Below are 288,358 nucleotides of genomic sequence, written 5' to 3'. Positions count from 1 at the left end.
GTTCACAATGTAACATATATAATATAATCCAAATTCCATAATAAGATCACACATTCAGACAGATATCATCAAATAGACATCAACATATATGTTTCAGAACATATGCAACACCTTTAAATTCCAATACATTAGAATTTACTGAATCCAGCCTTTAATGCCTAGTTTACCCTATATTAACTGCTAAAACATAATCATATTAAATGGCTTTGCAGTTCTTTTCCATTTAGTGTACAGTAAACCAGGCATTAAGGAGTCCTTTTACTAAGGTGCGCCAAAAAAATGACCTGTGCTGTTGTAGGCGCATGAATTGGACGTGCACAGGTCCATTTTTTTGCCCTTTTTTTTGCCCATTTTTTTGCCCTTTTTTTGCCCGAAAATGGACGTGCGACAAAATAAAACTTGGTGCGTGTCTCATGCGTTAACTGAGCGATAATCATCAGCACGTGTACACTGCCGATTACTGCCCGGTTAGCACCAAGCGGTAGAAAATAAAAAATATTTTCTGCCACGCATTATCGGATGCATGTAAAAAATGGAATTACCGCCGGGCGGTAGTTTCAAATTGACATGCGTTGGGACGTGCGTAGGCACCTATATGCCTTAGTAAAAGGGCCCCTAAGTGTTTTTTTTGTGTAACAGAGTGAGATATGGGCAGATAGAGAGCATGGAGAGTGTTTGGCAGTTAACGCGCTGTACTTACCGCACAGTAAGGGGCCCTGTTTATACAGGCATGCTAGCGTTTTTAGCGCATAGTATAAATTAGCATGTGCTAACTGTATAGACACCCATAGGAATATTATGGGCATCTATATGGTTAGCACGCTCCAAAAATGCTAGCGCACCTTTGCAAACAAGGCCCTAAGGGGCCTTTTTACTAAGCTGTGGTAAAAAGTGGTCTGCGCTAGTGTGGGCACGTGAAATTGGCATGCACTAGACCATTTTTTACCACAGCAGGTAAAAAGGCCTTTTTTAATGGGGGGTCAATACAAGGCCGTGCGCTAAAATTAAAAGTAGCACATGGCTATTTATTGCCTGAGCCCTCATCACCACCTATTTACTTGGCAGTAGGGGCTCATACACTAATTGCATCGTAAATCAGGCAGCGCACGGCAATGTGGCCGCACTGCTGATTACCGTCGGGAGCGCCTCCCGTGGTAGAAAATTATTTTCTAACATGGGAAACAGCGTGCACCAAATTCAGAATTACCGCCGGGCGCCTGGGCTACCCCGGCAGTAGTGTCGATTTAGCATGCACTACCTGCTCATTAGCCCTACCGTTGCTTAGTAAAAGGACCCCTAACTGCCTAACAGAGTTCACATGGGAACACTTACCGCCTCCTAAATAGGAGGTGCCAAGGGCTTCCATGTTAACTGGAAGCAGGTATCGTACATTCATATGAATGTTAACACACAATCTGCAATACAAAATAGTAGGGATGCCTCAAATAGCTGCCATGTTAAATTTGCAGCTATCATATGCTAAAATCCCATGTTAAAAGCCATGGTAAGTATTAATTTTACTACAGTCTAGTAAAAGAGTCCCTAATTTTGTTTCATGTCTATTAGACCCCAGACCAGTGGTTCAGGATATCCGCAACGAATATTCATGAATTAGATCTGCATGCACTGCCTCCTTGGTATGCAGTCTATCTCATGAATGTTCATTGTGGGTATCCTGAAAACCTGACTGGCTGGAGTGCCTCCAGGACAGGTTTGAGAACCACTGCCCCAGAACATCATGGGTGATTAAAAATAACCAGGGCAGATTAGCTGAATGCTGAATGATCATTGTTAATAATGAATACCTCCCTGAGGGACTGAGTGTTTCCCATTGCTTTGACAGGTGCTTTAATCCATCTGATATTGGAGAAGTCAGGACCTGACCCAGAAAATCCAGTCAATTTAAGACTAGTTTCCTGTATCTCTCTTGTGGCCAAGATTGTAGAACAGTGGCTGTTCTCCAGATGGAAGAATTTATGAAAGAACACAAGATATTGGATTACTTGTAAGCAGGTACTTGGTGTGGCCACCGTACAGAGACAGTGTTGGTCACTCTGTACAACCATCAGACCATTCAGCTCATTATTTCGAGGTACCTTTTGCAACAATTAAAATTCTTTTAGATCTTAACACTATGATGCTACAGTCCATAAAATTCTATTCTGCCTTGTCTCTTTTGATTTGGGGGTGATAACCTTTGCTTATTCTATATATTTTTATATGGCCAACATGAATCAGTCTTTCTTTTTTATATGTGTATATATGTACACACACACACACACTTACAAATCTAAACAAATATTTTATAGAACAGAGGCAAGATAGAAGAAATATGAAGGTCATTTACATTCATAAAAGGTATTAGTCTGAATATCGAGGCCTGTGTTTTTGGACATTATACACTATCTCCCTGATCAATAAAAGTTGCCAAAAATTGCATGTACAAATTTAGGCATGCTCCTGATTTGCACATGCAATTTAATAGAATAACGAGCCAATTAGTTTTTTAATAAGCAATTATTATCACTAATTAAATTTCATTGGGACCTATGTGCATAAATTTAGGTGCTGAATCCATGCCTAAAATTTGCATGCAGCCTGAAAACGGGGGGAACAGAAATGGGAGAGTCATGGGTGTTTTTGGAAGTATGGGGGGGGGGGTAGTTTTGAGTTACACATGTAATTCTAAAATAATGATACTTTGCATGTAAATTTAAGTGCAAATGGCAGAACCTCTCCATTAAAGCGTTACTTCTATAAGCCACGACAAACTTTAGGTGCTGCTTATAGAATATTGCTTAAGTGGGGGGGGGGGGGGGGTTCGGTGCTGATTTTTTTTAGGCACCATATATAGAATCTAACCTTATATATCTTCATGAGAAGTTTGTTTTGTTCTCTAATATTACAGTGGAATGATCACCAGTTAGAAAGGGTGTGCACTTTACATTGAGCACCTTCTATATCACAAAAAAACAACCTGTTTAAAAATGCATACCCTGCCGATCCAACTTAAATACCTAATCTCTGCAACACAACCAAACTAAAGCACGTAATGGACATAACACAACTCTTCTGTTCTCCGATTCCCTAATGTGGCTGTGCCACATGAACTTGATCTTACCACAACATCACCCTGTATTTGTTCACACCGGAGCCTGCAAAGGCTTCTCCGGTACTATGTAAGCCACATTGAGCCTACAAATAGGTGGGAAAATGTGGGATACAAATGTAACAAATAAATAAATATAAGTATATTTTGGAGTGACATTATTTTATTGTATTTTGTTGAATTTATTATTTTGTTAAGCTTGTCTTCAGAATGTTAGTTTTATTCAGCCAGGAAGACAATTATATCTATATCTAGTATATCTATCTATCTATATAAAATACTCCCATATTTATATTTTACTGAGACAAAACCAAATATTCAGGCATTTGTTTTCTATAGTGGGTTCTATGGGGAAATGTCCTAGTTCTGTTCTGCACTCATTGTTGAGTGAAGGAGAATTCTATGGATGTAGAATATACATTAACAATTAACACCATGACAGTCCAGAGTGCTGGATCAGGGGTCAGAATGTTAGTATTTGAGTCCTAAGGCTGTATAATTTAACTGCTACAGTTTTTGTTGAGTGTAATCAGTAATTGCAAACTTTTCATTTCTTTATTAGGTAGCCTGGGAATTGAAGCTGGAATTTTTTTTTTTGGGGGGGGGGTGCCTGCTCAGTGTTCTGAATGAACTGTCCCTCCTCCCTGCTCCCTAAACAGAGTTCTGAGAGTGCCCTTCCATTTTAAATACTTAGGGGGGGGGGGGGGGGTTGAATCTTATTCTTTACCTTAGATTGCCTTGAGCAAGCCTTGGAGGCATGTATGGCTGAAGGCTCACCTAGAGTCCTGTTACCCCATGATACAAGCACTAGAAGCAAAACAGCAGCCACCTCTGCTGCATTCCAAAAGCAAATGGCTTGTAAATTAACATGGAGCCCCAGCAAGAATCAAGCCATCAAGCCAAGGCAATCATCCCAGTGTACTTCTCTTCCCTTGAGGCTTTATGATGCCTTGTGAATGCACGCCAGGCTTTCATGGAAGAGCCACACTGAAGAGGAAGCACTAGTGGCCTGTTAGAGAACACAGCCATAGGTCTACTATCACCTTTGCATAACAAGATAATAGTATCAGAGACTCACTCGAGCCCAAACCTGGCTACCAGTTGCTGTAGTCTCCCTGCCACGAGTGGGGAAGACAGTTCAGGGTCAAATTCCATTGGCATCCAATACAGCATACAGCAGGCTAGCACTACCTAAACAACCACACAGGCTTGTACTGTAAGTCATCCCCGTCTGATTCAGATCATGTGAAGTGTCTTTTCAAAATATCAAAGGTGAGCTCAATCATGGCACTCATTATTATTATTATTAGCATTTGTATAGCGCTACCAGGCGCATGCAGTGCTGAACACCTGATACAAAGAGACAGTCCCTGCTCAAAAGAGCTTACAATCTAAATAATACAGACAGACAAGACAGTTACAGGTGAGGGAAGTAATGGGTGAGAAGGGAGGAAGGGACAAGGGGAGGGCAATTGTGGCCTTGTATTGCCCACTGTATCTCCTCTCGGCCAGTGTTGTAGGAAACAGGTATGCTGGTGACATCTAACATGTAGCCTAAATGGATCCTAGCACAATATTTTTGGACCTCATGAACTCTATCTGGTATCCAGATAAAATGGCTGAAAATCAATAGATGGCCCAGTCAGTCACACTTATTCAAGTAGCACTGTTTTGAATATCAGGCCAAAGATTACCGTATTTTCAAAAGTATTATGTATTTTTAGAATGGGCCAGGAACAAAGGACCCTTCATGGTGGGGAAGTGAAAATTAAACCAATAGTTAGGTATTAACTAGTACCATGAGAATGCAACTCGAGATCACAGTGGCCATTTTGAGGTAGGAGCCACAACGAGCAGGAGCAAATGGACATCACTTAAGCCCTTAAGATCCCCTAGACCACCAAAGGGAGGGACCTACATGGTATGGGGGCTCTGTAAATTACTGTAAACTGCTTTGATGCAGTTTGGGGGGGGGGGAATCAGAAACCCCTCATGATGCTAACCAGCGATTAACCAGACACTAGTCAATATTAAAACCTGTGCTTAGTTAGCTCAGCAGTTAAAGTTAGCACAGCCTTTTTACTGTCTCAACTAGTTCTGTACTTAACCGGTTACCGGTCTGAATATCATCACCAGCTGATTAAGTACTGGCTCTTCTTGGGCTCCACCCATCGAGGAGGTTTTTTGACAGGAGATGGCATGAGCCTATCTTGCCCATTCTGTGGGCTGAAGCCAATGGGCGGAGCTTGCAGCCATATTGGAGTGACCCCACATATTTGCAGATGCTATGGAAAACAAAAGCAAACTTGTGAGGTTTATGACTGTGTTTTTTTAACAGATTTTTTATTTATTGAAAGCTTCCAATAGGTAACCTAAAGTTTGTTTTTATTCCTCTGGGGGGTACTGGGCCATGAGCTGCAGTCCGTAGGTGCAGGCACTCGGGAGCGGCAGACTTGTTTTTGGAGTTGCAGGATGCTCAATTATTGTAGAGGGCAGCTTTAAGAAAGGCCCCGGCTCTGTCTGAGCCTTGGGGCCAAGTTGTGGGAACTCCCCCCCTCCCCCAAGGTAAAGAAAACCCCTCAGGTCACATATGGGAAGCTTTCATATAAATAAAGCTATCACGTTAAAAACAAACATAGTCAGCCATAAACCTCACAAGTTTGCTGCTGTTTTCAATAGTATCTACAAAGGTTTGTGGTCACACAATATGGCAGCTGCATAGGGGAGACAGCTTCAACTTTTTGTTTTCCTGCTATCTCCTGTCATAAAACCTCCTTGGCACCCACAGACCATCTCAGCACTATCCAGACAAGGCAGGGGCAGTTAATGCTGATATTCAGTGTCACTGTCTGGTTAAGAGTTGCTGAGCATCAGTGAATAGGCAGGCACAAGCAATTTAACCAGGCAGGAGAGCCTTAAAAATATCCAGCCATATTATTTTTTTCAGAACCAAGGTCTACAACTTTTGTAATTTAACTTGAGTAGAGAGGTGTGGTAGCCGTGTTAGTCCACTTTTAAAGGTAATCAATAGAACTAAAACAAAATAAAACATGGAAAAGAAAATAAGATGATACCTTTTTTATTGGACATAACTTAATACATTTCTTGATTAGCTTTCGAAGGTTGCCCTTCTTCCTCAGATCGGAAATAAGCAAATGTTGGTAGATGACAGTATATATAAGTGAAACATCAAAGTATTTCAGTGACAGTCTAACAGGATGGGGGTGGATAGGTGAGAGACAGGGAGATATGCATGGAGACAAGAGGGTGACAAACAGAGCAGTACAACTTTATGGTTTATAATGGGCTATAAAACCCAGATCTTCTGTTAAGTCCTGTCTAGTGGGTGTCAAAATATTTAATCATTCTGACTTCAAAGGTCTTACGTTTCTGTTTTGTTTTAAAGTTACCTTTCAGGATTCTTACTATGAAATCACTGGTACAGTGTTCTGGTTTTGTAAAGTGCTGCCCCACAGGCGTGGCATCCTGGCTGGCACTGGCATTTTTCATTTCTCCCTCTCCTTCTCTGCACATATTCAGCAGACTGCTAAAACATGTCGTTTCTTTCTCTTTAATATCAGCAAAATTCGCCCTTTCCTTTCTGAGCACACTACCAGAACCCTCATTCACACTCTTATCACCTCTCGCTTAGACTATTGCAACTTGCTTCTCACAGGTCTCCAACTTAGCCATCTCTCTCCTCTTCAATCTGTTCAAAATTCTGCTGCACGACTAATATTCTGCCAGTGTCGTTATGCTCATATTAGCCCTCTCCTCAAGTCACTTCACTTGCTTCCTATCCGTTTCCGCATACAGTTCAAACTCCTCTTATTGACCTATAAGTGCATCCACTCTGCACCTCTCCACTCTCATCTCTCCCTACATTCCTCCCCGGAAACTCCGTTCACTGGGTAAACTCTCTTATCTGCACCCTTCTCCTCCACTGCTAACTCCAGACTCCGTTCCTTTTATCTTGCTGCACCATATGCCTGAAATAGACTTCCTGAGCCATCAAGCTCCATCTCTGGCCGTCTTCAAATCTAAGCTAAAAGCCCACCTTTTTGATGCAGCTTTTAACTCCTAACCCTTATTCACTTGTTCAGAACCCTTATTTTATCATCCTCACTTAATATTCCCTGATCTCTTGTTTGTCCTGTTTGTCTGTCCTAATTAGATTGTAAACTCTGTCGAGCAGGGACTGTCTCTTCATGTTCAAGTGTACAGCGCTGCATACGTCTAGTAGTGCTTTAGAAATGATAAGTAGTAGTAGTAGTTTCATGTGATGTCTGTGTAAATTAAATCTTGTCTTTAGCATCTGGCTTGTTTCTCCAATATAGCATCCTTCATCACATTTTTTACACTGAATGATATATACCACATTGGAAGATGAGCATGTAAAGGATTCCTTTATGTTGAATATTTTTCCTTTGTAAATGACTGTGGGGTCCTGTGAAATGTTTTGGCATAGTTTGCAACTGGATATATTGCAAGGATGTGTACCATTCTCTTCTGTCTATGAAATGGCTCTGGCTTGACATTTTCATGCAACTGTTGAAAGGATCCTGGAAAAGCAAATTTCAAGTAGGAATGTGAAAGTTCCTCTCTTCCTTTCTTTTGTTTGCTGTTAGCCACTAGTACATTTGGAAAGAATAAAAATCTGAGTAATAAAAAGCTTGATATTTTTGTTTAGTCTTATGAATTTTTAGTATTACTTTTATGTATTATACTCTTTTATACCTCATTACATAAGTACATAATTATTGCCATACTGGAACAGACCGAAGGTCCATCAAGCCCAGAATCCCAAAACAGTACAATACATTTTATGCTACTTATCCTAGGAATAAGCAGTAGATATTCCCAAGTCCATTTTAATAATGGCTTAAGGACTTTTCTTTTTGGAAGATATCCAAACCTTTTTTAAAGCCCCGCTAAGCTAACTGCTTTTACCACATTCTCTGGCAACAAATTCTATAATTTAATTACACATTGAGTGAAGAAATATTTTCTCCGATTTGTTTTAAATTTACTACTTTGTAGCTTCATTGCGTGCCCCCTAGTCCTAGAATTTTTAGAAAGAATAAACAAGCGATTCACATCTACCCATTCCACTCCACTCATTATTTTATATACCTCTTTCATATCTCCCCTCATCTGTCTTTTCTCCAAGCTGAAGAGCCCTATCCATTTCAGCCTTTCCTCATAGGGAAGTCGTCCCATCCCCTTTACCATTTTCATCACCCTTCTCTGTACCTTTTCTAATTCCACTATATCTTTTTTGAGATGCAGTGACCAGAATTGAACACAATAATCGAGGTGTGGCATTATAACATCCTCATTTTTGTTCTTTCCTAATAATACCTAACATTCTATTTGCTTTCTTAGCCACCGCCGCACAGTGAGCAGAAGATTTCAACGTATCATCAACGATGATGCCTAGATCCTTTTCCTGGTCGGTGACTCCTAATGTGGAACCTTGCATCACGTAACTATAGTTCAGGTTCCTCTTTTCCACATGTATCACTTTGTACTTGCTCACATTAAACATCATCTGCCATTTGGATGCCCAGTCTCTTAGTCTCATAAGGTCATCTAGTGATTTTTTCATAATCGTCTTTCGAGTTAACAACTTTGAATAACTTTGTGTCACTGGCAAACTGAATTACCTCATTAGTTATTCCCATACCTAGATCATTTATAAATATGTCAAAAAGGTTTGATTCACCTCTGCTGTTTTTAGCTTGCAGAAGATGGATACTTTGAACTATTTGTCAGAAAGTGGTATATAATGGAATTATACAAGTTGGTCGAACAGATATTTGGCACAGTTGAAAGACATAGTTGGGGCATGCAGGAGCTGGAACTACTGTAGACAATCTTTTATTATCCTCCGCTCCATCTGTGAAGCAACACACAAAGAGTTATTCATTCACATAACGACCTTGCCCTTATTCACCTCCAATTCCCCTGAAGTTCCAAATATTTACTACTGCCAGATAGGACTATCTATGGAAATTCCCCGGTCACACTAAGGGAAGTCCCATTATACTTTCATTTTCTCTTTCATACCATGACAAAAATCAGTAATTCCAACATAAATAAGCTGTGTAACTTTTAGTTCATCTCATGCTGTGGAAGAAAAATGTGAAAAACATTTAAACTCTCTTCAAATTAATGGCAATACTTTCTAATGGTACATGCCACTTTTAAAGAGACAGTATTACTTTTGCCACCATAGATCACAGAACTTGCATAAGAACATAAGTGCTGCCATACTGGGACAGACCAAAGGTCCATCAAGCCCAGTACCCTGTTTCCAACAGTGGCCAATCCAGGTCACAAGTACCTGTCAAGATCCCAAAACAGTACAATACATTTTATGCTGCTTATCCTAGAAATAAGCAGTGGATTTTTCCCCAAGTCCATCTTAATAATGGTCTATGGACTTTTCCTTTAGGAAGCCATACAAACCTTTTTAAAACCCCGCTAAGCTAACTGCTTCCAGAATTTAATTAAATATTGAGTGAAGAAATACTTGTTTTATTTAAAGTTCCTGGCCAGGCCCTGCTGTTCATTCTACACAAGTAGCCTAATACTCTCTCTTAAAATCTTGCTTCTGGATATGTACTTGAGGTACACTAATGGGCTCATTTTCGAAAGAGGACGTCCATCTTTCGACATAAAATGAAAGATGGACGTCCTTCTCCCAGAGACGTCCAAATCACTATAATCGAAACCCTATTTTGGACGTCTCCAACTGCACTCCGTCGCAAGGATGTCGAACGTTCAAGGGGGCGTGTTGGAGGTGTAGCGAAGGCGGGACTTGGGCATGCCTAATACTTGGATGTCTTTGACCCATAATCGAAAAAAATAAGGACGTACCTGATGAACATTTGGACGTTTTCACCCGGACATGTTTTTTTAACGAATAAGGCACAAAAAGGTGCCAGAAATGACCAGATGACCACCGGAGGGAATTGGGGATGACCTCCCGTTACTCCCCCAGTGGTCACTAACCCCCTCCCCACCCTCAAAAAATATCTTTAAAAATATTTCGTGCCAGCCTCAGATGTCACACTCAGGTCCATGACAGCGCATGCAGGTCCCAGGAGCAGTTTTAGTGGGTATTGCAGCGCACTTCAGACAGGTGGACCCAGGCCCATACCCCCCTTACCTGTTATATTTGTGGAAGAAACAGCGAGCTCTCCAAAAACCCACCACAAACCCACTGTACCCATATATAGGTGTCCCCCCTTTACCTGTAAGGGCTATGGTAGTGGTGTACAGTTGGAGGCAGTGGGTTTTGGAGGGCTCAGCACACAAGGTAAGGGAGCTTTTATGAAGTCCACTGCAGTGCCCCCTAGGGTGCCCGGTCGATGTCCTGGCGTGTCAGGGGGACCAGTGCACTACAAATGCTGGCTCCTTCCAGGCCCAAATGGCTTGCATTTGGACGTTTTTGACATGGATGTCTTTGGTTTCGAAAATCGCCGAAAGTCAGAAATGTCCATGTCTAGGGACATCCAAATCTAGGGTATTTTCGTAACAAAAGATGGACGTCCATCTTGTTTCAAAAATATGGGTTTCCCCGCCCCTGGATTTCGCCATTTTGCAAGGACGTCCAAATCGCAACTTGGCTGTTTCTTTCGAAAATGCCCCTCAACATGATACACAGGAACTATTGGGGGGGGGGGAGGGGGCAGGTTTCAAAAGTATATCTGTAAAGTCAAAAGGTAACTCTGCCTGCAGAATTTACAGAAGTTTTCAAAGGGGGAAAAAATCCCTGTTTGAAAATTGAGTTAGGAGAAGTGTGTATACAAGTCTATACCTGCCATTTGTGGGGGTTCCCATCTCTAACAGGTTCAAAATCATCTCCAACATCTTAAAAAAATAAATTGTTTGTGATAATAGTGCAGCCTTGGATATTAAGGTCAACATTTGATTTGATTTCCTATCAATAAATATTTTTTTTGTTCTTGTTGGGGGTCATTTTTTATGTTGGTTGTTTTCTTTCTTGTAAAGAATACATATTGAGATACTTAAGTCTACTGGAGTGGAGGAGTAGCTTAGTGGTTAGTGCAGTGGACTTTGATCCTGGGGAACTATGTTCAGTTCACATTGCAGATCCTTGTGGCTCCGAGCAAGTCACTTAAGGGTCCTTTTACTAAGGTGCGCTGAAGAATGGCTTGCGGTAGTGTACGTGTGGGTTTTGGGCGCACGCCAATCCATTTTTCAGCCCACCTGTAAAAAAAGACCTTTTTTAAATTTTGCCGAAAATGGATGTGTGGCAAAATCTAAATTGCCACGCACCCATTTTGAGTCGGAGGCCTTACCGCCAGCCACTGACCTAGTGGTAAAGTCTCACGCAGTAACTGGGCAATAATGACCTACACGCACCAGAAAATAAAAAAATTATTTTGGGAGCGCATAGCGGACATGCGCCAAAAATGAAATCACCGCAAGGGCCACGCAGTAGTCATGCAGTAACTCCATTTTGGCACATGTTGGGTGCATGTAGACGCTTACACGGCTTAGTAAAAAGGCCTCTTAACCTTCCATTGTCCCAGATACAAATAAGTACCTGTATATACTATACAGGTATAAACCACTAAACCACAGAAAGGTGGTATATCTGCTCTCATTTCCCTTCCTCTATATGTTTTATGATAAAGACCACTGACCATTTTAGAGCTGATCTCTAGACTGACTCCATCCTGTTAATATCCTTTTGAATGTGCAATCTCTAGAACTATACATAGTACTTCAAATGAGGTCTCATCACCTCCTTTTTCCTGCTGAGCATGCCTCTCCCTATGCAACCAAGCATTTTTCTGACTTTTGCCATCACCTTTTCTACCTTTTTGGCCACCTTAAGATTATCATATATGATCACCACAAGGTCACCGTGGACAAAAGTGCTTCACCGCCTATTCTGCGTTGCTCCCTTGTTTTTTTGCATCCAATTGCATAAGCATGTGTTGTTGTTTTTCTTAACATTATATCTTAGCTACCAAATTCTAGACTATTCTTCAAGCTTTGCTATGGGGTCCTTTTCCAAAGGCATGCTGAAATATGGCTTGCGGTAGTGTAGGCGCGGGTTTTGGGCGTGTGCTGATCCATTTTTCAGTGCTCCTGTAAAAAAAAAAAGGCCGTTTTAAAATTTTTGCCAAAATCAAAATTGCTGCATGTCCACTTTGGGTCTGAGACCTTACCGCCAGCCATTGACCTAGCGGTAAAGACTCATGCAGTAACCGGGCGGTAATGACATATGCACGACAAGTGCCACAGCACGCATCTGATATGCATGTTCAAATAAAAATTAGTTTTCAAACACATATATTGGACGCATGCCAAAAATGAAATTACCGCAAGAGCCACGCAGTAGTCGTGCGGTAACTCCAGTTTGGCATGTGTTGGGCATGCGTAGACGCTTATGCAGCTTAGTAAAAGGACGCCCAAATTTCTACTTATGTTATCCTCACCTCCCAGGGTGTCTAGTCCATTGCACATTTTGATTTTGATATAGTCCACAAAGCAGCAAACCTTTCTCAACAGCTGTTTTGCAATGTTAAAAAGAAGCAGACCAAAGTCCGATTCCTGCAACAGACCACTGAAAACAACCCTTATCCTCAGTGTGAACTCTATTTACCATTTATCTCCTCCCTCTCAACCAGTTTCTAACCCGCTCAGTCAATTTAGGACCCATTCCAACGGACTTTAGTTTATTTATAAGTTGCTGATGCAGAACTATGTCAAAAGACACTGCTAAATCTAAGTACACCACAGAAACTGCTCTCACCTGATTCAACAATAAGAGCATAAGAACATTAGAACATAATAGTTTATTTATTTATTTATTATATTTGTATCCCGCACTTTCCCACTAAAAGCAGGCTCAATGCAGCTTACATAGTAATAGGTAACACAGAATTTTGTTATGTAAAGTAGGAAATTAAGTATAACATAATAGTTGTCATCTAGGGCCCTATTTAATAAGGTGCGTTAGCGTTACAATTAGCGTGTGCGGTAACCGTGTAGGCACCTACATAGGTACGTACATAGTTAACACGTGTTAAAAAACACGGGTTAGTAAACAGGGCCCCTAGTTCACTATCCTGTTTCTAACATTGGCCAATCCAGGCCACAAGTACCTGGCAGAATCCTAAAAAGTAGCAAGATTCCATGATATTGGCCTCAAAGCTAATTAATGGTTTTCCACTGGTCTGTCTTAGTAACAGTTTATAGACTTTTCCTCCAGTAATTTGTCCAAAACTTAAAAAAAAAAAAAAATTAGCTTGTTAACTGCTTTTCTTACTTGCTACAGCAATGAGTTCTAGAGCTTTAACTATGAATAAAAAAACTATTTTCTCCTATTTGTTTTAAATGTGCTACTATGTAACTTCATGGAGTGATCCCTACTTTTTGTACTTTTTGAAAGAGTAAACAATTGAGCCACATTTACCCATTCCACCCTACTCTGTATTTTATAGATCTCTATTATATTTCCCCTCAGCTTTCTCCTCTGCAAGCTGAAGAGCCCTAACCTCTTTAGCCTCTCCATCCATCTACATAATCATTTTGCTTGTCCTTCTCTGTTCGTTTTCTAATTCCACTGCTAATGTACTGTGAACACGGGCTTCCAGTATCTATGCAAATTCATTCCAAACATCTCACTTTCACACATAGTTCATTCTATTTGGGCCTCCCGACCTACCTTGGTTCCCTGGTTACCCCATACTCTGCCCTCCGTTTACTGTGATCCTCCCAGGTCTTCCGATTAACAATCCCCTTGACCCACTGTTGTCATCTGGATTGTACCCATTCCTGTGCTCTTTTTTTATGTATCCTCATTGGCATGAAATGGTCTCACTCCCAGTCTCCTCTTGGAGTCATTTTACATTAAGTTTAGGAAAGCCCTACAGACTTTCTCTTTCTTTGGGCTATAGGAAACCATGGGCTCCTTTCACTAAACGGCGGTAAGCCCAACGTGGGCTTACCGCTCGCTATACAGGAAGTACCGCCGGGCTACTGCAACAGCCAGGTGGTACTTCCCACCCCTAGCGTGCCATCATTTCTGGTGCTACAAAATTTAATTATTTTTTTTTGCGTCGGAGTGTACCTGTGGTAACAGGGCAGTGCCATGCACTGCCTGGTTACTGCCAGGTTAACGTGGGAACCCTTACCGCCACCTCAATGGGTGGTGGTAAGGGCTCCCCCCCCCCCCGAAATGGCCACGCAGCAAGTGCTTTACTTGCCACTCGGCCATTTCCTGTAGAAAAGCGAGACTTCTCTTTTACCAGCTGTGGTAAAAGGGGGCCTCAGCGCGCGTGTAAAACATGCGCTGATGCCAGTGCCGGCCCCCTCTTGCTGCAGCTTGGTAAAAGGGGCCCCATGATTCTGGGCAGTCCGTTAGTTTGGGACGATATGTGTTCCTGCTTTACTTTCTCGCTTTTTCTTTTTTGACCCCTTCTTAGCTGTCTCTCCCAGATTTTTCCCATACTATTTGTCTCCTACTTTTCCTGTGCTTTGTTTTTCTTTCCAATCAATTACTGGAGTACCTTTCTTGCCATATTTGTAGATTGTACGCTGCCTTGGTGTGCTTGTTCACCAGAGGTGGTCTAGAAAGTTGTGTATTAAACATTATCCAGCCGATATGCAAAGCGAGTTAATCCGCAGAAAACAGCCGCTGACCGGTTAACCCGCTTGGTGGCGGCTATCCAGTCATTTTCAGCAACACTTAACAGGTCATCCTCACTGAAAATTACCAGTTAGCACCAAACTGAAAGCCTGCTATGTCAGGGGCATTCCGGAGGCAAAGTCCAGTTAGGTCCCAATATTCAGACCTAACAGGACAGCAATTTATGTGTTAAACCTGGCTGATCTTTGGGGTCCTTTTACTAAGCTGCGGTACAAGGAGGACTGCAGTATCATCAGCTCGTATTTTTGATGAGCATTGAGACCCACTTTTACCGCAGCAAGTAAAAGGTTGTCTTTGCTGGAAAAGAAATGGCCATGCGAGGGGAAGCACTTACTGCCACCCATCGAGGTGGCGGTAAGTGCTCCCACGTAAACCCAGCAGTAACTGGGCAGCGATTACTTCCGGGTAAGCATCGGTACTACAAAAATGCCAACCCTTTAGTACAAGGGCCCCTTTACGCGCTATCCCATGGCTGGATAAGTCTCAATATTAAATTTAATATTTAATTTTCGGGCTACAAAATCAATCAGCAGAAGACGGAATTATTTCCTCTCAACGCATTAGCGCTTCCGAATATAGCTCAGTCTTTTAACTTGGTGTGGGCCACCCCAAAAATTAAATACTTAGGAATAGAATTGCACGCCAGCTCCATAGATTCTATTCATCATAACTCCGACTTAATCCTGAAAACCCTTAAAGCTTTGCTGCATTCCTGGCATCCTCTACACTTGTCCTGGTGGGGTTGGCTTGAAACTATTAAAATGATGATATCTCCAAAAATTAATTATATCCTCAGTATGCTTCCGATCGTCTTCCCCCTTCCATTCTACTCACAAGTTGACAAATTATTATCTTCCTTTCTATGATCAAATAAGCCTCCAAAATTTGCTTTGAGGAAACTTAAATGCACCAGGGAAAAAGGCGGAGTTTTATTTCCCGACTTCCTCACTTATCATAAATCTTACATTTCACAGCAGGGGTGCAGATGGTTCTTCCGCACTTCTGAATACAAGCCCATGTGGCTCCAATTGGAGGAGGCCATGGTAGCTCCTCTCACTTTACCGCTTCTTCTTACTGCTTCTTCATTTCCATCACATAGAGTTAATCAGATTATAGTCTCCACTGTCAAATGTCTATTGGACCTCGACAAATTTCAAGCAATACCTTTCAGTAAGTCATCACATCAGTCACTTTGGTATAATCCGCATATCTTAATAAATAAGGCTCCATTCTTTTGGAAAGAGTGGATAGATAAGGGAGTCTTCTATCTGTCTGATATTGTTAATGCTGATAATAGTTTTTGGTCCTTTTCTGAGGTGGTATCCAAATTTTCTCTACCTCCTACTATGTTCTTTCAATGGATGCAACTTACTCATAGTGTGAAGGCATCTGTTGAGCTGGCATCATTGTCATCTCGGCTGCCTTCTTTATTTGCCAGTGCCCAGACACTAGTATTAGCTGGGCACACAGCTTCATCTATTTATAAAATTTTATTAACGCAACACACAACTTCAATACTGCCCTTCAACATAACTGGCAGCTTGATACAGAGTCTGTGGTAGATGAAAATACGTGGTTCTGTTTCTGGTCTAAAGTTATGAAACCTCTTTCCTCTGCAGCGGTTTTGCAGTCTATGTTTTTTTTATATCATAAAACCAATTGGACTCCTCGAAAACTTGCTACTGCTGACCTGAGCTCATCAGACAAATGTTGGCACTGTTCGCTGCAAGTGGGTACTTTCTCTCATATGTTATATGAGTGTCCTCCGATCTTTCAATTCTGGAAGGCTGTTTTGAATATTATACAAAAACCTTTGCCCATAACTGATGACCTGACTTATTCAATTGTAATTTTTAAGTCCGTTCATGCAACTTTTGATTTGACCTCCCCGCAATCAAAACTATTGGACATTTTCCTCACTATTGCTCAACGGCATATTTTGCAAAACTGGAAAAACGCACAGTTGCTGAATATTCATTTTTGGTGGAATACAGTCCTGCAGCATCAGAAGTTTGAGCTCACCATGGCTGCAAAAAGTCGGATGATAGTATCTAAGAAAACAATTTGGTCTATTTTGGACAACTACCTCCAAACTATTCAGGCCACACCTTAAACCAGTACAAAGGACTTATTTGTTAAACACCTGGATGCTTTCCCCTCCTTTTTTCTCTTCTTTCTTTTCTCTTTTTTCCTTTCCCACCTGTTGTGTTTCTTGCTTCCTATGTTTTTCCATCATTGTTTTCCTGTTATTTGTATTCTTGGAAATTAATAAAATATTTGGAAGAAGAAATTTAACCTGTCATGCATTGGCTGGCTTTAAAAATAAATGGAAATTCTGAAGCGTGCTCAGGGCCCAGCATTGTATTTCCAATTTTAGCACCGACGGCAGATTTAAAAAAACGTTGTCCGCCACCAGCTGAATATCGTCTGGTATATCGTTGTTGGAAATGTGGTGACCAGAACTACATGCAGTACTCAATGTACAGTCTCACCATGAAGTAATAGAAGAGTAGTCAGGAAAGCGAAGATGCTGATATTTGGTAAAACACGCTTCGAAAGTGCTAAACCCCTCCAAGAAAAGCTACACTGGCTCCCAGTCAAAGAACGGATCATCTTCAAAATTTGCACCCTGGTCCACAGAATTATCTACGGCGTAGTCCCAGGATACATGACAGACCTCACAGATCTACCAACCAGAAACAGAATTGGATCATCACGATCATACCTAAACTTACATTACCCAACTTGCAAAGGACTTAAATACAAAACAACCTAGGCATCCAGCTTCTCCTACATAGGTGCACAACTATGGAATGGACTCCCAAAAGTTGTGAAAATAATCCATGACCATTTAAACTTCAGGAAATCACTAAAAACCACCCTCTTCAAAAAAGGCTTACCCTACCGATCCAACATAAATCCCCACACCCAGCAACACAACATAACCAATGATCGTACTGGACAATATACTGTACAATCTTCATTCCCTTCGACCCTCATGGTGCCTGATACACACCTACCTCACTCGACCACAATATAACCTTGTATTTGTTATCAACTGACTGGCGAACGCCTTAAGGTACTATGTAAGCCACATTGAGCCTGCAAATAGGTGGAAAAATGTGGGGTACAAATCTAACAAATAAATAAATAAAAGAATGAAAAATATCCAATACCGTACAGTGGGAGGATAAGACTTGGTCTCTTTTTCTACATTTTTTCATTACTTCTTTCAAAAGCCATAGAGGTCCTTTTACTACGGTATGCTGAAAAATGGCCTGCGCTGGTGTAGACGCATGTACTGGACACACGCAGATCCATTTTTCAGCGCACCTGCAAAAAAGGCTCTTTTGTTTGGCCAAAAATGGACATGCATCCAAATAAAAATTGTCACGTGTCCATTTTGGGTCTGAGACCTTACCGCCGCCCACTGACTTACCGGTAAGGTCTCACGCGTTAACCGGGCGGCAATCATCAGCGTACACTGCCGATTACCGCCGTGTGCTGGAACTTTTCCAGTGTGCGTAGTGGACACATGTAAAAAATGAAATTATTGCCCAGGCCACACGGTAACCGGGCAATAGTTCTGAATTGGCATGCATTGGGCACGCATAGGCGCCTACGCAGCTTAGTAAAAGGGCTCCTTAATGATCTTTTGCCTCTTACTCATAATGTAACCAGGGGTTAAGAAAAAAATAATAAATGATAGTTACCTGGGGGGCTCCGGAGGTCCGGGAGGCTGCTGTCTGGGGCGTTCTATTGTGGGGATGAGCGCAGCAGGCGGCGTGGGTTTTTTTTATTAAAGAAAAAAAAAGAAAAGAAGAATTCCCGGCGGTGTGGGGCCGTGGGGGACGCTGCTTGAGGCAGCTTCGCTATTTTTCGGACGCCCGGGGACGGTTGGACACGTCCCCGGGTGCAGAAGGAAGCAGCTGGGTTTCTTCGCCCCGTTTCGGGGCCGAATGGGGCCGGTTTTGGCTTTGGTGCTAGGCGCCAAAGCGAAGAGGAGCCGAGAAGAGGTGAAAACGTGCGGGCGCGCTCCCGGGGGGGGGGCGCGCTACATGCCCGAATCGCGAACGCGCGTCTTCGCAGCTAGGCCGAAGCCGGGGCCTAAATTTTGGGCCGGCTTCGGAAGTTTTTTTATTTTGGCTCCGTTTCGGTGGGGAGACGACCGGGACCGGAACGGAGGGAAGCGGAAACGTAAGGAGAAAATCAGGAATACAGGTAAGGGGTTTTTAACCCAAAATTTTAATTGGTTAATTTTTAAATTGTGGAAATAGGGACTTTTATTTTTTAAAAATCAGGGTTTTGAGTTTTTTAAATTTGGTTTTTGGATTTGGGGTCGGGGAATTTTTTAGAATTTTTCTGTCGTGTTAGATTTTGAATTTTAATATTTTTAGGGGGTCTTTTGGGAAGGGTGCTATTTTATGGGGTTAGGAAAGGGTTAATTTTTAAATTTCGATGTGGTATGTCCGGGAGATGGTTTTAGAATTTTTGAGTGGGGTTTTAAATTTTTTGGGAATTTTTCCGGGATTTTAGGAAGTTTTTTTTAGGGCGGATATTAAATTTTGGGATTTTTAAATTTTAAATATATAGGTTAATAGAGAATGGAAGGTTTTATTAGTATGGGAAATTTGGGGTAGTTTGATTAAAATTTAGAGGGGTTTTTAATTAATTGAAGTTTTTCCCATTGATCCCTATGGGAAATTGTTAATTAAAATGGGGCTTGAGTAGTGCTGCTCAACATTCCGCTGGTCAGCAGAAGGATACGGAATGTTGAGCAGGACTCAGGATTGGCTGGAGGGGTTGCGGAATCCCAAGCCAAGGGTCCGTCTCCCAGGTAACGGGCAGGCTGGCAGTTGGCAGAGCTTTTCTGACTGAGGTGAGGAGAGGACGTGTTTTTGGTGGTGTGGCTGGGATAGAGGATTTGGAGAGTTGGTGGAGATTGAAAGTGGGTGAGGTTTGGAGTTGAGTGATAAGCAGAGTGTTGTGAGAGTGTTGGAGAGTGGTGGTTAAGAGAGGAGGTGTTTTATGTGAGTTGGTGAGATTGGTGCTTTAAGAGTGCTTTTGGAGAATTGGAAGTTAGTGAGTTAAGTGTAAGAGAGTATAATTGGGTAATTTATTACTGTGGGAGAGTGTTTGGGAAAATTTGATGTAGGTTTATGAATGAGTTTAATTTATAGTGAAAGTACATTTATGATTGATGGGTGGTGTATATATGTGAAAGCTCTATAGAATAGGGAATACAGTTTGAGTTTAGGAAAATTAGGTAAGGGTTGTTTGGTTATTTTCTTTTTATATAGTTAGATTGTCCAAATGTTATATTGTTAAAATAATTTAGTGGGGGGATAAGGATTTTATTAAGGAGTTAGGGTTTTTATTCCATTTTAGTTGTTAAATGTTAGGTTTAGGTAAAGAAAAGACGTGCACAGAAATTCTGGAACTTCGGGCCCCAGCGCAAGACAGATATCCAGCATAACAGCGGCGGCTGTGGTGAATATAATCAACAGACAAACAAACATACAACATCAAACTTACCTTGGGGTGCAGTAGTCATGTGACCTGAAAAATACAAAAATTGCACACAAAGTATCACATTTTTTTTAAGAGACATTTTGACACTTATTTGAAACTTAAGGGTATAATTTTTGGTGTTAGAGGGGAAAATACTTATCTGATGTTTATGCAGGGAGGTGCTCCGGAGTAGACCTAAAAGAAACAAAAACATTAAATGTACAATTGAAAATAGAATTGAATATTTGTTCTTGGATTGTTAAAGAAAGAAAATAAATGTTATTTTATTGATAAGGAAATTGTGATTTTATTCTCTCAAATTCAGGAATAGTCCTTTAGTTTTTTTCCCTGTACATCTCTTTGAGAGTGTACAGCGAGGTTAGTTTCTCTGGACCTCTCTGAGTTCTGGGGTGCAAGACTCTTACCTGCCACGACTACTAACAACAGGGTTTGAGTTGTTGCACCTACACAACAGAATTCTTGGGGGGGCCTCACAATAAGTCCATAAGCATCACTGTACTGAGATAGACTGATGGTCCATCAAGCCCAATATCTTGTTTCCAAGCGTGGTCAATCTAGGTCTCAAGTACCTGGTAGAATCCCAAAAGAGTAAGTATATTCCATGCTGCTTATCTCATAAGCAGTGGGTTTTGCCCAAGTTCAATAATGGTTTATGAACTTTTCTTCCAGGAACTTGTCCAAACTTATTCCAAATCCTGCTATAATAATGGCTTCTCCTACATTCTCTGGAAACAGATTACAGAGCTTAACTTGATATTAATTGAAGAAATATTTTCTTCAATTTGACTTAAATGTAATACGTTAACAACTTCTTTATTTACTTTTTCAACAAAAAGGTCAATATCCCTTTTAAAATATCTCCATTCAATTTCCCCTGTGCCTTTCTATTTCCCCCAGATGTTTTCCCATCCTTTTAACAACTTTCTGGTCATCTAGTCAAAGAAATGAATTAGATTCCTCTGAAAAATCCTACTTCTCGTAAAACCATGCTACTTTGGATACCACAATTCATTGGATTCCAGAAACTGCACTATTCTCTAACAGTGTTCTATTAAATTACTCATCACAGAGATCAGACTAATTGGCCTTTTGTGGAGAAGAACCACATCTGCCCTTCTCCAGTCCCCTGGGACCATTCCTGACCCTAAAGAAGCTTTGAAAAGGTCAAACAGCAGTGCTGCTAGAACTTTTCTAAGTTCCTTTAATACCCTCAGATGTATTCTGTCTGGCCCATGACTTCGTCTACGTTTAGCTAGCCCCTCACAGTCTTCTGAAAATTGTTCAAGGTTTTCCTCATTTCCATTCTTATATATGTCTGTTTTTCAAGGTCCTACTCCCTGCCATTCATCTGTGAACACAGAAAGGAAATATGTTAGCCTCTACATATTCCTCCCCTTCACCCCTGAGAACCACAGTGCCACATTTCAACTTCTTCCTGTCACTAACATATCTATTAAAAAAAAAAAAGCCTTGTTCTTCCACTTTACCGTATTGGCTATGTTTTCTTCTATTTGCATCTTTACTTTCTTGATTACTTTACCAGCTTCTCTTAACTCCTGCAGATATTGTTGTCTATCTCCTCTTTCGGGGGCCCTTTTACTAAGGTGCGCTGAAAATGGGCTGTGCTAGTGTAGGCGCGTGTTTTGGGTGCACGCAGATCCATTTTTCAGCATGACCGTGACTACTACTACTATTTAGCATTTCTATAGCGCTACAAGGCGTACGCAGCGCTGCACAAACATAGAAGAAAGACAGTCCCTGCTCAAAGAGAAATTACCTTTTTAAATTTTTGCCAAAAATGGACGTCCGGCAGAATAAAAATTGGCACCCGTCCATTTTGAGTCTGAGACCTTGCCACCAGCCATTGACTTAGCGGTAAGGTCTCTCACATTAACCGTGCGGTAATAGCCTACGCGTGTCGAGTCGAAGTTACTACCCGATTTTCACCGCGTGCGCCAGAAAATAAAATATAAATAAATATATTTTCTGGCGCTCTTAGCAGACACGCGTAATAAATGAAATTACCGCAAGGACCACGCGGTAGCCGGGTGGTAACTCCAAACTGACGTGCGCTGGGCACACGTAGGCATCTACACGGCTTAGAAAAAGGGCCCCTCAGTTATTTCTTGTATCATATGAACACTAACCTCATTTACCTTAACTTTTCAGCTACAGGGGAACAGGGTTTGATTCCCACTGCAGCTTCTTGTGAATCTGGGCAAGTCACTTAGGGCATCTTTTACTAAGGCGCGCTCGGGTTTTTAGCGCACACTAAAATTGTGGGCATGCTAAATGTTAGAGACGCCCATGGCGTCTCTAACGTTTAGCATGCCCACAATTTTAGCGTGCACGCTAAAAACGTGAGCACGCCTTAGTAAAAGATTCTCTGAATCCTCCATTTTCTCAAAACCCAATAAGTATTTATATATAATATGTAAAATGTTTTGCTTGTAACCACAGAAAGGTGGCATATCAAACCTCATCCCCTTTCCCTTTTACTTTTGTCAAAAGTCATAGCAATCTCTTTTTCTTCTTACTTCTATTTATTTTTCCAATAAAAGGGTCCATATCTCCTTTCAGTTTTCTCAAGGTTTTTCTACCTTCCCGTCCTAACAACACTCTGAGGTGTTCCCCCATCTTGACAAAGCTAGTTGTCCTGAAGACTTTTGAATGAACTCTCTCTACCTATAAGCTGACTGTATTAATGCCATGTTGTGAAAGGCAGTATATAAAGAGGGGCATTTTTGATATGACAACTAAATCCAACTTTGGACGTTTTTCAAGTAGTGAAAATAACCATTTTAAAACCAGAAAAATGTATCTTTTTTTCTTTGAAAATGACCATTTCCTACATGTTGTTGTGCTTAGTACGTCTATCTTTTTGCACCATTTTCCAAAAAAAAAAAAAAAAAGGTCCAAGCGAAATGCACATAAAATCAATCCATTGGGAAAAAATAGGAGCCACCTTTCCTAGTACATCGGCCACATAAGCATCCTAGCACAGCAGTAGGGCACCCTAGGGAACACTGCAGTGGACTTCACATAAAAGGTCCTAGGTACACATCTCACCATTACCCCCTTATATTGTATGTTAAGCCCTTCAAAACATATTGCATGTTGAGCTCTCCAAAACCCACCAAAAAACCTACTGTACTCAACTGTACACACTATAATAGCCCACATGGCTGCAGGTGTGACCTATATGTGGGTACAGTGGGTTGGGGGGGGGGCTCACACTTTCCACCACAAGTGTAATAGAGTGGATTATGGGCCTGGGTCACCTTCTTTACAGTGCACTACACCGACCAATAGGCTGCGTACGTCTAGTAGCACTATAGAAATGATAAGTAGTAGTAGTAGGCTACTCCAGGAACCTGCTTGCTGCTCTAATAGAACTGACCATAACATCTGAAGCTGTCATAGAGCCTGGTATGTACTGCCTCATTTACATCTTTGCAGGGTGGGAGGGGGTCAGTGACCACTAGGGGAATAAGGGGGTGTCATTTCTTTTCTCCTGCAGTGGTCATCTGGTCATTTAGGCTTATTTAGCCACATTGGGCATACCCTTGGGTGGGAAAATGTGGGCTATAAATGCCGTAAATAAATTAAATTTAATAAAATACAAACTGCAATACGAAATATAAGGTTCCTTTTATTAAGTGGCGGTAAGCCCAACACAGGCTTACCGCTCGCTATACAGGAAATACTGCCGGGCTACCACAGCAGCCTGGCAGTACTTCCCACCCCTAGTATGCTGTCATTTCTGGTGCTACAAAAATGTATTTATTTTTGTGGTACCAGAGTATATCTGGCGGTAATTGGGCAGTGCCGCGAGCTGCCTAGTTACCGCCAAATTAATGCAGGAGCTCTTACCGCCACCTCAGTGGGTGATGGTAAGGGCTCCCCCTCAAAATGGCCGCACGGGAAGTGCTTTACCTGCCACGTGGTCATTTCCTGCAGGAAGGCGAGACTTCCCTTTTACCAGCTGCTGTAAAAGAAGGCCTCAGGGCGTCTGTAAAAACATGAACTGATGCCAGCATCGGCCCCCTTTTGCCACAGCTTGGTAAAAGGGGCCCATAGAGAAATCAAAATAATAGAATATCCCAACACAAAAAAGCTATCTCTCAAATTAGCATACATGAAAAATAAAGAAATTTAAAAAAAAATTAAAGTGCTGATATACTTAATAAAATAAAAAACGGAGGAGATAGCAGCACTTTAGTCTATTATTAGCACAGTGTATTTAAACCGTGTTTTGGTGCCATCTCTTAGCCCGGTTTATATTTCAGCGTCATAACCAATTATATTTTAGCAGTCTTTATATATTTTTACCGGTTATACATTCATTTTATTTTTAGCAGTTATATCTTTTAGTGGTTATATTAGAAAATGGTTTTAAGCTTTTTAACATTTCTTTGTCTTTTCCATGTATGCTTTGTCACTCATGCTGTTTCGTTCATTTAATATAAACATGTATCTGCCTTCTTTCTGCTGACAGTGTTATCTTAACCTGTTAGTACTACTGCACCAGTTAATATAACCAGTGGCTCGAGTTGATAGAGGTAGACTTTATGTATATGTCTGTTCAGTGCACAAGGTGGTAATATAGGGGTCCTTTTGCAAAGGCGCGCTAGCGTTTTTAGTGCACACTAAAAAAAAAGCATGCGCTAAACATTAGAGTCACCCATATATTTCTATGGGCATCACTAGTGTTTAGCACATGCTAATGATTAGCGTGCCTTAAAACCGCTAGTGCACCTTTGTAAAAGACTCCCATAGTGCCTGCCAGTTCACCACGCCTTTTAAGCCCCCATACCTTTGTTTATACTGTATAACACTATGGGCTCCTTTTACTAAGCCGCATTAGGCTCTACGCGTGCCCAACGTGTGTCAAAATGAACTTGCCACCCGACTACCACATGCCTCTTGCGGTAATTTCATTTTTGGAGCATGTCTGCTACACAGGTCTGGAAATTTGTTTTTTTCGGACGCGTGCCAAGTGGCATCTGACGCGTGTAGGTCCTTACCACGCAGATTCTTTACCACTAGGTCTATGGCTGGTGGCAAGGTCAGACACCCAAAATGGACACGCGGCAATTTTGATTTTGCCGAACATCCATGCCAAACATGCCCCCTTTGTTTTAATATTTCTGCAGTCCACTCATATTCTTTTTTTTTTAAATATATTTTTATTCAGAAAATTTCTTCCACATAAGTACATACATAATTGATATTCTTGGCAGCTTATCAAGTAATAGGTATTACAAATCATTAACAAATAACAGGATTAGATATGGCTATTTAAGTAACAATACAAAAAGTTTAAACAGTATTGCTGTGTACACAGTTTAGAAACAGAAATTATTTTTAGGGAAAAGGGTTCTATAAGGGTTCTCATTATCCTTTTTAATGTATTGTTATATATCATCTCATTGTGGAGTTTTCACCACATTTTTATTATTATAAGTAAAAGATGTTTGTAATCCTCGAAGGAAAAAAATCCACGAGCGTGGAAGAACGCTGAAATTCCACGGGGAATATACAAAGATGTGCAATTGCCCAATCGGATTTTATTAGTCAAAGACTCAACACAGTACTGTGTTTCAGCCATTTTGCTAACTACACAAGCAACGTAGAGACTTTAGCGTGTTTTTCACCATTTTACCGAAGATTTTTTTCAAGACCAGATTGTTTCATTGTCACCTAAGCAGATTAGTTATACAAATTTCTATACACCATAGAAGCATTAAAGACTCCTGTGGCCTAAACACAGTACTGTGTCGAGTCTTTGACCAATGAAATCCGATTGGGAAATTGTACATCTTTGTCCTGGTCTCTTGAGCTCTTGATCTACTTCCCACTGTGTTCTTTTTTCTGTAATCCTTGAAGAGCATTATTTATTGCACTTCTTTATACTGATTGTATGTTTTTAATATGTCTTTTTAAGTTTATTTGATATTGATTTGTAAGTTTCCCTTTTACATTTAGCGCATTATTGCAACCACTGAGGCAGCAGCTGGTGATTTTTTTAAAGGAGTTTTCAAGCAACATCCCTGCATTGGCTCATCATTTGGTCAACCTTTACTCTCTCCTGGTTCATTTTGTAATGGTAGACACCACATTCTAGAATTGCACTGTCAGTTCATTAGCATGCCTTAAAAATGTTACTATGCATAAAATCAAGTTTAATGCATATTAACCTATGAATTAATTCATGTACAATTTGTTCTGCATAGATTTAAAAATTTAGGGGGTAATACTCAAAAGGTTGCTGAAATTTAGGCACTGAGATGATTCAAACCAAGCACAAATTCTAAAATGGTAGTTTTGCGCACAACTACTGTTATAGAATATTTGCATAAGTCCACATTTCTGTGTCTAACTTTAGGCACGAGTACTTACTGCCAACAAAATAGCTGGTCTAAAGGCCTATGCCTAACTGCCTACAGTTAGGCTTATAAATGCTAGTATTCTATAAACCATGAGGCCCTTTTACTAAGGCCTGCCCAAAAGTGGCCTGCGCTGGTGTAGGCGTGTGTTCTGGACATGCGCTGGTCCATTCCCTGAGTGCGCCTGGAAAAAAGGGGATTTTTTAATGTACCGGAAAATGGATGTGCGTCAAAATTAAAACCAGCGCGTGTCCATTTTGGACCTGAAAACTTTTAACATCACCCATTGACATAGCGGTGAGGTCTCATGCGCTAACCGGGTGGTAAGCGTGCAACGCGTGTCAACTGCCGATTACCGCCGGGTAAGGGCCCCACGGTAGAAAATAGAAAATATTTTCTACCGCATGTTTTGGGCGTGCGCCAAAAATAGAATTACCTCCCGCGGCACACAGTAGCGCCAATTTGACACGCATGGAGGGGCATAATCGAACGAAAACGTCTATCTCCATGGGCGTTTATCTCCGAGAACGGGTCCATGAAGGGGCGGACCGAACCGTATTTTCGCAAAAAAATAGACGTCCATGTTTTATTCGACAATGTGTGAGCTGGGCGTTTTTGTTTTTCAGCGATAATGGAAAATGAAAGCGCCCAGCTCAAAAACGAATAAATCCAAGGCATTTGTTCGTGGGAGGGGCCAGGATTCGTAGTGCACTGGTCCCCCTCACATGCCAGGACACCAACCGGGCACCCTAGGGGGCACTTTTACAAAAACAAAAAAAAAAGGTAAAAGAGCTCCCAGGTGCATAGCACCCTTCCCTTGTGTGTTGAGCCCCCCAAATGCCCCTCAAAACCCACTGCCCACAAGTCTACACCATTACTATAGCCCTAAGGGGTGAAGGGGGGCACCTAAATGTGGGTACAGTGGGTTTGGGGGGGTTGGATGACTAAGCATTAAGCAGCACAATTGTAACAGGTGGGGGGGGGATGGGCCTGGGTTCACCTGCCTGAAGTTCACTGCACCCCCTAACAACTGCTCCAGGGACCTGCATACTGCTGCCAGGGAGGTGGGTATGACATTTGAGGGTGAAAATAAAAAGTTGTGAAACATCATTTTTTGTGGTGGGAGGGGGTTAGTGACCACTGGGGGAGTCAGGGGAGGTCATCCCCGATTCCTTCCGGTGGTCATCTGGTCATTTAGGGCACTTTTTGGGGCCTTATTCGTGAAAAAACAGGGTCCAGGAAAAGTGCCCTAAATTCTCGCTAAAAACGCATACTTTTGTTCCATTATCGGCGAAAGACGCCCATCTCTCTTCAGCCGATAACCACGCCCCAGGCCTGCCTTCGCCACACCTTTGACACGCCCCCATCAACTTTGTCCGCATCCGCGACGGAGTGCAGTTGAAAACGTCCAAAATCGGCTTTCGATTATACCGATTTATTCGTTTTTGGGAGATAAGCGTCTATCTCCCGATTTGGGTCGCAATATAGGCGTTTTTCTCGTTCGATTATAAGCTGGATAGGCGCCTATGCGCGTAACTACCTGACATACCCATGCTTCTTCCAGGTCCACGCCCCCGTTAAAGTTGTGCACTCTGGAATTTGAGTTTGCAAAGTCTAGAATAACGACTCAGGGACATTACATGTGTAACTGTTAACTGGTGCCACTAGTGCCAGTTATGGTGTATTAATTGTTAACAGCAATTATCAGCTCAGTATTAAATTATTTATTTTTATTTATTGGGATTTATTAACCACCTATATGTAGAGATTTACCCAAGGCAGTGTACAGCAGGTACAGTTTAACATAAAAAACTAACAATAGTAAAAATGACCAATTATAAACATAAATACAATAAGGGCTCCTTTTACAAAGCCGTGTTAGCAATTCTGGCACCACAAATGTGACAAAGCGCATTCAATTCTATGGGATTCATCGTATTTGCCACACTAGAATCACTACAGCGGCTTTGTAAAAGGAGTCCTAAATGTGGTAAACTTGAGAGCAGCAAACTAAAATCTAATAGGACTAGCATGAAACAGGCTAGAAAAATATACACATTTAACAGCACTGAAAGTCAAATAACAGAGATATAGTGCAACATAAAATACCTGGACACCTACGTCACAATAAAACCAAAGGCCTTAATGAACGTTACCTGACTCTTCCTCCCCTCTCCCTCTCTAAGACCCCCCAATCCAACCTACCATACATGTACTTCATTCCACCACAATATCACTTTGTAATATTTACACCATGTATTTGTTCATACCGGAATCGGCTATCGCCGTTAACAGTAATATGTAAGCCACATTGAGCCTGCAAATAGGTGGGAAAATGTGGGATACAAATGTAACAAATAAATAATAATAATAATTATAAAACATCTAAGAAGCACGGATTAGAATATTCAGATAACATAGATATGATGCTAATGCTTTTTCTACAATACAGCTTACCATGTAGTCGAGGGGCCAAGTGCAGATATATAGATGGGGAGAAGATTATGCAACTGCCCTTAATCTGGAACTTGGGCAATCAAATTTGCATGCTGGTCAAAAACTTGGGCATGCAGCTTTCTAGAATTAGGGGGATAGTGTGTGTAAATGTTTCTTTTAAACAAATGTGTGAAACAAGCTAAAAAATAAAACCCTGAAAAATAGAAAACTTAACTAAAATGTTTTGTCTCACACATTCTGACCATGACCCCTGCTCCACCTCTTCAGCATTCACCTTTTTTAGACTTAATTTTTTTGAACTCTATCATTTGATTTCACAGTTTTGGCTAGCAGTACTTTTCAGTATTTCTTTATAATAACAGTAAAATATTTTAGACTATAGTATCCTGTCAGCACAAACAGATACCACTGTTGCACTGTGCAGATGTTATTTAATATAGTAACATAGTAGATGACCACAGAAAAAGGTCAGTTGACCCAATATTATTCTGGCCCACATTGCTAGGGATATATCCCTGCTGCTAGACAAAGAACTTTGACCACTTGCAGGATACTGCTTCTTTTTCAAATCAGTTGTGGTTGTTTTCCTCTTTGGTTTTCCACCATTCCAACCCTGATCAGCCCATCTCTCCATCTAATCCCCAAACTTTGCAACAATCTGCTAGAACCAATGAGACAGTTGCCCAATATCCAGCTGCCTAAGTCCCCATGGTCTTGCTGGATAGCATCCAATCACTACAAATACGTCAGCACTAATCTGATTGGTTTCTGGGGGAGTTCAGGTTTACTGATTATAGTTCAGTTTGAAACACAAGCATCTTCCTGTATTATCTCTCCCCGCCCCCCCCCCCCCCCCCCCATAATATAAGTTTCTGTAACGTAAGCATGTGTGCAGAACAAAATCAAATACCAGAACTAAGAACGCTGTCTATAATGCATAGTTTAGACTCCTGAGGGACTGTTTTACTGAGTTTTGCTATGACAGATATTATACAGTAAAACACAGCTTGGGAAAGCTAATTGACAGTTTCAGCAGCAGCTCACATTTTTACCTGGAAAAGGGAAAATCTTACATTACAGAGTGATTTTTAAACTTTATTCTGGTTCCTCTGACACTGTTCCTTCTATCTCTTCATTTTAATACTATCTAGCTGCTTAGCAATTGCTGGTGAGGTTTTGTAGCACATTGCCACCTAAGGGCAATATCTGGAACTCCATGAACTGAAGCTAGTTTGCAGTTTGATCAAGATCAGGGATCAGGGAACACTAAATAACATGCCGGAAAGGAAACCCCTTCCTTACATTTAAGGAGAACTACAAATGCCTCACTACTGGAACACAGTTATCTTGATATGAAACTGGTAGCCAGTCAATGGAACACTGGCCAAATCTTGACTTAACTTGATTTTAAAAACACCTTCACTAATGTCCCAGCCACTATTGACAGTGCTTTGCATTATGCCAGGGGGTTCTCCACCCTGGATTAGGATACACCCAGCCAGTCAGGCTTTTAAGATAGCCACAATGAATATGCATGAGATAAATTTGTATGCACTGCCTCCGCTATATGCAGATTTATCTCATGCAGATTTATCGTGGATATTCTGTAAACCTGATCTGCCAGTGGCGTAGCTACATGGGGCCATGGGGGCCTGGGCCCCCATAGATTTGGCCCTGGACCCCCCTGTCGATGACCCTCTCGACCCCCCCTCCAGTCACCAACCCGCCGTCGCCTACCTTTGCTGGCGTGCTGGACGTCAGACTCGGAAACAGAACGAAGGAAGAAGAGGACCTCGGCTGGCAGGGGTTGGGGTCCCCCGCCAGCAAAGGTAGGCGATGGCTGAGGTGGGGGAGGGTTGGCGATGAGAGGGGGGTCAAGAGGGTCATTGGCAAGGGGGGGGTCAAAGTTGTTGGTGGTGGTGGTGGCGGGGGTGAGCGGGGGGTCGGCAGCGTCGGGGGGGGGGCTAAAATTTGCCCCCTCACCTCGGGCTCTGGACCCCCCTCCCACCGAAGTCTGGCTATGCTCCTGATTTACGCATCTATGTGCTAGGTGCTGTTCTATAAAATTGGTGCGCTAGTTGTATGGTGTGTAACAAATGAACCGTGTCAGTGGGTGGAGTGTGGGCATTTCATGAGTGTTCCATCTTGCAATGCACAAACCTTTTAGAAAAGTATCAGATATGCACATTCCAAGGTGCACTTAGGCACGCCAGCTCATGCCTGCCATTGACCTGGATTATGCTGTTATGCCTAAGTTTCATCATGCCAAAGCGGTTTTGCGCTACTATTCTATAATGAGTTAGGCGCCTTAACACCTTTATAGAATTTGCACTAGGTGTGCCTCTATATCACACCTATATTTTGGTGCCATTCTTTAAAAATTATACCCATTGGGGTCCTTTTACTAAGCAGTGGTAAAAGGGGGCCTGCGCTACCGTCATTGCATGTTTTTGATACTCACTGAGGCCCCTTTTTACCGCAATGGATAAAAGGCTGTCTTCCCGTGTGGTAAGTGAACCACGTGCTGTGCAGTCATTTCAGGGGGGAGCTCTTACTGCCACCCATTGAGGTGGCGTAAGGGCTCCTGTTCTAACCCAGTGGCACGCTGCCCGATTACTTCCAGTGGTGCTACAAAAATAGAAACAATTTTTGAAGCACTGGAAATGGCGCGTGCTGGAGGTGAGAACTACTGCCAAGTTCCAGTGGCAGCCCGACAGTAGTTCTGGATTGGCACATGGCAAGCATGTTGCTGCGCACCTACCCTTTAGTAAAAGGGCCCCTGAGTCTCTTTCTTTCAGCAAAAATGTTCCATGAAGTGGGTGTTTGCTGTCAGATTATGCCTGTCTGTAGGCACCGATGGTCTTTGGCAAAGCTGACATGGGACGTTATTCAAAAATATCATCTGGGAAGCCCAATCCAGATGCATTCCACGTATTTGCAAAGGTGAAAAGAATAGGAAACATCAGCCAGCATGGTTAAAAGGTGAAGTAAAAGAGGCTATTACAGACAAAAGTTTGCCCTTCAAAGAATGGAAAAAGGACCCAAATGAAGAAAATAATAAGCAACATAAGCACTTGCAAGTCAGATGCAAAGCATTAATAAAGAAGGCTAAAAGAGAATATGAAGAGAAACTTGTTGCAGAGGCTAAAACTCACAGTAACAACTTTTTCAGGTATATCAGAAGCAGAAAGCCTGCAAGCGAATCCATGGGACAGTTAGATAACGAAGGAGCAAAAGGGGCACTCAGGGAGGACAAGGCCATAGCGGAGAAACTGAATAAATTCTTTACTTCTGTCTTTACAGAAGACGATGTAAGAGATCTGTCTGTACCGGAAATGGTTTTCAAGGGTGATGATGTGGAGAAACTGAAAGAAATCTCGGTGAACCTGGAAGATGTACTGAGCCAAATTGACAAGTTAAAGAGTAGTAAATCACCTGGAATGGATGTCATACATCCAAGGGTACTCAAATAATTCAAGCATGAAATTGTTGATCTGCTGTTAGTAATATATACCCTGTTAAAATTGTCCACAGTACCTGAAGATTGGAGGGTGGCCAATGTGACGCCAATTTTTAAAAAGGGTTCTAGGGATGATCCGGGAAATTATAGACTGGTAAGCCTGATGTCAATGCCGGGAAAAATAGTAGAAACTATTATAAAGAATAAAATTACAGAACACGTAGACAAACATGGTTAATGGGATAGAGTCAGCATAGGTTCAGCCAAGAGAAGTCTTGTCTCACCAATTTGCTTCATTTTTGAGAAGGTGTGAATAAGCATGTGGATAAAGGTGAGCCGGTTGATGTAGTGTATCTAGATTTTCAGAAAGCTTTTGATAAAGTTCCTCATGAGAGACTCCTGAGAAAATTAAAGAGTCATGGGATAGGAGGCGAGGTTCTGGTGTGGATTAGGAATTGGTTACTGGATAGAAAACAGAGGGTAGAGTTAAATGGTCATTTCTCTCAATGGAGGAGTGTGAACAGTGGCATGCCACAGGGATCTGTACTGGAACTGGTACTATTTAACATATTTATAAATGATATGGAAATCGTAATGAGTGAGGCAATAAAATTTAAGATGATACAAAATTATCCAAGGTTGTTAAAACACATGCGGGCTGTGAAATATTGCAGGAAGACCTTAGGAAATTGGAAGACTGGTCATCCAAATGGCAGATGAAATTTAATGTGAACACATGCAAGGTGAAGTACATTGGAAAGAATAATCCGAATCATAGTTACCTGATGCTAGGGTCCACTTTGGGTGTCAGCACTCAAGAAAAAGATCTGGGTGTCGTTGTAGATAATATGCTGAAATCTTCTGCTCAGTATGCGGCGACGGCCAAAAAAGCAAACAGGATGCTAGGAATTATTGGAAAGGAATGGTGAATAAGACCAAAAATGCTATAATGCCTTTGTATTGCTCCATGTTGTGTCCGCACCTTGAGTACTGCATTCAGTTCTGATCATTGTATCTCAAAAAAGATATAATGGAATTAGAAAAGGTTCAAAGAAGAGTGACCAAAATGATAAAGGGGATGGAATTCCTCTTGTATGAGGAAAGACTAAAGAGGTTAGTGCTCTTCAGTTGAAAAGAGACGAATGAAGGGAGATATGATTGAGGCCTATAAAACCCTGAGTGGTGTAGAACGAGTAGAAGTAAATCGATTTTTTACTCATTCCAAAAGTACAAAGACTAGGGGACACTCAAGGAAGTTACATGGAAATACTTTTAAAACAAATAGGAGGAAATATTGTTTCACTCAACGAATAGTTAAGCTCTGGTACTCTTTGCTGGAGGATGTGGTAACAGTGGTTAGCGTATCTGGGTTTAAAAAAGGTTTGGACAAATTTCTGTAGGAAAAGTCCATAGTCTGCTATTGAGACAGACATGGGAAGCAACTGCTTGCCCTGGGATTTGTAGTATGAAGTGTTGCCATGATTTGGGTTTCTGCCAGGTACTTGTGACCTGGCTTGGCCACTGTTGGAAAACACGATACTGGGCTAGATGGACTATTGGTCTAACTCAGTATGACTACTCTTACGATCTTATGGCTCTGGGTAGTTACTTCAGAGCTTAACCTATTTTAAATGATACAGACCAGGCATGGCCAAAAGACAAGGATTCAGTTGATAAAAATGTTAGAAAGAATGTGAGATAAAACAGAAAAGTTTCTTGTAATGAGTCAGTAATGAATACAAAAATAACACTGGAAAACGATGGTATGCACTGTAATCTCACTTTCAGCTAAAATGTGAGAGCAGATAAAAAGAAAGAACAGATCATCAGGTATATCTATTTTTCTTCACCGATGGGTTCATTTTCACTTCCCCACAGAACCTTTTTGCTTGGCTTGTTATAAAAATACAGAATGCAATAGTTTTGAAAAATATACTGAATTGTTTTGCTTAAGTACTGAAAAGATGTGCATGTGATGTTCCTGTGAACAGTAGTAGAATTGAAGAATGCATGGGATAAGCACAGAGAAACCTTAGCTGCAAGGAAGGGAAGGAAAAGAGAGATCAGCTTGGGTCTATGGCATTGCACTAGAAAGAAACTGGGCATATTAAATGAACCTTATGATCTTCATTCTGTCATCATATTCAGTGTATTTATGAGACCTCAGGGCAACAACAACAAAACGAAAATAGAGAAAAGGAGCAGAAGCAGCCGAGAGGGAAAGTAGCATAAGATCTTTTAAGTGGGTCTATTGCAGTGCATTTTTTCTAACAAAAAATGTCAGTACACAAAAGCTAGGCCACCGTTTAATGGTGGGGTGATCACTGAGGGACCCACCCCAGAATAGCCAAGCCCCCTGCAACCAGTCACAGAATCTATGACAAGGCAGAATTGGTGTGTAGAGCCTGAGCTCTTTCATTAAAACTTGGGGTCCATGGGTCAATTTTCGCAGACAATGGAAAAGATGCCAGTACTCAGTACCCCCTCAAAAAAAGGCCTGGTGAGTAGTGATGACCATTTTCTCCTGCCCAACACCGCAGACCCCTGCTGGACTACCAGATATTTAGGTAGATCTGGGGGTGAGAGCTATGAAGGAGAGGAAGGCCTTTCCTCCTCAACCCTTTACCTTAGCTTTTTTTTCAAAAGGGGGCAGTGGCAGCGATTCCCATAGGCTGCCCTGCCGCAGTGCTGCCAGCACCAGCCTTTTCATCTCCCACTGTGACATAACTTCCTCTTGACATAACTTCCTGTTTCCTCAGAGGTGGGATGCAGTAGTGAAGAGGGCGGTACTGGTGGCACCCCAGCCGAGCAGCCTATGGGAATTGCTACTGCTTTTTGGAAAATAAAAATAAAGGGTTGAGGAGGGAGGATGCTACACCAGGCACAGGGGGGCACGGAGGGGGGTGGGAGGCATGTCATCTCTGCCTCGGGCACCAGATTGTCTTGGGCCTCCCCTGCATAGGCTATATAACAGGCACCTCTATGTATATTTCAGTAACACACACTAGGAGGGCAATTCTATAAAGGGCATTAAATTTGGTGCACTAAGAAAGTATTCTGTAATAGCATCTGGGCACCCAGATTCTGTTATAGAAAATAGCCTAAGTTGACATTTGGGCGCCAACACTTACATTAAGTAAAAGGCAGGTAGAACTCTTAGCACCTAAATGTTGACACTACTGTGGAGTCCTCCAGCTGCACTACTGCCAGTGTGTGTGTGTGTGTGTGTGGGGGGGGGGGGGGGGGTGCTTCAATATTGTGTTTTCAATTGCTAGGGACAGGCAGGTTCCCTGAAGTCCTGCAGAGCTTGCCTGTCCTCACTCTTGAAAATGTGATAGTGAAACAGCACCACCCACTGGCAGGACTGTAGGTGGAGGACTTCTGTTCAGCTTAGAGGGAACAGTGATTGACATCTAGTCATTCTACGTGTGACACGCCCATGTCCCGCCCTCACATCTGCCCCCCTTTACAAATTTGTGACTAAAGCACTTAGGCACTCACTTATAGAATAGCTCCTAAGCAGAGCTGCCAAGTTACCCATTTGAGGAGGGAGACTTTTTGGCCAGTCCTGGATTTCTGCCACCCTCATCCTTGTGCATTATGGGACCTGCAGCACTGATTTCAATGACCAGAATCATGGACTACAAATACTACACTGCTTTGGGATATAAGTCTAAAACCGAAACCTGCCAAACAGTTTCTCTCATGGAATGGGTAACTTGGCAGCTCTGCACCTAAATGCAGTTAAGCATTTAACTGCTATCTAACTTCCATTTAGATTCCTAACTTCTATTTGAGTGCCTAAAGTTAGATGCTTAATTTGTGGTACACTCTCCAGCTTATAATCGAAAGAGAAAAACGCCTATATTGCGACCCAAATCGGGAGATGGGCGTCTTTCTCCCGTGGGTGCCCAAATCGGTATAATCGAAAGCCGATTTTGGGCGTTTCCAACTGCAATCCATCGTGGAAACGGGTAAAGTTGATGGGGGCGTGTTGGAGGTGTGGTAAAGGCGGAACTGGGGCGTGGTTATCGGCTGAGGAGAGATGGGCATTTTTAGCTGATAATCGAAAAAAAAGGCGTTTTTACCGCGATTTTGGGTCACTTTTTTTGGACCCTTTTTTTCACGAACAGGTTCCAAAAAAGTGCCCCAACTGACCAGATGACCACTTGAGGGAATCGGGGATCACCTCCCCGGACTCCCCCAGTGGTCACTAACCCCCTCCCACAAAAAAAACCCACTTAAAAAACTTTTTTTCCAGCCTCTATGCCAGTCTCAAATGCCGTACCCACCTCTATGACTGCAGAATGTGTTCTATCCGCTGACAGCCTTTCCCTGGTTCTGATGTGGCTCTCGGGTAAGTGTGACACCTTTTCTGTTATGCGCACTGCAGAGTCACATCAGCAATGCATTGTGGTGGGTGTAGGGTATTGGGCTCCGTGATTCCACTAGCTTGTGTTCAATGCTCACAATGTTGGTAGTTGGTAGGCTCTACTCCCATGGTGCTTTTCCCCCTGCTTACTGGGTCAGAGTGAGCCCTGTTTTGTGTCCGGTAGTCCATGAGGTAGTGGCCATTTTTGTAAGCCAGTTTTAGGTTCCTTTCACATGTTAACCACGTTACAGAACTTAGTTCTTCCCTTGAATGTGGCTGAAAGAGGGCATTGTACACCATTCTGCCAGCTCTGACCTACTGCTCATCTCAGTACCAGGGAGACTCGTTGCCAGTGAGGCACAACTTCTGAACTGTGAGTAAGCGTGCTTATTCCAATAAAGGACGTTTTTGGAGAGATTAGTCTTCAGGTGTCAACTGGTGTGCCAATGTTATATAGCAGCAACCAGTCCTAGAGGCCTGCGTGTATGCAGGTCTCTGGAGCACTTTTAGTGGGTACGCAGTGCACTTCAGCCATGCGGATCCAGGCCCATCCCCCCCCCACCTGTAACACTTGTGCTGGTAAATGGGAGGCCTGCAAAACCCACTGTACCCACATGTAGGTGCCCCCTTCACCCTTAAGAGCTATGGTAGTGTTGTACATTTGTGGGTAGTGGGTTTTGGGGGAGGGGGGTTGGGTGCTCAGCACCCATGGTAAGGGAGCTATTCATGTGGGAGCGTTGTCTGAAGTCCACCACACTGACCTCTAGGGTGCCCAGTTGGTGTCCTGGCATGTCAGGGGGGCGAGTGTACTACAAATCGTGGCCCCTCCTATGACCAAATGGCTCAGATTAGGACGTTTTTGAGCTGGGCGTTTTTAGTTTCCATTATTGCTAAAAAAAACAAATGCCCAGCTGAAAAACGTCCATTTTTTTCGAAAATACGGTCTGTCCCGCCTCTTCACGTACCCGTTTTCGGACATAGACGCCCATGGAGATAGGCATTCACGTTCGATTATGCCCCTCTCTATAGAATTATGTTTACGTACATTTTGCTTTGGTTCCTCCTCCAGTAATCGAGTGTAGAGAACTTGAAGTGCCTCCATTTGTGGAATGGATGTATAGAGAGCATTAACATCAAAAGTGGCAAGAAATGTGATCTCCTGTACATTTTGTATGGTGTCCAACTTTGTAAGAAAATCAGAGGAATCTCTGATATAGGTAGGTCCTCTCATTACCAGTGGTTTTAAAAAAGTATCTGCATAGACAGAAAGAGGTTCTAGTACTGAGCCTACCGTGGACACAATCGGGCATCCAGGAGGATTTATTAAAGTTTTATGAATTTTTGGAAGTATGTAAAAAAGTGGTGTCCTAGGGTCCTCTCTGTTCAAAACCTCAAATTCCGGTTTGGATAGGTAGCCCAATTCTTCTGTAATATTCCTGATACGGGATCTTAAAGTTGGGGTGGGGTCTTCCTCCAGCTTTATACAGTCTGTGGAAATACTAAGTTGACGGTATACTTCATTGTCATAATCCTCCCTGTACATAATAACCACAGCACCCCCCTTGTCTGCTTGGCAGATCCTAATGTTACAATTACTGCTAAGATCATTCAAGTTTTCTTCTCATCCTTAGTTCAATTTTGATGTTGATGGATGGAATGGATAGTGTATTCTTCCACTTCTTTGATGATCAATGCTTTAAATACAGACAAGGGGGGGCTCATGGGGGTTGGAAGAATCCAGGTAGATTTATGCCGTATTCTAGAGTTGATGTTTGTGGAAAATTGATGCTCCGAAAAGAACTCTTTCAGATGTAATTTTCTGAAGAAGCATTCTAAATCCACTCTCAACCAAAAAGAATTCAGGGATTGAACAGGTACAAATGAGAATCCTCTGCTGAGAAGTTGTTTCTCTGTAGTATTCAAAGAGTACTGAGAAATATTTATATGTTTAGATCCTGATTCAATCCTTCTGGGATTGAGTGTTTGGGCGACAATTGTTGGATCTGTTTTGGGACCTGTTCTGTGATCTGCCTTGTCGATTTCGTGAGCCCTTTTTTTGAGAGTACCTGTCTAAAAAAATGTTTGTCAGAACCCGAAGAGTTGTCTTCAGAAGACTCCGACCAATCAAATGACACCTTGTTAGATCTAGGTTTGGAAGTCGGATTGTCTTGTAACCACTGATATACCAACTCCTTGGCATAGTCTAATGAATCTCTTTTGAACTTCTTGATCTTAAATTTGTGTAAATCTTGTTTAAAGGAGTCTATTTTCTTATTCATGTCAGCCATATGATTATCAAAGTCTGTCTCTGATGTTGAGGATTTTTTAAGATCCAGTTTCTTCTTTTCCAAACTTCTGTGAAAATCATCTGTAACCAGGCGGGTTTTTTCAATGATTAAGACCATCAGATCAAGCGAGCATTTGTTTAACACTGCAGCCCACCTATTAAGAAACTCTTTGTCTTCAGTAAAAAGTTTCGGAGGTTTCACAATCCGGAGACCACGGGAAATCATCTCTTTTTTACAGTATTCCAATATAGTGGCCCCATGTAATGTAGCACAGACCAATCTCTTGGAGTTCTGTGAAAAAGTTATCAATGGAGGCCGACTGGATAGTACCAGAGTCACCCATGTCCAAAATAGATGGTCTCTGTAAAATATCCGATATAAATTCTGATGTAAAACTTAAGCCGCTTTGCCAAGTGGGGGAAGCCATATTCCTTAATGTCCGATACGTGTATATCACAAAAAAGGATTTGAGAGAGTATCACTACTGTATATCCTCTAAGGTTTCTCTCATATATTGGCACCAAAGTATTTTTCTAAATGTATGGCCATGGTTCTGTGAAGTGCATTGCAGAATATTTTAGCTGTAAGGTTCAAAAAATGTTGTTTTTCAACGTTGTTTTCAGGTGGTTGGTTGGGCTTTCTACTGAGACTTTTCCCCCTTTTCTTCAGAAGCTTCCTTTAAAATATTTAAAGCAGGCCTAAAGATGTATGTTTTTGATATCACATTTGAAGTTTAATCAAGGCCTAGGTTGGATAATTTGACTTACCTTGTAAGAACCTGATTTAGAGGAAATCTGTGACTTTTGCCTTGGTATTGAAAGTTTCTTGTATAACTGACTGCTTTTATTATTATTTTTATGCAGTTCTTTTCTTGTTTTAATTTTGTATTTGAACATTGCCTTGATTTACATTGTAAAGAAGGCAGTTTTAGCAAATCTAAATAAATGATAACAATAACGATAAAGAGGCTGTATGTTGACACATGCCTTATGACCTGGGGTTAGACAGACAGGGTAGAAAGTAAGGAGAAGCAAGGGCCAGCCACTGCCAGGCATCTTTAAGAAGTCTCAGTGACCCCTTGTGTGCTGGGGACCCCCCAGGCAATTACCCTGCTCGCCACCTACCCATCACCCCTCACCCCTCTCCTGAACAAATAAAGATGGCCCTGTAACTATGGTTACTGTTTAAGAAACCAGGGGTTACACATCACTATCATTTGTATGAAAAAGAGCGAGCAAAGAAGAAGAATCAACTGCCTTGTACGGGGTCACTGCCTTTTCACACTTCAGATGTGCAAGTGACATCATTCGCTGTTGAGAGTACATTTACACAGGAAGGGGAAGAAAACCACACAGAGGAAGAAAGGCAAATGAAGAATCAGAAAGGAAACAGCAGGCTTGCGATGCTCATAAGTGTGAAGATATTACATTAAAAAAAAAAGAGATGTAAAGGACGAAAAGAACAAGATGTCTATTTTTATATTTCTCTAAACATCACCTGCAGTATTACACATGTGCTTCTGCAAGATAGTAACAGCAGTAGTACTTTTCCTAAAGAAGTTTGTATGTATTCGTGGGTATACTGTTTCCCCTCCCTCCAGCTTCTTTTCTTTAAACTTTCACAATGAGCCTACTTAGCAGGTGCAGACTAACCATTCAGGCAACCAGCCAGTAGCCTGAGGGCCCAGGGCCATGGGGGGCCCAGTACTTCCCTCCCATGCGCCCAACACCCCTCTCTCCCTTTGTCCCCAGGTCCAGGATTGGGACACCCCCGTTCTCTCTCCCCTTCCTGTGCTCCCGTCTCTGAACCCCAATCCCCAGGTAGAGGCTCAAAGCATCCTTTCCTCCGGGCAGGGTCACCAGCAGCTACATTGACCATCTGCCACTGATGCTGGAACCTTTCTCTGCCATGGCTCACCCCCTTCTGACATAACTTCCTTCTTCCGCAAGGGCGTGCCGCAGCAGAGGAAGTTCCGACATCAGTGGTGATGGTCAGTGTAGCTGGCAGTACCCCTGCCTGCACAGAAGAAAGGAGGTTTTGAGGTAACTGGCGAATGAGATGTACTTGCATCAGCCGGACTAAAGGAAAAGGTCAGTGGCACTGGCAGCTTAAAGGCAGGGGGAGAGGGAAGCAGCAGGACCTAGGGAGGCGGAGAGAGGTGGGGACAGAGAGGAGAAGGGGGAGTGGGCCCAATTCGCCTTATTGCCCGGGGGCCCAGATCACTGTCAGTCTTCTCCTGCTACTCAGAATGGAAGTATTAATTGTTACCACGTTAAGGCCTTGCTTGTCAGGGGCAGCAAAATCTATCTGCAGCTGGAAGTCACTGTTCACATATATGCCATGTGGTATATTAGAGACCAGGGTTTGTAGTTGAGATTATCATATTTGACACAAAGCAAGAGCTCTGATCTCAAAGGACACTAACCCCAGGAGTCTATATATGGCACCTAATGTTAGGCATTATTTCTGTGTCAAGTTTTCGGCGAAGAAAAGCATTCTAATGGATGCAAGGCACTGAACCAGCAGATCCACGTGAAAACACACTTACACGCCCATTTATAGAATAGTGCTTAAGTGTTTCTGCATGTGGTGTAATGATGGGAGGGACATGGGCGTTCCCTTAAAATGTGTGCAGTGTTATAAAATAGTGCTGCTTCACGACCAACTTGCATGCCGGGATTTACACCTGGTTTTATTTGGTATAAATCCTCACCCCCTAAGCTGAACGCAGATCCTGGCAGTAAGCGCTATTCTATAAAGGGCATCCATCCCAAAGTACCCTTTAGAGAATACCATTCAGCGCTGATGTTTTTCAGCACCCAATTTTCAGTGCCATATACTGAATCCAGACCTAAGGGCCTGATTTTATAACAGGACATCTATATAAAAATTTCAGGAAAGTGTCTATTTTAAACTTACTTTATACAGCCAACATAGACATCTTTGTGACTTTCTAAAATAGACTCCCAGAACCAGGCCCAATAGCATGCAAAGTGGCAACACACAAATTTATACTACTGATAAGCTGAAATAAACTCAACTAACTTAATCACCTTAAAAATTCTGTTTACACGTGATACCAAGTTAGTGAAAGTGGAGAAAAAGACTTCAGTAGTCACCGCGTGGCAGCAGAACACAAAATGCACTCAATGCCCGCATTTCTGTGACTCCGTTCTTATCATTGGTCAAAAAACTCCACTATGTGTGAGTATAGGTATGTTGTGACCAGTTATCAATGTTATGTAGAACGTAGGTAGTCTAAATAGTATTACTTAGCTTTTAGTTTACCCAGTAATGCAGTGGCGTAGCAAGGGCGGGGCGGTGGGGGCGGTCCACCCCGGGTGCACGCCACTGGGGGGGTGTCGGCTCCACTGGTTCCTTGCTCCCTCTGCCCCGGAACAGGTTACTTCCTGTTAAAGCTTAGAAGTGGCCTGTAATAAAACTGTCTGGATTACATGGATGTAAATGCCTGTACATAATGCCATTATCTACACAGATAAGAACATAAGCATCGCCATACTGGGTCAGATCAATGGTTCATCTAGCCCAGTATCCTGTTTTCAACAGAGGTCAATACACATTACAATTTGAAACCACGATCTGAAAGCGCAACCCCACTCCGTGAAAAACTCCATTGGCTCCCTATCAAAGAACGAATAAATTTTAAAGTCCATACATTGATCCACAAGATCCTCATTGGAGAAGCTCCAAGCTACATGAACAGTTTGATCGATCTTCCAGCCAGAAATGGGACCAAATCTTCTCGAACATTTCTCAATCTTCACCTTCCCAATTGCAAATGTCTCAAATACAAAACCTACTATGCATCCAACTTCTCCGTTATAGGCAGCCATCTCTGGAACGCCATACCCAGACACATCCGAACAACCAAAGAACACCTACCCTTCCACAAGCTGCTGAAAACCTACCTCTTCAAACAAGGCTATCCAAATGACCCAACTTAATTCACGAACCTAATCCACACCACTACACTATCCTTACATTAAACCCTCCCCCACACCTCTTCCTCTTGTCCTACTCTATACAATTATGTTATTTCTGTGATACTTTATATCAGACATTGTAACTCTGTACCATACTTTGTAAACCGCACTGAACCTGCATTGTAACTCTGTACTATACTTTGTAAGCCGCACTGAACCTCCTAACATCGGGAAAGAGCGGGGTATAAATGCTATAAATAAATACAAGTTTCTGGCAAGATCCCCAAAGAGTAAAACAGATTTTATGCTGCTTATCCTAGAAATAAGCAGTAGATTTTCTGAAGTCCATCTTAATAATCGTTTATGGACTTTTCTTTTAGGAACGTGTGCAAACCTTTTTTTAAACACTGCTAAGCTAATTGCTTTTACCACATTTTCTGGCAGCAAATTCCAGCAGTTAATTACATGTTGAATGAAGACATATTTTCTCTGATTTACTTTAAATACTTTTGCCTATAATTGGCAGAGGCATTCTTAGGGGTAGAAATGAAGTGGGGCATAGACTGAGGATTTTCAAAAGTATATGTGTAAACTGTGTCAAAAAAATTGTGCCTTCTAAATAGCATATGTAAATGTGTGCATATACTGTACTTTTAGTACAGTGATTTTGAAAGTGAAAAAGTACGCATGTATTTTTACTTTTGAAAACTGGTGTACCTTACACACATGTTTCCTGCATAAGTTAGGTGGACTGGTACAAAATTTTGAAAGATTCCCCTTGTAAAAAGAGCACCCACTGTGTTTGCCAAATAGTAATGCATCTAGATATTGTATTAAGTACAATAAGATATGGCACATCATACATACCATAAAATGAAGTACAGCGCATCATATATATCATAGAATGCACAACATACTATGGGAAATGTTTAAAGTGTCCATGTTGCATGAAAGTACTCCCAGGTCTGAGGCATGTCAGCAACTTCAGACTTTAAGCCATAAAACTGGTTCACAGATTTCAGTGTAAAATCCTCACATGTCAGCTGGTTCCAATCTCCTACTGCCACCAGCTGTGCCACTTTACAGTGTGGGAAAAAGTATTGGAAATGTTTACCTACAGATGGGAACAGCAATTTTCAGCTCCTGATTTGGTACTTAAAGACTGAAGTCTCAGGGCTGGCCTTAGGCACAGGGACGTGACACCCTGACGATCCTTTCTGAAGAAGGTATGGAGATGGCAACATCTCTGAAAATTTATGCGGTCTTGACTCTCTCATCCAACAGGGTGCTAGCTCCTTTAAGACAGCCCTCTTTCTTATACAACATTCAGCAATATAGTTGACTAGGTGGCAATGTCCAGGAGATCCAGAAAGAGTAGGTCAGCCATAAACTCAATCCTTTCCATCAGTGGCGTAGCCAGGCTGCCAATTTTGGGTGGGCCTGAACCCAAAGTGGGTGGGCACAAAATTTTCTCTCTACCCCCCTCCCCCAGCAAAATTTAGTCACACTTTTCAGTGAGCTTTCAGAGGCCAAAACCTCCTGCCTCAGGTCAATATAATGCTGTAACGATATCCTCTCCTGACCTAAGGAAGGAAGTATTGGTCTCTGAAACTTTATTAACACAGGTACCATATTACTTTATCCTAAATTAAAAATAAAATTATTTTCTTTACCTTTGTTGTATGGCCATTTACTTTTTCTCATTGTGTTGCTCCCAGTCTCTAGATTCTGCTTTCCTTTGTCTTTCTCTTGCCAGGGTTTTCCTGTCCGTTCATCACCTATGGCTTTTCATCTTTTCCTCACCATTGTACTCCACATGCCCCTTCCTCTTATTCTCCAGTCTTTCCCTACTCTGTCCTCTCCCTCTTTCCATCCAGCAGCTCCCCTCTTTCTCTCCCCATCCTTCCAGTGTCTCCCCTCTTTCTTTTGCATCCAGCGTCTCCTTTTTCTCCCTACCCTTCCATCCAGTGTCTTCCCTCTTTCTCTCCTTATCCTTCCACTCATCTACCCTCTCTCCTGATCCTTCCATCTAGTGTCTCTATCTCCCCTCTCCTTCTATCCAGTGTCTATCTCTCTACCCTTTTCTGTTCAGTCTCCTCCCTCTCTCCACATCCTTCTAGTTTCTCCCCTTTCTCTCTGCATCCTATCATCCATCTCCCCTCTTTCTCTCCCTATCCTCCCATGTCCAGCAGCTCTCTTCCCTCTAGTCCTTTCTTCCTCTTCCTTCCTTGTCCAGCAGCTCTCCAGCCCCTTCTTCCTCTCCCTCCCATGTCCAGTAGCTCTCTCCCTTCCCGCCAGTCCCTCCCATGTCCCAGCAGCTCTCCCTTCCCGTCAGTCCCTTCTTCCTCTCCCTCCCATATCCCAGATGCTCTCTCCCTTCCCTCCAGTCCCTTCTTCCTCTCCCTCCCATGTCCCAGCAGCTCTCTCCCTTCCCATCAGTCCCTTCTCCCTTCCCTCCAGTCCCTTCTTCCTCTCCCTCCCATGTCCAGTAGCTCTCTCCCTTCCCTCCAGTCCCTTCTTCCTCTCCCTCCCATGTCCAGTAGCATCCAATCCCCTCCTCCTCTCCATCCCATGTCCAGCAGCTCTCTCCCTTCCCTCCAGTCCCTTATTCCTCTCCCTCCCATGTCCAGTAGCTCTCTCCCTTCCATGTCCCAGTAGCTCTCTCCCTTCCTCCTCTCCCTCCCATGTCCCAGTAGCTCTCTCCCTTCCCTCAAGTCCCTTCCTCCTCTCCCTCCCATGTCCCAGTAGCTCTCTCCCTTCCTCCTCTCCCTCCCATGTCCCAGTAGCTCTCTCCCTTCCTCTTCTCCCTCCCATGTCCCAGTAGCTCTCTCCCTTCCATGTCCCAGCAGCTCAGCCATTTTCCCTCCAGCCCGCCCATCCACAACCTTCCCACTGCCCTTTTGTCCCGCGGAGGCAGCGTTCAGCGTTTCCTTCCCGCCCTGTCTTTCCCCCAAGCTCTGCTGCATCGCCCCAAGTGGAATCCTTCTCCTTTTCGGCCGTCGCGCTGCGCTGCAGTTCACACAGGCAGCTCCACTCCTCCCCCACCGCGTTCATCCGGCCCTAACAGGAAGTGCATCAGAGAGGGCCAGAATGGACGCGGCGGGGGAGGAGCGAAGCTGCCTGTATGAACGGCAGCACAGCTTGACAGCCGAAAAGAAGAAGGATTCCACTTGGGGCGATGCAGCGGAGCTTGGGGGAAAGACAGGGCGGGAAGGAAACGCTGAACGCTGCCTCCGCGGGACAAAAGGGCAGCGACAGCGTGCGAAGGATGGGCGGGCCTGGAGGGAAATGGGTGGGCCTGGGCCCGTCCAGGCCCACCCGTGGCTACGCCCCTGCTTTCCATAGGTTACCTTCTGCCAACTAATCAGCCAGGCCCTCCCTCACCCTGCCAGTCAGGAAACTACACTCAGCCACCTTCACCCTTAGCCACTCTTCCCCCAACCCCCAATCCAGCCAGCTATTGCCCCCCCTTGAAACCTAGTCCCTTATTAGCACCCCTACTCCCTAGCCCCTGAGTAATCCAGTTTACGCCAAATCAGTTTACAGCTGCTCCTACCCACAGGCAGTCTACCAATCCCCCAATCCTCTTTTTCATCTTTCTGGCTTACTCTGCCATTAGTCACAGTTCCTCTCAGATAGCTGATGCTTTCCTGTACCACTTGGATCTCAGGGAATTTGAACTGTGTTATGGCCAAACATCAACATTATTCTTGTGATCTTGTCTTTTTATGAGAACAGCAAGAGCAAAATGTATGAATATTGGGAAGGGCCACATACGATTATTGAATGTGTTGGAATGCTTAAAATACCCTAAAATGATTATGGGTATTCTTCTTTAAAAGCAGCAAGAAGCAGTTCAGATCCACATGGAGTTTCTCTTTCAAAATCAGGCAAGCTATAGGAATAGAGAATCATTCTTGATGTGAATGAAGCAGGTACAAACGCAGGGCTTTTTTTGAGGGGGTACTTGGGGGTACTGAGTACCGGCACCGTTTTCATTGTCTGCTAAAATTGACCCATGGCCCCAAGTTTTAATAAAAGAGTTCAGTCTCTACACACCAATTCTGCCTTGTCATAGGTTCTGTGACTGGTTGCAGGGGGCCTGGCTATTGTGGAATGGGTTCCTCAGTGATCACCCACCCCTGAAGAGTGGCCTGGCGTTTGAGTATTGGCACCTATTTTGCTAGAAAAAATGCACTGTACAAACATAAGCATGGAAACTGAAACAAAACACTGTGAAGCTGGAAGATGTATTTAAAAAAGCCACCAGTCTTGTGATCTTCTCAGAATTCTAAAAGAATTCAAGCATGAAATTACAGAGCTGCTGCTAGTAATTTGTACCCTATCATTAAAACCTACTATTGTACCTGAAGATTGGAAAGATTGGAGAGTAGCCAATATAATGCCAATTTTTAAAAACAGGTTCTATGGCTGAACCAGGAAACTACAGATCAATGAGCCTGACTCTGGCCATATCTACTGACATGGATTTAACAAAGGGATGCCATCTTTTATCAATCATTAGAATCTTTTGAAGGTATTTGATTTGATTACTTGATATACCGCTAAAGACTAAGGGGCCTTTTTACAAAGGCCCAGCAGTAAGTGTCTGCCCCACCAATGCCATTTCTGGCATGTCAAGGTTTTCTTTTGTAGTTCTGGGGGCTTAACCAGCGGTAATTGGGCAGCGCTTAATGGGTTAGTGAGGGAGCCCTTATCACCTCCTATTTAGGAAGCAATAAGGGCTCCCCCTGGAAGTGGCTGTGCAGCAAGTGTTTCACTTACCACATGGCCATTTCCATTACCGGCCTGGAAATTCCCTTTTACCGGGCAGTGGTAAAAGGAGGTCTCAGCGTGTGGTAAACCCGCATGCTACAGCACCGCAGGGCCCTCTTTACCGTCGCTTGGTAAAAGGAGCCCTAAACAGTGTTATAATGGTTTACAATTCTACTAAACAAAATGTAAACAATTTCATAAAAACAAAACAATATTTAAATAAAAAATCAGACCCCATCAATTTATATCATGAGAAAATCAAATGAAAAACTCTCATTGAATAACCAAGTTTTCAACATTTTCTGATAGCTTAAATAACTATTGATAGTATGGAACTCACTAGTCAACATATTCCAAAGGTAAGGTCCAGAGTAACAAAATGCTCTATTTCTTGGAACTGTCAACCTCACCTTGTCCGATAATGGCAATTGCAAATAAAAAAAAAAAATCAAACACCATCAATTATATCATGACAAAATCAAATAGAGAAACTCTCATTGAATAACCAAGTTTTCAACATTTTCCGATACCTTAAATAACTATTGAGGGTATACAACTCACTAAGCCAAAAACGTCTTCACGCAAGAAGTTCTTTTAGTGGCATCAGTTCACACAAACGTGAAAAGGTTCACAATCTCTTGACGAACTTGTGCAATCAAACATAATGGACTCAACATGGGTTGTGTTTCGGCTACGTTGCCTGCATCAGGATTCCTAAGCAGCAAAACCCAGTCTGCTTGTGTGAGGTGAACAAAAAAGGCAATCACTTTATGATGCTCTTTTCTGCTGATGCTGCTATGGAAGCAGCAAACAGTGCAAGAACTATGATGGTATAACCTAGTGACAGTACTTCTTCTCAATAAAAAAATAAAGGAATCCATGTCAAGTCCATTATATGTGATTGGATAAGTTCATCAAGAGACTGTGCACCTTTTATCATGTTTGTGTGAACTGGGCTTGATGGACCTTCGGTCTGTCCCAGTATGACAACACTTATGTATTTATGTAAAAGACACGGTCTTTTACTAAGGCACGCTCACCTTATTGGCGCACGCTAAAATTGTGGGTGCGCTAAATGTTAGAGACACCGATGCATTCCTATGGGTGTCTCTGTTTAGCACGCCCACAATTTTAGTGCGCGCTAAAAACATGAGCGCACCTTACTAAAAGATGCCCAGAAATTCTTGCGTGAAGACATTTTCAGCTGCATTCTGGTCTTTTGGGCCATCTCCACTGTTTCTTTGCTATACTTTAAGGTGTAGAGTATTGTTCCTCTTTTTTTTTTTTGTTCTGTATGTAACTCACTAGACAACATATTCCAAATGTAAGGTCCAGCATAACAAAATGCTCTATTTCTTGTCAATGCCAACCTCACCTTAACAGTACTACTACTACTACAATTTAGAATTCTATAGCGCTACAAGGCGTACGCAGCGCTGCACAAACATAGAAGAAAGACAGTCCCTGCTCAAAGAGCTTACAGATTCTTCGGAGATGAATGCAAAGTATGAGCTGGTACATATGTACTCAATTTATCAGACAGATGTTTTTTTAGTACATAAGGGGGTCTTTTACTAAAGATTAGCTTGAGTTATCTGCAGCAGGGCTCATAGGAATAAAATGGGCCCTGCTGCAGATGACTCAAACTAATCTTTAGTAAAAGACCCCCTAAATGTTGCCATCGTGACACAGACTGAAGGTCCATCAAGCCCAGTATCCTGTTTTCAACAGTGGCAAATCCAGGTTACAAGTACCTTGCAATATTCCAAAACAGTAGAATATATTTTATGCTGCTTATCCTAGAAATACTGTCAATTAATCGTGGCAATGCTCTACCGTGTCTATACAAAATAGAATACAGCGGTCAGTAGAGAGGATCTACAAAGTATATAAATATGGAGACTTGATATATCATCAAGTACTCTTAACTGTTCAAGGGAGAGTCTCATAGAGTCACCATGACAATCTTTAACACCAATCGGTGTACTCTGTTTTTGATAGTGACAAATTTAATCATTGACAACCTCCCTCTTACCTACACTTCGATATTTATATATTTTTTGTTTTTATATATTTTTTCTTGAAGTGTTACTATTTTATGCTGGCTTCTTCCCAATCACTTTTCTACTTTTCTGCATTGGTTATATATACTTCCAATATAGATCAAAATAATGCAGTCGGAAACAATTCTTAATGACGTCTGGTCGACTTATCTGCTGTTGTTACTGCCCTATGTAGTCCGGTCCAGGTACAACTCTTGTCCTGGGTACTGGTATTCTTGCCCCCTGACAGGTGCCTGTTTCGCTATGACGGCTTTTTCAAGGGTTCAATAGCAAGTACAATCCGGACCTGGGGAAACAGAAAATGAAAAATGTCTCCCGACTGCTGTTCTCAAAATATCCATCTAAATCAAACTAGTAGCTCACAGTGTAGCTGCCTTCAATGTATTTCGGCGTCTTTTTGCCTGTTTAAAGATGGCGGTCTTATATATACGGTTCCTGGCCGATGATCTCTAATATCCGGTTTAAATTCAGTTTAACTTTATCTGTCAAGCCGACTACCGTGGTATCACATAAAGCAGCCCCCAGTGGACATAGGTATTCAAACCCTTTGGTTCCATGGTGTCTAAATGATAAATCCAGAACGTCTCTTGTTGTAACAACTTTCTATTTCACCATGCATTTCAGAACATCTACTGCATGATTGTTCTGCATGCAGTGCTGGACCAACGGAGCACCTAATTACTGTGCTGTAATCCGAGAGCGATGTTCCACCATTCTAGCATTCAAGGATCTACTCGTTTTGCCTATATACACCTTATTGCATGGGCAAATGATGTAATATATTACGTATGGGGTACGACAAGTTGTGTTGTGTCTTAAATAGTATGTTCTACCCTCATGCGTAAAACTGTTGCCTACTATTGTCGAGGTGCATGTGATGCAATTGGATCTATCGCATTTCACATGCCCCTTCGTGGCGATAACAGGTGACAAATCCCCATCTCTTAATACTGCAGGACTTAATATTTCCTTCAGGTTCTTGTCACACGAGAATGCCGTTCTTAATCTATAATTGGCAAACAATGGGTGTGATTGCATAACATCCCAATGTTTTCGGATAATGTACGCTGCTTCCTTGCCTCCTGGCACAAATCTCATGATGAATGTAAGGGTAGGGTCTAATGCTGTATCTTGCTGTTGCCCACGTAACAATAGGCCTCTATTGTTGAAATTAGCTTGGGTATATGCCTGTCTCAAAGTCCTCTGTGGATATTTCCTATGGATTAATTTCTCGCTGAAGCTCTTAGCTTGAAATTTGAAATCAGCATCTTCCAAGCAAATATGTCTATAATGCAGCAGCTGTGAAAATGGAAGGCTATCTTTAAGGGTTTTAGGATGACAACTGCTGTATTCTAATATGGTGTTTTTATCTGTCGGTTTGGTAAACACTCTTGTGTGGAATATTCCTTGCCTTAAATAAACTTCCACATCCAAAAAATGGATGCATATGTCTGAAAAATTTAATGTAAATTGTATCCTTGGATGGCGGGCATTTAACCAAACCAAAAATCCCTTCAAATCATCGATGTGTCCATCCCATAAAAGAAACACATCGTCGATGTACCTTCTCCATAGGAGAATTCTGCCACGAAATGGGGACATTTTCAGCCATGTATCCTCAAAATCTGCCATAAATATATTGGCTAATGTAGGCGCGAATGTAGCGCCCATCGCTACTCCTGAAGTTTGCAGGAATATTCTCCCTTGAAATCCAAAAAATTGTTACATAGTGCAATCTAGGTGAGTTTGTAGAGGAATTGGGATGGGACATCATGTGGTCTAGAACGTGAATCCAACTTCCCCTTTACAACATGAAGTAATTCATCTTGGGGTATCATAGTATATAGTGACTTTATGTCCAATGTTGCCATTAAAACGGGAGTCCCCGGTAATCGGACATCTTGCAAGATATTCAAAAATTGTGTCGTGTCTTTGATGTACAACCTACTACCAGATACAAAGTCCTGTAAAAATGTGCCTACGTACACAGATAGGGGTTCCAGAAGTGATCCTCTGGATGGCATAATCGGTCTTCCTGGCGGGTTAATTGCATCCTTATGCACCTTGGGGAGTGCATACAACACCGGTAACACCAGGGTCTTATTATTCAGGAATTGGTGTTCTTTCAACATGAGGAAACCTTGTTCAATGCCAGTTTGTGTAAGATCTGCAATTAATTTGGACACTTCGTTGGTGAAATCTTTAGACACCATACGATACGACGTTACATCTGATAAAGTTAAACTGAATTTAAACCGGATATTAGAGATCATTGGCCAGGAACCGTATATATAAGACCGCCATTTGGACAGCAATTTTCATTTTGCAGCATGTCCATTTTTGCCAAAAATTTTAAAAAGGCCTTTTTTACAGGTGCGCTGAAAAAAGATTCCGTGTGCACCCAAAACTTGCGCTTATACTACCGCAGGCCATTTTTCAGCACACCTTAGTAAAAGGACCCTATGTTTTGCAAATGCTCTGCTAAAAACAGAACCTCTTATAAATTATGCATAAGGACATGTTGGAGTGTATATCAATCTCTCACCACATCCAATAGGAGCAGTTTAATGAGCTGCACATGTGAAAAATTTGTCCAGCTGTCACCCAAATGTACAAGGAGCAGTTTTATAAAAATCTGAGAGGATCCATTCTTCTGACACATGGATCCTATCTTGCACCAGCAGGCATATTTGTCCCTACCTTCTGAGTCTCCCTGACAGCAAGAACTTCCTTCCCAACATCACACCACACAGCAAGAACCATTGTAATTGGATGCCCATCCCATGATAAAGTCCCCTCAACTCCAGCACTTACCAAAAGTCCCTGGTGTCTAGTAGGGAGCAAGAATGATCCCCAGTCACTCCAGTTTTATCAGAATCCTGGGTTCCAATCTGTTTTAAATGTACTACCTGTTAACTTCATGGAGTGTCTGCTAGCCTGGTTCAATCTGAAGGTATAAAAACTACTTTTTTTTTTCTATTTACCTATTCTACTTTGCTCATGATTTTGTAAACTTGTATCATGTGTTTCTCATGTTCTTATAAGCACTTTACATCTAGTCTTTCTGGTATGCAGGACATGGTGCAAAGGATAATGGGGGAGGGACAATTAAATTATCATTACTGGAATGAAGATGCTAAAAAAAACTATTACTGTAGCACTTAATGTTGAAATGAGAGACTACAAGAAAATGAGAAAATTAGTTCAAACAGAACTAAAGGGAGCAAATGCCAGGGCCAAACGTTTGCATAAGGCACGGATGTGATTTAAAAATACCACTTTGGAAACCCAGACAAAATGTATTCCAGACATCAAAAATGGTCGAAAGAAGGCCAAACAAAAGCCAGCATTGTTTAATGGTGAAATGGAAGAAATAGTGAAATGCAGAAAAAAAAGTATTTCAGAAAATGGAAAGCAGACCCTAATGATGCAAACAAGGATAAACATAAAGGGGCTCATTTTCAAAGCACTTAGACTTACAAAGTTCCATAGGTTACTATGGAACTTTGTGCTTTGAAAATACACAGTCAAGTTAGATGTAAAACATTAATAAGGCAGGCCAAGATAAACTTTGAAAAGAAGCTTGCTATAGAGAAAAATGAACTAATATGAAAAATGGTTTTCAAGTATATCCAAAGCTAAAAACCCAGAAGGAAGTCAATTATCCCACTGGATGATCAAGGGGTTAAAGGGGCCAGTGTATCTGGGCTTAAGGGTTTGGACAAGTTTCTGGAGGAAATGTCCATAGTCTGCTATTGAGATAGACATGGGGAAAGCCACTTCTTGTCCCTGGGATCAGTAACGTGAATCTTGCTACTATTTGGGATTCTCATTAATAGAAGAGGGGGGGACAATTACAAAGAATATATATGCTAATGTTCCTCAATAAATCATTAAGTGTCAAAAAATAGGAACAAAAGAAACTGTGGTGTGAAGAAAATCAAAAAAGAGGAAAAAAGGAACCGGAGGCATCAGATATTAACCAGTAGCCAAGCTATTAGGTCTCCTATAGTGCTCAGCTATTTCAAATCTTTGAGCCTCCTGAGTGACATCGATCATTTGCCAAACCGGAACCAAAACCTCTATACACATACAAATTTTATGTATTTAATTCTTAAATATTTTAAATGACTTTTATAGTACACACTAAAGAAATGAAAAAATGGATGTAACCTTAACTAGGTATGAAGTAGTGTCAAAGCCTTTGAGCCATCAAACCAAAGTGGAACAAATAAATGGTGACTACTTATCTGCATTTGCAACTTCAGTGCTGAATAAAAACAATTTCTACTGCCCGACGCTGACATCTCAGCGTTTTGGTCAAAAGACCTGCTTCTGGGGACTGTACAATGTTGCAATAACTGTAAAACTTAAAGGAAGCATTGCACACTTAAATATTTGGGATTCTGTCAGATATTTGTAACCTGAATTGGCCACTGTTGGAAGCAGGGTACTGGGCTAGATGAATCATTGGTCTTATTCTTATGTTCTTATAAGATAATAGCAGAAAAACTAAACAATTTCTTTGACTCAGTTTTACCTACACCGGAAACCTTCAGTGGTGATGATGCAGAGGAAGTAAAGCACATCACTTAAGTCTAACATATGTAATATTCAAATTCACAAACTCAAGAGCAACTAGACAACATTCATTCCAAAGTTCTGAAAAGCCCAAACTAGAAACTACTAACCTGTAACTCAAACAGTCTTGACATCTGAGAATTTAAGGATAGCCAGTGCCACTGTAAGGGTTCCTGGAGTGATATGGGAACTGATAGACCAGTGAGCCTGACACTGGTGCTGAACAACATTGTTGAAGCTGTACGAAAACACATTACTGATTGCATGGATAAATACAGCTTATTGAGAATGAGCCTGCTTGGATTTAACACAAGCAAATCTTGCTTTACCAATTTGTTGGGTTTATTTGAAGGTGTAAATAGACAAGCAGATAATGATGAGCAGGTCAATATATCTAACTATTAAACTATTAAAGACCCATCTCTTTGAAAAAATCTACCGAAAGGATCAAAACACATGAAGTCCACACACACTGTTCGCAATGCATCAATACAATCTCTTCTATACTTTTATCCCCCGCAATTTTAACACATTTAAACCTTAATTTACAGGTAAAAATAGAAAATATTATACCCGAACGTTCTCTTGCTATTGCTCTGTTGCCCTATCAGTATCCGTCGTTCTTCTATTGTTCAGTTGTTCTTTTCCACTGTTTTGCTCCCCTTAACGATACTTGGACTTTGTTTTAACTTAACTCCTCACATTGTAACCGATTGTACTTCCATTTTTACAATGTATTGTAAGCCACACTGAGCCCGCAAATAGGTGGGAAAATGTGGGATACAAATGCAATAAAATAAATAAATATACTTTACCAGCAAAATTAAAGGTTTTCATCAGGACTTACAGGTGGTTCCACTAAGCCTCCTAGCAGCTGATGAGAACACTTCCTCAACCCCCCCCCCCCCCCCCCCCCCCCCCATGCACAGCCAAGGGCTTGTGGCGGGCTGCCTTTTGGAAAGAGTTCCCTTGACCAGGACAAGCTGGAAAACTACCAGCTAGTATCTAACATTCCTTCCTGGGGATAATTTATAGAACAGACTGTGTTCACCTCAACGACTGACTACAAGAAAGAAATTGGCTAGACCTGTGTTAATTTGACTTTAGACTTGGGTATGGAACAGAGACTGTTCTTGCATCCCTGCTTGACGGAAACTGCACCAGAGTATCTATCTCGATACTAGTACTGCTGTATTTTTCAGCAACATGATATTATGTGGGAGAGGAGCCACAGCTGTGCTAAAGTGGGCTACAGGGAGCCGGGAAATGCATGCTATAGGGTGGGGACAGAAGTAGAGCAGCATAGCTGCAGTAGCCTTAAATGGGATGTGGAGGCCAAAAAACATGGCCACAGGAGCAACCAAGTCACTGTGGGAGAGCGAAATACCTAGTGGAGGCAGCAACCGGACTGGCATTAGCAAGAGAGCTAGAGGAGCGAGGGCCATAAACAGCCACAGTGAAAGCACAAGACACACTGTGAACTGAAGCTGTCCTCAGGGTGGCAAAGAGCAATGGCTGCTGAAGAGAGGCATCCAGAGCAGTGGGAGACATCTTCCTCCACCACCCATGAAGAAGCAACTACTGTAGCAAAAAAAGAAATGAAATCAGGACTTGCAGAGGGACAAGGGCCCAGGAGCATAAAGAATCTCCCCCCCCCCCCCCCCAAAGAAACCAAATAATTTCCTAGAGCCCACTGAAGAGTACTAAAAATCAGTTCTCCATGGACGAGAGAAAAAGAACAGCAGAGAGGGAACCAGAAGGACTTTAGTGGGTGAGTTCTCTTTCTAAACTAGTTTCCTGGAGAGGTCCGAGGTAGACCTGATGACACATGGCTAACACAGAACTGCACTGCTGCCTTTACAATGGATTTTATTTGCTCTGCTTGACAATCGAAGCACGCAGGTCCCTCCTGGCTGGTGAAAGGGCTGAGTCTGCCAGAAGGTTTCACTTCCCACGCTCAGCTATTCAGTCTTCATTTGTACTTTCTCTGTGCTGAAGGGCCAGACCACATACTCTGCAGCTGGGCTACAGTCTAAACTTACTTCATGCAATATGCTATTATAAGGATCAGTTGCTTTCTCTCAGGTGCTTTCCATTTTCTCTTGTTCTTATCCCATTGTTTTTCAGTGTCTAGTGAGAATAAAAAGTGAAAGCTCACATCAGTACTATTTTCAAGTTTTGCTTTGAATATGACCCTAATGCAGATCCAATTTGTAGTCATGGCTCTACTGCACTAAGAAACACAAATTCCTACAATTAAATAGCCAAGACGATAGATTTAGGGATACTACACACAGGGTAAATTTTCAATAGGATACCTACCTTTTAACCTACATAAATTAAACCAATAGTGAAAAGGTCATCAGCCAATTATGTTTGAATATTGACTTGTTATGCAGCTAAACATATGCTTGTGCATTCACACCATCTAAAAAAAAAAACAATAAATCTCTCTTTTTGCAACTTTAATATATACATATAATTTTATTACATTATAAAAATTCTTATATTCCACAAACACCTACTGGAGTTCTATGCGGATCACAATACTACTACTACTACTACTACTACTACTTAGCATTTCTATAGCGCTGCCAGGGTTACGCAGCGCTGTACAAGTTTAAACACGGGGAGGGACAGTCCCTGCTCAAGAGAGCTTACAATATCCCCTGGGAGCTGACAAAAAGTTATCCGACAGACATTGTGATATCATGGGGCTGAATTAAGCCTGGATATTCAATGTTGGACCATGTCTGGGCTCTAACAGTGAATATTTGGGCCACTGTGGATACCAGGAAGTTAACTGGGCATAGGCCGATATTCACAACCACTGCCCGATTAACTCAGCGGATGCAGTTAGGCCAGCCTTTTATCTATCCCAACTTTACATGCTTACTTAATCAGTTAGTGGACTGAATATCACCAGTTAAGTGCCAGCTCTGCCCAAGCTCCACCCTAGCACCTCCCCAAACCTAACTGGACAGTAACCTGGCAGTCACAGTAGATATTCAACAATACTGTCAAGTTATTGACAGCCAGACCACTCAGCATGGCTTAAGCAGGCAGGAGCCTCTTCTGTCTGCTTAAACCACACTGAATATCCTACTATATAAATGAGCTGTGACTGACGTGCCGCGCATGCCCAGAACAGCGCAGCTGTTCTGTGCATGCGTCACTTCACAGGTCTCTCCCGAGCCACCCAACGATTCTCCTCTCTCCTCTGCCCCCCCCCTCCAGCCACCCAGTAATTCTCCTCTCTCTCCTGCCCCCCCCCCCCCCTCCAGCCACCCAGCGATTCTCCTTGCTCACCTGATTACCTCCGTCGAAGCGGCCGTCTCTAGCCTTCCCTTCGAGTTCGTTCCCTCAAAGTCCTGCCTTCTGATGTCATTTCCCCTTTCTGCGAGGGCGAGACTCTGAGGGAACGAACTCGAAGGGAAGGCTAGAGACGGGCAGGGCTTTCAATAGCTCAGCCGCTTTGATGGAGGTAATCAGGGGAGCGAGGAGAATCGCTGGGTGGCTGGAGGGGGGGCAGGGGAGAGAGGAGAATCACACACACTCTCTCTCACAGACACATTCTCTCTCTGTCACACACACACACTCGCATATTCACTCTCTCTGACACAGTCACTTTCACACACACTCTCTCAAACATACACACTCTGAGGAAAACCTTGCTAGCGCCCATTTCATTTGTGTCAGAAACGGGCCTTTTTTACTAGTTTACCATGTACAAAGAGAAAATGACAACAGCAAAGAAGCTAAGTCTCACTCATTTGGGTTTGTGCCAGTGTCACGTTTTCCAAAGGCAGGAACTAGGTTTGTGAGCCCTTGGGCCACTGCCGAGGAGTGGCAGTGGCAGGCAAAACCACCCCACACCGGGATAAGGCAGAACTCTGACAGGGCCAGCTAGACTTCAACTGCACTTGACCACCGTTCCTCGGGAGTTGAGCCTCTGAGTGCAGGTGGCCGGCAGGACTTACCGGACAGGGCCAGAACTGGATACCAGCAGGATACACACAGGGAGGCTAGGCTGAATACTAGACTAGGACTCTCAGACAGACAAGGGACAGAACTGAAAGCTGCAAGCAGCCACTGAAACAGGGAACAAACACTGGTAGACAAGAGACAGAACTGAAAGCTGCCAGGCAGCCACTGAACAAGAAACACAGACAGCCTAGAACTAGACAAAGACATACAAACAAGAAACAAGACTGGGAAACAAGCAATAAAGTACAAGAATCTACACAAAGACTAAACTAGAATCAGGCAAGAATACAGACTATAAACTGGACTAGGCAGAAGTGCAGCAAGCACCAACTAACCAGGGCCTTAGGTGATGCAAAGGCAAAGCAGAGAGTTTCCAAATGGCTAATAAACCCAGCAGTAGCTGGGATTCAGCTGCAGCAATCACCAGGCAGCTACGGTTGCTGTGCAGGCTCAAACAAGACAGACAAGTCTGTCAGGCCGGTAGATCTGGACTGGACTGGGCTGAAATCTGGAATGGGAAACAGCACACAGACAATCCAATGCAGCCACCAGGCTGGCCACCAGGGGCAAGATGACTGAGAGCCTGAAACCTGGGCACGACCGTGACAGCCAGGTACTTGTGACCTGGCTTGGCCACTGTTGTAAACAGGATACTGGGCTAGATGAACCATTGGTCTGATCCAGTATGGCTACTCTTATGTTCTTACGTTAAGAGTGTGTCACATTCATTTGAGAGCTCTTTCATTCTAATATTCTTTGAACCTTCCTCTTCCTCATTAGACCCTCAGTGCCAGTACACTGAGCTTGATCACTACTTTCGTGAGAGGCAAGCCTAAGAGGAGAAAAACCACGTGGCCCAACCAGCAGGACGTCCCAGCAAAGGGGCGGGGAAACCCGTATTATCGAAACAAGATGGGCGTCCATCTACTGCTCCTTCCTATCCCAATCGCAGTAGCAAGATGAAGCAAAATGGCTGCACATCAGGCTGCCTCCTCCTGCTTTGCCATCTTAGGGCCAACTTACATCTGACTCACAGGGCTGTATGGAGGCCTGCATGGCTCAAAAGAACAGTTAGGCATAGGATGGCAGAGCAGGAGGATGCAACAGGATGCACAACCATTTATTCTCTTGGGGGCAGGGACAAGTAAAGTTACTAAAGCTGGTACCTACACAGAATTCTGCATGCAGTTCTGCAGAACTCTTCCAGAAGTATTCTTTTGACAGTAAGCTTCCTTGAATATCTCATATTTCCAGTTTGCAAAATTAAACAGACCACAGTGCAATAAGCAAACTGGCTGGACAAGAGTTTGATTAATAGCATTTACAAAGCCTTTTTGATGTCCTAAATTTATCTGGGCAGTTAAATGAGTACAGGTCTGAATATTGGCTGGTACTTGGGTAATTTCTGGCAGCTTCCTATGACACAGATATTCAATTAGGCCCAAAACTGAATATCTGCTAAAGATATTCAGCTTTAAATTTGCTGACCACTGTGGGTTAAATATCAGGCATATAACAAGTTTATATAATAAAATTGGTTAAAAATCAGATTTTTAACAGTTTCTAATTTTTTACTTTGCTTGCAAAGTAATAAGCTAATTATACTGTACGCAAAAAGCAGTGAAATAAAATGTTAGTACAAAAAATTAACACCAAAGCAAAAATAATTTTTATTTTCATTTAGCATTGATACAGAAGTAAAGTTAACTTCTCCTTGGGCCATTTAGAGCCAAGGACAGCATCAAAGCTGTTCTCACAGTCCAAAGGATTCTGCCATGAAGACAGAGTCCCAGCCATTGCTCCACAGCAACACCAATCAGATTAACTCAAAGTACATCAGTTTCAGAAAGAGCCATGGACTGTGTCCCCTGGTTGAGTCCTTAATTTTCTAAGGGGGACCTTTTACTAAAGTCTAGGTTTAACACACTGTAGTGCAGGATTTACTGTGGTCTAAGCCCAGATTTAACATCGCACCTTTTGGTTGTGATCCCTCTATTTTGTTTTTTATTGCAGGTCTTGCATTAATGTAAACATTAGTGCACGGTACCTGCAGGGTGTTAACACGGGAACACTTACCACCTACTATTTAGGAGGCAATAAATGTTCCTAGGTTAACTCCATATTAGCCAGTTATTGTGCAGTAGATATAGGTCCTTTTACAAAGCCCAATGCGGGCTTACCACTCGCTAAAATGGAAGTACCATGGGCTACCATAGCAGCCCAGTGGTAGTTCCCACCCCCAGTGTGTGCCATTTCTGACGTTAAAAAAATATTTGTATTTTTGTAGCACTAGTGTGTAGCTGGCTGTAATCATGCAGTGATGCACTCTGCCCGGTTACTGCCAGGTTAGCGCAGGAGACCTTATCACCACCTCAATAGGTGGCGGTAAGTGCTCCCCCCCCCCCCCGAAATGGCCACACAGCAAGTGCTTCACTTGCCACAAGGTCATTTCTTTAAAAAAGGAAAGACCTCCCTTTTACCCGCTGCAGTAAAAGGGAGCTTCAGAGTATATCAAAAGCACATGCTGACATCAGCGCAGGCCCCCTTTTGTAGCAGTTTCATAAAAGGACCCCATAATGCACTAGTTGCTTAACGTGTCCTGCCCACTCTCCTCCATGCCCCCTAATAGAAAAATACAATAATGCGTGGTTTAATGTGTGGTAATAGGAAAACTATCGCACAACCCCTTGACACATTTGTGCAGCAGTCTGTTACCGTGCATTAACGAAGTGTTAAATGCTGAATGTACTTTAGCAAAAGGGCCCCCTAATGAAAGAGTTTGGAAATTGGTTTTAATCAGTTTTAAATAGCAAACGAACTCTCTTTAACAATCATAAAATTTGTAACTTCACTAGATGTTGAAATCAGATGTAGTCAAGATTTTTCTCCTCGCTACTACTTTTTCAAGAATGTTCCTTTAACTCTTACAGTTTTCATAACATGTATTATACATTAACATGTACTGTTTATTACTTATGTAAGCAGCATAGAGCTGAATAATTGTATTCAGATAACGTGGGATTACAAGTAATAAATAAATGACTCCTTTCTTACTAATTTCAAATGTATCATAAGAAAATTAAACTAGCCGGATGATATTTAAAACCATTTAACTGGCTAGGAATGACACGTGGCTGGTTAAATGGTACTTAACCGGCTATTCGGCAATATTCAGCGAGAGATATCCAGTTATCTCTCGCTGAATATTGCTAGTTAATGCTTAGCAGACACCTGGTTATATTACACGACATCACCAGCAAGGTCCATCAAGCTCAGCATCCTGTTTCCAACAGTGGCCAATCCAGGTCACAAGTACCTGGCAAGATCCCAAAACAGTACAATACATTTTATACTGCTTATTCTAGAAAAAAGCTGTGGATTCTTGCCAAGTCCATTTTAATAACAGCCTATGGACTTTTCCTTTAGGAAGCCATCCAAACATTTTTAAACCCTGCTAAGCTAAATGCTTTTACTACATTTGCTGGCAATGAATTCTAGACTTTAATTACACATTGAGTGAAGAAATATTTTTTCTGATTTGTTTTAAATTTACTACTTTCTAGCTTCATTGCGTGCCCCCTAGTCCTAGTATTTTTGGAAAAAGTAAACAAGTGATTCACGTCTACCCATTCCACTCTACTCATTATTTTGTAGACCTCTATCATATCTCCCCTCAGCTGTCTTTAGCCTTTCCTCATAGGGAAGTTGTCCCATCCCCTTTATCATTTTTGTCACCCTTCTCTGTACCTTTTCTAATTCCGCTATATCTTTTTTGAGATGCGGTGACCAGAATTGGCCAATTTAAATTTAACCAACCAGCACTGAATATCGGTTTGGCTGGTTACATTTATACCAGCCTAGATACACCCAGATAGTCAATGCTGGTCAGCAGAAATGGCCTAGCATTGAATATCTAGGCCTCAGCGCCGCCATGGGAAGCAACCCAGCTACCTCCTGTGATCTGAATATTGGGCCCTAGGAGTTTGTTCTAAGTAGTCAGTGCTAAGTAAGCACGTATACCTTTATCACAATAAATTTATGTGAAAAATTATTATACTTCTCAGTGTTATTCAGTTAGGGCTGGCTATTTGAATATGGCTAGTCTATTGGTGAAGTGCAATAAGACACCGAGGTTAGTTAAACTTTTAGCCATGTAGTTCAAATAATATAATGAAATGAGAATTGTAATTAAACCGAGGATTAATACAACCTAGGTGATGTCATTATTACCCCAGGCTGAATTGCCCTTGGTGATATCATACCTCCTGAATTATTTAGCTACAAAGTACAACTCCCAATGATTACCCTGTAAATACATGCTGAGGGTGCGTCACTAATTGGTAAGATCATAGGTGTAGGGTGACTGCTTACATTGGTACTACACCAGAAACTTTCTTGCTGTCATATAGCTAACAAAAAAAACCAAAACAATAAATTAAGTGCATGCTGATTTTTTAAATGCAGGACCAGGTCTTCCATTAGGCAGACTAGACAATCGTCTAGGGTACAGCAATTCTGAGGAAGATACCTTGCCTTTGCTATGTATAAGCACATAGGACCAGATTCAATAAATGGCACCCACAGTTAGGTGCCGGAAAGGTCTATGCTAAACTCATATTCTATAAAGGGCAATCTGCACCAAGCATCCTTCATAGAATAGTGCTTAGCGCCAATTCCAGCACGTAACTTTGGGCATAAGGAGTTATGCCAGCTGAAACCTGGTGTAAATCCTCATGCTCAACTGATGGCAGTTGGGTGTACAAATGACCCTATTCTACAACACTGTGCCTAAATTTTTGGAACGCCCCTGGCCCGCCCATGCCCCATTTTCAGTTGTGCACAAGACAATGTAGGCATGCTGTGTTATAGAATAGCATGCAGGTAAATCCTAATTAGTGCCAACTAATGTCAATAATTGATTGTTAATGGCTTGTTAACTAATTAGTTTACACGCAGGTCTGTGCTGAAATTAGAGTGCCCAACTTTGGTCGCCATATATAGAATCCAGGGAACAGTGCTCCATCCCAGTGACTCCACTGTACAGTTCCCCAGTCTCATGCAGCATACAACAACCCTCTTCTTTGTGTTCCAGCCCTTCCTCTATTAGGCCCTGTACAGGAAACAGGAGGGGAAAGGGTGAGGCTACAGTGAGCAGAGCAGAAGAATGAGAAGCCAAACAGCTCCCCTAATCCAGTCCCTCCCCTCCTGCTCTTCTTCCCTTTCCTCCTTTCTGTTTTGAAGAGGCTTGGCTGTAGCAGGAACCAGGAATAGAGCTTAACTATAGCAGAAACAAAGCTTGGCTGTAGCAGGAACCAAGAGTAGAGTTTGGTTAAAGCAGGAGCTAGGAACAGAGCTAGACTGTAGCAGAAGCCAAGAACAAGGTTTAGCTGTAACAAAAGCCAGGAGCAGGGTTAGACTATAGAAGAGTCAAGAGAAGGGTTAGACTGTATCAGAAGCCAAGAACAAGGTTTAGAAGTAGCAAGAGCCAGGAGTAGGGTTAGACTGTAACAGGAGCCAGGAACAGGGTCTGGCTATAGCAGGAACCAAGCTTTCAGGAACAAGGTTCAGAAACAAGACACACAGGAACAAGGATTCAGGGACAAGACTCACAGGAACAAAGATAGGTAGGAAACAAGGTATACAGGAACTAGATCCAAACAGAAAACACAAACAGGCTAAGAGACCTCTTGCAAAGGCAAAGCATGAAAGTCTTAGAGTATTAGAGTTCCTTATAAAGATCCTCACTGATTATGTCAGAACCTCTGACGCCCTGGAAAGGCTTGGATGCAAGAACACCAGAGTGAGGCTTGGATGCAGAACATCAGAGTGAGGTTTGGATAGACTCTGAAGTAAGGCTTGGATGTAGGAACACCAGAGTGAAGCTTGGATAGACTGGAGTAGGGCTTGGATGCAGGAACACCAGTGTGAAGCTTGGATAACAAGAAAACAGGCATCAGATGCATCAATGCAGGGACAAGGCAGTCCAGAGAAGCCACAGAGCCCAACCACTGGAAAAAAGGTGAGTCTGAATGTGGGGGCACAGCCATGCCCATGACACTACCTTTGGAACTGAGACTGCAAAAGAATATTGATGCTGAAGCACTACCTCCTTGATCAAGCTTATGACTTGTCTTGACGTGTATATTATTTGTGTTGCTGTAATTGTGTTAGCAGAGTATTGCTGTGAATAATTTTAATTATGTATGTTGTTGCTCCGCACCTTGGATGAAGGTGTGTTATAAATAATAAACATAGGACTTCTAGTTTAAGCTTCAATGTGATGGCTGTGTGAACGGTGAGCTCCTTACTGATTCTCATTCTCAACTATTTACATCACCAAAGCTTCAGTTTCAAGCTAATTTTTTATCAAAATGAAAAACAACAAACCTGAATCGAATTTCAGTGTCTTGTCCAAAATTAAGCACTTAAAATCCTCCCTCTCCCAACATGAATGGAGACAATGACAGCGTTTTGACTACGGATGATCCAATACTCTTGGAATTGAGAAATATCAAAGAATTAATGCACAACCATATGGCGATTTTGAGAGATATACATCAGGAACTCGAATCCATACATACTCAAATCGCCACTTCTCAACAAAATATCACAGACCTCTCTAGCAGAACTGTGATTCTGGAGAATTCCATGCTAGTGATTAAACAACATGCGTTGGTTATTACTAAACTACAGGAAGATCTGGAAGACTTGGCGAATCATAGCAGGAGGAATAATATCCACATTTTAGGATTACTCAAAAGAACCGAAAGTAATGATGTTTTTTCCTTCCTGTCCAAATGGATTCCTAAATTTTTAGACATCGAATTTGATCCTGTCCTAGAAATCGAATGGGTTCATTTCACCCTGTCCAGTCCTCAACCAAACACTAAGTTTCCCAGGCGTGTAGTGGTGCGAATTCTTTGGTACCCTCACACTCTGCAGATTCTAACTACCGCCAAAAATAAGTCTTCTCTCCTACATCTTGGGCAAAAAAATGTAATTGTACCTGATCTGGCTGCTTCTGCTTCAAAGAGGAAACATTTCCTCAGCCTTAGAAAGGATTTAAAAGAGATCAGTACCCAATTTGGCTTACTGTATCCGGCGAGGATAAGAATGATGCACTACAATCATATGACTACTTATACTGATCCAGATATTCTCTGTAAGTGGATTCAACAAATAAAAATAAACTGAAGATTATATTTTATTTGTTATTTTCATGTGATCTGCTATAATCTACCATGTGCTACATATGCTGTCTATCTGACATCCCCATATATGTTATGTGCCATCTCAGGTTTGCCATGGTCTAACTGCCATGATTGGGTTTATTTTTCTTATAGAATTCATGGAGCTTTCTTCATATTTACAAGATTTACAATTTTTCTGTTTTCAATGTGTAATTATTTGCAATGATTGTTTCTCAATTTGTGGAAACGGTGTGGAATGCTGACGCTCCTGAATGCCTCACGCTTATGCTTCTGGTTAGTCCCTTTTTCATGTTTGAAGTTTTTGGGGAATGTTGTTCTTTTTCTGTCATCCTTCAATGTTCAGTAGCATAAGTATAGTTGATTTTTATCATCATAAATATATTAACATCTTTATTCATGGGTAGTATTGCTGTGTTACTTTTAAACATATCATGCTCAATTTAAAGATAGCCTTATGGAATGTCAACAGCCTCAACCATCCCATTAAAAGACGCAAAGTCTCTGACTACACCTGTAAAAAACAAATTGATATCCTTTTTGTACAAGAAACACATTAAATTGTGAAGATTGAAAGAAAACTTCTTTCAGCTGGACTACTCAACATATTTTCCCTCCTGCCATCTCCAAGAAAAGAGGAGAATCCATTTTTATGAAAAACTCCCTTAATGCTACTGCCATTCAACAAGCTATGGACACTGATGGGAGATGGATCTTCGCACTCATTAACTTCGGTAATATCAGCCTTGGATGTATGAACATTTATGCACCAAATACTGATTCTTTTCTATAATCTGTTCAGGATCTTCTGACGAAATGTTAGGGTGCTCAATTCATTTTAGGAGGTGACTTTAATAATCCTCTAGACTAAATCCTAGATCGCAAATCTACTTGCATATATCATCCTTACAGAATGTGGCATCAACTACAATCTCTAATTAAAGACTTTGGCCTCCATGATTCATGGCATGTTTTCGGTCCTCCACAAAAGGACTTCACCACACCAATCATATTCAAGGATTGACTACTTCCTCATATCTAAATCCTTATTTGCAACTACCTCTGAAGCACTGATTTCACCCATTTTAATCTCGGACTACGTTCTCATTTCCATAAAAATCAATTTATGCTTACCCAAACATACATCTTGCTGGAGATTGAACGCTTCAATTCTCAATGATGAAGATTTTAAGCAAAAAATTATAACTTCTACAAATGACTTTTTTGTTATCAATATTCAATCTGTTAGTTCATTCAGTACACTATGGGAAGCTTACAAGGTGAGCTTGCGAGGTGTTATAATAAGTTACTCTATATGGAAAAAGAAACAAGACAATATCAAATTGGACTCTCTTGAAAAAGAAATTTCTATAACTGAAAAAACCCCATATTCAACATGGCTCCCCTTCTTCCATTTTAAAAAATTAATAAAACAAACTTGCCGGTAACAGAACACAATCTGATTTTCTGATTCATACATCTGGACAATATATAACTGTAAATACAGCTGGTTGATATCTAGCTAAATATCTTGCTAATCATAAACAGAGATCTAGAATTGTGGCTATCAGTGATGGCTGTTCCCTCACTGATATTGATGGTATTATTAAAGAGTTTGTAACATTTTACCAAACATTATATAATTCCACCTTATCCAATACTTCAATAGATCAAGATATTTTTCTGCCCTCTCTCTCTCTCACCCAATATTATAAGAATCTCAAATAAAACTTCTAGAAGCTCCATTAACTGTTACTGAAATACAAACTGCAATTAAGCCATTGGCTTGTCACAAAGCTCCTCGCCAGATGGGTATCCAGCTGAATTTTATAAAACTTCTTCTGCTATCATATCATCATGGTTGTATGAACTACATACTTATCTTCAGGAACACCCTACTGACCAGGGGAATTTTGCTGTCTCATATCTCTGTTCTACCTAAACCTGGTTGTGATAGCTCTAATGTTTCCAACTACAGACTGATATCGCTCTTCAATCTAGATTGTAAGATTTGGGCAAAGATATTAGCCACTAGATTGGGAAACCTTTTATGTCATCTCATCTCTCCTGTCCAGGTTGGTCTCATGAAAGGAAGTTATATTGGTGATAATGCTAGAACTTTTCACTTGATTATTGATCTTGCTCATCGATCAGTTTGCTATATCATTGAATGCCAAAAAGGCTTTCAATATGGTAGAATGGCCTCATCTATTTAACTCCCTCAAATGGTTTGGATGTCTTGAAATCTTTTGTATCTGGGTCAAATTATTATATACCTGTCCATGTTCTAGACTTAAAATTAATGATTCTGTGTCTCAACTCATTCATTTATACAGAGGTACTAGACAAGGCTGTCCACTCTCCCATATCCTTTTAACCTTGCCTTAGAACCATTGCTTATTGCTGTTAGATCCTCCAGTGATATCCATGGTCTTTCTCTTGGCGATAAACACATTAAAACATTAGCTTATGCTGATGATTTACTTATTTTTCTCTCTCAACCGTCCATTTCCATACCAAAATTATTACAATTGGTGTCTCAGTTTTCTTTATTTGCAGGTTATCATATAAACTGGGACAAATTTGAGGTTATGCTTCTCAATGATTTCACCACCATGTCTGATATAGGTAATTGTGATCTAAAATGGTCTCCTAGGCAAGTAAAATATTTAGGTGTATTGTTTCACAAGGATCGTGAGAACCTCATGAGCATAAACTTTGAGGCTATATTGTCAAAAATATACAAAATCATTAATACTTGGAGGGGCATAATCAAACGGGGCGCCCAGTTTTCATGACGGCGTCCTCGCAGGACAGCCCCGCAAATACGGTCAGGGACGCCCAAATCTCAACATTTAGGTCGACCTTAGAGATGGTCGTCCCCGGTTTTTGGCCATAATGGAAACCGAGGACGCTCATCTCAAAAACGACCACATCCAAGCTCTTTGGTTGTGGGAGGAGCCAGAATTCGTAGTGCACTGGTCCCCCCTCACATGCCAGGACACCAACCGGGCACCCTAGGGGGCACTGCAGTGGACTTCACAAATTGCTCCCAGGTGCATAGCTCCTTTACCCTGTGTGCTGAGCCCCCCCCCCCCCCAAAAAAAAACCCTAAACCCCACTCCCCACAACTGTACACCACTACCATAGCCCTAAGGGGTGAAGGGGGGCACCTACATGTGGGTACAATGGGTTTCAGGTGGGTTTTGGAGGGCTCACATTTACCACCACAAATGTAACAGAGTGGGGGGGGATGGGCCTGGGTCCACCTGCCTGACGTGCACTGCACCCACTAAAACTGCTCCAGGGACCTGCATACTGCTGTGATGGAGCTGTGTATGACATTTGAGGCTGGCATACAGGCTGCCAAAAAAAAAATTTAAGCTTTTTTTTTAGGGTGGGAGGGGGTTGGTGACCACTAGGGGAGTAAAGGGAGGTCATCCCCGATTCCCTCCGGTGGTCATCTGGTCAGTTCGGGCATCTTTTCACAGCTTGGTCGCAAGAAAAAATGGACCAAGTAAAGTCGCCCAAGTGCTCGTCAGGGACGCCCTTCTTTTTTCCATTATCGGCTGAGTACGCCCATCTCTTAATCACGCCCCAGCCCCGCCTTCGCTATGGTGCCGATATGCCCCCGTGAACTTGGTCGTCCCGCGCCGGGAAGCAGTTGAAGATGCCCAAAATCGGCTTTCAATTATGCCGATTTGGGTGACCCTGAGAGGACGACCATCTCCCGATTTGTGTTGGAAGATGGGCGCCCTTCTCTTTCAAAAATAAGCCTGTTGGTCTCCTAGGAATCTATCATGGTGGGGATGTATGGAAGCTATTAAAATGTCTATTGTACCTGTTGTTAATTATTATTTAAGTATTTTACCTCAATTGGCTCTTATCCCTTTCTATAAAAAATTAGAGAGCAGGATTTATGGATTAACAAGCCAGTACATATAGCTATCAAAACATTATTGTTTGATGTGACGGGAGAATTGGTTTTACAGATTTTTATTTATATCATGTTGCTGCTATCCTAAGATATAGCACATTTTGGCTCAATTGTTCTGTGAACCAATTGGAATGTCCAACATGACTACTAGATGAAAATTATCGCTCCCTTCCCATTCCTTTACACTACTTACTTTACTCCTCTTCTTTGTTTAATTCATATCTGTCCCATTTTCACACACTGGTTTTCCAAATATTTCTAAATAAGGTGCTAGTTTGCATGGTTCTGCATGCATGCATGGTTCTGCATGGTTCTGCATCATAGTTGCTCATTATTTAAGAATTTGTATAAACATTTGTGAGTAGCACTCTATGCACAAATGATCTCTAGCAGCAGCTTTGCAATACTCCCTCCATTTCAGGGAGGCAGTCGCAATGGGCAGGAGAGAGTGGGCATCGTTCTTGTCCATTTACCCACTGAATCACTAGGGAATGGGCAGATAAGACCACAACCATGGAGGTAGGGGGCCTGCTGTTCCAGGAGGGGGGGGGGGATTCAGCAGAAGGGTCTTGCTTTGGTTCCAGGGGAGAGAGGAGGGAGTGAGCATCAGGAGGGTCTCTCAGTGGCGTTCCTATGGGGGCTGACACCCGGGGCAGATCGCGGATGCGCCCCGCCCCCCCGGGTGCAGCGCCCCCCCCCTGGAACAGACCGATGCCCCCCCCGGCGAAAGAACCCCCGATCCCCCGGTGAAAGAACCCCCCCCCCGGGTGCACGCCGCTGGGGGGGGGGGGGTGCCGCGCGCCTGCCGGCTCTTCGTTTTCATGCTCCCTCTGCCCCGGAACAGGAAATAACCTGTTCCAGGGCAGAGGGAGCATGAAAACGAAGAGCTGACAGGTGCGCGGCACCCCCCCAGCAGCATGCACCCGGGGCGGACCGCCCCCACCGCCCCCCCCCCTTGGTACGCCACTGGGGTCTCTCACAACATTCTGGGGTGGATGGAAGGGGGGGGGGGGTCCTGCTAACCTTCCAGGGGATCAGAAAGTGAGGTTCTGAATGTATCAGAGGAGTTGTTGAGGGAGGGAGGGAGGGGGATGGCAGTACTTCATGCTATGACCTGGATATAAATTGGCACCTGTATCCAGACCACTGCTCAGTTGACTCTACCACATCAAGTTATGATCGCCTATTTTTCTGTCCTAAGTTTCTGCGGTTGCTCAGCCAGTTAGCAGACTGAAAATTCCTGCTAATCGGCTATGTTTCTGTACCACCCTAACTCTACCCTTGCACCGCCCACAAACTAGTTGGTTTCGGCATGGTCGATTAGACAGGATATTAACCAGACAGTGCCACTGAAATGCTGCTGAATATCCCATTTAGCCCTGGACAAGTAATTTAAATGGGCAGAAGTCTCTCAATCACTTTGAATAACGACCCTTTGTTCCTTTTATGCTTCTTGTTTTATCTGCATTTCAATTGTTTTTATTTTTGCTTCTTTTGTTATGCATCCCAAATTATCAGTCCAGTAAAAGAGTGGAATATGGATCATTTTTGAGCTGGTGTCATTTAGACATAAAGAGGTAGATTTTAGATTGGATTCACAAACAGAATTTCAGACATCCAGTTTGGGACATGTGTTTTAGAACCTGATCTGCTGACACAGAGATTGTTCTAAAATACCTAGAGTAATGGACATTTATATGCAAGTTACATGCAGAAGAACCATCCACTATAGAACCATAAATGTCAAATGCCAAGTGTGTCAAAATGGACATATACCTCTCACCCCGATATTCAAAAGCATTTATGGCCAGGATCGGTTAAATGCCCCATAACCGACTATCCGCAAATTTTCAGTGGGACATGGCTGGGCATGATCCACAGAAAATTTGTGGTTAGCAGCATGAGTTTGGCAGCCATATTTGTACTCGCCTCCACCTACCCTCCTCTCTTCCTTCCCGTTCACATTAATTGATTTGATTTGCTTACTTTATTTATTTTTTGTCTATTAGATTGTAAGCTCTTTGAGCAGGGACTGTCTTTCTTCTATGTTTGTGCAGCCCTGCGTATGCCTTGTAGCGCTATAGAAATGCTAAATAGTAGTAGTAGTAGTAGTATGTCAGTACCTGGAATATCTTTGGTCAGTTCAAACGTAACAGGCCAGTGCTGAATATCAGCTAAGCTGGTTAAGGGTTTTTTTCTTTGTTTGTTTTTGTTTATTAACAGTGTTAGCTTGACATTGCACAGACATGAAATAATACATCACTTGACATCATGGTACTACACCAAGCATCAGACAAACTCCATTTCTCTCATCAGAATTAAAGAATAAACTCAAGAACAACTTGATAACCATAAAATAACAATCCCATTACATGATGGTCTTCCCCAACCTCCACTGTTATGCATTTTTGTATAAGTTCTCCCCAATCCTCCATTCACACATCCTTCCTTACCAAACATACACTCCCCTTTCCCCCAGCCCTCTCCCCCCCCCCCCCCCCCCCCCCCACTGTGGACACAACCATAATCAAAATCAAAATCAGGAAGGTGAAGGTGAAGAATTTCCCATCAGGTCATGGTTATCCAGAAAGGTACAAACACCCACAGAAGGTGAACTCTCCACAGGAAAACCAATGAAAGGCAAAACACACAGTGGATCCAAAAAAGTCCTCTCACAATGAGTGTCTTCCTGAACAAGGTCTTTATTAACAGTAGCAGAAATGACCCAAAGGTACACCAGATGGCAACATAACCTTTCCAATCAACTTGATGGGATTGGTGATAAGTAAGAATTTTAAAATGCGCTAGTTCCCTCATCTTAGCCAACCATTGTGGATGAATCGGCAACTATAAACCAGATATTCAATGTTGGTCATCGGAAACAGCCTGGTATTGAATATCTGGGTGCAGTGTTGACAGCGGGAGTTAGCTCGGCTAACTCCTGCAGTCTGAATATCAGGTGTAGAAAGGCCACAGAAGTGGAGGAACATGAAACGCTAAAGGCAAAAAGTCAACGGGAAAAGTACTGTAGCCAACACAACCCTTCCAAGAAAATGGTAAGACGATGTAAATTTTTAAAATATTATTTCATAAAAATATTCTTTATAAAAGGACTTGACACGGCACCATGTTTCAGCCAACAGCCTGCCTCAGGAGTCTTATGAAATGTCCAATAGCAATGCAATGTATAAAAAGACAAAGGAATGATTGCAGTCTTCAGAAAGATGCAAATTCGTGATGCCAAAGTGGCCACGCGAGAGAGTGAAAGATACATAAAGGAGCAGTGCTGCCAAAGCCCATACATGTTTATATTCTGAAATGCCAACATACAAATTTATGTGGCAGAACAAAACATTTATGTTGGCTATTTTGCAAACATAAACATGTAGTTTTCCTATGATATCAGAGTCCAATTTCCCTTGCCATTTTTTGCATTCAAGGAGTGTGTGTGGGGGAAAGGGAGGAATCAACCACTTGAGGATAATGAGGGTAACTTCCCTTAATCCATCCAATGGAATGCTGCTGAATGGAAGCGTTTTTCTACAACCTAGACATCCCAGGTAACAGATACAAATCCCGATGTCAATCTTTTTAGATATAGACGTTCATTAATGTGCACTCCTTCAAAAGTGCACAGTTTGGACTAGATTCAGTAAATGGCATCCCAATTTGGGTGCCAAAAGGAATGTGCGCTGAGTATTATTCTATAAATGACTCTCCGAGTTTAGCGCCATTTATCCAAGGATCCTTGCCCAACTTTGAGCATGAGAATTTACAACAACTGAAACCTGGTGTAAGCCCTTGTGCATACATTAGGCGAGGATCTTCTGAATTCTATAATCCTGTGTGCATCTTTAGTGAATGCCCCTGATCCACCCATGCCCCTCCCATGGCCATGCCCCCTTTTCAATTATATGCTAAAAAATGTGCATATGCATCTTTACAGAATAGTGCTTAGCAAGAGGCATACGCAAATCCAAAGTTGAATTATTGGCGCTAGCTTGTTAATTAAATTGGGTGCGCAAATTAAGCACATGCCCAAATTTGCACATGCAATTTTTAGCACCATATATAGAATCTGGGGATTTATGCGTAAAGGGTGCATGCTTTCTAAAGGTGCATATTATTTGTAAAGAAGGCACACTCTCTTGATTCTGTGTGCATGCATGAGCCATTGCTCATGCATGACTAGTGTATACTATTGGGAAAAAGTGTGCATTCTTTAAAAACAATGCACACTGTTTGGGAAAAGAGTGTCCTCCTTGTGACAAGTGTGTGTTCTTTCAAAATTGTGTACACTCTTTCAGAAAGAGCGAGCTCTCTTAATAATATTGCTCCCATAAAAAAAAATCAAATAAAATGAACATTCCCCTAATGACAGGAAATGACACAAAATGAAAATTTTCTAGCTGCACACCCCTAAATGCCATGGGCCTGTAGCCAGCCCCAGTTTTAAACCCTCCTCCCGCTGCTGGTACTGCTGACATGTTCTGTTCTCTACTCCATCCCTCAGTCAGGTCCTGCATTTTCTCAAGACTCATTTTTTGCCACTGCTCTTTTTTCCCAGTGGGCAACAATGACAAAATTAAAAACAGTAATGCTCACTGTGAAGCCTCTGTGCCCCTATGCCATTGAAAGATCTGCCATGCCCCACACCCTGTGATCTACACTTCCTGGTGTCATAGGGGCTGGATACAAAAGGGCAGTGGGAGACACGAAGTTTCTGCAGTATGCATTACTGTTTTTAAATCTGCTATTGCTGCCCACCAAGGAAAAGGAACTGTGGAAGAAAAGGAGGTCTGAGAGGGAGATATGCTGTACTTGGAAGTGGGAGGAAGAGGAAAGAGAGAGAAAGATGCTGTACTTGGCAGGGGGAGGAAGAATAGGGGGAGATACTGGACTTGGCAGGGGGAGGAAGGAGAGCATTAGATGCTGGACCTGGTGATGGGAAGGGGAGAGATGCTGTACCTGTTGGGCAGGGGGAAGGGGAGAGATGCTGGACCTATTGGGTGGGGGAAGGAGAGGCATAGGAGAGATGCTGGACCTGGCAGTTGGGAAGGGGAAGAAGAGCCGGAGGGAAATATGCTGGACCTAGTAGTGGTGGTGGTGTGGGGAAGTAAAGGTAGAGGGATGGAAGCTGGGCTTGGGGGAGGGCAGAGGGAGAGATGCTAGACCTGGGGAGGGAGGCAGTGGTAAAGATGTTGAACTTTCTGGGGAAGAAGAAGGGAAGGCAGATAGATAGGGAGAGATTCTGGACCTGGTGGGAGGGAGGAAAGGCAGAAGAAAAAAGAGAGATGCTGAACCTGGTGGTGGGAGGGGAAAGGAATAGGGAGAATGAGAAGGAGAGATGGTAGGCCTGGTGGAGAAGAAGAGGAGGAGGGGGCAAATGGAGAGGGAGAGATCTTGACCTTATAATATGGGAGGAGGGATGGCAGAGAGACAGATGAGAGGACAGTAAGAACAGCTGAGAATAGAGGGAGAGGAGAGATGAGTCAGAAAGGACTGAAGTGGAGAGAGAGAAGGAAGAAGGGAGAGAATTGTGTAGAAGTGAGAGAAGAAAAGAGGGAGGGGTGAAGAAAGAGATGAAAGATGAGAGAATTCTGGAGAGAAGGGGAAGGGTGAACAAGTGGGAAGGTGAAAAGCAAGAGGTGTGTGGGAGAGAGCAAGAGAAGAAAAAGAATGGAAGAGCACAGGTAAGATAATGAAAAACAAAATAAAAAGTGAAAGCATAAGAAATGGATCCTATAAAATAAACAAACATAGAAGACATCAGGATGCAAAAATCTAGAGGCAATCCTGAGAGAATTTAATAAGTAATAGAACAAAAAGAAACATAAAAGAGAAGAGAAGAAATGTGGAAAATATAAAATAAATTAAAAGGGGAAAACTGGAGAAATTAAAATATATCTTGATAAAATTATATTTAAAACAGAAAGGAAGACAATAAGACAATCAAAGGTTTGAAAATATGTTATTGCATCACTCTGCTGCAGATACAGCTGAACAGGCGGAAAGGCTGGGGCTGGTAACCACAGGCCTGGGAGGAGTGGCTGAGGCATGAGTAATGGAGTATCAGAGTGTCAGGAAGAGGGAGGGGAGGTGGAAAAAGTTCCCCTTCCTCCTTCTTCCTCCCACCACTAATCTGAGAGCCCTACTCCTTGCTCCTCTCACCCTATGCCTATGATATGTGCTTTAGCAAAAAAAATAACGGGCATCAGACCAATTTTACAAAATAATTCTCAGGAAAATGTATCTATGCCTTCTCCACTCTCCTAAATCCAATCATTCCTATTTTGGTGCCTGCAGCAATACAACAGAGCCACAAAAAGACATTTTGCTCACATTCCCCACTCCTGAGCAAAGCAGGGCTAACCCTCAAGCCTACAAAGAGAAGAGCATAACTCACAAGCTTAAGGCCAAATTCGACATATTGCTTCTTATGCACACACAATTAGAGACTGCCACACACCTCCTTAAATAAACAGGAATAGCATGGCAATTAATATATATTGTGTGCAGGTGCAGAACAAAAAGCCAGGTTCTCCAACATCCCAGGAGAGTGCGCTGCCAGTTAACCCAAAGAAACAGTTCGTCTGGTTCCAGCCAGTGCAATAAATTTATTGTTGTGGCATGCTGTTACCCACAATGCTTTGCAGTTCCACTCTTCCTCTCACTTCTATTTTTGCTGACCTTCTGTTGCTGCTTTTTGCAGCAGACACTAGTTACAAAACAAAGGCAAATATGATCCAGTGTGGAAATATTCCACACTGAGTATGCCAGTCTTTTCTGTTAAACATTAAATACGATGTCAGATAAGGCTGGGCTTTAGTGCACTGATCTCTCACCCCAGCAGCCATTGGATCAAGCTGCTTTGAACAGAAGAGATATGAATCGGCTGAGAATCAGAAAACCAGAAATAGGTTTTAGGGTGGATATATTTTTTTGCAGGAGAGACCCAGAGCTCTGGTGGAGAAAAAAGAAAAGTGGACGGTGACGGCATTTGCAGTTCATGTTCATGTACAAGAATAGCAAAAATTAGTGCATGTTGAGATCTTACAAATGCCAATGTCTTCAAGAAAGTATATTTTAAAGAAGAAGAAATCTTTTCTCATTATCTTTTTTTGAGAATCCTAATGGGGGACAATTCTATAACTGGACACCACAATGTAGGTGCCTTGATGCCATGCACTAATTTCTCTGGGCGCCCAGATGCCACTGCTGAATATATGCAAAGGCTGGCATCAAGGCACCTACATTTTAGCATACTTGCTTACACCATGTCAATAAAAAAAAAAAAAAAAAACAACAGGGGTGAAAGTGAAGAAAATTCCAAATGACCAAGGCAAACAAGGAGTAAGAGCATCCAAAAAGTTTATTTGCCAAAGTAAACTGACCCAAAATATCCTACACAGGCTGTGCTTCAGCACAAAGCCTTCCTCAGGGGTCCAGTTGCTCAACCGACTCACTCTTGCTCCATCCCTCTGGTGATGTATCTGGAACTGGCAACTGACGATGTTGCTGTTTACCCAGGTACTCAACTGACTCACTCTGGCTCCACCCCTCTGGTGACATATTTGGAAGTAACCTGTACACCATGTCAATGACAGAAGTAACTGAGCGTGCCTAAGTGCGGCAAGTAGTATTCTACAAGTTACACACATAAGGTGGAGACACGCCCATGCCCTTCCATGCTCTGTCCATGTGTACACCCCCTTGCAGTTATGCTCTAAGGTACTTACGCACTCTGTTACAAAATAGAGTGTAGTATACTTATGCACATACCTCCAGATTCTATATATGGCACCAAATATTGTGCACCCAAACTTGAGCATGCTGCTGAGATGTGCGTGCAAATTAATTGGTTAATAAGCTCTGAACATGTATTGTGTGCCAACAGCCAATTATTGATGATAATTGACACCCATTAGAATTTGCATCTGGCTGTATGCTATTCTATAAGACAAGGCGTCTAACTCCCATAGCGCATATCCCAAAAGGGAGCATGGATGTGTAAGGGGTGTTCTGAAAAGTTATGCACGTAGTTATAGAATACTGCCTCAGTGTAACTAATTTGGATGCCGGAATTTACACCAGGTTTCAACAGGTGTAAGTCTGGCACCCAAAGTTATGCGGAGAATCAGGGTGTGCACTCTTTATACAATATTTATTTATTTAACAATATTTATAGCTCACCCATCCAACCATCTGAGCGGGGTACAATAAACACACATAATAATAATAATTTTAAAAAATACACAAACAATAATACCATGAAGATCGTCCATTTTAGTAGCCGCCCTCTGGACTGACTCCATCCTGTTTATATCTTTTTGAAGGTGTGGTCTCCAGAATTGTACACAATATTCTAATGAGGTCTCAGCAGAATCTTATACAGGGGCATCATCACCTCCTTTTTCTTACTGGCCATTTCTTGCCCTATGCACCCAAGCATCTTTCTAGCTTTCGCTGTCGCCTTTTCTACTTTGTCTTATAATGATAAGGTAGCACTTCAACGATCACGTCTTTCCTTAAACATATTTCTGTATATACTTATCCTCATTTAGATTTAAAATTCTAATTTAATTTGGAAAAAAATAATAAAAAAATATTTCTACCATTAGGTCCATATTTGTTTCCATACAAGAACAGCCTGTGAAATAAAGACACTATCACAGCTTAAAGGTTTAGACAAAAACATACACAAAAACCCAAATTGTATCCCCCAGTCATGCAAAGAGGTGGGTGTTTGGCACACTAGCAGTAGAAAGTTCCAAAACCATGTCCCAAATCAAATGTGACAGGGTAGGAAAGAACTTGCATGGTCAGGCATAGGCCTCTCTAGGGGTTTACAACCATTTTTGGCTGCAACATATCCCTGCCTTAGTCTGTTCAATTGTTATGGAGCAGTGATACCTTAAGGCACCTCCATGTTTACAAACCTTGGAATGTCTCCTTAGAGACTTCTATCCAGCCAAATGAATGCATTGAGGGAAGTCAGACAGTTCCCGTTGGGCAAATACTGCAAAATAAAAGGGATCACACTGATCAGGATATGTTTACAGGTTAAAAGTGATAGAATTAGTTAATCCTTCCAATCGCTTCTGTAGCATTAGCGCACACAAAAAAAACTAAAGTAACTTTTTAGCCAAGTGATAGTGTCTGCATCATGGTGTAGCATTAAAATCCCTCCTTGTTGCTTAGAATGGCAAAGAAATCAGTTCTTTGCAGCCGTTCATAGAAGTGCATAGGAAATACCAAAGTGCAGTATACAGTGGAGGCAATCTGCATTAACCTTCACGTGTCACCATAGCCAGACATACTACATCACTGTAGCAAACATGAGAATTTTCACTTTCCTATTTCCAGGATGATAATGACATAAGAATTGCCATACTGGGTCAAGCCAAACATTCATTAAACCCAGCACCCTGATTCCAACTGTTGTCAATCTAGGTTACACATATCTGGCAGGATCCCAAAAGAATCTAGATTCAATGCTACTTATCCCCAGGGATAAATGGTAGTTTTTCCTAGGTCAATATTCTATTGACCTTTTCTCCAGAAACTCGTTCAAACTTGTTTAAACTCAGCTCTACTTACTACTTTTATCATATTTCCCAGCAATGCGTTCCAAAGCTTAACTATGTATTAAGTGAAAAGCATTTCATCATATTTGTTTTAAACATACTTCTTTGTAACTTCATATTGGGTCCTCTTAGTCTTTGTACATTTGGAAAGAGTAATCAAGCAATTTATGTCCACCCATTCCACTCCACTCATTATTTTATAGGCTTCTATCATATCTCCCCTTAGCTGTGTCCTCTCTGAGCTGAAGAGGCCTTTCCTAACAGGAGAGTTGTTCCATCTCTTTATCATTTTGGTTGCCTTTTTCTGTAGCTTTTCTAGTCCCACTATATGTTTTCTGAGATGTGACGGTCACTATGGAGGGATACAGAGGCTTATGGCATTCGTTTTTTATTCTCTGTTCCTTTTCTAATCACTCCCAACATTTTTTGTTTTTAGGCCGCACTGCTAATTGTTTTCTTTCTGTGAATGTGCCAACGTGTGGAAGTTGTGTTGCCTCAAGTGCAAAGTGGCTAATGATGTTGTTTGAACCAAGGTGGCCCTTCCCACACCAAGTTTGTTAGGCATGGTGAAAGATCTGCTCCACAAAGTGTTTGACCCTGAAGCAGATGGTTGTTCCCTCGAAATACATGTGTGGTGCTGAATAAAGTTGCTTCTACTGACCTTTGGCTGATGAGATTTCTTGGTCTACCCTTACTTTCTTGGACTCAGTGGCGTTCCTAGCTTGGATTGCACCCGGGGCGGATCGCCGATGCGCCCCCCCCCCCCCCCCGCCTGCGAAATCACACCTCCCCCCCCTGGCGAAATGACACCCCCCCGGGTGCACGCCGCTGGGGGGGTGCCGCGGCACGCGCCTGTGGGCTCTGACTTCGCTAACTTCCCTCGTTCGCTGCAGCTCTTTCTGCCCCGGAACAGGAAATAACCTGTTCCGGGGCAGAGGGAGCTGCAGCGAATGAGCGAAGTTAGCGAAGTCGGAGCCCACAGGCACGCGGCGCGGCACCCCCCAGGGGCATGCGCCCGGGGTGGACCGCCCCCACCGCCCCCCCCCCTTGGTACGCCACTGCTTGGACTTTCATTTGAACTATACGTGGGGGGGGGGGGGTTATCTTTACCTTTTGGTTGTTTTCTGGTGTTTTTTGCCCACCACCACACAATAAGCAGGCAATTTCAACGTAACACATGACTTTCAACACTAGTTAGTTCCTGAAGCCATGTTATACAGCATGTTATTTGCCTTGGCATTATCCCCTGTATCATACATTATGGCCATTATTTTACAAACATACCAACATATAAATAGTGACATTTACACATGTATATCATCTACTTGTGTAAATATCGGTTTCAGAAAGCCGTTATTTACACATACAGATCCACACCATGCAGAGATTTCAAAAAGGTTTGATTTGGGTGGAACTAAAGTGTATTCCTCATTTTACAAAGTGAACACACTAGTAAAAGGAAAATTTTACACCAGCTCAAAGGCACTCATAGGTTTTTAAAAAAGTGGTCATTTTGGCCAGCAATTTACACAAGGAAGAGGAAACCATGTTAATAGTAGCCTCACTATTTAACTGTAGCTTTGTAAAACAGGCATCTACATTTGAAAGCTAACTTTCATGTGGAAGCAACGAAACCTGCATCTGGGAACTGCCGGATGCATGCCATCCATTTTTTCAATGGCACATCCATGTGTATTCCAAAAGGCTCTGTACATCAGCTCCAAGTTAGGAGCTGGTAGTTGCATGTGCACTATTTACTACAGGACAATTATGTGCAGTTAGCGCACGGCAACATACCAATGGGCGGTCCATGCACGTTCCCTACTTACAGCTACTGGTTCCCTCTAAGCCAGGGGTAGGCAACTCCCGTCCTCGAGAGCCGCAGGCAGGTCAGGTTTTCAGGATGTCCACAATGAATATGCAGGAGATAGATTTGCAAGCACTGCCTCCATGGTATGCAAATCTATCTCCTGCATATTCATTGTGGATATCCTGAAAACCTGACCTGCCTGCGGCTCTCGAGGACTGGAGTTGCCTACCCCTGCTCTAAGCTGATCAGGAGTCCTCCAACTGCAATGCTGCCAGTAGGGGGTGGTGCCACACAGGTCTCCTGAAAAACTACATGAATATGACAGTGGACAGAACTCACTTAAGCTTCCGACACTCCAAACACTCAACATGTTTGACGTGTGGCAAATATAAAACACTTACAACCTGTCAAAAACAAGACAACTGTAAACCTCACTGTTCTATATAAATGGTAACATTGTTCTATATAAACTGTAAAAAATTGACTCTGGACTCCTGTAAGCCACATTGAACCTACCAACAGGTAGAGGGAACAGTGCTTATAAGTTATAACCCACCCATTTCTCACCCACCCGACTCCATAACAAGCTATGAAGTTATCTTGTGAGTTGGCGTGTGCTGTCTTGCTAGTGCCATAATAGCGAAGAAATATTTTCTCTCATTTGTTTTAAATTTACTACTTAGTAGCTTGATTGCGTTTATAGAGATCTGTAGGAAAACTTAAGTTGCATTATTTGGTCAAAGAGAGTAACATAAACATTTACTGGTCTCTGGAAAAAGTTGCCTAAGAGCTGCACTCACAGCATCCATCTTAATAAGATCTGTCGGAACGACTTGTGTAGCCTTCATTAATGAAGCTGCATTTTCATTTGCTGGTCTCTTGTGTTTAAGTAACATCAGAAAACAGACAACAGTCTTTGCCTTCAAGCAAGCCCTAAAAACCCATCTGTTCTCCATCTCTTTCCCTTAGCCTATCTAGTTCCCTCTTCCTTCTACCTCAGTCTCTTTTTCTTTCTTTTAGTTCTCTTTATGTTTGCAAACTGCTTTGATGACTATGTGCAGGCCTTTGGCAGTATATCAATGTGTTTAAATAAATATATAATCATACCTGTGGACTATCACCAACTGTTTAGCATACTTTACTAAAAGGACACTAGTTCTAGGGCTGGTCTTGTGACTTAAGATACAATGCTAATGCTACCACATAGAAATTTCACATTTGTATTTTACCTGACAGGAACTAGGGATGAGCTATTGTTTAAAATGAATGTCCTTTGCTGATGAGAGTATGCACATAAAGAGAGGCATAATCGAATGGGGCGCCCAAGTTTTACGCAGGACGCCCTGGCAGGATGTCCTGGCGAAGGGGCGGGGGAAACCCATATTATCGAAACAAGATAGGCATCCATCTTTCGTTTCGATAATACGGTCGGGGACACCCAAATCTCAACATTTAGGTCGAACTTAGAGATGATTGTCCTAAGAGATGGTCGTCCCCAGTTTTCGGCGATAATGGAAACCGAGAACGCCCATGTCAGAAACGACTAAATCCAAGCCCTTTAGTCATGGGAGGAGCCAGCATTCGTAGTGCACTGGTCCCCCTGACATGCCAGGACACCAACCAGGCACCCTAGGGGGCACTGCAGTTGTCTTCAGAAATTGCTCCCTTATCTTGGGTGCTGAGCCCCCCAAAACCCACTCCCCACAACTCTACAACACTACCATAGTCCTAAGGGGTGAAGGGGGGCACCTACATGTTGGTACCGTGGGTTTGTGGTTGGTTTTGAAGGGCTTACATTTACCACCACAAGTGTAACAGGTAAGGGGGGGTGGGCCTGGGTCCGCCTGCTTGAAGTGCACTGCACCCACTAAAACTGCTCCTGGGACCTGCATACTGCTGTCAGGGAGCTGGGTATGACATTTGAGGCTGGCAAAAAATATTTTTAAAGTTTTTTGTTTTAGGGTGGGAGGGGGTTAGTGGCCACTGGGGGAGTAAGGGGAGATCATCCCCGATTCCCTCCGGTGGTCATCTGGTCAGTTCGGGCACCTTTTTGAGGCTTGGTCGCAAGAAAAAATGGATCAAGTAAAGTCGGCCAAGTGCTCGTCAGGGACGCCCTTCTTTTTTTCATTATCGGCCGAGGACGCCCATGTGTTAAGCATGCCCCAGCCCCGCCTTAGCTATGCTTCCAACATGCCCCCGGGAACTTTGGTCGTCCCCGCGACGGAAAGCAGTTGAGGATGCCCAAAATCGGCTTTCGATTATGATGATTTGGACAACCCTGGGAGAAGGACGCCCATCTCCCGATTTGTGTCGAAAGATGGGCGCCCTTCTCTTTTGAAAATAAGTCTGACAGTGCACGTTCTTAACGACGTTCATTTCCACATGAATCCAAAAAAAAGAAACACACACATAAACTGAAAACTTATTATGGGTCCCTATCCGAACAGGAATGGCCCGTGGGAGATATGACCATCGTGACCAGATGCTGGGCTTCATGAACATTGGCCTGATTCAATATGGCTTTTTTCATGCTCTTATGACTCATTGCTGTGCCTCATTTCATAAGTCAGTAGGGGCTGAAAAAAGGAGCCACGTATGAAGAGCCCAGTCGCTCAGTGGTAGTACCAGCCCCGTTGCCTGAGCTGATTGTCCTGGGTACCCCTTAGAGGCCTTAGGTGGAAGGGGGAAATGTGGCTGCTCCTGCTACTGAAGCCTCTGAAGGTTCATCTCAGAGGAGGCTTTCCTTCAGCCTTCAAACTAGTGTGGGTTAGAGCCCCAGTTTATGAATTCTAGAAGGAAAAATTACTTTGTTCATTGAAAAGTTAACCCTGCTGCCTGTCCAGGGCCTACTGTAAGTCCAGTCTTACATTTGTTTTCTGATCTCATGCTGAGCTGTCAGCTGCTTACTTGTGTATGATCCTTGTATGATCCAAATATCGCTAAAGTCTCGTGTTAATCCCAATTTTTGGATATGCTGGGTGCTGCAGGGCAATCTGTCTACATTTAGTAATTTTTGTAAATTTCAAGTGAGACAGGGTTCTGCTACTTCCAATTGGTGCAAGCTTGATTTAGGAGTTCCTCTGGGATCTGCACTATAAGCATTGCTTTTCAACATCTATATACACCAGTTGGTAAACTGTTTTCATATTTGGGGTTACATTATCTATTGTATGCTGATGATCCGCAATTCTTTTCTTCAGTTGACATATTGATTGATGCAGTGATAAAATAGCTGACCCATAGGGTTAGTCTTATTATTCAATAGATGTCAGCCAACAGATTTCAATTAAATAAATAAAACTCATATCCTACTCTTGACTACATCAAAAACTGTACAGAAGAATAGTCATACTGGGTCAGACCAATGGTCCATCTGGCCCAGTAGCCTGCTTCCAACAGTGGCCAATCCAGGTCACAAGTACCTGGCAGAAACCCAATTAGTAGCAACCTTCCATTTTACCAATCCCAGGGCAAGCTGTGGCTTCCCCCATGTCCATCTCAATAACAGACTATGGACTTTTCCTCCAGGAAATTGTCCAAACTTTTTTTAAACCTAGATATGCTAACTGCCATTACCACATTCTTCGGCAACGAGTTCCAGAGCTTAACTATTTGTGGAGTGAAAAAATATTTCCTCGTATTTGTTTTAAAAGTATTTCCATGTAATTTCATTCAGTGTGCCATGGTCTTTGTATTTTTTGAAGGAATGAAAACTCGATTTACTTTTACCCGCTCTACACCACTCAGGATTTTGTAGATCTCAATCATATCCCTCTTAGCTGTCTCTTTTCCAAGTTGAAGAGCCCTAACTTCTTTAGCCTTTCCTCATATGGGAAGAGTTCCATTCCCTTTATCATTCTGGTCACTCTTCTTTGAATCTTTTCTAATTCCGCTGACAACCAGAATTGAACGTAATACTCAAGGTGAAGTCACACCATGGAGTGATACAGAGGCATTATACTATTCTTGGTCTTATTTTGCATCTCTTTCCTAATAATTCTTAGCATCCTGTTTGCTTTTTTTGCCACTGCCGCACACTGGGCAGAAAATTTCAGCGTATTATCTGCAATGAAACCTAGATCTTTTTCTTGCGTGCTGACTCCTAATGTGGAACCTAGCATCAGCCTTTTATTTGACCATTGCAATGTTTCAATTTTAAACAAAGTAGTTTATTTAGGAATCCTCTTAGATACATCATTATCATTATGTTCTCATCTTAAAACTGTAGCCAAGACCATTTTTCCAAATTACAGTTAATTAGAAGATTGTGTGATTAGTTTATAAAAACTGCTAAATTTAGGTTGGCACTCAAGAGTTTATCATGCCACATTTTGATCACTGTAAATATTTGTTTCTGGTGTTATTTGCCTTTATTTTATGTAATTTACATGTAGCACAAAATGCGGCAGCAAAGTTAGTACTGGGGTGTATTAGGAATGAAAACATTATACCAATCTTGTACAAACTTCGAGGCCCTTTTACAAAGGCGCATTCTCAGTAGTCAGGCCACACAGGGCCGCCGAGAGACTGGGCTGGGCCCGGGGCAAGGCCGCCCATGGGGCCCCGCCCCTGCTGCCCTCGCCTCCCCGCCCCCCCCCCGAGGTTGACGCTGCCGCACCCCCTCCCCCACCCGAGGTCGCCACAGCCACTACTCCCACTCCACCCCCCAAGGTCGCCGCCGCGCCCCCTCCGTCTGCCACCGTGCCAGACCCCCTGCATTGAAATCGCAGTCTCACCTCCATGAAAGCAGCGCGGACGTTACGTCAGACGAGAGCGGGGCACAGGGAGGGAAGGAGGGCCGAAGGGAGGCGTTCTGCTGCCTGCAGCGCTGCTTTCACGGAGGTGAGACTGCGATTTCAATACAGGGGGCAGACGGTCGACAACGGAGGGCGGGTGGGACTGCGGCGCCGGGCCCCCCTTGGAGGCCCGGGCCCGGGGAATTTTTCCCCCCTGCCCCCCCCCTCTCGGCAGCTGTGCACACAGACATGCCAGCAGAGCTGTGAGGCACCCTAGGGGGCACTGCAGTGGACTTCACATAAAAGCTCCCAGGTACAAATCTCCCCCTTACACCTTATATTGTATAGGGAGCCCTCTAAAACCCAACAAAAACCTACTGTACCCAACTGTACACCACTACAATAGCCCTTATGGCTGCAGGTGTCACCTATACGGGGTTACAGTAGGTTTCTGGTGGGTTTTGAGGGGCTCACACTTTCTACCACAGGTGTAACAGTTAGACCAGGATATGGGCCTGGGTCCCCTTCTCTACCATGCACTGCACTGACCACTAAGCTACTCCAGGGACCTGCTTGCTGCTCTAATAGGAATGGCCGTAACATCTGATGCTGTCATAGAGGCTGGTATGTACTGTTTCCTTCACATCTTTGGGGGGTGATAGGGCGGGCTCAGTGACCACTGGGGGAATATGGGGGGAATCATGCCTTAATCTCTCCAGTGGTTATCTGGTCATTTAGGCACCTTTTTATGAATTAATCGTGACTGAAACAGGTCCAGACCAGAATGACCAACTTTTAGCCCTGGACGTTTTTCCTTTTTTTTCCCATTATGGCAGAAAAACATTCAAGTTTTGGGAAAACCCAAATCCTGCCCACAACATACCCCCGACACACCCCGTTGTGATTTGGACGCACTGCGTATGAAGTGCATAGAAAAGTGTCTAAAAATGAATTTCAAAAATAGCGATTTGGACATTTTTGCAAGACAAACGTCCATCTGTTGCTTTGAGCCACTCTTTGGATGTTTTTTTGTTTCAAACATAAGCCAAATAGGGACCTATGCTTATTTATAAATTACTAGGGGTAAACCAGCAGAAATCACACCTGGGCTAAAGCCACAAACATTTACGGCTGCTCTGGAGCAAGCATAAATATTAGTGCATGAAATACATGGGTAAATCATAACTCTGCCCTCACTCTACTCAGACTCAACCCCTGAATGCGCCTACATGCAGGTCGCAGAAGAGTAAATGCCTTCTTGTCACTGTGTATACTTCCATTCACATAACCCTTGTAGTACTTTTATGAAACGCCACATAGAAGAGGCATGGTCAGAGGTGTTTCCAGGGCACAGTTAAACTTCACGTGTTCCGTGCTGATATGCAGCTCTGGGCAGATAACACTGTGAAAAAGTCTGATCAGGGTGAAAGGCTGTCAAAGTTAGAAAGACAAATCTATGTGATTAACTTTATTCAGTGTTGTTCAGTAGGGGGGGGGGGGGTCCTTTTACAAAGCCATGCTAGCATTTTTAGTGCAAGCTAATGATTAGCGTGTGCTAAATGTTAGAAGACTTATGCACATAAATCCCACAGTATATTCATATAAAGTCATGCATAAAACTTTTTCACTAGTCAGCTTACTGAGTAGACCTCTAGTAAAGTAAAGGACAGAAAGAATCTAAATGAAAATCATTTTTATTCAATGTTACTTTTAAATCCAGACTGCTTTCTGCACATAATAACTGACAACTGCTAAAGAGAGGCTGGTTCCCCTAGATGTGTTGTGGATTTCCCATGGATCATTCATAGAACTCCCCTTGTGTTTTGTACACCTGTCATACCATGCAGAGTAGGGGTCTGCATGGCAGATGTAGCCAGACCTTGGCAGGAGGGGGGTCCAGAGCCTGAGGTGGGGGGGGCACATTTTAGCCCGCCTCCCCCAGCCGCCGACCCCCCTCCCCCGCTGCCTCTGATCCTCCCCCGCCACATTCGACCTCCCCCCCCCCGCCACTGACTCCTGACTGACGTCCTGCATGCACGTAATGTGCAGGATGTGCATGCAGGACGTCAGGAGTCGGGACTCACAGAAACAGATCAGCGAACGCGCCAGAGACCGGCGCTAAAGAAGACTTCAGCTACACCCCTGCTGCATGGCCAAAGAAAAGTTCTATTCATCCTCGTTTTAAATAAATTTTAAATTATTCCCAATTTTGGGGCACTTGGTTTCAAGCTTCTTTCACCTGTTCTTCTTTGCACATGCATTAGAACTTTTTTTGTGTGCAAATCAATTCTTATACATGAATCCATAACTATACTTATATACAAGTGATTTCATGCACACCCCTGGCGCAGAGTTCCTCAGCCATGGATGAAACTGTATTCTTTACCTTTAGTTGGACAAACACGAATTTTTCAATGATGATGTGGAGGGGCATAATCGAACGCAAACGCCTATCTCTATGGGCGTTTATCTCCGAGAACGGGTCCGTGAAGGGGCGGGCCGAACCGTATTTTCTAAAAAATGGACGTTTTTGAGCTGGGCATTTGTTTTTTTTAGCGATAATGGAAACTAAAAACGCCCAGCTCAAAAACGTCCTAATCCGAGCCATTTGGTCATGGGAGGGGCCAAGATTCGTAGTACACTGGCCCCCCTGATATGCTAGGACACCAACTGGGCACCCTAGGTCAGTGCGGTGGACTTCAGAAAAAGCTCCCACATGCATAGCTCCCTTACCACAGGTGCTGAGCTCCAACCCCCCCTCCCCCAAAACCCACTACCCACAAATGTACAACACTACCATAGCTCTTAGGGGTGAAGGGGCACCTACATGTGGGTACAGTGGGTTTTGGAGGCCTCCCATTTACCAGCACAAGTGTTACAAGTAGGGGGGATGGGCCTGGGTCCGCCTGCCTGAAGTGCACTGCGGTACCCACTAAAAGTGGTCCAGGGACCTGCATACACGCAGGCCTCTAGGACTTGCTGCTGTATAACATTGGCACAGCAGTTGACACCTGAAGACTAATCTCTCCGAAAATGTCCTTTATTGGAATAACCACGTTTACCCACAGTTAACTGCAGATCAGAGGTTGTGCCCCACTGGCAACGAGTCTCCCTGGTACTGAGATTAGCAGTAGCTCAGAGCTGGCAGAATGCTGTACAATGCCCTCTTTCAGCCACATTCAAGGTAATAACTAAGTTCTCTAACGTGGCTAACACAGGAAAGGGAACTAAAACTGGTTTACAAAAATGGCCACTATCACATGGACTACAACAGGAAACACAACAGGGCACACTCTGACCCAGTAGGCAGGGGGAAAAGCACAATGGGAGAAGAGCCTACCAACTACCAACATCGTTAGACTGTAACACAAGCTAATGAAATCACGGAGCCCAATACCCTACACCCACCACAATGCAATGCTGATGTGATACTGTACTGCACCCGAGAGCCACATCTGACCCAGGGAAAGGCTGTGACAGGATCGAACACATTCTGCTGTCATGGAGGTGGGTACGGCATTTGAGGCTGGCATACAGGCTGGAAAAAAAGTTTTTAAAGTGGGTTTTTTTTGGTGGGAGGGGGGTAGTGACCACTGGGGGAGTCCGGGGAGGTCATCCCCGATTCCCTCCAGTGGTCATCTGGGCAGTTGGGGCACTTTTTTGGGACTTGTTCGTGAGAAAAAAGGGTCCAAAAAAGTGACCCAAAATCGCGGTCAAAACGCCTTTTTTTTTCCGATTACCAGCTAAAGACGCCCATCTCTCCTCAGCTGATAACTACGCCCCAGTCCCACCTCCTCCATGCCTCCCCCATCAACTTTATTCGTTTCCACGACGGAGTGCAGTTGGAAACGCCCAAAATCGGCTTTTGATTATACCGATTTAGGCGCCTTTGCAAGAAAAACGCCCATCTCCCGATTTGGGTTGAAATATAGGCGTTTTTCTTTTTCGATTATAAGCTGGATAGTGTATATGCATTTACTTTATTTATTCCATTATAGCCTGCCTATATCTAGGCAGATTACAATAAAAACATTCATAAAAATAATCATATACAGTAGATGCATAACTAACATGTACCTCTCTACTGGAACAAAATATGATACACAATTTTCATCTATCCCAAGATCTGAACTACTTAAACATCATGAAAGGCATGCATGTATTTGGATTTACTAACTATCTTTATGAAGAGATTCACCCAAGGTGGTATACAACAGATACAGCTTGACATACTGCCTTTCTGTGGTTACAATCAAAGCAGTTTACATATTATATACGGGTATTTATTTTGTACCTGGGGCAATAGAGGGTTATGTGACTTGCCTAGAGTCACAAGGAGCTGCAGTGGGAATTAAACCCAGTTCCTCAGGATTAAAGTCCGCTGCACTAACTACTAGGCTACTCCTCCACTCCCATACAATTTACAATTTTGTTAACAGCATAACAATAGCAAAATGACAAAGAAAAAAGCATAAATACAATCAATAAGGTAAACTTGGGGATGGCAGATTAGATCCTAGTAATAGGACTAACATGATATGGTATTAAAAATATAACTATATAACAGCACTGTGTAACAATCATAACAGAAATACAGCAGAATACAAATTATATCATAATATGCATATGACACAGATAAGATACTCATGATGTCAGCACAACCTCGGCCCTCACCAGGTCAGGTTTTCAGGATTTCCTCAATGAATATGCATCAGTTATCATATAGGACCATTAATAGTTTAAATAGCTCAAATCTATAGCTCTTATTTACACATAACAGTATAAGTGTAAAATAAGAGCTATAGATTTGAACTATTTAAACTATTAATGGTCCTATATGATAACTGTTTGATATATGAGTGACTAATTTAAGTAACATTTAACCCTTGTAGTAGTAGCAATGAATATGCATGAGATCTATTTTCTTACAATGGAGGCAGTGCCGCATGCATATTCATTAGGGAAATCCTGAAAACCTAACTGGATTGTAGTCCTCAAGGACCGAGGTTGGACAACCCTGCATTAAAGCATTTAGGGCTCCTTTTACTAAGCGGCAGTATGCACAACGCGGGCTTATCGCTCGCTATGTAGGAAGTACCACTGGGCTACCGCAGCAGCCCGGCGGTACTTCCCACCCCTAGAGCGCTGTCATTTCCAGCATTACAAAAATTTATTTTTGTTGCGACAGAATGTACCCGACAGTAATCAGGCATTGGCGCGTGCTGTCCAGTTACCACTGGGTTAAAGTGGGAGCCCTTACTGCCACCTCAATGGGTGGCATTAAGGGCCCCCCCCCCCCCCAAAATGGCCTTGCGGCATGTGCTTTACTTACAGCACAGCCATGTCCTGCAAGAAGGCGGGACTTCCCTTTTACCAGTTGTGGAAAAGGAGAGGCCTCAGCACGTGTGTAAAACATGCGAAGATGCCAGCGCCGGCCCCCTTTTGCCGCAGCTTGGTAAAAGGGGCCCTTAAATAACATAGATATCGTGCCAGTAGTTCCCAAACCTGGTCAGTAGAGGCAGTGCAGGCAAATCTCTCTCATGAATATTCCTGGGGTGCCTCCAGGACCAGGTTTGGGAACCACTATATCATGCTTATGCTATTCCCACAATACAATGAAACATTTTATTATGTAGCCAAGGGGCCAAATGCAGGGGCCAAGTGCTTCTTATATCCACTTGTTAACTCTCGATTCTGCTATTCTCTCTGTAACAACAATAACTCTGTAAGCCACATTGAGTCTGCAAAGAGGTGGAAAAATGTGGGATACAAATGCAATAAATAAATAAATATATAGACGGGGCAAGATGGGTAGTACAAAGTCATTGTGATAAACAGATGGGTGGCTAAACTCAAGGAAAAGTATAAGTACAGTTGATATGAGGAACTGGTCTAAGTTACAATGTGTGCAGCAAGCTAGTCCAAGGGCAAAGTGAGCGGATAGTCAGTGGCCACATGTATTGAAGGCTTGGGAGAAGAGCCAGGCTTATATAAACTGACAATGACTTAGTCAACATTATGGTGGGTCATGTTGCACAACACAGGTCAGTTTTGTGTTTGGGTGTCCTTTAGTGCCCTGGAAGCTTGTGATGTCACCATGATTATTCTTTTACCTACTGTAAATGATTTACCCCTTGAGGGGAATGCTTTTTGTAGTTATCACTAAAGTCCAACAGAAAATAAATAGATGCACAGATGGGAGAAATGAGAGAGAAAATGTGTGCTGGTGTAAAGAAAAGTAGGGTTATACAACTGAAAAAGCAAAAATACACAAAAAAAGTATTAAGCAGGAGGACATTCTACAACAGGATTATATAAATTAGAAAGTGATTTGGACATATTCAGGGCCCTGTTTACTAAGAAGCGTTAACATTTTTAATGTGCGTTAACCATGTACGCGCGTTAACCATGTATGTGCCTACAATATCTGTAGAGGCGCCTACATGGTTGGTGCCCTAAAAACACTAACGCTTAGTAAACAGGGCCCTTAGAAACAAACTCACATGGCAAACCACTGAAGGCTCACACAGTACCATGGGTGCATAAGAAAGACCATAAGTAATTAGGGCAATATTCAGCCAAATAATATCTGGTTAAAGATTAGTGCTGTGCATTCATCAGTGTGCCTTTGTTTCCTTAAGGCACCTTTAAAAATGTGCACAAAAAAATCAATATAAAGCATGTTAGCTTCTGAGTTAGAATTCATACCTTTGACTTCCATGTATTAGAAAGTTCTAATGCGGGTTAAAAGAAATTTCTGTTCACATGAATTCAAATCAGTGGAAAAAGCCCTAAACAAACAAAATGAAATGTATTTATTTATTGGGACTTATTAACTGCTTATATGAAGAGATTCACCCAAGGTGATGTACAATAGGGACAGTTTAACATAAAACTTATAAATTTTGTTAACAGCATAAGAACAGTAAAATAACCAAGAATAAATATAAAATACAAAAAAATGAGTTAAACTTGAAAACAGTAAATTGAAACCTAATAATAGAACTACCGTGAAACAGTATCAAAAATATACACATTTAACAGCACTGGAATTCAAATAGCAGAGATATAATACGTGGAGGACCATAATCGAACGGGGCACCCAAGATTTCATGCGGGTGTCCAAGCAGGACGGCCCCGTAAAGGGGCGGGGCAACCCGTATTATCGAAATAAGATATGGGCGTCCATTTTCATTTCGATAATATGGTCGTGGATGCCCAAATCAGCAAATTTAGGTGGACCTTAGAGATGGTCGTCCTTAGGTTGTTTTTGAGATGGTCATCCCCGGTTTTCGGCGATAATGGAAAGGACGCCCATCTCAAAAATGACCAAATCCAAGCCATTTGGTCATGGGAGGAGCCAGGATTCGCCGTGCACTGCTCCCCCTCACATGCCAGGATACAAACCGGGCACCCTAGGGGGCACTGCGGTGGACTTCACAAATTGCTCCCAGCTGCATAGCTCCCTTACCTTCGGTGCTGAACATTTACCACCACAAGTGTAAGAGATAGGGGGGATGGGCCTGGGTCCACCTGCCTGAAGTGCACTGCACCTACTAAAAACTGCTCCAGGGACCTGCATACTGCTGTCATGGAGCTGGGTATGACATTTGAGGCTGGCATAGAGGCTGATAAAAAATGTTTTTTAGGGTGGGAGGGGGTTGGTGACCACTAGGAGAGTAGGGAGAGGTCATCTGGTTAGTTGGGGCACCTTTTCGAGGCTTGGTCATGAAAAAAAATGGACCAAGTAAAGTTGGCCAAATGCTTGTCAGGGACGCCCTTCTTTTTTCCATTATCGGCCGAGGACGCCCATCTCTTAATCACACCCCAGTCCCACCTTCAGTATGGTGCCGACATGCCCCCGTGAACGTTGGTCGTCCCCGCGACGGAAAGCAGTTGAGGACGCCCAAAATCGGCTTTCGATTATGCCGATTTGGGCGACCTTGAGAGGACGCCCATCTCCCGATTTGTGTCGTAAGATGGGCGCCCTTCTCTTTCGAAAATTCACCTGAATGTTAGCATAATGTTAATGATACACCTAATAAGCATGCATTAGAACACTCAACTAACATAGATATGATGCTAAAGATTTTGTACAATACGGCTTACCATATAGCTGAGAGAATAAGAGCAGATATATGTTGGGAACAAGATGCATGGTACAGAGTAAGTTGGGATAATTTGATGATTAGTTAAAGTCAAGGCAAGTTCCTTGTATAGTTAAGCAAGAGATAAGGAACTGATCTAAGTTACAGTGTGTGTAGCAAGCTTGTCCAGGTGTAGAATGAATGTTTAGTTGGTCACCCTATGTATTAAAGGCTTGGGAGAAGAGCCAGACTTTCACCTGCTTCCTGAAGTAGAGGTAGTCTTGCGTTATACGTAGCCCCTCTGGGAGTTAATTCCAGATCATGGGGGCTACTCCTGAGAAGGTGTGCTGGCAAGTATCACATTGTACAATTTCTTTTGATGAAGGTACAGATAGCGATGATCCCTGAGAGGACCTTAGAAGTCTCAAAGGTGTGTAAAGGGCTAACTTATTCTTTAAGTACATAAGAACATAAGAGTAGCCATACTGGGTCAGACCAATGGTCTATGTAGTCCAGTATCCTGTTTTCCAAACAGTGGCCAAGCCAGGTCACAAATACCTGGCAGAAACCCAAATCGTGGCAACGCTCCATAATACAAATCCCAGGGCAAGCAGTTGCTTCCTATGTCTTTCTCAATAGCAGACTATGGACTTTTCCTCCAGGATTTTGTCCAAACCTTTTTTTAAACCCAGATACACTAACTGCTTTTACCACCTCCTCTGGCAAAAAAGCTTGACTAGTGTGGTTGTCCTCTCTACCTCCCCAGGACACACAAGAAGGCTTGTGCTTTAGGACTTCTCCAGTCACAGTAGTTGGTTGTTGCCTCTAGGCTACAGAGCAGCCCACAAACTTGCTGCTCTGTAGTCAGCAGGATATGAACCTGCACAGGAATACCCCAATGGATTTCAAGTACTCTGGTCCTTTTTGTATGAGGGCCTTGAAAATCAAACATGGAGTTTTAAATTTAGCCCTGTAAGGTACTGGTAAGCCAGTCCAGCTTTTGCAGGAAAGGTGTGATGTGGTCACGCCACTTGCAGCCTTCTATCAGTCGTGCTGCAGCATTCTGAATTAGTTGGCGCGGATACAAACTCTTTTGGCCAATGTACAGGGCATTACAGTAGTCTAGTCGTGACTCTTCTTTTCAATATATGGGTAGTGATTTTGTAGCTGCCGTAGATAATAGAGACAATTTTTGAAGGTTGTTTAATTTGTGGGATCAGAGTGAGTGATGAGTCTAGCAGTATCCCAAGATTCAGGTATTTTGAAATCAGGTTTTTGTTTATTTGTGTTTTGTACCCAAAAAATCTCTGTTTTATTTGGGTTCAGGCAAAGTTTGTTGTTGGTTGCCCATTCATGAGTTGCGGATAGGCAGGCATTCAGTTGGGTAGATCTTGTTCAGTGGGTATGAGTAATTGCACATCATCAGCATAGATGTAGAATTTTGTGTCCATTGATCTAAGCAGCTCAGCCAGAGGCTTGAGGTAGTCAGATATTAAAATAAAATGGGAGACAGTATGAATCCCCATGGCACTCCACACAGTCCAGTGCTCAAGGTGAAAACTTTTGTGATGCACATTCCTATTAAATAGAAACTGGTAACATCCTGATTTTTGAAAAGATATCTGGATAAATCAGTTCTACTCTGGCCAGATAAAGATATTCAGATATCTTTATTTGGATATGTTAGGCTGGCCATATCTTCAGCTAACATATTCAAGTATCTTTAAGTGGCAGCAGCTAAATATTGTTGCTCTCTGGCTAAAGATGGTCTTAAGTGGCAAAACTAGAGTATCTCACCCTTACAGTCCTGCTGCTGTAGTTTGGACATAGTGGGTGTCAGGACAGAAGGTGAGCAGCTAGTCAAGGAGTAGCCTAGTGGTTACAGCTGCAGGCTGAGAACTGGAAGGCCCATGTTTAAATTCTACAGCAGCTTCTTGTGACCTTGGGAAGTCACTTCATTGTCTATTGTCTGTTGAGATAAGTGATAGTGTCTTTCTGCAACCAAGAAGTGATTGTACTTTTTCATACTTTTGTGAATATTTTGTATACTCCTTTTGAGTTAAACATTTTGGGCTAATTTCATGGTTTAAATTTACACACTAATGGTGCAAAAACACATCATGGATACAAATACTGTTTAGAGAGCTGGGTAAGCCTGTTTGTGCAGCGCTGCGTACGCCTTGTAGCGTTATAGAAATGCTAAATAGTAGTAGTAGTATCTTCACAGAAACCAAGACAGGGAATTCGCTCTGGTGTTAGTATTGCTAGATTTCTCAGCAGCTTTTGACATTGTGGATCATGATATCATGTTAACATGGCTGACAGAAACAGGTATCAATGGAATAGTATTTGCTGGTTCAGATCCTATCAGACAGGCAGCAATCCATAATGTTTGACAGCAACTCATCGCCACCATGGGCACTGATCTGTGGGGTACCACAAGGTTCGATACTATCACCTATTCTGTTCAATATCTACCTGAAGTCACTAGCTGAGCTGATTTGGTCAATGGACACTCAGATCTACATCTACGCGGATGATGTGCAACTACTCATACCCATTGAACCTGACTTACCTACAGCCTTGAATAAACTGATTACCAGTTTTACGTCAATTCAAACAGAACAAACTTTGCCTGAACCCAAGTAAAACCGAGCTTCCCTGGGTCCCCAACACAAGTGGATACATACCTGACATCAAAATCTCTTTTCGGAAGTAAAAACTCCTCCTCAAATCACAAGTCAGAAACCTTAGAATACAATTAGATTCAACACTTACTCTGATTCCCCAAATCCAAGCAACCTTTAAGAGCTATTTCTACTATTTGTGACAGCTACGCTGCCTCTCTCCTTACAACAAGAAGGTAAATCTTATTTCAGTTGTGCATGCCATGATAACATCAAGACTGGATTACTACAATGCACTATACAGCAGTCTGACTACAAAGGGCCTGCAGCAGCTTCAATTGATTCGGAATGCTGCAGCAGGACTCATAGAAGGTTGCAAGCGACGTGACCGCATTACACCATTTTCACAGAAACTTCATTGGCTACCAGTACAATACAGGGCTAAATTTAAAACTCTATGTCTGATCTTCAAGGCCATTAAAGGAAATAGCCCTGAGTACTTGAAGAACAGGAAGATCCTCTACACACCTCCAAGGACACTAAGGTCCTCTCAAGGACTATCACTAACCACACCCTCTCCAAAAGACATTACACGATGTAATATCCACAAGCGAGCCTTCTCTGGAGTAGCCCCCACACTCTGGAATGTACTGCCTGAAAGGTTCCACTTAACACAAGACTATCTCTACTTCAGGAAGCAAGTGAAAGCTTGGCTCTTCAACCAGGCCTTTAATGGAAGAAGTAACTAACTTGTTAGCCTCACTCATACACACAAGGAGTGATGTGGGCTGCACATACTGCAGCAGGACGTGTTTATCCACTCCTACCCTAGCTGATATAATATTTAACTATATGTTTGACCTCATGTGCACCTTTCTTTAAATTAGTCACCTTATTTTCTAACTCCTCTTACTCTCTCACCTATCTATATGTTAACCATCTCTCTGACCTCATGTGCAATTTTCTTTAAATTAGTCACCTCATGTGGAACTTTCATTAAATTAGTCACCTTATTTTTTAACTCCTCTTACTCTCTCACCTATCTATATGTTCCATCTTTGTTAACACCCTACGCTGTCAATTAAAATGTTCTATTATGTATTGTGTTGACATTGTAAGTAATATACTATGCCATACTTTGTATTATTTGAATATTTTTACTGTTGTAATTGCCTATTGCTCATGATCTGTTCTTACTGTACCCTGCCTTGAGTGAATTTCTTCAAAAAGGCAGTAAATAAATCCTAATAAATATATAAATAAATAATTGAGCACTGATGGACAAGGAGTAATTAACCATATGACGGGCATTTGATCCAGACACTGAAGGTTTTTTCAGTCCCTATTATTCATCTAAGATTCCTGGTGTGATCAATAGTGTGTTGTAGCACTTTTGTGTTTTGGTGAAGAAGTTCATTTTTGATATAAAACATTTCTTCTCTGGTGAGTCACGTTATATTTTGGGGTACTTTTTGGCAGTAATGCCAGTCCAGGTCATATCACTTGGCTGAAGATGACAAGTCTTGTTAATAGTCAGTTTAGCCTAGATTGTTACCAAGGTTGTTGTATGTCTTCAATTTTCTTGATTTTTCAAGTCACATAGTGCAAAGGCCAGGTCAAACAGCAGCTTCGATCCATTCATGTCAAAACTCATCTCCTGGGCTGTGCTGGTTTTGTACAGGTGGGAGATGCTAGAATTTGTATTATTAACACTTGGCTGAAGATGGCAAGTCTTGTTAATAGTCAGTTTTGCAACCATGATGTTCAGAGTATGCTCTAAGTCAGAAAAAGTCTTCATCAGAAACCTTAGCAGATGTCAGCACTGATTAACTTCTGGGACTGTGGCAGTTATAAAAGTCAAGGTAAATACAACTACTTAAAGTAGTCCTTTGGTCTGTCTGCTCCAAGCACTTATCTTCTTAACAGTGTGAACCCTGACCCATCTGTCACAAAGGATCAGTTAGCTTCAGTTGTACTTGCTATCTTTATGAGCAGACCAGTACACTAAAAGTGTAGATTACAGCACAAATAAGTCATATAGCACTGAGTGGGGAAGTTATCAATGCGGGCTAACGTTAACATGGGTGATTTTCAAACGAACATAAGAATAGCAACACTGGGGCAGACCAATGGTCCATCTAGCCCAGTATTCTGCTTTAAGCAGTGGCCAATCCAGGTCACAAGTACCTGGCAAAAACCCAATTGGTAGCAATCCCAGGGACAGCAGTGACTTTCCCCATTTCTTTCTCAATAGTAGACTACGGACTTTTCCTCTAGAATCTGGATACTTTAGCCACTGTTACCACATCCTTTGATAATGAGCTCAACTAAGTTTTCACTAAGCCTAGCACAGTTAACTGTAGCCCACATTGATAACTTCTCCCCTTAAAGGTTAAAAGATACAGGACATAGGTTTCCTTCTCTAATCCTCTGAGTATTGGTCATGGTCTTAGAACATGTAAATACAAATGCTGGCCATTCATGTTGAATATCTTGAAAACTAGACCTATGTCCCCTATTTAGAATCCCTGCTTTAGGGGTATATGAACCACATAATCAACCAGGGGATCCACAACACTCAGAAGAAGGTTGTATATGATAGGTAGATAAATAAAACCAGGGTTTGTTATTTAATTTATTTTGGAAGTATTTATAAATGACATTCCTGGTGTTGTAGCACAGCACAATTTGTACACACTAAAAATAGGCATACTAAAACCTATAATAACAAAACAAGGGGAAAAACTGACAACAATATGACACAATGCAAATGCAAAAGGATTTAGGACCCTGTTTACTAAGCTGCGCTGTAGGCGTGCCAACATTTTAGCATGCATTAAAAATTAGCACACCTACAGCACAGCTTAGTAAACAGGGCCTTTAGAATGTTTGGAATTTGTATATATAATTTGGACATGGGATTGTATTCTTTTAACACTTTCATTTTCTGCCCAGTTGTAGAGGTTCTAGTTCATCCCCACAGAAACCACACAAATAAGGTTTCAGTTGTAGAGAGAATGTTGAATGTCAGTGTCCACATTAGCTGAATGCCATTATTGATTAACTGAGTTTCCTTGTTTCTCAGTTAAAACACTATCACGTATGCTTCTCACACACCTGCAATGCACCATAAGTAGTTCCAAGTGCCCTTTGGAAGCTGGGACAAAGTTTAAAATGCTTAAGGGAGATGCACTCTTTCATGTAAAGAAACTCGACAAGCACTGGAGGTACTGATGACACAGCCAGTGTCTTTCCAGATTCTCAATATTTGGAGTCCAGCCTGCAACCCCTCCACCTCACCTTACCTTATTCTTCCCCCTTCCCCCTAGCTAACTTATACATACACACACACACCCTTAGCACTCAACATTCCCTCCCAGCATTGATTTTAGACACCCATAAAGCAGAGCATTGGCTAACATTTCAGAAAGTCAAGCACCAACAGACAGAGGGTTTTTCCCCCTTTTCAACTTCCCTCAACACAACAGAAACTGTAATGATATTAGGTCCGGTTCTAGGTCAGTTCTCAACAGTTCCCACCCACCAATTCCCACCTGGACAATTCCCACCTAGGAGAATTCCCACTGAGCCAATTCCCAGCACACTAGGGAGGACAACTCCCACTCATAACTAAAAAAAAACAACCCAAAAACACACTAGGACAATTAATCTCCCAAACCCCCTTTTACACATCCCTTTCCCCTTCCAGACATGATGTTAATTTGGGGGGGCAATGCCCCCCACACCCCCTAACTGCACCCTAACTACAAGTAAACTAAAAAAAAGATTTTAAATGCTGCTAAATAAGTAAATAGATAGAAAGTCTGAATTTTGTCCACAACACATATAAGGTGTCCCTATAATAACCAGCCTCTCAAAACTGAATATCAAACTTCCTTGAATGTGCGGTAGTGGGAGGGGAGTCAGAGGGCAGCTACTGAGCTAGGAAAGAGAAGAGCAGTGGGAGCTGCTGCTGCTGCTTACTCTCTTTGCTCAGCTTGCTCGTGGCGGTGGGGAGACAGCGAGGAGAGGAGCGCAAGAGGGAGGGAGAGAGCGAGACACAAGGGAAGATAAACAAGCTGTTAGCACTGGAAGAGCTGCTGGAACCACTGCTTGCTCGCTTTGCTCAGCTTGCTCATGGCAATGGGGAGACAGCAAGGAGAAGCGCACAAGAGGGAGGGAGGGAGAGAAAGAGCGAGACATTTATCCAGCAGGCACCATGAAGACGCATGGGATGCACCATCAAGAAGCACCACCAGAGCGTCCACAACAACGGGACTTCACTGAAGGAAAAATTCATTGGTAAAAAACCCCAAACAAACAAAAAAAAAAAGAGAGGTCACTGGCGGATGGGAACTGTCCAGGGGGGAAAGGTCCTGGTTGGGAACTGTCCCACTCAAGTGGGAATTGTCCAGGGAGGAATTGCCCTAGATGGGAACTGTCCAGGTGGGGGTGGGACTTGGTGGATGGGAACTGTCCGGTGGGAAATGTATGGATGAGAACTCGCCAGATACCTTCAGGTCCACAGGAAAGCAGTGTTTACTGATGCCATTAGTTTTCAATCAGTATCACTCCTACCTTCAAAGGGACATTATCTATGATATTTTACAAGTCAGATTCAAATCAGTGCCTGTGTCATCACACAATGGTGGGCCATTTCAGAACTCCCAATTACTTGGCTTTTGCAGCAATAAATTTGTACTGTAATATTATGCTTCATATTTTAGAAGCCCTATGCATGTTCAGATATGCATAACCCAGCATTTAGTTATTTATATTGCACACCTATCTAAACCCCACTAATGACATCTTAAAGTTGATCACACATAGTGATGACGAAGCTTGAGATTTAAGATTGTGAACTCCTTATTCGCTGTACATGTGAATGCTTCAACAGATTCAGAATTGGTGAGTTATTTTGATCAGAAAATATCTCCTCTTAGAGTTGAGTTATTGAGTTCACTTAATTCCGAAATAACATTCAGATGAATACTCTATCACCCTGGGAGGTCCAACAGACTGTTACTGGACTAACAAGGTCACACTTGAAGAGCTATTGCCTTTGGTTAGTAAATGTGGGAAGTGTTATTACAATCTTAATGTTTGTCCAATGACAATGCTTAAATATCTTCCAATGGTTTGTGGCTTGTTTCATTTTTTTAATTTGAATGTTGAGCACGGTGTATTCCCTTCTGAGATGAGTACTGTCATTTTGACTCCTTTACTGAAAGGGTCTTCTAAATCTGCAGCTATATGTACTAATTATCGACCAGTTACTGAAAGTGTAGATTGTTGCACAAATAAGTCACATAGGGGTCCTTTTACTAAGGTGCGCTGAAAAATGGTTTGCGGTAGTATAGGTGCAGGTTTTGGGCGTGCGCCAATTCATTTTTCAGCGCACCTGTGAAAAAGGCTTTTTTTTTGCCGAAAATGTACGTGCGGCAAAATTGAAATTACCGTGCATCCATTTTGGGTCTGCAACCTTACCGCCAGCCATTGACCTAGCGGTAAAGAATCTGGGCGGTAATGACCTACGTGTATCAAATGCCACTTGGCGTGCATCCGTTACACGCGTCCAAAAATAAAAAAATATTTTTCAGACACACATATTAGATGTGCACCAAAAATGAAATTACTGCAAGAGCCATGTGGTAGTCGGGCAGTAACTCCATTTTGGCGTGCATTGGGCATGTGTAGATGCTTACGTGGCTTAAGTGGGGAAGTTATCAATGTGGGCTAAAATTAACATGGGTCAATCCAGGTCACAAGTACCTGGCAATATCTCAAATAGTAGCAACAGCATTTTTGGCTAAATTAGCAAAAGCTATTAATGCCAAACACATGCAAGATTATTTAGACAGAAATTATATACAATCGGGATTTATACATAGTAACATAGTAACATAGTAGATGACGGCAGAAAAAGACCTGCACGGTCCATCCAGTCTACCCACATAGACAATTTTTTAGAACAGAAATATGTCTTTTTTTCTCTAGACTCAGAGTGCCATCTGATTATGGACCAAGGCCAGAATGCAATATTATTGTAATCACACCTGCCTTTCCATGTTTGCAATTCTGGTCACCGCATCTCAAAAAAGATATAGTGGAATTAGAAAAGGTACAGAGAAGGGCGATGGAAATGATAAAGGGGATGCAACGATTTCCACCATGTTTCAGCAGAGAGCGGCAGACAGCAGCAGCAATTTTCAGATCCTGTCAGCTGCCAAGCCCAGAGCCTCCTCGCTGCTGCATCCCGCCCTTGCAGAAGCAGGAAGTGACATCAAAAGGGGGCGGGATGCAGCAGCGAGGAGGCTCTGAGCTCGGCAGCTGAATATGAAAATCGCTGCCGCTGCCTGATGCTCTCTACTGAAATGTGGATTCATATTAAGGTACGGAGCAGGAAGGTGTTTCAAGACAGGAGGACAGACGAGATGCAGGGCCTCTAGGTGCGCAAGGCCCTTTGCGACCGCCCCTGTTGCCCCTGCCTAAGACTGGCCCTGCCTACGTGCTGCCTGTTATTAGCACAATCAAGACCTATACAACAAAACAAAAATGCATTTTGATTTTACAGATGCACTCTGACCACTTCTATGTCGTATATATATATATATAGAGAGAGAGAGAGAGAGAGTAATAAATACACCCTTTAAAGAAGAAATAAACAGTGACAACACAAGTCAAGCATGGCAACTATTGTTCAGCTTTCGTTTCTTAAATGGGAAGCAAAATAGAGAAGTGAATGACTTGAAATGAAAATAAAGTTAATAACTGGACTGTCTGAGCTTCTGGTTACATCCTGTATGTACCCTAATCATTCTGTTTATAGACTACAGCATTTGCCATCCAGATATTAAAAAAAAAAACATTAACCATAAAATTAACCTAACACATGCAGGTGGATAAAAATTACTGCTGGGCTTTCTGAGGCTACATGGTTGTCCAAAACCAATACTTTAGACCACCAAACAGGCCTGGTTTCAGAATACAAGCAATGCATGTTTATCAAGCATATCTGCATGCCTTCTATGTGAGAACCAGGTTAATTTGCATAGCTTGAGAAACCCGAACCCCCAGGTGGTTATGGTTTTGCACCTATGGGAAAATCAGTGTGTGTTCATTTTCACAAAAAAGTAGCTTGTACCTCCAGCAAGTTTCAGGCAATCTGAAAGCACTGTAGAGTCATGTTAAATGGAGCAAAATAAAATAAAAAGTCTGGTAGACAGACTACTTCTACTGTTTTTTTATCATTTCTAAAAACTAGACATACACAGCACCTCACAGAAAATATAAAGGTAGTTCCTGTTTCACTAATAATAAATTATGGTCATGATAAACATACATGATAAACAGAATCAGAAACTTGAATATGCTCAGCGCCCAAATTTAGTCATGGGCAGTTACGTCAAGTAAACCACACATAGATTTTGCATAAGTATTGCCACACTGGGTCAGATCGAAGGTCCGTCAAGCCCAGCATCCTGTTTCCACCTCTCACTTAGACTATTGCAACTTGCTTCTCACAGGTCTCCTACTTAGCCATCTCTCTCCTCTTCAATCTGTTCAAAATTCTGCTGCACGACTAATATTCCGCCAGTGTCGTTATGCTCATATTAGCCCTCTCCTCAACTCACTTCACTGGCTTCCTATCCGTTTCCGCATACAGTTCAAATTGCTCTTATTGACCTATAAGTGCATTCACTCTGCAGCTCCTCAGTACCTCTCCACTCTCATCGCTCCCTACATTTCTCCCCGGGAACTCCGTTCACTGGGTAAATCTCTCTTATCTGCACCCTTCTCCTCCACCGCTAACTCCAGACTCCGTTCCTTTTATCTTGCTGCACCATATACCTGGAATAGACTTCTTGAGCCGGTACGTCAAGCTCTATCTCTGGCCGTCTTCAAATCTAAGCTAAAAGCCCACCTTTTTGATGCTGCTTTTAACTCCTAACCCTTATTCACTTGTTCAGAATCCTTATTTTATCATCCTCACTTTAATATTCCTTTATCTCTTGTTTGTGTGTCCTAATGATTGTAAGCTCTGTCGAGCAGGGACTGTCTCTTCATGTTCAAGTGTACAGCGCTGCGTACGTCTAGTAGCGCTATAGAAATGATAAGTAGTAGTAGTTTCCAACAGTGGCCAATCCAGGTCACAAATACCTGGCAAGATCCCGAAAAAGTTCAATACATTTTATGCTGCTTATCCCAGAAATAGCAGTGGATTTTCCCCAAGTCAATTTACACTACCTCCCCATGACACACCCATTCCCTGCCCATGACCATGCCCCCTTTTCAACTATGCAACTTTACGTGCATCATGATATAAAATATAATTACACAGGTTTGCATGTAAATTCTAATTAATGCCTATTAGTGCCAATTATTTGTTAATTGGCAATTATCAGTGCTGATTGACTTGTTAACTAAGTTGCATGCGCAAAAACAGAATATGACTGGATTTGTGCATGCAACTTAAGTCACACTATATAGAATCTGGGGAATAGCACAGCACTGAAATCCACAATAAAGCATTGCAAATAACAAAGCAAGCTACTACTACTTATCATTTCTATAGCGCTACTAGACGTACGCAGCGCTGTACACTTGAACATGAAGAGACAGTCCCTGCTCGACAGAGCTTACAATCTGATTAGGACAGACAAACAGGACTAACAAAAGATAAGGGAATATTAAAGTGAGGATGATAAAAATAAGGGTTCTGAACAAGTGAATAAGGGTTAGGAGTTAAAAGCAGCATCAAAAAGGTGGGCTTTTAGCTTAGATTTGAAGACTGCCAGAGATGGATCTCTAGAGCACTGGCAAACATGTTTTGGATATAACCTTCCCCCTCCCTTAACAGAGCTCTTGAAAACTCCCCCCTCCCCCCTCCCCCCCCCCCCCCCCCCCCCCACACACACACACACAATCCTCTCCTAACAGAAAGAATGCATAACCTAGGAGGTTTACTAAACCAATCTAAATCTCACAAGTTTTCTGCTATTTTCAATACCGTCTGCGAATGTTTGGAGTCACTTAGTATGAAGGCAAGCTCCACCCTCTGCCCTTCAGCATAGATAATGGGCCAGATAGGTTCATGTTGTCTCCTGTCATAAAACCTCCTTGGTATTGACACTTTCACAGGCTAGTTAAACAATCTCAACAACTTGTTTTATTTTCCAATGCAACAACAACAGAACCATAGTCAGTGACACTTTCCACCTGGTGCTGCTGCACCAACACCCCACCCTACATGTATGCTCAGCTTTCGCACACTCGAAAATTGAGTGTGTGCAGGAGGGGAGGCTGGCGCGGCAGCAACAGGTGGAAGTCACCACCCGCTATAGCAGGAAGGGGGATCACATGATTTGGTCGCCAGAGGACATCTTCAGCAGGCGGGGCTTAGGGATCCCCACCAGCTCTAGTATTTATTTTATTCTTTGGGTTTGCTGATGCAGGGGCAGGGGTGGAATGGTGTGCCCATCCAGTTTGGGCTCAGGCCCACCTAAATGCTATCAGGCTCATTTTCGAAAGAGAAGGACGCCCATCTTTCGACACAAATCGGAAGATGGGCGCCCTCACAGGGTCGCCCAAATCGGTATAATCGAAAGCCGATTTTGGGCATCCCCAACTGCATTCCGTCACGGGGACGACCAAAGTTCACAGGGGTGTGTCGGAAGCGTAGCAAAGGTGGGACTTGGGCGTGCCTAACACATGGACGTCCTCGACCCATAGTTGAAAAAAAAAAGGGCATCCCTGACGAGCACTTGGACGACTTTACCTGGTCGTGTTTTTCTTATGACCAAGGCACAAAAAGGTGCCCAAACTGAACAGATGACCACCGGAGAGAATCAGGGATGACCTCCCCTTACTCCCCCAGTGGTCACTAACCCCCTCCTACCCTCAAAAAAAATGTTTAAAAATTTTGTTCCAGCCTCAAATGTCATACTCAGCTCCATCACAGCAGTATGCAGATCCCTGGAGCAGTTTTAATGGGTGCAGTGCACTTTAGGCAGACGGACCCAGGCCCCCCCACCACCAGCACCTGTTACACTTGTGAGCCCTCAAAAACCCACCACAAACCCACTGTACCCACATCTAGGTGCCCCCCTTCACCCCTTAGGGCTATGGTAGTGGTGTACAGTTGTAGGTAGTGGGTTTTGTGGGTATTTGGGGGGCTCAGCACACAAAGGGAGCTATGTACCTGAGAGCAATTTCTGAAGTCCACTGCAGTGCCCTCTAGGGTGCCCGGTGGTATCCTGGTATGTCAGGGGAACAGTGCACTACGAATGCTGGTGCCTCCCACGACCAAAGGGCTTGCATTTGGTCATTTCTGAGATGGGCGTCCTTCGTTTCCATTATTGCTGAAAATCAGAAACAACCAAGTCTAGGGACGACCATCTCTAAGGACAACCTAAATTTCAGGATTTGGGCGTCCCTGACCGTATTATCAAAACGAAAGATGGACGTCCATTTTTTTTCAATAATACGGGGTTCCCCGCCCCTCCATCGGGACGTTTTGTGAGGACGTCCTCAGCAAAACTTGGGCGTCCCTTTCAATTATGCCCCTCCACGTCTAATTTCATCACTGATCTGAAGAAGTCCAAAAGGAGGACATGTCCTCTTAAAAGAGAATGTATGGTAACCCTAGACTTATACAGCAGCTAGTGTGACCCATCACAGGATGTAAAATTGAAAGAGGAATACTTGCCAGCAACCTATTTGGAAAATATTTCATATTTCAACAAAAGTGAACAAAGGCTTTATAAAGAGAGGGTACACCAAACAGCTATTCTTTACATAAATATATTCCTTCACAGAGCTAACATAACATAATGTAAGAGTAGCCATACTAAGTCAGACCAATGGTCCATCTAGCCCAGTATCCTGTTTTCCAAACAGTGGCCAAGCCAGGTCAAAAGTACCTGGCAGAAATCCAAATTATGACAACACTCCATACTACAAATCCCAGGGCAAGCAGTTGCTTCCCATGTCTGTCTCAATAGCAGACTATGGACTTTTCCTCCAGCAATTTGTCCAAACCATTTTAAACCCAGAATCACTAAACACTGTTACCACAGTTACCACATCCTCCAGCAAAGAGTTCTAGACGTTAACTATTCATTGAGTGAAAAAATATGTCCTCCTATTTGTTTTAAAAGTATTTCCATGTAACTTCCTCGAGCGTCCCCTAGTCTTCATACTTTTGAAACGAGTAAAAATCGATTTACTTCTACTTGTTCTACACCACTCAGGATTTTGTAGACCTCAATCATATCCCCCCCCCCCTCCTCATCTCTCTCTTCTCCAAACTGAAGAGCCCTAACCTCTTTAGCCTTTCCTCATATGGGAGGCGTTCCAACCCCTTTATCATTTTGGTCGCTGTTCTTAAAACCTTTTCTAATTCCGCTGTTTTCTACTGCATGTTATCTTTTGCTGAGCAAGACGTTTCTCCGTTGAATACATTTAGCATTTGACTAGGGGATTTATTTAAAAGATTTCCCTACATTTCTAGTTTACAGCAGTAGAAATATATCCATTTAACTGGCCTCTATGCTAACCTTTAACTCCACTCGACTTACAAAAATTCACGAAATAGGTATGCAACATCTGGCAAAATAAACTTCATCTAAAATAAAGGAAACTGGCAAATTGTATTTTTCTGTTAAGATTATTTAAGAATGTAGAAGCTTTGCCAATCTGTCAAACTAAGATAGCAGTTCTGGGCCTTTTTAATAGATTTGGAAGCCAAAGAAATCTCATGAGAAATGACTGATGCTACCTCAAGACATTTTCTACCAAGTATCTAGAGATTTCTTATTTTGGTGGCAGCCAAAACTTTTCCAGCCCTAATAAAATTCACATCTTACATATTTTCCTCCCACAGTTCTTTTATCATTATGGCATTAGGAGAATAGAAAAACAACATGCCTATTGCCCTCATCACCATTAATACCAGATGCTTCTTTTTGCCTGCATTAGCAAAAACGGTCAGAGTCAGGAGATTGAAAAATCTACAGCCAAACTTGTTTACTCCTACAGATTTTGCATGTTCTTCTCCAAATTGCTTCTCAGTGGCAATTTACAGACACAGGGGTCCTTGTAATAAGCTGTGGTAAGAATTAGCCTTGGCGCACTCTTATGCAGGTCTTTCCAGAGCGGTAAAAAAAGCCCTTTTTTTCCTATTATTTTCATTAATGGCCTTTGGCTACTGTTATATAGAAAAAAAGTGAGACTAAACCAAGGAGGAATACCAAAACTTTATTAAGGGTTTTCAAGAAACGACCTGACACGGCCGTGTTTCGGCCCAAAGGCCTGCCTCAGGGGTCTTAATCAATCTATATGAAAACATAATAAATATTAAATAATTAATACACAATTTTTTGTATATACAACAATTTAAAACCTTGATCTAAATTTTATGAGACTATAACTCTTTTTGGTGATACGTGAGGCCTTTTACCTCCTTTTTTTGCTGATCGTGAGGTCTTTTACCTCCTTTTTTTGCTGACTTTGGCTAATGTTACCATTAGCGCACAGCCATTTTGTTTAAAAATAACCACATGAGCACTTATCACCACTGATTTAGGCGGCAGTGAGGGTTCCTGTACTAACTGTGTGGAAGCCCTCACTAAGGGACCCTTTTACAAAGGCATGTTAAGGACCTATGCACATGCAGCATGTGTCAAATTGGCATTACCGCCCAGCTGAGTTTGGCATGTGCCAAAAACTAGCAGTAGAAAATAATTTTCTATTTTCTACCGCGGGGGCGTTCCCAGCGGTAATCAGCAGTTGGTGCGTGCTGGACAATTACCACACGGGTAACATATGAGCCCTTACCGCTAAATCAATGGGTGGCATTAAGGGCTCTGGCCATAAATAGATGCGCGTTGGTTTTAATCTTGCCACATGTCCATTTCCTGGCCCAAAACCCCCCTCTTTTTTTCCAGACATGGTGGAGAAATGGTCCAGCGCACGTCCAACACACACGCCCATACTACCGCAGGCCACTTTTTGGTGCGCGTTTGTAAAAGGGCCCCTATATATGGTAACTAAAGTTCCCCATGCAAATTTGGCAGTGTGGCCAAATAGCGCACACAACTTAATTAACAAGCCAGATGGCGCCAATAATTGGCCAACAAGCAATTATCAGCACTAATTGACGCTAATTTAAATTTATGTGTGCGGTGCTAACCATGTAGGCACCTATAAGGATATTGTAGGCACATACATAGTTAACGCGTGCACATTGTTACAGCGCATTAAAAAGGTCAACGCACCTATAACGCTGCTTAGTAAACAGGGCCCTAAGTGTATTTTGTAAAGTGCTGCGTGTAAATTCTAATGCGCGGATCTCAAAAGGGGCATTGCCATGGGAGGGGCATGGGCGGGTCATGGGCTTTCCTAAATATTATGCGCATGTTACAGAATATGCCTGATCCTCATTTACACCAGGTTTTAGTTGGCATAAATGGTTGTGCCTAAATTTTAGTCATGGGGACGGGCGCTAGGTGCATTCTATGAACCGCACCTAACTTTAAGCAAGGTTTATAGAATAGTGCTAAGCGTGTATTTTCAGCACCATATAGAGAATCTGGCCCTTAGTGCACAGTAATATAGATAAACTAACTGGTCAGGTGCACAAATATCCACTCTCCACCCCTGACATACCCCCTCCAAAAAAATTAATAAAATTAAAAAAAATAATTACCTCATCATTAGTGCATGCACATGTTTACACTAATGTGGAATGCGTTAGCACGTCCCATGTTAGGCTTTTTTTTTCTTGCATTGGGCATGCATTTAGCGCCTAATGCAGCTTAGTAAAAAGAACCCATAAAGAGTTCACCTTAAAGAGCATATGCATACTGCAGTTTATTCCTCTACATTTTAAAATGTAATAATTGCATTATATTTCTTGGTTCCTTTGACCTTTCTCCATGTCCACAACTTCTACCTTCTCTTTCATATGGGGAATACTGACATATTTTCAGATTTATGGCTAGGGCAAACATCCTACTATTAATATAGGGGCCATTTTACTAAGGCGCATAGGCGCCTACGCGCGTCCAATGTGCATCACTTTGGAACTTTACGCATGTCCAATATGCGCGTCAATAAAGTTTTTATTTTCTAATGCATGTTGCTAACTGGGCAGTAATTCTTGCTAATACTTTTACTGGGGGATCCAGTCCACTATATATCGATAGACATGGTGCTCAACCAACATCCCAACTTTGCCCTACATAATGCAAGGTCCCTTATGCACCCAATTTCTCAACCCACCAGATTCTTACTGAACTGCTCAGACCTTATGCAGCAGAAAATAACACCTACAACAACAACCATGGGAAAGCATATGCACAAAGAGGAACAACAAAACTGAAACTCCAAAACACACCTTAGAGCCCTCAAATTAATTACTCAACCATATCGGTGAGCCAGCAGTTACTATCCCAGTACTGCAATTCTATCTAAATATACAGTCTCTTGGAAACAGGGGCGTAGCTACGGGTGGGCCTGGATGGGCCCAGGCCCACCCAATTTAGTCTCAGGCCCGCCCACCCACCCAGAGTCTGAGTCCATTCCCGTCCGTCCGTATCTTCGAATCCTCGCCCGCAGCGATGAACTGGCGGGTGGGGCACCAGTGCACCGCTCTCCAGTAGTAAAAGCAGCAAGCCGGCAGGTTTGAGTCCGTCCTTCACTTCCCTGCCTTCTCTGCGTCCCACCCTCCTGAAAGGAAATGACATCACAGGAAGGTGGGACACAGAGAAGGCAGGGAAGCGAAGGACGGACTCAAACCTGCCGGCTTGCTGCTTTTACTACTTGAGCATAGCGCCCTGCCCGCCAGTTCGCCGCTGCAACCTCAGGAGTGGGGTGCAAGTGAGCCAGCCCACTGTAAGGAAGCCATTTGGTAAATTTCTGTTTCCACTCCCCCGCGCAGCCATCGCGTCGCCGTTCATTCAAAACACAGCAAGCAAACCTGTGAGCTGCTGCATCCACATTGTCATTCTTTGCCAAGAGATGAGAGATGCTGCAAAGGGGGAGAGAGGGGGGGGGGGGTGGAAAGAAACAGGATGGGTGGGGGAAATTCTGGCCACACTGGATCACAGGAGAGGGGGCAACACGAAAGAGAGAAGTGACAGGAACATGCTGGGAGGGGATGAAGGGTGGGGAGAAGAGAGGGAGCAGATGCTGGGCTAGAAGGGTGGAAGGAGAGAGACATTGGGAAATGTGGAACCATGTGGGAGAGGCCAAGGGGGTGGCAAGCAAATGAACCGAGGATGGTGATTACAGGGGAAAGAAATATGGTAAGGGGCAATAGATTGAAGATGGAAGGGAATGGATGGCTGGGGAAGTAGAGAGATGGGGACTAGGAGAACTAGTGGGTGAAAAGGAATCTGACAGGTATCTGAAAAGTAAAACAAAGGAAAAGGGGTTAGACAGGATAAAATTTGGGTGGACAGAGCAGAAAAGAAAAAAAAACAGGAAAGAGCTAAAATGGAAAGTTCAATATGTCAGAGGCAAGTGAAGTGAGGGAATGGAACAAGAGAGGAGAAAAAGACAAATGGACAGCAGCTGCTTGAAGGAGAAATAGCAGAAAGATTGGAAAGTTCAAAAGAGAAACTGGATCAACATGATGGAAAAAGAAAATGACCAGACAACAAAGGTAGAAAAGGCATTTTATTTTGAATCTTAACTGAAATATGATAGCTTGAGAAATGTGCATAGCGGATGTCACTTTCCTCATGAGCTAAAGTGTTTCTGTTTCTATTTTGAGTTGGGAGGTGCTGGGGGAGAGGTGGAGGAAGGGGGCGGGGCAGAGAAAATTTTATGCCCACCCACTTCGGGCTCAGGCCCACCCAAAATTGGCTGTCTGGCTACGCCACAGCTTGGAAACAAGGTAAATACAGTTAGTGACCTGATTGAACTCTCTAAACCGGAGATGATACTCTTTGCTGAAACTTGGTTGCACACAGAAAGTTATCCAGTTCTGAAGGACATTTGCTCCATAGTTTTCAAATTTTTGTCCATACACAGAAAATTAAGGTGAGGTGGAGGCCTAGGTCTTATATATAATGTTATTTAATGTCACCCTTATAGACTCCTTCAACTCCCCAGCCTTAGAAATAGTGGCATGCAAAATAGAAGACACCACATTAGAAAATCCACTAATGTGTATTCTATTCTACTGCCCACCAGGGAAATGGGCCCTTGCAAACAGTGACTTCTTTGAATTCGTAGCTAAACACACAAACAGTACAACCTGCACATTACTACTCTTCAACATAAACCTACATCTCAAACGACCCGGTTGTAAATGATCTATTTAGCTACCTGAATACACTAAATCTTTACCACCTGCCAGGCTAAATGACTCTTGAAATGGCAACTAGCTGGTCCTCACTGCATTCACAAATAACACAACATGCGGCCTCAAGATCGAGATGGGGAAATGGTCCCCACTGATCTGGTCCAATCATTTGTAACTTGATTTCAATATCATATGGTCCCAGCGAAAGTCTGGTCACCAACACCACAAAAGATACATTACCAGAATCTCTAAAATACAGTTATCACACTAGAGGGAAAATTGATGGATCCAAATTCTAGGAAATGGTAGACAACCACTATTCAAAAGCAGAAAAGAGGGTTCCAAGCACACCAAGAAACCAAGATGAGCCAAAAAGCACACATGGAACTCCAGGAACAGGACAAAATGAAACTCTTTGTTAGAAAGACCCGACACGGGCCGTGTTTCAGCAACTAAGCGCCTGCATCAGGGGTTGCAAGAAAGTTCAATATAGATGAATTCTGCAGCAAAACCACAATGGGAAGTTTTAATTCAATGCTACATTCTCCTCTCGTTAAAATGTAGCGCTGCCTTGATTGTACCACATACATACACATCCAGCTGAAAGTCGAGATAAATGCTCTTCTGAAACAATGCAAATCCTTCAGTCCTGAAGTCAAAGAGATCTGAAAAACCACCAAAGCTGCAAAAGCTACTACTCAGCAGTAACTGATGATAAAGCAAATCTAGATAACTGGATAAAGGTGTCCAAGGAAATTCTAGACGCTATTTCTCCCACAAAACTAAAAGAAAAGTCAAAACACAACAGGAACAGATGGTTCAATCTGGACAACCTAAAACTAAAAAGAACATGCAGACAACTAGAGAGAACCTGGAAAAAAAAGACAAAACAGATATAACTGGAGATGAGCAATTTTGGTATATAAAACTAAAATAACTGAAGCCAAAAAAGCCTACTACTCCAAACTGATTGGTATCAGTAATGTCTTTACTTAATTTCTCTTTTCAATTGTCAACACCCTACTAAACGTAGATGAGATCATTACCCCATCCCGAGAAGCAGCTCCAACAGGTCAACAATTGTCTCTACATATCAGAGAAAAATTTGCAAGAATCAGGGAAATCAGAATGAGATGAAAGGTATCAAGCATTAAGATACTCTCACTGCTGCACCTGCCGATATGATCTGGGACAGCTTCCACACCATTAAACAAGAAGACCTGGACCGACATATAAAGAAATTCTTGAAATCCCACTCACAACTAGGCACCTGCCCAATCAGTCATATATCACTCCTAAATTCAAATCCATGATCCACACTTGGCTAACAAACACACTGTTTAATGGTCTCTTTGCCCCTTCACTAGAGAGTATTATTCTTACCCCTTTACAAAAAATAAATAAGAATCACAGCCAATGTGAGCAACTACAGGCCAGTGGCCTCCATACCATTCTTGACAAAGCTAATGGAAGGCCTAGTTACCATACAGCTGACTGAATATCTGGAGAAATTTGATATCTTACACTACTCTGTCGGGGTTTTGAACAAACTTCTGTGCCATAACCATATACTGTGTGCCTTAATAAATTATATAAACACACTACTTGCGGACAGAAAGAAGGCACTAATCACGCAATTCAATCTTTTGAGCGCCTTCGATGTAATTGACCATGAGCTACTTTTATCCATACTAAACAGCACTGGTCATACAGGTCAAGTCTTACAATGGTTTAGAGGATTCCTTACCCTCCGATCCCATCTAGTAAAAATGAATGGATCACATTCTGAAATATAGAATGCAAGGCTCACCACTCTCACACATCCTGTTCAATGTTCTCATAGCCTCACTGGGGTATGTTCTGGAAACTGCTGGTTTCCATGTTTTTATCTATGCGGATGATATTGCAGTCTTAATCCCAACTCCTGTCAATATATATACAATAATACCCTGCATAGAGTGATGCTTCTCTCATATCACTTACTGGATGACCAACAATTACTTAAAACTGAACTGTGAAAAAAAACCCAAAATTTCTCCTAGCAGGTCACCATACCACTACATATCAGAATTGCACCTTTGCAATAAATGGTCTATCACACACCCTATGGATTACCAATAAGACCTAGTCCAGAACCCAGTCCTATGGATTCCAATAAGATCCTTCTGATGGGGAGGGGATTCTCCACTTCAAAACCCAAGATGTACTGCTGTTAGTTACAGGAGATACTTCAGACCAGATTATAGGTTTTCCAAAGTAAAAGTATTTACTGAATAAATGGTCTTCAAACTATACAGCCAGTGAAAACAGGTTCCAAATCAAAGTGCAAACTGCAGAATAGGGTTCAGTTCCTTTCTTCCTTCCCTTCTTTTGGATTTGAGTTCTCTCTATACCTTCACGGGGCTTCAAAAGATTTATTTGGTACACGATACTTTTTTTAAAAATCTCTAATATTCTCATTTTCTCCTATCAAGTTTCAAGTTTATTACAAAATTGACTACCCTGCCCATCAAGGAGATGTCTGGGTGGCTTACAGACTAAAAATATAAAGTATGAAGAGAAAGTAATGGAAGATGAAGGGAGGGGTGAAACTACAATTGCATATAGGAAAGTAGAGGGGGCAAAAGAAAAAGAATAAGAATGCTGAGACTGATCAGATGGGCTTCACAGGGTCCACCTCCATGATACCCCAAAGCAGAATTAGGAGTATGCATCCAGGAAATGTTTTGAGATTAGTTTTCTAATTTTGAAGGGATGTTTCTTGACGAAGGGATTGGGGCAACTTGTTCCAATACTCAGGACCTTATGGACCTTCACATGTAAATTCAGTTTTATAAATAGCTATTTACACACGTTGGTCATTTGCACAAGCAAAAGTTGCACCACCCTTCTAAAATTACCTCTTAAGCTTTTTCCTCCCTGCAGCTTTCCTGGCTATAGGGGAAAGAAGACTGCACTTTATTCAGAAACACAGTGGAGGCATACCCTAGGGGTTAGTGGAGGAGTAGCCTAGTGGTTAGTGCAGCGGACTTTGATCCTAGGGAACTGGGTTCAATTCCCACTGCAGCTCCTTGTGACTCTGGGCAAGTCACTTAACCCTCCATTGTCCCAGGTACAAATAAGTACCTGTATATAATGTAAACTGCTTTGAATGTAGTTGGAAAAACCACAGAAAGGCGGTATATAAAGTCCCATTCCCTTCACCTTTCCTTTTCTCTCACTCCAAACTAATTCAACTGAATACACTGACTAGAGTATCCCTGAGGACAGAATGGCCAATCCATGCATTGCACCATTCTAACCTCTCCTGGAGCAGAGTACTATTGTTCAATCCATCCCACTGTCCCATTATTTACCACTGATAAAATCACAGACCTAATAAAGGGTACAAAGACCTCCCTTTACAGCTCTAAGGACCAGAGCTGGTCACCAACTGTAATCAGTCAGTTACAATCCACACTTAAGATGTTAGGCTGTAACAGTGTCATGGCTTCCTTGTTGGCCTTTGGTAGCTTATCAAATAAAGCAGTAACAATGGACCTTTTATAGCAGCTATCTGATTATATCGCTTTGATCTGTGGCAAACTGAACGTACAATGTCATCAGTAAAAGTTTCATTGATTTAATATAACTTGCAAGCCAAAAAAAAAAAAGATTAACATGATCAATAAGACTTTTACATTGGCAATAAAACAGGTGTAGTTGTTGTGTATTATGAGAACACTACACCTGGAGATGCTATGGCACGTCCATCTGATTTAGCATTATTTCATAACACTACTGCACCCATTTATATCTTATTGCTTAACTGGCTGTTGATCATAAACTGAATGAATAACAAGTCTTTTCATCAAGGAAACTGAACTTTCTACACTCTCCAAAAGACTCACACTGATTATATTTATAGGGGGGGGGGGGTCCTCTGGCACAGAAATGACCACCAGAAGGACCTAGATCTGTGAAAGTTTGGCGGTATACAAAGCTTGTTTAGATTGTTGTACATTATGCAAATGTTCTCATAGGCTTCTGTGGCTGGTGTCATGATTGTTGCAGTTGTCTAGATCTTGTCGTATCTGAGTAAGTGGAACTGATTTTTCAGCCCTCGTGCTTTGGCTTTCTAAAGCTTACCTTGAGTTATTTGCAACAGGGCATTTTCAATATGACGTCTAAATCCAATTTTGGATATTTTGTGGAAAAATGTCCAAAAATCCAGTAGCAAACTTGGGCATTTTCAAACCAGAAAAACATCCAACTTATGTTTCAAAAATGGCCATTTGCTAGACGTTTGTGTGCTCAGTGTGTCTATCTTTTAGGGCCATTTAAAAAAAATCCAAGGGAAAACTGCACATAAACAAGCTTGAGCTATATGGTGGGGGGGGGGGGGGGGGGGGGGACGACAGCATTCTTAGTTGACTGGTCACATCGACATCCCAGTAGAGCAGTGCGGCACCCTAGGGGACACTGCAGTGGACTTCACATAAAAGGTCCCAGGTACACATCTCACCATTATCCCCTTATATTGAATGGAGAGCCCTCCAAAACCCACCAAAAACCTACTGTACACCACTACAATAGTCCTTATGCCTGCGTCACCTATATGTAGGCACTGTAGGTTTTTGTTGAGTTTTGAAGGGCTCACACATTCCACCACAAGTGTACCAGTTAGAGTGGGATTTGGGCCTGGGTGCCCTACTCTACAATCCACTACACTGATCACTAGGATACTCCTGGGACCTGCTTGCTGTTCAAATGTGAATGACCATCATATCTGAAGGTGTCATACAGCCTGGTATGTACTGTCACTGTCAAATCTTAGCAAGATGGGAGGGGGGTCAGTAACCACTGGGGAAGTAAGGGAGGTTATGCCTTAATTCCTGCAGTGGTCATTTAGGACACCTTTTATTCACTTAGTCAGGATTCCAAACAGGTCTAGCCAAAAACATCTTAATTATGGTCCTAGATGTTTTAATTTTGTTCCATTATTGCAGAAAAATGTCTAAATTTTGTGCCACCCATGTCCCACTCAAAACATGCCCTCTACATGCCCCCTTGATATTTGGATGAACTGTGGAGCAAAATGTTTGAAATCAGGGTGTCAAAAATTATAACTTGGATGTTTGAGAGAAAAAAGTCCTTCTACCTCCTTATAACATTTTTTGGATTTTTTTGTTGTTTTGTTTTGAAAATGAGCCTCATGGTGTCCATCTGTCAAAGAAGATTTGAAATGTCCTCTTTGACAGACTGGCTAACCTACTTTAGAGTGCCTTAAACTAGAATAATTGAGGATGGATGAATAAAGCTTCTAGGGTAAGTAAAAGACCTCAGGTAAGTAAAACATTAAGGAGGTGGGGAATTTCTCAACATAGGCTACCGTTAAGAAGTGTTACCTTACTGTTAACTGTAGTTATTAGACATTGGTACTTTTGCATAAGATGGACCCGTGCTAAAAGAGTACAAATTAGTGGTAAAATAACTCATCTTACAGGTAGCCTACAATGATAACTATGCCCCTAAATACCTCTACAGAAATGGGGCAAAAGGGCAATAAGGTTCTATATCTAGAGGTTGTGATGGAAGAGGCTGACTTGAGGGTTTAGTGGCAGTCACAGAGACGTGATTCATGGAGAACCCTGACTGGGATGTAGTTATACTAGGCTCTTATCTATTCAGGAAAGACAGGGTAGGAAGAAAGGAGGAAGGAGTGGCATTATATCTTAAAGATAAGGTTAAAGCAACAGAATTTCAAGTTCCTATGTGTCTTTACAAAATACTAAACACAGATACTAGCAGCAATTATGGTTAGACTGAAGGTGCAGCATTATGCCTGCTCAAGAGCAGTGTAAATGTAAGTACATACAATATACACTATTGTATTTTATAAAAACATATCCATAAATCCCTTCTGTGCCCATGCTCCACCCAAACTCTCCTCCTAAGCATGCCTACTACACAAGCACACACCAGCAAACACTGCCCATCCTTTTAGGCATGACCTTTTTTTTTTTTTTTTTTTATGAGCCCCTTTATGTTCATAAAAGTGTTTCATGCATGAATAGGAATTAGAAAATTCCCTTCTTATATGTATAGTTGGCTACAGGACCTTACAGACAGACAGTTTGCAGTGCAAAGTCAAAGGAAAACTTTATTGGTGGAAAATTATTAAAGCAATACAGTCTGTTCCCCTATCACAGACTCCAATCCTGGGCCACAACCCCAATACTACCATCATCACACTGTAATCATGAGGTCTCAGGCCTTATTTTATCTCTTTCCTGATTATGTCTCCATCTCCCTCATGGTCTTCTGCTGCTGGCTTCGCATGCAATGTTTAACTAATGTAATCTAATTGTTGTAAACCGCACTGAACCCTGAAAAGAGGATTTTAGCGGTATATAACACCTAACTTGAATTGAATTGAATAACATTTACTTCCTTCTTTCTTAGCAGTTCTGTCTTCTTCAGTACAATTCCAGTTGCTCAAACATAAGTCCAGGCCTGGATCTTCATAGAAAATAAAGGCACTCTTTTACCTTTGAAACCTCTGAGCTAGGGCCACTCCTTGCTTCCCTGGGACTCTCCCACAGCTACTGCAGCCCAGCCAACACTTTGAAAGAACTCCTTCCCTTGGAACTTCTCTCCTGGAGATGCCTTCATTTTGGACCTCTCCCCCTGGAGATCGCCTGCCTTGGGGCCTCCCTGAACAGTTTTGCCCCAGGGCACTTAACAACCAACTTGCCTGCCCCTCTGACTCAACATTAATAGCGCCACCTCCCATAAGGTGGCTTAATTTCAACACTAGTGAGGGAGTGCTCCTAGGATAAGCTGCCTCTATACCTCTCACTCCCTCACATATAACACAAATTTGCTTTCAAAAATAACATTGCTCTAATACATGGGCTATCACAATAAGGTGCTCATTTTCAAAGCACATAGACTTGCAAAGTTACCCGGAGGTGTATTTTCAAAGCACTTACAAAATTCCATAGTAAACTATGGAACTTTGTATGTCTAAGTACTTAGAAAATGAGCCCCTATTGTCTCAGGCATATTTTCAAAACACTTAAAATGTACAAAGTCCCGTAGTAACTTATGGAACTTTGTAAGTGTATGTGCTTTGAAAACGAGCCTCTTAGGGGCCGATATTCAGACCGCAGGAGTTAGACTACCTAACTCCTGTGGTTGGCGCTAAACCTGAATATTCAATGTCGGGCTGTTTCCAGTGATTGACACTGAAATGTTTGGTTTATTTTGGCCAGTTTAAAGATAACCAACTAAGTCAATATTCAGACTTCACTGGTTATCTTTAAACCCATAGGCGCCCGGTATAAGAGGCTTGGGGAGGCTACGCCTCCCCTGCTGCAGCAGGATGAATCAGCTGTGGAGTCCCGTTGCTCTGGGGGGTTTAAATTGTTGATTTACCTCCACCCTCAAAGCAGGAGCTGCAGTGAAAGCCCATCTCTAGCCTTGTGTAACTAGTTGTAGAAATTGATTTATGGTTTAATTTGTTTACCTTACTGCTGGGAAAGCGGGGGGGTTGGCTGGAGGTGTCCTGGGTTGCCAGGGAGATATTTAATGAGGATGACTTCCTGACCTACACTGAGGACAGATAGCAGCAGAATCGGATACTAGGCCAGTATGATCAGAAAAAGTCATCAGACAACAAAGGTAGAAAAGATCATTTTATTTTCATTATAGTGTTTGGAATATGTCCACTTTGAGAATCAGGTGCTCAACATTAAAAGTTTATATTTATTTACTTATTTATGGCATTTTATCCCACATTAAACATGAATTAGGGTGTTTTGTGGCTCTACATGAGAATTGTGATGATATGATCCCTTGTTTCATATTGTTGACAGTCTGCATTTTCTATATGGGTGGTATATTGGTGTATTAGGTTCTGTCCAGTGTAATATTTTTGGTACAGTAAGGTTCTGAGTGTGTTTTTGCACAAAGTTCTGCATAGTGTTTTGCAGTTGAGCGATTGTGGAGTATATGCTTTGAGCAACCACTTTATTCTTTGACATATGATACATATCTAATATCTAAATTTAATTGTGACTTATTTTTTCTGTGTGTTATCAGACAATTATGGATTTAAGCTCCACCTCTGGCCCCACCCCTAACCCCACCCCCTTTTGCCTCCCCAAACAGTTGGGCCACCGACCGCCTATGTTTAAACCAGCAAAAGATATCCCACCTTTTCACATGGCCAAATATGGCCGCTAAACCATATATAACTGGCTATCTGCTAGCCACTAACCAGGGATATTCAAGTGGGGATAGCCAGTTATCCCCCCTGCTGAATATTGGCAGATAGCTGCTTAAGCACTATTTAACCGGTTAGCAGCCATTCTGGCCAGTTAAATAGTGCTGAAAATCAGGGGGTTAATCTTTTTCTCAATATTACATGCTTCATTTTTCAATTAACAGCAGATGTTTCCGATATTGAGCTGAGCTAACCTTCCTATGGCACTGCACATGTGTGTGTACTTTCCAAATCCTCTTGTATTCATTTGGCAAATAAACCTTACCTCTATAAGTTCTTGGGGGGAAAGGAATATTTTGCCTAAGCTGAGAGTTATGAATCCTCATTATGTGTTTATTTATAGGTGCTCATTCATAGATACCCAGAAGCTGCTATGAGAAACCTTCAAACCTTAGAACCCTAGACACGGTATGGAAAGAAAATGATACCAGGTCAAAGCTTATAGAGGCTGAAGTGTTTCAGTCAGACACAAACATGTATATGTAGACTCTGATATCCCTCTAGCCAGAATTTCAGGAACCATCACAGGTGATGCCAAGGCTAAATTTAACTTGCAAGGCCCAAAGGCTTATCTGGAGGGAGCCATTTAAATCTTCAGTCATCCTTTTTTCCTCAAACAACAACAAAAACAAAAAAAAGTCAGAAGATCTATGGTTCTATTTGTCTTTTTTTACTGAATAACATTAGGAGAAAGCAGAACTTAAATAAATAACCTTGTCATCCTTCACTTCCTTAGAGGCAATACAATTCTGGATATCTATGTAGTCTTGCATATCTTATTTGATACAGCTGAGTTAAACAATCGTTCATACAGTGTGTTCTCGTTTTTCACGCAGATACGGTTCCGAAAAAATTGTGCAAAGCACGAAACCATGAAAGGCAATGTATTGTCCCTATGGGAATACAGGGTTAGGTTCCTGCCAATCTCTGATTTTCTGAAAACATGAAAAGTGAAACATTGATCCTATGAGAAATACAGAGTTAAGTTCCAGCTCGCATTTTTGTCAGGCAATTAAAACCCAAAAACCTGCACAATGAACCAAATACTGCATACTGAATGGCTAGAAACAGCAAAAGAATTTTTGTTTTAAAATGCACACATTCATGAATAGCCAGAAATGGAACAAAACATGATTTGTTGGTTACATATACATGTCTGCAAATGTGCAAAACTGCAAATCTTGAACACACAAATAGCAAGAACGCACTGTAGATCACTATTACAAGGAGTGTCTCCCAAGCCTAAACAGTCACATATACATGGACAGTATAATAATAATAATTATTATTATTAATATTCTATTTATTGAATATCCAAATAGTACAGATAACAAATGACACCAGGCAAAACAAGAATATAACAGTTCGTAAACCATACAGCCACATAGCAACCTCAAGCACAAAAGAAGAACACCTTCCACCCCACTACCCCAGCAAAAATCCTAACCCATCGTTAAAGATATACAAATACAAGATGACCAGGGCCTCGACTCTTATGAACCTGTAGCCCAGGTCTCGCCCCTAGGCTTACAGAGACAACTCCACCACCTCTCATACTTGGACACATCACTCTTCTCTTAATTCAGTCCACACTCATGACAAGCTGGGGTTGGGTTGAAGTTCCAGTATTGTGATCCAAGGATTTGGGAGGCACGCCCTCTCAGGCTTCAGTGAATACATTTCAGGCAATAGTCTATGCAAAAAACTCAAAGCTTTATTTTCCAATTCTGCAACAGCAGCAACATCAACAGCTCATTATGATTCAACTCCAGATAAACCCAAATTGCATTCCAATTTTTCTGTTTTTCCTCTGGGGAACTTCAAAAACACTTGGTCCTCTCAAGTAACATAGTAACATAGAGGGGCATAATCGATCGCAAACACCTATCTCCATGGGCGTTTATCTCCGAGAACGGGTCCGTGAAGGGCGGGCCGAACCGATTTTCGAAAAAATGGACGTTTTTGAGCTGGGCATTTGTTTTTTTTAGCGATAATGGAAACTAAAAACGCCCAGCTCAAAAACGTCCTAATCCGAGCCATTTGGTCATGGGAGGGGCCAGGATTCGTAGTACACTGGCCCCCCTGATATGCCAGGACACCAACTGGGCACTCTAGGTCAGTGCGGTGGACTTCAGAAAAAGCTCCCATATGCATAGCTCCCTTACCATGGGTGCTGAGCTCCCAACCCCCCTCCCCAAAACCCACTACCCACAAATGTACAACACTACCATAGCTCTTAGGGGTGAAGGGGCACCTACATGTGGGTACAGTGGGTTTTGGAGGCCTCCCATTTACCAGCACAAGTGTTACAGGTGGGGGGGGGGGGGGATGAGCCTGGGGCCACCTGGCTGAAGTGCACTGCGGTACCCACTAAAAGTGCTCCAGGGACCTGCATACACGCAGGCCTCTAGGACTTGTTGCTGCTGTATAACATTGGCACACCAATTGACACCTGAAGACTAATCTCTCCGAAAACGTCCTTTATTGGAATAACCGCGTTTACTCACAGTTAACTGCAGATCAGAGGTTGTGCCCCACTGGCAACGAGTCTCCCTGGTACTGAGATGAGCAGTAGGTCAGAGCTGGCAGAATGGTGTACAATGCCCTCTTTCAGCCACATTCAAGGTAAGAACTAAGTTCTGTAACGTGGCTAACACAGGAAAGGGAACTAAAACTGGCTTACAAAATGGCCACTACCGCATGGACTACAACAGGAAACACAACAGGGCACACTCTAACCCAGTAGGCAGGGGGAAAAGCACAATGGGAGAAGAGCCTACCAACTACCAACATCGTGAGACTGTAACACAAGCTAATGAAATCACGGAGCCCAATACCCTACACCCACCACAATGCAATGCTGATGTGACCCTGTACTGCACCCGAGAGCCACATCTGACCCAAGGAAAGGCTGTGACAGGATCGAACACATTCTGCTGTCATGGAGGTGGGTACGGCATTTGAGGCTGGCATACAGGCTGGAAAAAAGTTTTTAAAGTGGGGTTTTTTTTTGGTGGGAGGGGGTTAGTAACCACTGGGGGAGTCCGGGGAGGTCATCCCCGATTCCCTCCAGTGGTCATCTGGGCAGTTGGGGCACTTTTTTGGGACTTGTTCGTGAGAAAAAAAGGTCCAAAAAAAGTGACCCAAAATCGCGGTCAAAACGCCTTTTTTTTCCGATTATCAGCTAAAGACGCCCATCTCTCCTCAGCTGATAACCACGCCCCAGTCCCGCCTCCACCACGCCTCTGACACGCCCCCATCAACTTTATTCATTTCCGCGACGGAGTGCAGTTGGAAACGCCCAAAATCGGCTTTCGATTATACCGATTTGGGCGCCTTTGCGAGAAAAACACCCATCTCCCGATTTGGGTCCAAATATAGGCGTTTTTCTTTTTCGATTATAAGCTGGATAGTAACATAGTAGATGACGGCAGAAAAAGACCTGCATGGTCCATCCAGTCTGCCCAAGAAATGTGCCACTTTTTTGTGTATACCTTACCTTGAATTGTACCTGTCTTTTTCAGGGCACAGACCGTACAAGTCTGCCCAGCACTATCCCCGCCTCCCACCATTGGCTCCGGCACAGACCGTATAAGTCTGCCCAGCACTATCCCTGCCTCCCAACCACCAGCCCCACCTCCCACTACCGGCTCTGTTATCCAATCTCGGCTAAGCTCCTGAGGATCCATTTCTTCTGAACAGGATTTATTTACAATGGTAGATTTCAAATAAAGAGTATGTACATATATACACAGTTCTTCTGTTCATACCTATCCTGTGGGGCAGTGTTATTTCCACTGGCTGTTTCTCCTTCTCCAAGAGCAGGTTCAATTTCCTGCAGGCTCAGACCCTTCTCTGGTCTGACCTTCTTCCAGCGGTGACCCCACTCTGAATCCACCTTTGTCTTGGGACCAAGCTCTCCCTAACTCCAATCCTCTGCTCCTGGGTTAGGTCTCTCCTCTGGCCATCCGTAGCTCACACACCTGATTAGTTGCCACTTCAGGAGCTACAACCTCCCCCCCCCCCTCTATAGCCAGAAGTCATGCTCCTCACTTAAGATTCCCCTTTACTCCTCCAAGTCTCTTGGCAAGGGATGCTCAGGCAACCAAAGACCCCCCCAACCCCCACCCCAGGACCTAACTGCAACCTCTTAGCTCCCTGGCAACACCTGCTTCCTTGTCATTCATTCCCAGGGAAACCATCTCTCTCTGCCACCTGTATCAATCACTCCCCATGGGCTGGGCCTTCTCCCATCTGGGGACATCTTAGTCACCCCCCCCCCCCCTCCCAGTGACTCTCATGGACACTTTCCTTTCTCAATAATCCCCAGCCTAATAGGGGATTGCATTCTCCCCTAAATTACTAAATCCCTTGCCCTCAAGGGATTTTTCCCAACTGAGATCCTCTCCCCTTGGGGCTTCAACATCAACTACACAAAGATTATCCATTTTTTCCAGTTATTTCATTCCTTTACTCTAATAATACTGTTCTGGGATCATGCCAAATACTTGTGACCTGGATTGGCCACTGTTGGAAGCAGGCTCAATGGACCTTTGGTCTGTCCCAGTATGGCAACGCAGGCATAAATGTTAATGTGTTAAAAGCGCAATTCTATAATCCAGGTGCCCCCATGTCTAGAATACTAGTGCTTATGAGGGCATGTGTGTGCATACCTGCGTAAGTGCCAGCAGTGTTATTCTGCAAATACCTGTGGAACTGACACAGGGGTCCATTTACTAAGCTTCAGCAAAAAGTGGCCTTAGCGCACCCTTGCATGGGTTTTTCCCGCACACTAAAGCCATTTTTACTGCTATTCAGTATATCCATAATGAATCTGCATGAGATGGATTTGAATACCAAGGAGGCAGTGCACGCAAATTTATCTCATGCAAATTTATTATTGATATCCTGACAACTTGACCTGCCTGGGGCTGTCGAGGACCAGAATTGCCTACCCTTGCCCTAGGAATAATAAACAAATCCCCAAAACCTCAAGGAGGTAGAGAAGGGTGATGAAAAAAATAAGAAAAATGGTGTTTCTGTCGAGGAGTAACCCATTGTTGTTTAACAAGATGAGTAACCAGCTCGTTTGATCAATTTTAAATATTTATAGGCATCCTTGCATTTCTTTGTTGACAGACTAAAGTAGGGTAGTATATGGGACTAAAATATGCACATTATGATTTATTTGGACACCAGAAGGAAGGCTATGTGATGTGAAGTTATGTATAGCACTTTTATTGAGTAATATTAATTGTTCCTGGACCTTGGTGGGCCCTCACTGAAAATCCTTCCTCGCTTACACAATATTTATATGGGTGGTTGACCTATATTCTCCCCCACATTATTTCATAGGGTGGGTTTAAACTGTACACGTACCCTTGCCTTAGAGCAGAGGTTTTCAACTCAGTCAGGATTTTCAAGATACCCCTATTGAATTCAATAGGGATATCCTGAGAACCTCAATTGGTTGGGTGTGCCCCGAAGACAGGTTTGAAAACCCCTACCTTACAGCTTACTTTCTTCTCACAAGGATGCAGTCTAGTTTTCTCACACCTTTGGACTCCATGCTCACTGAACCTCTTTGAAGGCCTGGGAGATACACCCTTGAGCCGTATCACCTTCCCTGGAAGAAAGCAAAAGAAGAAAAGCACAGAGAACCTATTGAGGTTCTTATAAAACACCTCCCGTGAAGAATGTTTGCAAACCACCACACCCTGTTTTGCATCACTGGTACATGTTTGTGGAGCAACTTAGGAAACTAATAAAGAGCAAGAGATTCTGTTGTCACATCTCAAAGAAATAGTAGAATTAGAAAAGGTACAAAGAAAGGTGACCAAAATGATTAAGGGGTTCGAACAATTCTCCTAGGAGGAAAGGCTAAGGAGGTTAGGGCTCTTCAACTTGGAGAAGTGATACCTGATGGGAGACAGGAGCAAGGTCTATGAAATCCTGAGTGGTGTGGAACCCAAATTGATTGTTTATGCTTTCAAAACATACAAAGACTAGGAGACATGCCATGAAGTTACTAAGTTATACATTCAAAACATATAGGAGAAAATATTTTTCCCTCAATGCTTAATTAAGCTAAGGAACTCGTTGTCAGAGGATGTAGTAAAGGAAGTTAGTGTAGGTAGATTTAAAAAAGAGGTTTGGACAAATTCCTGTAGGTAAAGTCCATAAATCATTAGTAAAGTAGACCTGGGGAAATCCATTGCTTATCCCTGGGAATAAGTAGCATGGAATTGTGATACTTTCTGGGTTCTGCCAGCAGTTGTGACTTGAATTTGTCACTATTAGAAACAGGATACTAAGCTAGATGGATCTTTGGTCTAAATAGGACAATTTGTGTTTTGTTTTTAGAAATTTCAAATTTACATAACTAAAATGCAATAAAGAAAAAACCAAGTCCACATCACGGAGACAGCAAAGGAGCAAAAAGAAGGAAATACCAAAAGCAATTCAAGCAGGCTTACAATCATCCTGCCTAACTCTACACATATACAATTAAGCCTAGATCCTCACCTAATCTGACAAAAAAACAAACAAAAAGAAAATTCATTTTGTTTACTTTACTCCTTTATCTATCAGAAAATGCTCTAATTGAGATGGATCAAAAAAAAAAAATAACTCAAATCAGAAATGTTATTCAAACATATACAGGGGAACTTAAAAAAAAAAAGTTACCCCCAATGCAAGCAAATGTGGCTTTAATTGAAGAAATTGTTTCCTATGGGCAATTCTTATGGTCTTATATGTAAGGTCTTCTTGCACTGGCCTAAGGAAGCAGGCCACACCTTTATTTAACAATATTACAAATATGATGCAATCAAATAAATCATGCAAGAATTGTTATATAATACATATCTTTTTTGTAGTACAAATGCAAATTCCTATATTACCATAATTTACATAAGTTATGCCTCCCATTCTCCCCACCCCTACCCCCATGCCCAGTTGGCACTGTTTTACCATCCTGGGAACATCATGCCAGAAAGTTGTGGCCTGATGCTCCCAGCCTGCACTTTAAAAGGGGCCAGGCAAAGTTAAAATAAGGTGCCTCTCTGAGGCAATCCAATCACAAATCCATTCCTGAAGGGTCCTGCTCAAATATAAGCCTCCTTCCTAATCCCCCCTCCCAAGTCAAGACCCCTAACAAGAATTAATCTTCTCATTGGAGTGAAGGCGTGGCCTAATGGTTAGTGCAGTGGGTTGAGATCCTGGGGAACCAGGTTCAATTCCCTCTGCAGTTCCGTATGATCCTGGACAAGTTACTTAGCCCTCCATTACCCCAGGTACAATAGATAACTAGATTGTGAGCCCATTAGAGACAGCATCAGTACCTGAAAAAGAAAATTGTAAACCGCTTACGTCTAGGCAGTATATAAATACTGAAAATAAATAAATGCTACTATTCTTTCTATGCTTCCTCAGACAAGGCATTCAATCTCCTGCACTGTACTTAGCCTTAAAGTCTTTTTGCACACTTCCCTATATCAGGGCAGAATATCTAATAGGCTCATTACCATTTTTAATATGCTGTGCACTCCGCATGGCTTAGTGCAATGTTAGCTTCTGCACAAAACCCTTTTCTGCATTGTGCACCCATAAAACTATGCACAATGTTGCTCTATCAGCCCCTGTGTAGATGGGCAGAGTGCATAAGCCAGTGATTCCCAAACCTGTCCTCGGGGAAACCCCAGCCAGTCATGTTTCCAGGCTATACCCAATGAATATTAATTATTTCAATAACTGTTATTCATACTTTCATTGCAATAAGTCTTTATTAAATATCTCAAACAATTATAAAATCCCCTTACCTCAATATCAATCATGCACTCCTCACATTCATACCAATCTAACAACCATATAGTCTGTTACTAATCCCTCTGTTGCTGGAATTTCACCATCACAATGCTGTCATTATTCAACATTTTTCTTTATAAAGCCCTGTATAATTTTCTATAGATCTTCAATTACAGAAAACAAGTTCTCTTTAGTTCTGTTATATACAGCACTGTCAGCAGTATCTTAACATGTGTGATCAAAATGTAACATTCACAGCGCAGACAGGAGGATCTATGGTAGAGTTTTTGGATGTTAATATACAATTTAGGAAGGGAAGTTTTATTACTAAAGCTTACTGTAAACCAACGGATAGAAACACACTTCTCCATTATAAAAGCTATCACACTAGTCCATTGAAAAACAGTATACCGGTAGTCCAAGTTTTGCGTATAAGACGTTTATGCTCTAAAAAGGATGATTTTACTAGTCAGGCTCAACCACATTCAGCGATTCATAAAGCAATGAAAAGGTAATATGTAACCTGTTGTTAGAATTGTCCATAGTACCTGAAGATTGGAGGGTGGCCAATGTGATGCCCATTTTAAACAAGGGTTCTAGGGGTGATCCGGGAAATTAGAGACCGGTAAGCCTGACATCGGTGCCGGGCAAAATAGTTTAATGGGACAGAGTCAGCAAGGGTTCAGCCGAGGGAAGTCTTGCCTCACCAACTTGCTTCATTTCTTTGAAGGCGTGAATAAACATGTGGATAAAGGTGAGCCAGTTGATGTAATGAATATAGATTTTCAGAAAGATTTTGATAAAGTTCCTCATGAGAGACTCCTGAGAAAAATAAAGAGTCACAGGATAGGAGGCACCGTTCTGGGGTGGATTAGGAATTGTTTATTAGACAGAAAACAGAGGGTAGGGTTAAACAGTCATTTCTTTCAATGCAGGAGAGTGAACAGTGGAGTGCCGCAGGGATCTGTACTGGGACCGGTACTATTTAACATATTTATAAATGATATGGAAATCGGAACGATGAGTGAGGTGATCAAATTTGCAGATGATACAAAACTATTCGAGGTTGTTAAAACATGTGCAGACTGTGAAATATTGCAGAAGACCTTAGGAAATTGGAAGAACGGGCGGGCATCCAAATGGCAGATGAAATTTAATGTGGACAAATGTAAGGTGATACATGTTGGAAAGAATAATCCAAATTGCAGTTACCTGATGCTAGGGTCCACCTTGGGGGGTCAGTGCTCAAGAAAAAGATCTGGGTGTCATTGTAGATAATACGCTGAAATCTTCTGCTCAGTGTGTGGCAGTGGCCAAAAAAGCAAACAGGATGCTAGGAATTATTAGGAAAGGGGTGGAGAATAAGACTGAAAATACTATAATGCCTTTCTATCGCTCCATGGTGCGTCCACACCTTGAGTATTGCGTTCAGTTCTGGTCACCATATTTCAAAAAATATATAGCGGAATTAGAAAAGGGGATGGAACTCCTCTCATATGAGGAAAGGCTAAAGAGGTTAGGGCTCTTCAACTTGGAAAAGAGACAATTTGGGTTTCTGGCAGGTACTTGTGACCTGGCTTGGCCACTGTTTGGAAAACAGGATATTGGGCTAGATGACCATTCATCTGACCCAGTATGGCTACTGTTATGTTCTTAATGTACATAGATCCTAGTTGATTTATCCTCAAGAAAAGGCAGAGAGTGAAAGGAGAATGACATGTGTTTTACCTTATGTATCTCTCACCAATCAAGTAAATCAAATTATTTGGAAACATTGGCCTATGTCAGGACTATATAATACTTTTCAATCTACACCTATGTTTGTGTATACTACGGGTCCCAATTTGGGAGAAAAATTAAAATTGGGAAAAGATAGTAAGCAGATGGAAGGTTATCATTCTAGATGTGAAGGCTGTAGATATTGCCCACATACGATTGAAATAAATAATATTATAATACCAAATCAAACAAAAAAGAAGATATTTTATTTGTGGTCAAGAGCAAACTGTGAGTCATCTTTTGTGATATATGCCATAAAGTGCCCATGTGGCTTATGATCTATAGGACACACCATTAAAAAAATAAAACACCATTTAGCACAACATCTTAAACAATATAAAATTACAGAAAACGGAAACTCCATTGGTTGACCACTGGATGAGTGCTCAACATGAATTAAATGATTTTAAATTTGTGGTTTTGGTTCAATTTCATGTGGGCAAGGGGGGTAATATTCTACGAAATATGTTTAATAGAGAACAAAGAATGATTTATGAATGCAGAGCGGCTCCGTTGGGGTTAAATAAAGAAGTAGAGTGGTTGGGAACAAACACTTGACAAGTTCTATCAGGATTCAATAGGAGAAGAGTTGGTTAGTGTGCATGCACTGGTGTTTGAGAGTGCAAGACGCCATTTCTCTTGGCACCAAAGGAGGTCCGCTCTATTTATGCGGTTTGAAAACAAGGTTTGCATTATTACAGGTATGGAAAAGGTTTTAAGGAAAATGAGGGTTTAGTCTTAAATTGAATTAGTATCCAGCTCATTTTCGAAAGAGATCCCGGGCCATCTTCCGATACAAATCGGGAGATGGCTGGCGATCTCCTGAAACCGGCCAAATCGGTATAATCGAAAGCCGATTTTGGCCAGGTTCAACTGCTTTCCGTCACGGAGCTGGCGAAACTTCAAGGGGGCGTGCTGGTAGGGTAGTGAAGGCAGGACGGGGGCGGGATGGGGCGTGCTCACAAGATGGCCGGCTTCACCCGATAATGGAAAAGAAAAAGCCAGGCTTGACGAGCATTTCGCCGGCTTTACTTGGTCCCTTTTTTTTCACGACCAAGCTTCGCAAAGGAGCCCCAAATGACCACCGGAAGGAATCAGGGATCACTGCTCCTTATTCCCCCAGTGGTCACCAACCCCCTCTCACCCAAAAAAAACAAAACAAAACTTTTTTGCCAACCTCTATGCCAGCCTGAAATGTCATACCCAGCTCCCTGACAGCAGTATGCAAGTCCCTGGAGCAGTTTTTAGTGGGTGCTGTGCACTTCAGGCAGGTAGACCCAGGCCCATCTACCCCTATCTGTTACACTTGTGGTGGTAAATGGGAGCCCTCCAACCCCCCCCCCCAAAACCCACTGTACCCACATGTAGGTGCCCCCCTTCACCCTTTAGGGCTATGGTAGTGTTGTACAGTTGTGGGTAGTGGGTTTTGGTGGGGATTTGGGGGGCTCAGCACACAAGGTAAGGGAGCTATGTACTTGGGAGCTATTTTTTTTTTAATTTTTAGAAGTGCTCCCTAGGGTGCCCAGTTGGTGTCCTGGCATGTGAGGGGGGCCAGTGCACTACAAATGGTGGCTCCTCCCACGACCAAATGCCTTGCATTTCGCCGGGTTTGAGATGGCCGGGCTCGGTTTCCATTATGGCAGAAAAACGAAGCCGGCCATCTCCTCTACACCCGGCAATCAATTTAGCCAGCCCCAACCATATTTCGAAAATACGGTTGACTCCGCCCCCGTGCGGCCCTGGCCCCGAAGATGGCCGGGAGCTATTTGGCCAGCACCGTTCGATTATGCCCCTCCATATGACCTTCACAATATTAATTTTACTTTATAGTTGAATCCCTGACGACGCTTAGCGAAACCCAGTGTCTGTGACAGGTTTCACAAAGGAGGGTGTAACTGCATGAAAAACGAAATCGTCATCAAAGGAGTAGTGCAAGGACACTTGTAGCAAGAGAAAGATAAGATACATTGAGGCAATAGTTTTTGCCTAGGAAAATGTGACGGAGGACATTGTTTAAAAAAAAAAAAAAAAAAGCACAATAGTGCCCTCAGAAGCAGGAATTCAGATGAATGCAATTTGGACACATTGAACTATAGAATATAAGTGAACTGTGGAACAATAAGATGTTAATATATCTAAGAATTTTACTTAATAGTGCTGTATAAAACAGAACTAAAAAGAACTTGTTTTCTGTAATTGAAGATCTATAGAAAATTATACAGGACTTTATAAAGAAAAATGTTAAATAATGGCAGCATTGTGATAGTGAAATTCCAGCAACAGAGGGATTACTAGCAGACTATATGATGTTAGATTGGTAGGAGTGTGAGGGAGTGCATGATTGATATTGAAGTAAGGGGATTTTATAATTGTCTGAGATATTTAATAAAGTAGTTTTTCAATTAAAATATGAATAACAGTTACTGAAATAAGGGATATTATTTGTAACTCGATGATAAGAGTATACTCAGTAGAAGATTATATAATGAATATTTATGAGATCAATTTGCATATGTGGCCTCCTTGGTATGCAAATCTACCTCATGCATATTACTTATTTATTAGGATTTTGCTCTCACCTTTTTCAGTAGTAGCTCAAGGTGAGTTACATTCAGGTACACTGGATATTTCTCTGTCCCATGAAGGCTCACAATCGAAGTTTGTACCTGAGGCAATGGAGGGTTAAGTGACTTGCCCAAAATGACAAGGAGCAGCAGTGGGATTTGAACTGGGCACCTCTGGATGGCAAGGCTGGTGCTCTAATACCACTAGGGTATTCCTCACTGTAGATATCTCAAAACCCTGACTGGCTATGGTACCCCCAGGACAGCAGTGGCATAGTTAGGTGGGTCACCAGCGGAGCAGCCACTCCCCGAAACAGACTTGCGATGACGACTATTTTTGGCACGATCTGTTGCATTTAAATTAAGTGCCGGCACCGTCAGCAGTCCACTCTCCACTCTCCCTGTGCCCTCAACCTGCCAACACTTCTACAGGACAGGTTTGGAAATTACTGGCATATGCCATCATTTTCTGTGTTCCATTCCTCCTCCAGTCTGTCATATACCTTGCGTGGCAGGAAGGTAATAAAAACATAAAGGCGGAGAAAGGGGGCCATGAGCTGCTGCAGGATCTTGCCTCCACTAAGATGCCCAGCTGAGCACTGAGCCAACAGATCTGGCAGAAACCAACTCTCAAATTTTCTCTATTGCAGGTCCTGCTAGACTAATAGTCAAGGTATGTCCCCTTTCGAAGTCAAGGCTTACTGCTTTTGGTTTAGAAAACTCAGTGGTTTGTTTGGACTTTTATGAAATGGAATGCCTGGGCTGGTCGCCAAAAACATATCCCACATTTGTTATGATCTTGTTTGTGTGTAAATTATTGTTTTCATTGTCTGTTTGTTATAATTCTTCTGGTTTTGCTGCATTGTGCTATTTGCTGTATTCCATTTTGTTATACTTTGTGATCCGCTGAGGATGTGATATACTGCACTGGTGGAATATAAATGACGTGGAACAAAGAAATTCTGTTCCTGAAATGTCCACTAAATAACCTGCCAAATTAATTTCCTTGTGTTATTTACCAACACCTGCAGGTGAATCCTTTCATATTGGTATCATGACCCACACTGCTCACTGTTCTAACAATTACATCATGCTCTCAAAAGATTAGATTCTACATGGGATGTTTGTGTACATACCTTGCCTGAGGCCTTGTGCCTTGAGTAAGCAAGCTAGAATTTAGACCTGTGTCCTCTACTTGGCAGCACCACTACGTCAGCTGCCTGGCCTGCTCACTTTGCTTTTCAGAGTATATACAGAGAGCACATGTAATTTTCCAGAATGCCTTTCCCAGGGCCATCGAGGGGGGGGGGGGGGGGAGGAGGGAGGGGAAGGCGGGGAGGGGGCAAAATTCCCTGGGCCCAGCTTCCACAAGGGAAGCTTCTTCCTGCCTGCCTGTTTCCAGGTTTGTCTCTCTCCTGCTCCAGTGTGCAAGGACCCGGATGATTGTATTAACGTGATAACCAGGGGTGTAGCCAGACTTCGGCAGGAGGGGGGTCCAGAGCCCGAGGTGAGGTTGCACATTTTAGCCCCCCCCCCAGCGCCGCCAACCCCCCCACACACACACCATTGCCGGCCGCCACCGCCACCACCACCAACTTTGACCCCCCCCTCCCACCGCCAACCCGCCGTCGCCTACCGTTGCTGGCAGGGGACCCCAACCCCCGCCAGCCGGAGGTCCTCTTCTTCCTTCGTTCTGTTTCTGAGTCTGACGTCCTGCACGTTGTACGTGCAGGATGTCAGACTCAGAAACAGAACGAAGAAGAGGAACTCGGCTGGCGGGGGTTGGGGTTGCCCGCCAGCAAAGGTAGGCAACAGCGGGTTGGCGGCGGGGGGGGGGGTCGAGAGGGACGTCGGCAGGGGGGGGGGGGTCCAGGGCCAAATCTATGGGGGCCCAGGCCCCCGTGGCCCCATGTAGCTATGCCCCTGGTGATAACCTATCACGTTAAGCAATCATCCGAATCCCAGCACACAGAAGCAGGAGATGACAGACTGAGGGAGGAGCAGTCTGACACAGGAAGCATAGGCGCCCGGTATAAGAGGCTTGGACAGGCTAAGACTCCCCTGTTGTGCTCTGATAGGTTTAAATTGTTGATTTACCTCCAGCCTCACAGCAGGAGCTGCAGTGAAAGCCCTCTAGCCTTGTGTAACCAATTGTAGAAATTGGTTTACGTTTTGTTTACCTTACTGCTGGGAGAGCGGGGGGGGGGGGAAGGGGGGGGGGTTGGCTGGGTTGCCAGGGAGATATTTAAGGAGGATGACTTCCTGACCTGCACTGAGAACAGATAGCAGCAGAATCGGACAACCAGACAACAAAGGTAGAAAAGATCATTTTATTTTCATTATATTGTTTGGAATATGTCTACTTTCAGAATCAGGTGCTCAACGTTAAAAGTTTATATTTATTTATTATTTATGGCATTTTATCCCACATTAAACATGAATTAGGGTGTTTTGTGGCTCTACATGAGAATTGTGATATTATGATCCCTTGTTTCATATTGTTGATGGTCTGCATTTTCCATATGGGTGGTATGTTGGTGTATTAGGTTCTGCCCAGTGTAATATTTATGGTACAGTAAGGTTCTGAGTGTGTTTTTGCACAAAGTTGTGCATAGTGTTTTGCAGTTGAGCGATTGTGCTTAGAATATGCTTTGAGCAACCACTTTATTCTTTGACATATGATACATATCTAATATCTAAATTTAATAAAAGGTATTAATTGTGACTTTTATTTTTATTTATTTTTTTCTGTGTGTTATCAGACAATTATGGATTTAAGCTCCACCCCTGGCCCCACCCCTAACCCCGCCCCCTTTAGCCTCCCCAAACAGTTGGGCCACCGACCGCCTATGACAGGAAGGTAAGGGGGCGGACAGGGCAGCGGCCTGAATGTGGGGGGTGCGAGTGAGGGGGAGTGGTGCGGCAACTCAGGTGGGGGGGGGGGGGGGGTCAGCAGTTCTGCCCTGGGCCTGGCTGTGTCTCTCCGTGGCCCAGGCCTTTCCCACTTGTCCATACTCTGTCTGCTGTCTTTGAGCAATCCTCTACCTTCCCTTCCCCCTTTCACTTCCTCTAAATGGTTCTGTCTCTCCAAAAAAGGGCTTCTTGCAGGGCCGTGCTGACCCGGTAAGCGAGGTAAGCATGGCAGGGGGGCGCTTCCCTCTGGGGGGCGCCGCCGCACCATGCTCACCTCGCTCGCCCTCCCGCAACATTCCTTTTCTTTTTTTTTCTTTTTAAATTTACCTCCGTGGTGGCGGTTCCGGCAGCGCAGCGTCAGGGAAGGAGGCGGCGCTCCCGACATCTCTAGCCTTCCCTTCGCTGTGTTCCGCCTTCTTCTGATGTCAAGGATGACGTCAGAAGAAGGCGGAACACAGCGAAGGGAAGGCTAGACGTCGGGAGCGCCGCCTCCTTCCCTGACGCTGCGCTGCCGGAACCGCCACGGAGGTAAATTAAAAAAAAAAAAAAAGAAAAGGGATGTTGGGGGGAGCGAAGAGGGTGGGCAGTTGAACAATGGGAGCGGGAGGGCAGGGGAGAAACGATAGCATGAATGCGAAGGGGGATGGGGGAAGACGGCGGGCCAGGCTGGGACATGGGAGAGAGAGGAGCATGGATGCGAGGGGGGGTCATGGAAGGGAGAGAGGGGACTTGCTGGAAAAGGATGAATGGAGGAGGCAGGGGACAGAGGAGCATGGATGGGCATGGATTGGGAGGGCAGGGCAGGGCTCAGGGAGAGAGGGGAATTGCTGGAAAAGGATGAATGGAGGGGGCAGGGGACAGAGGAGCATGGATGGGCATGGATTGGGAGGGCAGGGCTCAGGGAGAGAGGGGAATTGCTGGATAGGGATGAATGGAGGGGACAGATGGGCATGGATGGATATGGATTGCAGGGCAGGGCTCAGGGAGAGAGGGGAATTGCTGGATAGGAATGAATGGAGGGGGCAGGTGACAGAGGAGCATGGATGGGCATGGATTGGGAGGGCAGGGCTCAGGGAGAGAGGAGAAATTGCTGGACATAGAGGGTAGGGAAGAGAGATGAAGGAGATGAAATGAGGGAAAAGGAAGAGAGGAGAAAAACTGCACATGGATGAAGAAAATAGGCAGAAGCTGAGGACCAGAAATAAAGAAGAAAGGAGGAAAGGAAAGAAATAAATGGAAAGGAAGCCCTGGAAACAGAGTTAAGAGGACAGATAGCAGCAGAATCAGATACTGGGCCAGCATGATCAGAAAAAGAAAGTCACCAGACAACAAAGGTAGAAAAAAAATCATTTTATTTTCATTTTGGTTTATTCTATAAAGTATGCCTAGTTGCGAGGACAGGTGCTCTGCATATTCTATAATCTGCACGGGAATTTTGGTTTATTCTATAAAGTATGCCTAGTCATTTTTAGTGTTTGGAATATGTCCACTTTGAGAATTTACATCTGCTATCTTATTTTGCAATGTATAGCAATTTCTTTCTAAGAATATTGCTGACAATTCCTGTCAGTGTGGCAAGTGGTGAGCGATCATTTTCACGGGGGGGGGGGGGGGGGGGAGGCGCCGCCGCCACCACCACCAACTGATAGTCTGCAGGGGGGGCGCCAACTGATAGGCTGCAGGGGGGCGCCAGAGACCCTAGGCACGGCCCTGGCTTCTTGTGAACTAGAATGTGCATCTCGCCTTTAAGCAGCAGTTCTACTTTCAACATGTTCAGCTTAAGCAAAACCTTTGAATCACTTAGGAGCCCTTTCACTGATGATATCACCTGGTTAAATCATCTGTGCGGGGCCAGCCAAGGTTATTCAGTGAGATAGTGCCACTGAATATCCCCTGTAACTGCCTAAGCAAAAACCAGCTATATTGTGTGTGATCCAGGATGGAGTCAGCACTTAACCAGATAAGGTAACCAGACAAACCAGACTACATAAAACATGATTCTATCTTTGTCCGATTAAAAGCCAAATATTGGCTTTAACCAGATAAGTGCCAGCCGGCCACATATACCCAGCTATTCAATGCCGGTGCTCGGCCATGGCCTGGCATTAAATATCAGGACATAAAGCTGGCGGCAGTTAAAACATTGCTCACTGCCACTAGTTCCTATCTCATGGTTTCAGGGCGCCTAAATGGAGGTGCCCACTTACAGTATCGCCTCTTAATGTGCATGCTCCTCCAGCTCACAGGACAATTTCTGCACAAAATACTGATTCTGCTGCTAATACAATTTTCACTAATGAAAAACCCAAAACCAGAAAACAATACAAAATACCTCAGCTAATAAGTTTTCTAAAAAATAATATTTCACTTGTGTGCAGAATCCAAAAAAGAAATTTTTATATATATAAAGATGTAGTTGCTCCCAGTTAACTGACTGTGGTACCAATACCTATATATAAACAGTCAGGTGTATCGATAAATGAGCGATGAGCCAATTAGAAAGCTCCCATTTAAGTGTCCACATACATCCTTGAGCATACTGCTATAAAACGTGCAAATATACCAATTTTTTATACAATGATTTCATTGTGGAGGAGTGGCCTAATGGTTAGTGTAGCAGTTCGATTCCCTCTGCAGCTCCATGTGACCCTAGGCAATTCACTTAACCCTCCGTTGCCCCAGGTACAACAGTAGCACAATGTACTACTTAGATTGTGAGCCCACTAGGGACAGACCCAGTACCTGTAAAATGAAGCTGTAAACTGCTTAGGTCTATGCGTTATATAAATACTTGAATGAACTTTCACCAATGTTCAATAAAGCTTTAGCAGAATGCCCCTGTAGTAATTTTCAATATAAAAACCAGAGTGGCCAATGAAGATAGCAATAAACTTCACAGTTATTCTAGCATTCTGCACCAAGGGTTCTACAGATCTACTACTAATGATCATTTCTATAGCGCTACTAGACATACGTAGCGCTGTACATGTTATATGCGGGTACTTTCTCTGTCCCTGTCCCTTAGAGGACTCACAATCTAAATTTTTGTACCTGGGGCAATGGAGGGTTAAGTGACTTGCCCAAGGTCACAAGGAGCTGCATTCAGCCACTAGGTGTCTCCATTAAGCAATGACCACACCCCCTATTCCCTCCTTCAGCAGGGAAGTGAGCATTGTCTCCACTGTATTCTTGTCTGACCTGGGTTGCTAGAAGCCATGATTCAAGGATAGAGCTGTGGATCTCCTGCATAGTAGTTAGCCACTGGAATGGCCCTCCATTTCAGATGTCTCCATCAGGAAGCCTGGACGGTTTATGTTGTGAGCATGGGAGGCTCTTTACTTTACACACGTCCCATGTTTCTGCTGCAATGGTGGCACCAAAGGTATATCTGCACATTTTGTAGCGGTATGCTCAAGGATTTATGTTGGCACTTAAATGGGAGTTTTATAATAGGCTCATGATTCATTTAGTCAACACCACCTGACTGATTACATATAATTATTGGTAAACCCAAAAAGAGGAGTTTGACTCTTATATACCACACTCAGTTAATTGAGAGCTACAGAAATTATTATTATTAGTAGTAGTAGTAGTTACCACTTCTTTATATAAAAATTTCACTTTGGGATTCTGCACACCAGTGAAATATTATTTTGCAAAAACTCATTAGCTGAGTTAATGCTGTCTAGACATTCATGTTTGCATGGTGATCTGTGCACCCTTCCATCTTTGCACACATTTTTTTACACACTAATGATTTGCATAGAATTTGTTTCCTGCATCAGGTGTAAACATTTCTGACATGTGTTAAGGAATTATACGCTCAGTTTCAGTGCAGAGCTCTAGCACATGACTTATTACATTGACCTCTCAATTTACTAATGCGCATTACCAAGTTAATTGAAGGAGTAAAGCTCAAACTAAATTGAAAACCAGGAAGAAATGGCAGATCACAGGCCTGGATTAATACCATGAGGGTCTACTTAATAAACTGTGTGGTTTTTTGTGAAAAAGGGAATTACCATGCACTAATTTCCACATTAAACAGCTAACACAGAAAGCACCAATTTGGGACGGGGAAATCGGTTGAGTCTGTGCCTTACAGTTGATTTAAGTTTGGAGCAGGTAACCCAGAAGCAATTAATGCCACCTGAAGAGGTGTAGCTAACTGCATCACACTTCTATGGTGTAGTTAACATGACTTTTTCTGAGCATCAACTGCCCTCTCAAAAATGCTGGCAACATCCTCTAGTTACTTCATACTAATTTTGAGAATTATCACACAGTAACTGCAAAACTTTACCTCACTTTAATTAAATTCAGCCCTAACAAACATATATTTCTAAATCCCTACAATGGAGCTCCATTCACACTCATTTTCTACTCTCTAAGGAGCCACATTCACTCCTTCCCTGCCCATCACCTCTCTGGGGAACTCCATTTTGTGACCTTTCTCTCCGGTTTCCCTCACCAAAAGTTCACCTTTCTTGGAATGACTGGAGGAGTAACCTAGTGGTTACAGCATAGACATGAAAGGAAGCCAGGTTTCAAATCTAAGGCTGTCAACTGGATCCAGATTCACAGGACAAGGCTAATCCAGTCCTGTGTTTTGCCAGCCATGTTGTATGCTGGGAATTGTAGTCTTGCTTTTCTTAGGAAATGCAATGGGGAAATCAGAACTACAAGTCCCTGCATGCAACAGGATAAACCCAGGACTGGATCAAGCTGTCCTGAAAATCTGGATCCAGTTGGCAGCCTTATTCAAATCAGACTTTTCCCACTGATGATCCTTGTGATTACTTCCCCGCTCCATTGCTTCAGGTATAAACTTTAACTCACCTTGAGCTTATACTTGAAAAGGTAATTAAATTCAAATCCAAATGCTCATAGTCCCGGCATTCAGTACAGAACCTAGGAGATGGAGGAGTACCATTGAGGTCTGCGAGTGTGCACTGTACTCACTTGCTGCCATATTCAAAATCAGCTTATGCAGTTCCCTCAGCTATTTTGGAGAGATTCAGGTTGAAGAGGAAGTGGAAATATATGCAGGAAGTAGAGAAAACCAGGAGCAGGAAAGACATGAATTCAGGGGCTGGGAGAGAGGGCATGGAACCATAATGAGGAAAAAAGTGGGGAGTTACATGTTGCATTACATCACAACATACTTCTATACCATTGATACCTTCAGAAGCTTAACAGTTTACAGTCATTTAAAAACCAAGACAGTCTTATTCAAGAACTAATTTTAACAAACTTCTTAAAAAGATAGGCTTTTACATTTTTCTTGAACAAGAAAAAAAGATAACTGAGCAGTACAACTGTCAGCAAATTAATGGCAATTATATGGCCAGTTTAAAAGTTCTGCCCACCACTGGCCTTCTTTACTTAATTTGACAACCTTACTTTGGCTACAAGTTTCCTATATCTGTCAGAAGTTAACCATTTTCCTATGGGAAGCTTGTCAGGTCTGTGGGCTCCACGCATGTGCCTAGTTTGCTTACACATTAATCCTGCCCTAGGCCGATACTAACTTCTTTTTGTACTAACCTGAACAAGGTCTGACGTGTCATTTTCTTTAGCGGGAGCACATTATCACACTTTCACCAGATTAATCACTCTGCTTATTTATTTGCTAGGCTGTGGATCAATTTTTTGCTTTCAGGTTCTAATAATTTGAAAGAAAAAAAAGATGTATGTATTTTTAGGAATTGAAAGCCAACATAAGCATCTTCCTTAGTTCTTTCTTCCCTCTATCTTCAACATTTTTACTTTAGTTATTATAAAATTAAAAGCACATTTTATAGTCCTGTATCAATAGTAAGAAAGGGCTTCTTTGGAATCAAAATTAAACCTCAGGCATCCTGGGTTTTCCCTCTAGTGGACACCAAGCTACATTACAGAACTCTCAGGCAACACTGAGGAAAAGTAAAGTTCAGAAGCAGTTCTGAAATCTTCCTCTGAATCCAGCAAAATTACCCATGAAAGCTGCAGTTAAACTCTTTTCCAAAATAATTTTGGATGAAGTAGTGTGGTTGCTGTATTAAGCCATTTATTTGTTACCCTTTATTTCCATGCAATCAATAGCTTTTGAGTTTGTGTATACAGAGCTGCCAAGTTATCCAGTTCCAGGAGGAAGATTTTAGACCAGTCCTGGATTTGTGACAAGGCCTTTAAGGTGCATTTTGGGAGTTGTAGCACTGGTTTCAAAGTGTGGAACTGAGGACTACAAATGCCACACTGCTTTGGGATGGAAGTTCAAAACCAGAACTGGCCAAAAAGTTTCCTTCCACGAATAAGATAAATTGGCAGTTCTGGAAAAAGTGGCACCTTCTATTTACTTGTGCATTTTTGCTTTATTTATTTGGATTTAGCTCACAACTTTTTCAGTAGTAATTCAAGGTGAGTTACATTCAGGTACACTGGGTATTTCTCAGTTCCTGGTGGGCTTACAGTCTAAGGGGACCTTTTACTAAGCTGTGGCAAAAAGTGACCTTAGTGAGCCCTTACGTGGATATTTCTCTGCATGCTAAGGCCATTTTTTCTGCAGCCATGAAAATGACCTGTTTTGTATCCAGGGCCACCGAGAGACTGGGCCGGGCCCGGGGCCCCGCCCCTGCCACTACTCCCCCCTCCACCCCCCCCCCCCCCCCCCCCGAGGTCGCCGGCACCACTCCCCCCCTTCATCCGCCACCGGGCCGGGCCCCCTGCATTGAAATCGCAGGCTCACCTCCATGAAAGCAGTGCTGCAGGCAGCAGAAAGCCCCCCTTCGGCTCTCCTTCCCTCCTTGTGTCCCGCCCTCACGGAAGTTACGCCAGACGAGGGCGAGACACAGGGAGGGAAGGAGGCCCGAAGGGAGGCGTTCTGCTGCCTGCAGCGCTGCTTCCACAGAGTTGAGACTGTGATTTCAATGCAGGGGGCAGACGGTCGACAACGGAGGGTGGGTGGGACTGCGGCACCAGGCCCCCCTTGGAGGCCCGGGCCCGGGGAATTTTGTCCCCCCTTGCCCCCCCCTCTCGGCGGCTATGTTTGTATCAATGGTTATGTGCTTATACTGCCATTGGTACATAGCTACGCAGCTATTTACCACCACCCATTTTGTAGGTGTTTAGAGTATTCATGCGCTAACCAGTTAGTGTACGGTAATGTAGCTACAATAACTAATTAGCGCAGGAATGCCCACTCTCCACCCCCTCAAAAAAAATTTAGTGTATGGTTAGCGCATACTAATTTGGCAGTTACCACAGGATGCCTGAGCATGGTACACCGTGCGCATTAGAATCTAATGCATCTTAGTAAAAGGTACCCTAATTTTGTACCTAAGGCAGTGGAGTGTTAAGGGGCCCTTTTACTATGGCGCGTAGGTGGCTACTTGCGTCCAACATGCATCAATTTGGAACTAACGCCTGGCTACCATGTGCCCCAGACAGTAATTCCACTTTTACGTGCGTCCGATACTTGCAGCACAAAATTGTTTTTATTTTCTACCGCGCGGCGGGGGCTAACCGGGCGGTAATCGGCAGTGTACGCGTGCTGACGATTACCGCCTGGTTAACGTGTGAGACTTTACTGCTAAGTCAGTGGGTGGCGGTAAGGTCTCAGGCCCAAAATGGACGCACACTGATTTTTATTTTACCGCGCATCTATTTTCGGCAAAGAAAAAGGCCTTTTTTTACTGGTGCGCTAAAAAATGGACCTACAACCGTCCAATAGACGCGTCTACACCAGCAAAGGCCATTTTTCAGTGCACCTTAGTAAAAGGACACCTAAGTGGCTTGCCCAAGATCACAAGGAGCAGCTGTGGGATTTGAACTTGGCTCCCCTGGTTGTCAATCTGGTGCTTTAATCACTAGGATACTCCTCCACTAAGTATTTTTCCCCAGGCACAAAACAGGAAAACACATTAGTAGACAGTACATTTAGGAAGCTGTTACTTCCAAAAAAGGTATCATCTTATAGGTTAATATTTTTAAGTTTTTATTTCATTCAAAATCATTTTTGAAATTACCGATTTCTTTTGCTCTAATTATGTAAAATAGTGTTAAGCCAGCAGAAAGGTGATTCTCTGTTGAAAATTACACGTACACACCCCACCTACACAGGCATACCCACAAGTGTGTCCACCTGCCTTTTTATTAACACTACCCCACAGACACACTGGAGGCAAGTTCTGAAATGCCTGGTTAAGGGTATCATCTATGAGTAAACTCCTGGAGGTTTTACGCTTAGGTGCACTCGGGGGCCATTTAGTAAAAACCATGTTAAAATTTGCAGTTACCGAGGCTTTACATGGGATTTTACTACACAGTAGCTGCAAATTTAATGTGGCACCTATTTGGGGCATTCCCACCATTTTCTATTGCAGGTTGTGTGCGAACATTCATATTAATGTGTGGTACCTGCTCCTGGGTAACACAGAAGCACATGCCATGCTCGCTGACACCAAAAGCACTTAACACGCGGTTTACCACATAGAAACTGTTAAATTACTGCAAAGTTCCTTAACGCGGTTTAGTAAAAGGGCCCCTTGATATAGCCTTTTAATATTGCCCTTAGTACAGGGCGACCGAAACCGTTAATGCCAGCTCCAAGACTAGATGGACCATACAGGTCTTTTATCGGCCGTCATCTACTATGTTATATGTTACGGTGCCATTCGGCCCGTGTGATCAGATCCCAGTGCTCTGATCATACTGGCAGATATCGGAGAGCTACATTTAAATATAATTGAAATGAGCTCTTCGGTATTCCCTGTGCACTTGCGCCAGACAACATTTGATCATCGGCGCTAGATGGATGTGGTGGATGAATGGCCTAGTGGTTAGAGCACTGATCTTGTAATCCAGAAGTGGCTAGTTCAAATCCCACTGCTGCTCCTTGTGATCTCGGGCAAGTCACTTAACCCTCCATTGAACCCTCCATTGCCTCAGGTACAAACTTAGATTGTGAGCCCTCCTGGGACAGAGAAATATCCAGTCTACCTGAATGTAACTCACCTTGAGCTACTACTGAAAAAGGTGTGAGCAAAATCTAAATAAAGTAAATAAATAATAGGTAAATGCAGGTGCTCACCTGGCACCAGTGGCCTCTAGCACCCACATTTACTGCCAGCTCCTAAACTTAGGCACCGTCCATGCACTTTGCCTTATTCTATAAAGGACAAAAAATCCTTTATGGAATAGCACACAGCATGGGCGTAGCTACGTGAGGCCTCAGGGGCCCAGGCCCCCCCCCCCCCCCCCCGTTCCCCACTCAGGCCCCCTGCACCCATGCCTCAGGTGTCGCTAGTTGCTTGGCCGGCATGCAACACCCCCCCCCCCCCCCCCGCATGCACTCTGGTATTTCTCTCCCTTCCCTCTCGCGATCTGGTTTCTGAGACCTTCCTGTGCCCGCCCCTAGCACTGCAATCCTCTGACTTTTAGGAGCAATGGAGATCAAAGCAGCCTCCCATTCATCCTGCCAGCCCTAGAAGCTTTCCCTCTGCGTAACTTCCTATTCCTGAGGCGGGGCTCTACTGAGGAAAAACTTTTGTTTTCTTTCAAGGTTCCCAACAGGAAAGTTAAAGATGCGCAGCACCGCATGCGCTACTTCCTCAGGAAGCTCCACCCCAGAGAGAAAGAGAGAGGACTGAGGAGGTTTATATTTGAGGGGCTGGAACTGCCAGAGAAAGTAGCAATATGTAGAGCAGTGACGTTCCTAGGGTGGCTGACACCCGGGGCAGATCGCCGATGTGCCCCCCCCCCCGGGTGCAGCCCAACCCCCACACTTCCGGCGAAAGGACAGCCCCCCCGGGTGCATTTTTACCTGCTGGAGGGGGTGCCGTGCGCCTGTCGGCTTCGCTCGTTCCATGCTCCCTCTGCCCCGGAACAGGAAGTAACCTGTTCCAGGGCAGAGGGAGCACGGAACGAGCGGAGCCACAGATGTGCGGCACCCCCCCCCCAGCGGTGTGCACCCGGGGCAGACCGCACCCACTGCCCCCCCCTGGTACGCCACTGATGTAGAGTCAGGGTCCCGCCGAATGGAGAAGGCACCAAGAGAAAGGAGATACTGCATGATGGTGGGTGGGAAGGGGAGAGACAGAGGGGTGAGAGAGGTAAAAGGGATATAAATGAGGGAAGATCACGGCAATACTTGATTGGGGTGAGAAAGAGACAGAGGTGGACTGGTGAAAGAGATGGGATGGAAGAGAGAGACACAGAAGCAATACTGAATGAGGGATGGGAGCGAGACAATAAATGCTAGATGGAGGGGGGAGAGAGAGAGAGAGATAGGTGCATACTGCATAAGAGAGAGAAGGGAGAGATGGAACAATGCTAGATGGTGGGAGAGAGAAAAAGAGATGAGAGGAGAGAGAAAGAAAGGCAATGCTGGGTGGGATAGAGAGAGAAAGGAGAGCAATCAAGCATAGGAAGGAGAGAGAGATATGCTGGTGTGGAGGGAGATACAGTGGCATTGCTGCATGCCAGAAGCAGAGACAGACAGGGGCAATGGTGGATGGTGGGGGCAGAGAGAGAGAAAATGCTGGATGTTGGGGGCATGGAGGTAGAAAAAGCCTGGATATCAGGGGTTGGAAGGTAAGGAGAGATTAGCTGTCAGGGAGGAGAGAGGAAAGAGTTAGTAAAAAAAAAAAAAAACAACTGGGGAAGAAGGAATGGGAATGGGGGGCTGAGATGAAGGGAAAAGATGTAAAACTGTAGGTGGACACAGTAAAAAGAGGGAGAGTGAAGACTGGATAATAAAAATTAATGAAATCTGAATGGATAGAGCAGCAGAAAAAAATGGAAGAAAGCTGAAAGGAACAAACCAAAGTTGAAGCTGGACTAGTGAGGAGAGTGATAATGGCAGATGGACAGGAGATCCTTGGAAAGAGTTACGAAAAGATAGAAAAAGGCAGAAACCAGACAACAAAGGTAGAAAAATAACTTTATTTTTAATTTAGGATTAACCCCTGTTTACAAAGCTGCTCTAGTGGCTGGAGGTGCATGTGTTACTTCTGTGAGCTAGTGGTGTTACAGTGAACTAGGTCCCGAGTGATTTTTGTAGGTTTTGTATTACAGGTACTTCACAATATGCTTGGGACAGGAGAGGGTTTATATGTTTACAGACATTACACAAAAATCAGAACTTTTTTGTATTTTGAGTGCCTGGGAAATGGCATTTATATTTGTTATAAAGCAAAGTTGAAGGATATGTGCCATTGTGGTAATTTTGCAGGATACTGTGATGTATGTTGAGATGTTGACCAGACTCAAGTCTACTATAATGCCAAAGTTTAAGTTATGGGATAATGTGACTTTATTTTAAAATGTCAGTGAACTTTCAAGATTCCATAAGTGTGTATGTGGTTTATGTTGATGCAGGACAGACTGTTTACTTAGAAATCCGTCATCAAGTAAACTCTTAAAGCATTATTTAGGAGTATATCAAGCACTATTCATGCCTAGTGCCCCCCATGTTAACTCTGCCACCCCCCCCCCCGCAAATGTTAGGTCTGGCTAGGCCACTGGCACACAGCATTTAAATCTTTCAGCACCATTTATAGAATCTAGTCCTTTATTCTTAGGGGCCCCATCATACCCATGAGTGCTGGGTGTTCATTTCCTCTGCAGATTGTACTGCAGTGCTAGGCATGCTGTGATGAAGCAGTTTGGGCGTTGCAGCAGCCATTGCAAAGGCAGAAACTTTGTACTATGCAGGCCTGTGTTAAGCAGCAGTGTGTGTGCAGGCGAGGAATTCAGGGTAATCATCTTTCCACTGTAGGAAGCTCTGATAACTAGATACTGTGTTGCAAGGATGCCAGGTTTTTGTCATTGTTTTTGTTCGTATGTCCACTCGGAGAAATAATTACAATATATATATCTTCTAAATTAACTACATGAGTTGTATACAGCCAGCAAAAATTCTTTACCGAGTCAGTTTATCTACAACAGGACCTTGAGCGGTGCTCGTTACTTTTGGAAAATGTACTCGCCCACTTTGATATGAGCGGATTAAGCTTTGAAGTGCATTTCTAGCAACAACAAACTTTTGAATCCTCATTTACCACAATTTTTTTTTCAAGAAACTTCCACCCAAGTTGCCAGGAATCTACTTCAGTTTCTTCCCACTTCCTCTAACCCTCTTCCAGAATCCAGCCTCAGTTGTGTGTTTGCTTGTAGTTCCCACACCCATCTCGTACCGCGGAGTGCTGCCTACCCACACAGTCCACATAAAATAATCGTATTAATAATAAGAAAACTAGTAAATCAACAGCCCCGAGTCTCAATGCCTGGCAGCAAAAATCCTCAATACCCAATACCAAAAGGTTTAAAACAACATTATTGGTCTGGACGTCACCGAAGCTTTTTTTTTTTCTCCTGAAAGATTAAAAAATAAATAACATTGTATGAGCAACTTTGTCTATGCCATGCAGAGAAGGTGGCAGGGAAGCCAGAAAGGTGTGTCAGAGAGCTTTGGCAAGGCAACAGTTAACAAGGGTTACCACCTTCTCCTAATTTGGACTTGGTAACCCTTGGAAATTCCCTACAAATGACGTTTCCAGCCTGATTAAAAAACGGTTTATAATTACAGAGAGCACTAGATCTCCGAATCCACCATGCTAGTAAACAACTTTGAGGGGGGGGGGGCTTCTTGCCTTGTTGTTGTGCCTGCCCCCCCCCCCTTTTTAAACTGGGAAAGGGAAAGAAAGTTGGGTTTTGTCGGAAAAAAAAAAAAAACCCCCATAAATCAATCAACAGCGGGGGTCGATAGAATTTGTAAGCACTGCTCAGCTCAAGTGATGTCGACCAGAGAGCTCGTAAACCGCAAAAGGGTTGTTATTATTATTATTAAGACGGGAGTTAACCCCCCCCCCCAAAAAAAAAAAAAAAAAAAAAAAAGTGTAGGTGAACATTAAATCAATTTCAGTGTGGTTCTCCCGTTTAAATCAGTACGGCAGGATTTTTATTTATTTATTGTCTGCTGTAAAGTTATGGTTTCAGAGCAGGCAGAAGGGGGAGGGGAGGCCTGGCTGAAGGGCCTGGGGGGGGAGGGGAAGGGCTGGCGGTGACTCACGTCTACACACTCACCCTTTCCTGTGACACAGCCGCTTAAGGCAGCGCAGCGCCAGCAACAGCAGCATTTTTCTTTTGCAGCTGTTACTTGTAAGGAACTCATGACAGTCTCTCCACTCTCCATAAAGAGAGAAGGGAGCAGAAATGGCCCCCAAAGTACCCCACCCCGCGGAAAAATAAAGAATCTGATTTAAGTATGTTTCCCACAACTATCAGCACTGCTGCCAAATCATTGACGGGAGGGAGTGCAGCAGAAAGGGGGGAGATCAGCTAACTTCAAGCTTAGTCTCTGACCCTGGTTAATGTTAGCCAACTATATCTATTATACAGAATTAATTTTAACTTAATAACTATTGAAGCCCGATTACTGAATTACCTGCATTTTTAAGTGATGAACATTTGCAGATTTTCTGGTCTGCTTATCATTAGAAATGTTTGGTAAAATAAACTGGCATTTAATTATTTTATTGCCTGTATTAACTTTCTCCCTTCCCACCAATCCAGCTTTACAAAGGTCTAGACAAAATGCGAAACCAGAAGAATAGTAGGACTACGGGGGAGAAAGCAGCTCAGAGTTGAGTTTGTCCCGTTTTGATTCAGTTTTAATCAAAGCCCAAACCAGTTTGAACTGGAAACCCCATTTTTATATCCACTTCTGGAATGTGCTGTTCCATCTCGGGCTAATGTGTTCCTCAAACACTAGGATTCCAAACTCTTTGACTCATTTCATTCAGGCAGTATAATTGCATTTTTTTTTTTATTTTGTTGAAATGAAACTTTCTCATTCAAATATGAAAGGGGGAATGGGGCAGTGAGGGGAACTTGGGAGTGTGTATAGAGCTGCTGCACCTAAATGAAGAGTGACCCACTTATGCCACAATGGAAAACGTTCTTACCTAACACGATCTGATAGATTAAAGAGTGAAAAAGTACTGCAAAAATAAACATCTAAAGAGGTATAGAACAAGAGGAAGTGGTATGGGGGATGTAAAATATGAAGACTGCTTCCTGTTCAGCTCTGCAGTTTTATTTCCACCTTACTTTTCCATTCTAGAACTTAGGGGGGGGGGGCGGGAGAGCTGCTAAGTTGCTCTACAAACGTGTTGCGTTTCCTTGCAAATTTTTGTTACTTTAAACTTACATATTCAGTCTTCAAAGAAAAGAATTTCAGCCCTTGCATTTGTCCCATTATTTTATCCCGCCAAATGTAAGGCGAGAGCAAGAAAGCGGGAGGGAGGGGACAGCAACCAGTGAAATCGAAACTGTGTGGCTTAAAAAACATCTGCCGCATTCAACCAGAAGAATAAAAAAAAAAAAAGAAAGAAAATCCTCCAAAGGACTTATACGCACTGACAAGCTCAGCCAGAGCAACAAGAAGTGCTTTAAAAAAAAAAAAAAACCCACTGCCGTTTCAGAGTAACTGTTTAAAATGACAGAGCAGGGGGTAGGAGGTCTTTTCTTTTTCTACTACGGGGGCAAGAAAAGAAAAAAAAACCGTTTTCATTCTTCTTTTATTGTTTAATTTGCCAGACATTCCGATAATTTAGTCGATCATAAAGAACTTCCACTAGTTTCTAATGAGCTGCTTTGCTGAAGAAAAAGTATTCGCTGTTCTCCAGCCATCCAAGAAACTGTTCCAGATCAGAATTTTTTTTAAAAAAGCGACTTAGAAGCAGGCTTACTTTCAGAAGTTCAATCTAATAAAAAGATGGCCGTCTCCTTTTCAAATAGATTCCAGCAGTAAAGAACGAACACAACAAAAGGCAAGAAGCCTTAACCCGCCGCTCTCTAAATTTCCAATGCAAATGTTGTTGTTTTTTTAAAAGTTGATTGTAAAAAGTTTACCTTTAGTGCGACCTTTTTTTTTAACTTACTCAAAAGTGCCAAGCGGAAACTGTACTTTTTAGGTTTAAAATAATCACGGGAAAACTACTAACAAGGTCAGCAATAAACAAAAGAAAAATCAAGCAATTCAGCTTTACAGCAGTTTCTCCAAGTAAATGAAATGGGAGAAAAGCTTGCTTAGCTTGGGGGATTTGTGCAATAGAAAAAAAAAAAAGTCGATACCGCCTACAAGAGAGAAAAAAAAAAAACCATCTCAACGTGGGTGGAATAAATGATATTTCAACTTGTATGAAAGCCCAAACGAAAGTTAAAAAAAAAAGTTTTTAGAACTTTAAACTTTTTTCAGTTAAAGTAAAAAAAAAAAAAACACCCACGCTAAAATAGACTTTACAAATTGCTGGAGACTTTTTTTCCTCTTTTAAAAAAAAAAAAAAAAAAAAAAAGAGTTTTATAGATTTGACCACATGGGTGAGCCGAGCTTCTTGTCAATCAACTTTTCTCCCTCCTCTCTCCTTCAATCATGTAAATGAGGTTACAGCTCCTCCCTGGTTAGAAGGTTGCAAACTTTATAAATTGGTCCTAGAAAGTTTTTCTGAGTAAGACAAGTTACAAGGCAAGGCAGAGCAACTTCTTGCAGCGGGCAGCAGAAGGAGGCTGGAGCCTGTGCCTCTTACCAACTGTGACTACTTAAAAAAAACAAAAACAAAAAAAAACTTTATTACTATTGTAACAATTGAATAAAAAGTCTCTTGCTCATCCCCGAAGATGTCTACAGCGTTAGTGTCTCCTACTATCTTCGAACTGAACGAAGTTTTATGCAAGGTAAAAACAATGATTTGCAAATATTCGAGACTTTTGCAACTCTTTACTTAAGTTCCTTGGAGAGAAGGAATAATATTGCCCTAGTAGCAATCTTAGCCGATTGATGCCTTTCTGTAAGACATCAGAGGAAAGATTTTTTAACTGTTCTTTGCTTTGTCCTATTTCTAAAAATGTGTTATACTATTTTTTTTTTTTGTTTTTCTATAGAACTTTAAGCTATGATCTAGTATTGCTACTTGTGCGTTATATATATCTTTTCCCGGCTCGGAAATGGGACGTGCTGTGTGTTTTCTGCTCGGTCTGACTTAGTGCGACTGATAGACTGTATGTAGGTTCTCGAAAAAAAACATTTATTTTAATGCATTTTGAAAAATTATGTAAAAAAAATTATCAAACGAGTTCTGTATTGAAATACTGCTTTTATTCCATGCTCCTTTCCACTTTAGTTTCCAGTTTGGCTTTTACTTTCCTTTGAGTATTGGTTTGTGTCTTTCTGCTTAGTTTTTGTTGCTCTTGTTTGCTTTAATGTTAGTCTCAATTCAAGACAGCAAGTTAATAATCTAAAGGACCTCGATGCACTGTGGAATGTGTTTTTTAATGTTGAAAAAGACTTGGGGTTTGTATAGACACTTCTTTCGGTTTAACTGCATATGGGCATGCGTGTGTCGCAAAAAAAAAAAAAAAAAACCCAGCATAAGCGTATAGGCCATCTAGAACGTAAACATAATTTATCTAAGTTTAAGAAACGTTTTTCTTTTTAAAGGCAAAGGTCGGGTATCTTATTGTAATGCAGTAGATTTTGTGGTCGGTATCTTTGAATTTATAATATACCACTTTTTGTTCTACTTAATAGTTTGATAGTGTGCGTTGCAGTCTCAAGCTGGTGTTTATAGAGACCTGGTGTCATATCACGTGTATTCAGCATGTTTCGTCCTGGTTTTAGTTCCTCGAAAAAGACAAGAGTAGAAAACATTAAAGTTTTGATCCTGCAGTATCTTCAGAGTACAGTAGTGTATGTACATGTATGAGAGAAAGGAGATTACGATGTTAAAAAAGAAAACTTTGTCATAAGGGCCTTCTGCCATTTGTTTTTCATTCGCACTAAACAATTTTTTATTTTTAGAAAATAAAAGACTAGAACATAAGGAACTTCCCACCACTAGGGAGATCGGTTCCAACTTCCAGCCCCAAAGTAACCTGCAAAGGAATCCTTTGTGATGATGAAAAAATGTGGCTTGTATCACAATCTGTTGCATGATGGTAGGGAAGCTGTTCTTTCACTTCTGACCCTTTGAATCTGAGCTCGGTCTTAAATAAAAAGACTAGAGTGTCAAAGTGATCTTCAAGACATTGAAATTCAGATTAAATGTTGTGTGCTCAGTTGTACCCTTGTTCATAGTAATCTCTGGTTTAAGAAGACTCTGAGCTTATTTAAAATTGTCAGACATAATAAAGTGCAAAAAATGAGTGGCTTCTCCCCTTGTTTTGATAACACTATTGTAGTGGGTGGCGGTATAATTGTGCTGCAGGGCCATAGTCCTTAAATGCTTATTTTTTGTTTCTTTTGAATCTGGTCTGTCCAGATTATCCTTGAGTATACCCTTTATTTTATTTTATTTACCCAATTAATGACAAAAACATGCCGTCTCCACTGTCATGTTCTCTAAATTTAGGAACACATCCCTTACACTCTGGCAAGGCTAGCTTTAGTGCAGACTTACCCAGCAAAGACTGTATCTTCCAGGGCTGTTTCTTAGCTGCTTCCAGTATTTTCTAACACCCACCCCAAAGCACACATCCACTGAGCAAGCCTCCATGATGGCACCCCAGATCCTGGGCTGTGGCCCATCGTTTAGCTAATTCTAGAACCTTCAGAAGTCTGGTACAGTAGAGTGCAGGAGGGAGCAGTCATGCTGCAGGCTTTTATATCAAGGGTTGGAGTGGACATGAAATTGGAGACCTCGTGCTCTAGCTACAGGGTTCTCAAGTATAATAAAAGATAAGGGGAAAGTGAAAGCAAGCAACATCAAGGAGGAGTTCATGAAGCTAGGCATAAGAAGGTCCATGATTTCTAGCACCTATAGCAACAAAACTACCCTCGTTTATCTTGCACCCAGGCACTTCTTGTGGGTGGGTTTGTGATAGTGGTCTGATTTCTGGGTTGACTTCTCAGCTAAGGGGTGAACAAAGTTGGGGGAGATGAGGAAGGTTGGCATTAAGGTGCACCATCCATGAGCATCTTGATGATGTGGGGCACAACATTTTAACAGTAGGCAGATTTTAGGGGAGGTACTGCATCTCAAGACCCAAATTCCAGGGATAAGGCTCTTCAAGTAGATACAAGAAGCACACCTCCAGACACTTAGAGTGGAGACCAGATGGGTCTACATGAGGTTGTGTGGTCAGATCTGTGGGACATGAACCATAAGTCTGGAGAAAAGGAGGCACAAATCAGAGGACAATGAAAGTGTACTTGGGACCCCATTCATGGAGCTAAGGAAGGTCAGGGCAAGAGCCTGGGAATTCACTCTGTGCGCTTTGTGGATACTGCTAATTCTGACACCTGTCAGATCTATGGGAGGGCTCCCTGCCATCAAAAAGGTGACAGACTGCAGAGGTCTCCATATAGGACTGGGATATCGCAGGCCTAAACAGGCATATGTCTGTACTCTGGTTACAGTTTTCAACTTTTAGGCCCTGATTTTGTGCAGGTCCTTGACAAAGCTTGGGAGACTTGCTGGCTGCTTTTGTCATTTTCCTTGCAAAGTTGACTCTTCTTGCTCATCTTGTATTCAGCTGCAGAAAACTTGGTCAGGGTCCACTGATCTGTGGCATCACTTCAGGTGAGGATTGTCAGAGCTGCCCCTTGTGTTGGTACTGTGTATGGTGCTCATGGTCATTGTGTCTGAGCACAGTTGCCTATAGGTCATCCCCTAAGTGTAATGTGAACAATGTGCTCCTCGTTGTTTAGGGCAAAGATGGTTTGGAGAGCATGTGCATCTTCCAGCAGATGTAATCCAGAGTTCTTGACAAACATCAGCTGGACCATATGAACAGCTCCTTTTGTTGAATCTGCAATAGATTGAGCTCCATGGCTAGTCTGATTTTTCTGTTCCAGAGGTCATAGCTACCATCATCTGGCTCAAGCTGGAGGAGAAGATGGTGGGTTGTGTATGGTCATGGTTGAAGCTGCTGTGCTTGTCTACTGAGGATGAGTCTTGATAGTGATTCAGCTGGTGTGTATCCTGCTGCTGCTGTGGCTGATTACCTTGATCTTGGGCCAGCTGGAGACACTGTTTCTGTAATGAAACTCAGAAAAATGAAGACACGGTGTGATCTATAGTCTGCCCATCTATGCCATCTACTATCCCTTCCTCTCCGTTGATCTTGTGTACTTGTCCCAAATGGCCTCAAGCTTTCTGCTAGGAAATGGAAAGACAAGTATCATTCTCCTCCGAACTTCTGAATGGGCATTCCACCCAGCTAGCTTGTATAATAGTGCACAGTACTCCCCCCTCCCCACCCCAACCCAACTACTACTCCATGTCACCCGGCTGGAACAATGTCTGGTGAGAGCGCTGCAGGTACCCACTTTGCCTGCAGAAGCTCTGCAGGCAAGTGCTCATCTGCAGTGGCATTTATTGGTGACTGTTTTCTTCTGCCAGCAGGGTGGATTGTAGTAAAACTGGTTAGTATTTTGTCACGTATATGTAAACAACTTCTCAGTGCTTTAATCTTCTGGGAAGGGTTTTAGACCTGGAGCATGGTAGCCACTACAAGGAAGCTGGCACCCCTTCCCCCACCACCACCAGAGAGGACCACCTTGGCAAGGCTGGCCCACAGTTGTGCTATGAATTTCCATCTCCTGGAATGTAGTAAGCGATGGTGGGTGAAACCAGCAGGTCTGGTCCTGCACATGGGTATAGTTTCCACATATATCACCAAGTTGCCTGCTATAGTGGATTGAAAGCTTTTGAGTGCCAGCAGATCACTCTGCCTGAGCGAACTCTGCAGGCCCCAACCATCTTGGATCCTCACATCTAGGATGCCAACCAGTGAGCCCCCTTCAACTTCCCCAGTCTTACACCTTTAAGCTAGGGACTTACTCAGTTACCTTCCATGCCATGGGCCTCTAGTTCCTAGTAGTGAATAGTGTGTGCACTTCCTTCATCTACCACTAGATGATGGCCCAACAAGAGGTGAGGGTGAAATTTCCAGTTGGAGCTCCTTTATTTGGGGTTGACTCTGATACACTGGGATACCTTGTGGAGAATGCTTTGATCACCAGGACACTTTAAAGCCATTTTTTGGGCTCCTCCCCACGGTACCCCATCTGTGAACATGTCCTAAGCCCATCTCATTGATTTTCTTCCTTACATCAGTTGTGTTATTGCTACTTTATGGCCCTTGTTAAGGCGATTTATGTGAGTCTGTACAGTATTCCTGGAGGAATTCTGCATAAAACATGTGTGCAGAAATCTGCCCCATTCCCAGCCTTTATTCAGGTTTCCCTCACCCCCCCCCCCAGTAGGTTCAGCCCTTAGTTCTACTCCTGTCATACCCTCCTGCAGGTCACCTTTTTTTTCTACTCTCTTGCAGTTCTCTGCCTTTCACAGATCTCTCTCCACCCCTCAGCAGTCACTGACCTTCCTCCCATTCTTTTGCTAATTCTCAGCAATATATCAGCTTTGTCTGTCCCTAAGCTCTACCACTTTGGTCATATGCTCTCCCCACCCTGTCATATGCCATCAAATCTTCTTTCTCTTCCCTAACCCCCATGGTGCACGCCCCCCCCCCTCCAGTTTTCTCCAGGCCTGCCCCACTGTGTGTGCGCACAGCCTACCTTGTTGGCTCTGTACCCCACAGCACTTCTCTCCAGTTTTATCTGACTTCCATTGGCCCTTGTGTGATCAAGACAAGGTGCATAGCTGCACATCAGGCTGCATCCTCCTCCTCTGGAGTTCTGGGCCCAGTTATTCCTTTGAACCGTGTGGGCCTTGAATTGCAAAGATGGCACAGAATTCCTTGCAGATTAAGTCTGTGCAGATTCTGGATTGTGCAGTATTCCTCCAGGTGTAAGTTTGCTGGCCCATGAGCATTAGATGGGGGTGGCAAAGGATTCTTCCCCCCTCCCCCCCTTGCCACTGCACATTTGAATTGTCCCTTTCATTTGTTCCTACTCAGTTGAGGACATTAGATACTCCCATCTATTAAACTAGGAATAGGTCATTCCTTGGCAAAGTGGGAGCAATCCTAACAAGCCTTTCCCCAGGCATGTGTGTGTGTGGTGGTGGTGGTGGTGGTGGTGGGGGGGGGGGGGGGGGGTCAACAGCTTTGTACATAAAATTATTATGTGCTCAGATTTTCTTTTTATAAGCAGGATGCTCTGCTTTGCTAGCGGAGTTACTTGCTGCAGACAGTTCTGAGCTCATTTTGAAAGCAACTTAGCAGTTTGAGCTAATTAAAAAATAAAAAATGGTGTCTCCTTTTTCAAATGGATTCCAGCAGTAAAGGCCAAACAAAAGGCAGAGCCGTAACATACTCCTAGATCTGCAAGTGGATTTTCAAGTTAGCTTTTGTTTTTACCTGCGTTTTTGAACTTACATAGGAGTTTCTATTTGGCACACACTAATCACTTTATTTATCTTCTGAGAAATGCAGTTTACCATTCAGAGTAGTGAGTAAATGAAATAGGCTTGGAGCTGTGGACTGCAACAGGGGGGGAAAAAGCATGGGTGGAATAAATGTGCAAATCGGTGTAAGTACAAAGGTTTAAAAAATGCAGAAATTTTAGAGTTTCTAAATTTTTCTGTTATTCATATAAACTATTGTTGGGGGAGGGGGGCTTACACTTGCTAAACCCTAACTAGACTTTTTCTTTATACATCTTGAAGTGAAATATCTTCTCAATCAACTTTTTCCCCTCTTTCCATATATATATATGAGGTTGGAGCTCCTCCCTGGTTAGGCTGCAAACTGAATTGATCCTGTAAAGTTTTTATTAAATCACAAGGCAAGGTGGAGCAACTTCTGAGGAGGCTGAAGCTTATGCCTGCTTACCAACTGACTGCTTTTTAAAAGGGCTACATTTTGATTAAAATTTTAATTATGATTAATTATGTCATTAAAAGTGTTTGGTCTCCCCCACTACCACTGCAGCTCCCTGTAACTCTGGGAAAGTCACTTAACCTTCTGTTTTCCAGAGTTGCAAGGAACTGCAAAAGAAGCAAAAATAAATATACCTTGAATTGCTTGATTGCAATTACAAATTACCCTAAAAACAAAGTAATGGAAAGATAAGAAATAAAATACAAATAATTACATATTAAAGAATCTAAAACAGCCTTACAGTATCCACAGCCTACTTCAGGAATCCATCCCTACTTTTAAACATTACTGCCATTTAAAGAATCCAATTAAAAAGCTCTCCAGTTGATTGTTGATGTCCACAGTTCTGAGCTGTCCTTGCTTGGAGCTGAATTAAGTTTTAAGCCAGGTAACAATATTTTAGATTGGAGTGGAGGAGTAGCCTAGTGGTTAGTGCAGCAGACTTTGATCCTGGGGAACTGGGTTCAGTTCCCACTGCAGCTCCTTGTGACTGTGGGCAAGTCACTTAACCCTCCATCGCCCCAGGTACAAAATAAGTACCTGTATATATGTAAACCACTTTGAATGTAGTTGCAAAATACCACAGAGAGGCAGTATATCAAGTCCCATTTCCCTTTCCCTATATGAGATTCTACATGGAATATTGCTACTATTGGAGATTCTAGATGGAATGTTGCTACTATTGAGATTCTGTTGCTACTATTTGAGATTCTACATGGAATGTTGCTATTCCACTAGCAACATTCCATGTAGAAGCCTGCCCTTGCAGATCAGCAATGCGGCTGCGCAGGCTTCTGTTTCTGTGAGTCTGACGTCCTGCATGTATGTGCAGGACGTCAGACTCGCAGAAACAGAAGCCTGCGCAGCCGCATTGCTGATCTGCAAGGGCAGGCTTCTACATGGAATGTTGCTAGTGGAGGAGTAGCCTAGTGGTTAGTGCAGCAGACTTTGATCCTGGGAAACTGGGTTTAATTCCCACTGCAGCTCCTTGTGACTGTGGGCAAGTCACTTAACCCTCCATTGCCCAGGTACAAAATAAGTACCTGTATATATGTAAACCGCTTTGAATGTAGTTGCAAAATACCACAGAGAGGCAGTATATCAAGTCCCATTTCCCTTTCCCCTTATGTTTAATGCTTTTTTTTTATTTCTAAAAGAAATCTACAACACTAAAGTTCTTGAAGAGAAGGCATGATGCTTTTGATCTTGGCTGAGTGTTTTGGGGAGAAGGGGGGGGATTAGCAAACCAAGGTGTGTTTTTTTTTTTTTTTTTTTAATAAGTTTAATTTCACAGGGTCCTCTTATAAACGGGTAAAGGGTTGTGCATTTCTGTGGTACAAACAAAGCAGTTTATATCCATTATATGCATGTACTTTCTCTGTCCCTAGTGGACTCAGTTTTTGTACCCGGGGCAATGGAGGGTTAGGTGACTTCCAGAGTAACAATGAGCTATAATGGGCATCAGACAGCCCACTGTACTAACAATTACACGATTTCATTCTGTATATACATAACTGATTTAGAATTTTAGATATAGGTAGGATCTGCCTTTGCAGCTTTGAAGTTAGGAGGTGCTGTGTGCTTTCTGTCCAACCTGCAGCCACTTAAGTGCATATCTTAATGCACTTCAGTTTCGTGCAAAACTTAGTCATGTTCCTCTTCAGACTTCTGCTGTTTATGAATGTTATGCTTTCATTGCAATACTTTTCATATTAAAGAGAAGTCTGTAGTAGACCACCTCATTGCATTTTGAAAGTGTTTTGTTATTAGAGGATTAGATTTCATACAGCCTTTTCATATGCCTTATGGATGTGCATGTGTTGCAAAGAATACACAATGCACGAACTATCTAAAACTTGCCTACCTCTTAATTAAATGGGTTTTTTTTAGTGTCCTTGGATGTTTTGGGGGGTAACTCTTGTCCTGCGACATTACACTTGACTTGGGTTTGTACAGAGCTGGTCTCAACCCATGTGTGTCACTTTGTTCCTTTCTGAAATCTAGTTTGTTCCTGAAGAGAGAAGGATGGAAGAAATTCAGTTTCTTGAGCCTAAACATGCAAAATGCAGCTGGATTATTTATTGCAAAAATAGCACATTGACTTAAAAAACCTTTCCTAGTCAAACATACCAAGTTTGTAAAGATCAGAAAATGCATATGGAGCTTGCCAGCACTAACGTGATCATTCCATTCCAAGTTTTTTTAGCCCAAATACTAACCTGCAAAAGAATCCTTTGGAGGGGGATGGGGAGAATGTGGGCTAGATAATAGAAATACCATTGCATGATAGTGAATCTTTGTGCATGCAATTTCATGACATTTTTGAAGAAACATTTTGGATCAAATATTTAGCCATATGTTCTATCCAGTTTGTGTATAGTAATATCTTTTCTGGTTAGAATTGTCTTTTTTAATGTGGTTGCTGTAATGCTTATGATTCTGTTCTATCCACAGAACAGCAAGATGCTGAACTATAACAACATCATTAACCCCACAACTACAAATGTATCTCTGCTGGACAGGAAAGCAGTGGGAACCCCAGCAATGGTAGGGTTCTCCCGGAGGCACTCGGTCACACTGCCTAATTCCAAGTTCAACCAGAATCATCTCCTGAATAGTCTCAAAATAGAGCCATCTACTGCCATGGGGAACAAGGAGAACAAGTTTCGAGACCGCTCCTTCTCTGAGAATGGTGAGAGATTGTTGCAGAAGCCAGGAGGGCAGGTTAACTCCAGTCGCTACAAAACAGAACTGTGCCGTCCATTTGAAGAGAATGGGTCATGCAAGTATGGTGACAAGTGCCAGTTTGCTCACGGTATCCATGAGCTGCGGAGCCTAACAAGACACCCCAAGTACAAAACAGAGCTGTGTCGCACTTTCCATACCATTGGTTTTTGTCCGTATGGACCTAGATGCCACTTCATCCATAATGCAGAGGAGAGACGCTCTGTGTCTGGGCGGGACCAAACACAGTTCTCTTTTTCTGCTTCCAAGATGGAGAGGCCTAGACTCCAACACAGTTTTAGCTTTGCTGGCTTTCCCACGACTAACGGACTGCTGGACAGTCCAACTTCCATCACCCCTCCACCTATCCTCAGCACTGATGACCTGATCAATTCTCCAACCTTGCCGGACTGTGCTAGCAACCCCTTCACTTTCTCAAGCCAGGAATTAGCCAACTTATTTGCGCCAAGTATTGGAATGCACCTGCCTCTGTCCACCTCAAATGCACCCAGTTCCCCAACATCCTTCCTGTTCAGACCCATGTCTGAGTCGCCTCAGATGTTTGACTCTCCCCCCAGTCCTCAAGACTCTCTATCAGACCAGGAAGGCTATCTGAGCAGCTCCAGCAGCAATAGTGGATCAGATTCTCCTATCCTCGACACCACCAGACGTCTTCCTATTTTCAGCAGACTCTCCATCTCTGATGACTAAACTTGGGGGGTGATACCTTCCCCAAATGTTCATTTAGTCAACTGAACTGATTTCTTTAGGAGGGGGTTAGAAGTTAACATAGCAATTTTAGTCCACTTACAGTGCAGTTGGCCCACTGACTTAAAGTGCCAAACCACAAAAACAATGTTTACAAAAACAATTAGTGCCTTTTTAAAACTTTCCATGCACTGGTGCCTTCTACATTGCTAGGGGGCACCACAGCTCCTTCTTTTTTTATTGAAATAAATAGTAGAGAAACTTGTAGACCCTCCCCGCCCCCACCCCCAATGGCCATCTATCCCTGTTGATGTCACTTCTTCCCCTTGCCTTGCCCATTCCCAAAGGGCCAGTGTGGACAAATGTTAACATTCAGCCCCCTCTTTCCCCTCCCCAAACATTGACCTAATCTTGCTCAATTGGCAAGAAAGAAAAGCTGTGGATGAATACAAAGCTTGTGACACCAGTGGGACTTTTGTAAATGGGGGAAAAAATTGAACCGGATGGACTATGAAAGCCTTAATGACTTTGGTGCTAAAAAGTCCCTCGTGTAGACATGTGACATCTTACCAAGGGGACCTGAGCTAATGGTGGTCAGTCCATAGAGACATTAAGGTGTAGAATCAAAGTTCCATTAGAAGGACTGTTGCTTTAATGTTTTGCCCTAGCATACATTAGGCCTATCTGTAGAGCACTCGGCCAACTGTTTTTTTGTTTTTTGTTTTTTTTTCCTCCTGGGTTTTTAATTTTGTATAACTTTCAAAAATTGGAAAGCAGAATTTTGCTTGTCACTGCACAATATAAAAAAGCTTATTTAACTTATCAAAACATATTTATTGCCAAACATATGCTTTTTTGTTAATTTTGTTCATATTTATCGGGATGACAGATCCATAGAATATATTCTTTTATGTTTAAATTATGATCTTCCATATTAATCTTAAGATTGTGAAGCCTTTTTCCCTCCCCCACCCCCCACAGTTTAATATATTATACTACAATGACATTTTTTTGTAACGTTACACTTTTGGTTATTTTATTTTAAAAAAATGAAAATTAATTTTAAAAAATGCAAAAAAGTTGTTGGATTATTTATTTTAGAACTCTTGCCTTCCCTCTCCTTATTGTATTGGACTGCAAATTGAGTTAAATATTGTTAACTGCCTGTTTTCCATCCCCCTCCCTCCCCCACCACTACCATCTCTTGCCAGTTCAGTGTGGGCCTTCAACAACTTTAGTAGAATGTATCCAGGTACAAAAATACTGAACATTTTGGCATGGCATCTTTGGGGTGGGAGGTAGAGGGGTGACATCTTGAGGACTAAGTGCCTATTTTTAAAAGACATTCCAGGTAATGGTGGTAATGGTAACTTCTGTTTCCTCCATATTTTTAGGAATTTTTTCCTGCTTGAGGTGAACGTAACTGGCACTAAGAAATTGAATGTAATAGTTTTTTCCTGTTGCTGTTCACTACATTTCCTTTTTTTTTTTCATTGTTTATTAAAGTAAAGAGCTTTTTGTAATGACTGTTTGCAGTTTAAACCAATAAACCCCAAGGTTTTTTTCTTTGAAGAGACCCTGAAGCTTTATTTCCCATTGCCTAGGTGAACGTGTGCTAGTGTGCTTCAGAGCTGGAATGGAGTTGGTTTGTAGGCATGGTCACTAAAACATTCAGGTAAAAAAGGCTCCCATTTTCACTTTATGCTGAATATAGTGGTCTTTTATGACTTCTCCCCCCACCTCCCAAAAAAATATATATAAAATCAACCACAGAATTTTTAGCAAGAGAGAAGAGATTGTTTTGATTTTTTTTATTTACACAACCAAACTTGCATTTTAGTACCATTTACAATTGGAAGATAGCTGGATGTACATGTTAACACTCCCTCTCAAAGGAAATTATGCAATGTTGTGTGCCAGAAGTACCCATGAGAAACTGATAGTTCATTTTGGCTGCCTGCCAGTTATGCTGACTCTTGAAAACAGACATGTTGAAAAGATCTCTTGGTAAGATTTCTGTGTTGGCTATGGACACTCACACTGAATGACTAAACTGAATCCTGTTTTAAGACCTTTTGACCACAAAACTGTGCTGACAGGGTTTCACGAGACTTTAATTTTTATGCAATCAAGCCTGGAGATACAGTGGAAGTGATCATTCAAAGTCCATTACTGATGACTTCAGATGATGATCAGTGTAAAATGAAAACACTAGATGAGGGCCAAAGCTTTGCTAGATATATAATATAATATGTTGCAGTGCACACTTTAGAGGACCAAAGGAAAATACAAAATTGATATTTTGTACGCATTTCAATCTGTGCACTTCCATGTGTATTGAGTAATAGAACCGTTCTCTCACGAGTGGCACACAGGTGCCCTTGTGAAGGAGCCTTTGCTCATAGCCACCCGGCTGTGTGATTAAGGTATTCAAGTATGGAGATTGAGCTTGAGTGCAATTGTTGCTGTCGCAAAAAGGCAACTTGTAAAAATATGAGCATCTAGGAACTTGTGTGGCTTCTTGTGCAGCTATAATCCAGGAGAATGAAACTAGGCTTTGTGGTAGGACTGAACTAAAAATGCCAGTGGTAAAGTATATATTTGTCTGCCCCGTAAGTCAATTATATAATGACCATTCATGATGGGCTTAAGATGATCAAATGGGCAATGGTGAAAGCTAGAAGGATGCTTGGCTGCACAGGGAGAGGAATGACCAGTAGGAAACAGGAGGTGGTAATGCACCTGTAAGACTTAGACCTCATTTAGAGCATTGTGTACAATCCTGGAGACAACACCTTCAAAAATATATAAACAGGATGGAGTTAGCCCAGAGGGCGGCTATTAAAATAGTCAGTGGTCTTCACCATAAAATATATGGGAACAGACTCTAAACTCAATATGTATACTGGGAGAGGGGAGATATGCTGCATAGGAGGAGATTCTATATATGGTGCCTAAAAAAAAAAATGGTGCTGAAATCGGTGCCAACTAAGTATATTCTATAATTGGCACTTAGATTTAGGTTTCCAACAATTCCACCAGACTACAAATATAACCCAACTAAAGAAATTTTAAAATTGAAGTGTTCAGTAGTGCTGTAGTGTTCTTTAAACCAAAAGTCTCTGGAGGCACTGCAGACTGAGCACTCGCCGACAACTAAGATAAGTGTCATCAGTATTACATCTTTGTTTTCCCGTTAGGGAGTGCTTAATGCTGTGAGAATTGGAAGGCAGGGAGGGAGTGTGCTATGATGTGAGACGGCTGCAGTTCCAATCCAGAGACATTTGGTTTAAAGGACACTACAGCACTACTGAGCACTTCAATTTTAAAAAACAACAAAAAAAGTTCTTTAGTTGGGTGTTATTTTTAGTCTGGTGGAATTGTTGGAAATTGTTGATTTGCCCACACCAGGTTTATTTTATTGAAACCCTTACATTTCTACTTAGATTTAGGTGCCAATTATAGAATATGCTTGGTTGATTTTCAGCGTCGATACCTGCACGAATCCATTTATGCCAGTGAAAACCTGGTTTAAATCTCAGTGCATAGATTTAGGTGTACTGGGTCTTTAACTAGATGCCTAAATTTGGGAATGCCCATTTCCCCACCCATAACATGCCCCTTTTTGCCTCCATACGTTAAGTTCAGCGTGCATCATTACAGAATGTTTAGTGAGCTGTGTACCTAAATTCTAATTGGTGCCATTTGTCTCATTGCTTGTTAAGTGCTGTTATGAGCACTTAAGCCAGTTAAGTTACGGGAGGTGTCATAGAATCCGCATCAATTTTGGTGCCTAAATCTAAGCACACTATATAGAATCTGGGGCACATATGTCTCTCATAAATGTTAGGTGAGCCTTTCAATTGAAAGGAGGCTCTGGAACGAGGGCAGCGGACGAAGGTGAAAGGGAAATGAGGTCATAGGATGAATTTGAAAAAGGATAGACTCAGAAGTAACTTGAGGAAATACTTCACGGAAAGGATGGTGAATTTTTGGAATGGCCTCCTATGGAAGTGGTGGAGACAAAAACAGTATCTGAATTTAAGAGCTTGGGACAAGTACATAGGATATCTAAGGGAATGATAGGGAGACGAGGTGGCATGGATGGGTAGAGCAGATAGGCCATATGGTCTAATCTGCCTACATTTTTCTATGTAACAATAGAACACAATGAAATCTCACATTGGGTAGTGCTATCAGCACAGTGTACTGTTCTGCTGAGGTAGGAGTTCTACTTTTCTGGGGCACAAATGCATTTCTGTTCTGCAGTACTGTCTTAAATATTTTCTTCACGTTCCCCTTGTTTTCCCTTGTTTGTTTTCAACTTATTAAATTTGATGGTGATAGGTTGGGGGGGGGGGCGGGGGGGGGGGGGGGGGGGGTGGCTGTGGAAGTTGCCTTATGCCCTGCTAGCAGCAGTGGACCACAGATGCAGTCAAGAGATGCCAAAGATTGAGAGGCTCAAGCCACAGAAGATGCCAAGATAGGGGTAGAGTTCAGCAACTGCAGATAACTTGTCAGAAGCCAGCTAAACCAGAATTAGCTCAGCAATCGTTTTGCCTGGTCTAGCTACACTCCTGTCTTCTACCTCCTTTCCATATTCTGACCTTGGGTGGGGTAGGGAAAAAGAACAAATGTTTAAACAGCAGAGGCTTGAAATAAAGAAGCCAAAGGCAGTAATCATTTCAGATGTCATTCATTGTGTTTGTAATTCACTAGCCATCAAAGCTGCATAACTGAAACATTTCTCTTTACTCAGTGGAAATGCTGCCTGTTTTAAGGTTTTATTTTGGATTTTGCATACCTTTCTGTGGTAGCTCAAAATGAGCTACATTCATCTTCAATAGGAATTGTCCTGGAGGGTTCACAATGTAAGTTTGTACCTGAGCTAATAAAGATTAAGTGATTTGCTGAAGATCACAAAGCAGTGGCATTTGAACTAGGCACACCTGGATGATAAGCACAGTGCTTAAATCACTAGGCTACTCCTTCAAATAAGAGGGAAAGACTCAGCAGCCCATAGTACTCCCTCAGGATCTTAACCACATGTAGGCCTGGTTTTCTGCTTCATCTAGCTTCCTCTTCTGCTGCCAGTGCTTAATGATGGAATGAGTAATACAAGCTCTGCCTAGTACTGAACAGAGTTGGTGCAATGGTGATGAGCACACTAGATAAGCCACAAACCTGCCTACCCCCCCCCCCCCCCCCCCCCCCCCACACACACACACACCCTTTTTCCTAAAGCTTAATCATGATGGGGTAAAGGATATGCTGATGGTGTTTTGAGTTTGTGGCAGTTGCCAGGGTTGCTGTTATGGGTGGGCAAACAGGCCTCCATGTCCCTGGGACCCCAAACCTACCTGAAATTGAAAGACCATCTGCAAGCAAGCTTTGGGGCCCCCGTCCCTAGCATCTGCCCTGGGCCCTATTATGTCTAGCACCAGCTCTTGCTATTAGTTATTTTGCTCTGACAGCAGCTGCTGCCCTAGGTAGTCACCTAGTATTGATGTCTTGGCTTGACTATGGCCTGAACTGACAGTAGCCTGGCACCAACTCAGACATAACAGATCCTGTGTTCAGCTAGTATTGCACATTTAAAGAACATTGCAAAAAATATATATATATTTTTCAACAAATTATCAGGGGGTAGGGATTTCAGTAGATTCTACTTGCTACTACCTATGATGGAATTAACTAAGAGTTGTTTGTTTTTTTTAAGGCTGAATATATGCTTTCACAGAGGAAGGAAAACATGAATGTAGCTTCATATAGACTAGGTGGTCCAATTTCAGAGTGACCAACTCTGATTTCCCAAGCTGCAAGCATGATTGGCTCTGTTTCCACCATGACTATGCAAGAGCTAAACCTGTGTAATCTCAACTATGGGGGTCTTTTGCTAACGATTAGCACAAGGTATCTGCAGCAGGGATCTCGTGGCAGATAACTTGCACTAACCTTTAGTAAAAGGCTTATGCAGTGTGGATATCTAGAAATGCAGCTTGCTTTGCAGTTGCCAGGATGAATTGAGGAACAGCCTGAACTAGACTGTTCATTGGCATACAATAGGATCAATGAATATTGCTGCTTGAGTATACTTATTCAGTGCTGCGGATAGCAGTGGCTTAGGTACGTGGAGCCATGGGGGCCTGACATACACCCCCAATTTGCTCTGGGCCCCTGGTATGGCTGGCAGGGGTCCTCAACCCCAGCCAGCTGAAACCTTTGTCCAGCACTTGTCTCCGGCGCCGCTACATTGCCTGCCCTGGTTTCTCTTCCCCTCACGTCCGGCATGCTCCTTTTAGTAAAATTGAGCAAGTTCCACTAAAAGAAGTGTGCTGGATGTGAGTTGAAGAGAGACCAGGGCAGGCAATGCAGCGCCGGAGACCAGCGCTGGATGAAGGCTTCAGCTGGCAGGAGTTGGGGACCCTTTGCCAGCCAAGTTATTTGTGGCAGCTGGGGTTCAGCTGGCCGGGGTTGGAGACCCCTGCCAGCCAAGATGTACAGCAGTGGTGGTGCTTCAGCTGGTGGGAGTTGGGGACCCTCGCTAGCCAAGATGCTACAGCGGCGGCAGTGGGTGGGGAGCGGCAAGGTGGCAGACCAAAATGTGCCCCCCCCCCCCAACATTGGGCTCTGGCCCCCTCGAGGTCTGGCTATGCCCCTGGATAGGATAATGAAATGGAACTCTTCCACAATTAACCCATGCTATAATATAGTGGCCCTTCTCTGATATTGATCCTGTGTTCAAATGGTAATTAACTGTGACTGGATACTGTGTGCTAACATGAGAGCATTTAATGTCTCCATCCAATTTAGGAGGAGCTAAGTACTCCTCTGTTAACTGGTTATGTAAAGTGGAAGCTGGCTAATGCTTCCATGCCTGTTCTCCACCTATGCCATGCCTTCCCCCCCCCCCCCCCCCACCTTATAAAAAGTCATTAACATGCAGGTTAATGTGTAAGAACATGCAAAGTACTGCAAAACCCCTTAATGTGTTCACATGTTAACCATACATGAAGGGCTGGATTCTATATAAGGTGCGGTAGGTAACATGTGCAGCCACTTTACATGTGCTACTCAACTGAATAATGAGCTAATCAGTGATAATTGGTTGATAACCAATTGTCACTAATTGGCAGTTACGTGCAGTTTTTAGGTGTATTCTGAAAAGACGTGCATAAATTCTGCATAAATTCCAATGTGCGTAGCTGAAAAGGGGGCACAGCCATGGGAGGAGTGTGGGCATGGGGCGTTACTCAAATTTACATGTGGCGTGTTAATTTGGGGGAATGTACCTACATTTAGGTGCGGGTATTTACATCAGATCTTCAGTGGCGTAAATTGGCCGTGCCTAAATGTGGGCATTAATTATACCCAGTGTACCTGAATGCAACTCGCCTTGAGCTACTACTGAAAAGGCGTGAGCAAAATCCAAATAAATAAAATAAACTTTGTATTTGCATGGAATTCTCTAGGGTTCTCAACTCTGTGATCTAGAAATAAACAATGTTGGTAGAAAAAGGCCACTTTATCTACCCAGTCAGCCTATTTATACTGTTGTGCTGTCAAGCCTTAATGTCATAGTCTCCCTTTCCCAACGTGCTTGAATTCTGAGGCTGTTTTGGTTCCAATATCTTGCACTGGAAGTCAATTTTTACCAAAAGGAGCTTGAGATACCTAGAACAACTCTTAATTTCAAGGTTCCCTCTTTGCTGATTATTTTATTGCAACCTACTGCCTTTTTTTTTTTTCTAAAGAGCAATTGACCTTTAGCTTTCTACAGTAAAAGCCATGCACCAGTTTTGTCTCAAACTTGTGGATGTCCTTCTGTAGATTCACCAGAGATCTGTAGAAATCTTTATTTACTACATGGTCCTTTTACTAAGCCTTGGTAAAAAGTGGCCTGCAGTAGTGCAGATGCGTGTTTTGGGTGCTCGCCGGGCAAGTTTTTACCGTGTCTGCAAAAAAGGGTTTTTTTAAAAAAATGGGACAGGAAAAGGCATGTGGTAAAACTGAAACCAGCGCACGCCTAGAACCGGCCTGAGCTCTTAACGCCACCCATTGATCTAGCGGTAAGGGCTCATGTGCTACAAGCGTAGCGACTGCTCAGCATGCGCCAGCTACCCATTACCACTGGAAAGGCCGAGCATGGGAGGAAATAAATAAATAAACCAGGCATTATGGACGCAGCAAATCTGAAATTACCGCCAAGGGGTACGGTAGCCTGGTGATAGTCTCATTTTGGCACACGCTGTACGTGCCTTTGTAAAAGGGCCCCTAATGATACTATTAGCATTCACAATTCTTGTCTCAACTGGTGCCCATTTTGCCAATTATTCAACCCCAAAGTGGTATTTGTGCTGAAGTTCATAATCAAAAAGGTATGGTAATGAATTTTCAGCTTTATGCATCCCGTCTGGCATGTCTATTCTGTTGCAAATTAGCATCTGCACCCACTCTCCAGTCTAACCATGCCTCAATTTTTAAATTTTTTTAAATAAGTATCAAACACACCCTAAAAGCTGATCTAAGGTTCAAAAAGACAGAGGATTAGATGTAGCACTGGTTCTACAATCTGCAGATCACTTTCTCTTCACCTTCTCTACACCAGAGTGGACCTTATTGAGTCTGTTGACCAACTTCTTGCCCAGTTTCTACATGTTTAAACTTCCAGAACGTCTAGCTTGCTCATTAGCTTTCTACATCAAATACTATCAAAATCTTTGCTGAAATCCAGATAAGACATAACCACTGTACCTCCTCAAATCAATTATGGTTTATTGGTCTCTTGAGAAACTGCCTTTCATTGAGGAATCAAACAAAGGAACTACAATGCTGGTTACTCTAGTTAACATTGGTAAACAAGTTGGAGAACTTTGTTCTTTTCAGAAGAGCTTCTACCGGTGGCAAGAAGTCCATGTATATCAAAGACATTACTGAAAGCAAAAGCAGGAAAAATAAATCTTCCACAGACAATCAGTAATCAAACAAAAAGAGAGGAAGGTACCATAAAAAAGTTCCAAGTTAATCAATGGCTCAATTTATTCTTCAGATCCAATATATAAAAATTCTGACAAAGTATATCCACAGTTTATTCTCCAACAGTAATATACAGGATTCACTGACAAGTAATAACTGAGTAATCTGAATCTTTCAGATAAGGCCTATCCTTTCTTTACCTTCCACTTCATATTGAGAAGCTGAAATGAGTTCTTTGCCTAAAATAAGGATTCATAACTTGTAGTGCTGATTAGCTACAATCAGGGCTGACTTTAATCCTGTAGTGTTCAATGTTCCCATCAATCTGTTCCCATATGGCTTATTACGGGAACATTGGACACTAAAGGACCAACAATTTCTTCATTTCATTATTTATATACCGCTTAGACCTAAGTGGTTTACAGGTACTGGGTCTGTCCCTAGTGGGTTCACAACCTGAATAGTACATTATACTACTGTTGTACTAGGGGCAACAAAGGGTTAAGTGACTTGCCCAGAGTTACACAGAGCTGCAGAGGGAATTGAACCTGGTTCTTAATCCACTGCCACCCATCAGGCAGCAGTGGGAATCAAACCCAGTTCCCCAAGTCTCCAACCTGCTGCATTAACCACTAGGCCACTCCTGACATAATGAATATTTTTAACTGCTATCCTGAAAAGCTTTATTTTTTGCCCTAAAAGCCCCTAAATATCAAAATAGTTTATATTCACCAGGCCAAAAATTACAGCCTAATATGCATGATGACAGTATTCTTCATTGTAAGGGCTTGGAGCCAGTGGTAGCCCTCAATGACCCTATGCATTGTCTCCTGATTCTTCCTCCTCCTCCTAACATATATACCCCTATACCAGCATCTCCAGAGGTTGGCTGCCGCCTGCCTTTGGGACAGGTGTTTGTTTTTTACCTAGCCTGCTCAGTGCTCTGAGTTGAAATGTGTGTTGTCCTCTCTGTGCTCAGAAGAATGCAAGAACTATTAGGAGTTTAGGCACCGTGCAGGTATGATTTTCTGCCAGGTCATTGACCTGGAACCTTTTGGAACTTGTTTCCTTTGCATGATTGCAGTGGAAGGAAAAGTGGAAACCTCTACTGCCCTGACAACATGTGGTGCCAGAACAAAACAAAACCAATTCCATAGAGCCAGTGCTATTATGAAGCCTTCTGAGAAAGTAGCAGGGACAAAAGCTGACTTTGGGATGGGGTGTGGAGACAGGACCATACTGAGCTATAAGTGTGCCCTGTGTGGCTTGCCCACTGGTACCTGCTGCCCAGTGCATTTTTTCTAGTAAAAAAGGTACCAGTACTCTAATGTCAGGCCACCCTTCAGGGGTGGGGTGACCACTGAGGGACCCACCCCACAATAGCCAGGTCCCCTGCAATGAGTCACAGAATCTATGACAAGGCAGAATTGGTGTGTAGGGCCTGGGCTCTTTCATTAAAACTTGGGGACCATGGGTCAATTTTAGCAGATAATGGAAAAGGTGCCAGTACACAGTACACCCAAGTACCCCCTCAAAAAAGCCATGCTGCTGCCCTACCTACATTGCCACTGCTAATGTAAGGAGCCTGTGAGCTAGGAGCAATTTTTACACCCCCCTGTATTTGCAACCAGTGCTGTCACACTGCTCACACAGCTGAAGGCTGGCTAGGAAAATAGGGAGGTTTGGGTTAAGACTAGCTGGGATACAGTTAGAAGGGTATATTTTGAAGAAAGGTTCTGGGGAGAGGCTGGGGAGGGGAGGGGAGGGGAGAGAAGCTGGTGAAGATGGACTGAAGGGGAGAACAAGTTGTGTGTGGTAGCTGGGGGAGAGGGGGCAGACAGACTGAGGAAGTGAAAAAACAAATGTTGTATGTACAGAATTTGCTCTCAGCCTTTTTACAGAAGTCCCCACATGTTGGAAAAAAGCAGTTATTTGCCCTATTCTCTAGATCCTGCACTACTTTCTAGTCATTATAGACCTATTTCAAATTTGCCTTTTTCATCTAACATTGTAGAAAAGGCAGTGTTTAATCAACTGCTTCAAGCAAATCCCAAATCCCAACACTTTCCACTTGAGATCTACTCCGATTGATTAAATTGTAATTAATCAACTGCTTTAGCACGAAGAGTCATCTAATTTTCTTCGCCTTGCCAATCAGGCATTCATCCAGGTCACAGCATCAAAACGATGGTAACCAGTTTAGCTCGTGACCTCCATTAATTACAGTGATTTTGTTTTAGTGATCTCACGCGATCTAACCTTATTAATTTTTTTATTTATGCAACATTTGTTATGCCACCATTCAAAAGATATCATGATGGTATACATAATGGGCAACATGATGGGGACAAACTAACAGGGCTCTGAAGTAAAGACAGAGAAGAACAAACTGAAGGGAAAGGAAGTGGGGGAGGGAATGAATAGCACAAAAATACAAATCCATTACAGGCACAGGCACTGCAAAACATAAGGGAAGAGGGGCGAAAGATATCAGGAAATAAACAGCCTTGTAGGTTATGTGGAAGGATCAGGAAAACACTTTGGCAAATAACCAAGTTTTGAGAGCAGACTTGAATCTAGGTAAAGAGGGTTCAAGCCAAAGAGAGACCCAGATGCACAAAGGTCCCCATAAAGAATCACTCTGTATTTCCACCTTGATAAAAATTACTGATTTGGAAATACAGAGCGATTCCCAAAGTGAATCAAATGCAAATGAGCTGCTCGCAAAAGCAGCGAGCAGCTTGATGAGGGAGGGAAGCCAATCGGTCAGCTGAGCATGCACAGAACAGCCATTCACTTAGCGTGGCTGTTCTGCGCATGCTCAAAGTGGCACTTTGTATATGGCTTTCATACACGCAAAGAAGCTGCATGTGTAAAAGCTGGTGTATAGCTTCATTGAACTTTCTTTTGATGCTGCCAGAGGAAATAACTTCACAATAGGAGCCGCAACCTTTGTTTACTTTTAGCCTGTCATTTTCCTTTTGGGGAGGTTTCCTTTTCTTTGGTGCTGTTTGACTCACACAGCTCTTTTTAAATTGCTCTCCTGGGGCACTCACATCTTCCCTGGCCCAACCCCCTGCCACGGTCAGCGATCTCCCTGCTGCAGCGCGTGGGTCCTTCTCCTTCTGCAGGAGCGGCAGAAGACTCTTGCAACCACGAAGAACCGACAGCTCCAGACCTCTCATTAAATTTTCCAAGGTAAAGGTAGGGGCTGCTTCTGTGCATCGCTTTGCATGCACATTTGTATAGTAATTAGCTCATTATAATAACTTTGCTTACAATTTTCGTTAGCTGCTACCATGACATCAAAAGAGTTCAGAGTACCCTTTTGTGTACTCCCTGCTCAATAAACCAGCTAGAACCAGTGTAAAAACCACTTTGCTGGCTCGTTAGGTTTTTGTGTATCTGGGCCAGAGACCGGGAGGAAAATCCTCCAGAAAAACAGCAGCTCTTTGCTGTGTGTTTAGGGGCAGAACTGCTTAGTCATCTCACTACAGTCTGCTTTAAAAAAAAATTATATATATATATATATAGTCCATCCACTGCACCTAATTTAAGACTGTTTTCAACCATAGAACCAATATGGTTAATCTTTCCACCACTGGGCTACAACCAAAAAAAAAAAAAAGATTAAAAATAATTAGCCAGGACTGACCACGGTTCTGTTTGGATTTAACAAATGAAACAGGAAATGGCCCATTTAAGGACAGGTTAGTGCCCTGAGTGTCTCTGCTATGTGTCTGTAAAGTTGCAGTGTATACCTTGTAGTGCTATCGGTAAGGGTAATGCATTTGATATACTGCCTTTCTGTGGTACAACCAAAGCAGTTTACATATTATATTAATGTTTAATAGAAGTAGTGCGGGAGAACCACGAGGGTGGAGAGAACTCCAAAGTCCCATGGAGAAAAACATGGCAAGATGAAGAGTGGGAACTGGATCAGGCTCTTCAAAACAGACCAAGGACTCTCAATATGAAATTAAAAACCTTTATTGAGGATGACTCAACACAGTACCATGTTTCGGCACATGCGTGCCTGCTTCAGGAGTCTTGATGAATATGTTTGACAATCACAAGTATTTCTTGTAGAATATAAATATAAAATGGTCTTTAAAAAGACCTTTTGTGGGTGGGAGGAGCTATATCACTTGTAAATGCCACTGAAAGGCAGTAGTGCAACAGTAGTGAAGGGGATTTCTTCAGGCGGTTTCAGTGAACTTAGAACAGAACTTGGGTCCTTTTACTAAGTTGTGGTAAAAAGTCTTTCCTGCATGCTAAGGCCATTTTTCCTGCAGCTGGAAAATGGCCAATTTTCCATTTTCTCAATTAATGGCCTTTGAATGAGTATCAAAGCGGAGGTAACACCTGGACCACAGACCCTGAAGCAGGTCCACGAAACGGTGGCCTTCGTTGGTCGTGGCCGACATGTTAGAAGAATCCGCACGATACAACACCGGATAAAGATAAGTACAATCCGGTGGTTTTCAATTTTCAAGTGAGATGAAATGAAAAAACAAAAAAGAAAAAAGAAACAATAACATTTGAATTAGATGTAGAGGTTTTGGGCCAATGATGAAGAAGTCCAGCCCCTAACAGCTGTGTTTTTGCTGGAGGCTTCTCGGGGCCTTTTCCTCTTAACAATTTAGATATTTTCATGCTTTTCATTGTAGATCCCCTTACTGTTTGGATATAGTTTCATATGGTAATGTTACCTTTAGCGTGCAGTCATTAACCAAAATTAGTGCGTGAATCCTTACCTCCACCCATTTTGTAGGCAGTAAGGGCTCACGCTACTTAATTCACGCTGTCATGCCCACTCTCCGCCCCCCAAGACATATCCGTCTGAGAAAAATTCAGAAATATTTTTAGCGTGTGTTTTATGCACACACATTGCGATTTTAGTACAGAATGCTTCAGCGCATTTCACAATATGCCCTTTTAAGCTGTAGTAAGCACGTACTGGCACTTACCACAGCTTAGTAAAAGTAAATACTTAGCAAATACAGTAATGCATGTGACACCCTTTACATGCTCATCAGACTGCATTGCATCATACAGGATCAGTCCATGAAAAGATTATGTTTGGGACTGGATTTATCTTACCTGTACCTGGATGGAAAGGGAAAGATCTCCTCAGAAGTCCAAAGTATATTGAGGGAGGGACAAGTGGTGTGGTGAACCCATGGCTGTAGCGAGCTATGTGTGGGCAGTGTGACCACACAGGGCGTAAGGGAGGCGGGAGCTTCAAATTGTTTCCTGTCTATTGCCTTCCCTGCTTGGCTGTGACATAGTGGGCAGGATAGGAGTTCTAGGGGGCGTGTCATATACGGTGGGTTTCTGGCTTGGGACGGCGAACCTTCAGATAGTGTAGACTTTGTTGCATCAGCACTGCCTCTTCTGGATGGGTTTGTGCACCCTCAGTATGGCAGAGCCTTGCCCAGATTAAGTACCCTTGGTATTTCTCTTTTTATCGATATATTGTCAATCATTACATGACCTAGGCGGTTTACATCTAAATTAAAAAAACTAACATGTAGCATCTAGATTACAATAACCAACATATAAAAAAAGAACACCAGTAAACATCATAGAAAATAAGAATATCCTTCCCTTCTGAGTCATAATCTGGGAAAGCTAGAGAAAATAAATAGATTTTTATTACAACTTTAAATTTTTACATAAGAAGGTTCTGCATGTATTGATAAAGGTAAAGTGTTCCGAAAATTACTCTGGCCAATTGGAAATCTTGGCGGTTTTCAGTATTGGAGGCGTCTTTGTGAATACAGACGAGCTGTTCACACAACGGGAGCTCTACCCCGATTGTTTTACTTACCTCTTGCGCCATAGTTCGCAAGTTGACCAATAGGAGTATATTGACCCCTGATGCAGGCGGTTGTACGCTGAAACACGGCCCGTGTCGGGTCTTTGTCATATTAAAGGACTACATTTTTCTCAATCCTGAAGGCCCAATGTTTGCTTTTTTTGTTTGCTCAATTGGAAATCTGACCATGGTCATGCTCTAAAGTCAAAACCTTCAATCCCAATCCTCCAGGCAGTGGCATACCGTGGGTCTCCAGTGTTCGGGGACCAGTGTTTACACACAGCCCATCACAAAGGCCACATGCCTTTGTTTTTTTGTTGGTTTTTTGCTTTTCAGATGCATCTGCTCCATGTTGGTTCTGTTGCTTTTTCCCAACTATTGTAGTCTTTTCATTTGTTTCATTCATTTCTTATATTAGAAATTCTTTAAAATCTCTGGTTGAACTTTTTTAAATGCATGCTGATTTACTTAACATGTGAATTTGTAGCCTAATGCACATTAATCAATTTAGGTGTAGACTACATTTTTTAAGGCATGCTAACAAATGGGGGGGGGGGGGGGGGGGGGGGGGGGGGGAGGGGGAATCCCAGCCATTGCACAGCAACCACAGTAAGGCTTAATGCATATCAGGATCTGGAGAGGTCTGTGGTCTGCAGATTCTATTAAAGTTAAAAAGTGAAGGTATGGGATTCTTAGATGGTTAAAGTCTGTGGTAAGTGAATTTATAAGGCAGAATCAAAGGGGAAGGGGAGGGGGGACTTTTACCAATTGTTAATTCCACTTTCCTTTGTTAACTTTTTAATAGGTATTTGGATTCCTTTTGTAAGCCATGGGTACCTGTTGGGACAGGAGGAGAGACCTGAAGATTGGCCCAGATAGATGTCATACTGAGAAGAAAATTGAAAGTACAGACCTTGGAGAGGAGTAAAAGCAGAGTACAATGCACAAGAAATCAAAAGATGTCGTACGGAAGAGGAATCCAGTAAGGAGTAAAACTTTCTCATTCACTCAACACAGGCAGAACACCAACTACCACGGAACTCGGGGGGGGGGGGGGGGGAAGGAATTCAAGGGATAACAGGAACAGATGTTTAACGGACATTTTGTTTGTTGGAAGGAAGTGTGCTAAAATCAAAAGAACATAAGTATATAAGCATCACCATACTGGGACAGACTGAAGGTCCATCAAGTCCAGTATCCTGTTTTCAACAGTGGCCAATCCAGGTCACAAGTACCTGGCAAGATCCCAAAAGAATAAGACAGATTTTATGCTGCTCATCCTAGAAAAAAAGGACTGGATTTTCCTAAGTCATTTTCCCAAGTCAATTTTAATAATGGCTTATGAACTTTTCTTTTAGAAAATTGTCCAAACTTCATACCCAGAGTTCAAAGGCTTTATATCATTAATACAGTAAAATTGTGCTGGAACACCACTTAGAACCCAGATTGTCTTTTATCCAGTACAGGGTATCTCAACCCAGTCCTCAAGACACATCCAGCCTGTCAGGTTTTCTGGATATCCACAATGAATATACATGAGATAGGTTTGCATACAATGAAGGTAGTGCATGCAAATTTATCTCCTGCATATTCATTGTTGGTATCCTGAAAATTGTCTAACTGGGTGTGTCCCGAGAACTGGGTTGAGAATCACTGATCTAGTAGAAGATAATGGCTACATATTCTATGGCCAGGTCTTAGAGGTAATCCCCACCCCTACCAGTGAACACATCATTGGAGCTAAGAAGGAGTCAGTAAGAGGTCCTTTTGCTAAGCCGTGTAAGGATCAACGTGCGCCCACTGCACGCCAAAATTGAGTTACTGCCCGGCTACCACGTGTCTCTTGCGGTGATTTCATTTTTGTCGCGCATCCGAAAAATTATAGCCAATGTTACTCCGATTTTTAAGAAAGGTTCCAGAGGAGATCCGGGAAATTATAGACCGGTGAGTCTGACGTCGGTGCCGGGCAAGATGGTGGAGGCTATTATTAAGAATAAAATTGCAGAGCATATACAAAAACATGGACTGATGAGACAAAGTCAGCACGGATTTAGTGAAGGGAAGTCTTGCCTCACCAATCTAATGCATTTTTTTGAGGGGGTAAGCAAACATGTGGACAATGGGGAGCCGGTTGATATTGTATATCTGGATTTTCAGAAGGCGTTTGACAAAGTGCCGCACGAAAGACTCCTGAAGAAATTGCAGAGTCATGGAATCGGAGGTAGGGTATTATTATGGATTAAGAACTGGTTGAAAGATAGGAAGCAGAGAGTAGGATTGCGTGGCCAGTATTCTCAGTGGAGGAGGGTAGTTAGTGGGGTCCCGCAGGGGTCTGTGCTGGGTCCGTTGCTTTTTAATGTATTTATAAATGACCTAGAGATGGGAATAACTAGTGAGGTAATTAAATTCGCCGATGACACAAAATTATTCAGGGTCGTCAAGTCGCAGGAGGAATGTGAACGATTACAGGAGGACCTTGCGAGACTGGGAGAATGGGCGTGCAAGTGGCAGATGAAGTTCAATGTTGACAAGTGCAAAGTGATGCATGTGGGTAAGAGGAACCCGAATTATAGCTACGTCTTGCAAGGTTCCGCGTTAGGAGTTTACGGATCAAGAAAGGGATCTGGGTGTCGTCGTCGATGATACGCTGAAACCTTCTGCTCAGTGTGCTGCTGCGGCTAGGAAAGCGAATAGAATGTTGGGTGTTATTAGGAAGGGTATGGAGTCCAGGTGTGCGGATGTTATAATGCCGTTGTATCGCTCCATGGTGCGACCGCACCTGGAGTATTGTGTTCAGTACTGGTCTCCGTATCTCAAAAAAGATATAGTAGAATTGGAAAAGGTACAGCGAAGGGCGACGAAAATGATAGTGGGGATGGGACGACTTTCCTATGAAGAGAGGCTGAGAAGGCTAGGGCTTTTCAGCTTGGAGAAGAGACGGCTGAGGGGAGATATGATAGAAGTGTATAAAATAATGAGTGGAATGGATCGGGTGGATGTGAAGCGACTGTTCACGCTATCCAAAAATACTAGGACTAGAGGGCATGAGTTGAAGCTACAGTGTGGTAAATTTAAAACGAATCGGAGAAAATTTTTCTTCACCCAACGTGTAATTAGACTCTGGAATTCATTGCCGGAGAACGTGGTACGGGCGGTTAGCTTGACGGAGTTTAAAAAGGGGTTAGATAGATTCCTAAAGGACAAGTCCATAGACCGCTATTAAATGGACTGGAAAAATTCCTCATTTTTAGGTATAACTTGTCTGGAATGTTTTTACGTTTGGGGAGCGTGCCAGGTGCCCTTGACCTGGATTGGCCACTGTCGGTGACAGGATGCTGGGCTAGATGGACCTTTGGTCTTTCCCAGTATGGCACTACTTATGTACTTATGTACTTATGTACTTATCCATTTAAAGTTACACCTGCTATTTATGCATGTGACTTAAATGTATAATGCCATATGGATAGTAGCTGAATTTTATGTTTTTTTTTTTAAATAACTTTAAGCACCCCCCTGGAATGCCCCTAACCCTAACCCTGCCCTGTCATTTAATTTAAATGCTAAAGTTATTCATCTAAGTGGATGAAATACAAAAATGCTTATATTGACTGCATAAGTACTTTTAAATATAGATTTATATGTTTAAAATCGCAACTAAACCAAAGTCCTCTCATTCCCACCTATACCATATTCTTCTAGGTCACCCTTACTCGCTCCATGTTCCAACCATCCCCACCCACCTATGCCACATCCCTCTAACTCAGTGCTACTCAACTCTCTCCTGGAGACACACCAAGGATTTTAGGATTACCGCGATGAATATGCATGAGATAAATCTGCATATATTAGAGACTCATGGTATGCAAATCTATCTCATTGTGGTAATCCTGAAAACTCACCTGGCTTGGTGTGCCTCCAGGACAGGGTTGAAAAGCATTGCTCTAACTCAAGCTCTCTTTCTAAGGTATGGCACAGTCTCAGATTAGTGTTTCTACCTGTCCTGATTTTAGTGTAAAGCTAAATAATGTTGGAACAGGGATTCGTGAGTTTAGCCCACAGTGCCAAGCATGAATATGCATTCAGGAGGAGAAGTAGTATAATGCAGGGGGTTTTCAACACAGTCCTCAGGACACACCAAGCCAGTTTGGTTTTTATGATACCCACAATGAATATGCATGAAAGAAATTTGCATGCCCTGCCTCCATGGTATGTAAATCTCTCTCATGCATATTCATTTGGGGTGCCCTGAAAACCTGACTGGCTCTGTGTGTCCTGAAAACTGGGTTGAGAGCCCCTGGCCTGATGGGTAGAATAGTAAGTTGAGGTCTTGCAAGCCATGGAGTAAATACGGAACTGGATCAACCCTGTCAGGTGAATCTGGATCCAGTTGGCAACCTTACTGTCTGGGCTAAATATCAGCCCCTATGATATTTTATTCTGGGAATATTTTAATTTGCATTTTTGTCATTGCTCCATCCACAAATGCTTCCACAAAGCCACGGTCTCTGGCTAAGGTCAGCTAAGCACTCAGGGGTCCTTTTACTAAGGTGTGCCAAAAAGTGGCCTGCGCTGGTATAGATGCGTGTATTGGATTCGCGCAGGTTCATTTTTCAGTGCACCTGCAAAAAAGGCCTTTTTGGGGGGCCGAAAATGGACGTGCGGCAAAATGAAAATTGGCACACGTCCATTTTGGCCCTGAGACCTTACCGCCACCCATTGACTTAGTGGTAAGTTTTCATGCACTAACCAGGCAGTAATTGTCAGTGTGCGTACAATGCCGATTACTGCCTGGTTAGCGCTGGGCGCTGGAAAATTTCTGGCGCATGTAAAAAATGAAATGACTGCCCGCGCCACATGGTAGCCAGATGGTAGTTCTGAATTGACATATGTTGGGCACACATTGGGCCTGAGTAGGCCCCTATGCCCCTCAATTCTTCCACTCACAGCTCCATTCTCCTGGTCTGAGACCTCCAACTGACACTTAGCATTACCCTGACCCCTTTTCCTCTTCTCCTGTCCTCCCCTAGACTTTCAATATACAAACAAGAAAGAGGGCATATTCTATTTAATTTCATATATACCACATGAACAATAACTAGTTGTTATGTCCTTCTTTGAGCCTCTCAGGGAAAAACAGCTTTTACGTTTCAAGCTCTTCGTCTGCTGTAGTAAGTAAAACAGAAAGCTGACATATTTCCTAAATGCGATTAGCACAACGCATCAGAGTGAGGGCTGACCAAACTCTTGTAACAGATGTGATCTTATCTTGAGACTGATGCAACACCATACGCTCAAAGAGGAATGCAGAAAGATCATAGAAAATTGTGCCTTTGCTGAACTTCTGTATGCAAGATGGGGCGATGGCAAAAGCACTTTGCACAGAAGATATGGTTAAAACCCCATCAACACACCTCATCTAAAGTATAGGTCTTATCAGACTTATCTGAGGATAACAACAAAATGAGGAATCCAAGCTAACGTCATTCAAAACCCTGCTCTTAGCAGCAAAAAGGCCTGCTGCATTTACTGTAATGAAAACCTGCTAACAAATTAGAGTTGTCTGTACTTGAAGTTGTGATGTAGCTTAGCTAATAACTGATATTTTATTTATCAGTAAATCCAGAAAATACTATTGTTGAATAAGTTTGGCAGTAGAAGATAGCATATTGTAAAGGAAAGGAAGAGGTCAGGTCAGTGGTAGTGCTGCATGCTGCTTTGGCAAGGACTCTGGGTTTGATTCCCAGCTAAAATCTTCTGGTCCCTGGACCAACAGGACTGGGAGCCAACACTCATCCTCCGAGGGTTAGAGAGTCCCAGTCTTTGCAAAACATTGATATCTGGTGGTTGGACTTAGGGCTGATGATTATAGGGTTCCAAAAGGAGATCTGATGCACAGCCCCTGGCCTAGGACTGTTGGGAGAAACATGGTACCCTGGCCAAGGGCTGCTATCAGCACCTTTCCTCCCTCTTTCAACACTTATCTTCCCTGTCTTGCTGTGCAGTTTCTGTAGCCACTAGGGGTGGGCTTTCATTTGCGACAAAAATCAAAATGTCAGTTGCCAATAATAGTGTGCACTCTTCTTAAAGACGGTGTATTCTTTCTTGATAGTGTATACATGAGTGATAGTTAAGTTCACAGGAAGAGTACACCCTCTTTACTCTTATTGTGCACTCCTTTGCAAAGAGTGCACACTCTTGACAACATTTGTTCTGGAACAAAGTAAATGGAAAAAAAATGGCAAACATTTTTTGGCTGCCTGTCTCTAGTAGGTTGGGCCACTATTGACCAGGCTGGAAAGTGCATGCATACTTCCAGAAGCAGGGGGCTGGGCGGTACCTGACTCACCCTGCCTGGATACATCTTCCCACACTCTCTGTGCCACTCTGGCTTGGCACCCTCCACAGGCCCCAACTATAACATCCACTTTGGATACAAGGAGTTAGAAGGGGATATAAAATAAGGGGAAAATCCCCAGTTGCTTGTCACTGAAGGCTCATGACAGTGTAGCATAACTAGTTTAGATGCCACCTGGAGTGGATCACCCCCATCCTCCATGTGCACGCTGTCGACTCTGCCAGTCCCCTGCACTGGAACATGAAGTTGACATCAGAGGAAGCAGGGGATTGGCAGAGTCAACAGCATGTGCATGGAGATTGTAACCCCATGACTGTTTGATGCACCCCCTTACTGCCTACACCTGGAGCAGACTGCACCCACCGCCCTGCCCTTGGTACACCACTACACCAGATTCCATCCCTAATTCCAGATTTGTTGCAATCCCAAGGAGGCAAAAGGAAAAACCAAACTCAGAAAAAAACACAAGCATATTGTATCATATATGATACTGTCTCTATAGGCAGCATTAAAAAAAAAAAAAGTTTGCTTCTGAACTTCCAGGAAACATCCTTCTTTCTTTCGCAAAAGCTCTATAGACTGAATTCACATCTACACAATCATTGGATAGGGTCTCTTGTGGTGCCTGAATGGCAGAAATCACGTTGACTGCATTAGGTTCAGTAAAGCTGTCCTCAGATAGCTCGTGGCTAGTTGCTGTCAACCTGCAGACAGCCATGGGAAACTTGCATAATTTTAATGGGTGGTGCTGCATCACAGTGACTGGTGACAGTCCACACCTACGGCACCAAGAGTAACAGGCCAAAACCAACCTGAAGCAGCTGCATAAATAAGTGCAACATATAACATTTGTTAGAAGAATGCTAAAGTGCAGAGCAAGGTATATAACTAGGAACAAAAGAGGAAACATTGCATTTGTACATATGGAGTATTGATAGACATAATCTGACTTTTACATTTGGGGGAGCAGGAAGCGTAATACTGTCCACTAGGGATGTGCATTCATTTGGTTTGATTTATTCATTTTATATAACACCTTTTAGCGACGTGTAAGGCGATTTACAACCAAAAATAACATTAATACATTACAACATAACATTACCACTAGAACAATATTTTAAAAAATCTCAAAATACAAAATCAGAGTAAAACACTACTGAAAATCACTGTTTCTTCGAAGGATTTTACAAAGCGCCTGACGAAGGAAACTATCGCTGAAAATACCATGTTTTCACAGGTTTGTAGAACCCCAAATAAAAAGAAACTTCATGAATCTCATCAGGCAATGAATTCCACAAAGTAGGCCCAAAATAAGAAAACACTCTCTTTCTAGCAGTTAGCAGTTTAATCTCAACAGGAGCTGGAAGCTGAAAGAGACTCTTCTGTGATGACCGAAGAGTTTGTTGAGGCATATATTTCTGTAGCTTCTGTGAAAGATAAACTGGGAGATCCCAATAATGCGGCTTATATACCAGACACAAAGTCTTAAACGCTAGTTGCTGTCACAGGAAGCTAATGCAGCTCGGCAAAACAGTGTCTTATACCAGTTGCAATCTCTGCAGTCCGGCTTCTAAGTCCTTGAATTTGAGAAGTTGAAATGAGATGGAAAATGTCAACAGCATGACCCATGTCATGGTATGTTGTTGGCAAATGAAAATGAGTAGAAAAAAACACAAAATTTCATGTCTTTTGTTTGCTGTCAATAGTGCACAACAGTAGCGTACCTACCATAGTTGCCACCTGGGGCAGAGCACGAGCACCTCCTCCTCTGAGCAAGGGAGTGTGCTGAGCAGGCACGCGGCTGTCGGCTCTATTGGTTCCCTGCCCCGGAACAGGAAGTTGATGTCAGAGAGGGCAGGGGATTGACAGAGCTGACAGCCACGCATCTGCTCAGCGCACCCCCTTACTGCCTGCACCGCTAGAGGTTATAGGTGCCAACTCTATGGGTGCTTGAGCACCCCCAATATTGAGCAAACTCCTTCACTGTGTACAGGGAGGGCTAATTTCCATTGGGTTTAGCACCCCCAATCATTTTGAAAAGAGTGTGCACTATTTTGAAAGAATGTGCACTTTTCCTAAGGAGTACGCACTGCTTGCATGCTGTTTCTGAAAGAGCAGGCGCTCTTGATGACATTGCTCTTCTAATGAAAAAAATGCCTGGAAAAACCCTAAACAAAACAAACATTCCTTTGTTATGAAACTCTTTTTATTGAAATTTGTAAACAAACATTTTCTGGCTGCACACCTACGCTTTCAACTTCTACCAGCACCACAGACTCCTCCTCACCATGGCAGCCTACCTCAGCTTCAACTCCATGATGGCTCAGTCCTGCTTTACTTCTTTCCCAGTTCATCCTCCTAATATAACATAGTAACAAGTAAATGTCAACTGAATGGTCCATCCAACCTGCCCAACAAGGTGGCCAGAGCTGTATCTGCCCTCTCTCCCCCACCCATGCCCTATTTAAGGTGTGAAAGTCATTTAACATTTGCTTGATTCCAACCTCTTTCTATGTTGCAGGCATTATCAACCAGGTTCTAAGGACACACCTAGCTAGTCAGCCAGTCAGGTTTTCAGGATATCGAGTAGCCCATCCCAAAGCTGGAGACTTAACACCGCTATACTGGAGATTTAGGGCCAATGAGTGAGGTTTCTCTCGTAGGCCCCAGCCAGCTCCAACATATGTACATTCCATAAACTGACATATTCTAATCAATAAATAGAAAATAAAAATACTTTTTCTACCTTTGTTGTCTGATTTCTGCTTTATTCTCACTTCTCTAAACTCTCTTGCTAGGGTATTTCTTCTTTTTCCATGTTCATCATTCACCTTCCCTTTGCATCCCTATCCGCCTTGTCCAGTATCTCCCCTCTGTGTCCCTGCCCCTATCCTCCTGCTATGTTGAGCATCTCCCTTCTCTGTGTCCTTAGTCTTGTCCTGTTCATCATCTTTTCTCCCTCCCCATTCCCAGCATTACCCTTCATTGTCCCTATCCCTATCCATGTCCAGCTTCTTTCCTCATTATTCAATTCCCCCACACGCCACCCCCACCTCTACCTCTACCTCTGGAGCCAGCATTTCTCCATTTCTCTTTCTTTCCTCCTGTCCCCCTCCCCCCCCCCCCCCCCCACAACTTCAGGAGCCAGATATGATCCTTCCCTCATGTCCTGTCCCCAAAGGGGCTAGCATCTTTCTTCCTTTCCTCCTGCCCCCCAACCCCATCCAAGAATTTATTTTCTTACCCCCCCCCCCCCACCCCCAGAGGCCAGCATTTTTCTTCCCTCTTGTCCCCCACCCCCTACCCCAGAGGGGCCACCATCTCTTTTCTTTCCTTCCTGCTATCCCCTCACCTTAGTCACCAGCATCTCTTCCTTTCTCCACCAGAAACAGGAAGTTGCATCAGAGGAGGCAGGCTGGCTGTAGCAGAGGAAAGGAAGCCTGGCCAGAAGGAGCATCTTCAACGCTGTTGGCCTGACAGGCATGGCTCGCAGTGTGCTGGGGGGGGGGGGGGGGTCAGGGTTGGGTTGGACACTGAGAGATCTTTAAATGAGTGTGACTTGACATTTCTGAATTTGCACAAGATTGATTTGCATAGAATGGAGGTAGTGCATACAAATTTATCTCATACATATTCATTGTAGGTATTCTGAAAACCTTACAGATTAGGTGTGTCCTGAGGACAGGATTGAGAAGAACAACAGGGGGAGGGAATGATTCAATAGCAGTACTGTAATTTTTTGTAATGGGAGAGGGCCCTTCAAAGCATTGGAGCTCAGTTTTTAATGCTGGTGGTTCTTTTTTCATTTCTGAAAAGAAACTAGAATTGGTTCATTACAAAGGGAAATGAAACCCCCTCCTCAAAATTCTACCATATAGTAGGTGTTACAAGCTCCTATTTTCCACTGGTGTGGTTTCAAAAAGTCATCGTGATTCTATAGCTGCAAAAATCTCTAGTGCTGGCAAAAAACAACAACACTGGAATTAGTGTAACCAGCTGAGCTTAATCTTTTTTCAGGACGTTTCTGTTTTTCTTAGGAGTAGGACTGTTAAACAGCACCTAGGCTATTGGGAAAGGGGGAAGGGAAGGATCTGCCCCTTCATTGTTGTGTCTGGCCCAGGGGAAGTTTCCCCTTCAAACATGCAGCCTGGCAGTCAGGTTCCCTTTCGATAATGCTCATTTCCACCTACAGTGATGGCATGGTGCCTATCTTGCCTACAACTTCCAATGACTCTGAATAGGGGGTATCTTAACTGCAAGCACCTATATGCAGAGGGGTAAAACCAAAATAGCCCACATAGATGTTCACATTAAGTGATTTCAGCCTCAATGGATACAAGAGAGAGCTTCTGACGGCATGTGGTACTACACACCCTGAAAAGGGGAAAACACATTTACAGAAATTGAATGTGTGTTGTTGTCACGGTTGTGGCCATGCCCTTATGTTCAGACCTACTGTTTCTATGTATCTAGCTCTGTGACCTCGCCATTCTGCCTTTTTTTCCTATTGTTGTTCTTCCTGTAATCCAAACCTCGCATTGGTCTCCCTGCTTCTGCATCATTTTCTGTTGTTGTTCTTCCTGTTAGCCAAGCCTCGCTTTGATCTCCCTGCTTCTGCTTCATTTCCTACTTGTGACATCATCAGCCTACTCCTTTATAAGGACCTAGGGAGCTTTCCTATGTTGCCTTTGCAAGAGGTCTCTTAATCTTCTGTTACCTGTTTAGAGCATTTCCCTGCTTGGCTTTGTTCCTGAGAATCTGGCCCCTGAAGGTCTGTTCTGTGTTTCTTTGAGTCTTGTGTTTCAATGCTTTGCTTTGTTTCTATGTGTTTGCTTTTGAACCTTGATCCTGAAAGCCTGGCTCTAGAGCCACACCCTGCCCTTGGTGTCTATATCTGTTTGACTCTACCCTTGGCTCCTGCTTTTACTCTAGCCCTGCTTTTGACTCTTGCTATAGTTAAGCTCTGTGTTTAAGCCACTCTCTGTGTTTAGCCAAGCTCTGTTCCTGTTTTCTATATTCCCTGTTCTGTTTCCTGTGTGTGTGGTTCTTGTCTGTTTATTCTGAGAGTCTGTGGAAGCCAGCGTTGGCCCTGATTACCTCACTGCTATACAGCTGTAGCTGCCTCTCAGTCTGCCTGGTCTTTCCCTTTCCAGCTGTGGGTGCTGGTAAGCACATTGCTTCTTTGTTTGTTTGTCTTCCGTTATGCTTAATCCTTTGCCTGCTATGTTTGCTTCCTGGCTCTTGAGCTCTGTTTCTGCCAAGTTCTGTTCCTGTTGTGTGTTTGAGCCAGGTTCTGCCCCTGCTCTGTGTTTGAGCTAGTTCTGTTCCTGTTCCCTGCCAAGCCAAGTCCCTTTCAGTATCCTGTTCCAGTCAAGCCAAGCCAGTCTCAGAATCCTGTTCCAGCCCAGCCTGTTTGAGAATCCTGAGTCCTGTTCCAGCCAAGCCTGTTCGAGAATCCTGAATCCTGTTTGAGAATCCTGAATCCTGTTCCAGCCAAGCCTGTTCGAGAATCCTGAATCCTGTCCCTGCCTTGTTTATTGTCTTGCTTCTGTTATTCTTGTTGCCTAGCTCCTACCCTGTCTTGCCTGCCTAGTTGTGCTTTGTCTTGTCTCTTTCAGTCTAGTCCTGTCCAGATCCAGTCCTTGCCTTGTCCTTGTCTTGCCCTTTTCTGGACCCAGTTTTAATCTACTTCCATGTCTTGCCTTGTCTTGCATTTCTGGGTCCCAGTCCCAGTTTTAATCCAGTTCCGAGTCTTGCCTTGTCCTGTCTGGGTTCCAGTTCTGGCCCTTTGCCTTCTTTTCCTTGCCTCGTCTGGATCCGGTTCTTGTGTTGTCCATTGTGTTTAGTTACTCTGTCCTGCCTTGTTGGGTCTGCTAGTTTATCCTAGTCCAGTCTGTTCTGATTCCTGCCTGTGCCAGCCCCAGTGATTTGTCTGCCAAAGCTCCGGCTTTGGTCCAAGGGCTCACCATTCCTGACAGTTGTGACAGTTGTCTTGACACATGCTAAAGGAAGTCCATTTCTCTCCCCAGCAAGGTTCCAAGACCTGGCAGAGCCAATAAAGAAACTGTATGTCCCCTTGTGCTAAGAGGGTAGCCAAGTGTATGGTTTACAGAACAGAGATGTACTAGAGAGAACTCAGAGAGTCCTTGGGAACCCTTTGTTGCATTAATCTATGGAAAATATTTCATTGAGTGAGATGTTGGTAGCAAGGACACCCCCCATAGCTGATCACGTATTTGGAAACAAGCAAGAACATTACATGGAAATGGCCCTTTAAATTAGCAATGATTTTCTTCTGTTAAAGGTAGATAATCACTACCTAGAAGCTTTTTGACTCTGCTGATTTTCAGAGGTTGAAATGTCACTTTAAGTGCACTGTGCAATAGACTGAGTTAAGAATTTCCCTAGATCAGCTGTCCCTGTTGTGTGTACTTATGCACAGCCTGAAAGATCTCATCATCCTGTTTATCAAACATTCATCATATGCATACATTACTAAGTGAAGAGGAGAACAGGGAGTTTTGATGTAAGCCACAATTTAACAGATGTGATGTTATCAGGGTTTCAGTGCACAGTGTTTATGCTCACAACTTCCTTACTGTAGTTTGCTTTCACTGTTGAAACTGATAGCTTTGGCATCATTTTCAGTTTGAAACATTTGTTTACGCTAGGGGTGTCCAACCTCTGCCCTTGCCAGGATTTCCCCAATGAATATGTATGAGATCTATTTGCATACTATGGAGGCAGTGCATGCAAATAGATCTCATGCATATTCGTTGGGGACATTCTGAAAACCCAACTGGATTGTGGCCCTTGAGGACCAAGGTTGACCAACCTTGGTTTACGCCTTCTCGAAGACCAGACCCTTTTGTGTTCTAAGGTGTGCCTAGAGAAAAAAATCCTTATTGAATTTGGCTCTTAAAGAACTTTGCATCACTCAGGTCTAACAAGTGACAGAGGGACAAAGAGTTTAAATAGTGTCTCTTCCAACATCTGCTTTGATAGCTATTGTTCATTATTTATAGCAAGTTTGTTGACGTTGAGAAATTCAAATTCTCCCCCTTTGAGCAAAAAGGCTCAATGTTAATGAACTTTGCCTTGATTTTCCTTGGGCTTTGTTTCTATTTTGCCTATGAATGAGATATGGAAAAGCAAAGGACTGATAATTTCTCTCTTTTAGCATAGTTAACATTTTATTTATTTATTTATTTGTTTATTTGGATTTAGCTCAAGCCTTTTTCAGTTATAGCTCTAGGCAAGATACATTTAGGTACAGTAGGTATTAAAGTGACAGCAGAAAAAAACTAAAATGGCCTCTCCAGTCTGCCCAATTGAGATTCATTCACTTTGGGTAGATGTGCATACAAATCCCTATATTAAAATGATTTATACCCCTTGTCTTTTCCTATTATGGCCCTTATGCAAGCATGCCCAAAATCTGCCAGAGCAATGGCCTTTATCATATTTTCTAGTAGGCCAATTGAGAGACTTGGCTTCTCATAAAATACATTCTTAAGCCAATGCCAAGCTCCCTATCTTATTATTGGATTTTGAAATAATCCTCATTACCACCAGGGTTAGTGATGCTGCCTCCTCATATTCATTGAAGTTTGTCTTTTAATAATGGTTCCTCCATGCAGGTCACCTCAGCCTTCTTAAAAACCCACTCGTAGGGGGATACTAGGCTTGGCAGGAGGAGAGATGCTGGGACTTACATGGGAGCAAGGGCTCATGGCAGACTAACAGCAGTCAAAACAAAAAGTGGTCAGAGAATTTAAGATGGTAGTGAGTAGAATCTGGGAGATCCACAGGATCCATTTTTTACATTCTTCTGGTGGCTCCTACCTTTGGGTGGCCCTGGGCATTTTGCCAGGCTTGCTCAAAAATAGCTACACCCCTGAAGCTCAACATTGTGGAACCACTGCTATTTGGGGTTGTAACTGCCACGTCATGATGATTGCCTCTTAGAATCATAAAGCAGTGTTACCACTGTGGTTTTGGGTTGAACAGCTGTTCTATGAAGTTTACTCTAGTGCTTAATTACCATCTTCTTGTGTCCAGGGATCTTTTGTGCTTTTACAATATTGTTACCATTTTTATCTTCACCATCTCCTCTGGGAGGATGCTCCACATATTTGCCATCATTCTTATGATCTGGCAGTTTCTCATGCTGTTCTGTATGTTCAGCTTAATAAACACCAGGGCTGTGATCTGGCATCTTAGGTCTGATCACAACTCTGGTGGAGGTGTTAAATGAATGAAAGCTTTACTTAGGAGTCTTTGGAAAGGTATTATTGTTGCACAACTGACCATTTAAACCCCTGAGGCAAGCCATTCTGGCCCAAACACGAGTCATGTTGGGTCTTGGTGGAGACTTCAATAAAATACTTTTCTGAACACCATTGTTGTGAGGCTTTTAGTCCCCTCCACTACTGTGCACCCGCTAAACTTGGGCCTTTACCCACACCTACCAAATTATTTCTTCCCCTCCCCCTCAGTACCTAGTCTAGCTGTTCTGGCAACATCCCTGGGCCAGAGGCCATGCATCATGACTGCTTCCAGAATCCAGCAAGCATGGGCCCTGAATCGGCTGCTATGTATCACCTTTATCCAATGACAACAACTTCTCTATTGTCCTGGGTGCTGTAAATACTGTTTTTGCAGCATCCCCTTAGCCTCAGCCAACCTGGGAAGTAAAACACCAGACTTGTGGATCAAACCTTTGGTCTTCTCAGAGGAGTAAATGAGTGTACAGTAGCATGACAGGAAGCCGCCGTGTCATCACACCTCACAAATTTCAAACATGATAATTCAAGTTAAGTAGTTGAAGGCAGTGTTTCTCATGCTAGTCTTGGCATATCCTCAGCCAGCCTGGTTTTCAGGATATTTACAATGAATATTCATGAGTTACATTTGCATGTACTGGCTCTATTTGCATACAAATCTCTCTTTCTGTAATCTTAATCTGAATATTCAGCAACGCTATCCATATAGGTAGTGGTATGGTATATACATATAGTATGGCCACCAAACCAGCACTAATCTTTTAGTTTAGCCTTCTATCTGTCTTTTTTTTATTTAATCTCGGTTGCTTTTTTAAAAAAAATTTCTTCCTGTTCTTTGTTGATCCTGTTTGTGCTATCCTATCCATATAATGCAGTTCTTTCTATTTTGAGTTGATTTTTTTATAAACTGCTTTGCTATTTGCTGAATACATTGAAAGGTGGTATATTAAATATAAAAGAAAAGCCAGAAAGGAGCAGAGGGCGACAAACTGACTTCCAGCCTGGGAGAGAATGTTCAAAGGTTCTTTATTGAAAGGCACCAGTGAAATGACCCAACACAAGTCCATGTCTCGGCAGATGCAGCCACCTGCCTCAGGGGTCATAAGAAACACAGTGTGCAGTCTCTCTAAACAGCTCTCAATGAATAGCCGCAATAAAGGGCTACTTAATTCCAGTCTTCGAGGTCCAAAGGTAGCCAGGTTTTCAGGATATCCACAGTGAATATGCATGCGGATCAGAATTGAATAGCCCTGCCATAAACCATAAGCCACACCACATGGTCAGAACCCATGGATATCAATCCTAATACTCCAATTTATTAATCGAAAGGCTTTATAGTTCCTGGACTGCATGTGGTATAACACAAATTAAAAAACAAAAAATAGCTTTCCCAACCCCGTTAACAGCATGCCTTGGGTGAATTTTTTCAAAAAGTCAGTATAAAAATCCTAATAAATAAATACATAGAAACAAAACTGTACTGCTCTGTTTCGTAGCTTCAGTGGTCAGGTTGATCCTCTAGGTACCATAACTGCCATCTCAAAGGGAGAAAAGCCATAGTTTCTTCACAAGAGCTAGCAGGAGTGTTAGGTGTAATTAAAGGAAAGCAGCTGTCTTCCAGAAACACCCTGAGCCTAGCTATACTTTCCTGGCTGCTAAACTGTTCCTGCAGGGTGCTCCAGTACAAGGGGTTGCACCAAACAGGGCTGTGGCAGTTTCCCAGGACATCACATGATTGCAGCCTAAAATTTGTTTGAGCTACTTATATTAAAAAAAATGCAACAACAATTTTGCAGATTGTGCTAGAGGGATATTTCAATTAATGCGTTTCATTTGAACAGGACAGGTGTGGTCAATCACCCTAGACTAGCAGTCTTTGAACTAGAGAAACGAGTGAATAATGTTTTCAAGCCTGTTGCATTTTAAATATTTGTAGAGCGCTCACAACACACACTCTGTAAGAGACTCTTATTTAACCCCCCCTGTTTACTAAGCCACGCTAGCTAGAGAAGGTATTATCAATGGTGATACCCAAGATTTTTGTAGACATGGAAACAGGAGGAGGGTTCCCTTGAAAAGTGAAATTTGGGAATATTGTACTAGAAGGCTAGGAATTGAATATCATGACAATGCTTTTAGTTGGATTGAGCCTCAAACCATTTTTAGTTAACCAGTCTGCAATTGCATCTAGTTTATGAGAAATCAACGGATACTAGAGAAAGTGGGAGAATCAAATAGGAGAAGTAACTGAATATCATCAGTATAAATAAAGAAGGTGAAATCCAGGGATTGAAGTAGGAGAGTTAAGGGAGCCAAGAATATGTTGAAAAGTATGGGGCCCAAAATCGACCCCTGAGGTACCCCATACGTTAGTAGCTGAGGAGAGGAGTCAAAATCAGAGTAACAAACTATGTAGGAGCATTCAGACAGATAGAAATGGAACCACTGAAAGGCTATATCGGTAATGTGTAGACCTCTAAGACATCTCAGAAGAATGGAGTGGTCCACCAGGTCGAAGGCCTGGAGAATAGAACAACATTCCTCCCACCACCTATGGCTACTTTAATATACTATGATGGGTATGCTTCAGTACATCCACCCCATAGATCTTCAGCTCTGGGGATCTCTGGGTCTTGTTCTGTGACTGCTGTGTCTTGGAAGGGGCTTCTCTCCACACTGACACTGAAGAGGGGGTGGATGCTGCACTTTTTTTGAGAATTCCGCTTTCTTTCCCCACAAGAGGAATGTTTGCTGCTGGGGCTCTGCTGTTTCTGACAACTTATATTGGCTTCTGTGAGAGATATGAGAACTTCCTTCCTTACCCCTACGCTTGATGATAATCAGGTTCTTGGCTAAAGGGGGCCTCAAGGCCTTCATTTTGAATACCCTTCACTATCTGATCCTCGGTGACATCATGGTCATATCCCAGGGAATGGTAACATATTACATGCAGATTGTAAATCCACATCTTTGACATGCATGGGCATTTCTTAAACCTAGCAGTGTGGTTTAGCTCATTAGATAATGCAGTATATAAATTTGTGAATAAAGAAGTAAACATATAAAGATGGAACTGGATATATTGCAATCAGATAAACCGCTCTACTATGTTTTCATGAAGTGGCAGTATATTAAGCCTAATAAAACCATAAACCATAACTATAATAAGTGATGAATAGGGCCTGGAAGTTCAGAAAGGCAAGACAAATTTTGCACTTTCTTGGGGTACAGGAGGAAACATTTCTCCAAGGCCCTACATCTCTTCCCACTTGGTGTCCACTGGCTCAAGGGCCAGTGTTAGACCTGAGAATCTGGCAGATATACAAAAGGAGATTAAGCTCACTTCCAAAACTGCCCACTCCTTGGTGAGGGGGTCGCTAAGATACAAGTCCAAAACACACTGTGATGTATAATTGCAGCTCCATTTTTATTATGGAACTCTGGGTCAACCTAACTTAGTACAGTACCTTCTCGGAAGACTCTTTCTTTAATGGTGTTTAGATACGCAGCTCTATCGGTTTATTCTTGCTGTACACTGTTTTGGGTGAATATCTTCACTAGGGCAATAAATAAATCCTAAGTTAAAAACAAATCCACTCTGAATATGCCTCATCTTGGGTTTCTACTTGAACTTACACCTGTTTAGCTCCTTTGTCCAGTTCCCCTTGCTCCTTGGGTCAGGGTTAGTACCAACCATCTCGCTTCCCCTTGGGAGTCTCTTACACCACAGAGGTAACGGGACAAGAAAGAGACAGTAATCATCCTGAGATACTGATAGAGTGTAAAAGAGACTCCCAAGGGGAAGCGAGATGGTTGGTACTAACCCTGACCCAGGCCAAATCCTTCTGAGGTTGGGCTCTGAGAAATCACTCACATCTCAGGGCAATACAAAAAGGAGGTTAAGACCTACAAGAGGTGGTTTTAGGATGCTTGATTCTTGCCTCCCAAGAAGCAGATTGAGCTCTGACCAGGAAACAGAGCTTCAAATCTTGTGAGGGATGGTACTCTTACACCACAGAGGTAACGGGACAAGAAAGAGACAGTAATCATCCTGAGATACTGATAGAGTGTAAAAGAGTACCATCCCTCACAAGATTTGAAGCTCTGTTTCCTGGTCAGAGCTCAATCTGCTTCTTGGGAGGCAAGAATCAAGCATCCTAAAACCACCTCTTGTAGGTCTTAACCTCCTTTTTGTATTGCCCTGAGATGTGAGTGATTTCTCAGAGCCCAACCTCAGAAGGATTTGGCCTGTTGCGTGCATGTATTGCACATGTTACTGAGTGGCAGGAAAGAGGCAGAGAAAAGACACTTTTCTTCCAAATCTAGGGTCTTAAATTGACAAAGGAATCCACCTTTTTTCCCTAGGCATATCCCAATTGGGGGATATGCTAGAATAATCCTTGGCATTTATCCACTTATGTTGCTTCCAGGGCAGTTCCACCCTTTGTAGATCATGAAAATGGAATCTTTTCCATTTAGCTGAGGAGAGAGAGAAGATAATTTAATGGAAAAAAAGTGGCAGAGAAAGCTTCAGTCTGTGCTTCTGATGAAACACTGAAGACAGCGCAGGATCTGCATCCACGCGCAGCTTATATCAAAAAGGTTAGGAGAATGGCAGAAGCCGCTACATGTGCAGGAAGTCCAGTGCTTGCTTATTTTGGTCTTTATGATAGGGAAGTGCATTCATTAGTGCTAATTCGATTCATTAGTGCACATTAACCTATGAATTAATAATGCACTTTAAGTCGATTTGTGTGCATTAAGAAGAATGTGTTAAACAAAGCAAGAGAAAAGTCTAAATATCAGAAGAAAAGGCCAAAGGAATTGAAAAGTTTTTCTTTTCCACATCCCTGTGGGAGGCGAGGATAGTGCTGGGCAGACTTATACGGTCTGTGCCCTGAAGAGGACAGGTACAAATCAAAGTAGGGTATACACAAAAAGTAGCACATATCAGTTTGTCTTGTTGGGCAGACTGGATGGACCATGCAGGTCTTTTTCTGCCGTCATTTACTATGTTACTATGTTACCTTCTGAGCTCTGAAGCTGCAGGGTTCCTGTCATTGCTGTTGAATGACATCACCCACAAGTGTACCTAATTTCATTCTGTATGTAGATGGAGAAGCAGGGTCATTTCCTCTCTCTCCTGCCCTCACACTGACTTGCAACCAGCAACAGTAATTTATCAACAACCTCACAGTCCCAGTCCCTATCTCTTGCATGAGTTTCCTGTTCAATAGGAAACTCATGCAGAGGCAGGCTCAAGTGCACAGACTCACAGATCCTGCACTAATTACTGGTGCTGCTGCTTCCTTGTTGTTGTGGAGTGGGGTGAACAAGGGAGTTATTTTCATTTGGTCATTTTCTGGAGTCAAGCACATTTTTAGCATTAAAATGGGGTCATTCTGGATGAATGTTTGGAAAGCGCTCTATTAAGTTGTTCATTTAATATAATACTTATTTCTATCACATCATTTAAGGCTATCCTTCCTGCCATCTAAGAAATTGGACACAAAAGCTCAGAACACATTGGCTATGCATGCCAGTGATTGGAATATTTTTAGTTTATCTGCTGAAATTCTGTGGGTAAACTGGAACTTTTATATGTAGTAAGTAGAGCAGACATGCCAAGTGACATGCATTCAGTGTGTGACACATGCATTCGAGCCCCTTCTGCACCTCACACGCATAAGGTGCCTGATCTCAATGCATTGACTTCCTCCTTGCTCCCCGGCAATCTGGCTCTCTGCACCACACACTTCCCCCACCTAAAACATGCTCTCTCTGGCCAGTCCCGGTGTCCTTCCCTCTGTCACTACTTCCTGTTGCAGTGTAGGTAGAACATGACAGAGGGAAAACCTGCAGTGCTGGTGAACACTGCAGGTTTGTAGGACCTAGGGAGGAGGACAGAGGGAGGGAGGAAGGCAACCATGCCAAACCTGCAGGAAGGAAGAAGGGATAGAGGGAGATAAGAAGAGCTGCAGCAGTGGCGTACCAAGGGTGGGGTTGTGGAGGTGGTCCACCCCGGGTGCATGCTGCAGGGGGAGGGGGTTCAGGGATCAGCCGCATGGCTGTCAGCTCTGCTGGTTCCCTGCTCCCTCTGACATTACTTTCTGTTCCGGGGCAGGGAACCGGCAGAGCCGACAGCCATGTGACTTCTCCCTGCATCCCCCAGGAGGTGATGCACCGGGGGAGGGTGTGGAGGTGATGGGCCTGGGGGTGATGCGCGGGGGGGGGGGGGGGGTGCAGCGGCGATCTGCTCTGGGTGGCAGCCGACATAGGAATGCCACTGAGCTGCAGACCTACAGTAGGGAAGAGTGGAGAGGGAAGTCACTGTACATGAATGGAAGGGAAAGGAGAGGAGGGAAATGCTGTACACAGATGGAAAGGGGTGAATGCTGCACATGAATGGAAGGGGGGGGGAATGATAGGGGGAAATGCATGTAGATGGAAGAGAAGGGAGAGGAGTAAATGTTGCACATGGATGGAAAGAAAGGGAGGGGAAAATGCACATGGGGGAGGAGAAAGGAAAATATGCTGAGATGGTGGTAGGGAAGAGAAAGATACCAAGATGCATTGCGGGGAAAGATAGGAAGAGATGCCGGGGGGGGGGGGGGGGGGAGAAGGAAGAGCTTCCAGAATGGGGAGGGAAGAGAAAGAGATGTCAAGATCTGTGGGAAAAGAAGGAAGAGGGAGAGGTGCTGGACCTTCAAGGGGGATACAGAAGAGGAGCAAGAGAGAGGAAGACTTGCTGGACCCTGGGAGGGAGGGGGGAATAGGGAGAGATGCTGGCCTGGTGGTGGTGGTGGGGGAGACAAGAGGGAAGGAAGAGAGAGGGAGAGATGCTGGCATATGGGGGGCATAGGGACACAGAAGAGTTATGTTGGATAGGGAAAGAAGAAGGACACAGAGATGGGAGATGTTCAACATGGTGCAAAGATCAGGCAAGGACACAGGGGTGATGCTGGGTTGGATAGATAGGAACGCAGAGAGAAGATGGATGGTGGACATGGAGAGAAAAGAAGTGCCAAATGGACAAGGAGTCTCTGGCAAGACAGTTAAGAGAAGAATGAAGAAAACAGAAACCATAGACTGGGACCAATACAATAAGAAAAATGAAATGACCAGACAACAAAGGTAGAAAAAGAATTTTATTTTCTATTTATTGATTGCACCATGTGAGTTTTTGGAATGTGCATCTGCCAGAACTAGTTTTCAACATGGCTGTGTCCACAAGAAAAATCTCAGTCATTAGCCTTCAATGTCCAGCATTGCGATAGTAAATCTCCAGTTTTGGGCTGGGCCACCCTTGGCGTCTCTGGTGGAGGGTACACTGCAATTCACTCGTTCGCCTCTCTGTGTCAGACTTTTTAGCTGGGATGCATTTTTATTTCTTTAGCACCCTTCAGAAGCTCTACAGGAGGTTTTGAACAAACACACTTTTGTTTGCTGCTGGCGCTGGGCCAGTGAAAGGCATGGATGCCAGCAGCGTACAGTACAATGCTTGAAAGCTGCAGCACGCCTCGTTCCCAGAAGCCAAAAACAGAAATTGTCCTTCCCTCTAAGCACTAGATCACAAGACTGATGAGAACTGCAGATCCTGGTTTAACCCAGCAGTTCCTCTTTTTCTGTTTTTCTCTGTGCACTGAAGCCAATGTGATGTTTAAAGGTCTGGGCAGAGGGGCAGCACATTTTGCTAACTCAAACACTTTTTCCTTCCTTCCTCCTTTGTCTCAGCTATGAAACTTGCTCCTTGAACCAAAAGGGCACGCTGCTGTAGTTTATATTGTCAGGTTGCTTTTCTTTAAAGAACTGCTTATTTAACCTAACCGTCTCTTCAATTTCTTATTACATGGTTAATTCTATGGCGTTGAAACCATCAGCCTTGCAATGCCATGCTGTGTAAATAAGCCCTTTATTGATGTATCAGTTCATTTTATGATTTTCTTTTATCATTGTATTTCTTGCTTGATGTAAACCACTTTGTGTTGAATTTGTTTCAAGGAAAGCAATATATAGTGAAGCATAACCTAGAAACATTGAATATGATGACAGAGAAAAATCAGTATGTCTATCTGCTGTATCAGATGTATTTCCTATTGCATGATGCAGACCCTAGTTGATCGCTGGCTTTCCCTTCACTTCTTCAGAACTACTTTATTATTTATTTATTGGATTTAGCGCACAGGTTTTTTTCAGTATGTAGCTCAAGGTGAGTTACATTCATGTAGTGTAAGTATTTCCATCCCTGGAGGGCTTACAGGGATGGCACTGGCAACTTCACCCCACAGGGCCTGCTATTGAAACCATCACACTTGTGGTGGCCCCATGAGCCATTCACAGGCCTGCTGCTCCTGGGCAGCGGGGACCTGATGGTAGTAGTAGTAGAGAGCTTACAATGTAAGTTTGTATTTGAGGCAGTGGAGTGTTAAGTGACTTGGCTAAGGTCACAAGGAGCAGGAGTGGAACCTTGAACCAGGCTTCCCAGTTTACTGTGGCTTTCCTTTGCTTTCTTGAATTCTGTTACTGCTTTTATCTTGGCTTTTTTTCCTCAAAGGCCATTCTATGCATCTACCACCCATTTTACAAAGAAATACTATTAGCTGTTGCTCCTGATTTGTATCCCCTTGGAGCTTTATAGCATAATTTCCCCAACACATCAGAAATATTGATGTCATTGGGTCCACAGGAAATCCAGTGTCCTATATCCCAGTGTCTCCTGATCTCTTTAGCTTCATGATCTCTTGTTCTAGAACTTTATGGTTTATCTGTTTATTTATGACATTTATACCCCACATTTTCCTGCACAGTTTTGAGTTCAATAAGGCTAACTAGCTAAGAAGAAGTCTTTACAAAATATGAATCAAAATACATAAACCTACACTTATCAATAAGGAAAGAATCGTAAATATATAAAGAATTCAATAATAAAGCATAACAGGTTAGAGTTAGGGTTAGTGTTAGGGTTTTTTTCTTTTGCGCTTATTATACCTTTGAGGTATATGAATGTCTTTATCTTATCCCTTGTCTCTCTTCTCTAGGATATCTAAGTAACTATCTCAATGCTAGAGAAGGGCGACGAAAATGATAAAGGGGATGGGATGACTTCCCTATGAGGAAAGGCTGAAACATCTAGGGCTCTTCAGCTTGGAAAAAAGATAGCTGAGGGGAGATATGATAGAGGTCTATAAAATATATAATGAGTGGAGTGGAATGAGTAGACGTGAATCGTTTGTTTACTCTTTCCAAAAATACTAGGACTAGGGGGCATGCGATGAAGCTACAAAGTAGTAAATTTAATACGAATCAGAAAAAATATTTCTTCACTCAGCGTGTAATTAAACTCTGGAATTCGTTGCCAGAGAATGTGGTAAATAAGGTTAGCTTAACAGGGTTTAAAAAAGGTCTGGACAGCTTCCTAAAGGAAAAGTCCACAGACCATTATTAAATTGACTTGGGGAAAATCCACTGCTATTTCTGGGATAAGCAGCTTAAAATATTTTGAACTTTTTTGGGATCTTGCCAGGTGTTTGTGACCTGGATTGGCCACTGTTGGAAACAGGATGCTGGGCTTGATGGACCTTTGGTCTGTCTCAGTGTGGCAATACATATGCACTTAAGTACTTATGTAGACTGGATGAGATGGTGCTGGAGGTTAATGTTAGAACTAAGAAGTCAGAATCCCTGATTTTCAAGTAATTTGCAGGGGAAATGGTTAATGGGGAAAAAGAAATGTAGCCTAGATGTACCTGCTAGTTAAGGTGGTATAACAAATACTCTCTAAATAAATAAAATAAATAAGAAATATAGGGCCAAATACTCAGATAGCAGTGATCAGTGTTTTGTTGATGGTCACTGGCATTAAACCTGAAAATTCAATGCCAGGCCATGTCCGGCCACCAGCATTGATTTTCCAGGTTTCTGGAGCCACCTAATGTTTAGCTGGTAAAGTGTGATATTATACAATTAACCTGGCTGGTTAAGTGCTGAATATCGACACTTAACCAGCCAAAAGCTGTCTCCACCCACAGAATGCCCCCAACTGGTTAAGTGCTGCGGAAAATTAGCAGTCAGTCCCAAACAGGTGATTTAACTAGCCTGGAGCCATTTCTGGCTGCTTAAATTGCTTTGAGTATCAACTCCATAGAAAATGATAGCAGAGAAAGACCATATGGCTTATCCAGTCTGCCCTTCCATACCAACTACTATCCCTTCTCTCTCTTAGAGATCCTCTGTGCTCATCCCATGTTTTCTTGATTATAGTCCACATCTCCACCACCTTCACTGGAGAGCTGTTCCTCACATCCTCCACCCTTACTGTGAAGAAGTATTACCTTAGAATACTCCTGAGCAGGCTTCGCACACACGCACCTGTTTGAGCTCCTGGAGGACGCTGTGAATTATTTCCTCTTTTGACTCCCTCGCCCCGTCGTTAGCGATGGGGAAACGGAGGGGGAAGGTTAGGGAGCCTCCCTCAGCTCCTGGACCTTCGATGATGTTGAGGCAAACTACCTTACAGTTTCCCAGGACGCCGCCGGGACCTCTATGTTCATCGACTCCCTCTGCCATTGTCGACGTGACGACATCGATGGATAGCGGAGACGGGGTTTCCTTGAGCCCCGAAGACCGCAGGGAACCTCCACAGCCAGGAAGTGTTCAATTTGCCGCAGACCAGGCAGTACCCGAAACCGAAGGGGTGAATTCGGAGCTGCCAGAGGGGAGGACAGCGGCAAAACTGAGTGGGACCCCGGATTCTACGTTTTCGGCCGAGTTGGCCTTAAAGGTATTACCACAAGCTATTGTTAATAGACTTACTTCCACCGAGACCCCACCACACTCCCTTTTGCCAACGAGTGGAATAAGTAAACCCTCTATTGTGACATTAGAGTCACTGTGGGATATGGTACATAATACTCACTCCTCCATGCAAGCTATGTTAAAAGAAAATACTAAAGATATAAAAACTCTTTCAGAAGCAGTTCTGATCCAGGCACAGGTGACAGCACAGCAGTCCTCTAAGATTGAAAAATTAGACACTAAGATTCAAGAAATGGGGTCTTTGGAATCCGTTTTGGTTAAGGACAATAATTTCTTACACAAACGTTTGGAATACCTTGAAAATCAGTCTCGGAGACTTAACCTTCGGTTTCTTAATTTCCCCAAATCTCCTTTAATTTCCTCAACGGAGATGGTGAAAAAATATATGATTGACATTCTGGGAATGGATAAAGAATCATTGCCTCCCATAACCCGAGCCTATTACATCTGGAATATTAAGGGGACATTGGGAGATCCCCCTAGACGAGAAATGGGTGAAGAAATGACCCTTACTTCCTTCCTGGAAAGTTCACTGGATGTGATTACCTACAGGACTACAATGTTAGTCACTTTTGTGCTAGAACTTGATCGGAACGCTGTGTTAAGACTTTCCCTGAGACATTTAGACGATCTGTTTATGGGTTCCAAAATTAGGATTTTTCCTGACCTTTCTAGGCCGACACAAATGAGACGTAGGGCCTTTTTGGAACTCCGTCCCAGGGTAGAGGCCTTGAAAGCTAATTTTGTTTTACGTTTTCCTTGTATATGTACTGTTATGCTTGAGGGTAAACAATTTCAATTTGTAGACCCTAAACAGCTTAAAGATTTCCTAGATGCTAGAGTTGAAGTGACTGTTACATGCCCTCCTACATTGCAGGCTGGAGTCTGAATTTAGAGATAGCTTGTGTGCATTAATAATCTCATGTTTCTTTTAATTTTCTTTTTTCCTTTTCTTGGAATTGTTTTTCCTTAGTAGTGGACGGAAAAAAAATGTTTTTTTGTTTCCTTATCTCTTTTTGAAAAGAATTTCTTTTGTAATTTCAAATGTGAGTTGTATTATCACATTGCTGTGTGAATCATTAAATGAAAATAATAAATAAAAAAATAAAAAAAAAAAAAGAATACTCCTGAGCAGTGTTCCCTCTGTGGTGAGCGCTTGAGCGATCACTCATATAAACGGGAAGTGTCGCTCACTTCCTGTCAATGTTCACTCACTGAACCCCACTCTCATTGCCAACTCCGCTGGGAAGGGATTGGCTGCCTCTCAGGACAAATCTTCAGTGAAACTTCTGCCTCGCCTGAACCTGTGCTGCACTCCTCCTTACCCACTGCGCTGATCCCTGGCCATGTCCAGGCAGCTGATCGCTTCCTGCTGCCTCTTCTCCCTGTCCAGATATGCAATGCAGGAAGGGCCCCAGGCTGCAGTTAAACCTCCTGCTATCCTCATTAAAAGGTTCTGTGATATAGTGCTCGCACCCCGGCCCCAAGGGATTTCCCACTTCTCTCACCTGGATGCTGATGGGGAGGGAGGACAGCTCGGCTCCAATCACCTTTGGGGGCTGGCTCAGATCTCTGGAACATGCTCTCTCCCACCCAGTTCCTGCACACAACTCCCAGTCTCCGATGTCTCTTCGCAGTTCTGTGCTCAGTGCAAAGCAAGAACATTCAACTGTGATAGTAGAATCCCAAGTATGTGCAGTGGGAAGTGCAGCCACAGCGACGCTTGCGGCGGCGGGGACAGCATCAAGACAAGGAGAAGTCATGCTGGGGAATGCAGCCCTGGTACCCGGAGGACCAGAAGAAGCATGAGTCTGGGCAGGAATCGGGAGGAGAGACGAGGTGTAGTAATTGGGTAGGCTGATAACTTTTCTAGTAACATAGTAAATGATGGCAGATAAAGACCTGAACAGTCCATCCAGTCTGCCCAACAAGATAAACTCATTTTACATGGTATGTGATACTTTATATGGATACTCAAGTTTGATTTGTCCTTGCCATTCTCAGGGCACAGACCGTAGAAGTCCGCCCAGCACTGTTCTTGTACTAAAAGTTCTGAAGCTAACATCGAAGCCCCTTAAAATTTATACTCCAGCCCATCAATATCTATTCAGTTATGATCAGGGCGTAGACTGTAGAAGACGGCCCAGCACTGAAGCTTAGCAAATACTAAATCCTGAGTCTTTCCCCTTTCACCCTTTGTCCTGTGCCCCCCTCATTCCAGAGCTTCCTTTCGATTGAAATAGATTTGTCTCTTGTGCACTTATGCCATTAAAAAAAATTACCAAGTGAGCACTTATTGACACTTGTTTTATAGGTGGTAAGGGCTCACTCGGTAATCCTGTGCTAACCAGTTAGTGAGCAGTAATGCGCCACATTAACTGGTTTGCACAGGAACGCCTACTCTCCGCCCTCCTAACACGCCCCTTCAGACAAAAATTACAACAAATTTCTAGTACCTGGATTAGTGCATGCTAATTCAGCAGTTAGCACGAGATGCATCTGTACATCCTGCAGTAAGCCATTTTAAGTTGCATTAGGCATGTGTTAATGCCTAACGCAGCTTAGTAAAAGGACCTCAAAATACCTCTATCATGTTTTTTAGGTATATTAAAAGCAGGAAGCTGGCAAAAGAATCGGCTGGACTACTAGATGACTGAGGAGTAAAAGGGACAATCAGGGAAGACAAACCCGTAGCGGAGAGATTAAATGAATTCTTTGCTTCCGTCTTCACCGAGGAAGATTTGGGTGGGATACCAGTGCCAGAAATGGTATTAGAAGCTGACAAGTTGGAGAAACTTAATGAATTCTCTGTAAACCTGGAGGATGTAATGGGGCAGTTCTAAAAACTGAAGAGTAGCAAATCTCCTGGACCGGATGGTATTCATCCCAGAGTACTGATAGAACTGAAAAATGAACTTGCAGAGCTATTGTTAGTAATATGTAATTTATCCTTAAAATCGAGCGTGGTACCGGAAGACTGGAAGGTGGCCAATGTAACGCCGATTTTTTAAAAAGGTTCCAGAGGAGATCCGGGAAATTATAGACTGGTGAGTCTGATGTCGGTGCTGGGCAAAATGGTAGAGACTATTATAAAGAACAAAATTACAGAGCATATTCAAAAGCATGGATTAATGAGACAAAGTCAACATGGATTTAGTGAAGGGAAATCTTGCCTCACTAATCTACTAAATTTCTTTGAAGGGGTGAACAAACATGTGGATAAAGGTGAGCCAGTTGATATTGTGTATCTGGATTTTCAGAAGGTGTTTGACAAAGTACCTCATGAAAGACTCCAGAGGAAATTGGAGAATCATGGGATAGGAGGTAGTGTTCTATTGTGGATTAAAAACTGGTTAAAAGATAGAAAACAGAGAGTAGGATTAAATGGTCAGTATTCTCAATGGAGAATGGTAGTTAGTGGGGTTCCCCAGGGGTCTGTGCTTGGACTGCTGCTTTTTAACACATTTATAAATGACCTAGAGATGGAAGTAACTAGTGAGGTATTTAAATTTGCTGATGACACAAAGTTATTCAAAGTCATTAAATAGCGGGAGGATTGTGAAAAATTACAAGCAGACCTTACGAGACTGGGAGACTGGGCATCTTAATGGCAGATGACATTTAATGTGAGCAAGTGCAAAGTGATGCACATGGGAAAGAGGAACCCGAATTATAGCTACGTCATGCAAGGTTCCACGTTAGCAGTCACAGAGCAAGAAAGGGATCTAGGTGTCATCGTTGATGATACGTTGAAACCTTCTGCGCAGTGTGCTGCTGCGGCTAAGAAAGCAAATAGAACGTTAGGTATTATTAGGAAAGGAATGGAAAACAAAAATGAGGATGTTATAATGCCTTTGTATCACTCCATGGTGCGACTGCACCTCGAATATTGTGCTCAATTCTGGTCGCCGCATCTCAAAAAAGATATGGTGGAATTAGAAAAGGTACAGAGAAGGGCGACGAAAATGATACTTTTTTGGGACCTTGCCAGGTATTTGTGACCTGGATTGGCCACTGTTGGAAACAGGATGCTGGGCTTGATGGACCTTTGATCTTTCCCAGTATGGCAACACTTATGTACTTATGTCTCCCCTCTCACTTATCCTGTTTTTAAATTGTTGCATTGCCATTATACATCCTGGTAGGCCATTTTGATATTTTTGAAAAATGACATCTAAATATCGTACGGGCCTTTCACTAAAGATTAGCTCAAGTTATCTGCAGCAGGGCCAATAGGAATAAAATGGGTCCTGCTGCAAATAACTCAAGATAATCTTTAATAAAATGACCCCCTTAAATAAGTATTTTGTAAACCTGTACTTTCAAGGGGAGCCAGTTTAGAAATCAAGCTCCAAAATTCTAATTTTTTTTTGGTCTTTTTGAGGTTGTTTTGAACACCAGAGAGGTAAGAACAATTCCTTCCTTAATTACTCTTCAAAACCCCAGGTCCACATGAACAGTTAGCAGAAAAAAATGGGTGAATCAGAGCTGGTATAAATGCTGATGGGGAGGCGATACAACATGAAGTAGATCACCCAGGGTAGAAGTATGAGGTTTGTTACATCAGACACTTGAGGTGGCCATGTTTAGCCCTAATGCTGCCTGAGGGGTAAGAGCTAAAAAGGGAACTCAAATACACTTTCCCCTAAAAGCTGAATTAAATCCAAAAAGCAGCAACCAAGTATACACGCCTTCAAAGCAGCAGCATTTTCTTTCCACTGTTCCTGTTTGTGGAGAGGAAATGCTACTGCTCTGAAGGAGTGTATGCTTGGTTGTTGCTTTTTGGATTTAATTCAGCTTTGGGGGGAAAGTGTGTTTGAGTCTCTTTTTAGCTCTTACCCCTGAGGTAGCCTTAGGGCGAAATGTGGCCATGTCAGGTGTCTGATGCACTCCTGCCAAATCTCCTGCATTGACCAGGAGACTCTCGCTTTGGCGGGTCATCTCCCACACTCCCACCAAAGTGGGAAATTCTCCTACTGGTGCTGAGACAGACTACCACCACCATACTGCTCCAAATGAGCAACAGCAACGACAAAGCAACAGAAAGCAAGTGCAGAGCCGCAACCTCAGGCACATGCTGTCGGCTCTGCTGGTCATCTGCCTCTGCTGATTTCAACTTCCCGTTCTGGGGCAGAGGACTGGCAGAGTCAACAGCATGTGCCTGAAGGCTGGGTCTCTGCATTTGCTTTCTGTTGTTTTGCCGTTGCTGCTGCTCATCAGGAAAAGCTGCAGTGGCAGCAGAAAACAGAAGATACCATGGGGAAGCAGAATGGTAGGGAATGGGGTGCATGGAGAGAGAGAGGCAGGAGATGCTAAATGATGAGAGGGGAGGAAAAATGATAGACAGAAAAGTGGGGACGCTGGAAGGATAGAGAGAGGGAAAGAGAGAGAGAGAGATGATGAGTGGAAACAAGACAGGAGAGTAAGAGGGGACACAGTGGATGGAAAAGGGCTGGAGAGAGAGAGAAAATGCTGGGTAGAAGGATAGGGAGAAAGGGGGAGACCATGGCTGGAAGGATAGAGAGAGAAAGAGGGAAGGTGCTAGATGGAAGGAGGAAGAGAAAGAGAAAGAGGGAAGATGCTGAAAGGATGGGGACAGAAAGAGGGAATATGCTGGATGAGAGGATGCAGAAGGAAGACACTAGAAGGATGGGGTGAGAAAGAGGGAATGTGCTAGATGAATGAGTAGGGAGAGAAAGAAGGAAGACACTGGTTGGAAAGGTAGGGCGAGAAAGATGGAAGGTTAGGGAGAGACAGAGAAAAGATGATGGAAGGATGCAGAGAGAAAGAAGGGTAGACACTGGAAGGACGGCGAGAAAAAGAGGGAAGATGCTGGATGGAACAGTAGGAAGAAAAAGGGGGGAGACATAGATGGAAGGATGCAGAGAAGGAGAGGAGACACTGGAAGGATGGGGAAAGAGAGGAAATACTAAATGGAAAAGGGGGGGGGAGAGAGAGAAACACTGGATGGAAGAAAGAGAGAGGGAGACACTGGATGGAAGGATCGAGAGACAGGGTAGATGGGTAGAAGGATAGGGAGAGAAAAAGGGAAGATGCTCAATAGAAGGGTAGGGATAGAAAAAAGGAAGACACTGGATGGAAGGGTAAGAAGAAAAAGAGGGAAGATGCTAGATGGAAGGGTAGGGATAGAGAGGGGAGACACTGGATGGAAGGGTAGTGAGAGAAAGAGAGGAGACACTTGATGAAAGGATGCAGAGAGAAAGAGGGGGAGACACTGGAAGGATGGGGAGAGAAAGAGGGAAGACGCAGGATGGAAGGGTAGGGATAGAAAGAGGGGAGATGCTGGATGGAAAAGGGGAGAGGATAAAGTTAGCGACAGACTGGAGAATAAGAGGAAGTGGCAGAGTGGAGAACAAGGGTGAAGAGAAAGATGAAAAACCATAGGTAGATGAAGTACAAAGAGGGAAATTAAAGACTGGCTAGTAAGAATGAATTAAATCTGGGCAGAGACAGAAAAATAAATTGAAGAAAACTGAAAGAAACAGGAGGGAGAAAAAAGACAAATGGACAGGAAACCCTGGCAAGAGAGTTAAGAGAATATAAAAGAAAGCAGAAAAAAAGAATGGGACCAACATAACTGGAAAAATAAATGGCCAGACAACAAAGGTACATAAAATAATTTTATTATTGAGGATAAAGTAATGTGGTAGCTGTGTTAATAAAGGTTAATAAATACAAATAAAACACAAAATAGAAAATAAGATGATACCTTTATATTGGACTAATTTTTAATACATTTTTGACTAGTCTTCAGAGACAAATACTTCTTTCCTCAAGTCAGGAGAGGATACCATAACAGCAGTAACCTGACCTGAGGCAGGAGGTTTTGGCTTCTGAAAGCTAATGGAAAAAGTTATTAGGCTAGTCCAATAAAAATGTATCATCTTATTTTCCATTTTCAAGTGCCTGAACTGAGCATATGCAGGAGGTCCGGCACTGGTGGCTGAAGCACGCTGCCAACTGCTGCACTGCTCAAACAGCACAGTAGGGGCTCATGCAGTGGACTTCTTCAGCTAATGGGGCGTGGGCATCTTTGCCAGTGATTCAACCAGTGGGTTTAAGTTCAAAGTTGGGGGGGGGGGGCAAGATTCCCTTGAGGTTATGCCTCTGGGGGGAATACATACTGGATAAGGGGAATAATAGAGTGAACTGAAACGCTCCTTCTTACCTATTCCTGCAGTCACTGGTGTAAAAAATATATATTTTCTGCAATGGCCATGGGACTGAGGTATGTCAGGGGGTGGAGCCATGAGGTAGTGGGTGTGGTCAAGGCAGAGTGGGGTGGGGCTAGGGGCATGTACTTAAATCTCCTTCTCAAAAATCAGGACCCCTTGGTAGCTGTGCTAATGTAATAAACTGCATATTTCTAACCTGGATGGTCAAGTTTGTGTTGTATTGCTTTATCTGCTTGCAGATCGTCACCTCTTGTTTAATATTCATAAATACTAATGGGGACATTTTTGAAGTATACGGGTATTGTAATATCAAAATATGGAATACACAAATACTTTTCAGGTCCATCCAAATCTGTGCATGTCTCTTCTAAAATCACTACTCATACATGTATGCTGACTTACACATGTAAATAGTAGGAGGGTTTGGGGGGGGGGAGGAGGGTTACATATGTAAACCTTCTAAAATCACTTCACTGCAAGTCAGTGGGATTCTTTGAGGTCCCATTAAAACATGCAAATTTGAAAGGGCTAATTGACCAATGCATACTGCTAAAGAGGAATTATCACTAACACAGTAATTTAGTGCTAGTTTTAAAACATTTTCTCAATTCTGTGTGCAAGAAAAATAAACCTTGATAAATGAGGCCCTCTGGATCTAAACTCTTAAGAGATAATGAAAATAAAGAAAGGTAACAGAGTTTTGCAGGGACTAATAAAGGCACAGAGATGGATGGGGAGCTCAGTGATCTCTTGTCTTTTTAAAACATGTAAATATACACTCCAGATGAATATGGTGTCTGCAGAAGCAACAAACAAACCTTTCAAAATTCCTCTCCAAGTCTGTAAAATGTTTGCAGCAAGTTCACCACCAAGAGGCAAGAATTACCTGTTGACTGTTTGTTTTCTGATTAAGCAATCATAATGAGGAGAATATTGCGACTCACCAATTACCCTGCGGGTTTCTCTCTTAGCTGACTCCAGGAAAACACATTGCTTTTGGTTTGATTAGTACTCAGAGGTTCAACAATACTTCATATTCATTCATAGATCCAATACATTTAAGCAAACATGTTTTTCTCATATGGCTGGAAGGCATGCTTGAGATCCAAAATGTTTTGGCTTCCAATATGGGGTCTGTATCAAGGATCTAGGAAGTCAAACTGAAAAGCCTAAAAACACACCTTCACAGCACATTCGGACTGGAAATGCCAATGGTGGTGGGCAGGCCAATTGCAGCCGCTTAAAATTCTGCCAGTGGTTTTCAGATTTACATTCCTATATCATCCATTCCTGGAACGTAAGCAGAGTGTGTCATTTGTGCAAGATTATGTCACATTCTGTGGGTGTCTGCTAGGCAGGGTGACTAAACAGTGCACCGTTTTTGGCAGTAGGAAAGCATTCCAGCTGTCAGTTCTGTTTTTGCTACAGAACAGTAAAAGAAAGACTGCTAATGCTGGAGTTTGGGAATGTGCACAGGATAAAACATGTCGGTTCTTTTTCCTGCTTTTTGGACAATTTTTCAATTCATTTCACATATTCATGTTAATAAAAATGTTTAAATATATATATCAGAACTTTTTTAATGCATGCAAATCACATGCACTAATTCATTGGTTAACGCATGTTAAATCAGTTTTGCCCCCAGTAAATTTTTTATGGTACAACAATTCTTATTGATGACAACATACAACAGATACAATCAGTACCTGTAATCATATAGAGGTATGTAAAAAGCAAACACATGGTAACAGCAGTATAATATCTGTCATCAAACTTTGAACAATCCATATCTCCCTACCTGCTACCCAACCCCTTCCTACCCTCAACTAGAAGCCGAGATAATAAGTAAGAGTGAACTAAACCAGAAAAGTCCTAAATTGTACATAGATCAATAAAATCAAATGCACCTCTACTGTCCTTTCTCCTTTATGGGCTAAATTAGCGAAATGCACAACTGTCAGGTCCAACAAGGGATGCTTTCACTTGTTTGGATATACAAACCAATCAACAACCCCCCTGTCAGCTATCAGAGAGGCCTGATAGCCCTTTTGTTTCTCAATGGTTCCTGCAGGAGAGGGGGGAGAGTTTATCAGAGGTCAGAAGGTGGTTTAATATTGTCAAACTGATTTCATATTAATATAAGTATGTCCAGCAATAATTTTGACCTCCTGCAATCCTGACACCCCCCACCCAAAAAAAAAACCAACATAAAACCAATAAAGAAAGAAATTTGATGAATATTAATTACCTACTACTGAGGCACAAGGCGAACCAGCGACCGTCTCCAGGGACAAAACGTTACTCTCATGAAGCCCCTGGGTCACTTAGGTGCCAATTCTATAAAGGGGATCCCATGGGAGCCAACTTTTCAAAATTATTCAGGGTGCTAAACTCAAGTGAATGTTCCCTGGTCACAATGAAAGGAATTTTCTCAATATTGAGGGTGCTCAAGCACCCACAGAGCTGAGACCTATGGGAGAGGATTCTAGATGTAAGTGCCCTGATGCAATACCAGCATAAACAAGAACTGGCAAGCCTAAATGTAGGCACACCCATGTACACCAGGTTGATGGCAGGCATAATGAGTGCATCTAAGTACAACAAACAATACATGCAACTGACAGCAATCTATGAGTTGAAGGTACCTGTGGAGTGGAGGAGTGGCCTAGTGGTTAGGGTGGTGGACTTTGGTCCTGGGGAACTGAGGAACTGAGTTTGATTCCTGACACAGGCAGCTCCTTGTGACTCTGGGCAAGTCACTTAACCCTCCATTGACTGCTGCATTGAGCCTACCATGAGTGGGAAAGTGTAGGGTACAAATGTAACTAAAATAAAAAATTTCTCACCTATGCTTTGCCCATGTGTTGTAGGCCCCTTTGCACTTATGCACTATAATACTTATATGCAGAGGATTGGTCTTGTGGGGCCCTATGCAGACCAGTTTGGTGGGGCCCCCTGGCTCCTTGCCTAGTTCCACCCAACCTAGCCCTGCTAACCTTTTTGACAAAATATTTATGTTATTTATTATTTATGTGCATTGCCCCCCCCCCCCCCCCCCAGAGCCTCAGGGTGTCCTTTCTAGGTTGCCTTAATGCACCCTAGTGCTGTAGTGGCCTCTTCAAGGCAGGAAAGAAACCCACTCTTTCCTGCCTGCTGCTACTGCTCTGCTCACTGCCGTCACTTCTTGAAAATGGCTGTCACTTGAAGTCTCGGCAGCCATTTTGAAGAATGTGGCAGCAGCAGCGGGCAGTGGGCAGCAGGCAGGAAAGAGTGGGGTTCTTTCCTGCCCTGAAGAGGCCACTAGATCACCAGGCTGCGTTGCGTTAAGGTAGGTTTGGGGAGGCATCGTGGGGCCCCTTGGAGCACAAGGCCCTGTGTGGCTACTCCTGTCTCCCCTGCCTAAGGCCGGCCCTGTATATGTGCCCTTATAGAATAGTGCCTAAGGCACTTATGCATGTAAGAGCCAATTAACTTTGCATTATGCATGCAAAATGCATGGAAATGGGGTTGTGCAGTTATAAAATTGCCTTTTTAGTGCAAGGGCATTGCTCAGGACTAAATAAAGGCTGTGGTTTCCCTTTCTCCCTGCTACTCTGCTCCCCCCCCCCCCCCCCCACCAAAAAAAAAAAAAAGCAAATATGAGCACACATGTCAGACTAATGGTTTGTTGAGTCAGTGGCCAAGCTGGCTTGTTTGGAAGATGTACTGAACAGATCCTAATGGGAAGATTCATTTTCTGTTCACTGTCTGCTCCAAGCAGTGCATTCCACAAAGTTTACTTGGCTAATTGTGGTTAATGGACCCATCTGCCAGAAATATGTAAAAGAAAAAAAAATCATCTTACTAAGTCAACCCAGTCCTCAAGTAACCCAGTCAGTCAAATTTTCAGGATACCCACAATGAATAATACAGGCAACAGAGGTCAAGCAGCACACAAATAGCAGCAGATATTTGTTTGCAACTACGGGCGAGCAACGATTAAAAATTTTTAATAAGCCGCACGATTAAACATTTTAATCACACAATAAATCGTACTTTTCAACTTGTTTTTTTAATGTTGACTCAAACATCCTTTTGAACAAATGCCCAACATTCTATTCAATTAGGGGTGGGCAACAATTAAAAATTGTAATCAAAATTAATTGTGGTATTAAAAATTTTAATCACATGATTAGTTGAACCTCTGAACTGGATGGTTTGGTACTGGTAAATTCCCATTGCATGGACATTTTTTAAACCTGCAAAATGTAATGAAAAGTTGCATACACACACTTCATTCCCACAGCACATTGCTCCATTTCTCCTCCATATAGGTACCTACCTTTCTCCTCTCCTGCTGCATCCTTCCCCTGTATACACACACAAGTGTCTCCCCATTCTGCTGCAAAACCTGTTTCCCCAATACACAGACAGCCATTCCTCTCCTCTCCTGCTGCTGACTCCCCCCAGTACACAAGTCCAGCATCCCCCACCCCCTGCATTTATCTGGCTCTTCATATGGTCTCCAGCAGTGATTCACACATGTTGTTTGCAATTGGCACCAATACCTTCCCTCTGCTGCATTATGCCAAAGTGAAATAGGATAAACAGGGGAGAGAAAGCAACGCTGGGCAACAGACAGAAGTTAAACATTTTGATCATGATTAAAAAATTTAATGGTAGTTAAAATGTTTACAAATTAATTGCATTAATAGTGCACTAAGGGCCCCTTTTATGAAGCTGCAGCAAAAGGGGGCCTGCGCTGGCATCAGTGTGTGTTTTCAATGAGCACCAAGGCCCCCTTTTACTATAGCGGGTAAAAGGCAGGTCTTTCTTTTTTTTAGGAAATGGCCGTGCGGCAAGAGAAGCACTCGCTGCGTGATCATCTCGGGGGGAGAGGAGCACTTACTACCACCCACTGAGGCGGCGGTAAGGGCTCCCGCACTAACCTGGCAGTAACCAGGAAGCATGCGGCACCGCCTGATTACCGCCGGATACACACTGACACTACATGACACGAGCTGAGAGTGGGAACTACCGCCAGGCTGCTGCGGTAGCCCAATGGTACTTCCCTTTTAGCAAGAGGTAGGCCTGCATTGGGCTTACCGCCACTTTGTAAAAGGGACTCCTAATGCACACCCCTATTTGCAACAATATGGGACCAATATAGTTGCATGTCCTTTTCAAATACAAATAATCAGAATAAAAAATGAAAGTTTGTGCTTTGTTTTTTGCCGATAATAGAGCGTACTCTTTTGAGAGAGTACACACGCTGTTTCCAAAGAGGATGTTCATTGTGCATGTGTTAAAAGTGTATACTCTTTCAGAAAGAGTGCATCCTCTTTGCCCATAGTGCACCCTATTTCAAAAGAGTGCCCACTCAATGACTTTGCTCCTGTGATATAGTGGAATTAGAAAAGGTACAGAGAAGGGCGACGAAAATGATAAAGGGGATGGGACAACTTCCCTATGAGAAAATGCTGAAATGGCTTGGGCTCTTCAGCTTGGAGAAAAGACAGTTGAGGAGAGATATGATAGAGGTATATAAAATACTGAGTGGAGTAGAACAGGTAGACGTGAATCACTTGTTTACGCTTTCCAAAAATACTAGGACTAGGGGGCATGCGATGAAGCTACAAAGTAGTAAATTTAAAATGAATCGAAGAACATTTTTCTTCACTCAATGTGTAATTAAACTCTGATAAAGGCGGTTAGTTAGTGGGATTTAAAAAGGGTCTTGGCTGTCTCCAATCTAATTTCTGTTCCTCTCCTCCCCCCTTCTTCCCTGCCTTTCTCGTGTGCTCTGTGGAATGCCCGCTCTGTCTCTAACAAACTTCCCTACATCCATGACCTCTTTATCTCTCATACTCTCCATCTGCTTGCCCTAACTGAAACTTGGCTTTGCCCTGAAAACTCTGCTTCAGTCGTGGCCCTATGTCATGGAGGTTATTTTTTCTCCCATACTCCTTGCCCGGTTAGCTGCGGAGGTGGTATTGGGCTACTACTTTCATCCTCTTGTAGATTTCAACCTCTTCGTCCACCTCAATCTCACTGCTTTTCTTCCTTTGAAGTCCACTCCGTCCATCTATTCGCTCCTCTGCCTCTCCTAGTAGCACCCCCTGATAAGTCCCTTTCTTCCTTTCTCACTGACTTTGACGCCTGGCTTTCCTTCTTTATTGAACCTTCATCTCCTTCCCTCATTCTTGGGGATTTTAACGTTCATGCTAATGAACCCTCTGACTCTTATGCTTCTCAGTTTCTCACTTTAACATCCTCCTTCAATCTTCAACTGTGCTCCACTACCCCCACTCACCAGAATGGCCACTGTCTTGATCTTATCCTCTTCTCAAACTGCTCACTCTCCAGTTTCTGTGCCTCAGCTCTTCCCCTCTCCGACCATCATCTGATAACTTTCACACTTAAACACCCTCCTCCCCAGTCCCGTTCAATTTTAACCAATACATTTAGGAATCTTCAGGCTATTGACCCTTCTACTCTGTCCTCCAGTGTTTCAAATCTCTTCTCTACCACTATGTTATCCAAGACTGTCAATGAGGCTGTCTCTTCCTATAATACTATTCTCTCCTCTGCTCTGGATACTCTCGCTCCTCCCATTCCCAATTCTGTAAAGCATACCAAACCCTAGCCTTGGCTGACCTCTAGAATCCGCTACCTTCATTCCTGTGCCTGCTTTTTCCTGGTTTTTTTCTTATCTCTCCCATCGTACTTTTAGTGTATACTCTGGTGGATCCTCCTCCACTTCTGTCCCACTGCCTGTCTGACATTGCTGCCTGGATGTCTCAACTCCATCTGAAACTAAACATGACCAAGACTGAGCTTCTTATCTTTCCACCTAAACCAACCTCTCCTCTTCCCCCATTCTCTATTTCTGTAGATAACACTCTCATCCTTCCTGTCTCATCAGCTCGTAACCTTGGGGTCATCTTCGACTCCTCTCTCTCCTTCTCTGCACATATTCAGCAGACTGCTAAAACCTGTCGTTTCTTTCTCTATAATATCACCAAAATTCGCCCTTTCCTTTCTGAACACACTACCAGAACCCTTATCCACACTCTTATCACCTCTCACTTACACTATTGCAACTTGCTTCTCACAAGTCTCCCACTTAGCCATCTCTCTCCTCTTCAATCTGTTCAAAATTCTGCTGCACCACTTATATTCTGCCAGTGTCGCTATGCTCATATTAGCCCTCTCCTCAAGTCACTTCACTGGCTCCCAATCCGTTTCCGCATACAGTTCAAACTCCTCTTTTTGACTTATAAGTGCATTCACTCTGCAGCTCCTCAGTACCTCTCCACTTTCATCTCTCCCTACACTCCTCCCCGGGAACTCCGTTCACTGGGTAAACCTCTCTTATCTGCACCCTTCTCCTCCACCCAGTGGCGTTCCGACGCTGGCTGACACCCGGGGCGGATCGCCGATGTGCTCCCCCCCCCGGGTGCAGTGCGGCGCCCCCCCCCCGGCGAAATGACCCCCCCCCCCCAGCGCCGCGTGCCTGTCGCCCTGTCGGCTCCGAGTTCGCATGTGTTCACTGCTCCCTCTGCCCCGGAACAGGAAGTAACCTGTTCCGGGGCAGAGGGAGCAGTGATCACATGCGAACTCGGAGACAGGGCAACAAGCGTGAGCCACGGCACCCCCCCCAGCGGCGTGCACCCGGGGCGGACCGCCCCCCCCTGGTACGCCACTACCTCCACCGCTAACTCCACTCTCCGCTCCTTTTAACTTGCTGCACCATATACCTGGAATAGACTTCCTGAGCAAGTATGTCAAGCTCCATCTCTGGCCGTCTTCAAATCTAGGCTAAAAACCCACCTTTTTGATGCTGCTTTTAACTCCTAACCCTTACTCACTTGTTCAGTACCCTTATTTTATCACCCCTTCCCTTATCTCATATTTGCCCTCCTTGTCTGCCTAATTAGATTGTAAGCTCTGTCGAGCAGGGACTGTCTCTTCATGTTCAACTGTACAGTGCTGCGTACACTTGAATGCTATAGAAATGATAAGTAGTAGTAGTAGACCATAATTAAAATGACTTGGGAAAAATCCACTGCTTATTTCTGGGATAAGCAGTGTAAAATGTATTGAGCTTTTCTGGGATCTTGTCAGGTATTTGTGACCTGGATTGGCCACTGTGGGAAACACAATGCTGGGCTTGATGGACCTTTGGTCTGTCTCAGTGTGGCAATACTTATGTACTTATGTAAGATCCATTCTTTTGTGTGCTTTGAATTCTGCCTATCAATGAAATACTGTGACCCCCTGATTAAGGCATGAGTTGATACATGACTGTGCATGGTTTTGTTATATATAATTTTTGTAGGTTTAATAAATATTTTACTACATATGCGTTAGGTGCACTGTGATTTTTTTTACCCACAATGAATATGCATAAGATAGATTTGCATACAACGGAAGCAATGCTTGCAAATGTATCTCATGCATATTCACTGTAGATGTCTTGAAAACCAGATTGGTTTGGTGTGTACTAGAATGAGAACCTCTAATCTGTTCTACTGGCCTTGATTGCATCACTTGTCAATGAATTCTACAATCTCTCTATATAAAATGCAGCTCCAGCGTTCTAATGAAGCCTACAAAAGTTCAAACGTTCTATATGTATAGTTGTGTAGATCACTTTTTCTCCATGAGTGTCTGCCCTGCCCTCGTGTCACAACATGATGACGTCGAGGGCGGAGCACTGACACTCAGCGAATCGCATCACTCACCAGTTGCTAAGCGACGAAACGTGAGAGTCAAAATGGAACTCAGTGAGTCTATTATCTGCTGCTGCTAGGGTGCCCAAGGCCAGCCATGCCATTGTCCCAGGATGCCACGGGGGACTCTCCTCTCAGTCATACCCCAATCCCCGTGCCAGCCTTTTTCAGAGATGCAGAGTGCAGCTTCTCACGGAAACGGCAAGGGCGCCCTCTCTGCTATACTCTGCCTCCCCGCCCAGCAGACAAGAGTGTCCCACCCATCAGTCGCATATTCCCACTTCGCTGCCAGTCTTGGAGTCAGCCTCGGCCACAGAGCGTATCCTTCCGTAGTCCAGAGCAACAGCCGCTACATAGCTGACTCTATGATGAGAGCAGGAGGGAGCTGTTCTTTGAGCAGTGTTTCCAGAGAATCTGCAAGTTAGGACTAGGCTCCTTTGGGGAGGTTTACAAGGTAACAAGAAGGTGCTACAGTATCTGGCTTCTGTATTTAGAATCTTTTGTGCTCTGTCACACTCAGCAAGGACTGCACCCCTTCTGTCTATGTTCTCTTCCATTTGTCAGTATGGAGCCATCATGTAAACAATCTCTGTACGCACTATTCCTTCTCTCATCATTTGAGATTTTTTTCTTTGCACTACCTGACTCTGAGGGAACCATTATCCTTTCAGCCTCATGGGTCCCATCCTATTATTCTTTCATCATATTTTTGGATGATTTCTTTGTGTATTCACACACACAGACTCTCTCTCTCACACACTCAGTGTCTTTCTCACTCTCACACACTGTCTCTCACATACTCTCATGTCTCACACTGTATCACATTCACTCTCTATGTGTCACACAGTCATTCACACACTCTCTTGGTCTCATACACTCGGTCTCACAGAGAGTCTGTGTCTCACACACACTCTCTCTCTCTTACACACACTGTATCTGTATGAAACACACTCTCTCTCTCTCTCTCTCACACACACACACACACTCACTGTGTCTCACATACGCACTTGCACACACTCTCATTCTCACACACACACACTCTCTCTCTCTCACAGACACACTCGCACATTCACTCTCTCTCTCTCTCTCTCTCACAATCACTCTCACATACACTCTCTCAAACAAATACACTCCGAGGAAAACCTTGCTAGCGCCCGTTTCATTTGAGTCAGAAACGGGCCTTTTTTTTACTAGTGATTTAATAAAGCAGGGTTTAATAGATTAAATTGCTAGACAATAAAGGCCAGATTTAATTTTCCAGCACAACTATGATAAAACAGTTCAGTGAGGTTGCACACCTTTGTCTAAAGTTTGCATTTCCTACCCTGTCTAGAAAGCAAAATTCCACATTTAGTAAAATCCCACAGTGCTTTTTTTGCACACTTTTAACCCTTAATTTTACTGAATGGAATTGAATTCCTTTGGCACAAGAAGTGCTATTTTGACATTGTGGAAGTATTCTGACTTGAAAAGATTTTATAGTTTATTGCTTCATTAAAGTTAAATTTACCCCTAACTCTGTTGGGATTCTGGTCTTCATGTCAGCGCTATCTGTTTGCTCTCCTGTCATCTGAGGAGTTCCTATCAACAGATCAGAGGGTATCTAAAACCACAGGTCAGAAGTCATGTAAACAGCTCTGTGTATAATAAGGGACACACAGATGTCCCAATAAATCAGGGCAAGGTACAGGGAATGAGAGCTAAGGGATGTTAGGATCAGCTGGGCTTAGATTAGCCTGAATATGACTGATCTTGCAAAGGACAATGCAAAGTTTTAATAGCATCAAAAATATAGATTCAGTAAATGGTACCTACATGTGGGTGCTGAAAAAAAATTCCTGTGGAGCGCTCTGAGTTGTGTACTGTTCATAGAATAGTGTGTAGCTTCGGGATCTCCTGGCAATTTCAGTGGGGCATGCAATTTTGGGTACCATATATAGAATCTGGGGGGCAATGATCTAAAGGGCGTTAAAAGGTGCCCAAAATCTAAGCACTAAGCTAGTATTCTATAACTGTAGATTGTGTGCCTAATCCATTATAGAATACTAACATAAGTAAGCATCTAAATTTAGATGCCACCCAGAGGTGTAGCTAGGTGGGATGTAAGGGGAGCAACTGCTCCCCCAAACAGATTTTGAATTAAATGGCACCTATGTGAATTGGGCCTGCAGTCTTGCACCAGCACCTGTTTTACAAAAGGTCTGCTCCCCCTGACATCAAAACCTGGCTAGGATTCTGGTGCCACCACTAACTCTTGCTCTATGGCAGGTGTAAACGTGAGCACCTAAATGTAGCAGTTAGATGCCTAATGGTATTAAAGAAAGCACATGCTTAAATAGTTGGAATGCACATGACCTGCCCATGCCCCTCCCATGTGAATGCACCCTTTTCAGTAACACACTAGAACACATGCAGGGGCGTTTTCGATGTGATGTCTATGTCCAATTTAGGACATTTTGCTGAAACCAGTACGTCTACCTTTTGGTACCATTTTTGGAAAAAAAAATGTCCTAGGGAAAAAAAAAAGCACAACAATAAGCCACTGGATGTCTGGGGGCCAGGATTCTTACTAGACTGGCCACACAGACATCCCAGCAGAGCAGTGGGGTAGCCTAGAGGGCACTGCAGTGGACTTCACATAAAAGGTCCCAGGTACACATTTTACCATAACCCCTTTATATTGTATTGTGAGCCCACCAGGAATTGCAAAAAGTGTACTGTATCCAACGGTCAGTGATGTGCTGGTAAATTTTTAAGAACAGGCTCTCTCCCTGGTCCACCTCTGCCCCTCCCCACCTCTGTGCCTCCCCCACCCCCAAATTGCAGAGCTGGCTATACCCGGGGAGAGAGCCTGGATGGGGGGCCAGTACATTACTCTCTCGAAGAAAAAATTTTTTAAATGCTCCCAGGTTCCAATCTAATTCATGTTTAATATGGGATAAAATGCCATAAATAAATAAGTAAATAGATAGAAACTCTGAACTTTGAGCACCTGATTCTCATAACATGATGTCTGTTTTAGAAGCTCTTTAACAGGAGAAAAAAAAATCTCTGCACCAATATAACAGGGTTAGGGTGTCCCTATAACCATCCCCTCCAAATGACACACCAAATATGATATATAACAAATTACTACTCTACCTATGAAAAGTTATTCCCTTATTATACTTCCTGTGTGTGCATGCACAAACCGGCATGTTTGAAAATTCAACTTTTTTTTTTTTTTTACAGTATCCGGTCCATGGTCCTCACCCCACCTCACCTAGGCTATTCGAGATCTCTTCTCTGCTGCCCCAGTGAAAAGTTATTCCGTTATTAGACTTCCTCTGTACATATCCGTATGCACAAGCCGGCATGTTTGAAAATACTTTTTTGAGTATCCTTCCTATGGTCCACACCCCACCTACTCCAGGCCTCCTCCCCGCTCCACCACTCCCCCGAGCCGCAGGGTCCCAGTACGTACCTAAAGGCAGCCACCCTGGTGGTCTAATGGAGTCTTCAGAGCAGGAAAGATCCCCAGTCTTTCCTGCCCGCTGCTGGTACTGACCCTCCGCTACCTGACGCATCGTCTTTAAAATGGCTGCCAAAACTTAGGGGGGCGACCTCGCGAGACTCCAAGTCTTGCGAGGCTACCGCTGGAAGTCTCGGCAGCCATTTTAAAAAAGCGATGCGGCAGTGGAGGGTCAGCGCTGGCAGCAGGCAGGAAAGACTGGGGATCTTTCCTGCCCCGAAGAATCCATTAGACCACCAAGGTGGCTTCCTTAAAGGCTTTAGGTATGTACTGGGACTTGTGGCTTGGGGGAAGGAAAGGCGCCGTGAACCGACTCACCCTGCCTCAACAATCGGGTCACAAGATGTCAGAAAAATTAACAACCGGCTCTTGTGAGCCGGTGTGAGCTGGCTCCAGCACACCACTGCCAACGGTACACTACTACAATAGCCCTTAAGCCTGCAGATGTCACCCATACATAGGTATAGTAGATATTTTGTAGGTTTGATGGCGCACACTTTCCACCACAAATGTACCAGTTAGAGTGGGATATGGGTCTGGGTCCTCTTCTTTACAGTCCAGTGTACTGACCACTCGGCTTCTCCTGGGACCTGCGTTCTGCTCTAAGAGGAATGCACATTATATCTGCTGCTCTCATAGAGCCTGGTACATACTGTCACTTTCATTTCTTAGGGGTGTGAAAGTGGGTCAGTGACCTGAGATTAAGGGAAGGGGAGCCATGCCTTTATCCTTTTATTGGTCATCTGGTCAGTTTGGCCATCAGGGGAAGCAATCAGTCCTTAGCTGCCTTCCTTCTGGAGAGTGTGGCTCTCTGGTTGCAGCAAGCAAGTAACATATTAACAGGCTTTGCATGCAGAGAAAGAGGGCCCAGGAGATGTGAAGCAAACTCCTGTTGAAAGGAGAGAAACTAACCCTAGAGCAGTGGCGTAGCCAAGGGTGGGCTTGGGTGGGCCCAGGCCCACCCACTTTGGGTTCAGGCCCACCCAGTAGCAGCATATCTATGATGTGGCTGGCAGGGATCCCCAAGCCCCACCAGCTGAAAACTCCCAACAAGTGTCTCTCCTGCATACCTTGTAAGTAGCAGATCTTCGCCTGCAGTGAGCAGTGACATACATACTGCTCGCACCGGCCCCACAGCCTTCCCTCTGATGTATTTCTGCCTAGGTGGAAACAGGAAGCTGCATCAGAGGGAAGGGTGTGGGGCCAACATGAGCAGTGTGTATTAGTTGCTGCTCGCTGCTGATGAAAATCTGCTATTTAAAAGGTATACTGGAGAGGGAGGATGTTTGAGAGACCATATGGCATGCAGGCGAGAGGAGAGACCAAATCACCTGTGGGATGGGGTGAAGTTCTTCTGCCCACCCATCTTGGGCCCAGGCCCACCCAAAATTGGGTGTCTGGCTACGCCCCTGCCCTAGAGAGCAGTGGCATAGCCAGACCTGACTCTTTGGGTGGGCCTACAGCTAGTATGGGTGGGCATCATTGTGTATATAGGTGTGGATAGTGTTTCATGGGACACTACAAAATAATGCCTTAGAATATACTTGATGATGGATTTCTCTGCCCTACATCAACATAAACCACATATATACTTATATTTACATTATCCCCATCTTCATAGCCCAGCATTAGTTCTTCCCTTCCCTACCCTCCCCCCCCATCCATCTCTGTAGCCCAGCATCTGCCCTTCCCTACCCCCATCCCTCCCCATAGCCCGGCATCAGCCCTTCCCTTCCCCACCATCCATCCTGTAGCTTGGCATCTTCCCTTCCCTTTCCCACCATCCATCCCAAAGCTAGGCATCAGCCCTACCCTACCCCCTCACTCCCTGTAGCCTAGCATCAGCCCTGTCCTACTCCCTATCCAGTATGTTTTTTCTAGCGAAAAAGGTGCCGGTACTTAAATGCCAATCCACCCTTTAGGAGTGGGGTGATCATTGGGGGACCAACCCCACAATAGCCAGGCCCCCTGCAACCAGTCACAGAACCTATGACAAAGGCAGAATTGGTGTGTACAGCCTGAGCTCTTTCAGTAAAACTTGGGGACCATGGGTCAAATTTAGCATAGAAAAGGTGCCGGTACTCAGTACCCCCAAGTACCCCCTCAAAAAAAGTCCTGTCCCTACCCATCCCACCATAGTCTGGCATCTCCCCTGCCCTTCCCAGTCTTCCTCTCCACCTGAAGCACACCAACATCCAGCCCCCGTTAAATATAAAAAAAAATTATTTATTTTAACCTGAGCACTGCAGAGACCATCCCTAGCCAGAAACCCACCAACATTAAAATTTATTATTGGTGGGTTTCTGGGTGGGTGTGGGCTCTTCTCTGCCTAGGTGTCAAAACGCATGCAGACTGTGAAGAATTGCAGGAAGACTTTAGGAAACTGGAAGACTGGGCATCCAAATGGCAGAAGAAATTTAATGTAGACAAATGCAAAGTGATGCACATTGGGAAGAATAACCTGAATCATAGTTATCTAATGCTAGGGTCTACTTTAGGAGTCAGTACTCAAGAAAAAGACCTAGGTGTCATTGTACACAATATGCTGAAGTCTTCTGCCCAGTGTGCAGCAGCGACCAAAAAAGAAAAACAGGATGCTAGGAATTATTAGAAGGGGGATGCAAAATAAGACCAAAAATATTATAATGCCTCTGTTTCGCTCCATGGTGTGACCTCACCTTAAGTATTGTGTTCAATTCTGGTCGCCATATTTCAACAAAGATATAGTGGAATTAGAAAAGGTTCAAAGAAGAACAACCAAAATGATAGAGGGGATGGAAGTGCTACCATATGAGGAAAGGCTAATGAGTTTGGAAAAGAAACGACTGAGGGGGGGATATGATTGAGGTCTAAAAAATCCTCAGTGGAGTGGAATGGGTGGAGGTGAATCAGTTTTTCTGTCATTCAAAATGTACAAAGACCAGGGGACACTTAATGAAATTGAATGGAAATACTTTTAAAACAAGTAGGAGGAAATATTTTTTCACTCAAAGAATAGTTAAGCTCTGGAACTCATTGCCGGAGGATGTAGTAACAGCGGTTAGCATATCTGGGTTTAAAAGAGATTTGGACAAATTCCTGGAGGAAAAGCCCATAGTCTGCTATTGAGACAGACATGGGGAAGTCACTACTTGCCCTGGTATTGGTAGCATGGAATGGTAATTGGGTTTGTCAGGTACTTGTGACCTGGATTGGCCACTGTTGGAAATAGGATACTGGTCTAGATGGACCATTGGTCTGATCCAGTATGGCTATTCTTATGAGGTAATTGGATTTGTTCACTTAGTAGGAAATGGTATCGGGAGGGCACTTGGAAACTGGGGGCTAGGAGGTACAAAAATCATTTCCTCTTCCACCATAGATAGAAGGAGCCTCCAAGGGTACAGTGGTATCAAAAACAATGAAATGAAGACCTAAAGCACCAAGAAATCTGCAAAGCAGGTGCAGGAGCAAGACTAGCATGAGGTACTGAACACAGAGAATGTAAACCGATTGTATGATTGGTAGGATCAGAACTGTGGATCACTAGAGTCATGTGTAAGCGATGTTAGGAAGATGCAGAGATAACAGAGACTGGAGAAGAATGCCAGCAGAAACTTGAAACCAGGAACCTCTTCAGTAACATCAGTATGAGGCAGGCAGGCAGCATAATACATATTCTCCAAGTAAACATCAAAAAATGGAGGTTTAGACTTGATTTTTTAGCTACAGTAGGGGTTCTCAACCCAGGCTTCAGGATATCCACAATGAATATGCATAAGATAAACTTTTGCACACTACCTGTTCTTCATGCAAATCTATCGCATGTATATTCATTGTGGATATCCTGAAAACCTGGCTGGGTGTATCCCAAGGACAGTGCTGAGAACCCCTGAACTAGAGCTGCAACCATTGTCTTTAATGCTCTGTCCCTATCAAGCCTTTTCTTAAGTTCTTCTGCAACAGCAATCAGACAAAGCACATGTAATACCTTGCAATTGCATAGGTAAACAAAGAATTCTGTCTGCATCTTTTGGCGTAAGAAGCTCTAGAGTGTGTATTGTTGCACAGTACTCATTTGAGACTTTGTAGCTAAAATAAACCATTCTGTTTTACTTGTATGGGCACACCAGATTCTTACAGTAACTTGATTTTTTTTCTTCTTTTTTTTTAGCATTAACCCTTTAAGGGAATGGGACTTGATATACACCTTTCTGTGATTTTTTTTGCAACTACATTCAAAGCTGTTTACATAGTATCTACAAGTACTTATTTGTACCTGGGTCAATGGAGGATTAAATGACTTGCCCAGAGTCACAAGGGGCTGCAGTGGGAATCAAACCAAGTTCCCCAAGATCCAAGTCTGCTGTCCTAACCACTAGGCGACTCCTGCCAGTGGCTTTGAGTTGGTCACCCTAGGTCAGTGATGGCGAACCTATGGCACGCGTGCCAGAGAGGGCACGCAGAGCCCTCTCTGTTGGCACATGCGCTGTTGCTGATCCGCGCGCCGTCGCTGATCCGTCTGCCCTCCCTCCCTCCCTCCCACCGAGCACCAAGCCGCCCGCCCTCCCTCCGAGCACCAGGGCCCCCCCTCCTCTGAAATTTAAAAGGCATACCTGGTCGGGGTTAAGGCGGCGTCGGCAGCAGCAGCAGCAGCGAAAGTGTGTTGTTTGCTCAGCGCGCCTTCGGCCTTCCCATCTGTCTCTCGAGCTCTGGTCCCACCCTCACTTCCTGTTTCCGCAAGGGCGGGACCAGAGCTTGAGAGACAGAAGGGAAGGCAGAAGGCGCGCTGAGCAAACAACACACTTTTCGCTGCCGACGCCGCCTTAACCCCGACCAGGAATGCCTTTTAAATTTTGGAGGAGGGGGGCCCTGGTGCTTGGAGGGAGGGAGGGAGGGCGGCTTGGTGGGAGGGAGGCCTGGTGATACTACTACTACTACTACTACTTATCATTTCTATAGCGCTACTAGACGTACGCAGCGCTGTACACTTGAACATGAACAGACAGTCCCTGCTCGACAGAGCTTACAATCTCATTAGGACAGACCAACAGGACAAACAAGAGATAAGGGAATATATAAAGTGCTGGGAGGGAGGCCTGCCTGGTGCTGGGAGGGCAGGGGGGAGAGGAGGGTGGCTGTAGGGGAGGGCGGCTGGACATGGGTGGCTGGAGGGGAGAGAAGGGTGGCTGGAGGGCAGAGGAGGGTTGCTGGACATGGATGGAGGGCAAGAAATGAAGAAGAAAGGAGGAAAGTAAAGAAATAAATGGAAAGGAAGCCCTGGAAACGGAGTTAAGAGAACAGATAGAGAACAGCAGAATCAAAGACTAGGACCAATATGGATAGAAAAACAAAATCACCAGACAACAAAGGTAGAAAAAATCATTTTATTTTCATTTTAGTGTTTGAAATATGTCCAATTTGAGAATTTACATCTGCTGTCTTATTTTGCACTGGGTATACTGGAGCTGTAACAGCTTACAGAAATGATTTATAATGAAAAAAAAATCATGTTATTTTTTTTCTCCTATCTCTCTATATAAAACGCACCTCCAACGTTCTAATGAAGCCTCACTTTCCCAACGTTCTAAATGTGAGGCGGCAGAGATCAATTTTTCCTCCATGACTGTCTGCCCCGCCCACACGTCAAACGTGATGACGTCGCGGGCGGAGCAATGACACTCACAGACTGTGTCGCACGTCTGATTAGCTGAGTTGGGTGAAGCCTCGGATGACGTCGCCAGCACAGTGCTACACAAAAAAACAAAAACCAAGGAAAGGGGGAGGATTAGGGAAACACGCATAGCGTGTTTTCCTACTCCTCCCCCCGCCTAGGAATCAGCTGTCAGTGCCGAGCAAAGCAGTCATAACTACTGCCTTTACAGTGCCACAGATCAAATTCATGCAACTCAGCACCCCCCCTTCCGATACAAACACAAAACAAAACTCCCCCCCCCCCCCCAAGGCATCTCATTTTAGAACTACAGGCAACACGCAAACACGAAGATCCGCCTCCTTTTCTTTCCAGGGTCACAGTTCAAATTCCTCAACTCCACCCATGGATCTAATTTCTCATCTACAGGCAATGCCCGAGCACAAAGATCCGCCTCCTTTCCTTCCCAGTGTCAGAGTTCAAATTCCTACAGCTCACCCACAACCCCCCCCTTCCGAAACAACAACTACTACTTATCATTTCTATAGCGCTACTAGACGTACGCAGCGCTGTACACTTGAAAACCACCCCCCCCCCCACATGCATCTCATTTTACATCTACAGGCAACGTGCAAGAACGAACATCCGCCTCCTTTAAGTTATGACAGCAACGAATCACCCTCTCCTTTTCCTAGCAACCTAGCATGCAGGAAGAGATTTTGCTGCCAATCAGCGATGGTCTTATTGTTGGTGCTCCTGCGCTTGGGGCTGACTACTCTGTGCTCTGCTCTGGTGCTGTCATGGCGGGATTGCGAAAGGATGTTGGCGCTACAGTGTGTGAGCGAGGGGACGCTTTCTAACACTAGTGGCATCGGATGGATGTGAACGAATTACATAGGTTACGGACTGGGGAAAGGCCAGCACACTGAGCAAAGTTTAGTACCGGCGGACATGAGAAATGGGGTGGTGGAACGGATTCAAATTACACATTAATTTTTAATTTTTAGCCCCGTTGTTCGCTCCTTCTCTTGACGAAGTATGCTGTTAACCTTGGTGCTGCATACTTACTCTCTGCGCTACATGCTGGCAGCCAAAGTCATGTTGGGAGCAGCTCCCACGTACTTTCTTTCCTGGGCACTGTGGCGTACGGTGTCCTCCCTGTTGCCTGCTCGCCTTTACCGCGAGCTACATGACACACCGCACACTGTCCACCAAAGCACGGTACTCTTCTTCTTTGATAACTACATGTGTGTGGAGGTCACTTTGACCTCTTTTTCTGGAAGCTGTGCACAGAGGACCTTCTTCAAATGTTGGGCACTTCAACACATGGTCTTCCCCTACACCCCTCCAAAGTTGCAAACAATACCACCCTCCACCTCCCCCCCCCCCCCCCACATGTTGCTACCGCTCCACCCCCCCCCCCCCCCGAGGAGGGGGGAAAAGGGTCCTGCAACCACGCTGAGGGTGGGGGGAGGTATCTGCCGCACACACACAGTTCCTCGATCACTCTCATACACTCTAAACAACACACTCCATGTCTCACACTGTGTGACATTCACACACTCACACACACTGATTCTCACACACACACACTCTCTCACAGACACACTCGCATCCACACTATCTCTCTGTCACACACACACATTCACTCTCTCTCTATCACACAATCACTCTCACACACACTCTCTCTGAAACATACACACACCGAGGAAAACCTTGCTAGCGCCCGTTTCATTTGTGTCAGAAACGGACCTTTTTTACTAGTACTAGTATAATATTTTCAATGATGTCTATTTATATGCTCCATGGCTGGTGTAAGGGGTGTGGCTATCATAGGGGTGGAGTCATATGTGGTGACCCCGCCCATAATGAGTACCGACACCTGTTATTCAGGTTAACTTGCCCTGTTGGCACTTTGCGATAAATAATTAGATTTTGGGTTGCTGTTTGGGCACTCATTCTCTGAAAGGTTCGGCTGAGGGGAGACATGATAGAGGTATATAAAATAATGAGTGGAGTGGAACAGGTGGATGTGAAGCGTCTGTTCACGCTTTCCAAAAATACTAGGACTAGGGGGCATGCGATTAAACTACAGTGTAGTAAATTTAAAACAAATCGGAGAAACTTTTTCTTCACCCAACGTGTAATTAAACTCTGGAATTCATTGCTGGAAAATGTTGTGAAGGCGGTTAGCTTAGCAGAGTTTTAAAAGGGGTTGGACGGTTTCCTAAAGGACAAGTCCATAAACCGCTACTAAATGGACTTGGAAAAATCCAAAATCCCAGGAATAACATGTATAGAATGTTTGTACATTTGGGAAGCTTGCCAGGTGCCCTTGGCCTGGATTGGCCGCTGTCGTGGACAAGATGCTGGGCTCGATGGACCCTTGGTCTTTTCCCAGTATGGCATTACTTATGTACTTATGTACTTATATCACTGCCCTAGGTGAACCTGCAGCTTTGTAGTCCCTTCAATTTATTACCAGAGCTATGGTCCACAACTGAGAATTTGGTAATAAACAGAAATTATACTAGTCACCCCAGCCTCCCATAATGAATAGAACACCCCAGTGAAAGAAAGGGAATGGCAGAACAGCTGATCACACAGGTCTATAAAGAAGCTAAGAGAGCAAAAATAGGGCACATCATTACAGTCAGTGGCATGAACAGCCCAAGATGTTAATGCTAAAGAAGGTAGAGCTTTTTTTCTTTTTATTCTATGTTGGCTGTTTTTCTTTCAGGGGAAAATAAAACAAGAGAGAGACAGAGCAGCTCATCATGCCAGACAGCAGCAGCTAGTGTGGTACACACAGCAATATGACAAGCACCAAATAAAGAGAAGGATACATTTTGTCAGGTATTGAATTATCTAGTCAAAATTTGTCCATCAGCCAGAATGAAATTTTTATTCAAAAGCATTTATATGGTCAGCATCCAATGTTAACCATGTAAGTGCATTTGAATATCTGTAATAGGGTAAGACTAGCTTAAAGTGTTAAGTACATTTAGAATCATTCTAAGTACTAGTGTATTTTTGTTACTGTCTAGTAACTGAACATGCAAAAGTTGTGGTCTATATTCAAAGCGATTTAACGAGCACTGACCACTTAAACCAAAACTAGCTATTCAGTTGGCAGCCCAGAAGTGGAGTCAGGGTGGAGTCTGCACATAACCGGTTATGTAGCGACATTCAGTTCTTAAAAACTAAATTCTATATATGGTGCTGAAAAAAAATACACCTAGGTGTGTAAATTTAGGCGTACTTTATAGAAAACAGTGGCATACCTAGGTTGGCTGTCAGCTGGGGTGGGTCACCGTTACACCCCCTGGCTCATCACCCTCTCTCCCTGAAGCGCATCATCCACCTCCCCCTCCTCCAAAGCATATCAATCTCACCACCTGGGGGTGCATGGAGAAATCGCATGACTGTCGGCTCCGCCGGTTTCCTGCCCCCTCTGAGGTTACTTCCTGTTCTGGGGCAGGGGACTGGCGGAGCTGACAGCTGCACGACTGCTCTGTGCACCCCCTTGCTGCCTGCAATTGGGGTGGACCAACCCCACCGCCCCGCCCTTGGCATGCTACAGATAGAATACACCTAAATTTCCATGCGGACTATAGAATATGCCAAGCACCTGTCCATATGACTAAATTTAATCACGGGTAGTTTCGCCAAGTAAAACTTGGTGTAAATGCCAATACCTAAATTAGGTGCAAACTTTAAGTTAGCCAGCTAAATAGTACCACATAAATAGTAGTCCTATTTTGGTTGGTTTAACTTAACCGGTTAAGGCTGAATATTGGCATTTTACTGATTAAGTGCCAGCCGTCCACACGTACCATATTTATTTATTTATTTTTTATTTTATTTATTTATCACTTTTACAGTTTAAATCAAGTACAATCTTGAGTTCAGTAAAGATGACTATTAGTCATAACAATATACAGGAAATACAAAAAAAAAATCTAAATTCAATCACATCATGATCTATTGCTCATCTTTAGTCCACAATACACACGTACCATATTTAATGTCAGTATTCAGACATGACCTGGCACTGAATGTCCAAGCATACTTTCAATGGTCAGCTGACTACCTCTGTCTAAATATTGCCCCCATCATTTTTATCTGTAAACTGGATAAATGACTTTTAATGTAATTTATTTAAAACATTTATATTCTGCCAAGCCATAAATTCTAAGCAAATGACAAAAGTAGAATAAAAAAATGAAGTAACACCCTCTAGCAAAATAATTTACAATACTAAACACATAACTATACATTACAGTTACAAGCTAAAAAAAAACTGGTTATAGTACAGCAGAGCAAAACCTTTTTTTCCATATTAGATCTGGCTACAAAACAAATTAATGATTGAATGAATAGATGGTCAAGAATGTGTGGTGAGTGAGTAAGAATGGTATGATTACGTTTTTTACTTTTATGATAATTAGATGCATAGGTGATAAAAAGCAGATAAAAAAACAATTTGGCACTTACATAGTTGTGTTGGTAAAGTACAAATATTTGAACAAAGACATAAATACCCAGAAAATCCCTTCAGTCCAGGTATTCTTCAAATTAGCCCATTAGTCAAATATCTCAGGGAAAGACATGTCTTTTAGTGTCACTGAAATGTTACGTGGAGGGGCATAATCGAACTGGGCGCCCATCTTTACGGGTGCCCTGGCGAAGGGGCGGGGCATCCCGTATTATCGAAACAAGATGGGCGTCCATCTTTCGTTTCGATAATACGGTCGGGCTGACTTAATCTCAACATTTAGGTCGACCGAAATGTTGAGATCGCTGACCTTAGAGAGGGCCGGCCATCTCAAAAATGGCCAAATGCAAGCCCTTTGGTCGTGGGAGGAGCCAGCATTTGTAGTGCATTGGCCCCTCTCACATGCCAGGACACCAACCGGGCACCCCAGGGGGCACTGCAGTGGACTTCACAAATTGATCCCAGGTGCATAGCTCCCTTACCTTGGGTGCTGAGCCCCACAAAACCCACTACCCACAACTGTACACTACCATAGCCCTTAAAGGATGAAGGGGGCACCTAGATGTGGGTACAGTGGGTTTCAGATGGGTTTTGGAGGGCTCTCATTTACCACCACAAGTGTAACAGGTAGGGGGAGGATGGGCCTGGGTCCGCCTGCCTGAAGTGCACTGCAGTACCCACTAAAAACTGCTCCAGGGACCTGCATACTGCTGTGATGGAGCTGGGTATGACATTTGAGGCTGGCATAGAGGCTGGGAAAAAATGTTTTTTAATTAGTTTTTTTCGGTGGGAGGGGGTTGGTGACCACTGGGGGAGGAAGGGGAGGTGGTCCCTGATTCCCTCCGGTGGTCATCTGGTCAGTTCGGGCACATTTTTGAGGCTTGGTCGTGAACAAAAAGGGACCAAGTAAAGTCGGCCAAATGCTCGTCAGGGACGCCCTTCTTTTTTCCATTATCGGCCGAGGACGGCCATCTGTTAACCACGCCCCCATCTCACCTTTGATACACTGCCGACACGCCTCCTTGAACTTTGGCCGTCCCTGCGACGGAAAGCAGTAGAAGCCGGCCAAAATCAGCTTTCGATTATGCCGATTTGGCCGCCCCTGACAGAAGGATGCCCATCTCCTGATTTGTGTTGGAAGATGGGCGCCCTTCTCTTTCAAAAATGAGCTGGATAGTTATCTCTTTCAAATCCACAGGAAGGGGAGTCCAAAGCTCCACACCTTTGCCAATTAATATCCTCTCTTCTGTGCACTTCAGATGGCAAAGACATTAGGGGGGAATTCATCAAACCTTAACGCATCTTAACACATGTTAAGGGAATTAGTGTGCGCTAAATGCGAAAAGTCCATAGGAACAGAATGCGCTTCATGCACTAATTCCTTTACGTGTGTTAAGGCCATAACGCCGCTTGATGAATTCCTTAGTAGGTCTAACTAATCTTAATTCTTGAGTGGATCGACGGTATCTTTTAGAAGTATAAATAGTAATAACATCTTTAAGATAATCCAGATATAAGCCATAAATTATCTTGAAAATAAAAGTCAAAGTTTTAAATTCAGTCTTGGCCTTTAATGGTATCCAGTGAAGTTAAATCAGATAGTGGTAGTGGTGGTGGTGGTGGGGGGGGGGGGGGGGGGGGGGAGCACATGATTAGAGCGAGCTCAAGGGATAGTATTACCTTGAGCCAACTTGCTTTGGTGGTCCCCCCTTCTCCCATGAGTTTGGTATCTCTTCCTCCCTTGGGCTGGCACCTCTCCTGCTTCCCTACCCCTGATCCAGTCTCTCTTTTTCCCTCCTCTCTCCTGCTTCCCGCAGATTCGGCACTACTCCTTCACCTCTCTCACTCCCTCGCAGTCCAATAAAGTTTACATCAGTCACCAGCAGAAGCAACAGGAGCATGATAGGCTGCCTTTGGCTAGCCCCTGGGTCTTCCCTCTGCCATGTCCTGCCTCCTCTGATGCAATTTCCAGTGGGCAGGATTCAGCAGAGGAAAGCCCCAGAGGCTGGCCATCCTATAAAGTTTACATTGGTCATCAGCAGGAGCAAGAGCAGCATGACAGGCTGCCTTTGTCCATTCCCTGGGTCTTTCTTCTGCCATGTCCTTTCTTCTCCAATGCAATTTCCTGTGGGCAGGATGTGGCAGAAGAAAGACCCAGGGGCTGGCCGAAGGCAGCCTGTCATGCTGCTGTTGCAGCCACTGGCGACTGAGTAAACTTTACAGGCCCACAAGAGAGTGAGAGAGATGAGGGAGCAGGACCAGAACCACAGATAACAGGAGAGACCAGACTGGGGGGGGGAGAGGGGAGAGAAAAGGCTTAATCTGTAGACCAGGTGAGGTCAGAGGCTGGGTATTTTGGCACCCTGGGCCAGAGCCTCACCTGGTCCAATGGTTAAGCTATCCTTGCACATAATTATATTTCATTTCTCTCAAAATCAGCCTGGCTGCAGCATTCTGTATGACTTGTACCTTATTTAATTTAGGAAGACCCTTTCCATATGGGAAAGGCTTCATTTCTATAGTGTGCATTGTACTTCCTGAAAGGCCCCTGCATATGTTTCAAGTATTGCACAGAACACAATTGGTAAAATTCTATTGTAAGTATTTGTCATTCACCACAGTACAAAATCTATTCCAAGAGTATAAATTAATTTCAAAGAAACTCTATTTTATTAGTATAACTAACTTACTATAATTTGGCACCTTGCAATCAAAATAGCCTGGTGCACTAAGCAGCCATATCTGGAAAGTCATAGCATGAGGCAACATCTTGGCTTAATAACAACACACAATCATGCGCACCCATAAAGCAAATATTTTGTAATAGGAAAAGAACATGTGGAACAGAATGAATACAATATTTGGTGAATATGTTAAGAAACTGGAGAGCAGGTCAGCTGTTTCATGTTGTAAACAAGACAAAGTTTTACTATAACCTTCTGTTAGGGTATAAAAATTCAAATTACTGTATCTGCTGAGGTGAGCAGTTGATTGAATTACTGAGTGGTTCAACCTTGATGGGGACTAGGCAGGGTGAGGGTGGTGACCTGCTTGGCAGACGGCACCTGATCTGAATCCAGAAGGAAACAGAAAGTAAACATAATTTTAGGAGAACATGATCAGATCCTTGAACACCAGAATATACTGGTGGGTTAAAGCTGATTTCTTGACATCCATCTCAAAACTGTCTGATATTATCAAGACTGCTTTTCTGGAAATGTGTACAGTGAATGAAAGGGTTTTGGATTTAGCTCACACCTTTATTTAGTTGCAATGGTGTACCTATCTTGCATACCTCCCGGGATGGGTTGTCACTGTGCCGCCCACTCCCTGAGGCATGTCACGTTCCCACTCCCACCCTCCGAGGCACGTCATACCCCTCGGAGGTGCACCTCCCCCCCAAGCCGCATCACACTCCCCCCCCCCCCAAGGCACATCACCCCCACCCTCACCACCTTTACACCTAGCAAGGGGGTACACGGAGCACTCGCACGGCAGTCAGCTCTACCGGTCATCTGCCCCGTAACAGGAAGTAACGTCAGAGGGGGCAGGGGAACGGCGGAGCTGACATCCGTTTGACTGCTCCATGCAATCCGTATATTTGGGCCGTGTTACAAATGGGTCTAGCTCAGAAAAGTCCTACGTTAAAACGTGCTAAGCCCATTTCATAGCACATTTTAGCAAAAGGGCCTCTAAGTAGCAGGCCTAAGATCACAAGGAGCTGCAGCAGAATTTGAAAAGGGCTTCCCTACTTCTCCCTCCATTGATCGATCTATTAGGCCACTCCTCCATTTCACGTGAGTGACCTGAGATCATTTCCCAAGTCTGCTTCTGCTCCTTGACCTGGCTAGATTGGAGACGATGGAGAAGCAGCATTCACGGCCCGTGCTAGGGAGGCAGTCCTGCTTAACACACATCATTGAAACCTAGTGGACAACTCAGGGGAGCACTCATACTGGGTTCCTAGAAGAGTTACAGTCAAGTGCTGTGATTGTGAAGACTGGGCTAACTGGAAAAAAAAAGGTAGTTGTCAATGAAAGGTTTATGGCACAGTAGTTCAATAAATTTGGCTCTGAGACAGGAAGTCCAAGTTAGGGTTACTATACGTCCAGTTTTACACAGACATGTCCTCTTTATGAGGACACGGCTGGGCAACTGGCTGGTTTTGCCAGCCTGCCCGTTTGACCAGATTTGTGGACGAATAGGCAGGCTGGTGGGCAGATGAACGTCCTATCCTCCCCTTCCCTCCTTTACCTTAGTGTGGTGCCCTGGTGGTCTAGTGACCTCTTCAGGGCAGGAAAGAGCCCCCTCTTTTCTGCCCAGTGCGTCTGCAGACTGTCTTTCTCCCAGCACCGATTCAAATTGGCTTCCAAGAGTTCAAGCAGCGACCTCATGAGACTTCCGCAGAAGTCTTGCAAGATCACTGCTTGAACTCTCGGCAGTCATTTTGAATCAGCACCGGAAGAAAGCCTGCAGACGTGCTGGGCAGGAAAGAAGGAGCTCTTTCTTGCCCCAAAGAGGTCACTAGACCACCAGGGCACCACACTAATGTAAAAGAGGGGAGGGGAGGGGTAGTGAATGGAGTCATGCGGGTGGAGGGAGGCTGGAAAATTGGGGAGGGGATCTATATGGGGGAGAGAGAGAATCTGGCTTTCTTTGGGGGGGAGGTAAAAGTGACAGGAGGTGGGGTGGGGTGAGGTGTGACAGGGCGGGGTGCAATAGGGGGCAGAGCAGGGGTGCGGCAGGGGGTGGGGCATGTGTCCTTTTTTTTTTTTCTTAGGGCAAATATGGTAACCCTAGTCCAAGCAGAAGAAGAAAACAGCTAGGCCAAAATAAAGAGAGGAATAACTGTAGCACTTGCAAGACAGTATAGTAATGAAACTTATGTCTAATATTCAGGGCAGCAAGTGAAGAGAGATAGGGAATTATGGTAGTACAGGACAGCGATGTACAAAGGGCAAAAGTTTTATTTTGTTTGCAGTTCATTTCAGCTTTTTTCTAGGGATGGGCTGTCATTTTGAATGGCATAGGAAATTTGAACAACCTATCCCATGTCATTGCATGTCGTTAAAAAATACAAACAAGCAGAAACCCCCTACATTTTCATCTTTTTTTCTTTGTCAGTAATAGCACTCACTATTTGGAAAGAGGGCACAATCAAATTACTGCTTCCAAAACAAAAATGAAGACTAACCAAAACAAAATGAACAACGCTGCAAACGAAAAAGGCAACAAAATGAAACTAAAATTTAGGGGCTGCCCGTACCTACTTGTTTCTCAAATTTCAAACTTTTTTTTTGTATATTCCACACAATCATTTTCATAGCAAAGTTTTTGCACGATAGCACTTTTTAATACAGGCTAATTGACATCAAACTTTAATTTCTATGTTAATGTGCATTAAGGGGGGGAAGTTATGAAGCTGCGTTAAGGCCTTAAGTGGTGTTATTTGCCTCAATGTGAGTTAAAGGGCTTTAACACGTCTGCATTTTGGAGACGGTGCCAACAGGGCAGGAACAAATGGAAATTGCTTCTGCCGAAGACCACTGGACCATCACGGAAATTTACATAAGTACATAACATAAGTAATGCCATACTGGGAAAAGACCAAGGGTCCATCGAGCCCAGCATCCTGTCCACGACAGCGGCCAATCCAGGCCAAGGGCACCTGGCAAGCTTCCCAAATGTACAAACATTCTATATATGTTATTCCTGGAATTTTGGATTTTTCCAAGTCCGTTTAGTAGCGGTTTATGGACTTGTCCTTTAGGAAACCGTCCAACCCCTTTTTAAACTCTGCTAAGCTAACCGCCTTCACCACTTTCTCCGGCAACGAATTCCAGAGTTTAATTACACGTTGGGTGAAGAAAAATTTTCTCCGATTTGTTTTAAATTTACTACACTGTAGTTTCATCGCATGCCCCCTAGTCCTAGTATTTTGGAAAGCATGAACAGACGCTTCACATCCACCTGTTCCACTCCACTCATTATTTTATATACCTCTATCATGTCTCCCCTCAGCCGTCTCTTCTCCAAGCTGTATAGCCCTAGCCTCCTTAGTCTTTCTTCATAGGGAAGTCGTCCCATCCCCGCTATCATTTTAGTCGCCCTTCGCTGCACCTTTTCCAATTCTACTATATCTTTCTTGAGATGCGGCGACCAGAATTGAACACAATACTCAAGGTGCGGTCGCACCATGGAGCGATACAACGGCATTATAACATCCTCACACCTGTTTTCCATACCTTTCCTAATAATACCCAACATTCTATTCGCTTTCTTAGCCGCAGCAGCACACTGAGCAGAAGGTTTCAGTGTGTTATCGACGACGACACCCAGATCCCTTTCTTGGTCCGTAACTCCTAACGTGGAACCTTGCATGACGTAGCTATAATTCGGGTTCTTTTTTCCCACATGCATCACCTTGCACTTGCTCACATTAAACATCATCTGCCATTTAGCCGCCCAGTCTCCCAGTCTCGTAAGGTCCTCTTGTAATTTTTCACAATCCTGTCGTGATTTAACGACTTTGAATAACTTTGTGTCATCAGCAAATTTAATTACCTCGCTAGTTACTCCCATCTCTAGATCATTTATAAATATATTAAAAAGCAGCGGTCCTAGCACGGACCCCTGAGGAACCCCACTACTACCCTTCTCCATTGTGAATACTGCCCATTTAACCCCACTCTCTGTTTCCTATCCTTCAACCAGTTTTTAATCCACAATAGGACATTTCCTCCTATCCCATGACCCTCCAATTTCCTCTGTAGCCTTTCATGAGGTACCTTGTCAAACGCCTTTTGAAAATCCAGATACACAATATCAACCGACTCCCCTTTGTCCACATGTTTGTTCACTCCTTCAAAGAATTGAAGTAAATTGGTCAGGCAAGATTTCCCCACACAAAAGCCATGCTGACTTGGTCTCAGTAATCCATGTTCTCGGATGTGCTCTGTAATTTTGTTTTTAATAATAGCCTCTACCATTTTCCCAGGCACCGACGTCAGACTCACCGGTCTATAATTTCCCGGATCTCCCCTGGAGCCTTTTTTAAAAATGGGCGTTACATTGGCCACCCTCCAATCTTCCGGTACCACGCTCGATTTTAAGGATAAGTTGCATATCACTAGCAGTAGCTCCGCAAGCTCGTTTTTCAGTTCTATCAGTACTCTAGGATGAATACCATCCGGTCCAGGAGATTTGCTACTCTTCAGTTTGCCGAACTGTTCCATTACGTCCTCCAGGTTTACCGTGAAGTCAGTAAGTTTCTCCGACTCGTCCGCTTGAAATACCATTTCCGACACCGGTATCCCACCCAAATCTTCCTCGGTGAAGACCGAAGCAAAGAATTCGTTCAGTCTCTCCGCTACGTCTTTGTCTTCCTTGATCGCCCCTTTTACCCCTCGGTCATCCAGCGGCCCAACCGATTCTTTTGCCGGCTTCCTGCTTTTAATATACCGAAAAAAATTTTTACTATGTTTTTTTGCCTCTAATGCTATCTTTTTTCATACTCCCTCTTGGCCTTCTTAATCTGCGCCTTGCATTTGCTTTGACACTCCTTATGCTGTTTCTTGTTATTTTCAGACGGTTCCTTCTTCCATTTTCTGAAGGCGTTTCTTTTAGCCCTAATAGCTTCCTTCACCTCACTTTTCAACCAGGCCGGGTGTCTTTTGGACTTCCGTCTTTCTTTTCTAATTCGCGGAATATGTATGGCCTGGGCCTCCAGGATGGTATTTTTGAACAGCGTCCACGCCTGTTGTACAGTTTTTACTCTCTCAGTTGCCCCCCTAAGTTTTTTTTAACCGTTCTTCTCATTTTATCATAGTCTCCTTTTTAAAGTTAAACGCTAACGTATTTGACTTTCTGTGTACAGTTACTTCAAGGTCGATGTCAAAACTGATCATATTATGGTCACTGTTATCAAGCGGCCCCAGTACCATAACGTCTCTCACCAGATCATGCGCTCCACTAAGGACCAAGTCTAGAATTTTTCCTTCTCTCGTCGGCTCCTGCACCAGTTGCTCCATAAAGCTGTCCTTGATTTCATCAAGGAATTGTATCTCTGTAGCGTGTCCCGATGTTACATTTACCCAGTCTATATTTGGATAATTGAAGTCACCCATTATTATCACATTGCCCATTTTGTTCGCGTCTCTGATTTCTTTTATCATTTCTGTGTCTACCTGCTCATCCTGGCGAGGCGGACGGTAGTACACTCCTATCACCATTTTTTTCCCTTTTATACATGGAATTTCAACCCACAGTGATTCAAAGGTGTGATTTGTGTCCTGCTGAATTTGTAATCTATCTGAGTCAAGGCTCTCGTTAATATACAATGCTACCCCTCCACCAGTCCGGTCCACCCTATCATTACGATATACTTTGTACCCTGGTATGACAGTGTCCCACTGGTTATCCTCCTTCCACCAGGTCTCAGTAATGCCTATTATATCCAATTTTTCATTTAGTGCAATATATTCCAACTCTCCCATCTTATTTCTTAGACTCCTAGCATTTGCATATAGACATTTCAGAGTATGTTTGTTGTTCTTATTTGCATGATGCTTAGTACCTGACACTACTGATTTGACATCTTTTGTCTGATCTTTAGTTGTATTTAAGGGCACCTGGCCTACCACGGTCTGTTGTGTAACCTCACTATCCAGAAACCCTATCTTCCCTGTTTGTGAGGTATCTTTGCAAGATACCTTTTCCCGAACCATGCGCTTTAGAGCGACTGTCGGCCTTCCCCCCATTTCTAGTTTAAAAGCTGCTCTATCTCCTTTTTAAATGCCGACGCCAGCAGCCTGGTCCCACCCTGGTTAAGGTGGAGCCCATCCTTTCGGAATAGGCTCCCCTTTCCCCAGAATGTTGCCCAGTTCCTAACAAATCTAAAACCCTCCTCCCTGCACCATCGTCTCATCCACGCATTGAGACTCTGGAGCTCTGCCTGTCTCTTGGTATGCCCTTTAAGATGGTGGGGGCATGGTCTTGATCAGAGGGTGGAGGGACTTGACCAAGAGGGTTAGGGGTATGATGGGGTGGGGTAAGTGACTAGGGATTGGAGGGGTGAGATCGGGATTGGGAGAGGCACAGGCCTGCAGGCTCTGGCCCAGGAGGGCTAGAACAAATGGAAATTGCTTCTGCCCGAAGACCACTGGACCATCACAGAAATTTGGTATGCCCTTTAAGATGGTGGGGGCATGATTGGGTGGGTGAATGGGCTTGATCAGAAGGTGGAGGGACTTGACCAAGAGGGTTGGGGCTATGATGGGGTGGGGTAAGTGACTAGGGATTGGAGGGGTGAGATCGGGAGTGGGAGAGGCACAGGCCCTGCAGGCTCTGGCTCAGAAGCATCAGGCCACAGCTAACAAGTAGCGTTATTCATTTACCACGGTATTCAGCAACCTTGGAGCATGTGAATTCTGTGCATTTTTAGTAGGATTGTCCTATCATATTATGGAGTTCTTTTACTTATCTGCTTTTCTTTTATTTGAATTTTATTGTAAACTGCTCTGGTTTGGGAAGGGTGAGTGGGTAATCAAGCTTTTTAAATAAACATACATTTTTATACTGCAGGTTCCTGAATCCCACTGTAAATCAACTTGCCTTTTACCACACTTTAATAACTTCCCCCATAAATCGATTTAGCACACAACTAACCCCCAATATTCAGCCAGTGACTGACCTCCATTTGCTGAATTCAACCTGAATATTCAATGCTGGACCTAAGCCAGACACAGGCATTGAATATCTGGGTACTGGTCGGCCACTAGAAGTTATCCAGGTATCAGCTAATAGTAAGACTGGTGCTGGATAATGTTAGGACAGCCTAACTATCTGATTATAGCTGGGGTGGTCTGTGGGTGGAGTCGGGGAAGAGTTGGGACTCGGTTGGCAGTGATTTTCTGTCTGCTAACCAGATGCCGTGACATAGGTATGCTGCAGCTGCTCCCCAGGTGTGCCACAGAGTCTGTGGGGATCCTGCAGGCATAGGTATCTTTACAGGGTGGCATGGGGTCAAATGCCACTCCAAAAATTGCCTTGCCACCCCAAAATACCCCCAGTAGCCCAGCATCACCTCCTTACCTCCTGGGTCCGACATAGTTTTCTTACTTCCCTCTGCTCCCACAGACCTCCATATAAGTGGGGGATGCATATGGATAGAAGGGAAGGGAAAGGAGAGGAGAAAATAGAAGGGAAGTGTATGTGTGTGTGTTGGGGGGACGCACATGTATAGAAGGGAAGGGAGAGGAGGAAATACACATGGATGGAAGCGGAAGAATGAGGGGGAATGCTGCACATGGATGGAAGAGAAGGGAAGAAATGGAAAACTAGATTTGAGAAGGAGGCAGAAAGCTGAATATGAAAGATCACTGTTAAAGATGGATGTGTGGCAGGAAATGAAGAAGAAAGGAGGAGAGAAAAAAATAGAAAATGGGCAGGAGGTTCTGAAAACAGAGCTGAGCTCACAGACAAAGGGAAAGAGAACCAGAGACTGGGAACAAGATGATCAGAAAAATAAAATCTCCAAAAAAACAAAGGTATGAAACATGATTTTATTTTATTTTTTAATGACTGAATTATATAATTTCTGAGAAAGTGAATGCAGGAGTTGCCTAATTTTAACCCAGTGGGTTATAGATAGATAGATAGATAGATAGATAGATAGATAGATAGATAGATAGATAGATAGATAGATAGATAGATATTTTTTTTTACCTGGGGTCCGGGGGAGGCTCTAGGCTCCTAGAGATTGTTGGTGGCCAGTGCTGTCACTCCAGAAGCAGTTCTGGACTTCCTGCACGGAGCTGTGCTGTCTGCGGCTTGTCCCAATGCTCTGAGTGTTGGATTTGTTTTTTTGAGTGAACATTTCTAGTTTTATAGCAGTAGAACAACAGTAAAACCAACGGACATAATGGTTAGTGCAGCAGGCTTTGAGCCTAGTAACCTAGGTTCAATTCTCACTGCAGCTCTTTGCAACCTTGGGCAAGTCACTTAATCCTCTATTGCCCCAGGTACAAAAAAACTTAGATTATGAGCCCTCTAGGGACTGAGACAGTAACTGTATATAATATGTACAGTTCTGCATGTGTCTAGTTGCACTACAGAAAGGTTTAGTAGTAGTAAAACACATCTGCTAGTGTTATTTTGCACTGTACAGGAGGACATATATTTCTTTCTGTTTCTCTGGTGTTCCATGACATACAGAATCCAGTATCTCTGGTTTCAGTTTTTGTCTGCATGTTGTTTGTGTTTCCCTATTTCGTATCAGGTGAGAGTCATGTTCTGCATCTGCCAATTGAGATGAAAGATTCTGCTGGCATGTGGTGTCTGTGTAGGAATCTGTAACAGTCCATCATATTCCAGTTTCCCAGTAGCAGGTATAAAACAAAAGAACATAAGAACAGCTATACTGGGTCAGAGCAATGGTCCATCTAAGCCCAGTATCCAACAGTGGCCAATCCAGGTCACAAGTTCCTGGCAGAAACCCAAATAGTAGCAGCATTCCATGCTACCAATCCATGTTTATCTGCATAACAGACTGTGGGCATTTCCTCCAGGAACGTCTCCAAACCTTTTTTAAACCCGGATATGCTCACTGCTGTTACCACATCTTCTGGCAATGAGTTCCACAGCTTAACTGTTCTTTGAGTGAAAAAATATTTTTTCCTATTTGTTTTTAAAGTATTTCCATGTAATTTCATTGAGTGTCCCCTGGTCTTTGTACCTTTTGAAAGAGTGAAAAATCGATTCACTTTTACCCATTCTACACCTCAGGATTTTGTAGTCCTCAATCATATCCCCCCTCAGTCATCTATTTTCCAAGCTGAAGAGCCCTAACCTCTTTAGCTTTTCCTCAGAGTTCCACCCCCTTTATCCTTTTGATCTCTCTTCTTTGAACCTTTTCTAATTCTGCTATATCTTGAGATACAGCGACCAGAATTGAACACAATACTCAAGGTGAGGTCGCACCATAGAGCAATACAAAGGCATTATAATATTCTTGGCCTTATTTACCATCCCTTTCCTAATAATTCCTAGCATCCTGTTTGCTTTTTTGGTGCTCTGATATATTTCAATATCATAATTAAACAAAATAACTACTTCTGAAGGTTACAGGTATGGGTGGGGATGGAGGAGATTACTTGTGGGATGGAATGGATCTTAGCAGGATGGGCGGGCATGGGTTAGATTCCAGTGGTGTGCCTTTGACAATTTTGTACCTTGTAAGTGTGCCGCAAGCTGAAAAAAGTTAAAAATCACTGAGATAGTTCCACGGCAGTCTGTGCTAAAGGTCAGCAGTACAATTCGATACAGAGCCGCTCAGCAGGATTTAACCAAATAGGAGCCTTCTAAATTTTTAAACTGTGTACCGATCAGGGGCGTAGCTGGGTGGAGCCACAGGGGCATGGGCCCCCACAGATTTTACCCTGGCCCCCTCTACTTTTGACCCCCCCCCCGCTGCCAACCCTCCCCTGCCACTTTCAATCCCCCCTTCTGCTGCCGCCACCGCCGCCGCCCCGCCAGCTGAAGTCTTCTTCAGCGCCGGTCTCCGGCGCCTTCTCTGATCTGTTTCTGTGAGTCCTGATGTCCTGCAGACTTTGGCTGGTGAGGATTGGGGACCCCCACCTGCAAAGGTACCAGGTAGCGGCAGTGGGAGGGGGGATTGAAAGTGGCGGGGGAGGGACGGGGCAGGAGGGGGGGGGTCGAAAGTGGCAGGGGCGGCTGGGGGAGGCGAGCTAAACTGTGCCCCCCCCCACCTCGGGCTCTGGACCCCCCCTCCCGCCAAGGTCTGGCTACGTCCATGGCTACCGATGAATGCAAATCTGACATATAGGAAATATCCTATCCAAAGCAAATGTCATTGCTATTTATTAATTTTGCCTTTCCATTTTTATAAGTGCCACAGTTTGTTTTTAGTACCTCAGATGTCCTTTGTGGTTATTTCTTGCTATTAAAGCTTGTTGTAACAAGCCATCTTAGCGCACTGGTCATATTCTAAGAGTCTGCTTGTGTGCAGTTTCCAGTTCAGGTTCCCAGTATTCCACAAGGATGTGCTATATTAGGTTATATTTACTTATTATTACACCACACTGAGAATGGGAGAAAAATAGCTCATTTACCACCTGTCTGCATGCCTACCCCTAAATATTGGATTTTGTAAGAGTGTTAACAGATTTACACTGAAACTGCAAGTCATGGTTAGCAAACAAGAAAATGTCACAGTACAGCCCCTGGCACCACCTCTTGGCAATGTGATTCCCCTCACTTTCTGCTCTGACCCCTTCCCTGTTAGATTAACTGGCAAATAAGTTAAAGGTGCAGGTACTGGGGAATGAAATAAGCACCGATTCACATCATCAGGCAACATCTGGAAGAAGGGAGGTTGATTAGGATGGTTATATGGAACCCAAGAACAGCTGGTATGTTTATCATGGCTGTGTTTTCACTCTCCTAATCCCTCTCACATTCTGTTGAGGTTTCAGGGTCAGAAATTCCTCAAGCCCTTTGCCTGTGGCAGAATGTCAAGCCCTCTTTCATCTTGGCACACCTCCCGCTGCACTTTAAATTTCTTAATGGGAATAGTCTGGAACGAGTTCCTTGGTCATTACTGAGACACACTCAAGCCCGCTCAACTCAGTGGCAGAAGAGAAGAAGCGACCTGGTAGTTACAGTAATGGACTGAGAACTAGGGGATCCAGGGCTCTGTTCCCCTTTACCCCACTGATAACCCTAGGGCAAATCACTTGAACTCCTGCTACCTGAGCTCCTAGAAACTGGGATTTATTATACCTGAATTCAGAGCGGTTTTTTTTCTAGCAAAAAAGATGCCAGTACTCAAATGCTGGGCCACCCTTCAAGGGTGGGGCGATCACTGAGGGAACCACCCCACAATGGCCAGGCCCTCTGCAACCAGTCACAGAATCTATGACAAGACTGAATTGGTGTGTAGAGCCTGAACTCTTTCATTGAAACTTGGGGACCATGAATCAATTTTAGCAGGTAATGGAAAAACCCCCAAGTACCCCCTCAAAAAAAGCCCTGTCTGAATTCCAATAATACTGTGACCCACTTTCAGCATCATTTGGAAAGGCTGGCTATCAAAATCAGAATTGTTATTATAGTTCTTTCTAATTGTATCACTAGTCTTAAAGGGTACTTAGGTTGGGTTTCACCATTGTCTCCTGTAATAGAAGTTTCGGACTAATGGAGAGACATGACAGGTTCTCTGAAAAGAGAACAAGTGGGGAAAGCATGCAGCGGCCATATTAATGGCCACATGCTAATTTTCCCATTAGTGCATGGTCATTAGCACATGAGCACTTACCGACTCTATTCTCTAAGCAGTAAGGGCTTATGTGTAACTATGCACTAATCTGTTAGTGTGTAGTGATATAGGTTCACTAACTGATTAGCACAATACGTGCCCTACTATCCACCCCAAGACATGCCCCCAGCACTAAAAAATAAAATCTATTTTTTAACACATGGGATGCACAGGTCGATCCCAAAACTACCTTGAGACAGCTGACTGGGCCCTGCAGTCAGGGCTAGTGTTAGACAAGATGGGGCCCAGGGCAGATGCTTGGGAGGGGGCCCCAAAGTATGCTGGCAGGCTGTGGCTCTTTTCAACTTTCTGAAGGTTTGAGGCCCCCCGTGACATGGGGGCTCAGGTCAATTACCCTGGTTGCCCATCCCTAAAGGTGGCCCTGCCCAGGGTAGTGGTTTTTAACTTTCAGTAAGCACGCGTTACAGCTTCCCCCAGTTTTGTAAAAGGGCTCCTACTTCACCTTATTTCTTCTAATGATGTGTGTGGCTAAAAAACAAAAACAAAAAAAAACAATCTTTTCAGGTTTGCCAAAATTTTCACTGATTTTTGGGAGGGGTTTTTTTCCCAGTTTGTTTCACGCTTTAATTTTTAAAGCACACATTGCATGTACACTAGAGCTGTGTCACACACTTAAATCAATTGGCACAGCATGGGCATAGTTTGACTGTTTCATTTGGGGGGGGGGGGGCAAAGGATGGGCAGGGCATATTAGCATATTCATTTGCATATATATATATATATAAATGAATATGCTAATATGGAGGAAGGAAGGACGGGAGAAAGAGCTGGCTTTTTTGGGAATAACCATAATGAATATCATACATATTCATTATGGTTATTCCCAAAAAAGCCAGCTCTTTCTCCCTTCATTCCTTCTTTCCTCCTTACCCAGCACTCCCTCTTCCTCTCTAGTAGTATTTCCCCACACCCTTTCCCTTACCATGCCAGTGTAGACCTTAGAAATGCATAGGCTCTATATGTAGATCCTTCAAGAGGTAGTGTGCAGGGCCGCCGAGAGGGGGGGGGGGGCAGGAGGGACAGAATTCCCCGGGCGGGACACAGGGAGGGAAGGCCGAAGGGAGGCGATCTGCAGACTGCCGCTGCTGCGCTTCTTTCACATGGAGCGAGGTCGAGGTGAGGCGTTATGATTTGAATTCAGGGGGGGCCCGGCCTGGTGGTGGACAGAGGGGGGCGGCGATGATGACGACCTTGGGGGGGCGGCCTTGCCCTGGGCCCAGCCCAGTCTCTCGGCGGCCCTGGTGGTGTATTATGATTTAGGCTCTAAAATCCTTTCTGATGTTTGGTGCCACCTTAGTAAGGCCAACACACAATCTCTCCACTGCAAAACACTATACACAAACTTGTGCAAAAACACACTCATAACCTTAACAAACCATAAACAGCACTAATTCCAAGGACAGGACGAGCTACAACCTTACGCGTGGAAAGGCAGCACTGTAATTACACCGGGCTCTAAAACACCAGTACACAACCTAGTGAAAGAAAAACAAAACAAAAAGGCCTCAAATACTACACGCTAGTAGAATACTGCACCTTGATCACATATGACACAGCAGATACGACATAAGGAGCTAGAAATCAAAAAATATGAAGGCAAAATACTGAACTGGAAAGTTACCTCTAGAAGTCAGACTCAGCATGTAGCAATACTAGAAAAATTGAAACTTACATGCAAAATATCACAGATGCACATTTCCAACAGCTGACATATTCCAATTAATAAATTTTGAATAAAATACTTTTTTCTACCTTTGTTGTCTGATCATTTAGTTTTTCTATTCGCTTTGATCCCAGTGTAAGCTCTTTGAGCAGGGACTGTCTTTCTTCTATGTTTGTGCAGCGCTGCGTACGCTTTGTAGCGCTATAGAAATGCTAAATAGTAGTAGTAGTAGTTATGCAGTATCTTCTTTCCATTTGGTATTTTTTCACTCACCATGTCCACCATCCTCCTGTGTCCTTATGCGTCCTATCTAACATCTGTAGCCCTGTCCCTATCCTTCCTCCAGTTTCAGCATCTGCCCTCAAAGTGTTCCGATCCAGCCCTTAAATTCAGCAGTTTTCCCTCCATCCATATCCAGCATTTCTCCTCACTCCCCTCCCTTCCATCCATGTGCATCTACTTCCTCTGTCTTCCCTCCCCTCCATCCATGTCCAGCATTTCTCCTCTCTCTCTTCTCCTTCATCCGTGTGCATCTCCTTCCTTTGTCTTTCCTTCTCTCCATCCTTGTCCAATATTTCTCCTCTCTTCCCTGCCCTTCACTCCATCCATGTCCAGCATTTCTCCTCTCTTCCCTCCCCTCCATCCATGTGCATCTACTTCATGACTTCCCTCCCCTCCCTCCATCCATCCATGTCCAACAACTCTCCATTCTCCCCTGCCCTCTCCTCCATCCACCCATATCCAGCAAATTTCCTCTCTCCCCTGCCTCCTCCATTCATCCATCCATGTCCAGCAATTCTCCTCTCTCCCCTGCCCTCCCCTCCATCCATCCATGTCCAGCAACTCTCCATTCTCCCCTGCCCTCTCCTCCATCCACCCATATCAAGCAACATCCATCCATGCCCAGCAATCCTCCTTGCCCTCTCTCAGCTCCCCGAGAGCCCTCTTTTCTGTTCTTTCCAGCCCCCCTCCCCCGTGTTTAAACCTTTTATTTTCCTCACAGCGACAGCAGTGAAGAAGACAGCACAGCAGGCTTGCCTCCAGCCTTTCCCTTCCCTCACACAGTGTTCCGCCCTCGCGGAAACAGGAAATACACCATCGCAGGAAGGCGAGACACTGAGTGAGGAAAGGGAAAAGCTGGAGGCGAGCCGGCTGTGTTGTCTTCTTCACTGCCGTCGCTGTGGCTAAATGCGGGGGGGGGGGGGGGCAGGAAGGAACAAAGAGGAAGGCTGTCAGGGAGCTGAGGGCGGGAAGGAGAGACCAAGAGCCACCTGTAGCACTGCGCCAGTCCTGCATTTGGGGAGGCAATGCCCCCCTCGCCCCAATTTCTCCTCACTCCCCTCCCTTCCACCCATGTGGCACAGGCATTAATTTGTTGGTACATGCACTTGACTTGTATTCACTAAGGGGACCTTTTACTAAAGCTTAGCATGCGCTAAGTGCCACGTGGCCCATAGGTATAAAATAGGATGTGCAGCAATTACCGCACACTAAACTTTAGTAAAAGGGCCCCTGTGACACCCCAAGCAGGGGTTGGGCATGGCTGGTGAAATAATACAGCCAGACAAAAGGATGAAATACAAAAATAAGTATTTTATTTAAAGAAATTCTTGGTTTTTTTCCTTCACAGGGCCTGAAACGTATGGTGGAAAGCCCTCTGCAGTTCAGCATCCAGGGTCTTAGGCAGGCCTCTGGCAGCAGGCCAAACACAGTCCATGGCTGCCAGGGTCAGTGGCGTACCAAAGGGGGGGGGGGGCGGTGGAGGCGGTCCGCCCCGGGTGCAAGCCGCTGGGGGGGTGCCGCGCGCCTGTCAGCTCTTCGTTTTCATGCTCCCTTTGCCCCGGAACAGGTTACTTCCTGTTCCGGGGCAAAGGGAGCATGAAAACGAAGAGCCAGCAGGCATGCGGCACCCCCCCCCCCCCAGTGGCGTGCACCCAGGGGGGTTCTTTCGCCGGAGAGGGGCGTCGCGCTGTTCCGGGGGGGGTGCTGCACCCGGGGGGGGGGGGCGCCCTGGGTGTCAGCCCCCCTAGGAACTCCACTGGCCAGGGTTGCCATGCCCCAAACTCAGCCTAATATTTCTCGGGTTCCTCCGAGAGCTAAAACTTGCACAGTTTAATTCAATAGAAACCATGGCTTACCTCAGTCAGGTCACGATTATAGAATGGGCGCTTCAACGTCATACAGCGGGCATTCACTTTTTCCCTCCCTGGGCCTCCTTAACTCTGCGTCTCTTTTGAACTTCCTGGTAGTGACTCCGCCCCTCCTACTTTACTTCCTCCTGAGGCAGGATCTGCACTCTTAAGATGGCCTAGTTAATTAAAGAAAGACTTTTCTTAAGGGTGAGGGTCAATGACCTATAAACCCCGTCACAGCCCCTATCATTTTTTGGTGTCCAGATGAACAGAATATGCACTAATGAATGCACACCCCAATTTTTTTCTATTGCTTCTCTTGCTGGATTGTCCTTCTTACTTGTACAATGTTTTTTTCTTAGCTTGTTACTTCTCTTTGGAAAAAAACAGTAATGCATTTAATACTGTACTCATGCCCCTCCCCATGTGCTGCATGTGTCAAAACAAATCACTTTCTACAAAATCGTGATCAGTGGTTTGTGTTACATTCTTATTTACATATATTAGGCAAGTAGAGCAGGTTTAGGACTGTCAGCAGAACAGCACCCTACTTTAGTTACATAAAGGTGGATGGGGTTAGGAAGGAGGGGATTTCCATAACTTCAAACACTTGCCTCATGAAATAAATATGTGACAGAGGAGCAGATTGATGCTGATTTTGTTTGCTCTAGCTAATGTTTAGAATCCTTTTCAGTGACACTGTTAGATTATGGCTTCTTTTATTTTGCTAAATGTGTACGTGCAAAGAGACACACAGATGCTAGTAAAGATGTCTTGTCATAGGTTAGTGAGTTTATCATTGACTGTACTGTTAAGCAATGCACTGACCAGTGAAAGAATGTCTGAGAGTCAACTGATACTGTCAGAATATGAGCACAAATGACGCATTCTGTCAGTACACTGATACTAGGGACATGCATCTATTCAGTTCCTTAGCACTAATTCCAAATATTTTGGGGGTAATTTCATTTAAAAAAAAGGGCACTAACATTTACGCAAGGCTTATGTATATAAACATTTAGAATTCCAGCATGTAGGGATGAGCTGTTATTTGCAACATGGAGGAGCTTAAAGAACATGAAGGAGCTTAAAGACAGGGCCGTGCCAAGGGTCTATGGCGCCCCCCTGCAGGAGATCAGTTGGCGCCCCCCCTGCAGATGAACAGTTGGCGCCCCCCCTCCCCTCCCCTCCGTGAAAATGATCACTGCCCTCCCGCTCCCATGTCCCAACTGCCCACCCTCTTCTCCCCCCCAAGATCCCTTTTAAATTTACCTCCGTCCGGCAGCGAAGATGCGCCACAGCGTCAGTGAAGGAGGCGGCGCTCCCGACGTCTCTACAAGTCTTCCCCCTTCGCTCAATGTCCCACCTTCTTCTGACGTCATTTCCTTGACGTCAGAAGAAGGCGGAACTCTGAGCGAAGGGGGAAGACTAGTAGAGACGTCGGGAGCGCCGCCTCCTTCACTGACGCTGTGGCGTGCCTTCGCTGCCGGATGGAGGTAAATTTAAAAGGGATCTTGGGGGGGAGAAGAGGGCGGGCAGTTGGGATGCGGGAGGGCGAGGTAAGCATGGCGCGGCGGGGCGCCCCCAGAGGACGGCGCCCTCCTGCCGTGCTTACCTCGCTTACCGTGTTGGCACGGCCCTGCTTAAAGAGTTTACTATGGAGAATTGTTTGCTGCTTCTTCTCATTCAGAATTTGAAGTTTGGTGAAGTTTCTCCTGGTTTTCTGCAAAGAGCATGCACTCTCAACAACTTTCATCTCAGAACATAAAAAAAGGGGGGAAATGAACATTCTCGTAAATCGCATGGGAATCGACACAACACAAAAATTGTCCGACTGCCCACCCTTACTAGCATATCTATGCCAGAATTCCACCCAAGCGCTGTTCTGTATCTCTGCCTGCATCGAACATAACATATTTGACGGGTACATGTGGACAGAGACTGGGTACAATGTAAGCAGGTCTCATATTTATGCATGTAACTTTTATATAATGCTATACGATACGTGTATATCTCTAGCAATTAACCGTAATCATTTACACCAGTTCTATAACTGGTGAGATCATGCCTAAGCATAAATGTGCCAGTTACACTAACATTCTATTAAGGAAAACAGGCACCTACCGGGCGATATTTAAAACTATTAAAGCAGGCAGGAGAGGTTCCTGCCCGCGTAAATCAACGATCTGTTGCTAACTGCTGATATTCAAGAGCACTTAGGGGTCCTCTTACTAAGGTGCGCTGAAAAATGGCCTGCGCTAGTGTAAGCGTGTGTTTTGGATGCACGTAGATCCATTTTTCAACACCCCTGTAAAAATGCCTTTTTAATATTTTGGCCTAAAATGGACATGCAGCAAAATGAAAATTGGCGCACGTCCATTTTGGGTCTGAGACCTTACCACCAGCCATTGACCTAGTGGTAAAGTCTCACACGGTAACCGGGCGGTAATGACCCACGCGCACCAAATGCCACTTGGCGCGTGGCTAAAATAAAAATTATTTTTCAGCTGCGCATATCGGCCATGAACCAAAAATGAAATTACCGCAAGAGCCATGCAGTAGCCATGCGGGAACTCCATTTTGGCACACGGGCACGCATAGACACTTTCGCGGCTTAGTAAAAGAGCCTCTTATGCAATTAAGGGCTGATATTAAGCCCTTGACTGCATAAGATAACTGCTTAAATTGAGCCATATAAATAGCACTGCTATCTTTAAGCAGGTCAGCTTATGCAGACAAGGGCTGAGTATTGTACTTAACTGCATAAGCTTTAGTGGCCAACCTAGAATTGGATATTCAATATCTGGGAATCCAGCCGGTGGCAGACATAAAAATGCCACCAGCTGAATATTGACAGGCTAATGTCCTTTATAAATAGGCTTCTATCAGGTGCCCTGTTATCGATATATCTTATGCCATTGCATGTTTTTGCCAAATGAAAACAAGCAGAAAAACTATGCCCTTTATTAAGACACAAAAATTACTGACTAGTATCCAACAAAAAAAAAGAGCCCCTATAAAATATGAATTACAGTCTTAATATTAGGGCTGTCAAAATATTTGTATTGGATTCAATTTGACTATTTGGCCAAATATTAATTTCAATTTGAATATGAATAATCCAGGGCTTTACTGTGCTAAATCCTACTGAAATAAACACTTGATCTCTGATGTCATGTTGCTTCTTTTATTATTTGTTATATTAAAGCTCAATACCCATTATTCATATTTAGTATTCGTATTCGGCCGAATAATGTTTTTCAGTATTTGTATCGGTCAAATAAAAAAATATGCTAATCGGTACAGCTCTACTTAATATCGTTAACAAATAAAGGGGTCCTTTTACAAAGGCATGCTGAAAAATGGCCTGCGGTAGTGTAGACGCATGTTTTGGGCACGCGCAGAATCATTTTTCAGCGCACCTGTAAAAATGTCTTTTTAAAATTTTTGCCGAAAATGGACGTGCGCAAAATGAAAATTGCCGCGTGTTCATTTTGGGTCTGAGACCTTACCGCCATCCATTGACCTAGCAGTAAGGTCTCATGCGGTAACTGGGCAGTAATGGTCTACACGCGTAAAATGACGATTACCACTCGATTACCACCCATGTGCCAGAAAATAAAAATATTGAAATTACCGCAAGGGCCACGCGGTAGCCGGGCGGTAACTCAAAATTGACGCACGTTGGGTGGGCGTAGGTGCCTACGTGGATTAGTAAAAGGGCCCCAAAATAACGTGAGGCCTAGATGCATTTTATAACTCAAACCATTTTCCCCTTCTTGTTCATTGTTTTTATTAAGTGATAGTCTTTGTCCTCCTTTTCCCCGATTTTTATTTACAATTTTAAATTTTTGTAAACCACCTAGCTGGCTTTTTGTACTGATTTGCAATATATCAAATGAATGCAATGGGACCTACAGCTACTACTAAAAAGGTGTGAGCTAAAATTTATATAGGGAGAGACAGATAGATAGATGTAGGCAGAGAAAAAAAATTCCTGGAACATAATGTGGAATATCCTTTGTGTTGGCCCAAATTCTTTTCTTGCAACACGAAACTAAATTGTACCAGGCTGAATATGTCTTCAGAGATTCAACTGTTTTTGTGGTTCAGGAATTCTGAAGTAGTGAGACCAAAGTCTTTTTTTTTTTTACTAAATTTGTCTTGTGGTTTACGCTAACACACAACTATCCCTCTACACAAAATTTCCCAAACAGCTAGCCAAGCAGTTTCTATAACACAAGGTCAGGGACAAATGGTTTAATTCAAAGAAATCTTTAAAGTTTTTATATTTTTAGGGCATCTCTAGAGCTTCTTTATTGTACTGTGTTCATAGTTACTCATCTTGTGGGTTCTGTCACATGTAGAAAATGTTGCCTTGCCACTTCTGACTCTGTAATGTTACCCTATTGTCTGTTTCCCTGCACAATTCACAATCTTTAAGCAGTGCAGTTTTAGTCTAGCCCCTGGCAGAGCAGGCTTAACAGGTGACCCGGTGAGGTACTGTTTCTGGGTATGCTACATAGAAGGTGCCACAATGCCCGGTCACTGGCATGAACATAGAAAAATGTAGGCAGATAAAGACCATATGGCCCATCCAGTGTTCTCATCCACGCCATCTACTCCCCCTATCACTTCCTTAGGGATCCTATGTTCTTCTCTCAAGCTGAAACCTAAAAGAGAGATACCAAATAAGAGGGGAGCGATTAGTAAGCTCGTCTCAGGAGAGAGGCCTTGAGGTGTTGGTGTCCAAGGATCTGAAGGTGAAGAAACAATGACAAGGCAACAGCCATGGCCAGAAGAATGCTAGGCTTCAGAGAGAGGGGTAAAACCAGCAGAAGAAAGGAGGTGTTGATGCCCCTCTACAAGTCGTTGGTGAGGCCCCACTTGGAGTACTCTGTTCAGTTTTGGAGGCTGTATCTTGCTAAAGATGTAAAAAGACTGGAAGTGGTGCAAAGAAAAGCTACAAAAATGGTATGGGATTTGCATTGCAAATGGTACGAGGAGAGACTTGCCAATCTGAACATATATACCTAAGAAATAGACGTTCAGATATTGGATAGGTATTAATCCGCAAGCAAACATTTTCCGGAGACGTAAAGGCGGTAGTACTAGAGGACATGAATTGAGGTTGAAGGGGGGCAAACTCAGGAGTAATTTGAGAAAGTACTTTTTCATGGAAAGGGTGGTGGATACGTGGAATGCCCTCCTGCGGAAGGTGGTGGAGATGAAAACGGTAATGGAATTCAAACATGCGTGAGATAAACATAAAGGAATCTTGTTTAGAAGGAATGGATCCATGGAATCTTAGAGGAGGTTGGGTGGCAACACCTGTAATTGGGAAACAAAACCAGTGCTAGGCAGACTTCTATGGTCTACGCCCTGATCGTGACTGAATAGATATGGATGGGCTGGAGTGTAAATTTTAAGGGGCTTTGACGTTAACTTCAGAATTTTTAGTACAAGAACAGTGCTGGGCAGACTTCCGCGGTCTGTGCCCTGAGAATGACAAGGACAAATCAAACTCAGGTATATATATATAAAGAAACGCATACCATGTAAAATAAGTTTATCTTGTTGGCCAGACTGGATGGACAATACAGGTCTTTATCTGCCATCATTTACTATGTTACTGTATTACTATGTTACTATGTTTTTTTAGTTTCAGATATAGTTTTCATCTCCACCACCTCCACCAGGAGCCTGTTCCACGAATTCACCACCCTTTCCATGAAGAAGTATTTATTCAGGTTACTTCCAGTTCTATCTCCTTTCACTTATGCCCCCAGAGCTTCCTTTTAATTGACGTCACTGCTTCAGGAGTTTTAATGTTCACTGTTGGGACCAATAGTAAATAACATGGAGTACTGCGTATTTGCAGTAACACCTTTGGGTGAATTTAACTATCAGTTTGCAAGTGCTCTCAATTTTAATTTTATCAGGGATAGTTTCTCCAAATGTTTTTGTTTATCTATGTTTAATTTGTGCCTGAGGAACTGCCTTTCAAACAAGAATCAAAGAGGTTTACAATTCAAATAATCAATACAAAAAGCGAAACAGAAAATGAACTACAAAAGTATAAATAGTATAGGAAAACAAAAAAAAGTGTTGTTTTTGATTGTCTTGTTGATTATTGTGTGTACTTGCTCTCTGTTTTCCTAAGGGCCCTGGTTACTAAGGTGCACTAGCGTTTTTAGTACGTGCTAAAAATTAGTGCCCGCTAACTGTGTAGGTACCCATTGGAATATTATGGGCGTCTACACGGTTAGCGTGCGCTAAAAATGCTGATTCGCCTCTAGCGTGGCTTATTAAACAGAGCCCTAAAGATGATTTTTAAAAATAGTATAGGAAGGGCAGAAGAAAAAAGACTGGAGAACTTAAGCATGCCACCAGGCACCTGCCCCACCCATAGGTTAGTTGTGTAGGTACTATGACAGGAATCAACCTCACTCCTGAACCAGGGCATGTGGAGTTTGATCTCAGTCTGTCAAACTTACTGCTGATGCTCGCTGTAGTACTTGCATTGTGCCAAAGAGATCCTCCTTCTGAAGTTCATAAGACGATAGGTATAGAGGCAATTTATCCAGGTGTGCTTGTGAATTCTTTTTAATGAGACCTGTGGCACTCAAAACAATTGAAAAATATTTCCATATCTTTCTCTCCTTACTTTTTAATGTTTTCCTTTGTGAACTTTGGAGGAACGTATGTAGTCTATTCACTACGGGCCCCTTTTACTAAGCGTCGGTAAGCCCAACGCAGGCTTACCGCTCGCTAAACAGGAAGTACCACCGGGATACCGCAGCAGCCTGGCGGTAAATTCCCACCCCCAGCATGCTGTCATATCCGGTGCTACAAAAGTATATTTATTTTTGTAGTGCTGGACTGTACCCGGCAGTAATCAGGCAGTGCCGCGCACTGCCCGGTTACTACCGGGTTAGCGCAGGAGCCCTTACTGCCACCTCAATGGGTAGTAGTAAGGGCTCCTCCCTGAAATGGCCACGCGGCAAGTGCTTTACTTGCTGCACAGCCATTTCCTGCAGGAAAGAGAGACTTCCCTTTTACCTGTTGTGGTAAAAGGGGGCCTCGGCATGGACGAAAAACACGTGCCGATGCTAGCTTAGGTCCCCTTTTGCCGCAGCTTGGTAAAGGGGACTATAAAAATTAGTGGACTTAAAGTATTGAATCAGATGTATGCCAATCCAGTCAATGTGGAAACAGGATACTAGGCTAGAGGGACCTTTGGTGTGACCTGAAAGGGCAACTCTCATTGTGATTGCGCAGGTGGAAGAGAATGACCTATGCCTTATTTGGATTTGATTAAGGATAGGGTGGTCAGTTAGCTTGCCTAGTGCAATAGTCAAAGTGTCTTCGATCCGGGCAAAGTTTCCTGCTTGTGCTACCAGTGCTATGTCATCAGTGTAAATAAAGCAATTTTTGCTCATGTTCTTCTGTGTATACGTCGGCTTTAAAAATGAGTGGTATGAATGCACTTCTTTGTATTTGACTGTAGGCACCAGAATCTATGAAGTCATTATTCAAACAGGAGTTATGTGTTTTGTGCTATGTAAACATATAAATCCAGGCACTCTATACATTTTGGAGGCAATTTTACAAGATAAGTGCAACAGTTATGTGCATATTATTTAAGAATTTAGAATAATGGCATGCATGTTTGTGTATATATACATGCATAAATGCCAAAATTATGCCAAAATGTTATTCTGCAAATACCTACTTAACTTACACAGGGCATATTTGCAAGGGGCATAGACATGGGTGGATCCTAGGCTGGGCTTACATTTACACACATAATTGAGAGAATCCTGTACATTACGACCTTATCTCCGATATTAAGGCATTAACATTTACACCAACTCTGTGGCTGGCATAAGTGTTTGTGGCTAACTTTTGAGCATGCATATACCCAAATGAGCTGGTAATCTATAAAGGAAAGTGGAATAGACTCCTACTAGGTGCTCTGTTACAGAATTGTCCGATATAAATGAGCACCTAAATTTAGGCACCTACCCCAAGATTCTATATACAGTGCTGAAAATGTGCGCTGAAATTTGCGCGCAGATCAGAGATGTGCTCACAAATTAATTAGCGAACAAGTCATTAACTTGCAATAAATTGATGTTAGCAATCGATTATTGCAGTTCATTGGCTATAATTAGAATTTGTGCATGCTTCTTCCTGTGCGCTATTCTATAACACTGGGCATTCAAATCAACTATCATGCAACTCAAAAAGATGCACGGCCAGTGGCGGGGCAGGGTGTTCCAAAAAATTGCACATGTTGTTATAGAATAGTGCTATTCCTGCACCAAAATGGCAAGAGTTGGGCGTCGGCATTTACACCAAGTTTCAGCTGGCATAAACATCAGCACCCAATGTTGGGCGTGGGAGTTGACTCTGCTATTCTATAAACAGCGCTCAACTTGGAGCACTGTTTATAGAACAGCGCTCTGCGCCAATTTTTCCAGCATTGTTTTTCAGTGCCATTTATAGAATTTACACCCTAGATGGTGCTTATCTGAAGCCTGTTCTATAAAGGAAAATAGGCACATAATTTTCTTTATAGATTACTGTGTAACTGGATATTTATGCATAAACATTTTCTCCCTAATATTGAAAACTATTTAACTGGCCAGCTCCTGGCTGCTTAAATAGGGTTTAAGCACCTAACCACAGATATTCAGCAGAAGATAACTGGTTGTTTCCTGCTGAATATCCCAGTTAGCGGCTAGCTGCTAACCAGTTATATTGCGCAACATAGACAGGTGAATTGTGATGGGGTATATAGAACACTGCCCCTCTCACTTAAGAGTAGTCCCTCAGATAGTTCAAACCACCTTAAAACCCCTAGGCCTGCCCAGAGAGGATGTGAGATGGGAGGGGTGGAGCTTAAAAGATGAGAACCAGGAACTATAAAAGCCAGAGATAGAGTGGGATTAAGGAGGTCCAGGGGTAGAAGAAGTGATCTCCAGCACATGCCTTCACAATGCATGTCCAGGTACTATGACCTGGCTGAGGTAAGCCAACCATAGGAGCCGGCTCTGTGGGTGCTGTGCTTGAGCACCCCCAATATTGAAAATAATTCCTTGTATGTGTCCATGGAGGGGTTATTTCCACTGGGCTTAGCACCCCCAATAATTTTGAAAAGTTGGCTTCTATAAAGCCAACCATTTCATTTGGACACTTGTAAACCTGGTTCTGAGGCCTGGCTGACCCAGAAAGAGAAATTTTACAACTTGTATTTGGGGCATGGCAGTCACAGGTGGGGCTTGGGGATCCCTGCCAGCCACCACAGCCACTGTGAGTCCTGCAGCACACCTGCAGACCTTCCACAGCACACTGATTAACAATTGCTGGTATAGGGGAAGGAAATATTCAGACCACAGTAGTGTACATCAACTGCATTTGTCAAAACTTCCCGGTTTTTAGCCAATCAGAAGGACACGCTGAAACCATGCCCACTCCCCACCCACTTTGATGACATCACTGCCAAGCCATGCATAAGCCATACCCCCTTGGGTGATGTCACCGGATATGATTTCTTGACTCCACCCGAATCCCACCGTTTTTGCATAGCCACGCTACTTGCCCTGCCTTATTTGCATAGCCCTGCCTAAAAACTCTGCCCTTCTTGCATAGACCTACCCATATTGATGATGTCATAGTTATGCTCCTTTTTCAAGATGGCAGCCACTGCTGTATGCATCATGTCACTTCCTGATTCCACTATCAGCTGCCCCCTACAGCCTCAGCAGAATTTAGTTGTGCATGCTCAGCTTAGCCTTTTTTTTTCCTCACAGGAAAGAAAATAGACATTTTATTTTTCTTTCAAAAGGATATCTTGTGCTTACTTTTATAGCTGTAAAACTGTTTCTTCACTTTTTTTCTCACAGGAAAGAAAATATATATTTTTGTTTGCTTTTTCTTATACTTTTTTTTTTCTTTCAAAAGGATACCTTGTGCTTACTTTTAAAGCTCTTTCTTCACTTTTTTTTTCTCACTGGAACGAAAATAGACATTTTGTTTTCTTTTTCCTTATAATTTTTTCTTTCAAAAGGATGCTTTTGCTTACTTTTAAAACTGTTCCTATTGAATGACAGCCATTTTAGGTTTTAAAACAAAAGAATAGACCGACCCGTCCTCCTCCTCTTTGCTTTTAGCTTACAAAGAAACCATAGGGGTCTGACTCTTTAGGCTTTCAATTCTGTTCACACAGGGGCAGAAGCCTGTGGGCTCTGCCTGCAAGATCTGGCCCCCCTTCCTGTTTTCAAGAGATAACTGTGTGAGATCATGCCCTAAACGGCTGAAGTGAGACAGAAAAAATGTCTGGGGTTTTCTGTATAAGATCAAACAGTGTGTAGCCGAGCTGGTTTTCTCTGCACCCACTTCGAAAAGAAATCCCCTTTTCCAACTCATCTCTCAAGATGGCGGCTACTAGAAACAGGAAGTGATGTGATGCATACAGTAGTGGCTGCCATCTTGAAAAAGGGGCATGACTGTGATGTCATTTCCTGTGACATCATCAAAAAAGGGGCATGGTTCAGGGCAGGGCTATGAAAAGGGGTGGGATTTGGGTCAGGGCTCTGCAAATAAAGTGGATCGAGGCATGGCTATGCAAAAAGGACGGGGCTTGGGTGGGGTCAAGATGTCATATCAGGTGACATCATCTAGGGGATGGGGAGTGAGCATGGCTTGGGTGTGGCTTGGGTAGTGACATCATCAAATGGGGCAGGGAGTAGGCATAGCTTGGGTATGTCCTTGCTTCTGATTGGCTGGAAACCTGGAAGTGGGTATGTTGCCTGTCAAGATCAATTAATTTTGACAATGCAGGTGAGCTTCACTACTGACCACAAACCAGATAACTATCCAGATAAAGTTAGGACAGAGAGATGAGCTATATGGATAGTAGCTTGAATATCAGTGCTATCCAAATAGCACCAGCACTCCCTGCTCTGCATGGATATTCAATGTCGGCTGCATTTGGGACACCAGCCCTGAATATACATGCTTTATTCAACTACTGTAGCTGACATTTGAATAAAATGTAGGTCAGCTAACTAACAAACTGAAAGTGTGCTAATAAATGCACATGCTTACTATTTATCTCTTCCAGCCCACTTGTGATTTTAGGCCTCTGTCCTTTCCCATCTCAGTTGTCTCTCTCCAAACTGAAGAACTCCGATCTAATTAGCATTTCTTTATAATGCAGCCATTCTATCCTCCTTATCATGCATGAAGGGTAAATAACATATGGGCCAGATATATTATTTTACTGACCAGCACTAAACTATAGAAATTCAATGCCAGGCCATGTCCGGGCATCGGCATTGAATTTCCGGGTTTCTGGAGCCGACTAATGCATAGCCAGTTAACTGCAGTATTCAGGACTTAGCCAGCTATGGTTTACCGCATAAAGGGGCCCTTTTACTATGTGGCGGTAAGCTTACTTCTCGGCAATCCAAAACTACCACCGGCCAAATGTGGGCACCACTGGTAATTCCACCCTCAGTGCACGGCATTTCCAACGCTAGTGGAGATATTTGAAAAATACTTCCATGAGGGGTTACCCAGTGGTAATTGGGCAGTACTGCATGCTACCGTGTTACCGCTGGGTTAGCACGGGAGCCCTTACTGCCACACCTCAATTGGTGACGATAAGTGCTCCTGCCCCTCTGCATGACCATGCAGTAAGATCATAAAAAGGGCATCAGCATGTGGCAAAAATGGCCCCCCACCGCTAGCACAGTGCCTTTTTTACCGCAGCTTACTAAAAGGGCCTCAAAGATATTATGTGGTTAACCTGGCCGGTTAAGTGCTGAATATCGGCACTTAACTGGCCAAGTGCCGACTCCACTCTCAAAATGCCCCCAAAATAGCCAGTACTGAGTTCAGCAATAGCCAGTTATTTTTAGCGGCACTAACTAGTTAACTGCCGCTGAAAATCAGTGGTTAGCCCCAAACCGGCAATATAACCAACCAGGAGCTGTTTCCAGCCGGTTAAATTGCTTTGAATATCAACCCCTATGCAAGTCAATATTCATCCAGCAACAGTCAGCATGTTGTTAAATGCTGACTGACACTGGCTAAAATAGACCCGGATATTCAATGCCAGGCCAGGTCTGGGTACTGGAACTGAATATCTGTTTTTTTTGGTGGCTCCCTGAAGTTATGTGAGTATGACCAATATTCAGTGCCTTTAGCACTTAACTAACCAGAGCAAAGTTAGAACTGCTGTTAGCTATGTGGGCCCTGACAATGCACGTTGCCAGTATCCATATAACTCCCAGCTCCACCCATACTCTGTCTCCAAAACACACCAGGGGCTTAGCCTTAAATGGCTGCTTATGTGTGAGTGACGCTTATATGGCAACTCCGGCTGTGAAGAACTAAGGCCGGTGCCAGGCAGACTTTGTAGGTCTGTGTTCTGTATATGGCAGTCCAGTTTAGGATAGGCTGAAAAGTGCTTCAACGGCAACTTCAGTACTAGAACTGAGGATGGTGTTGGACAGATTTCCCGCAAATGACAAAATGGATTCGGATAGGCTGGAGTGGGCTTTGACGGCAACTTCAGTAGCTGGAACATAAAGACAGAGCCGTGTGGACTTCTAGGGTCTATGTCCCAGAAACAGCAAAAAAAGACCTTGGTCAAGTATATAATATCACATTCATTGTTGATTTAATCATGAATTGATAATGAGTGTGACTGTTGGGCAGACTGGATGGACCGTTCAGGTCTTTATCTGCTGTCACTATGTTACTATGATACTATGACACTATGACAGCATCGGCATTGGGGGAAACAATCTGGGCTCCTCTATGAAGGCTCTTGCAGTCATACAGCTCTCTCCCTTTACAAGTGTCTCACTTCAAAAGGTTTTTGGTAGTTGGCAGCTACAACAATTCCTACAGGCTGCAGCTGACCTGGAAATCTCTCTACTGTGTCCTGCCCCCCTCTGATGCAACTTCCTGTTTCGGCCTGGGCAGAAAGAAAGCTTCAGGGACAGGTGCAGGTAGCATGTAAGAATTGCTGCTACTGCTAAGAGAGGGATGGAACTGCAGTTCTGCAGGAGCCTAGCCAACCCAGCATGCTTCCCCCAGACCAGGGATATGCTAGAGAACAGCTGGACAACTGGAGGGAGGAAAGTGAGAGGGAGAATTGTTGGACTGGGCGGGGGGACAGGAGGGAGAGATGTTGCATGGGGTGGTGGAGGAGAGAGGGAAAAATGGACAAGGGGGGTCAGGTGGGAGAGATGCTGCATGGGGGGGCAAGAGAGGGAGTAATGTTGGACATGGTCGTGGGAGGGAGAGATGATGCAGGGGCGGCAGAGAGGAATGTTGGTCATGGTAGTAGAGAGGAGGAAAGGAGAGATTTTGAATGGAGGGAGAAAGAGAGAAATGTTGGAAGGGGTGCAAGGGAGAGAGAGAGAGGTAGTCAATGAGAGAGAGAGGAAGGAGGAGAAGAGAGATGGAGAGATGGACATGGGGGGAGGGGAAAAAGAGGGATATGTTGGATCCAGAGGCAGAAGGGATTAAGAGAGAGATGCAGGACAATGGGAGAGAGATAGGGAGGGAAGACAGAGGGATAAATGCTGGACCACAGTGCAGGGGGCAGGGCAGGAGGGAAGAGAGAAGGGACAGGAAGATGCTGGGGGTGGAGTTGAAGAGATAGGGAGATAGGCTATGAGGGTGGGGAGAGAAGAAAGAGGAAGCAGATGCTGAGCTAGAAGGGTAGAATGGCGGAACCATGTAGGAAAGGCTGGGGGGGGGGGGGGGATGAATGAGAGGAGGATAGTGATTACATGGGGTAGAAATATGGTAAAGGAGAGTAGATTAAAGGTGAAAGGGAATGGAAGGCTAGGGAAGGAATGAGATGGGGAATGGGAAAGCTAGTGGGTGAGAGAAGGAGATGGAAATTTGATAGGTAGCTGCAGTGGCGTAGCCAGACTGCCAATTTTGGGTGGGCCTGAACCCAAAGTGGGTGGGCACAAAATTTTCTCTCTACCCCCCTCCCCCAGCAAAATGTAGTCACACTCAGATACATTTGTCACACAGGGTAAAGTGCTGCTTTTCAGTGCATCCGATTTCAGACAATTTATTTAATAGCCTAATCCTTTTCAGTGAGCTTTCAGAGGCCAAAACCTCCTGCCTCAGGTCAGTATAATGCTGTTACAGTATCCTCTCCTGACCTAAGGAAGGAAGTATTGGTCTCTGAAACTTTATTAACACTATATTACTTTATCCTAAATTAAAAATACAATTATTTTCTTTACCTTTGTTGTATGGTCATTTACTTTTTCTAATTGTGTTGCTCCCAGTCTCTAGATTCTGCTTTCCTTCGTTTTCGCTTAACTCTTCTGCTAGGGTTTCCTGGCCATTTGTCATTTTTCTCTCCTTTTTCTTTGCTTTCTTCAATATTTTTCTGCCTCTCTCTCTCTCTGTCCAGATTTAATTCATTCTTACTATCCATTCTTTAATTTCCTTCATCTACTTATGGCTTTTCATCTTTTTCTCACCCTTGTTCTCCCCATGCCCCCTTCCTCTTATTCTCCAGTCTTTCACTACTCTCCTTTTCCATCCAGCAGCTCTCTTCTTTCTCTCCCCATCCTTCCAGTGTCTCCCCTCTCTCTCCCCTTCCTTCCAGTAGTCTCCCCTCTTTCTTTCTGCATCCTTCCATCCAGTGTCACCTCTTCCTCCCTACCCTTCCATCCAGCGTCTTCCCTCTTTCTCTCCCCATCCTTCCACCCATCTACCCTCTCTCGTGATCCTTCCATCTAATGTCTCTCTCTCCCTCCTTCTAATCAGTGTCTATCTCTCTACCCTTTTCTGTTCAGTGTCACTTCTCTCTCCATATCCTTCCAGTCTCTCCCCTTTCTCTCTGCATCCTTTCATCCATCTCCCCTCTTTCTCTCCCTCCCTTCCTTCCATCCAGTGTCTCTCTCCCTATCCATCCGTTTTCCCTCTTTCTCTGCCATCCTTCCGTCTGTTTTCCCTCTTTCTCTCCCGATCCTTCCGTTTTCCCTCTGTTTTCCCTCTTTCTCTCCCCATCCTTCCTTTTTCCCTCTTTCTCTGCCATCCTCTTATCTGTTTTCCCTCTTTCTCTCCCCATCTTTCTGTTTTCCCTCTTTCTCCCCAGTCCCCATCCTGTCATCCGTTTTCCCTCTTTCTCTCCCCATCCTTCTGTTTTCCCTCTTTCTCCCCAGTCCCCATCCTGCCATCCGTTTTCCCTCTTTCTCGCCCCATCCTTCCATTTTCCTTCTTTCTCCCCAGTCCCCATCCTGCCATCCGTTTTCCCTCTCCCGATTCAGGCCCGCCAGCCCCAGCTACAAAAAGAAGAAGCGCTCAGCTGATTGAGCTGAGCGCCGCCACCAACACTAAAGACAAGAAAAAATGTTTTAAAAAAAAGCGCGGCACTGCAGGCAGCCTCAAAGCATTGGCTGCTGGCTCTGCAGGCTCCTCCCGTCTCTTACGTCACTGCCCCTGCTTCACTCCAGGGGCAGTGATGTAAGAGACGGGAGAAGCCTGCAGAGCCAGCAGCCAATGCTTCAAGGCTGCCTACGGTGCCGCGCTTTTTTTGTTTTTTACATTTTTTCTCGTTGTTAATGTTGGCGGCAGTGCTCAGCTCAGTCAGCTGAGCGCTTCTTCTTTTTGTAGCGCCGGCCCTGCTGCTCAACAGGAAAAGCAGCAGTGGCCGGCAATGGGAGCAATGGGAGTGGGCGGGCCAGAGCTGAAATTGGGTGGGCCTGGGCCCACCCAGGCCCACCCGTAGCTACGCCCATGGGTAGCTGAAAAGTAAAAAGATGGGTGAGAAAGAGGATGAAATTTGAGTGGACAGAGAGGCAGAAAGAAAAAAAGAGAGGAAAGAGCCAAAAAGAAAATAATATATCAGAGGCAGGTGTGTTGAGGGAAAGGAATAAGACAGGAGAGGGGAGAAAAGACAAATGGATAGTGGCTACTTGAAGGAGAATTTAGCAGAGAACAGGAAAGCAGAAAAGAGAAGCTGGAACCAACACGATGGAAAAATAAAATATCCAAAAATAGAATGTATTAACTGAAATGTTAGTTTTGGGAAATGTATATAGCAGATGTGTTTGTATTGTATTCACTAGAAAAGGAACTGAATTTTCCCTTTTTATTTTTTCAGTGTTGCAGTGCATGCTGAGTCCTGGAGTTCCCAGTTCAATTCTTGTCTACATATTTTTAATTTGTGATCCCTTGTTTTGTATTTGGTGAGGGTCTGTCGGTGTGATAGTACTGGCAGGTGGGGTGATCGAAGAGGAGGCAAGAATGAGAAAGGATCAAGGGGGGGGGGCCCTCCTTTATCTTCTGACCTGGACCCCAGCATGTCTAACACCAGCCCTAACCCTTGCTGTAGCTGGAGAGGATCCCAAAGCACTGCCAGCTGAGGACCTTCTCCAAAGGTGGCCAGATCTCTCTTCTAGTAGAGAATCCATAAACGTGGAGAACTCAACGAAATCCCACGGATAGTCACAATATAACAAAACAATGGGTAAAAAACCAGGAGTTCCAGAGTAAAGATGAACCAAACTTTATTAATCAGTATATTGACTCGACACAACGTTGTATTTCAGCCAAAGGGCCTACATCAGGAGTCTACAAATAAAAACAATATATAAACAAAATATAAAAGAATATAACACTAAAAACAAATGATAATACATATATAATCTGAAAACTATGCAAATATCAAATGAGAAAATGAAGGACAAAACAGCTAGAGCATTCATATGTCATGAAACATGAACATCTTGAAAGTAAATAAAGCTTAAAACATATATATAACAAATATAAAGTTTAAAATTTAAAATTTAAATGCTATGCAAATGTGATGTGATTTTAAAGTGAAAAGCTAATATAAAGAACAAAACAGCAAGAGCATTCATATAACATGAAGCATAATAATAGTAAATAAAACCTAAAACATTGATATGAATAAATACTTCCATTTTTTAAAAAATGAACATACACAAAATGATCTCTCTTCTACCATGTTCTGTAATCAGCGGCAGCATTCTTGAGCCATCGACAACTAAGTATGTGTGGGGTGCCGGCATCGGCGGCTCAAGGAAGTTGCTGCTGCCTGCCAAGCTTGGCAAAAGGGAATTCTGACTGCCTTTGGGGGAAATTTTCAGCTGACAGACCTTGAGAATCCTCATTAGCTAAAGTATTTATATTTTGACTTGGAAGGTGCTGGGGGAAGGGAGGAAACAGAGAGAACATTTTGAACCCACCTGCTTTGAGCTCAGGTCCACCCAAAATTGGCTGTCTGGCTATACCACTGAAACACATTGTACTAACTGGGATGGTCAGAAGGAATATTCAGTGGCACAGCCCAGGTAAGTGATGCTACAAATACCCTACCAACCTGCTCCGTGTGATTTAAGTGGGAAGAAGCTTCTCCTGCCTACTTTGATCTTTTTCAAGAGTGGGCCAATACAGGTAGGCCCACCCACTTTGGGCTCAGGCCCACCCAAAATTCTTATGCACTTTCTATTGGCTGGTGGGGATCCCCGAGTCCCACCAGCTACAGGGGTCCTCTGGTGACAAGAAAGCTCCCTTTCCTACTTGTTCCAGCTGACAGCACTGTCTACACACTGCTGTCGTGCTGGCCTCCCCTGCCACACTCGCTCAGTTTTCACGCATATGTGAAAACTGAGCATGCGCAAAGGAGCAGGACATTAGTAGCACATGAACAGTGCCACCAGTTGGAGCAAGAAGGCGAGGGAGCTGTTCTTGCCGCTAGAGGACCCCTGCAGCTGGTGAGGCTTGGGGATCCCAAACCAGCACAGGTATTTACTGTAAAGTTTTGACTTGGCACGGGGGGGGAGGGGGGAAATTGTGGAGACAAGTACATGTGCCCACCCAGTATGTCCAGTGACCCATCCAAAATTTGAGATCTGGCTACTCCTCTGGGCCAATAGTTTACATACTGCAACAAAGACCTTGCAGGTCCTATTTGCCATTTGGATATGGAGGTTTTCTATTTATAGTGCTTGTTTCCAGGAGAAGTATTCTACTGTTTTGGGATCTTGCTGGGTACTTGTGACCTGGGTTGGCCACAGTTGGAAACAGGATACTGGGCTTGATGATCCTTCAGTCTGTCTCAGTATGGCAAAATCTTATGTTCTTAGTGCTGTCAATGTGAACCTCTGTTTGTTTAACAGTGAATTTCCAGCAAAAGATGTAGGCCCAAAGTAGATGAAGGAAGCACCGAATTGAGCCTACATCCTTTTCTTTGCTGGATTGTTTGACGTTGTATTGTTGATTCCCTCAGGATTTGCTTTTAGTACTAGATGCTCTTCTCAATTCTTCAGACACATCCATCAGGCCAGTTATTTAAAAGTTAGTAAAATAATCTTTTAAGTGTGTCCAAAGTTCTGCCTCATCTGTAACTCATTTGCTGACTTGCCTTTTCTATCTCCTTCCCTGGACTAATACATTCTCTATGTTGTTTTGTTCTCCTACTGGGTTACATCATATGGGATAACATTTATCAGAATGGCACTTTCTCAGCTGGAAGTCTTTTTCCTTATCAGTATTTCAGTTTTTACTTCAATAACATTAATATTGTCTCTCTTTTGTTTTAGTCTGACATTTACTGTTATCAACACTGGACTCATTCATGTCAGCCACATGCTATGCCTCAGCTCCAAAATCAGCCACCTCACCCTTTTCAACCACTAAATTCTTCAGGGCTTCCCAAACCTGTTCTGGGGTCCCTAGAGCTGGTCAAGTTTTCAGGATACACAAAATGAATGTGCATGACATAAGTTGCAAACACCGGAGACCCAGTATATTCACATTTTTATTTTATATATATCAATTGTGGATATTATTATTATTTATTGCATTTGTACCCCACATTTTCCCACCTATTTGCAGGCTCAATGTGGCTTACAGAGTATTGTTATGACAAAGTCATGACAAGATATTGGATACAATCAAAAGTAAGCAGAAGATGGATGAGGAGTTAGAGAAGATGGTGTTAGATTGGATAGTTTAGGAGGTGAATTGTGTCTTTATGGGTTCTTTTTGTCTCTATTGAAGAGATGTGTCTTCAGAGATTTGCGAAAGTTGCTTAGATTATCTATATTATCTATATTCTAAAACCCAATGACATTAGAACTTTTTGGGAATCATGAAGGTAGGACAGATTGGAAGAGAGGACAGAATGAGTGAAAAAGCGGAGATGGATCTTGGCTAGAAGTCTAATCTTCCACGTGAAAAGGATCATTTATTCAACAGTTTCAGTATTGCACATTATGCAATGTTAGTTTAAGGGAAAAGCACATGTATCCACCTTTGTTTGAGAAGGAACAGAGCAAATGATAAAGTTTACACACTGCAAGCAACAAAGTCCGTTATCAGCAAAGCAGAATGAGATGAATTATACTGCTATAATACATATTCTCTAGCCTTACGTGTGGTCACCACTAGATACAGACCTGCGCAGCAACCATTTCAGTTCTGTATTTTCTTGCTCAAGTCCTAGGTTTAGGTTTCAGACATCTTCTTCAAGGAAACATACAGCTTACTCAGACTTTGTAGTAATATATGTGTAATGAAAAATGAAAGCAGCCTAGCTGGGCCATAAAAGTAAAATCATGCTTCACCTTTCAATATGTAACACAATCGTTCATATTTACAGAAAATAGGCAGAAAGTCAATATTTGTTATGGACACACAAAATTCGAAGTAGTGCTACAAATGGTGTACAATAGCTATGGTGTGAAACCAGGTTCTTTCTGAAGAGGTTTGCTATAAAAAACAAACACTGCACATTAAACTCAATTCAACAAATGCTCTAAAGGGTCAGTTCGGTAATGGTGCAATCATTAGTAGATGTGTTAACTCGCACTGATATATGTGTTAAGGACCATGCCGATCACTAACGATTTCATCTAGTTGACAACCCATTCTAAGCTGAGTGATAACAGCTGTACTCAAATTGGACACAGCTGAGTATTTAAAATATTCAAATAACAAGATATTGAGCTCCAAGCTCATTTCCCATATTTAAAGAGCAAGATTTTGCCTCGCCTGTTGGCTACTGTTGGTTTTAGTGTGGATTTTATATACTACTTTGAATAACTATTGGCCCATGAAGCAGTGTTTCTATGGATGAAGGTAATGTTAATGGGTTAGCATGCAGACCCGGTGTGCTAGCCTCTTAATCACTCCATTCCATCACCTATACACATCTTTAATCCTCCTATAAGTGTTCCAACTCACAGGCCTCCCCCCTCCCTGGCAATCTTCACATCAACATCCTCCTAATAGTCTTCAGGCAAGCCTACCACCATCTTATGCCTGCAGTGAGGCAGATTGGAATGGCAGATTGGGATGGAGGATGTTATAAATTGGAGGCCAGTGGGTTATGAGGCTGGTGGTGGGAGGAGCAATCCATTTAGGGTGCCAGTGTAAGGACTCTTAGAAGAATTCTTGCATGACCTCTGTTGGAGGGAACATTGGCTGAAGAGGATGAGAATACCAGGAGGTGAAGAAGAGTGTTTGAGTGACTTTGAGTTCCCTTCTTATGAGACATATGGTGGGGCCAAGGGATGATTTTAATCCTGTACAGGTAAGCCCTGTCACTTTAGACTAGGTTAGTCTATGGAACCCAAGAAACTGATGAGCTTTATGAACTGGGAACAAAAGTGATAACCTTCTAGATTTAGTTGTACTTAGTGATTTGGACCCTAAGAGGGTTTACTAACTTAACAAAGCAGATTTAATTCAGTATATTTCAACGGGACTCTAAGGAGCCCTTTTACTAGAGCTGAGTACTCACTAACAGTCATTAGTGTGTGCTAAGTACCACATGGCCTTAGGTATAAAATAGGATGTGCAGCATTTAGTGAATGCTAAGCTTTAGTAAAAGAGCCCCTAAGGTAATTTGCATGATGTTGTCAGTTAAAAACTTACAGGCTTCCATAGAAGTCTCCTTCCCAGCTACAGAAAGCTCTGTTTAAATCAACTGAACTGCTCCAAGATTTCTGCAGCCAACCATACATTTCAGATGGACAATACTTCCAGAGGATTGCAGAAGACAATGAAATAATTTATATGTTAATTTTCATTTTTCCTGTTGGGAAGGCATTTTGTTGGCATCAAGAGCAAGCATTATGTCTAATATCAATACTTGTCTATAAAATCCAGAGCTATGCGTGAGAAATGCCTGTAGACAAGTGTGGGTTTTTAAAAAAATATATATTTAAAACATACTGGCAAACTGGGTCAATAAGAAACATTAGTCCATCAAGTTTATATTTTATTTTGTATATTGCTCTTCCTGGAAAAGACTAACAATATTCAGCCACTGGTGGTGAGTGTTTTGCTCACTATCGATGGCTTTATTTCTGGATATTCAAAGCTGCGACCTGTGTGGGCTTTGGCTTTGAATATCTGGTTATTTTTAAGCCGGCTAACACATAACTGCTTAAGTTGATATTCAGCACTTAAGAGGCCATGGGTTACCACATAAAAACAGGACACACATTTATGCAGTTCCATTTATGCACTAACCCTGGCTGCTTAAGTGCTGAATATCAGCACTTAAGTGGCCAAGTGCTGGCTCCACCCCTGGAACACCCCCAAGATAGCCAGCTTTGTGTTTGGTGCTAACCACGATATTTAACGGCACTTAACTGGCTAAGTGTTGCTGAATAGAGAGGCTAGCCCTAACCAAGCAATTTAACCGGTCAGTGGCTGGCTAAATCGTTTTGAATATAAGGAAGTAAATTGGCAAGTCTGATTAATTTGGACACTCACATTGAACAAATTGGAGATGTGGAACATTTACTCTTCTGCATTCAGTTGCTATTGTGGGTTGCAGACATCTTAAAAGATTCAGGTTAAATGGGAAATTCTTTTGTAAACTAGTATTGTCTAGTAAAATAATATTTGAAAAGAGGTATAGATTTATATTCTAAGTAATAATTAAAATTATTCATTGCTCACCTGGAAGTAAAGTTAGGATCAATAACTGAAAATCAACTTAGCAGATGTGGATTATTACAATCATTGTGTGGCCTGGTGACCTATCATCCTTGGTTGAAAAAGAGATATGATGCAAAGTCTTGGCTGTTGATGTGAATGTAAGTGAGTGGAACACAGTCATAAAAAAGGAAGCACCTGAGAATCAGTTCATAATTCCAGAGGGGGCTTAGCAACGGAATTCAACTTAATCAGCAACCAACAGATGTGACTTCATCAAAAACAGAACTCCTACAGTTTAACCACATGGTGAGCAGGCAAGCCACATTCCAGTCAAACTCAGGAAACCCTAAAATATAACTTCAGTCGGGCTGTCAAAATTTCATATTATGACCAATTATTAGCTAACTCTCCAAACAGAATCTACATAGAGAAAAAAAAACAAGATTTTTATAGATAGAATCTTCTAATGACCCTAGATTTTATCATACTTTGAAGGTAGGCTCTGACCAATTGAAATTAGACTTACAATCTAAAATACTTGCCAGCCAATATTCAAAACCATTTAGCTGGCCGGGAGCAGCACCTGGCCAGTTAAATGCTACTTAATTGGTCATCTGTCGATATTCAGCTCATTTTCAGCACATCGCCAGCTAAGTTTGGCAGCCAAATCTGGCTGTCAATAGCAGGTCTATCTTTGGCCGCTATGAACTTAGCAGGCCAGTGCTGAATATTGACTTGGCCAGCTATGTTCTTAGTGGCCAAAAATAAACTAGATATTCAATGCCAATCACTGAAAATGGCCCGGCATTGAATATCAGGCATCACCGCCGATCACAGGAGTTAGCTGGGCTAACTCCCATAGTCTGAATATCGGCCTTTAGGTGTAGAACTTGACAACCAGCTATCTATGTATAGTTATACCTGTCAGACCTGTGAGTTCTTGTACTAAATAGAGCACTACCGAGCCCGGTTCTCGGACCAGGTTCTGCTTGGCGGCCGGACAACCCTGGGTTTCACCTGTGCTGACCGGCGTTCCCCAGAAGTTGAGCCCCTAGGTGCGGGCAGCCTGCAGGGCGTACAAGATGGAGCAGGAAGCAGGGTGATGAACGTGATGGGCAGACAGGCAGCAGGCAAGAGAGTGATTCAGATACAGGCAGAGTCAGTAGGCAGGCAACAGACACGAGAGTAATCCAGGTACAGGCAAGGTCAGTAGGCAGGCAGCAGACACAAAAGTAATCCAGATACAGGCAGAGTCAGTAGGCAGACAGCAGACACAAGAGTAATCCAGGTACAGGCAAGGTCAGTAGGCAGGCAGCTGACACGAGAGTAATGCAGGTACAGGCAGAGTCAGTAGGCAGGCAGCAGACATCAGAGTAATCCAGGTACAGGCAGAGTTAATAGGCAAGCAGCAGACATGAGAGTAATCCAGGTACAGGCAGAGTCAGTAACGAAGAACAAAGTAGAGGAGAAGCACACTACTGAGCAAGTAACATCTACCAAAGTAGAAGCCGAAGCAAGGAGTCTAGGGAGAGCTCAGCCGATAAAGTGCTGGCGTCTGACATCAGCAGGGAGAAGGGACACAGCCATAGGACAAGAGCAGGGGAAGGAGGAACCGGAAGACCAATAGGAGAGAAGCAAGGGAAGTCAGGCAGAGGAAGAGCAGAGCCAGGTGGGTGGAAGCAAGCAATCAAGGAGCCTGGAAGCCAGGCAGAGAGAGAGCAGAGCCAGGTGCATGGAAGCAAAGCAATCAAGGAGCCTGCAGCCAGAGAAGAACCACACACACATGATTCAGGGCTGTGCCAGTCAAGTGTGCATGTCGACGGGACCCTGCACAGCCCGAGGACACCGGTTGCGTTGAGGTAGAGGACATGACAATACCCAGGCTATTGTAAAGAAATCTTATTACTCTCTCAGCAAACTAAGAGTTGTAAGAAAATATTTTGAGCCATTAGCTGTTAGGCTTTTGTCCAATGTTTCATCTTATCGAGATTAGACCACTATAACATTGTTTTTATTGGTTCTATTGAATTCCTTCTCTATCAACTACAATTAGTTCCGAATATAGGCATTTGGCTAATATATGGATTGAAAAGATGAGATTCTGTGTAAGCTTTCTATTCTAAGTTACACTGGCTTCTGGTAGAGGCATGAATATAATTTAAAGTAGGAATATCAGTATTTAAGATATTGATGGGTGAAGCTCCAACTTATCAAACCGATCTAGTTTGTGGTTCAAAAAACTCTAGTAATAGTTTCTTGCTATGGTTCCCTGTAGCTCATAAGTTGAAGTCTGTAAAGCAATTTACCGCCTGTTTGTCATACCAAATGGTGATAATTTGGAACTCCATACCAACTGCTGCAAGACTTTGTAGAAAGTATTTGGGGTCCTGGAAAAGCTATTTCTACTGTAAATTTGGTTTATCAAGCAATGTTTAATACCATTCGATTACTGATTTCATAGAACTGGCATTCCTAGACAAATTGGTTCTAGCCTCTTATATTGTAATCCACCTTAAAACAGATAAGGTATTGGCAGAATATAAGACTGGAATGTAATGTAATTTTAAAAAATGCTAAGGGGTTACACAAAAAGGGCAGGAGGAGAAAACAGACTAGGAAGAAGAAAGCTATTAAATGCAGGTACTTATTTTTGAGCTAGAAAAGGATATTTTCAAAGGTAAACCAGATTCTCTTATCTACCCTTGGTACTACGTGGAGGGGCATTTTCGAAAGGTCGTTCAAGTCTGAATTAGGACGTCCTCACGAAGTCATCCAAAATCATGTAGGTATAATCGAAAAATAGTATGGACGTCCTTAGACATTCCATTATCACAGTGCGAAACGCCCAAGTCAGGGACATCCAAAGTATAGTAAAAAAAGGACGCCCATCTTCCAGAACCGCCAAAGGACGTCCCCAAGACATGTATTTGCCAACATTTGCCATATGAATGTCCTTCGGCGGTTCTACAAGAAAGACGTGCTTATTACTATACTTTGGACTTCTCTGATGTACCTGCATGTTCCACAAGTACAGTGCATGTAGTTGCGAACATCTAGATACTGGAAATATAAGGAACATTCATAAGTGCAAAGTACAGTAACCACAAGGACGTGTTTCTCACAGAACTGCTGAAGGACACCCATCGTACAGGCCCACCGTCCTTCGGCGGGCCTGTACAATGGACGTCCTTTGGCAGTTCTGTGATAAACACGTCCTTGTTACTGTACTTTGCACTTATGAATGTTCCTTATATTTCCAGTATCTAGATGTTCGCAACTACATGCACTGTACTTGTGGAACATGCAGGTATGGGAAATATAAGGAACATACATATTTTATTATGTATATATGAAGAGGTTTGCACGCTTGATAATGATCCATATAAGGAAGGTTCCACATGTGTGAACACGTGCTCATTCAGATAAGGCCCCGCAAGCGTGATGATGGTTCATGCACGTCATGGATGTCCACGTGCGGACCCATTATATATGCCAGGATGTCCACGTGCTAACTCGTCCATATATGGAACTGTGCATGTAACTGTCCATCACGCATGGACCTCCATATAAGGTGATGCACATTTTCCAACGGTTATTCACTGACAAACATGTCTTTGCAGCGAGAGCCAAATTTCAGCGTTGCTGAAAATCTATGGCTCATCAAGCTGTGCCTGAGGCATCGTCGTGCACTTTTCATGCACCATCACCACCCAGGACTGTCTCTATATGAGCCTGGAGTCATATAAAAGACAGTTTGCAAAGGTAACTGTTTGTTTCCCCCCTCACCCGGTCCTAGCCTATCAGGTCCCCCTCCTGTAGCTACACATATAAGAGCTCCCTCAGCAATGTAAGCACTAACTGTAGTCTGAATTCAAGGATAATTAGTATGTGCACACACACATTCATTAATAGAATCAATTTACTAGAAAGGAAAAACATTCTCACTTCCCAACAATACTGCACACAAACAGTACTCTCTGTCCTCATGTCCACCTCAATGACATCACCTGTACCAATGTCATGTTTCCCCCCCCCCCCCCCCCCCCCCCCCCCATCATCAGTGTTGTGTGTCTCTACAATTTGGCTGCCAAATGATTTTATGTTGTGAAGATAAGAAGGGCCATCCCCTAACTCCTGGTGTACAAACTTGTATCTTACAGAAGTTTTGGCATTAGGAGGGAGCTTGAGTCCTTAAGGCGAAGGTTCCACCGCGTAAGGCGGGACCACCCTGATAACGTCAGGAGTGTGTGACGGCGCCTCAGAGCTCGACGTAAGTATTATAAACAGGGCACCTGTAGTCCTTTGTAAATGTATTTATTTAGTAATGCAAATTTCATGTTCAGTTTCCATGTGGCTAATAGGCAAATAGTAAGTCATAACACCTCTGTCCCAGATCAAGGCCTGAGGTTGCAGCTACCCTCCCATGAGTGTGACTGTAACTTCCAACTAACCTCCTCTGAGATGAATGAGATGACATGCCTCACTTCTGTATCCCCCTTTCTGGGGTGGATCCTGTTTCATGGTATTCTTGCCTGATGTCCTGCTCTTAGTGGATGTCATAGCATGATTTGAAAGTAATGTAAAGCAATAGTGCTTCCACCCCCCTCCTTCCTCCCCCCCCAAAACAAACAAACAAAAATGGTCATCCAACCATAGTCACAACTGAAAATGCTAACATGCTGCTGCGGAATGAGTGTGCCCTGCCAACACATCTTGTGTACTCCTTTTTCAGACCAGCTTCCAGGGTTCCCTGTCATCTCATGCATCTCACACCCCATGTGTATAGCCCAGGGCTCACCACTGACCCCATCTTTCCCCATTCCTTATGCCAGCCAGCCAGCTCCTGCACTATTCAACCCATGTTGAATGTGCTGATTTCAAGGACAATCCTTTTACATACACAGGGCGACGGCAGCAGGAGGAGGAGGCAGGATTGCCTGCACCGGTGGTGGAGGAGGTGACAGCAGAAGGGCCAGACCCCTGGCATGATATGCTTCCCCTTGAGGAGGAGGGCCCAACACCACCAGCACTCTCCACACCATCCCCATCCCCAGCCCCATCACCAGCCCCATCCCCAGCACCAGCACTCCTGCAGCAACTGGTGCATAGCCAAAACTAGTTGCTGCAGAAGGTGTCAGCGATGTGGCAGGCTAACAAACAGCACTTCAGGGCACAGGGGCTGCTCCTGGTGCTGTTCGTTAGCCTGCTGCAAAAGGCCATGCAGGGAGGAGGACATGGCCTCCCTTGAGAGACTTTTGGAAAAATAAATTGTAAATAGTTCTATTTTTTTTTGTTTGGTTAAATACACATTTCATATTTTTGATATAAAAGGGTGTGTATCTCTACTTTGTGAACTACATATTATCAAATGCTGGGGTTGATGTGAGAGGATGCAGCAATCTGGGTTGCATGACAGATGAACTGTGGCAGAGAAACTTTGGTACGTATGTGTCATAAGTGTGGCCATACAGAAGGCCATCTGTTCCTTCCAAACTGCATGGCTGTATGGTAAGGGGGGGGGGGGGAGGCTGGGTGGGCATTTCAGAAATGCCCATCCAACCTCTCCCCCCCTTACCATAGAGCCCCACAGCACAGAGGTGTGTAAATAATAGGTATGTTGTCTAGCACTAGTGATCTGCCAAGTAGAAACTTGCAGATAACCATAGGTAGCGCATAGACAATGTTTGCTCTCTGATGACCAGACACCCTTACCCACAACCAAACCACATTGGTGAGAGCGAGGAAGGAGCTAAAAACAGCTGGGTCATCTTTTCACATTGAATGTATCAGCAATGGTATATAGTGCTGAGGAGAAAAGGGAAAACAACGGTAAAAACATTAGATGGATGTTTACTTCATCACAATTGCAATATAATACATCAGGTACAGAAGGGCACAGACTAGGGGAATTATATAGGCACCAGGCTGTAGCCACCTGCAGGTAATTTAGAATAGGAACTGTAACCAGAACCCCTCTCCCTCACCATGACTTAAGGGCTCAAGGCCTTGGTAGGCACCTCAGGGTGTAGCCAGACAGCAGATTTTGGGTGGCCCTAGTCAAGAAGTGGGTGGGCACCAAGTGTTCTCCTCCTCCCCCCCCCCCCCCCAATGCGATGAGGCCAGTATTAGCAGCTTAGGAAGCTTAGATCGCTGAAGTGGAAAGCAGTGTTTTCAGCACCATCAGGGGGAGGTCTTCAGCTAGCGAAGCTTGGGATCCCCACTAGCTAGCACTAAATATGTGCTGCTTTTGGGTGGGCCTGAGCCCTAAGTGGATTGGCCCCGGCACACCCAGGCCCACCTGTGGCTACGCCACTGCCTGTGGCCACCTAGAAAATGGTTTGCAGGATAGAATTTAGAAATGTTGTTGTTCCATAACTATGGAGGACTTTAGGACTGGGTTGAATAATGTGGAAAAGACATTGAGTGCATATATGCTTCCCCCCCTTCCCACCCCCAGCAACCTTGAGAATGGGTGGGCACTTCATAAAAGGGGACTGGGGTTCACCACATAAAGAAGGATGGAACCTAGCGAGGAAACACATAAGGTGCAAAGCGGGAGAAAATCTACCAGCTGTGGATACCCGTGAACCTGGTGAAAATAGAAGTAAGATTTGAATGCAGAGAACATACAGAGAATGGGGAGCCCTTGACCATGAGGGATGCACACATCCATTCTCAGGGCCTCTTCCCCTCCCCCACCCCACAGGCAGCCACAACTGAGTGTGTCCAATAGGGAACAAGACATCTGTACAATGAATTAGGTATAAACAATCATGGCTCTCAGAGTCCAGTGTATTACAGTCTACTGCTGTCTCTTCAATCCTCTTGACCAGCTGTCCTGCAAGATGCAAGAAGTGTTTGTTTAGCACCTACATAGCAGAAAGGGAAGAGGTGGCTGAGAGGTATGAGCTTACCTTGAACTCCTGGTGCAAGAATCTGTTGGCTCCAAGGGACCAGAGGCTGCCTGTTTCAAAAAAGGAGAGAGAGAATGGGGGGCAGTGAGAGAGCACATCACACACAGCAAGGAACTCCTGGAGGGTACAGAATGGATAGTTGGTCAGATGTAGAAAATGCAGAGTATATGCTAAGCTACCAGCTAACACCCAGTCTGAAACCTTTGGAAAGGAAAGCTACAAAGCCCCCACACAAGTTATCTTTCAAGAATTCACAAAAATGTCACACCCACCCCCCCAAAAAAAAAAAAAAAAAAAAAAAAACAAACAAACAGGTGTGCAAAAGCATACAGTGGCAAAAACAAGGTTTACTATAACTGAAGCTAAAACGCTTAGAAATACCACCCCATAATCTAAAGAAAAACCTCTAAAGTGCAAGCATAGAGAAAGCCGTTTTAAAGAGGCGCCAATAAAGGGAATGCAAACTTCCAAATGGGAAGAGCAGCTGGAGACGTTTATCTTTTTCACCCATAATCAAAATTAGGGCATCCAAAACACAGAGCAGCTGGGGTCATCCATAGTTCCCCGAAACATAATCGAAATGAGGACGCCCAAATTGCCAGAGCAGCTGGGGACGTTTAGGGATTTTGTCAATAATCAAAATTAGGATGCCCATCGCATTCTTACATGGGCGTCCCTGGGATAGTATTTAAGTGCCTTTCTCAGTATTTTCGAATCTTTGCATCTCATTGGTACAATGGCACCAAAGCAAGCACCCACCTGCAAGGGTAATTTTAGTGACCCTGAAATTGAACTGCTGGTTCAGGAAATCCAGAGAAGGCACGCACATCTCTTTGGTCCCACGAGCCAGAGGCTCGCTGCTATAACAAAGCAGAGAGAATGGGAGGCAGTAATGGACCGGGTCAACTCTGTCTTCCACTGTGGCAGGGATATGGAAGACTGAAGCGAAAGTGGCGCTGGCTGAGGCGTGATGTCAGGGAGAAGGCTGGTGCCAACCCCCCAGCAGATGACACTGCTAACTTGACCCCCCTCGAGCGCATCATTCATTGGCTCTTGCCCCAGGAGGGGATCCATGGCATTGGGTCCCTGGACACATCAGCACAGCCTGAGGGCTCAGGTAGGTTGACCATTAGGAAGCAGGGGTATCTGTTGTGCTGCACTTCACTCTGTTTTACACAAGTGGGGGACAGTGTGGTGCTCCTAAGTAGGGAAAGGAGTGAGAACACCACATGCAATACAAATCACTATTCATTACAGACCAAGACACAGGGAGTAGCCAGGTGGAGGGAGGAGGGGGCAGGGTTTCCAGCAATGTGTGCGTAGGTTACCACTGTTTCACAGCTTTGGGGGCCTTCCACACGCCCTCCTCTTTTCTCATCACCAAACTCTGCATATCTCCTTCCCACACCTCTGTGCTGTAGCCACTGTGTCCTCTGCACTATTTCCACAGTTCTATGTCTACCCACCTGCCTGTGTGGCTCTTGCACATCAGTCTCTGTAGTACACTGTGCTCCTCATCTCCAGCAATGACATCTGTGGCTTGCCTGCCAATCCCATTCCTCACCATCTCTTTGCTGGGTCTTCACGTGTGGGGCTATGTATATGAATGCTGAAAAACAAAAGTGGGTTATTTTGACCAACACACATCCTCCCCTTTTGCTATGCAGGTGATGACAGCCAGTCAGAGGAAGAAGCTGGCCCTAGTGGCCACCAGCCCCAGCACACAGAGCAGCAAACCAGTGGGCCTGGAGGTGTGCCTGCACAAGAAAGCACGCAAGACCAGTCACATGGGGGGGGGGAACCACAGGACCCAGCAGCAGCAGCGCCGGCTCTCCCTCCACCACCCATAGCAGACGCTCTCCCTCCACCACCTGCAGCAGAGACTCTCCATCCACCACCCTCAGCCTTTGCCGATGGTGGCACAGAAAAAGAAGATGCAGAAGGGGGGGGGGGGGGCACATCCTCAGCAGAGGCCATCCAGCCAGAGGAGGTAGCTACTGCGCCTCGCAACACAATTGCTGGGTCATAATGTGCACCTGGAAGATTACCGGCGCCAGAAATTGGAGCTGAAACAGGAAGTGCTAGAGGTGCAACGGAAAGTGCTACAGGTGCAATGGGAAGCAGTACAGGCCAATGTGAAGTGGTACAGCAGCTCCGACGGCTGGAGCACAGCATCAAGGGCCTATGCCGAGACCTGAAAGCACCTAGTACAACCCTGATGCAGCAACAAGTGGCGTCTACTTCCACCACTGCACAGCAACCACCCAGAAAGAAGAGGAGCTTGAGATCCTCAGCCTCCCCAGCCACTGGTCCAGCAGCCACCACACCAGCTCCCCTTTTGGGTCCTGTGCCCAGGTTGCAGGGCAAGCCACAGATCGCAAGGTGGCTGGACTTCCACAGGGCAGCCGAGGCAGCAGGCTGCCTTGTGGACACAGAGGAGGAGAGTGGGAGCTCATCAGAGGACTCTCAACAGAGTTCCCCTGCAGCACCAGCTGCAAAGGAACATGGTGGGAGGGGTAGGAGGGGACAGGGACGGGGCCAGGGAGGGGGCGGGGAAAGTGATGGGACATGGTGGGGTGGGGGGTGAGGGTTTGAGGGAAGGGAATATGCACAGAGCGGGTGATGGTGATGGGAGGGGTGGTGGTGGTGGTATGTAAGTACTATGTGATAGAAATAAATGTCAACTTACTCTCACACAAAACTTGTCTCGATCAGTCTTTGCCTGGATGGTGTGCACTCTGCTCTACTCTGTGGACGGGAGGTGGAGGGGGCTCCTCATCCTGTTCATCTGGGGCCTGCTGCTGTGGTTGCTGTGGCTCTTCTGGGAGCGCCTGTCCTCTGCGCATTGCCAAATTATGTAGCATGCAGCAGGCCAGGAATATCTTTTCCACCTTTTGGGGGCTGTATAGGAGCTATTTTTGTTTTGAAAATAGCCATTTTTTAGACGTTTTGTAGACATTTTGTGCTCAGTTTGTTTTTCTTTTGTGACCATTAAAAAAAAAAGTCCAAGGGAAAAATGCACAAAAATAAGCCAATGGGATGTATGGTTGGGGGGGGGGGGGGGGGGGGGCAGTATTCTTAGAAGACTGGCCACACAGACATCCCAGCAGAGCAATGGGACACTCTAGGGGGCATTGCAGTGGACTCACATAAAAGGTATCAGATACACATCTCACTGTTACTCCCTTTTAATGTATAGGGAGCCCTCCAAAACCCACCAAAAACCTAATGTACACAACTATACACCACTATAATAGCCATTATGGCTGCATGTGGGTACAGTAAGTTTTTCATGGATTTTGGAGGGCTCACACTTTCCACCACAAGTGTAACAGTTAGAGTGGGTTATGGGCCTGTGTTCCCTTCTCTACAGTGCACTGCACCAACTACTAGGCTACTCCAAGGACCTGCTTGCTGCTCTAATAGACTGGCCATAACATCTGAAGCTGTCATAGAGACTGGTATGTACTGTTTCTTTCACATCTTTGTGGGGTGGGAGGGGGTCAGGGCACCTTTTTGTGACTTAGTCATGGTTGAAGCAGGTCTTCTAGACCAAAACATCTAACTTTTAGCCCTGGACATTTTTGCTTTGTTCTATTATGGCAGAAAAATGTCCAAGTTTAGGGAATGCCCAAATTTCGTTCCCAACATTCCCCCTTGTGATTTGGATGCACTGGAGAGAAACTGCATAGAAAAACATCTTAAAAATGGGTTTCAAAACTAGCAATTTGGACGTTTTGAAAAATAAAAAGGCCATCCGCCCCTCTGTGCTACTTTTTGGATGTTTTCTTGTTTCGAAAATGAGCCCCCAAAACTCTTTGCAAAGTTACAGCAAGTATCAGAAAGAAAAGCAGGGTCTAAATAACCATGTTTTTTTCACCATAAATTTTCTCAATTATAATAAGAACATAAGAACATAATCTTGGGATAACGAACTGGTGGATGCTATTCTATCACAACTTTTCTACTGACCCATTAAGAAAGGGCAGATCTGATTGCAGCAAATAACATCAATTAATCCTATATTAGTGCTATCAATCAATGTTTATGAATGAGAAATAAACTAACCTGAAACCATCCCCCATTATGCTGCAAATAAATCAATCATGTCTTTTTTATTCAGTGGGCTTGAAAGCATGGCCAATGGAAGAGATATGCCTCTTGGAAAAAGGCATAGAAAAGAATCTTAAGGCTAAAAATGTCATTGCTTAGAACAAAAGCTTGATGAAACCATGCCTTCAGGGTAACCAGCAGTATCTCAGTATGTCATTTTTATGACACATTTGAAACAAAGTGAATAAAGGTTGAAATGGGTTGTTAAAACCATCTCCAGTCGACGTAGTAAGGTGGGTTTCAGACTTGTTCCACCGGTTGTGTTTCACCCTGATCCTTCAACAGTAGTCTTTAATTGTGCATCAGTTAATGCAGATTATCAGTGCTATTTGTACAACATTGTGAATCAACAATCAAGCAAAGACAATTTGATTTCCACTTTTTTGATGATCTGAACATCGGTCTACCCAACAACCTTTCCAGAGCCTTATCCTTCCCTGTCTGTTAACCCCCCCACCCCCCCCCCCCCCCCCCCCAAAAAAAGAATGTGGTTCTTTTAACTAATACTTGAGTTACTTGTTTTTTCCCCCCTGTTTTGGTTCCTTTATCAAACACAACTACTTAGCTAGACTGATCAGAAAATTGCCTTTCACGAAAATCATCATTTGCCATTGTTTACTTTTTATTTATATATTTTTGGTGGACAGAAAGTTTTGCCTTTCTTTTCATCCTGATCCTTTGGGCTTCCAGCCCAACTGGAACCAACATTTGTGAGGGTGACAGTATCACTAACCTTCCCTTAGTATTTTTAGCCATCTTCTACACTCATCTAGTCCAGCCCTTGCAGAGACCACCTTTGGCAAGGGACAACAGTTCCTGCTGGAATTTGATGCATATCCATAGGTGACAACATTTCAAAATGATTGCGGGTGCCAAACACAATACAAATTACCTCACCTTGGACACAGTAAAGAAATTTGCTCAATACTGGGAGTACTCAGATCCCACTGGCACCCACAGATCTGGCTGCTATGTGCATGTGCACCCTGAGTTTGGCTGCTAGTATTGCTATTTTTGTGATGAATGACGCTCTAACCCAATCATTTACCTTAAGAACATAAGAATAGTCATACTGGGTCAGACCGATGGTCCATCTAGCACAGTATCTTGTTTCTAACAGTGGCCAATCTAGGTCATAAGCAGTGGTGTACTGGAGCAGGCTCTCACCAGTTTGCGAGAGCCGTTTGTTAAATTTGTCAAAGTAGGCCCCCTGAGGCTATTTTAACAGCCAGCTCCCAAAATATGGGCTTGGGCCCCCTCCTGATCTCCCTTTTACTTTGCTGGCAGGGATGCCAAGCCCCACCAGCCAATAAATAGATTGCCACTGCTCCTACTGCTTGTTTGCGGCTTTAAGCAGCAGTCCAAGACTTCTCGCGTATGCTCTGACTGCATGCGAGATATCTAGGAATGCTCCTCACAGCCAGAAACAAGCAGTGGGGAGCAGTGGCAGTCTATTTGGCTGATGGGGCTTGGCATCCCTACCAGCAAAGCTATGCCTAGTGCACCCGCACGAGGGGGTGAGAAAGAGTCAGGCATGCATTGCCCCCCCCCCCCCATCCACCCCTGGCCCCCTTTCAAATTGCAGGGCAGGCTATGCCCGGAGAGAGAGCTCGTTGTTAAAAATTTACCAGCACACCGCTGGTACCTCACAGAATCCTAAAGAGTAGCAAGATTCCATACTACCAGTCCCAGCGATAAGTAGTGACTTTCCCCATGTCTATCTTATTAGCAGATTATGGACTTTTCCTCCAGAAACTTATCCAAACGTTTTGTTTTAAATCCAGATACATACTTAACTGGCTAACTAAAATGTAATGCATTAAACTATAAATTTGCGTCTACTATTCCCATGCTTGAATGTTGTACTGACACTTTAAACAATAGGAGTGTGCATGGTAGTCATTAGAATAATGGCATATATGCATGTATATGTGCACATATGCATACATATGCCAAAATTCTGCTTAAGTGCTATTCTGTAAATACATACATGTCTCACATAGTTCATATTTTACAGATAAGTGTACATAGGGCCAGATTCTATAAATGGTGCTGGAAATTTGACACTGATAAAATTTGGTATTGAACACTAGTCTATATAGGGAGCTTTGTGAAGAGCATTCTAGAGCGTTGAGCACCAAAGTCAGTTCTCGACTTTGGATGCTGAATTTGCCACTCAACTTTGGGCGCAAGGGTTTATGCCAGTTGAAACCTGGTATAAATCCTGGCATGGTATTTAGGTGCAGATCTCTGCTATTCTGTAACACTGTGTGCATCTTGTGTGAACGTCCCTGACCCTGCCAAGGCTTACGCCCCCTTTTGAGTTGCATGCAATCCAATTTAGGCATCCATTGTTACAGAATAGCACGTAGCTAGATTGGCACCCAAATCATAATTAGTGCCAACTAAGGGGCCCTTTTACTAAGGTGCGTAGGTGCCTACGCGCATCCAATGCATGTCAAATTGGCACTACCGCCCAGCTACCGCATGCCCCGGGTGATAATTCCATTTTTGACATATGCCCAAAACACACAGTAGAAACTATTTTCTGTTTTCTACGCATGGCGCTTACACGGCGGTAATCAGCAGTTGACGCATGCTGGCCGCGTACCACCCGGTTGACATGTGAGACCTTACCGCTAAGTCAGTGGGTGGCAGTAAGGTCTCAGCCCCAAAATGGTCGCGTGCTGGTTTTAATTTTGCCACACATCCATGTTCCGGTACAACAACAAAAAATGCCTTTTTTCCAGACGTGTTAAGGAAATGTACCCTGTGTGTGTCCAAAACACATGCCTATACCAGCGTAGGTCACTTTTAGGTGCGCCTCAGTAAAAGGGCCCCTAAGTGTTAGCTCCAATAATTAAATTCTCTACACTTGACTGCTTCATTTACGCAGGCACTAATGAACGTTACGCACTACTCACTACCACTCTACTTCTTATGCAGGATATGAACTTTCTATATTTGATTGTCTAACTTACTCTATAATTTACTCTATCATTTATGAACTTTAATGCAAAGCTACTTTGTAATTTACCTTATGAACTCTAATGCAATATCACTTTGTATTTCTCAACCCGGAAACGGCGATCGCCACTCCGGCACAATGTAAGCCACATTGAGCCTGCAAATAGGTGGGAAAATGTGGGCTACAAATGCAACAAATAAATAAATAAATCATTGGAGCCCGTTAACTAATTATTTTTGAGTGCTGATCTGGGATTGGCACTCAATTTTGGGCGCCCAAATTTGGACAACCTTTATAGAATCCAAGGGATAGAGTCTGGATGGAATATGGGCAGGACTCACATACACATAACTTATAGAATACTGTAAGTTATGCATGTATCTCCAGCACGTAAGTATGTTGTTACCACTAACAGGGTTAAATGTTCCTTTAATTAGTCACTTATATATCAATCAATATCTTCTAGGACTATTAATGATATCAATATTTTCTTACTTGTATTATACACACAACATCACCAATATCTATTGTATATTGCATTTATTAGCTATCAAATCTTGCCATTCATACTTTCAGAAGGAGTCACCATTGAAAACTCTTTGTACTTAAATCAACTGAACAAAGACTGTGACAATGTCCCATACTCAGTGTTGTCCTCGATAATCTTAAGAGTCTGAACCCGGTGGATTAACCACCTCTATAAGTCCATTAATAAATGTTCACATAAGTATGGGATGCTTGCATCTAACTTATAGGTGCATATATTTACACTTTAGGTGCTCATATTCCTTTATAGGATAGGCACCTATTTATGGATGCCCAGTTATAGAATTGCACCCTTTGGGGCCCTTTTACTAAGCCATGTAGGTGCCTACGCCTGCCCAATGCACACAAGTTCAGAACTTCCACCGCGAGGCCTGGGTGGTAATTTAATTTTTTTCATGCATCCGTTATGCACACCAGAAAATATATTTTAGTTTCCAGCATGTGGCGCTAACCGGGCGGTAATTGGCATTGTACATGCACTGATGATTACCGCCAGTTTAACGCGTGAGACCTTACCAGTAAGTGAATGAGTGATGGTAAGGTCACAGGCCCAAAATGGACGCGCACCAATTTTCATTTTGCCGCACGTCCATTTTTGGCCCCCACAAAAGTCCTTTTTGGCAGGTGCACTGAAAAATGGACCTGCACACGTCCAATATACCAGTGCAGGCCACTTTTCGGCAACCTTAGCAAAAGAACTCCTTTGTGTAAATTAGCTTTCTGAAAATTGCTTGTACTCAATGTGACTAAATGCAGATATGCTCTGGAAACGGGCACACATTGTAACCACATTAGGATGTAGCATTCCTCTTTAGGCAAGGGAGGAGAAGTATGCATTTACATTTCATTTTCAAATATAGGCACATGCTTTTCAAGCAAAATTCTAGTTACGTGAAAAACGGTAGGCATGGCGTAGCGTTCTCTTTGCCAGTAGCAATTTTTAAGCCCTTACATACTTTCCCTCAGAAAACTGAAGCAAACACTGCATGTAAAAGGTGTGCATGGATTTTGCAATACCTGTATATAATATGTAAACCACTTTGGTTGTACCACAGAAAGGCAGTATCTCAAATGCATGACACATACCCATACCCACTAATATGGGCAATTTTCAAATTACCCCTTACATATTCATGTCCCTATAATTAAATTGTCTGAATTTTTATCCATGGGGTTTGCACAAACAATCAAAGCAAAACTACGTTTGTAGTGTTGTGTTCATTATTGCCATTGGGAAAAGTATCCACAGAGATTTACACCTGTTTTTTCTTTGGGTACTTTTTGCAAGCAAAACTAAGGGCTCCTTTTACTAAGAAGCAGTAAGCCCAACGCGGACTTACTGCTCGCTATGCAGGAAGTACCGCTGGGCTACCGCAACAGCCCAGCAGTACTTCCTACCCCTAGTGCGCCCTAATTTCTGGCGCTACATATTTATTTTTGTAGTGCAGGAGTGTACCCAGTGGTAATTGGGCAGTGCCACACGCTGCCCGGTTACTGCCGAGTTAAAGTGGGAGTCCTTACCGCCACCTCAATGGGCGACAATCAATGAAATTGCATGGAAATACATTTAAAACAAATAGGAGGAAATATTTTTTCATTCAATGACTAGTTAAGCTTTGGAACTCGCTGCCGGAGGATGTGGTAATGGTGGTTAGCATATCTGAGTTTAAAAAAGGTTTGGACAAGTTCCTGGAGGAAAAGTCCATAGCCTGTTATTGAGATGGACATGGGGGAAGCTACTGCTTGCCCTAGGATTGGAAACATGGAATGGTGCTACTAACTGGGTTTCTACAAGGTACTTGTGACCTGGATTGGCCACTGCTGGAAGCAGGATACTGGGCTAGATGGACCATTGGTCTGACCCAGTATGGCTGGACTTATATATGTTCTTCATTCATGAGAATGCCTTCACAACAGATAGGTACAAATACATATGTTGCTAAAAAAATACATATATTTGTACCCACACAGAGGGTAGGCAATTTTCCAGTTCTCTACTCCTTAATTTCACAGTTTCATCTGTGAAAATATTTTTATTGTTATCCACATCCATTAAGGCCTATTGTTTGCATTTTATATACGTCCATGGTGCAACTTCATGTTGAGTATTGGGTGTGGTTCCCATCTTATAGAGGACATAGCAGAAGTAAAAGAGGTTCAGATAAGAGCAACAAAATGATAAATGAAATGGATCACCTCCCTTATGAAAAGAAATTAAACAGGTTAGGGCAAAGAGATAACTGATACACTACTGTATGGTGATGTGAAAAATGTTTTCCTCCTCCTGATTTCCACTGTTATTTCACACATGGCACACTGAATGGTTTCTGGTCTTTAATCAAA

General features: G+C 43.4%; 1 protein-coding gene across 1 annotated transcript; it reads left to right on the top strand.

The window, feature by feature from the left end:
* The first annotated feature begins 151,776 nt into the window (after window positions 1-151,776).
* ZFP36L1 (ZFP36 ring finger protein like 1) lies at window positions 151,777-163,117 on the top strand. Its single transcript, XM_030214165.1, has 2 exons — window positions 151,777-152,005; window positions 160,568-163,117. Exons 1-2 carry the CDS (start codon window positions 151,949-151,951, stop codon window positions 161,546-161,548), a joined length of 1,038 nt encoding a protein of 345 aa, XP_030070025.1. The 5' UTR covers window positions 151,777-151,948; the 3' UTR covers window positions 161,549-163,117.
* The last annotated feature ends 125,241 nt before the right edge of the window (window positions 163,118-288,358 follow it).

Source organism: Microcaecilia unicolor, chromosome 9, assembly GCF_901765095.1.
Source record: "Microcaecilia unicolor chromosome 9, aMicUni1.1, whole genome shotgun sequence".
NCBI classification, from domain to species: domain Eukaryota; kingdom Metazoa; phylum Chordata; class Amphibia; order Gymnophiona; family Siphonopidae; genus Microcaecilia; species Microcaecilia unicolor.
Note: the sequence above shows the minus strand (reverse complement) of the source record. Positions and strands in the feature narration are given on the sequence as shown.

Excerpts from the sequence above, each read along its gene's own strand:
- ZFP36L1 (XM_030214165.1), top strand. The coding sequence starts at position 151,949 with ATGTCTACAGCGTTAGTGTCTCCTACTATCTTCGAACTGAACGAAGTT. Across the intron at positions 152,006-160,567 it reads TGAACGAAGTTTTATGCAAG|AACAGCAAGATGCTGAACTA; the intron begins GTAAAAACAATG and ends TTCTATCCACAG.